This window comes from Rhineura floridana, chromosome 9, assembly GCF_030035675.1.
Source record: "Rhineura floridana isolate rRhiFlo1 chromosome 9, rRhiFlo1.hap2, whole genome shotgun sequence".
Lineage (NCBI taxonomy): Eukaryota > Metazoa > Chordata > Lepidosauria > Squamata > Rhineuridae > Rhineura > Rhineura floridana.
This window is the reverse complement of record NC_084488.1, coordinates 108473307-108761664: the sequence shown is the minus strand read 5'-3', so window position 1 is coordinate 108761664 and position 288358 is coordinate 108473307. Positions and strand designations below refer to the sequence as shown.

The 288358-nt window shown below is 42.4% G+C and overlaps 8 protein-coding genes and 1 pseudogene across 14 annotated transcripts; 4 read left to right on the top strand and 5 right to left on the bottom strand.

Moving 5' to 3' along the window:
* Nucleotides 1–4481: 4481 nt before the first annotated feature.
* On the bottom strand, nucleotides 4482–34906 carry LOC133364361 (placenta-specific gene 8 protein-like). The gene is made up of 5 exons (XM_061584771.1): nucleotides 34815–34906; nucleotides 15676–15816; nucleotides 14396–14520; nucleotides 13522–13630; nucleotides 4482–4756 (listed from the first exon to the last, which is right to left on the bottom strand). Exons 2-4 carry the CDS (start codon nucleotides 15785–15787, stop codon nucleotides 13526–13528), a joined length of 342 nt encoding a protein of 113 aa, XP_061440755.1. The 5' UTR covers nucleotides 15788–15816; nucleotides 34815–34906; the 3' UTR covers nucleotides 4482–4756; nucleotides 13522–13525.
* A 12289-nt stretch (nucleotides 34907–47195) lies between these two features.
* On the bottom strand, nucleotides 47196–60743 carry COQ2 (coenzyme Q2, polyprenyltransferase). Its single transcript, XM_061583146.1, has 7 exons — nucleotides 60350–60743; nucleotides 56726–56892; nucleotides 55611–55732; nucleotides 55078–55163; nucleotides 49928–50061; nucleotides 48262–48450; nucleotides 47196–47676 (listed from the first exon to the last, which is right to left on the bottom strand). Exons 1-7 carry the CDS (start codon nucleotides 60726–60728, stop codon nucleotides 47482–47484), a joined length of 1272 nt encoding a protein of 423 aa, XP_061439130.1. The 5' UTR covers nucleotides 60729–60743; the 3' UTR covers nucleotides 47196–47481.
* A 4493-nt stretch (nucleotides 60744–65236) lies between these two features.
* HPSE (heparanase) lies at nucleotides 65237–106783 on the bottom strand. 2 transcript variants are annotated; one of them, XM_061583143.1, is made up of 12 exons: nucleotides 106507–106783; nucleotides 95024–95169; nucleotides 91004–91138; nucleotides 88763–88936; nucleotides 84776–84947; nucleotides 83724–83771; nucleotides 81774–81867; nucleotides 79514–79620; nucleotides 76353–76467; nucleotides 74905–75023; nucleotides 70549–70695; nucleotides 65237–70190 (listed from the first exon to the last, which is right to left on the bottom strand). In XM_061583143.1, the coding sequence occupies exons 1-12, from the start codon at nucleotides 106704–106706 to the stop codon at nucleotides 70031–70033; spliced, it is 1617 nt and encodes a 538-aa protein (XP_061439127.1). In that variant the 5' UTR covers nucleotides 106707–106783; the 3' UTR covers nucleotides 65237–70030. The 2 variants fall into 2 exon arrangements, with proteins under 2 accessions (XP_061439127.1, XP_061439128.1); XM_061583144.1 differs by lacking the exons at nucleotides 79514–79620; nucleotides 81774–81867.
* Nucleotides 106784–113708: 6925 nt separating this feature from the next.
* On the bottom strand, nucleotides 113709–139707 carry HELQ (helicase, POLQ like). 3 transcript variants are annotated; one of them, XM_061583140.1, is made up of 18 exons: nucleotides 139108–139707; nucleotides 134751–135489; nucleotides 133363–133541; nucleotides 132808–133008; nucleotides 131855–131927; nucleotides 130960–131057; nucleotides 130264–130362; nucleotides 129673–129818; nucleotides 126320–126559; nucleotides 124895–125036; nucleotides 123335–123439; nucleotides 122974–123184; nucleotides 121932–122089; nucleotides 120683–120781; nucleotides 120149–120322; nucleotides 119479–119592; nucleotides 117415–117549; nucleotides 113709–116507 (listed from the first exon to the last, which is right to left on the bottom strand). In XM_061583140.1, the coding sequence occupies exons 1-18, from the start codon at nucleotides 139279–139281 to the stop codon at nucleotides 116430–116432; spliced, it is 3165 nt and encodes a 1054-aa protein (XP_061439124.1). In that variant the 5' UTR covers nucleotides 139282–139707; the 3' UTR covers nucleotides 113709–116429. The 3 variants fall into 3 exon arrangements, with proteins under 3 accessions (XP_061439124.1, XP_061439125.1, XP_061439126.1); XM_061583141.1 differs by lacking the exon at nucleotides 120149–120322; XM_061583142.1 differs by lacking the exon at nucleotides 126320–126559.
* Nucleotides 139708–139873: 166 nt separating this feature from the next.
* MRPS18C (mitochondrial ribosomal protein S18C) lies at nucleotides 139874–148866 on the top strand. Of its 3 annotated transcripts, XM_061583138.1 has the most exons (6): nucleotides 139879–140113; nucleotides 142035–142096; nucleotides 147182–147265; nucleotides 148141–148198; nucleotides 148469–148528; nucleotides 148613–148866. In XM_061583138.1, the coding sequence occupies exons 1-6, from the start codon at nucleotides 140023–140025 to the stop codon at nucleotides 148687–148689; spliced, it is 432 nt and encodes a 143-aa protein (XP_061439122.1). In that variant the 5' UTR covers nucleotides 139879–140022; the 3' UTR covers nucleotides 148690–148866. The 3 variants fall into 3 exon arrangements, with proteins under 3 accessions (XP_061439123.1, XP_061439122.1, XP_061439121.1); XM_061583139.1 differs by lacking the exon at nucleotides 147182–147265 and having other exon boundaries at nucleotides 139874–140113; XM_061583137.1 differs by lacking the exons at nucleotides 147182–147265; nucleotides 148141–148198; nucleotides 148469–148528; nucleotides 148613–148866 and adding an exon at nucleotides 145048–146796 and having other exon boundaries at nucleotides 140086–140113.
* A 762-nt stretch (nucleotides 148867–149628) lies between these two features.
* ABRAXAS1 (abraxas 1, BRCA1 A complex subunit) lies at nucleotides 149629–168573 on the bottom strand. Of its 2 annotated transcripts, XM_061583135.1 has the most exons (10): nucleotides 168270–168355; nucleotides 166161–166303; nucleotides 163724–163814; nucleotides 159612–159648; nucleotides 157823–157889; nucleotides 154941–155134; nucleotides 154088–154207; nucleotides 152611–152695; nucleotides 151754–151865; nucleotides 149629–150202 (listed from the first exon to the last, which is right to left on the bottom strand). In XM_061583135.1, exons 3-10 carry the CDS (start codon nucleotides 163752–163754, stop codon nucleotides 149781–149783), a joined length of 1068 nt encoding a protein of 355 aa, XP_061439119.1. In that variant the 5' UTR covers nucleotides 163755–163814; nucleotides 166161–166303; nucleotides 168270–168355; the 3' UTR covers nucleotides 149629–149780. The 2 variants fall into 2 exon arrangements, with proteins under 2 accessions (XP_061439119.1, XP_061439118.1); XM_061583134.1 differs by lacking the exon at nucleotides 166161–166303 and having other exon boundaries at nucleotides 168270–168573.
* LOC133363683 (uncharacterized) lies at nucleotides 168355–194613 on the top strand. The gene is made up of 10 exons (XM_061582950.1): nucleotides 168355–168483; nucleotides 168526–168626; nucleotides 175093–175675; nucleotides 179212–179350; nucleotides 180308–180655; nucleotides 181236–181352; nucleotides 182108–182294; nucleotides 182603–183626; nucleotides 183970–184007; nucleotides 194492–194613. The coding sequence occupies exons 1-6, from the start codon at nucleotides 168355–168357 to the stop codon at nucleotides 181244–181246; spliced, it is 1311 nt and encodes a 436-aa protein (XP_061438934.1). The 3' UTR covers nucleotides 181247–181352; nucleotides 182108–182294; nucleotides 182603–183626; nucleotides 183970–184007; nucleotides 194492–194613.
* Nucleotides 194614–219725: 25112 nt separating this feature from the next.
* GPAT3 (glycerol-3-phosphate acyltransferase 3) lies at nucleotides 219726–259166 on the top strand. The gene is made up of 12 exons (XM_061583133.1): nucleotides 219726–220191; nucleotides 231761–231821; nucleotides 237633–237903; nucleotides 238669–238743; nucleotides 239712–239801; nucleotides 243132–243225; nucleotides 245675–245790; nucleotides 247036–247091; nucleotides 248173–248258; nucleotides 254726–254854; nucleotides 255569–255648; nucleotides 257949–259166. Exons 1-12 carry the CDS (start codon nucleotides 220048–220050, stop codon nucleotides 258067–258069), a joined length of 1323 nt encoding a protein of 440 aa, XP_061439117.1. The 5' UTR covers nucleotides 219726–220047; the 3' UTR covers nucleotides 258070–259166.
* LOC133364729 (5S ribosomal RNA) lies at nucleotides 225626–225743 on the top strand (annotated as a pseudogene).
* Nucleotides 259167–288358: the final 29192 nt, after the last annotated feature.

The window sequence follows — 288358 nt, the reverse complement described above, 5'->3', positions numbered from 1 at the left end:
GGACTATCTCAAGTGAAATAAATGTCTGGTGTGAGTGTGGCCTCCTGATTAGCCAAGCCAAGCAGCTGTGTGCCTGGCTGTCAAACACTGACAGTTGGTTCTTACTGAGCATGCACGGGCTTATCATTGACTCCCATGCTAAATTTCTTAAATTAATTAAAAATCAGCCAGGCATTTTTTTTTTACTTTTAAACTGCAGAAGATGAAGGTCAGAGTATGGGGAAAGATCAGTAATAGGATTACAGGTAGTCTGTGAATATGGCTGATGTTTAATTAATTTCAACAAAGTGTGAGACCACTGACAGAAAAAAGTCCAAAAGGGGTCTGGATTTCCCCCCTCTCGTTTTACAATTTGAACTCTTGATTCTTTCTGACTGTTTTGTGTATCACCATGAAAATGTAGAGGGTTGTTAAGCAAGCGTTTCTGAGTTCAGGACTATAAGTTTTGTAAGGTTTTGTTTTGAAATGAACTTATGGGAAGCATCAGAATGGCATGGGGGGCGTTTTCAATTTAGCATTGTGGAATGTGAATAATCCACACTTGCTATAGCATACAGCTAGTCTTGTGGCTGTATAATCCCCCCATCTCATCTCCAAGGTCTGTGCTGACATCTCCCTCGCAAGCATTAATCTCTCTCTCATAAGCTGCAGTAAACTGAGGCCACATCTATACATTTAAAGCAATTTTTTTTAAGTACATGTCAATCCCAAAGAACGTTGGGAAGTGTTATTTGTAAAGAGTGGTAGGAATTGCTTTGCAATTCTGTGAGGGGTAAGCTATATTTCCTATGATTTTTGGGGGGGCAAGTGCTTTGGATGGGCTTTAAATGTATGGTGTGTATGCAGCCCTAGTAGCATTGACCACAGGAAATTGTTGATGTAACTGCTGCCCTAGGCAGGAATTCAAATAAGTAGGTTGCTCAGGAGAAGGCATTGGAGTATGAACATTGGAAAGACTTTGACCTGGTTTGCAGAGGTACAATTGCTTATCTATTCCGGGAAGGCTGGGCTCCAGAACACGTAAGAAATTTCCAAAGGGAGATCTGTAACATCAAAACCTTGAGTACCTGGAAAATGAACTTGCAAACCTAGCCACTTTGGGAAACTCTCTCTCCTCTTAATATCGCTGTAAGTTAGCCATCCAGTCCGAGAGAGTGTGGAAGGGGGAGAGTTTGGTGCTGAAGCATAGAGTAGATGAGTAATACCCACAAGAGAATGGGTTCAAGTGGCCACACAAAGTTTAAACAGTTGCAGTTGTGCCACAAACGCTTTAAAAGGAAGTGATGGTGACATCATGTCACAATCCTGAAACTGCTAGACATTTTGGAGTTGCAAAAGTTCATGAAGGAAAAATGCCTTGGTGGTTAAGGGGAAGCAGGATGTTGACCCATAGGGTGAAGAAAAATGTGATCTCTGCCTAGCCGTGGAGGACAAAGAAGGCCCCAATGCAACACTAGAGTGTGGAAACACCAGTGGAGTCTCTTGCAGTACTTGGGTCCCTTGCCTGAAACAAAAGCTGGCAACCAATACAATTTGGTCACTGTGGATTCACCTAGTGGCCAGAGATTTACCCTTCCCCAAACAGCAGGATAAAGCTATCAATGGCTATTAGCCATGACAGCTGTGTTCTATCTCCACTGTCAGAAGCAGCATGCCAGCTGCTGGGAATCGCAAGTGGAAACAGGGCTGTTGCACTCTGGTCCCACTTGTGGCCTTCCCATGGGCATCTGGTTGTCCACTATGAGAACAGGATGCTGGGCTAGGTGGGCCTTTGGGCTGACCCAACAGGACTCGTATTGTCATGAAGCTGTGACTGTGGTGACATTCTTCTTCAACCAGTTTTTTAAACAAACAAACAAAAAACTAAACTTGGGTGGAATGGCCATATGTCTTGCTCTGCAGTGTTTAAAGGAGTCCTCTGTACAAAGGGTTGTCTAGTCCAAATGCAGTTTAAAGATAAAGGGGCCTTGAAGTTGCCCATCAGCGGTCAGCATCTGGACAGCGGACTGAGCCGAGCACACACAGGTCACCTATCAGCGTTCCTTGCTATAGCGTGATGTACTCTATTTTCATTTAAATTGTAATAACTACTGCTGAAGATACATTTATATAAATGAGTTAGCACGTGCTCCCTCATCCAAGGGAAATTTGGAATCCATGTACTGATTTTTGTAAGCTGCTCTGAGAGTTTTTGTCTAAAGGGCAGGTTATAAATACCTGAACTAAGTAAATTAATTTGGTAGCTGTGCCCCCTAGAATTCCTAACTAATTGCGGAACTGAAGAAAGCATGTAACAATTTGCCTATTGTATGGTGTATTTTAAGCAGTTATTGCTTTTTAATTGTTTTTATCTTGTGGGCCATTCTGAGCTCTCTTTGTTATAAAGATGGCATGTAGATAACATGGACACCAGTAGTATAGTGGCAAATTCAGAAGTGCAGGGTCCCTTCATGACAGTCACAACCATGCATCCTCCCCTAGGATAAGAATGAGATCCTTGTTAATACCTTCTCCCACAACAATAGATGTCCCTAGGAGCCAATAGGCATGAAAGGGAAGAGTGTTAGCTACTGAGAAGAGTCTTTTCAGTGGCTGACTCACCTCCTTTCACTCTGATTGGCTCCAATCAGTAGGAAAGGACGAGGAAGCATGTTGGAAGACCCTTCTCAGCTGCTAACACACTCCCCTTTCGTGTTCATTGGCTCATAGGATTCTGGAGACATAGGGACCCTGCTGGGACGCTGCTCCCAAAAAAGTAAGGGGTCTAAGACCCCCTGAGATCCTAGATGACTGCACCCCTGATGGACACTGCTCTGGAGGGTTGGGGGAGCCCCAGAACAGATTTAGGGTGGGGTGGGAGGAGCGGGGGATAATATTCCTTTGTACAAGGAGAAATCTGTGCGCTGATGGAACGTTCTCCTTGCGCTGCTTTGAATATAACCCGTTGTTTATCCTTGGGGAAGGGCCGTAGCTCCGTGGCAGAGCATCTGCTTTCACATGCGGAAGGCCCCAGGTTCAATCCCCCACATCTCCAGGTAGGACTGGGAAAGATTCCCTGCCTGAAGCCCTTGAAAGCCACTGCCAGCCAGTGTGTAGACAATACTGAGCTACTTGGATTAATGGTCTGTCTTGGTAGAAGGCAGCATCTAATGTTCCTACTAGGTCAGTCCTCACTGCCTCAAATGGAGTAGGAAGCTTGATGGCCCACAAGGACATCTAATGCTTTTGCCACATCTGTTTATTTACAGCAAGGACAGGGAGCCTGTGGCTAACTCATGTGTATAGATACTGGATTTGCAGGAACACAAGAAGCCACCCTATGCTAAGTCAAACAAATTGGTCCATGCAGCTTGGTATGGTCTGCACTAGCTGACAGCAGCTCTTCAGGATTCCGGACTGGGTCCTCTCCTAGCTCTACCTGGAAATGCCAGGGATTGGATGTGGGACCTTATGCACGCAAAGCAGATTCTCTACCATTGAGCCAAGGCCTCTCCCCAAATGGGAGATTCCCAGCACTCATTAGCCTCACCTGCATAGCCAATAGTCAGAGATGATGGGAGTTGTAGTCCAACAGCATCCGGAGAGTCACAAGGTCCCCATCCCTTATTTGCAAATACAGGTGTTGAACAGAGCGCATGTTGCCAGGATCAGGAGAGGAATGAAGTTTCTCCAGAGACATCACAAGGAGAGTTTATGATGTTTTTGAAATATTTCTTTATTGACAAGCATAAACACTGAACACAGGGCAGCAAGAAACAAGCAGTGCTAGTCTTTTAAAGGATGTCAGTTCATCCCCAAAACAAATGGCATGTCCTTGGATCTGGCCAAGGGTCCTTCTTTTACTGCCAGCTGAAAAATGTAGGCTTCTATCTCTTTTACTGGCTAGTGGACCCATTCAAATTCTCTAACTCTCTTTAGCTGCTACCCAATCAGGTGAGATATGTTTAACAACTAGTTGCCACCAGCCATCAAAAGCTATTAGTGTTAATTTATGCAGGCATTTGCCTACAAAGAATAAACAAAAACCTAGAGGGGAAAAGGTAAACCCTTTCTCTGCGTGGCCAGAACAGCTTTTTCATGCCCAAAATATTTCCTGCTGATTTGGGGAAATTAAGACGTCGGGGGTGGTGGTGGTGGAGCATGCTGTTTCAGTTATTACTAAACAAACTGCTGATTTGCAAGGGAAAAGACCACAAAAATTGGGTGGTAATGGTGGTTGTTATTCTACAGTGTTCAGTGAAAGTAATTTCTGCTTAGTGGTTTGTTTTTTATTTCTGTCTGGTTTTGGTCACAAGTAGGCTGCTGGCCACCATTTCTGCACTCTACATGGGACTATAACTTTTGCAGGCATCTGCACCAGCCTGGTCATATGCAGTCCCTCTGTGCCAGCCTCACGTGTTCCTGGTGGCTGCTGGCTATGGACTGGAGATCCTTTGTGCAATTGAACCAGCTCAGAGACATCTAGTATTGTGAAACAATAGTCCAGTTTTTAAAGCATTCATTTATTAGAGCAGAAACAAAGAACTGAGATAATTGTTCTAATTACAAAAACGGCTGTATTCTAGAAGACTCTTGGCCAGGGGCATTGTTCAAGGGTGGCTGAGGGTCCAAGCCCCTGGGTCCTTTGAACTGAGCCCCAGATCTCTACCTAGTTCTGAAGACTGTCCTGCAGCATATCGGAAAACTCAACACCAAGTTTTGGAATACACCAAGTTCAGAGGCTCAGGAACATCTGGGTTGGCAAATGCAGGAACATCTAAAATGAGGAAAAAGTGATAATATTATAATGCTGGTGGGTGGAGGACCAGTCAAATGGTGCAACATTAAGCACTTAAGCAATTGGACTGAAACAAGGCTGAGTGAGTGACAGCAACTCTCTTCTTGCCAGGAACATAGGACAACGCAAGGGCTGGATGGAGGCTCTGTGATTTCCTGTAAAGGCTGTTGAAACTGATTGCCTGTAGTGGCTGTTGAAACACAGTGTTCTCCCATTAAGATGGTAAAATGTGAACTTGCCCTTAGCATCCGTTTCTCAGCTGTAAAATGGGACCAGTAGTGGTGAACAAAGGATTGTGACTCTGCTTAGAATGATACTTTTAATCATGACCCTCTAAAACTGGCCTAGGATCCGTATACATAAGAGATGGTCTTTGCACAAGACCATTTGGGAGGAAGGGCAGGATATAAAATTAATAAGCAAACAAACTATACATACAGAGGCATCTGACTGACAACTGCCTATCATCCCCAAGGCCAGCGTTTGCAAATCTGTTGCCCATAATTCACAGGTAGAACACCTGCTTTGCATGCAGAAGGTCCCTGGTTCAATCCCTGGCATCTCCAGGTAGCGTTGGGAATGCCCCCCATCTCAAACTCCAGACAGCCACTATCTGTACTAAGCTCGATAAACCAAAGGTCTAGCTTGGTATAAGGCTACTTCCTTTGTTCCTAGTTGTTTTCGACTACAACTCCCATCAGCCCCAGATGACATTATTTATAACGCCATCCTATACATCCAGGGGTGGAGAACATTTTTCAGCCCAAGGGCCACATCCCACTGCAAACGGTGTGAGTTCTGAGGGCCAGATACAAAGATCTGGAGGGCTGTAATTGGCCCTCAGGTTCCCTGCTATATAGGGCTGCTCAGAAGCTTCCCATTGATTTCAATGGGGCTTACTCCCAGGTGAGTGCATATAGGATTGCTCAGGCAGGGTTTTTTTCCAGCTTCATCATAGGTGATTACTATCACCATGAAAAATACTACAGATATGCCAGAAATTAATATTTGTATCAAAGAAATGTGGGTTGCAACAGGATCTGGATTTTCCCTCATTTCACAGCTGGCATTTTGAGGAAATAAGATGCCCAGAGTACATTGCTGATTAGACAAATTATTTAGAGATTTTTTGCAGTTTTAACCAGTGAAGCACTTGACTCTAGCTCATTTTTGGCCTCTGAAAGATCTTTTTGTCAGAGGAGTGGAGAAGTATCACTGATTTTCACCAGAATGCCTTCAACCACTACAGAAGGAGAAAAATCCTTCAGTTGTTGATCCATCCTATCAGCAAGAAACATTCTCGATATGAAGAAAGCTCTTTTAAAGTCTTGGTTTTGAAAGCAGCAATTTTCACTCTGATCGCTTCTGTGTAGATAGTTCCTGAGAAGTACTGGAAGGGAGGGAGGAGTAGCGAGGAACGAGTCAAATTGGCTCCCTGAGTACTACTGATGTTTAAATAAAGCTGTTCTAGTTTGAGTTTACCTGAAGTGCTTGTTATTGTCTCTAAGAAAGGCAGCCCTACTAGGCAAACAACACGTGGTGGCAGCTCAGTGGACACCCACAGCTTTGGTGAAGGAAAAGATAAAGGAAAAGGAAAATAGCCAAGGAGCTTGAGCCTGTTTCAGCCTGCTAAGACTGGAGGTGAGAGGGAACATCCATTGTCTGTGGCTATGGGAAGTGGCAGCAACTTCTTTTCAGATCCAGTCTCCTGAGCCATTGTTTTTGCAACCCCAGGGGAGCAGCCTAGATGGAGATGTGGATTAGGGCGGTTCAGGATAGCCTCAGGAATAAATAATAAACCTGAAGAGCAGGTGAACACCCTGATTTGCTTAATGGGAGACCAGGCAGACAATATTCTGCTTTCATTCCAACTGAGTCCAGATGTTCTAAAAATTATGTTGTTGTGATGGGAAGATTTAAGAGGCATTTCATTGTGAGACGCAATGTAATATGTGTGTGAGAGAGTTGAATTCATGTGGGCAACAGGAAGGGGAACCTGTAGATTACTATATCACCTCTCTGTACTCACTAGCTGAACTTTATGAATATGGCGCACTGCATGATGAGATGATCAGGGACAGGATTGTAGTAGGAATCACAGATCTCAAACTGTCTAAATGCTTACAGTTGGATGAGGGGCTAATCCTGGAAAAAGCAGTTAATACAGTAAGGAAACAGGAGAATTTAGAGTGAATTCAGACAGATCCCTGTGGCGTAAAGGGAAGAGACACAGAAAGGACAATTGCCCAGCTAAAGATTCTGCATACTATAACTGCTATAAAAACAAGCACTTTGCAAATGTGTGTTTTGCAGGCTCAGTTGTAAGACAAATGACAGCACACCCAGTTGGCTTCCTGGGATCCCTGACAGAGGATCAAGTGCCCAGAACTAAAACCTGGACAGCACAAATCAAGGTTGATGGACAACTGAGAGCGTTTAAACTGGACCCAGGAGCAGATGTTACAGTGATCCCGTTAACTCTATTTAAATCAAACTTCAAAAAAAAGAAAAAGCCTATTAAAATCTGACAAAACTCTTAATGGACCTTCAAGAGAAGTCTTGACATCTGTGGGAATGTTCAGCATTGTTTTGCAGAGTAAGGACACTGACATCAAAGAAATGATTTACGTGATGAACAGATTTGAACATCCCATGTTGGGACTCAGAGCATGTGAAGACTTGGGATTAATCTAACACCTGGAACAAGTTGCATCAACCACAAAATCAAGAGTAAACCCATATTCAGAATACCCCACATTCTTCCAGGGACTGGGTCTGACCAAGACTTCATATGAGATCTAGCTGAAAAAGGATCCCAAACCCTTTTCTGTAAGTGTTCCACAACATGTGCCTGTTGCACTTCTGAAGAAAGGCAAGCAAAAACTGGAAGAAATTATTAAAATAGGAGTCATTGAGCCAGTTGGTGAGCCCACTGATTGGTGTGCTACCATAGTGGTTATAGACAAGCCAAGTGGAGATGTGCATATTTGCGTGGACCTCGCTCAGTCGAATAAAAGTGTGAAAAGATAACTGCATCCATTGCCAAGTGTGTAACAGCTCTTGACTGGAGAAGCAGAATTTTTCTCTAAACTGGACAGAAACAGTGAATTTTGGTAAATCCCATTAACACAATATTCTATGAAAATGACATTTATGATGCCATTTGGGTGATATTGCTTCGAGCAGTTTGTGTCACTTTGGGGTCTCCCCAGCTCCAGAGCACTTTCAGGAGAGGATGAACCATCCTCAGAGGGACTAAAGGAGTGCTATATCTGGGGTCCATATCAAGAACAATCCTTTGAGATGATGAAAGAGGCTTCAGCAGTAGCACCTGCTCTTGTGACATTTGACCCATGGAAAAAGACTGTTATTTCAGCAGATACTTCATCCTATAGTTTAGGAGCTGCATGGTACAATTCCAGGATGATGGACACATCTGTGTAGTTGCCTTTGCCTCAAGGACTTTGTCATCATCAGAAAAACAGTGTGCTCAAATTGAAAAGGAGGCTTTGGCCATCACTTGAGTATGTGACCAACTCCAAGACTTTGTTACAGGGCTACATTTCATGGTTAAGATGGAGCACAAAGCCCTTGTTCTCATTTTCACTACCAAATGACTGGATGATTTGACCCAGTGTTTACAAAGGTTCTGGATGAGAATGGTGGAATACTCCTTTGATGTTACTCATGTACTAGGGAAGAATTTGACTGTTGGAGATGCACTTTCTAGACAACCTCTAGTGGAAAGTGGAAATGGGGAACTAGAACAGGAAGTTACAGAATATATCCAGTCCATTGTGGCAGGCTTTCAGACAAAACCTTGCAGGGAATTTGGAGGGCCCAGATATGGATCCCATTTTGTGTAAGATTGCACAGTACAGTGCAGGTGGATGCCCAGGGAAAAGCATGCTTGATCAGGAGTGTATGAAATTCTGGCAGGTGTGCCATGACATCACTGTTCAAGATAGAGCCCGCCTAGTCATTCTGATGAAGATGCAAGAAAAAATTCTTTCCACAATCCACAGTGGACACCAGGGTATAGTTAATTGTTGGGCATGGGCAAGGAAATCAGTGTGATGGCTTGGACTCTCAACAGAAATAGAACAGATGGTGATGAGATGCCAGGTTTGCATTCAGAAGAGTGGCACCCACCATGAACCACTGGTATCCTCAGAATTTTCCAAGAGGTCCTGGCAAAAGTTTGCCCTAGATCTCTTTCATTGCCAGGGAAACTGGAACCTTCTGCTCACAGACTCTTATTCCTGATTCCCTGAAATAGCCAATTTGGCCAATCTGAATTCCCATACGATTACTCAGCATTGCAAGTCCATATTTGCTAGACATGGGGTCCCAGAGCTTGTCAGGAGTGATAGTGGACCTCAGTTCTTCCCCCTTAAAGCTTCAGAATTCCAGAGATTTGCAGAAGAATATGGATTTCAGCACCAAACATCTAGTCCCAGGTTCCCTCAAAGCAATGAGTTTGTGGAAACAGCTGTTAAATAGTAAAGATGCAATTGAAAAAGAATGCTGACCCACATAAGGCGCTGATGGGATACAGGGCCTCTCCTCTCTCAAATGGATACAGCCCATCAGAGTTGCTTATGGAATGCTGTATCAGAACAACTTTACCAAGGGCGTCATAGCACTTCTTTCTCTGACAGGTGGATATGGAGGAACTGACTAACTGGGAAAATTAGAGAAGGCAGAAACAAAAGAGGGACAATAATAACTGCCACGGAGTCTCCCTGTGATGAGTTGGAGCCTGGTGAAGTAGTTTGGGTTCGTGATAAAAGAACCTGGGGGACAACAGCTGAAAAGGCTCACACTCCAAGATCATATTGAGTAGTTACCCCAAAGGGTAACTTTAGAAGAAATAGTTTCCATTTGGTGAGCTCCTATAGAAACAATCCCATGAGTTTCATGAAGCTGGGCTACAGCATAGTCCACCATCAGAGGACAAAGAGACTCAACCATCAGTATTGGGGCAACTGCATGAGGAAGAACCACAGAGACCTGGGGAACTGGTATCTCCACTGCCAATCTACCGAACCAAGAAGTTAAGCCACCACAGCAGATGGATTTGTAAATCTGGAAGGTGACAAAGAAACAAACTGAGACTTAAAAAAAGGAGGGGAGATGCATAGATAATTCTTGGGTGGAGGAGAAGTACTGGAAGGGAGGACTTTCTAAGGAGAAGAGGAGGGAGGAGCAAAAGGGAAAAAAGAGGCCTAGAGGGGAATGAGCCAGCTTGGCTCCTTGCGTCATACAGATACTTAAATAAAGCTATTCTAGTTTTAGTTTACGTTAAGTGCTTGGAGTTGTTTCTTAGAAAGGCAGCCCTACTAGGCAACAACACAGCTTCCAGATGACCTGGCTATTGAACATTCATCCTGATTTGTTTGCATAAATTGATTATACTTGCTGATGTGAGTTGGAATCTAATATCTGGAGGGCACCACATTGGCTACGCCCCTGATGTACAGCAAGGACGGAGAACCTGTATAGCCCTCCAGATGTTGCTGGACTGCCTATCTCATCATCCCAGACATTGGCCATGCTGGTGGGGAGCTGAAGTCCAACAACATCTGAAGGGCCATACAGATTCCTCCCACGTGATGTAGGGTATATCTACAGAACAAACATATCTTTTTCATACCAGTTTTAATTCTCACACCTCTCCCTTAAAGACTCCTGGGAATCATAGTCTGGTGAGGGCCTGGGAATTCTTTTTGAGAGATGCCTAGCCTTCTTCACAGAACTACAGTTCCCAGTAGTGTTGCCAGGCTCCAGATTTCACCCGGAGACTCCAGTTTTGAGGGATCCTCCCCAGGTCTCCAGGTCAGTCACTCTAACCTCTGGATTTCTGGCTGACTGGGGGCCCTGACAATGCTCTGGGGAGATTTAGGCCCATTGATGAGCCCTCCAGCTTCAGAGTCAGCTGCATTTGATGGAGAGGGGTGAGGAGGAACTTAAGAAACTTCCCCTCCCCCCCCATTGAATGCAGCCAGCTCTGAGGCTGGGGGGGGGGCAAGTCAATGAGCCCAAATCTCCTGGGGAGATTTAGGTCTGTTGTCACACCACCACCCCAGTTTCAGAACTGGCTGCTTCCCATCAGTGGCAAGAAGTTCCTCCTCACCTCCTCCCTTGATGGGATGCAGTGAGCTCCAAGGGCCTGCCTTGTGATATCACTAGGGTCCGCCCTGTGACAACACTAGGGCCTGCCCCTAAAATCTCAGGGTTTGGGATGCTTCTGACCTGATCACCCTAGTTCCCAGAGTTCTTTGAGGAGACGGAATAGCTGTTAATATCTATAATGTAGATCAGCCTTTCCCAGCCTTTGGGGCTCCAGAGGATAACGGACTATAGTTCCCATAATTCCTGACCATTGGCCATGCTGGCTCGGGCTGATGGGAGTTGTAGCGCAGCAACATTTGGAGGCCCAAAGGTTGGGAAAAGCTGATGTAGATAATACCTTAGTTATTTCTAACTGAATTTTCAAGATAACTTTTAAACTTTTGACACCACCCCTTCCATACCATACATAGATTCCAAGGCAGTGTACATAAAAATACAGAGCTCTATACAATATTACAACAAAAATAGAAATAAAAACAAAAAATTTAAATAACAAAGCAAGTAATAACCCTTAACGGTTTGTGACCTTGATCCCTTTGATCTTAATCTATTGCTTATTGTATAATGTCTAGTAAGTGTTTACTGGGAAAAGCAGAAGTGTTTGAAAAGCTAATGTGCGGAATCTCGCTGAGGAGAAAGGTGCAGCCTCAACAACAGGGCAAAATCTACAGCCCAACAGCTATAAAACTGAGTGAGAAACCTGTGTTAGTCTCCTGAAACTGCTGAAAGGGTAAAAGCGGCTTGGCTCTTCCCATTCTGAAAACTGTAATAATCTTGGCCGTGTTTATATTCTGAGTACTGTGGCATTTTCAGAATGAACACACCACACAAATGTTCACCCACCCACTCACATGACATCAGGGTGGGAAGCCTCAGGCCTGGGGGCTGAATGTGCCCCACCAGGCCTCACTATCTGGTCCTTGGCACTCTCCCCAGGCCATACCCCTTACTGGCCCTGCTCCTGGCCCTCCTTGTTTTTGCCTGGCTGGATGTGGCCTTGACCCCTGAATGCCTTTTGCTTGCCCAGATGGAAGATAGAAAGGGACGTGCATAGAAACCAGCCTGCTGTACAAAGGTAACACGTACATTCAGCCTACACAATACTATGTGAATAAGTGCATCGAGTGCACATAGTGTTTGAGAAGAGGAGCAGGTGGATCTTAAAAAGCTACAAGTGGGACCTGAAACAAGATCTTGCTATATGAAGTACTTCTGTGCAGCATTCCAGCCAGCTCCCCTGTCCATTCCATTCCCTGTACCCGAGTTTTCCATCCTCCACACACCCCTCCCCAGCAAACAGGAAGTCAACGTTCTGTGACCATTCTCAGTCCTTAGCAGGTTGTTTCCTACCCTCACTCCCAAGTTCACTCCACTAAATATTTTTCTGCTCCTCTAAACTTTGGGGTTTCCGTGAGCCCCCTGATACATAACTATGGGTTAATTTCATAGCCGTCATCATAACTCATCACTTTTGCCATCAGTAAGTGGAGAAGGGCCATAGCTCAGTGGTAGAGCATCTGTCTTCCATGCGCAAGGTCCCAAGTTCAATCTCTGGCATCTCCAGGTGGGACAGAGAGAGATTCCAGTCTGAAACCTTGGAGAGCCGCTGCCAATCTGTGGAAACAATACTGAGCTAGATGGACCAATGGCCTGACTCAGTGTAAGGCAGCTTCCTATGTACCTATGTAATGTGGGTAGGGCAAGTTCTGGAATGGTGCAGGTTGCCCATCCACCAACGTTCTGAACTCTTGTTTGGTTGGAGCAAGAGAACAGGCTCACTGTTCCCCATCCTATGCAGGGAACCATTGGCCCTCCAGATGTTGCTTCCTATGTTCCTAACATATACAGGCATACCACGCTCTAACGTATGCAATGGGACCGGAGAGTATACTTTAAGCAAAAATAACCTTTAAGTGAAGCAATTGTCTTCACTTGTACTGCACGCAATCGCCACTAGATGGCAGCGGCGTCATGCCAAATGTGCGAACGTTAAGCGGGGTATGGGGACGAATGGAGCATGTACGTTATAGCGAGGCAACGTTAAGTGGGGCAACATTAAGCGGGGTATGCCTGTAATATATATGCTATGAAAAGGTGAGGACCAGACTTCTCAGTACTTGGTCTCTTGCTCTCTTCACATACACATTTGGACAGTGCATTTTGACCAACCAATACCAGCTTTGTCTAGCTTGTGAATGGTTCCCAGTAGCAGGCGGGGGTGTCAGAAGCTGTCAAAAATCTTCATTCCCTAGAGCAAAAATAAGGAAACTGTGGCCCTCCCAAAGTTGTTGAGCTATGACTGTCATTGTCCCTGACCATTGGCCATGCTGGCCAGGGCCAGAGTCCAACAACATCTAGAGGGGCACAGATTCCCCCATACCAATGGACAAGGAACTATGTTGTATGGAGGGGAGGGCTTTAGCTCTGCAGAATTTCAAGGGGGATATTTTGGGATTCCGGGAAGCTGAGTGTGAAATTGTTCTTCCTTAACTCTTCTCCTGTCCAAATCATGTCTGAGAATGATAGCAAATGCATTGGAAAATGATTCCTGTTTACCATGTCTCCCCACCCCCACCCCTCTCCTAAGTAGTATATAAATCATCACATACCTTTCTAGAATATCCCTAATTGTTTCCTCCTGTTGATATCTCTCTTGAGCTGACAAAGATTACAGGGGGCACAGAAGGTGACTGTGGCGCAGTCATTGCAGATGGATCCCTGCAGAGAGTAAAAATGCAAAATGTCATAGGCTCGGGTGTCGTAGTCTTCATTCTACTCTGAATTGAGATGGAGAGATAGAGCTCTTTCCACTCTGTGTCAACGTTGCACGTGTTCATTCATAAGTCCAATCTGTCCTGCTTCCATATTAATCTGTTATTTATTTATTTAAAAGCCCCTATGAAAATTCATATTTAGATATTCTTTCAGTGCCAACCAAAAAAAAAGTGTATTTCCACCAGGTCTTTGATACATAAAATGCCTGGACCACAGAATATAGCGAAGTGACAGCTTTCAACTCATTGCTTGCATTTATTGTTGTAACCCACCATGGAGTCTATGGACAAGACAGGATATTAAATAAATAAATAATCATACGTATTTTATCACAAGATAGGTATTTACATACCTATTTTGTCTCAATGTACATATTTCTAACATTGCAATCCAAACCCCCTTTGTGCCAGTTTTTTTTGGGGGGGATAGGGGGTTGGATTGAGCAAAGTTGTCTCTCCTCCATCCAGCCCCCCTAGCCTTAGTCTGCAGTGATGCAAATGGGCCACCATGCCTAATCTATAATGTACTTTAGCATAATGATTTGTCTGGCCCAGTGATTGAGCTTTTATATGGTGACACCTAAAGAACCATCAACAACACAACGGCAATAAAATATGAACTGGTTTCTTAAGGAAATGCACTGTTGTTTCAATAGACTGTTTGCAAAGCTGAAAAAGTTAAGCAAAATGATTATCAAGTAATTTTTACCGGTATCCTGTACAAAGTCCGGTAACGAGTCCTCATGGCAACACTTGGCCCACAGCAACAGCATTCCTCCATGTCCTTGGCAACTTTGCATCCGAGGCAACAGAAGCAGAATGCTCCACACAGGCCTAGAAAGAGATCAAACAAAGGTTAAAGATTTTTCTGCCTGTTGTAGGAATTGTAATGTGCTGTGCTAGATGGTTTTTAATTGTAGTTTAATTGCTTCTTTTGTTTCTGATATTGCATTTAATTGTATTACAATTTGCATTCCATAGAATTCAAATTGTAATACAATAAAGTACATAATAAGAAATAGAAGAAGCAATAAAATACAGTTAAAAATAAATATGAATCTTTAATGTGGACATGCTGTGGACCACTTGAATGAAGCTTACAGACCACACTTTGGGAACTCCTGTTTTAAAGGAAAGGGAGACATATTTAGAGATGTGATGTCTTCAGTTGAATAAAAACTTTCTAAGGAAGGGCTGTAGCTAAGGAAGGATCATAAGCTCAGTAGCAGAGCATCTGCTTTGCATACAGAAGGTCCAAGGTCCAGTCCTCAGCATTTCCAGATACTGTCCCATGTCTGAAAACCTGGAGAGCCACTGCCAGCCACTCTAGACAATACTGAACTAGATGGGCCAATGGTCTGACTCAGTATAAAGGAGCTTTCTATGTTCCAAAGTGCTTAATTGGAACCATTTGCTCTTGGCTCAATTGCTCCTTTTGCCTTGGATCTCTCTCTGTCTCTCTCTCTTCCTCTCCCTAACCCTAACCCTAACCCTAGCCCAAGCCCTAGTCCTAACACTAGCCCTAACGCTAGCCCTAGCCCTAATGCTAACGCTAACACTAGCCCTAGCCCTAGCCCTACCTGAAGTTGTTACATACACTTGTAAAATGTCAGTCATTATGATGGGTGAGTCGAGCTTGTTTCTGGGTTTATTGCAAAGACTCACGAAAGTATATATGCAATGCCCATCAACTGACGGCACCAGCAGTTAATAGCACCTGGACAGCAGATGGAACAGGTCCACAAGTGACACGTGCTACACTTCTTCCTCCCATGGGGAGCCCATCTTGCTATTTGATCATTACTGGCATAGCCCCCATCCTGGCTTCCATTTTTAGTACAGTCTAGAGTGTGATGGAAAGTTGAGAGGTTGGCTTCTATATATATAGAGAGAGAGAAATGGACTCTTGATTCAAAGTAAGATGAACAATATCTGTGCTTCAAAAGCCCCACAAGACCATAAAACCCCATATTTTTGAACCTCACTCACAGATACAACAGTCACTGCCGCAGTCACAAAGATCAGTCTGCCACTCAAAACTCCGTGTTGTTACGTGGCTTTGTGGCTGGGTAACAATAGCTGGCTGATACGTCATTTCCATTCTCACAAAGTCTGATTAGATGTTACAGTCTGGTGGGAGGGGAAAAATACATCCATTTAGAGGCTTTCAAACATGCAGCTAGTCTCTGTATCCTGTCCAGCAAAATCTCTGGAGTAAATTTAGCAGTCATGGGATAAGAGGAAGGATTGTCTTCTGGATTAGTAACTAGTTAAACAACAGGAAGCAGAGAGTAAGGCAGTTTTCACAAAGGACAGAGATAGGGAATAGGAATGGGGAAGAAAATTGATTCAGTTTGATTTCAAGCCGAATTTTATCAAATATGCACTTTCCGAAACAATATGAGAACCCAAACACAGACATCCTTAAAAATTCACTTATCAGAATTATGCATGCATCTCTCTAACCAAATAATATTTACAAAAATGTATATATTAGGGGAATGTGCATAAAATGAATATAATAGTGAAAATAACATGAAAATGCATTATTTTAGGAGAATTTTTTTATAAATATGTGTACATTAATCAAAAACCACATACAAAAATGTGTTTAGTAGGAGAAATACACACTGAAATACTGAAGAATTTTCATGAAGACTTTTTCTTTTTAAATCACAAATGGCTGCAGAACTGAATTTAAGATTGGGGAAATTAGCAATAAGAGAACCAAAACTGATGGATTTCTCCATCCCTAGCAGAGAACCTGTGGCCTTCCAAATGTTGTTGGACTACAACTCCCATCAGATTAGCAGCACAGCCAATAGTCAGGAATGAAGGGAGTTGTAGTCTAGTAACATTTGGAGAACCACAGCTTGGTAACCACTGAAATAAAGTAAGTTAGCATTCAGATGTGGTGAGAAATGATCTTGGATTCATACGCAACGTCTTCTATGATACGGCATGGAAATTGTAGCTGTGTGAGGAGAAGAGGGGTCTCTAACCACACACAGCCCCCTTAACAAACTATAGTTCCCAGGATTATTTGGGGGAAGCCATGTTAAAACTGGTATGATACTGTTTTAAATGTATAGTGCAGATGGGGCCCTAGTCTTGAGAGCTACATAGCACCTCATGTTCAGAAGCAGTATGCCACTTTAAAATGAACTACTTGGGTGTTACAGCAAGAGAGAGCTGTCGGCGTCATGTCCTGCTTTGGGCTTCCTAGAAGAACCTGTTTAGCCTCTGTAGAAACAGGATCCTGGACCAGATTTTATTGTATTTATTCATTACATTTGTTAGTCACTTTATTTAAAAAAAAGTCTCAAAGCAATTAACAAGATAAAATACAAACAGATAAAATCAACTCAAAGCCAGAAAATTTAAAAAATCATGTATAGCATACATTCCTAAAATGCATATCCAACAACACAATAAGTACAAGATCTAACCCTACCCTACTAAAAGATGACCATAGCAGAGGCTAGCTTAACTGCCAAAGGCCTTGTAGTCTTAGCCTGGCGCTAAAAACTGACAATGATGGTGTCAGGTGTGCTTCCTTGGGGAGAGCATTCCATAAATAGGGGGGTCACCACTGAAAAGGCCCATTCTCAGGTGGCCACCTTCCGCATCTGAGGCACAGAGAAGGGCTACTGATGAAGAGTGGAGGATACAGGCTGGTTGGTTCTCGTGGGGAGAGCCTTGAGATATTGGGGTCCTGAGCCGCATAAGGCTTTATAGGTCGAAACCATCATTTTGAGTTGAGCCTGGAAATTAATTGGTAACTGGTGCATTCGAGCCAGAATCAGTGTAATATGCTCTGACCTTTTCGTCCCAGTCAATAATCTGGCTGATGATGGACATTTGGTCTGATACAATACAGGGCTCTTTGTAGGAACTAATGAATTGTTGTGATTCTTAGAGTTGGAAAGGAATTTCCCTAGGGGACAGCGAATACATCGTAACTCAAAATGTTGTTTGGATTACTTGCTAAAATGATTTGAATTTTATTGAACATAATAACCACTGCCAAATAATCACCATAGATTTGTTGTGGCAGCTTGAGTTAGACACTCCCTCTCAGCCTTGATTCCTCAGTGATTTTCAGACTTTCTGCTTTCAGGGAATACTTCCCCCTTTGCTTTGTCTGGTGAGGAGCCTCCATGAGTATCTGCTGTGCAATCCCTGCATGTTACAGAGGAAGATTTGGGAGCACATCCCATCCAAGGCACATGATTTGCTCACTCGAGGAAACTGGCCAAGCCTACCTGGCTTGCCTGTCACACTGCATGAACAAGGAGTTCATGAAGTAAGAACACAGCCAGGGAACACATCCTAGAACACACCCAATGCTCTCCTTTGTCTCCAATTGCAGATAGAAATTGATAACGGTAGGTGGAGTCCTTGTTCCACCACTCCTGGTCATCTCAGGGAGGAACCCAATTGCCCTCCAAGGAAACCTCGGGCTTCCCAGAACACAGTTAGAAACCCACAGGCATTGCTCCCTCATCAGAACTCTAACGAGGGAAGCACCTAGGTCTTTCAGAGCTCCACCCAACAAATTCTAGAGCTCTGACTTCCTCCATTTGACCCAAATGACAAACTCAATTTCTACAGACAGAGCGAGGTGACATCATCCCTAGAGAAGAGCAGGAAGAAAGGCATGCTCTCTTTTGCCATCCTGGCTCTCACCTTCCTGAGTGTCTCTAGCTATTTAGTTTACATGGCAACATATTGTCCACAGCTTACATAACAAAGGGGATACTTTACTTAACAGCAGTACCCCAATCTAACAACTGGAATCACATGGCTGGATGACCTCAGGGGTTATTTAATTCAATCCCTCAACCCATGACATTATTAACAAAAATAAAGCCTTCTGCACTTTAAAAGAGCTTTACAACAATCTTTGTCAAGATGGTCTAGCATCCTGACTGTGACTGTCCAAGCTGGTGGCCATTACTGCATCTTGTGGGAGCAAATTCCATAGTTTAACTATGCGCTGAGTAAAGAAGTACTTCCTTTTGTCTGTCCTGAATCTTCCAACATTCAGCTTCTTTGAATGTCCTCGAGTTCTAGTATTATGAGAGAGGGAGAAGAACTTTTCTCTATCCACTTTCTCAATGCCATGCATAATTTGATACACTTCTATCATGTCTCCTCTGATCCGCCTTTTCTCTAAACTAAAAAGCCCCAAATGCTGCAACCTTTCCTCATAAGGGAGTCGCTCCATCCCCTTGATCATTCTGGTTGCCCTCTTCTGAATCTTTTCCAACTCTATAATATCCTTTCTGAGATGAGGCGACCAGAACTGTACACAGTATTCCAAATGCGGCCGCACCATAGATTTATACAACGGCATTATGATATCTGCTGTTTTATTTTCAATACCTTTCCTAATTATCCCTAGCATGGAATTTGCCTTTTTCACAGCTGCCGCACACTGGGTCGACATTTTCATCGTGCTGTCCACCACAACCCGAGGTCTCTCTCCTGGTCGGTCACCGCCAGTTCAGACCCCATGAGCATATATGTGAAATTAAGATTTTTTGCTCCAATATGCATAATTTTACACTTGTTTATATTGAATTGCATTTGCCATTTTTCCGCCCATTCACTCAGTTTGGAGAGATCTTTTTGGAGCTCTTCGCAATCCCTTTTTGTTTTAACAACCCTGAACAATTTAGTGTCGTCAGCAAACTTGGCCACTTCACTGCTCACTCCTAATTCTAGGTCATTAATGAACAAGTTGAAAAGTACAGGTCCCAATACCGATCCTTGAGGGACTCCACTTTCTACAGCCCTCCATTGGGAGAACTGTCCGTTTATTCCTACTCTCTGCTTTCTGCTTCTTAACCAATTCCTTATCCACAAGAGGACCTCTCCTCTTATTCCATGACTGCTAAGCTTCCTCAGAAGCCTTTGGTGAGGTACCTTGTCAAACGCTTTTTGAAAGTCTAAGTACACTATGTCCACTGGATCACCTCTATCTATATGCTTGTTGACACTCTCAAAGAATTCTAATAGGTTACTGAGACAGGACTTTCCCTTGCAGAAGCCATGCTGGCTCTGCTTCAGCAAGGCTTGTTCTTCTATGTGCTTAGTTAATCTAGCTTTAATCATACTTTCTACCAGTTTTCCAGGGACAGAAGTTAAGCTAACTGGCCTGTAATTTCCGGGATCCCCTCTGGATCCCTTTTTGAAGATTGGCGTTACATTTGCCACTTTCCAGTCCTCAGGCACGGAGGAGGACCCGAGGGACAAGTTACATATTTTAGTTAGCAGATCAGCAATTTCACCTTTGAGTTCTTTGAGAACTCTCGGGTGGATGCCATCCGGGCCCGGTGATTTGTCAGTTTTTATATTGTCCATTAAGCTTAGAACTTCCTCTCTCGTTACCACTATTTGTCTTAGTTCCTCAGAATCCCTTCCTGCAAATGTTAGTTCAGGTTCAGGGATCTGCCCTATATCTTCCACTGTGAAGACAGATGCAAAGAATTCATTTAGCTTCTCTGCAATCTCCTTATCATTCTTTAGTACACCTTTGACTCCCTTATCATCCAAGGGTCCAATTGTCTCCCTAGATGGTCTCCTGCTTTGAATGTATTTATAGAATTTTTTGTTGTTGGTTTTTATGTTCTTAGCAATGTGCTCCTCAAATTCTTTTTTAGCATCCCTTATTGTCTTCTTGCATTTCTTTTGCCAGAGTTTGTGTTCTTTTTTATTTTCTTCATTTGGACAAGACTTCCATTTTCTGAAGGAAGACTTTTTGCCTCTAAGAGCTTCCTTGACTTTGCTCGTTAACCATGCTGGCATCTTCTTGGCCCTGGCGGTACCTTTTCTGATCTGCGGTATGCACTCCAGTTGAGCTTCTAATATAGTGTTTTTAAACAACTTCCAAGCATTTTCGAGTGATGTGACCCTCTGGACTTTGTTTTTCAGCTTTCTTTTTACCAATCCCCTCATTTTTGTGAAGTTTCCTCTTTTGAAGTCAAATGTGACCGTGTTGGATTTTCTTGGCAATTGGCCAGTTACATGTATGTTTAATTTAATAGCACTGTGGTCACTGCTCCCAATCGGTTCAACAACACTTACATCTCGCACCAGGTCCCGGTCCCCACTGAGGATTAAGTCCAGGGTTGCCGTCCCTCTGGTCGGTTCCATGACCAACTGATCTAGGGAATAGTCATTTAGAATATCTAGAAACTTTGCTTCTTTGTCATGACTGGAACACATATGCAGCCAGTCTATGTCCGGGTAGTTGAAGTCACCCATTACTACCACATTTCCTAGTTTGGATGCTTCCTCAATTTCATATCTCATCTCAAGGTCTCTCAAGCCTCTCCTCACTGTGCACTTGCTAGTTTAGGCACACAGATGTGATGGGTATATGGGTCATGTTTATTTATTTATTTATTTATTTTATTTCATTTATATACCGCCCTAAGCCTGACGGCTCTCTGGGCGGTGTACATAAGAGATAAAAACAGCACAATATATAATTACAATAAATATAATAAAGTAAAAAAACAAAAACAAACAAATAACAACAAAAAGCAAACAGCATCATAATACAACATAAAAAGTACAGTTAAAATACACTTTAAAAACAGATTAAAATACCAAGCTGGTCACTGCACACCACAGCACTGGCAGTGGTTATGTACTGCAGAGATGCCACAAGAAGTCTTGCAAGACTTTGCCAATGTGTCCAGCCAGGCAGCTGCTGGCAATGGAAGCCTGAGTGGGCTGGCAGTAGCTGGCAAGGAGGTGCATTCATTCTGGCAGCCAGCCTGGTGGGGAGGCAGCAAGGGGGGGGCACCTGATCATGTTTCAAGAATGCACAGTCAGCGGAAGGGTTATTTTCTTTCCTCGGGTATTTCTTCTGATCCGGCAAATTTTCTGCTCCTTCTATCTCGCACAGGTAGATAATGGAAACATGAAATGGAAACAGGTGCTGCTGAAGTGTCATGGGAAAAGCACGTCTGATTTGATAACCAAATCCTTCCACACCAAAGCTTTTCCTGATCTGCAGATATGGTATGTGAGTCAAGAATCCCCAGGTCAGTGTAGCTGAACAACATGCAAAGAGAGGCAGCCAACCATTTCCACTGCATTGCTAACACACACACACACACACACACACCATTTTGATCTGTCATCATCTCGATCAGTTCTTTACAATGCTGTCTGTCCACTAGAAACAGCATCCAACCATATTTTTTGCCTTCTGAGAGACAGTTCAAATTATGTTGCATTTGTCGCCACTTTAAATAACAGACAAATGCTGCCCTTGAATGGAATCCCAAGGTTTGCTGCCTGCACCAAGCTGTCTTGTGCTGACTAATGGCAGGACCAGCCCTGATGATTTCTCTAATGGGCATTGCCCACGCATCTGCAAGTTTTCCACCTGTGAGCAGGAAGGCTCATGGCTGCTCTATCCCAACAATGCATAGCTGCAAAGCTGCTCTATCCCAACAATGATATGTCTATCTCTTTCTTTGTTTCTTTTCTTTTAAGGATCCACCCTATTCTTCTAATTCTAGATTTTTAAAACTGATTTTCACATTTGTTTTGATATTGTAACCTTCACTTCATCATCACTGTTGCTGTTATTTACCAACTTCTCAATAAAAGTAACCAGCAGCCTCAAACCCAATGTTGTTTGATTATTCTAAGAAACCAAAACATCAGTAAAGTTTTGAAAGTTTCAGTCTGCCATCTTGATTCAAAACAGTGTCGAAATTTTACATGGTGTCCAAAGGTATCCAAACGTAGACAAAAACCTGCTCTTTAATCTCAGGAACCATCGTGCAAAATTTGGTTACAGTATCTTAAGAGGTAGAGAGTCAGTGTGGTGTAGTGGTTAAGGTGCTGGACTACGACCTGGGAGACCAGAGTTCGAATCCCCACACAGCCATGAAGCTCACTGGGTGACCTTGGGCCAGTCACTGCCTCTCAGCCTCAGAGGAAGGCAATGGTAACCCCCCTCTGAATACCGCTTACCACGAAAACCCCATTCATAGGGTCGCCGTCAGTCGGAATCGACTTGAAGGCAGTACATTTACATTTTATCTTAAGAGGTATCCAAATGCAGAGCAAACAACTTTTTCAAACGTATAGTAGAAAATAATATTCCAGCTACCCAGTGCCCTGTGGACAGCTTCCTGGTGGCATCATAACACCTAAAACAAAGGGACTTTTAAGCCAGCACCCAGCTAGTTGATGGAAATAAATCAGATGGGATACAGTCATCCTCAATTGCATAGCATATAGGGCACAATCCAACCAATGCTGAGGATTTTTAAGTCCCACTGATTTAAATAGGGGAGAGTTAAGCAGACACTTGATTCCAATTAAAATTGGTGGTGTTGTGTTCAAATTGAAACCCCTGTGTTAATAAAACTATAATTCACTGGTCTTACCTAAACCAGCTTAGGCTTCATGAGAAATAGAACCAGAGTGACATTTATCTGACTTTCGGTATAAAATGTAGATTTATTTCCTTGTGACCTGACCCTTACCAACATTCCAGTGGCTCACATAATAAAAGCCGGATTACGCTGGAGACTCCCCTACTATGCATTTCATACCGTATATATGCTTATGGCTTTGCTTATTACTGTCAAAATGTTTCACACAGAAATGTCAAAGACTGCTTTATTGTCCCTCATAGCTCTCGAGTTGTATCCCTCCCTTTTGATATGCAAGACGAAATGATACCATGTCTGTGTTTAAGTTAGAGGGCGCCCGGTTGCAATTGAACCTCCTCTTCCCATGCGCCTTTGTCCGTTCCTGCATAGTGCTTATCTCAAGGACATGTGAAATATGTAGACAAGTTGACAGTGCAATGTTTCCACTTTTGTTCTTCTCCTGTACCCCTTTTTTGTTTCTCACATACGTCCTAAAGCTAGGGCAGTTAGCAATTGTTTCTTTATGTTTTATGACGTGAACATGATACTGTAAATTTCGGGGTAAACCTATATAAACCCCCATCTATCAATAAACGCGGTTCCCATGCTCACCTGCTTTGGCTTGTGAGTATTGGGTCCCCTTTGCAAAGGCTTTGTTTTGTGTTGTTTGATCTCTGATAGTGGGTTCATTTTTACTCAGCTCTGCACTCTCCCGGGGTGTAATAAGTGAGCTGGGGTAACAGGACAGCTTGCGTGTTGGGTTTGGATCTAACAATTGGGGGCTCGTCCGGGATCCCTTGTGCGGATCCCCTTTTTGCCATTGCACCCCTTAAATTGATAACAGGCGCCACGAGGATTTCCTCGGTTATCAACGCGAGCGGGCGGCTTTGACAGTTCGGGGATAAAGCACAGTTGAGGAAAAACCCGCTATCAGACGTCATGGGAAATACAGAGGGTGTGCCGGTCAAGGACAGCCCTTTGGGAATTATGTGCATGCTGTGGCAAGAGGAAGAGTTGCCAGTGAGGAGGAGAGGTTTAAAAAAGAAAAAAATGATACAGCTCTGTGAGGAGGAATGGCCGCGGATGACTGCAGTATCGGTGCCGGGTGAACGGTGGCCGAGGGATGGGTCCTTTGAAACCGTTCCGTTGTTGGGATTGCGGAGACGGATTGGGGATACCCACCCAGACCAATTGGAATTTTGGCTCCTATGGAAAATAGGGTCACAAAAATGGGACAGTCTTACTTTGATGGCAATAAGAACTCTGTCCATTGAGGAACCCCCTCCTTCTTATTTTAATGACAATACGTCAAGTAAAAGAACGGTCCTGAGCCGATCTATAATACCTTCTGCTCCGGATCCGCTCCCAGCTCCCGGGAGCAGAAATCCCACTCCGGAGAAGAGGTTTCTTTCATGTGTGTCGGATGATGACACAGATGAAAGGGAAGAGGAGAAGGGTGCCTCAGGGGGTATGGACACGCGCCAGCGAACAAAAGAAAAGAAAAGGCAGGAGGCAGAAGCGTTAGAGATGCCATTACTTGTACATGATCAGCCGTACGTAGATGCCCGAGGGGGCATCCAGCGTACCGAAGTAGTTGAGCTAAAGAGCTGGTTGGAATGGGATTTAAAGGAATGGAGTAGGATGGCTGGAACTTTTGGTGAGCAGCCAAGGAGAATTAGAGAGTTGTTGGGCAGGTTGTTCGAAAGCCACAATCCGACATACTCGGATGTGGAACATTTGCTGAGAAGGGTTCTGACAGGTGAAGAACGTAGCAGGTTGTGGACGTTGGAGACTGCATGGGCTGCGGAGGTAGCGGGAAATAGAGCTTGGTCGGACCAAGCACGGGTGGCTGCAGCGTGGGTAGCGGGAGACTGGACGCAGCCTCGCCGCGCCCAGCTGCAGACCGACAGGGATAGGCTGTTGACACACTTGGAGCGGATGTCACAGAAACCCCCCAACCAAGCTAAATTCATGGCAATAAAACAAGAAGCCAGTGAACCTCCCAGAAAATTCTGGTCGCGCTTGTTAGAGGGAGCACGTAGCTATACAAATCTGAACCCAGAAAACGTGTTGGATCACCCAACCCTCATTGCCAATTTCGTTCATCAAGCGCAGCCAGCGGTGAGGGATTATTTTCTGAATTTCAGACCCGGATGGGGGGGGGAAGCTGTGACAGTGATATTGGAAGTAGCGGATTTTGTGTGGGATAAGGACAAGGAGAAAAGTAGGAAGAAGGAGAAAAAAGAGGACTTTGAAATGCTGGCTCTTGCTATAAGAGGCCAGCCACCAAACAGAGGATTTCGAGGTAGAGGCAGAGGTTTTCCGAGGGGGCCGAGAGCCGGAAATCAGAGAGGAAGAGGACAAACGAGGAGTCCATGGCAAGGAGATAGGGCTTGTTTTCAGTGCGGAGAGTACACACATTTCAAGAAGGACTGTCCGTGGAGGACAGGGAACGTGCAACACATTTCTAACAACCCTTCTTACCCAGATTTCACAGGTGCGCAAGCGGATTACCCACCTCCACCCCCTCCCGTTGTCCAACAGACGCCGGCTTCATGGGATCAGTACGGAGGGCGCCCAGCACACCAACAATGACTAACTGTGGAAAGGGAGGGGACAGGATCCGGTCTGATGAATCTGATGTCTTTAGCAGGGATGTTTCTTTCTCTCTCTCTCCCAACACAAGAACCCAGACTGTCCCTAAACGTGCAAGGACAAGCGGTGACCTTTCTGGTAGATACGGGAGCTACATACTCCCTGATTAATGTAGCGCCAGGAAACTGGTTGAGTAAAGAAGTAAAAATGACAATGGGGGTAGATGGAAACCCCACGCCCATGTGCACAACACTACCGTTGCAAGTTAAATACAATGATAAAATGTTTAACCACGTTTTTCTCTACTCTGTTTCTTGTCCCATTTCCTTAATGGGACGTGACATGTTGTGTAAACTGGAGGCTACCTTAACCTGCACCCCTGAAGGGGTGGGCTTGCTGATGAGTGTATTAGGGGTGCCTGCGGGTAATACACTTAGACACAAACATGCAGGAGACGGTTTACCGGGAGACCTTGCTGACCTGCCATCTGACTTGTGGGGCACGGAAGATACAGACGTGGGACTATTGCGATCAGTAAGCCCCGTTCGAATTCAGGTAAAGCCATCCCTCCCGCCACCAAACGTTGCCCAGTACCCTCTGTCATTAGAAGCAAGAGAAGGCATACGCCCCATAATAGAAGGCTTCATTGCAAAAGGAGTTATCCGGCCGCAGCGGACCCCCTGCAACACGCCAATACTACCAATAAAGAAACCTCCAAAGAAACCCGGAGATCCAGTCCGGTGGAGGTTTTGCCAAGACTTGAGGGCGGTAAACAGGTATGTGATCCCTTTGCACACTGTTGTTCCAGATCCAATAACAATTATCAGTCAGATTCCATGGGACGCGAAGTGGTTTACCGTGATTGATCTCAAAAATGCCTTTTTTAGCATTCCTCTCCACCCAGATTCGCAATATCTGTTCGGACTCGAATGGGACCAGCGCTCTTTCGTTTGGACCCGAATCCCACAGGGATACCGCGATAGTCCCGGGGTGTTTAGCCAATGCCTGAGGGACGATCTCGAAGGGTTCACCCCAAAAAGAGGTTCCGTGCTTGTTCTGTACGTTGATGATATTTTGATTACCAATGAGCACCAGGGGGCGCTGCGAGAAGACGGTAAGGCTTTTCTGTTATACTTGCATTCAAGGGGTCACAAAATAGACCCGAAGAAGATCCAGTGGCTATCAGAAAGAGTCAAATACTTGGGGTTTATCTTAACGCCAGAGGGGCGACAAATGGACCCGGGGCGTATTTCTACCATACAAAACTGCCCCCTTCCAAGAACAAAAAGGCAGTTAAGAGGGTTTCTGGGACTGATTGGGTTCTGTAGACCGTGGCTGCCATCATGTGGAGAATTGAGCAAGCCACTATATGCGCTTACTGCAAGCAAGGCTCCTGATCTGATACAATGGAGCCGGGACAACGAGAAGGCGTTTGAATTATTAAAGCAAAGCGTAGCCACGTCCATGTCCCTGAAACCGCCAAATTATGGGAAACCTTTTAATCTGTTTGTACATGAGAGATGTGGGGTGGCCAGTGGAGTTCTGACACAATTATACGGTCCCAGCCATTTCCCAGTGGCATTTTACTCTCAACAGATTGACAATGTAGCTCGTGGGACCCCCACATGCACGCGCACACTGACTGCGGCAGCCTTGCTGCTAACCAAAGTGAAAGGACTGACCCTCGGACACTCCACCACTGTATGGACCTCCCATGCCCTTTCGGCTTTGCTGCGAAAGGGTACCACACAGGTGTTTTCAGCACAAAGACAGCAACAGCTGGAAGCAGAGCTGCTAGAGGATCCAAATGTCAGATTTGAACGCTGTGGACCATTAAATCCAGCCACACTCTTACCCGATTTACCCCTGCCCCTCCCGGAGCATGACTGTGTGCAAGTCTTACAATCTACCTTACAGATCAGACCAGACTTGTCTGATGAGCCATTGCCAGAATTGGATATTATACTGTTTACAGATGGCAGCTCCTATTACCAAAATGGGGTAAGATATACAGGATTTGCGATAACAACACAGTGGGAGGTGGTGGAGGCGACAGCCCTCCCAGGACGATGGGGAGCGCAAGCAGCAGAGATTTATGCGCTGGCCAGAGCATGTCAATTGTCAGCAGGTAAGAAAGTGACTATTTTTACCGACAGCAGGTATGCTTTTGGAGTTATACACTGTCACATTCATCTGTGGAAATACAGGGGGTTTACAACTGCAGGGGGCAAGCCTATCCAACACTTGGAGCTTGTGCAAAAACTGTTACAAACTATTCTTGATCCCTTACAGCTAGCAGTGGTGCATTGCAAGGCACATACTAAGGAACAGGACCCAGTGACTTTGGGAAATGCCCTGGCTGACCAGACTGCACACCACGCAGCATTATTACCTATGAGTATGCCAACTCTGGCACTAGTGACCACTGCTTTTGTCCCGCCTGTATCTGTTTCAATACCCCCACGGGAAGTGAAGCAATGGACTGAACTAGGAGCGATCCTGAAACAACAACTATGGACCATGCCGGACGGCCGAGCGTGTCTACCCAGAGCATTGTATCACGCAGCAGCAAAATGGTTCCATGACCATGGAGGCCATTACGGCATACTTGCCTTATCAGATTCGATCACACGTTTCTGGTATGCCCCTGGAATTCAACCCGTATGCGGCGCAATAGTGAAAGCATGCCACATTTGCCAAGCCAACGGACCAGCTTTACCAAACAGGGCCCCACAAGGGGGTAGACCCGTGCCGGCTGCACCTTTTACTCAGCTCCAAATCGACTTCGTTGATCTCCCTAAGGCGGAAGGAAAGAAACATCTTCTAGTCATGGTATGCCCTCTAACAGCATGGGTAGAGGCATTCCCAACCACAAACGCTACGGCAACAACGGTGACCAAAATATTACTGAAAGAAGTAATACCGCGGTTCGGAATTCCAGAGGTAATAGACTCAGACCGAGGAACACACTTTACAGGACAGATTTTGACAAAAATTGAAGAAGGTCTGGGAATTAAACATGTGTTCCATACCGCTTACCATCCACAATCATCCGGAGCGACGGAAAGACAGAACCGGGAAATTAAGACAGCGTTGGCTAAGTATACTCAGGAAACAGGCTTAAGGTGGCCTCAGGTACTCCCTCTCGTTCTTTTCCATTTGCGTACCCGCCCTACCCGGGCGTTAGGGCTTTCACCGTTCGAATTAGTGTATGGCAGGCCTCCCACAAAAGGGGGGTGCTTGCCAAATGTGGAGGTTTCACTATTGGGGGGGGATCACATAACTGTATCCCAGTATCTTTCTTTGCAGACCAGGCTCCGGGAACTGTGGAAAGCTGCCGGATCCACTAAGACGGTACCCCTTGAGGACCAGGTGCATCCATACAACCCCGGGGACTTTGTTTGGGCAAAGAAATTCGTGAGGGGCGATTCCTTGCAGCCAAGATACACGGGACCACATCAAGTCCTGTTGACTACACAAGCTGCTGTTTTCCTAGAAGGACGAAAGTCGTGGATACATCATTCCCACGTAAAGCCAGCTGTAGTAGCGGCACCGCCACCACCCCAGGTCCCCAAGATACGGTTGCAGAGGAACGAAGAAACCGGCCAGTGGCAGGCGGCACAATTCCCTTTCCAGAACGCGGACATTGAATAAGACATCAACACAGAAATGCTCCAACAAACAGAAAGGATGTCTATTTACTTATGGGGGATGACTGTGTTAGCTCGATATGCCTTACCCCTTTGCTGCCCCCCAAACGTGAAGATATGCAATGATAATGATTATTACTACCTGAAAGACTTTGGACGAACAATCCCAAAAACACGGGATTGCCCAGACCCTTTTCTTTACGATGTAAATCAGATAAAGGAAGGGATAGTGAAGGCTGACATAGCGGGACGGTTGTGTCATAAAACAGCCGTTATCTTGCAACATAATTATACTGGCCGCTGGGTAACGCATTGCACCCAGGCTGAAATCGAATGGCCTATTAGACTTGCACTTCGATGCTGGCAATATCGACATATGCCTAATTACGGCTGCCCTCCAGAGGTAGACATAACATCTATAAGTTCAGAATATAACATGCTTACTTTCCAGGTTAAATATGGAACAACCCAGCCCAAGATGGCAGAAAGACCAAAGTTTTGTGTAGGTATTGGAGAACCATCATGTTATGCATGGCTAAAAGATAAACTGGGCGCTCAGAAACCCATACAAGACAAGGTGACACAAGCTACACAAACCAGGAAAACATGGGGCGGGTTCAAACATAGAAACACTAAAAGAGGCGATGGGTGGGACGGAAATACTTTTGTTGCCTTAATGGAAGAAACAGCTCCGGAAAAGGGCACCTGTTATGTTTGTGCACACACCCCACCGCACGGACAGGCGGGAGTCCCCTTGACGGGGGCCCCATTGCCGTTAAATGACTATCTCTCCTTCGCCTCACATTCCAGCTCACAGGAACTAGAAGGGGGGTTGGTTCTTAGTGGGCCCATCGCTAGATCAGTATGCGTAGGCAGCGGAAGCCAGCCAGCGGGAGGGATGTTATGCGATGGCTTAATTTACTCTACAAAACCAGGTAATTGGTCTTTTATAAATGAAACACGAAAAGCAGCGGGTTTAACGTGGCTTTCTATTTGGCAGCATTTGCTACACCTGACTTTTGCGGACCACCATTTAGTACCTTTCCTTACAGATCTAGTGGATCATCAAACCCCAGCTGGACTCTGGTGGCTTTGTGGGCACTCAGCGGTAAGGAAATTACCAGTAACGGGCTCCTGGACCTGTACTTTGGGAAGAGTAGTTCCAGGACTCCGGGTTTCCTCCACATTGCCTACTCTGCGTCGCCGTAACAAAAGAAGCACAGGGGAGGCAGTGCTGAGAGGTTTCTTTCCACAGTATGGCACAGCCAAAACATACCAGGAGCTCATAGAATTGTCTCAAGCTTTTGAGCGTTTTATGAATGATTCGGCCATTGCCTTTTCGGATCTCACCAACGAACAAGGGCAAATTAGAACTGTAGTTCTCCAGAACCGGCTCGCTTTGGACTTTTTATTGAGCTCCCACGGGGGGGTCTGTTCGCTGATAGGGAGCGAATGTTGTACCCACATAACAGACAGTAAGGCTGATGTCATAAAACACATTAACGACATCGGAAATATATATCACGAAGTAGAGCACATAGAAAATTTTTCCTTGTTCTCGAGCTTCTCCAATTGGTTTTCAGCCTGGCCCAGTTGGCATAAGATCTTATTTTATATTGTTGTAATAGGTGCCTTGTTAATTTCAGTTTGTTGCTGTGTACAATGTATTCCCAATTTAATGCAACTGGCCTCTGCCTGCCTGAACCGACTCACAGTGTCCCTTTTCAAAAAACCACAGCCAACTTACATGGAATTGGCTTTGAGACCGGCTTGGCAATCCAAACAAGGTGATGCAGCTACCTGAGAGACTAACTAGTCTCTCAGGGCTGAAAGGGGGGATTGTTGTGTTCAAATTGAAACCCCTGTGTTAATAAAACTATAATTCACTGGTCTTACCTAAACCAGCTTAGGCTTCATGAGAAATAGAACCAGAGTGACATTTATCTGACTTTCGGTATAAAATGTAGATTTATTTCCTTGTGACCTGACCCTTACCAACATTCCAGTGGCTCACATAATAAAAGCCGGATTACGCTGGAGACTCCCCTACTATGCATTTCATACCGTATATATGCTTATGGCTTTGCTTATTACTGTCAAAATGTTTCACACAGAAATGTCAAAGACTGCTTTATTGTCCCTCATAGCTCTCGAGTTGTATCCCTCCCTTTTGATATGCAAGACGAAATGATACCATGTCTGTGTTTAAGTTAGAGGGCGCCCGGTTGCAATTGAACCTCCTCTTCCCATGCGCCTTTGTCCGTTCCTGCATAGTGCTTATCTCAAGGACATGTGAAATATGTAGACAAGTTGACAGTGCAATGTTTCCACTTTTGTTCTTCTCCTGTACCCCTTTTTTGTTTCTCACATACGTCCTAAAGCTAGGGCAGTTAGCAATTGTTTCTTTATGTTTTATGACGTGAACATGATACTGTAAATTTCGGGGTAAACCTATATAAACCCCCATCTATCAATAAACGCGGTTCCCATGCTCACCTGCTTTGGCTTGTGAGTATTGGGTCCCCTTTGCAAAGGCTTTGTTTTGTGTTGTTTGATCTCTGATAGTGGGTTCATTTTTACTCAGCTCCGCACTCTCCCGGGGTGTAATAAGTGAGCTGGGGTAACAGGACAGCTTGCGTGTTGGGTTTGGATCTAACAATGGCAATTAAAGCACTTCATTGCCTAGATTGTATCTGTACTTTGTTTTCTCTTAAGGACTAGGCCAATCCACGAACGACAGGGCTGCCAAAATAGTCAGCACACTAGAATTTAGACGTAGCACACCCTGCACATTAGATGCCAGGCAACTCATAATGATTCACACAGATAACACAATGCTGTGCTCATTAGAGCTCCATGCTCACGTCAGTTTCCTTTGAATCCTCCTGACCTGACTATTTGTGGAAACTGAGCCACCTGTATTGAAGACAGGGCTTTACTTGGGTCTGAGCTCAACTCTGGCATCTGTTTTCAGTGCCAAGACATAAGTCCAAAGCACTATGTAAGAATAGTTGTACATAGTTCATTTGAATCAGGGTTGGAATTCTAACACAAGAAGAAGGTAGGCCCCCACAGACTGCATGAAGAACCCGACATATTATGTCAAACTGTGGCTCCTCGCCATAAGGGGAGGTCATCATTCAGCATTAAGCACTCAGGCCAAAGAAGGAAGAGAACCAAATATATAACAATAACATCTGAGAAGCTCTAGAGTCTGCTGTAGTAACGGTGTGTATGTGTATATAATTATATGTGTACATTTATTGTTAACATATTCAAATAAACTGACAAGTTTTTAAAATATTTCTATTTCTCTCACACAAATAAATGGTTAAATATTAAGGCTGTATACGCACCATACATTTAAAGCAATGGCTTCCCCTGGAGAATCCTGGGAACTATAGTTTTCAGGATTCTTTGGGAGAAGCCGACTGCCTTAAATATATGGTGTGCACACAGTCTTAAGAACTGAAAATAATATTTATTATTACATTTATATCCCACCTTTCCTCCAAGGAGCCAAAGGTGACATCTGTGGTTCCCCTGTTCCCCATTTTATCCTCACAAAGATCCTGTGAGGTAGGTTAGGGTAAGAGACATTGGCTGAGCCAAGGTCACTGTGTGAGCTGGCCTCCCCCTTTAAAATGACTGCTTAGGCTGGTCTCTGCTTGGACCCCCTGAATTCCACCCCTGATTTGAATGTTCCCCCACAAAGCATTCCCTGTATGTGGAAAATGAACATGCAGTTGGGAAACTTTAGTTTAGCATTCTCTTGAGTTATTTTTCTATATGAAGGAAAGTGATGTTGTTTTTAATGTGGGGAGCATTCAAAATACACCACCATCCCAGACTCCACAGCATGGAGTGATGCCCTCTCCTCTGGAATTTGCTATTTGATTCTGTTGGTTTGTACAAACTGGGCCTGTGCTATACAGTAGTCTAGTAGCAAATCCAGAAGTGTAGGGTCCCTTCATAATAGTCACAGCCACGCCCCCTTCTAAGATTATACAACTTTCTATGCAACTTTCTAAGATTATAGAATAATCAGGCCAGGCTTGAATACTGTACTGCTGTCTGCTTCTCTAGCACTGTCACCACTTGACTGTCCTTTCTCACTGTCAGAGATGTTGCTTGAATTACTGAATTCAGTGTATGCATGCTTATCTCTTGCTGCTACCAAACTGCTTGATGATGTAAGTGGGATGCTATCATCAGGATTCACTGTCTCTTTTTCTGCAATTACAGAATTCTCACTCTCCACAACTTAGCTTTTTGAAGTAGGAACTAACAGGAACCCCTTTTACTGATTGGCTCCAATCAGCAGGAGATGACAAGGAACGAAGTCAGAAGTTTCTTCAGAAGCACTCCCCTTTCATGTTGATTGGCTCATAAGACGCTTGAGACTTAGGGACACTGTTGGGACCTGGCTCCCCAAAAAGTAAGGGGTCCAAGACCCTGGACAAGTACACCTGTGCTGCTATATTAACACACACAGCCAAAAGTGTAAGATAGCTAAGATCAAAGGTAACATACTTTCCTTTACTCCCTATATTTTATGTGCAACCCTTCTTCTGACAAACACACCGATTAGAGAAGATGATAGGCACATTCCAGCAAACAGCTATGACTAATGGTGGTTGGATTAGCAGTAACTAATTTAAATCACTCATTGATGAGATACATGGCTAAAATTCTATGCACATTTATTTGGGAGTAAGACTCACTGAAACATGATAGACCTTACTTTTGAGTAAACAAGTGTTTTTTGTAAACCACCTTTTTAGAACATGGCATACGGTGAAGGCTGATCAGTTCGGGCAAATGGGGCACTGCTCACCATCAGTCTACCCTCAGCCAGACCCAACCTGCCTGCCGTCTCACTTACAACCAGTCAGGCTCTATCTGTCATTGGCTCTGGCTCCACCTACTGTTGGTCTACCTGCCTTCCACCCCGCTGGTCCAAATGGACACCAGCCAACACTGATGATATATCAATGTTTTAAACAAAGAAATAGATAGATAGGTAGATATCATCATCATCATCAACAACAACAACAACAACATTTCTATCCCGCCCTTTCTCCTAACAGGAGCCTAGGGTAGCAAACAAGGGACAAAACATTAAAAACATCTTAAAACATCTTTTAAAAATATCTTTAAAACATGTATTTTTAAAAAAAATTAAAATCCTAAAAAGCAATTCCAATACAAACTCAGACTGGGATAAGATCTCTACTTAAAAGTATTGTTGAAAGAGGAAGGTCTTCAGACAGACAGATAGATAAATAGATAGATAGATATTCATAGGACTGAGCTCCTAGTCATGACAAATGTCTGTTGGATTATGCCCATTATTTCCCCCCCCTCATAATTTACTGATTGAAAATAAAACCTTGTCCCTTCCAGAAGTTACACAAATCAGTTCTTTCAGACATCTCAGATTAAGCAGGGGAAATTTTTTTTATACACATACCACTTTGCTGAATTTTCTTCGACAGAGAGTTTTCTTTTCCTAGATGAAATTTAACCAACTCTTCTGTATAGGATAGGGAGTTTGTATCACATCAACGGCACACTGGCATGTTATGAGATTGTGCCTTGACTATTTATGTCCAGGAAAACTAATTGTTGGTTGCAAAAATTGATCCTGACCTGATAATGTGTAAAAACAGTCATTAGTCCTGCATGACAAACTAGTAAATTAGATGCTGAGGTTGCTGTCCTTGCACAATTGGGGAATTGCAGAGGCTTGGTCTCACTGATAGTCAACATTGGATTACACACTGCTGGAATTAATATGCTTCTATATATAGAGGTGCAAAACCAGTATGCCTGTGATTGTGAGATAGCCACTTTTAAATGAGCTAATTTGATAAATTGAAAAGTAAAATAACTTAGCATGACTAACTTACTTTAATGTTTTGTCTGATTTTGAGGAATAAGAAGGCATATGAGAAAATGATCTCATTCCATTCCCCCTAAAATAGGGATGGGGGACTCTGATGTTGCCAGAATATGGCTTCCATCAGTCACATCCACACCATACATTTAAAACACACTGCATGCACATTTTAAGGACATGACTTCCTCAAATAATCCTGGGAACTGTAGAGGAGACCAGGGTTCAAATCCCCAGTCAGCCATGAAGCTTGCTAAGTGATCTTGAGTCAGTCACAGTCTCTCAGCCTTAACTACCTCACAGGGTTGTTGTGAGAATAAAATGGAGATGGCGGAGAACCATGTACACCACCTTGAGCTCCTTGGAGGAAAAATGGGATATAAATGTAATCATCATCATCATCATAGGTGACCTTTGGGGGAAGCCATGAGTGTTAAATGTGCCTTGAACATACAGTGTGGATGCGGCATCCCTGACCACTGGCCATGATGGCTGGGGCTGATAGGAGCAGGAATCCAACAACTTCTGGAGATCCACTTTCCCCATCCGTGCCCTAAAAGAAAAAAAGAAAAATGGAGGGCAAAGATCCCTCCTTTTGTCATGTGTGTGTGTGTGTGCTCGCGTGCGTGCTCAACTGTAGGGGGGAAAGATCCCATTGAGAAATGAGAACTAGAATGTGACAATGGATAGAATGCAATGATGATAATGATGGCATTGAGCATATATACAGCAATGGTTGAGTGTTCAAAGCGTTCTATATATGAGTAGGCCCATCTAGTCCAGCATCCTGTTCTCATAGTGGCCAACCAGATGCCTATGGGATGCTTGCAAGCAGGACCTGAGTACAACAGCCCTCTCCTCATTTGTGGTTAGGGAAAGCTGAATTTATCAAATTCACACTTTCCAAAACAGTATGAGATCCGAAACACACCCTTCTTTTGAAATTCACGCTTACCTGAATTTCATGAAGCAGGTCTCCAACCAAGCAATGTTTACAGAAATGCATATATTAGGGGAGAGTGTGCACAAAATGAATGCATTGATGAAAATGACATACAGAATGCATTGCATTAGGACAAATTGCTTGCAAATAACTGCTTGCAAAATATGAGAAACTGAGAGAACTGAGTTCCCTATTATATGAACAATCCTTACCATGGGTGACTGCCTTATACTAGGTCAGACTGTTATCTACCCAGCAACAGCTTTATAGGATCTCAAATAGCTAAGGGCCTTTCCTACCACCTGCTCCCTGAGATCCTGTTAACTGGCAATGCCAGGGACTGAATCTACAGCCAGTTGCATGCATTATGCTCTACCACACTGAGTTATGGTGCTTCTGTTTAAGAAGCTAAGGAGAGCCCTGCTCCATCAGACCAAAGACCCTTCTCCTCCAGCAAATCAGGTGCCTATGGGAAGCTCACAAGCAGAATGCTAGCACAATACCACTCTCCCGTTGCTGTTTTCCAGAGACTGGTCTTCAGAGGCATACTGCCGGTGATAGCCGTCATGACTAGTAGCCACCGATAGCCTTATCGTCTAATCCTCTTTTAAAGCTGTTCCAGTTGGTGGGTATCCCTACACTGTGTGGCAGCAAATTCCATAGTTTAACTACATACTGGGTGAAGAAATACTTCCCTTTCATCGTGAGCTTGATAGTGGCTAGTTGTTTTTGTTTTTTAAAAGCAGCCACTATGAAAAGGGCCTTCATAAAAGAACCTGCATGGAGCACGGCTGAGGTGAACACCTCAGCCTATCACACATGTGAGCCATTAGGATACTGCAGCTCTAGAAGACTTGGGTTTGAGTGCCTGCTCCACCATGGACTGTCAAAGCTTCACAACAGGGGTCCGGTGCCTGCACAAGATTTCCTCATCACTCTTCCCGAGTGCATTTTAGCCTGCATTAACAGAAGTATAGTTTCCAAATCGCGTGACATATTGGTTCCCCTCTATTCAGCACTGGTTAGGCCTCATCTCGAGTACTGCGTCCAGTTCTGGTCTCCGCACTTCAAGAAGGATGCAGACAAACTGGAACAGGTTCACAGGAGGGCAACAAGGATGATCAGGGGACTGGAAACAAAGCCCTGTGAGGAGAGACTGAAATAACTGGGCATGCTTAGTGTGAAGAAAAGACTGAGGGGAGATATGATAGCACTTTTCAAGTACATGAAATGTTGTCAAACAGAGGAGGTCTGGGATCTCTTTTTGATCGTCCCAGAGCGCAGGACACAGAATAACAGCTCAAGTTGCAGGAAGCCAGATTTCGACTGAACTTCAGGAAAAACTTCCTAACTGTTAGAGCCATACAACAATGGAACCAATTACCTAGAGAGGTAGTGGGCTCTCCGACACTGGAGGCATTCAAGAGGCAGCTGAACAGCCATCTGTCGGGAATGCTTTGATTTGGATTCCTGCATTGAGCAGGGGGTTGGACTTGATGGCCTTATAGGCCCCTTCCAACTCTACTGTTCTCTGACTCTGTGATTCCATGGTTGAATTGATGGGGGGTGGGAAGAACAGGGGCATCTGGCTTTGTTCCTTCCAGGTAGTGGAAGCATCAAAATGTACATCAAGCCAGGAGCAGCTGGTAAGGCAGAGCTAGGTGTTGTTGTTTCCTTGGCTTCTCAACACAGAGGTCACTGCAGTGTACGGATGGAAAGATTTGTCCATTTTGGTTCTCTCAGTTTCTAATTTTTTTCAATCTGAAATTCAGTTCTCCACATTTCTGCAGCAATTTGCGATTTTAAAAAAAATCCTCATTAAAATTATCCAGCATTTTAGTGCAAATTTTTCCCAATAAACACATTTTTGTATGCAGTATTTTGATGAATGTACACAGTTTTGCAAGCAATTTCTCATCATAGAATGCATTTTTGTATGCTGTTTTCACACACTATATTCATTTGAAGGCACACTTTCCCCTAACACATGCATTTTTGTAAACATTGGTGAACTGCATTGCAAATTGTGCAAATTTTGAAGGATGGCTGTGTTTCAGTTCTCATATTGTTTTGAAAAATGTGGATTTGATAGATTTGGCGAACCGAATCAAATTTCTTGCCCATCCCTACTGAGGTGCAGGTGTAGTGGTGGAGCCAATCTGACGCTCCCACCACTGTTCCTGTACTGCACTGACCTTCCTGCTGCCTGGCCCCTTCTCCTCTCCCTCTCCATTACCGGCAGCAGCAACCTCTGCACTGGGAAAGTCGGTAAGCAAAGCCACCCCGCCAACCAACTGCTACTGTCCCCAGCTACTAAAAGTTGGATAGCAAGATCTGCGTGCTATCAAAAAATGATTTCTGTACAGACTGAAGATCGCTGATGAAAGGATGTTTTTAAGCTGTGTTTTAGAATGTTTTTAACTGTTATATAATATTTTGAACCATGTTATAGGTTTTTAATTATCATTGTTTTATTTATTTATTTATTATTTGATTTATATCCAGCCCTTCCGACCAACTGGTTTTGCAATGTTGTTAATTGTTTTAAAGTATGTTTTTCTTCTTGCTAAAGTGCTCTATGTTCATCGCCCTGGGCTCCTTCCGAAGGAAGGGTGGGATATCAATTCAATAAATGAACCTGATATGAACCTACTTGGACCCCTTACTTCTTCTTATGAGGCCCTTCTCCAGGTCCCCCCTCTGAGGTGACAAGGGAGAAGGCCTTTTCAGTTGTGGCTCCCCATCTGTAGAATGCGCTCTCTGGTGAGGTCTACCTGGAACCTTCATTGACATCTGTTCAGTGTCAGATAAAGACTTACCTTGTTTTCCTAGGCGTTTGTTTGGTAGAGATGATGTGTCTGTTATTTGTACGCTGCGCAAGCTCCCTGTGGTCGCATGGGGGTGTTGTTGTTTTATTATTCTGTTTTTATAGTATGATAATTTGTTTTTGTTTTTAACATTGTTGTAAGTCACCTGGAGACCTTCGAGTGGCAAGCAACTAATAAATCTAACAATAAATAAATCTAATGATAATAAAATAATACAGATCATCCTTGCTGTGATGGGGTACAGGCTATGTATTGCCAGACTCTGCTTGACCCAAAATGCTTCTGAACCAGTGAGAATGGCCTAATGACCCCAAAGGGTCAGCACACCGCAAACTATTTCATGAAGACCATTCTTATAATTTTTATCATTTATTTAACAAAATTTGTATACCGTTTGATTGTAATAAAACCTAGAAGCGGTAAAACTTATACGCTAGTTTATTGAGGACTCAGTCGTGTTCATGCTCGGACTTTTCTCACCGTGTCCTTATGACATCATCATCATCAGAATGCCAACCTGTACTTTTTCTTCTTTTAATCCGACAAAAAAAACAACCCATTACATATCTACAGTCATAGCTGTTGTAGAAGCTCCTTAGCACATTTTTGGGGGGGGGGGCAGTTTGTCACGTCTGTGGTGACAGGATGTTTCAGTGTGTAGCCTTTATTGCTACACACCCTAACTTGTTTGCTTCTCACATGACCAGATTTGTGCAAGATGTGTAATAATTAGAAAAAACATTCTCGGGGATACCTTGTGCTTTGAGTGGGGTGTGTGCGTGTTCTTTCTGTAAATTAAGATAATTCCTGTCTCCCAGCCTTTGCTGACATTCAACTTCAGTTTAAAGCACCCAGCAATCCAACTGTGCTGCTGAGAGCAGAGAGGGGAATCAAAGCAGGCCTCCTGAGCCTCTTCTCCGTTTTTTCAAATTTCCTCAAGAGGTTCCTCAAGAGCAAGCCCCTTTTGCATTGATTCAGAGCTATCAGAGAACTTGAAGAAAATAGCAGGAAGAGCAAGCCCAGTGGCATGTTCGGTGAAGTTTTTTTCCTGTCTGAAGTCATAGTCTGTATTAATTTTATATTGCTGAACTCCTTGAAATATGTGGATGTCCATGCGCTTTTAAATTATACTCCGGTTATATGGGAATTAACAGCAGGGGAACAAAAATGGACTTTACGTGCCCTAATGGTCACTTTGAGCCTAGAAGGACAAATACTCGCCAACTATTATGCAATGGTCTAATGACGTAAATGCCTTTGCTACATTTCAGTGTACTATTTATAAACACCCACTTTGCCTGGATACATATTTGGACATTTGGATGGGACATATATTAATCTATATGGGTAAACTAAAATGGATGCATTATTGGTTAAATATACTGTTAATATGAGCTGGCAGTGGGTTTTTTCTTTCATTTTTTTCTTTCCTTTTATGGTTCCCCCCCCCTTTAATGAAATTGCAATTAAAAAAAACCCCTGCAGCAGGAGGAAGCCCTGTTGCACAGATCTATTAGAGAGTCTTGCGGGAAAATTAGCAGGAAGAGGCAAGTGTCTCTGTGCTGCAAGAAACCCCCTTGCCACCTCTTACTGTGTTTTTCAAACCTCTCCAGTGCTTTAAGGGGAAGTATAACAAACTGAGGTTAAACTTCCCCTTAAAGCACTGGAGAGGTTTGGGGAAAAAAACCAAAGGCTAGGAAGAGAGGAAATGCCTTAATTTACAGAAAGAAAGCACATACACATGCAGTACCCCCCTTCCAACTCAGAGCGGGCCCAATTAGTTTTTGTTATTACAGATCTTGCACAATTCTGTTAAATCAGAATTGCAGGGATTTCCTTATAAATGAATAAGCAAACTGCAGTTTAATCCTGTGAACTAGTTGGAGGAAGGGAGAAGAGTGATTGAAGGGAGGGGCAAAAACCCTCCCCTGGAATATTTTTCCCGCCAAATTTCTGGTGTGGATGCCAAGCAGCAGAATAGCAATGCATATGGTGGCTGAAAAATGGGAAATGTGGCTGGTCCATTAAGGCAAATGGGGCAGTGCCCCACAGGCCTCAGTCTGCCCTCAGCCAGTCCCCACTTGTCTGCCTTCTTACCTACAACCCTGGAGTGAACGCTGGCTGTCAGCTTCTTCCTCCTTAGTCTCACTGTTGACTTATCAGAACGCAGCAGGAAGGAGGTTGGGGACTAAGTTAGAATCAGCTGGCTTCGCCCATCATTGGCTCCACTTTCTCTTGGTCATCTTGCCTTCCGCCCTACCAGTCCCATTGGGCATCAGCCACCACTGGCTTTCATCCTCACCTGCCGGTCGTGCACACAGAAACATTGAATCGGGACTTCTTGTTTGTGAGGTCACCCCCCCGTCGGGGACAACCTTAATATGGGAATCCAAACCTAGCAAGAGAAGGAAAAGTGAGCAGAAGTGGCTGTTCCATCTCCTTGCTTCTGTTGAAGGTAGAGGGGAACTGGCAGGACTACAAAGAGGAGCCGGGCCAGGGCCTATCCAGGGCTGGCAGTGGGTCCTCTGCTGGAGTGGGGGTCTCAGCAGGTGCCCGACGATGCCAACTTCTGATGCCAGCCCTGACACAGCTGATACATGCACATACAACTGATGCAGATGCGATGCTACTGAAGGTGTTATTGAACTGGCCGGACACATTATTGGAAGCTGTCGTATACCTACTCAGATCATTGGCCCATCTAGCTCAGTGCTACCTACACCGACTGGCAGCAGCTCCCCAGAATTTCAAGCAGGAGTCTCCCCAGCCCCCATCTGATGATGCCAGGCACGGAAGCAGATACTCTCTGCGTGACTAGACCCACCTCCGTACAGAGCTACTACTTGCCTGACCCTAATAGGTCATGGTTCCTAGGTGTGATTTCTTTCGATGCTTATAAACACTGCTTTTAACGATTGAAAAGACTCCTTTGGGCTACTGAGAAAAAAAGATCTATTTCCAAATATTTATTAAAATATCCTATATATGTGTATGTATGCGTGAGACAGTAGTTGGGGCCAAGGCTCCCTTCCTGCAACAGGAAAAGGGAGTCTCTGGGTCCAACCCATTATTCGTAAAACGTGCATTTTGTTGAAAAGCTGATGTCATGTTGCTGCACTGTGATTGCTGTCGTTTGGGTGTGGGGGTGAATGATGTGAGCCCAATGGGAGAAGCATTGTGAAAGGCAGTGAAATCATCTTCTTCATTAGCATCACCCACTTACAGACACGTGGCTGGCGAGGTGCAAAGCTGGGATAAGCCAGCTTTTAGTCCACATGAAACACATGCAAACGGGCAGAACTTGTCAGATGAAAAGGAATCTAGCAGGACAGAGCTATTGAGTCTTTTAGAGCTGTAAGGATTTGGCTGATGCAGAGATGGGGAAACCAAAGTCTTGCACGTATATTCCAAATGAGTATTGCATGGTTTTTAATAAGACAGCACTCCTAGCCACATCACAGCAGGAAACAATTCAAACCTTAATAAAACAAATGCCATAAAAGTGAACTCATTGTTGCTCTTTGAAAGCTGTACCTGCCACACCCTACTAGGGAAGAATTTCCAAGATCAATTGTGCAATGTATTCCTGTTATGCAACATAGCTTCCTCAGTGGAGGGATTGGATTGGCCACTCCAGCTAGTAGTCTAGCTTTTTTTTTTTTTTAAAAAAGAACACCCTCTTTGTCATCATGAAAAGGGCACTTGTGAATGAGAAATCCCTGTGAACTCGTCTCCTGCCATCCAACACCTTCTACTGTCTCATGCTATTGTAATATTGTCACTAGAAACTTACTGCAAACATAATTATAGGCTGGAAAAAAATTATAAAATAATTCTGAGCCACATTTAACTGTACAAGTAGCTCAGGGTTAATTCATTCTCATCTGTTAACTGGCCATAATCAATGCTCTTCTGTCTATGATGCCATATTAAGAGTGTCTGGTTCAAAGCAGGAGTACTCACCCTAAACCAGTGCCTGGAGACTGTGAAAGGCTGGATGTGGGGATAACAAACTGAAACTTAATCCAGACAAGACACAAGTGTTGCTGGCCAAGGGGAAAACTGCCCCAGGGATAGGTTGTATCCTGTTCTGGATGGGGTTGCACTCCTCTTGAAAGAGCAGGTCCGCAGTTTGGGAGTTCTTCTGGATCCAGCCCTGCTGCTGGAATATCAGGTGGCTGCAGTACCAGGAGTGCTTTTGGCCATCTCAAAATGGTCTGCCAGCTGCGTCCATTCCTGGAAGCAATGACTTGGCCACAGTGACACTCGGATTGGTGACATTGAGGCTTGATTACTGTAACACACTCTACGTCGGGCTGCCTTTGAAAATGATTCAGAAACTACATTTGGTCCAAAATGCAGCAGCCAGAATGTTAACTGGAGCACGGCACAGGCAGCATGTTTCCCCTGTGCTTTATCGACTCCACTGGCTCCCAACTTGTTTCCTGGCCCAGTTCAAAGTGCTGGTTTTGACCTTAAAAGCCCAAAATGGCCTTGGACCAGTGTACCTAATCCATATGTTCCTACCCTGGATTTAAGATCATCTGCCTCTGGTCTCCTCTGCGTGCCTAGAATGAAAGAAGTTAGATTGACAGGCACATGGGAGAGAGTGTTTTCAATTGTGGCTCCCAGACTTTGGAATTCCCTGCCCCAAGAAGCCCACTTTGCTCCCACCCTGATGGTTTTCTGGAAACTTGTAAAAACTATTTTGTTGTGTAGAGCTGGTTGGACTGATGGGTCAGCCTGACAGTTTTAAGTTTTTTATCTTTTATTTTTATCTTTTAAGTTCTTTTATTCTCACTCCCTCGTATGTGTATGCACACATATACAAGTATGTATGTTTGTATGAATGTGTATTGGGAACCAATTGGTTCCCAATAGGAAAGGATGTGACACGGGTGTATTTTATCATCCTATTTGTTTAATCTGTACACAGAACATATCAGAAAGCGGGACTGGACCAAGATGGAGGTGTGAAAATTGGAGGGAGAAATATCAGTAATTTAAGATATGCAGACGATACCATACTCTTAGCAGAAACCAGTAATGATTTGAAATGAATGCTGATGAAAGTTAAAGAGGAAAGCACAAAAGCAGGACTACAGCTGAATGTTAAGAAGACTAAAGTAATGACAACAGAAGATTTATGTAACTTTTAAAGTTGACAATGAGGACATTGAACTTGTCAAGGATTATCAATACCTCGGCACAGTCATTAACCAAAATGGAGAAATCAGAAGAAGGCTAGAACTGGGGAGGGCAGCTATGAGAGAACTAGAAAAGGTCCTCAAATGCCAAGATGTATCACTGAACACCAAAGTCAGGATCATTCCCAATCACTATGTATGGATGTGAAAGTTGGACAGCGAAAAAAACGGATAAGAGAAAAATCAACTCATTTGAAATGTGGTGTTGGAGGAGAGCTTTGTGCATACCATGGACGGCAAAAAAGACAAATAATTGGTTAGAACAAATTAAACCAGAACTGTCACTAGAAGCTAAAATGATGAAACTGACGTTATCATACTTTGGACACATCATGAGAGGACATGATTCACTAGAAAAGACAATAATGCTGGGAAAAACAGAAGGGAGTAAAAAAAGAGGAAGGCCAAACAAGAGATGGATTGATTCCATAAAGGAAGCCACAGACCTGAACTTACACGACCTGAACAGGGCGGTTCACAACAGATGCTCTTGGAGGTCACTGATTCATAGTGTCACCATACATTGTAATCGACTTGAAGGCATATGACAACAACATGTGTGTGCATGTGTATGCATAATGCATTTTATATATTTTAATTGTATTTTATGCACTTTAATTTACTGTAATGTTTGTTTTTATTGTGTATTTTATTATATATGTGTGCAATTTTATTGTAGCCGCCCTAGTGCCCTATTGTAGGGTAGAAGGGCGAGATAGAAATATTTTAAACAAATAATACATAAACAACTTCAGTAGTTTTCTGGATGCCCTGCAGGAATCAAACTACTGGAAAAGAAGTGGTATCAACTAGAACTAAACAAAGTAATGAGTTAATTGGCAAATTAGTCTGTCACCATTTTAAATTGTGAGCTTTCAATCTAGTCATTTAAATTGGAGCTTTCCCTGCTTAAAGTTTGTTCCAAGTGATACTGTTAAGCACCCACAGCAGAAGCATTTTCAGGGGCTCCTCAGCTATGCAGTGGCTGCTGTTAGAACCATGCTTTGGGGCAGCCTTTCCCAACCAGTGTGCCTCCAGATGTTGTTGGACCACAATTCCTTTCCTGACCATTGGCAATGCTGACTGAGGCTGATGGGAGTTGTGGTCCAACAACATCTGAAGGCATACTGGTTGGGAAAGGCTGCTTTGGGGGCTCATATCAGTTTGCACTGCCCACAGGCTGGCACAGTGTATGAAAGAGATGTGATGGTATCTGCCATTATCTTGGAGGTATGCTTGGAACTGCTCTTGCCCTTATAAATGCAACACGCACGTATTGGGGTTGAAAGGTCAATATTCTTTCTGCACCCATGTTCTCCTTGCTGACGACACAAGTTGTTGTCAAGAACATCCTCTTTAACAGGTGGCAAGTTCTGAACAGCCTCTTGAATGCTATCCTTATTTACTGCTTAGAGCTGCCGCTTCAGCCCTGTCCTCTACCCTGTACAGCTAGCTTCTGCAAGGCAAAAGATGATACGATTGGTGCACAATCTGGTTGCAGGCAGAGTACCAGACTATTCAAGGGTGAAAAAAACAGGGGAGGAAGCTGCTTTAGATTTCACTATGGAAGCATTTGCCCAGAAGCAAGTTCTGAATGACATTCTACTGTTCAATAAACTGCAAGGTAGTGGGGAATAAAACGTTTATTTGTTGTGCTATGAGCAAGGAGGTAGGTCATCATTTCATCCCAACATTCAAATCAAAGTGCATACAAAGTTGGGATGGAGTCAGAAAAGAGCTTGCTCTTCCTCTAGCAATGGTTGGACCTTCTTCAGGTATGGCTCCTCATGTTTTCAGAATTCTTAGGCTCAAACTAAGGCCATGATCTTTAAGCTTTGATATGCATATGGAGGTCAATACATGCCAGAGACTGTGCTGTCTGACTAACCAACACAAAGTGATTGTAGGACAGGTGAGGTCTGTGTGAATGACATACACTTCAAAGCACCAAGAGCAACCAGCCAGGCATATAGATATAAGTGCACTCTAAATTATGCATATTGGAGCAAAAAATCTTAATTTCACATATACGCTCATGGGGTCTGAACTGGCGGTGACCGACCAGGAGAGAGACCTCGGGGTTGTAGTGGACAGCACGATGAAAATGTCGACCCAGTGTGCGGCAGCTGTGAAAAAGGCAAATTCCATGCTAGCGATAATTAGGAAAGGTATTGAAAATAAAACAGCTGATATCATAATGCCATTGTATAAATCTATGGTGCGGCCGCATTTGGAATACTGTGTACAGTTCTGGTCGCCTCATCTCAAAAAGGATATTATAGAGTTGGAAAAGGTTCAGAAGAGGGCAATCAGAATGATCAAGGGGATGGAGCGACTCCTTTACGAGGAAAGGTTGCAGCATTTGGGGCTTTTTAGTTTAGAGAAAAGGCGGGTCAGAGGAGACATGATAGAAGTGTATAAAATTATGCATGGCATTGAGAAAGTGGATAGAGAAAAGTTCTTCTCCCTCTCTCATAATACTAGAACTCGTGGACATTCAAAGAAGCTAAATGTTGGAAGATTCAGGACAAACAAAAGGAAGTACTTCTTTACTCAGCGCATAGTTAAACTATGGAATTTGCTCCCACAAGATGCAGTAATGGCCACCAGCTTGGACGGCTTTAAAAGAAGATTAGACAAATTCATGGAGGACAGGGCTATCAATGGCTACTAGCCGTGATGGCTGTGCTGTGCCACCCTAGTCAGAGGCAGCATGCTTCTGAAAACCAGTTGCCGGAAGCCTCAGGAGGGGAGAGTGTTCTTGCACTCGGGTCCTGCTTGCGGGCTTCCCCCAGGCACCTGGTTGGCCACTGTGAGAACAGGATGCTGGACTAGATGGGCCACTGGCCTGATCCAGCAGGCTCTTCTTATGTTCTTATGTTCTTAAATGTTATGAGAACACCACACGACTGAACAGCGCCTTGACCAGAATCACTTTATAGTTCTAAACAGTTTTGGATATGTCAAGAGAGAACTATTTCATGAGCCATAGCTTTTATTCACAGTACTCCTATATACACAACAGTCCTCACACCCATTATAATTTTACAATGTTGAACTTAAGGCGTAAACTTGTACATGTTTTTCCCTCTATAGTTTCGACAGGAAGCACTCAAACATAGCCGATTTATTCCCAGGACCATATAGTGACAGTGAAAAGTTTACAGACAAGGTTACACTTTTGTCTAAAAAAATGGTTTCTTCAATCAAATATTCTAAATAGAAAGAAAACATTAGCTAAAATCACATAATAATTTTTTTTTTTACTTGTGTTCATTTACTGTCTGTAAAACAACATTTTCTCCTGTACCATCTAAATGTTTCTTCGTTTCTTCTGGATTTTTCCTTTTCCATAGGTTTCCAAGTACAATCCCTATGAAAAGCAAGAGTCCTATTGTGCGGTTAGAAGAAAATTTTTTCCAGCAATCTTCAGGATTGTGAATGTCCAAAGTGTATATCTGGGGAAGAAGTAGTATTGATATTACTGGAACTCAAGACTGACAATTTTCAAATCAATACCACTCCTCCATTCCCTCTTCTTATAATTTTTTTGTTTCAAAGTTTGTCCTGGACTGCTAGTGCTAGTTAATGCTGGATGAGGACCTGTGATACCAGAGTTCAAATCTCCACTCTGCCATAAAGCTCACTGGTTGACCTTGGGCCAGTCACAATCTCTCCGCCTAACTTACCTCGCAGGGTTGCTGGAAGGATAAAAACGGGGATGGGGAGAATCATGTATGCCACCTTGAGCTCACTGGAGGAGAGGTGGGATATAAATGTAGTAATACATTTACCTGCTTTGGACCAAATGCTAGAAATGACTTTCTTGTCCCCAATTTTTGCTGTTCTTTATCAAATCTCTCTTCTATTCATCCCCCTCCCTCTGTTAAAAAAGCCACTGTAAACCTAGCAATGCCAAAAGTAGCTTCAGCAGATACAAAATGCAGCAGGTGTTTCGCAGGTTAGGAATTTAAGCCAAACTGACAAAGCATCCATCTATTTCAAGCTTCCACATAAGGAGTGATACAAGTGTGGGATCTAACCTGCTGAGCCAAGTGGATGCCTGCAGCAGTCACAGCTGCGTAGTACGGGAAAGTCTGGCCACAATGCATTCCTGCCACAGTAAGACCCAAAAGCATCATGGTGCTGAAACCACTGAGCCATGGCTTCGTGTTTTCATTGAATCGGAGTGCTGTAGATTTCACACCTATGGCAAGATCGTCCCTTTTATCCTACAATGAAAGGAACTGTTAATAAAAAAGCCCAGTTGCGGTGATATTTCATAGACTGAGATAGGGAAGACTGGTACTTTTACACTCTTCTGCTCAGGGATCAGACACAGTGGTTGGAAGCAGTCTTTGTAACAAGAGCCTGTGGGTACTTTGATCCTGGTTTGAGGTCAAAAGGACTAAGACAGCTTAAGAGAGGCTACCAAATCACAACATTCTGGTACAAAATGGGAAGCTGCCTATCAGCTAGTAAACCGTGAACCTGTGTAATATTGGAGGAAAGAAGCCCTCCATAGATATGCTCCACGAAGGGTACTCTGAATGACTTTATGTGTCAGACAAGAATACCAGCTGAGGGAAAAGCTATGACCCATGATAGAAACCCTGATATCTAGGGCAAATACAGAAAGGGGGAATGAAGATAATGGATTAGCTAAACCAGTGTAGGTTAAGTGAAGCATATCTTAAATAGATGATAGCAGAAACAGAAAAGGATTAAGTGTCAGGAGCTTGGTAAGCAGCAGTAAAAATAGTGTAAGCTAAGTGAAGTATGTCAAGAGAATTATGGAGCGATATGGAGAAGGGCGTTGACAAATGACATGGCAAAAGTATTATGTTTAGTTTGGGAACTAAAGTGCAATCCAAACCCAAGATCTGCTGCCATGAGAGAGTTTGGAATCAGTGGATCTCTGACTGAGCCAGCCAAGTCTGGATTCAGCTGGGACTATGCTGGCAGAAGTCCCTCATCCTAGTTCAGTTTAAGCTAGCTGAACCAAGGCTGGGGTAAATCCTGAAAAAGGGGCATTCCAGGGGTATGGCAGGGCAGAGCATGGGAAGACTTATACCTATTCCAAAACCCCTTTGACTTGGTCATATGACCTAGCAACCCAGTGGAATTTATACTGCCAAAAAAGGTGACGCAAGTCAAACTCTATTTTCAAGGCTCATTTTCCATCTGCCAAGCTTGGGCTAGCTCAGATGGCAGCATCTTCACTCCTGAACAGAGTTTTGAATAGGGGTATGTTACACTGGCATACTTTTATGACAGCGGAAGTTACGCTGACTGCTCTGTTAGCAACTATGATTATTTTTGGATATCCAGAACTCCTAAGGGGGCTCCGATTCATCATTTCTAAGCTGCGGAAAAGGCAGCTGCCCAACCATTATGAACACCAAAAAGCAGGGAAGCTCTTAAGCAGAAATTCCAAACAGCCACAGGCACTGGTTTTATTTGTTTTTTCACTTATATCCTGCCTTTATGCCCAAATGGGGCTGTCAAAACAGGTCACAATAACCGGCACAAGAACATCAACAATGAAAACAAAGAAAATAAAAACAAATAAGTCATTTAAACAAAACATGCACAATTTTAAACCTACTTTCAAATTTGGCAAGAACAATCACCCTATAATAGAGTAATCCATCAAAACCATTCCCTAATTTCAAAGCCTTCTTATTATGCAATGAGAAGGTTATATACCTGATGAGCATAAACAGTGTCATACATCAAGGTCCACAAAACTCCTGAGAAATACAGGGGCAAGCAAACTGACCAGTCACAAGTGCCTTGGACAGCTGACCACCCAAGTAAGGCTCCCCAGTTGAAGGTAAGGCCTAAAAGAGAGGTGACAAAAAAAACCCTCATATACAACAGAGGACTGTATCTATTTTTCAGACAGATCTCCCATGTTCAGTTGCAATGAGATTCAGCATTGTCTGTGAGGCTCTTGGACAGGACCATTTTCAGATTGTTTCAACACTTAATAAAACAATTGTTTTTGTTGTTTCAATCTCAGAAGAGCAGCCCTGTCAGTCTGGAGCAAGAACACAGTAGAACATTCTGTGGAAACTCAAGAGAAAGCGGCTTACAGTGGAACAAAATTCGTTTGCAGTGACGACAGCTTTCGGCACAGTAAGCCAGCTAGCCCCAGCCCTTTCTATCCTCCATGTTTCCACCCCAAAGAGAGCTGATGGGCCATAGAGTGTGCACACAACTACTAATGCAAGGGAGAAAACCATGCACAGTGCCCCTGACTGTGTAGGAAATGGATCGGGAACCTCAGATTCACAGGCCAAATGTGGCCCTCTAGGCCTGTCTATGTGGCCCTCAGAATTCTTCCCAGGCCACATACGCTCCAAGAACCACACCCTTCACCTGTCCTGCTTTGCTCCCTCCTTGAATGTTTCTGCCTGGTTGGAAGGTGTCCCTGAACTCTGATAATGCTTCTTGCTTGCCTGGATGTAGGACAGAGAGGGATACATGCGCATGAAGAAACAAGCCAATGTCTGTTGCTTTGCCCACCTTTGCCTCTGGCCCCGCCCACCAATGGTTGCCGATACGGGAATGTGGCCCTCAGGTTGAAAAAGGTTCCCCACCTCTGGTATAGGATATGCATTCTCTCTCTTTTGCAATGTACAGGCATGTACAGGAACCTGGCGGGAAAGTGGCACATTCTTATGGACACTTGCTCAACCTACAGCCAGAAGATCTGATCCCCCTTCTGATGAAAAAGTAAATACAGACAGGCTTTCACAGATACTTTAGGTGGCCCGATCAGTTTTGTTTACCTTTACTAGGGTGTGTTGGGGGTGGTGGTGGAGGAATAGAATGCAAGGCTTTTCATGTTTCTGGCACAAGCTTATATTCTGGTAGAAAACATACAAGTCAGGGCAGTAAAAAAGAGACCTCAGTTCATTAATGAATTGCAGAACACAAGCACAGCACAATTGAGACTCTGTGGAAAGGCAGTATGATTTCTTCCATTGTATTTTATGGAAGTGAGTCACGGCTACACGACAAGGATTGTAGTTCCCAATAGAAAAAGTATTGCTTAAATTCTCCCCATTCCATTTGTGAACACTTCCCCCCCCCCGAATTAATTTCATTCCATCAGTTCTATTAATTGTTCGTGACCACATGCAAAGGAGGGCAGGAGGGTTATGTGGTAGAGGAAATGCTGGCAAACAAAGTCTTGCTCATTATATAAGCCCTAGGACAAGAAAACTTCACTTGCCAGACACTCCCTCTTCCACACAGCTATTAAAGGGATAGGAGGATCTGATCAACCTACTGGTAGATGGTTTATTTAAGAGGACAACATAGGCAGGGGATGTAAATGAATATGGGAGAAAACTGTGGCAGAAAGGCAAATAGATTTGAAGTTTCCCTTTCCTCTTTGCTAACTCTAGGAGCAGGAGGTTCCTTTTAGAATTCCTTATTGTCATACACAAGACTTACAACGCAGACCTATACATGTCTACTCCAAAGTAAGCCTGACTGGCTTCAATAGGACTTACTCCTAGGTAAGTATACACAGGACTGCAGCTTTAATCTCAGTCTCTTTGTTTACCCAAACAAGTTAGCTGAACAAGAGTCTGGCTCAAAGTATATATTTAAATAATTAGATGCTGTGGAACCTCAGGGTGGATACATCACTAAAAAAGGCAGACACAACTTCTTCCAGTTGTAATTTATTAATAACTAAGATTTACCATTTGCCCTCCAAACACATTATCAGGATGGGGGTTTAGAATAAAATATTTTAAACTACATAAAAATAAGGTAAAACACATCAGATCTATAGGATGTTTCCAACTAAGGCTGCAATCCTAATTCCATTTAGGAATAAGTTCCAGTGAATTAAATATATCTTACTTTTGAGTAGGCATTTTTAGGACTGACTGTTAGACATACTCAGAATAGATCCACTGAAATCAATGGACTTAACGTCAGTCAACTTAAGTCGGCTGACTTCAAGGGTCTACTCCAATTGTGACTTGTCGGATACAACCCTATAAAGCCATCACTGAAATACCAGAATAAAACAGATCAACCATATTTTTTAAAAAAGTCTAGAGAAATAAAAAGAGGTTTGCTTGGCTCCAAAAAAACCCCAATGGAGTGGGCACCAGGCAGACTTCTCTAGAAAAAGCATTCTAATCCAAGGCAAAAGCACTGAAGAAAAGGCCACTCCTTGGTAGCCACCTGCTAAATCAGGCAGCAGGGAAACCCAAAGAAGAGCCTCTGATGAGGATCTCAAATGCCAAGATTCAAACAGTAGTCCTGGGATCAAAGACATCTGTTTCTAGCATTTTCCCAGCCTACAATACTGTGTTGTAAACTGCCTTTGAATGACCAGAATTTTTTTTAAAAAAGGTTGCCATGTAGCAGTGACCTGCATGCTTCTCTAGTTCCTCAATTTCCAGTTCTTTAAATGAAACTCACATAGGGAAATGAAAGAGGAAAATAAAAAGCAGATCAACACTAATGAAAGTTAAATTAACTTACATTGCAGCTTCCCATCCTACCAGTGCTGGAAATATCTGAATTCAATGGTTATTACTATCAAATTGCCATACTTAGTTTTCATACAATAGGTTGGATGCAGACTAATAGCACAACTCACTACTCAGAAGTCAGTCCTATTGAATTAAGTGGAGCTTACTCCCAGATAAGTGAGGTTAGGATTGCAGTCCCAGTCATGCTACAGCACATCCACCAAAAGCAATGAGACAAGTCAGACTAACTTAACTCCCATTGCTTTCAATGTGTCTACTCAAAGCATGACTAAATTTGTATCCAACCCATTAATCTGAACTTTGCCAGCCAAAACTAAATGTGTACAATATTACCTTCCCTTCCCACAGAAAACTATGTTCACATGTGCCTACCCAGACTTTTAAGATAACAACTTGAGGCCTTTTCTAGAATGCTCCTGTCAGGTGAAGTGTGATGGGTGGTGCAATATGGCAGCTCATGGCAGCCTTTTCTTTGGTTCATAAGTTGGAATTAAGGAGTTGGCAATACTAACAGGCATGCTGGGAAATCTTTCTTTCTCTTTCTCTCTCACACATTTGTACCTTGACACAAGCTTTAAAGAGGACAACACTGTTTACACCTCCCTATCTGCGAAACCAGGAACCAACAGGATAGCAATTTCAAGTTCAGAGCCTCAAAGGAATCTTTAACCTTTTAACTTTTCACCCCACCCCATTTCTGAAAGAGTAGACCCCCTCTCCCATTTTCAGTCCTCCTTTCCATGTGCAAAATTCCTATAAAGTACCAGACTTTTCACACTCACACTCTCACACCACTCTCTCCCTCTCCCTCACACGTGCATGCACGTGCGCACACACACACACTTCACCTCATCTTGTATGCCATCCCTGCAAGAAACATCTCAGATCAGGAAGTTTAAGGTAAAGAACTATATAGTCTGTTTTTCCTTTGCTGCAATTCCAGCTCAGAGCAGCTATACTGTAGGGGCTACTGGGTTCCTTTAAGAACTGGAAATTATTTTGAAACTTTAGGCCTAAGGTAGTCAACTAAGCCCTACTCACAGTAGACCCACTGAAATTAATGAACCTAATTTAGTCATGTTTATTAATGTTAATGGGTCTACTCAAGAGTAGGACTAGCACTGAATACCACTGATAAAACTCTTAGCTCAAGCCACTGGTTTGACTCTTCACATACAAAAAAATCATTAAAAGCTGCAAGGGCTCTTCTGAGTGCAGGAGAAATAAGCTGTCAATTTTTCACTGTTTTGGGGAGTATTCAGGCCAAATGGGGGTACTCCCACCCCTTTCTCTTTTATCCTCCTAGCATAAGTAATTTGTTTTCTATCTTTTATGTGATGTTACGCTTTATTTTGAGGTGTGAATGTGTTAGGATATTAGATAAATTGCACCAATGAGCTTTTGTTTATATGCTGCACTGCATTATTAAGAATATAATTGAACACCTTTTTCCCACCTTACTTTAATAAATGGATGTTCTGTTATTTAACTTGATCTTGGTGTGAATTCCCTAGAGCAGCGCACAATTTGATCCCTGTAAAAGAGAATCCTCTCTCACAGGAACGTTTAATGGTTATGTGTGAAGTACATGTACACTCATGTTCCCAGAGACATGCGTAGCAGTGGTTACCAAGTACAGTGCCTTTTTGGTAGTGACTCCCCAATGTGGAATCTTCCCAGAGAGGCTCACCTAGTGCCTACTTTGATACCATTTTACTGCCAGGACTTTTAATCTGTTTTAGCTTCAGTCCTGATTTTTATCTCCACCAAGTCAAGTTATACTGCTTTCATGTTTTATTGCAATATTTGTTTTATCTATCTATCTATCTATCTATCTATCTATCTATCTATCTATCTATCTATCTATCTATCTATCTATCTATCTATCTATCTATCTATCTATCTATCTATCTATCTATCTATCTATCTATCTATCTATCTATCTATCTCATGCTGACGTTCCAGTTTTGTAAGCCATGCTGAGAACTCTGTTAAAGGGCAGAATACCAATACTTAAAATTATTATGAACTTACTGTTGTTGTTTGGCAGTTAAAGTTCAAGTATTGCCCATGGGCAAAGTTTGTTTCAACCAAGAAATTAAGAAGTTAATTGCTTTCAGAATTCATCAGAGAGCAGGAAAAAATTCTACAAGCAGTTGGTGCTCATGAACTCTCATGCTGCGATGGAGGAAATTGAAGAATTATTACTCAGAATACATCTGACCAATTCTTGCAAATAATATGATACTCTGAACAGTCCAACTACAATCCAGTGCAGAATTAAGTCAGTATGAATAACCCATTTATAGTTAAAGGAATTCCTGAGCTCACCCAAGAATAACTGTGGCCAATACGTTAATCTCTTCATAAGTGGGTAAGTCACCACAAGAGATAAAGAAGCTGCTCCCAGAATAACACTGTGAAGAAAGGAGAAAGAGCATTCAGAAGTTGCATTTATACTCCACCCCTAACTAACTTTTATCATTGCAACAATTTACATTTTAAATATATTGAAATAAGGATTAATTAAGATCACTGCTATTTTCTTTTTCAATTAAACGGTTTTGAATAAAACATTTTCATCACTTCTAGCCTGATAACAAAAGACTACTTTCCATGTAAGTTCTCTACATGAGACTACTTTCCACGTGAGGTCTCTACACAAGACCTGGGGAAAGCCCTACATCAGACTTTGTCAACCACATCTTTCCTTTAAAACCAAGCCAAACCAAACCTAAATTTATTAGTTCTAACATAACATTTTCCATGTGTATGTCTCCAAAAAATGATTCCAAAAAGCATACCTATGAAGGCAAACTTTGTGAGAAATGGCCTAAGTAGTCAACACTTTACATCTAACTTACCTGTAATAATTTAAACATAACAGGATGCATAAAGCCAAGGTAAGCTGTCCCCCAAGAAAAACAAGAGATTGAAAACTTGAAATCTCTCCAGCTGCCAATGGTCGACTTGCTGTTCTTGTAACCTAAGACACAAAATTATTTCAGTTATTAGATTATATTAGTAATGCATACATATGGTGTACACACACTGTTCATTAAGCCAGGTAATTTAGACTTCACATGTCAAAAATCAGTTTTTAGCTATACACAGTATTTAGTCATTCTGGTCCTTTTGCTCATGACACCCTGCTATTCACCCGAGGGCATGCATACACTACAAGGGCCAGTGGGGCAAAGGACCAGTGGATACAACATGGCTCTATGTGCAGAGGTCTCATGAACAACCACCATGGTGTACTCTGCATGTGCACAATGTCCCTTATTCCACCATGGCACACCCGGTTAAACTGATGGGCACTCTGCTAATCACATGCACTGGCAGAAGCGCTAAGCCTGAGAGGGATCCTGGAGAAGGGGAGGGCAATTGCGTTTGTCCTTGTAGGTTCCCCATCAGCTGTGTGACATCATCAAGGGACAGTGCCTTCTTCCTGCAGCAATTCAGACCAGCCCATCAATTTGACAGGCATGATTCATCATAAACAATAGCAATGCAGTTTAGACATTTAAAGCCTGGAAAAAATGACTCAAATGGAGGAGTGTGTAGTAGAATTCATGAGCTCTTTATTTGTGTTGCTAATTTCAGAATTCAAAGTTAACCTTTTAACAGTTGAGAACCCACATTTTGAACTATCCAGCGTAAAAGAGTTGGAGAAACTGAGAATGGCGAAAAAAAACACCCTCAATTTTTGCCTTATGGGATTTTCCTTCTCAGCAACTCCCGGCACAGCTCATCAAGCCACTGTTAAATTCAGGAGCTGAGAATTAAAACAAAAAAGAGGTTTGATAGTTTAGTACTGGGAGCTATTCGCAGAGAACTGTATCAAGCCTGAAGTGTATCCCTGGCAACACTGTTTTCATCAATTAGCATTTCTTGGGGTGAGAGTGCTTTACAAAAAGGCCATTTACTTACTTAGGAAACATTATGAGCCTGCCTGCTCTGTTCAAGTCCTCTCTACCTTTTTGTCAAAGTCCTGGTCCCACATGTCATTAATTGTACAGCCTGCTCCACGCATCAGGACTGCACCAGCACCAAACAGCAAAAGCTTGTCCCAGGCTGGGAAACAACCTGGTTCTGCGGCAAGAGCTATACTCCAAGTGCAGGGTAGGTACAGCAGCCAAGTCCCTAAAAATATAGATGAGAGAACAAATTAGGGAAGGAGAAAAATAAATCCATATTCATTGGTATTGACCCATCTGGATGAACGTAAGATTCTGAAAAATTTGGCACAATAACTAGGACAAACAGGGTAGCCTCCATGCAAAATAATAAATGGACACAAATCTGGTATCAGAAATATTGAAAAAAAAACAATGGGGTATATGTTAATCTCCCAGGACGCTCCAGAACAGACCTTAAGGTGGACATACTGGAACATGTCATACATCTGATGAAGCTGACTGTCATCCCTGAAATATTTTATATATATATTGCAAGTGAGAACACTTCATGCATCTGATGAAATTGACTGTTGTCCATGAAAAATTATGCCAAGATAAATTTGTCAAGTCTTTAAGGTGCCACAAGGCTGTTTGTTGTTTTTGCTACAAAATATTAACACAGCTACCCCTCTGGAAATTGCTAAAATGCTGCGATTCCCCCCCCCCCAGCACGCCTCCTTCTGATTATGGAAGCATTCCATAGAACTCAGAACAGAGCATCATGAGCACCTTGCATACACAGCTTTTAACATGACAAGGTGTTCCCATTCATTTCAGTAGAGGAGCAGCTTCTTGCATGCATCACTTTGTGGGCACAGACGAACCACTTTCACTGAGATGAATCTGGAATTTCCTGAAGGGAGGATAGTTCTGTGCCTGCACTGAAGGGAACTTCGACCCCTCTACGAATTGCTGAACTGAAGAGGTTACTTCTAAGATTTGCCTCTTAGTTCTGAGCAAGAAGGCAGTCTCGCACAGATCCTATCTTCTGTAAAATAATTAAGAGCTCCTGCACTAAATTCAGACCCCCAGAGTGTTACCATCTGGCTAGGGAAGGACCAATATTTTCCCACTCTGTGTCACTTTCGAATGATTTTTATTACTCACAATTTCATTCCTACAAGAGAGCCAGTGTGAAGTAGTGGTTAGAGTGTTGGACTACGACCTGGGAGACCAGGATTGGAATGCCCAAAGAGCGATGAAGCGCACTGGGTGACCTTGGGCTAGTCACTGCCTCTCAGCCTCAGAGGAAGGCAATGGTAAACCACCTCTGAATGCTGCTTACCATGAAAACCCTATTCATAGGGTCGCCATAAGTTGGGATCGACTTGAAGGCAGTCCATTTCCATTTTTTATTCCTATATAAATCTATATATTTTAAAAAACCCAATTCCTCTCAAAATAAGTATTTGAACTGGTATTTTCTTTCAAGCATCCCTACATCTGGGCTTCCAATGGCCAATCCTAGAAACAGAGTATCTGTGATTCTGGAATGTGGTAAGAGGACATGGGCTTTAGTCCACCATTCCCTACTCCTTGTCAGAATGTTCCTCTGATAGAACTGGCTGCTGGCTAGGGTGTGAAATAAACAGTAAACAGCAGTAACAGTTAAAGGGCTTTATGAAGTATAAATTCACCCCTGTCCCATGCATAATGAATATACCATTTTTTTTATGTTTTATGCCTTGAAGCACAGAAACAGTGAGCCTCACTAACCATACATGACCATTGGGGAAATGTAAGAAGAAGTGAGACACAAAGAAGGGAAAATTAGGTACAATGAACCCTCTTATTTGCATGGGCCAAAAGTAGTTCTCCTACACACTTTCTCTTGCTTCCCTGTGTTACAAACCCACAACAGCTTATTTTTTCTGGGTGGGGGTGGGGGAATAGAGAGTTATATCCCAGGTTGTCAACTGAACAGGAAAACAAAAAACAGACTGGCCTGCTTTTGTTCCTTTAACAGCATCTTGATGTGCAGGAACAAACCAAAGCTCATCACATGGAGATACTGTTAATTTCTGTACACCAACAAGCTGTCAAACAGATAGTTACCACTTTTTCAAGCTGACAATCCTAGATATACCACAAAATCAGCTACATCTTTAGAGTGGAAAGCATGGGGCACATGATTCAAGGAGAATCACAAGCGGGGCATTATATACATAGATGGACATGTTGGGAATCAGTTCCAGCAGATATTAGATTCGCTAAAAGAGGCACACATTATTAAGTTCTTACTCTTTTCTCAGGGCTGTTATTAAAGCAATGAGGCAGGAGCCTAAAGGATGAATTCAAAGACAGCTGCATTATGCACACATTAAATTAAACACATTTTCTGTTATGTGTTCAGTTAAAAGTGTAAAAGAACACATGCAGTTTGTAGGCATACAAGCTTTTTCACACCTTCAACACACATAAGGGGAAGGGCCAGCAGGCACAATTTCACTCCCACTTGTATGTGCGTTCAGATGAACATGTAAACAGTACAGTAGGGCCCCACTCATACAGCGGGTTACGTTCCGGATCCTCGCTGTAAAGCGAAAACTGCTGTAAAGCAGAACACATTGGCTATTGACCAAAATGGCGCCCGACTGCCAAAAAACGCCGTAAAAGCAGAACAAGTGCCGTAGGAGTGGGGCCTTTCTGCAATTGACAACCGCTGTATTAGCGGAATGCTGTAAAGCAAAACGCTGTAAAGTGGGGCCCTACTGTACTAGCATATAAAGATAGGAAGCTATGTTATACCAGGTCAGACCATTAGTCAATCTAGCTCATTAATGTCAACACTGACTGGCAGCAGCTCTTCAGATTTCAGACAGAAGTGTTCCCTAGCTTTATCTGGAGACACCAAGGATTGATCCTGGTACCTTTTGCATGCAAAACATGCACTTTACAACCGAGTTAAGGTTCTTTCCCAACACAGGTCCCTAACCTTCCCTAACACTGATCATGTGGCCACTCTAGTTACAAGAAGCCAACAATCAAGATTAATCCACAACTTCATTTGTTCGCCTATAAAAAGAAGAAGTAGCGATCAAACTTCTTTACGCCTGCAAGAAGTCCAACTGTAAAATTTCCCCAAAGACGCTTACTCAGAGACAAAGTAAAAGAGGATGCAAGAAAGCGAATTACTGTAAAAGTGACAGGATCTTGCAGCTAGCCACACAATTTTCAAGGATTAACACAAAGAGACATTAGCCTGCACGTTGAACTGAAGAGTCATAACACAACTCCATGCCTCATTTCTCAGAAGGAAGCCCCTCTGGATGCAGTGGAATTCAATCCCAAGTTAACATACACGGACAGTTATATTTATTATTATTTATTTATTATTTAATTGGTATCCCACCCTTCCTCCCAACAGGAGCCCAGGGCAGCAAACAAAGCGCTAAAAGCACTGTAAACAATGTAACAATAACAATAGATAGCAATCCCAAACACATTTACTTAGTAATAAACTCAAGCGAGTTCAACAGAGGTTACTTTCGAGTAAACATGCGCAAAAACAGTTTATTAAAAACATCCCTGCCACTTCCCATTTTTCTGTCCTACTTAAGCAACAAAAGGGGGCGGAGTCCAAGCGCGGAGATTGTCATATCCACTCCGCCCACTGCATGATGATTGACAAGCAGACTCACCAATGGGCTTGTCCAGTCTCATTAGACGCAGATATGGCTGGAGCGGGCCGGGAGCCGCTTGCACCAAACTCGCTGCCGAGAGAGTACCGAGAGACCGCATCCTTTGCCCCAAAGGCCGGAAAGGGTCATGGCGCGAACGGCAGCTGGATAAGGCGCAGAGCGGGACCGCCAGGAAGCGAAACGAACTTTCTCGAGAGAGAAGAAAGCGCCTGAGGCAAAGTGGCCCGGCTACACGGGAGAGAAACCGCACAGTAGACATGAGGGCCCGCGTTCGACCGACGTCACGGTGACGCCTGATGTGCCGTTTCCACAGAGACCAGAAAAAGAGACGCGCAGCTATGCCAGTTTTTTGCACTTCCGGTCTGTAAAGTTGAAACATAGCCAGGAATGGTAGAGTGGCGCTACGCAGCGCATATGATGCGCAATGGCGCATTTCCGTTTTAGTTCACGTATATTTTTCCTCTATGGTTGTCTACCGCCTAGGTAGGCATCGCAGAGATAAGAAAGTTAAAGAGTTTGTTATGTTGTTAGGTGCCTTCAAGTCAACTACGGCTTATGGCAGCTCTATGAATGAGCGACCTCCAACAGCATCTGTCGTGAACCACCCTGTTCAGATCTTGTAAATTGGCTGTGGCTTCCTTTATGGAATCAACCCATCTCTTGTTTGGCCTTCCTCTTTTTCTACTCCCTTCTGTTTTTCCTAGCCTTATTGTCTTTTCCAGTGAATCATGTCTTCTCATTATATGTCCAAAGTATGATAACCTCAGTTTCATCCTTTTAGCTTCTAGTAGTAACAGTTGTGATTTAATTTGTTCTGACACCCAATTATTTGTCTTTTTCGCAGTCCGTGGTATGTGCAATGCTCTCCTCAAAGTTAAAGAGTAGCCGGTCCAATTATTTGGATAGGGAAATTCTGGGTTCACATTTTGGCCTCCCAATAGTAATCAAATGAGTTGAGTAGATGTTATAGCTGCGACACACACCTGAGGCAACAGAAAAGATAGGAATTCCTGGCTTGTTTGTTTTTTCCTCCATTTGGAACTTTTTAACATTTCAAAGGGCAATGTGTCTGCATGCAAGTCAGTAGAGCAGAACGTTGCTGTGTGTAACTGAATGCAAAATTTGGGCTGGTGGGGGAAGGTGCAAAGGGGGCCATTTAAGCAGATTGACCTTTGATGCAACCCGAGGAGTGTTTTGTATGAGGGGGTTTTGACTGACAATCCAAACCGGTCTCATTCCCCCCCACCAATCTGCGCATATGAACAGCAGGCTGCGTTCCAGGAGTGAATCTAATTATCTTCACAGAGATCCAGATTTTTTTTTGTATTTTTTAAAAAGGCACCCCCAATTCTCCCCCAGAGGGTTTATACAGTCCAGGCAGGGGCCATTCCCCCCCCTGACCTTTTGACAGGTGGGCAGATGTGCCCACCTCTCCATTACCTGACCTCATCTTGATGCCAATTGACCCAACTTCAGTGGAGGAGTCGGGAGCGTGCACTCTTAAGCATACTCCCTAATTCTTTCCTTTCTTCCTGTGCAGCTCTGTAAGGCCCAATTTGGGCACGGACGTTCAGCTGCGTTACTGATCAGAAACACCATAGTTCAGACAGTCCCGGGTTCTTCAGGGCTCCCAGTTGTTCCTTTGCAGCACATTTTTAGCTCCCCCCCACACACCTGAAATCACATGTAATCTGGGGAAGGTGGGCATGATTGTTTGGGGCATGGGGGTGGGGAATGCCCTTGTGGGTCAGGTTAGGACCCTGTCAGGCCTAAATTGGCCCAAGAGCTAGTAGTTCCCCACTGTAGCCTATCGAAGTACTTGCTGGTTTTGAGAGTAAAGATGACAAGTCCCTGCCCCAAAGGGGTTACAACAACACAAGGGAGACAACAGAGGGAGGAAAATGGAGACAAGAGTTAACCTGAAATGACTGTGATTGTCAGGCTCTTTTGGATGAAAGAAATCATAATCTCCACAAGAGGGAGCTCAGCAGACAGAAAAAAGGGCTCCTGTCTCTGTCTTCCTCCACCTTGTCTTCTCGCAATTCTCCCTCAGCATCCCTTTGCCTTGTACAGCGTGGTACATAATTGTGGTACATAATTACCAGGCCTTCCTGGTAATGCACAGTGATTATTCCTTGCAGGGCAACTTCTGCAGATTCCTTCGGGGCAGTACTTTTCTTGTCGGTATGGTATAGTTCATTGATGACATAACCCTCAACAGCAATAGTCCAATGGATAAAACTGGATTAAATTTAGTTTATAGATATGATTTTTGAAGCATTGTCTGGGTTATTTTTAGCCACTTTTATTATTGCACTGCAACTGGCATGGTACTTTGGATGTTGTGTAGATTGTACTGCTTATGTGGAGCTCTTTTTTCTTTTCTGTTTTGCATACCTTGTCATTGGCTGTGCATGTCTGCCCATTGTAGATGTGAAAATAATGGCATCTGCTACAACATAACCCATTTATGATTTTTTTCCTGTGGCTGATTGTTGACATAGAGACTCTTCAGACATCCTTTTTATTTTGCATTTGTGCTTATGGTGGTATTGGGGTGGTTATACACAATCCCACATTCAATAGTGTTTGAGCCTGCAGAAGTTCTGGAGTGGTCATACAGCTTCGTTTCCAATCAGTGCATGTCCAGTAACTTCCTGCTGAAGTTCTGTAACTCCTTATACTGCAAACATTCTGGTTCTCCCCCCCACACTTTTATTGCACTATAATGCAAGAGTGCCCCTCGAGATGGCAACAGTGCAGTAACACTGGGGAAGCATTGTAGAACAACTAATAAAGTGAAATGAATGTGCAGACTGTCCAGGATAAATCCACCACTGATGTACCATTATTGTGTCAATGACATGTTGCAGAACACATCTGCAAAAAACCACCAATCTGGAGGCACCCTTTATTGATGAACAGATATATTAAGGTATCTCTTAGCACAGTGATGGGAACCTGTGGCCCTTCAGATATTGCTGGACTTCCAACTCCCATCAGTCATGGCAAACATAGCCAGTGGTTAAGGATGATGGGAGTTGTAGTCCACCAACCTCTGGAGGGCCATCCCCCATCCCTGTCTCAGTGGTTGACCTTGAGGTTTAGAATATTTACAGGGTGCAGAAGATGTGGGCTAAGTGGTAGGAAGGATTCAGAGTGGTGGAGAAACAGGACACTTTTTGGGACACTTTCCCAAGTGACTTAAAAATTAATTATTGACTGCAAATGTTTGATATCTCTGCCTACTCCAGCTGACTCATATGAGCTCTGTTTACTAGTATAGGTTCTTTCACTGGAACTGTCATGATATTTCCGTCAAGGTACAGTGAGAAAAGCCATTCTCCTTCACTGGCCCAAGCTGCAATCCAACATGTGTACTTAGAAGAAAGCTCCACTGGGTTCAGTGGGATTTACTCCCAGGTAAGGGTGTTTGCAGCCCTAGTCAGGAAAGTGTGCCATTCTATTGCCATAGAATTAGTACGATATATAGTGGAAGGAGGAAGACCAGTAATTAAGCATCTGTTTACAAATGACACACAAAAACCTGTGGAAGTTAAAATGGTGGGATGTTAGTACATCTTTTCTTCACCCTCCTGGGCAGGGGGGGGGCAGAGTAAAGAGTAATATTTAATGTGCCGATTCAAATGACTGTATCTTAGCTTAATAAGCTGAGTTATAGACAAGGATTTTGCCCAGGTGCACAGAAGCTTTTCTCCTTTCTTCATGCATTCTGTGATTAACCTAGGAAGCTTTGTTTGAACCAAGAAACTATGGTTACCAGCTTTGGACAGGAGTGTGGTGCATAAAAATCTGGGAGGGTAACACCATCTGCTGGTTCTCAAACATCCCTGTTTCCCTGAGCTCAGCTGCCATTCTCACAGTAGCTCTTTTGAAGGAAATTACAGTTTCCAGTATATGTGCTATCTCCTGTAAAAAAGGAAAGTGATAAAGGGGATGTGTGTTTGCGTTCTCTACCATGGATTTTGCTGCTGTGCAGAGGCTACCACATCTGCAACCTGGAAAAACTATTGTGGCCCCTATACATATATACACATCACAACCATGCTTTTGCACACACCGCAGCCGTATGTATGCACACATGTACTCTCTCCCAATAAAAGACTTTTAAAAAGCCTAATTACATTGGGGCAGGAGGGATTTGGAGGGATTGGCAGCTGGGGAGTAAAGGGTTAACCCTCCCAGATGTAGCCTCCCCCCAAATTGCTCCCTGCATGGCAACTAGGCTTGAAAGAAGCCTTCTGTTGGAAGTTAACAAGCAAGTTCAAATGCAGGAGAAAGGTGGCTGGAAGCTTATGCTTGAAAACTGATCAGGGATGCTGAAGCAGCAGGTCTCCTGTGTTGGCAGGGGGGTTGGCCGATGAGACCCCTTCCAACTTGGTGATACTGTGGTAGGCAACCACTTAAGGCACCACTTTTGAGACACTACTCAAGAGCATCTCATTGTCACGTGTATACCTATTTATTTACTTGCTTAATAAACCAATACTAAGGTTGTCAAAGATTGCCGCCTGGGGTCCTTTGACCTCAGCAACCCAAGGGGGGGTGTCTTTGCTTCCGAGAACAGTCCCAACTTCCTGGGCCACTGCTTCCTGGGCAAAACTCTCACCTTCCCAGGGCTAGGTTACACCCAATGCCAACCCTGGGAGGAGGTAGGCTACCACTACCCCTTTTTAATTAGCTTTCCACTCGTGAGTAAGGGGACTCAGAGCACTGACTTAAATCCTAGAGCAGACTTATTTTTAAACTCCTTGCTCTGGAGTATTAACCTAAATTAACAATCAATATTTAGTAGCTTCATGGTCAAGAACTGCATTTATAGTCATTAACTCCAGGTAATACACACCAAATAGAGAAAGTAGTTTATTTAAAAAGAAAAGAAAGCTACATGTAACAAAGAGAGCAGCATTACTTTGCTTGAAAGCCAATTACCCTCAACTGGGCTGAGCAAGAGATACATTTACATAACACTGTGAGAGATCCAAACAGACAAAGAAAATAACAAAGCTTACCTATCCTAGCTAATACTTTATAGTCTGATAGCCGAAGGCTTTTACTGAGATCCATAGACAAATCGAGATAGATGAAATGGGGGAACAAGTAACTGAAGGATCACCCTTCATTTTATGGGGTTTAGCTGGCAACAGGGAGGGGGCCAATTAGCCAGGATTAGCCAGCCTTCCATGATCACCTTCTCTGGAGATAAGGAGGGCTAGACAGTTCACACCAAGCGGTCCCTGATCTGCAATACCCAAACTCCTGACTTTGATCTCAAGAAGCAGATAAGGGATAACAGATAAGGCTCAGCTGCATCTTCTTGACATTAGCAATTTGCAGCTGTCTGGCACTAAAACACTTGGGTTTCGCCCACACAGAGTATCCCGGAGGTCTTTCAACAAATCCCCCAGAATTCTCTCTGGTTGAGCGATTTTAGCTTGACCAAACTTAGCTATTCTTGACAAAGGTGACGATGGTTCATTTGGATTTTCTCACTGTGTGGGGTCAAAATGTCATGGGTTATCCCTGCAAAAGATATTGCATAGGCCAGTGGTTCCCAACCTGGTGGTTGCAAAGTCATCCCAGGGGAGTTGCAAATAGCCAAAAGGAGAATTATTTATTAATTTTTTAAAATAATTAATGGTTACTCTGTGTAACACCAATTTGTGAGTCTGCACTGCATGCGCATGCAGCTGCTTCTGCCTCCCCTTCCTTCCAGCTAGCACAGTTAGTTTCCACCACACAGAGAGCTGAGCAGCATAGCACTCGAGTGAGTGCATCAGGAGAGGGGGCCTGCTGGGCTTATTTAACCTGCAGCTCCTCTCCCTCCCCTTTTGTCAGTGGCAGTGAGGGAAGATCGATCAAGCTGATTGGCTCTGGCTGTAGAGACAGAAGGGCCCTGGGAGGGGGCTGCTTGCTAAAAAAGTAACGAGACAGAGTTCCAGAGCATCCCCGCATGAATACACACCTGGGCACTCATTAAAAATTCACTGTATAGTTAACTTATAGTACAATGTATACATATCTACTCAGAAGTAAGTTTCATATTTAATGGGGCTTACTCCCAGGTAAATCAAATCGCAGTAATCAGACCAGACTAAGATAATGTTGAAGCTGTTCTACTAATGGGGGGGAGTGGGGGGAACATGGGGCGTGATAGTATAAAAATGCATCATTCTGGTTAAATGAAGTAAAATATGTCTAAATTACAAGGACTTAGGCTGCACTCCTATAGAATTCCTATAGAATTCAATGAAGCAACAGCCATATGAGGTAGGTTACGTTGAGAGTTAGTGGCTAACCCAAGGCAGTAAGTGAACAAAAAAAGGATGGGTAAAGTAAGTTTTAAAAATGTGAAATTGGACGTGCTCAGTGTATTTTTGTTGCTGTTTACCAAAGCTTTGGGGTGTTTTTATACAGTTGCACATGTTCATTTCAAATATATTTTAAAATATTTTAGAATACATTGCCCAAATTTTGTTGTTTTTACTCTTGAGTTCTTTGCATGGGTGAGGGTTGGTATTGGGGGAGAGCAAGGCTCTTTTGCCTTTAACAGCTGTATGGCAGGCAGGCAAACAGAAATTAAATTAAGCCTTTTCTAGTATGGAAATACAATTATGGGGAATGCTTCACCTGTTGGCATTCTGTCTGTTAGACATTTATTGTTGTTGTTGTTATTAGCTTCCTGAGCTGAGTACTGAAAAGGAGGCATAATTGTATACAGGTGGTACACTTAAAACCAGAGTTCAAATGCCCTGGCATCAACCAAGCTCTGTTCACCACTCTGGGTGGTTTACTTGTATCTCCTTCAACATGTTTTAAAAGTTGCTTGTATTGCTGTAACCTGCTCTGGGACCTTCTGGTGAAGGGCAGGTAATATCACCATCATATTTGTTGTGATGAATAAAAAGTGACATCATTTAATGCTTCATTATGTATTTTTTCAGTTAAGAGAGTAAAAGTACAACACTTAGCATATGGGGGTCACAAATATTTGTGAGGTTACAAGGGGGGGCCCTTACTCATAAAAGCTGGGAACCACTGGCATATCAAAATATACCTCTAAATACCTCAAGCTGGGGACAAACATCAGGGAAAAGTGATTACTTTTCATCCTGCTTGCAAATGTCCAGAGACATCTGGCTTGCCGCTGTTGGAAAACACCTTTTGAAGTATTAAATGGACTTTTGGTCTGATCCAGCAAAGTGTGTTTCAAATTCAGAGTAAGCGTACGTAGAGTTGGAGCCTTAAACCTGCTTATATGAAAATGCTCAGAGTTGAGCTATATGGTTTTTATGTGTGTCATCTCTATTCTCTTATGAAACTACCAAGCTTATCTAACAGCTACTTTAGCACCAGGGACGATGAGGATATGTGACAACTAAAAAGCTGAATGTTTGCAACAGCAAATAATTAATATAAATTAGTTTATTTCAAAACATGTAAATACCAAAAACATACAAACGCATATCAGAGTAAAAGTAAGTGGTCTAGAACTGCATTTTGGCAGACCTTGTACCAAAATCTAGAAACGCTGGAAGTTGCATTATATTGAGTTTGACAATTGGTCTATCTAGTTCAGTATGGTTACACTAGGGGTAGGAAAACTGTGGCTTCCAGATGTTCTTACCAGTCCCAGCCAGCATGGCCAAGGATCAGGGACGATGGGAGCTGGAGTCCAGCAACATCTGAAGGGCCACAGGTTCCCAACCCCTGATCTGCCTTGACTAGCAACAGCTCTCCAAAGTTGCACACAGAAATCTTTTCCAGCCCTAGCTGGAGATTCCAGGGATTGAACTGGGGACTTATTGTATGCAAAGCACACTGAGCTATGGCCCTTCTGTTTTGTCACCTGATAATAATCTCAGTTCTCTTGACTGCTATTCCTTATGCCCAGGGTAGCCAATGCAGTGCCCTCCACGTTTTGGACCACAACTCCCATAATTCCTCCCATTGCCCTTGCTGATTGGGGCTGATGGGAGTTGTAGTCCACAATATCTAAAGAGCACCACATTGGCTATCCCTGGTTTATGTAGTCAGACTGATACCACCCATGGAAAAAAGGGAGTTCAGCAGATGTAGAGGTACAAAATAAGTATGATAAAATCTTTACACCTCCCAAAACAGCCCAATGATGACTGAACACGCTCAAGGAGCATGGAATGTTGACCAACTCTGTGTATGTTGGGGGAGGGGGGAATAGAAAACTAGGAAAGGTGAACAGAATGTCTGGAACCCTGAGCAGGAGTGCTTCACACTGCATCATTTTGTTGTAGGTCTTATGTCTATAATGAAGTCCCAAAATGAAGTTTTACTGTACATGTATTGGAAAAAAAGAGTAAATCAGGACCTTCTATAGATCAGTTTCTTTAGCAACAGTAGCTTCAAACCCAGAAGTGTCCAGAAAGTGCTAAGTAGAAGAGAGAATCTGTTGTCATTGGGATTTGGCTCTACCATTGCTCATTTTGTGATGGTTGCTATTTCTCCCATGTTGCTCCTATTGCTAGGTTTGGACCATCAGCTCTCAACTCGGGGACTGGCATAGATGAGATCTAGTTTGCCTGCACCCATCATGCCTACATGTGAATGTATTAGACACATTTGCAAAAGCACTTCAATTAGGGATGGAAGGACCTGTCAATTTTGGTTTTCTCAGTTTTTTCCCGATCTTAAATTCAGTTCTCCACATTTCTGCAGCAATTTGTGATTTTTTTTTAAAAGCCTCATGAAAATTCTCCAGCTTTAGTGCAAATTTCTCCTAATACACATTTTTGTATGCAGTTTTGACTAATGTATTGTTTCGCAAGCAATTTCTCCCACATATAATGCATTTTTGTATGTTATTTTCCTGAATATATTCCTTTTTATGCACATTGTTTGTCATATGTGCAGTTTTGTAAGCATTCTTTGGCTGTAGAACTATATCACAACATTCGGATAAGTGCAAATTTTGAAGGATGGCTGTGTCTGTTTTCATATTTTTCTGAAAATGCGTATTTGAGAGATTTGGCTTTAAATGCAAAGCGAATCAAATTTCTCCCTCATCCTTAACTACAATTGATGGAGAAAGCCAATGTCTATAAGAACCCATGAAGAAGAATCCCTCCTTATCCTTACCCTGCCACTGAATGCAAGAATGCCCGAGACTAATTGGCGTTGCTTGCTTTGTTTGGCTCCAGCCTTCCAGCAGCCCTATTACAAGGAGTGGAAATGGTTTCCAGGCAGGCTGGTCAACAGTTCCTATTTTATACTTCTCCTTGGCTGTGCCTGGAACTTGCTTGCTCATTCTTCTGTTGTCCTTCACCCTGATGTCTCTGAATGTCAATTAGTCCATTTGCCTGTTTATCTTCAGCATTCTCATAATCCACCTATGCCACCAATTTTTCAACTTGCTGTCTGACATCCATCCTCATGGCATCTCTGATCTGAATCCATCCTCAAGCAGAACTTTCCTTCTTGGGACAACAGTGGTTGAAACAAAGTTCAGCAATGCAAAGTGTAGGCTGAGAAGTTGAAATAAAATAAAACGGGTGGCATAGAGAAGAATGAAGCTCATGATATTCCCTTCACTGTTGACTTGCTTTGTTTCTGCAAATTTAGAGCAGCTGAAAGTCTTACAAGTTGTTGGCCTTCAAGTAGACTTTGAGAATGTGCTCTGCCTTGCTAAATGCAAGCCATTGCTTTGGCATTCTTTATTATGTAGAATCCATATGAAAAAGCTGGAAGCTCAAGATGGCTTCCTGGACTAAGAGGCTTCTCCCTGAGAGTGGGCAATATTCTATCATCCAGCATTTTGAGGACATGACCATTCAGCTGAACAGACCTGCAAAAGGAAAGAATTATTTAGTGTGGAATTTTAAACTGCAAGGACACTTGGTGATTTTAACATTTTGATAAATGCTGATACGCTTACATTCTTAGACATCACAATGGCCTACAAATGCAAGCATATCAAGATTGATCCAAACTTAGGCAAGGAAACTTAAGCAAAGGTTTCCCATATGTCCAGGATCTACAAATCAGTAGACATGTACAGCCGGTTAAAAGGAATGTTTAATGTCTTTAGATCTGTAACAAAACTTGAAAAGGGGGGGAAAGTCTGCTGTGAAAATTCCCCTAGTTTTAAAAACTCATGTTAGACAAGTAATATTTAGAATGACAAGAAAAGTTGAATTGCTTACTTGGAAAGTATGCTGCCTTCTCGGGAAGGTAGTAAGAGATATTCATCTATCTGCTTTTTGGAGAAGTAAAAGGGTAACTGCAAGTGTTTTGTGCTGTTGTAGAGGTTTAAGGCAAATAAGGTGACATCCCCTTCTCTGTACTTTGGGCTGGAAATAAAACACAAGATAGCTTGTTAAAGTGAGCTTACATACTAGAGGTTCCCAAACTGTGCTCCACAAGCTTCATTCCGGTGGTTTGCAGGGTGGTTTATAACAGATGCTCTTGGAGGTCGCTGAGTCCTAGGGTCACCATAAGACATAATCAACTTGAAGGCACATAACAACAAACAATACCATTAAAAATCAATCACACAGCACATTACAAGTTTGCAACAGGCAGAAGTCATAAAGCGGCCACCAAGACCCTCAACAATTTTCAAGAAGTCTATGGGAGGAAATGTTTGGGAACCATTGATATATACTATATATTATATAGCAAGGGTGGAGAACTTGCAGCCCTCCAGATATTGGGTTTCCTTTGGGAGGAAGGGTGGGATATCAATCTAATAAATCAATAAATGATTCCCAACTCATCCCTGGGATGATGGGAGTTATATTTTGGAAACACCTGGAGAGCCACAGATTCCTCATCTCTGGTACATAACAATCACATTAGACCAGCCTTTCCCAACCAGTGTGCCTCCAGAAGTTGTTGGACCACAATTCCCATCTTTCCTGACCATTGGCAATTCTAGCTGAGGCTGATGGGAGTTGTGGTCCAACAACATCTGGAGGCACATTATTATTATTGTTGTTGTTGTTGTTGTTGTTGTTTATTTCTACCCCGCCTTTTGGCCAAAAGGCCCTCAAGGCGGCTTACAAAAAAAAATTAACACAAATATAAAAATACATCAATAAAAACAGTACAATTTACAAAAAACAGCAGTTACAACATCCAGTAAAATACATTAACAAATCACAAAGCAAAACTTCACTCCTCTCTCTTCTTGGCCTTCTAAAAAGGGCCCAGGAGAAAAGATGGGAGGCAAATGCCCATCTCCAAACCGGCAGAGACACACACAAAGCAAGAAAAGCCCCTCTAGAAGAAACAGAGAGAGGAAGCCGGCCCAGCAGTGGCAGACAAGGGAAACAGCAGCGGAGTCAACACCATCCTGGGAAACATGTCTCTCTGGTGAACCTTCCCAGTCTAGGTTCAAGGCACACTCTCCTCCACACTCCCGGCACATCTGATAGACAAAGAAGCAGGACAAAGGCTTGAGGAGGAGGCTGAAGATGGCCATGCTGGTGCTGAAGCGGGTGGTGTCAAACATTGGTTGGGAAAGGCTGCATTAGACTATACTAGTTTTATTCACACTTGGGAAAATGTATCCCATCTATCAAAATATATAAAAATGCGTTTCTATCATAGGCAAATGGAAGCCAGAGCAGAGATATGTTGCTAAGAACTGGCTCTGCTCTCAATTGCTCCCACTGAGTTCTGTGGATCAAAGTAAACAGGCTGCAATCTGGAGCACAGATGAGAGAAGGCAGTACTTTATCCTCATTCACTAGAGCTGCCCACACTGAAGTTATCAACGTGTGTACCCCTGTACTTTCCACCACAGGGATGGGGAACTTCATTCAGCCTGAGGGTTGCATTCCTTTCTGGGCAACCTTCCAGTGACCAAATGCCAGCAGTGGGCGAGGCCAAAGGCAAAAGTGGACAGAGCATGAATGGAAATGTTATCTTTGGCTAGTATCTACATATACTCACACATTATGCTTATAATTCATCCAGACAAGCAAGAGGTGTGATCAGAGCTCAAGGACACATCCCAACCAGGCAAAAAACAACTCAAGAAGGGTGTGAAACAGGGCCAGTGAGGAGTGTGGCCTGTGGAGAGTCCCCAGGGCGAGGTAGACAAGCCTGGAGGGCTGTGTTAGGCTTCCAGCCCTGAGGGTCCCACCCTGTTCTAACATGTGGAAGGTCCCCATTCTCTTCTGTGGCGGGAGGTGCTGTACTTGGAGACAGAGATACTTGGGGCAAGGCAAACTCCATTCCCCAACAGCGTGTGCATGATTTTCTACTCACAAGGACCCCATGGGGGACCAATACATGAGGCCATGCTGCACACACATGTTGCCTGCCCTAGAGATGGGCATTCTGCTAACAGACACTAAGCGTTCCTCTGTGCACAGTGTTATGGGCTGGCCCCATGTTTAATGTATGTACAGTTCCTATCTAAGAGTCCTAATGTTTAGAATACTCTATGTCTAGAAATGTAGACCTCATCGCTTCCAGTCAGGCCTTGTAAAGTTCAAAAGGGAAAAAGGTTTTCTGCTTCCCCCTCCTTTGTCTAGTTCTGGGCAGTCAGCCAATGTACTGATAATGACATGTAGCTTCCAGCTGCAGCTGCCTTTTATGGTGTAGACAACACCTGTTTCAAGTCAAGTTGTCAACAAGTTCTTATTGAATGGTTTAGTTAGTCCCATTTGCTGTCCCCGGCGGGCAGCACAACCAGGCATTTCCTGCCTTTGGCAGGAGGCACGGAGAGATGGAAGTTGATAAGGATATAAGAATTCTTATAAAAGGGAGAGAAGTTTCTGCAGCCAGCATCAGTCTTTCTGACTGATCCAAAGATTGCTGCCTAGCTCACTACTGGAGACTGAGTTGAAGACATACTGCTGCTATGCTGTTGATAACAGAGGTCTGCCTCGCTGTGGATGAGATTAATTCATTTATGAAGAAGGAACATATATTGATATGTACTAACAGGGAAATGTAACTTGCATGATGTTGATGCCTTGCAATATAACTTCACAAATATTGCAATGTAATTTGTATAATGTATAAATTAATAGAACCTTATACTTTAAGATCTATTAATTGTACAGTAATACCTCAGTTAATGAAGTACATGCATTCCTGGACATTACTTCTTTAACAGAAACTTTGGTGCCAGAGGTAGGATTAACATGGAAAGAATAGGGATAGGTTATTACACCCACTAATAGATGATGGGGGCAGCTTCAACAGGGGCTTACCCCTCCCTTCCCCTTCCCCTCCCCCTCCTCTGAATCATATTGGATCCTTCCTTCCCTAGCCTTGGGAGAAACCAAGAGATCTCTCTAATGCAAAGCAAACACCCATGCTGATCAGTTTCACCTTACAGCAAAAGCACAGGCTTGAAAGTTTATTCATAGCAAAGCAAAGCAAAGCAGAGCAGAGCAGTTTCACCTTCCTTAAAAGGAGCTTCGTTCCTGGAGGATTTGTTAATTGAAGTTACTGCAGTATAAACTGATGTATAAGCATAATATATAATACTGAGGTATAATATATTAGAGCTGAAAACTCCATTATGAACTTGTAACTAGTCAGGACTTTGATCCTAACCTATATGATTCTGGTTTACTGGCTGAAGCCAGATACATGTGTACTTGTATGTATGAAATGAATGTATAATAAATAAATAAATGTTATATGAATTATAAGATAATCAGCTGTTGAACACCCATTATTTTTCCTGAGATATCCCTAAACCTTAGTATGGTCTTTGGTAGGACCTCTGACTGTAGTTCACCTAGAAAAACCTAACTGCTGGCAAAAACTGTGGAAGCTCAGGTGGCACAACATTTCTCATATAAGCTATCTGTGTAGATAAGGACTAGGGCAGTATGCAAGAACCCTAAATCCAGTGCATTCATAAGAAAGAGATGGTTCAAGGCCATTTCAACAGTAAGCAAAAGCATCTTGGCCTGGAAAGACATGTGCAAGGTGAGGATTCCCAACTCATTTTGGAATTTGGCACACATTGTGCCAAATTTCAAAAGCAGCAGGGAGGGGAATCCACTGCTGCTCTTTCATTCTTCCCCCACATATGGCACGTGTAACTAGGGTTGCCGGGTTCAGGGCCTGATCCTGATCCTGTATCTTTAGGAGAAGAGAAAGCCAGCCAAGTGCAGGTGTTCTTGCAACACTGTAATGGGAAAAACCACAAAGTGGAATTCTCCCTTCCCCCTGCACAACTTTTAAAGATACAGAGGACCTCTTGGTTGCCAGGCCCAGCCTCCACGAGGTCTTCTGTATCTTTAAAAGTTGTGCAGGGGGAAGGGAGAATTCCACCTTGTGGTTTTTCCCATTACGTGTTGCAAAAATACCTGCACTTGGCTGACCTTCTCTTCTCTTAAAGATACAGGATCAGGATCAGGCCCTGAACCTGGCAATCCTATGTGTAGCCCATCCTGGGTTGCTGGACCAGAGCTAGTGCAGCTGCCCATGCCCCTTATCCAAGCCGTGTCTCACCCTGGGTGAAAACACAAGATTGGGCCACTTTTTAATGTCTTCAGAGCCTACTAGACATTGTGCTGGATACTTACTGGTGCACATTTGTACAGTGAAGATACACTCGAAGCTTCCTTGGATCTTCACCGGTCAAGCTGACATGCAGGACTTTGGTTCCCACTAGTTTCTTGTATACCAGCGACAGCCAATAATCCTATTTTGCATTTTAAAAAGAGGCAATTTTTATGCATGAAAAAACACGTTAAAGAAATGTAATATTACTTGCTAAGGCATTGTCTTTAAAAAAATCACCTGTATATATAATCATCAACAAAGAGTTACCCTGTTGACAAATAAGCATGAATAAGATGGAGTCAAGGCAGCTTCCCTGTTATAAAGCTGTTGATGGAAATTCAGACAATATCTGGCAAGGAAGTTCCTTTTGATTATAAGAAAATCATATTGTGTCCCAGTCCCAGTAGTCAACATTAGAAAATGAATGCCCCTCCCCCGTTAGTACTGCCAAAAGCACCCATTGGCCAATGCCCATCACATCACTGGTGATGTGACACATCTCCCACACAACCCTTGCATGTCCATGCCATTTTGTGACTTTCAATAGAAATCTGCCATATAGCCAATCAGACCACTGCTCTGCCTAGCTCAGTACTGTCTATTTATATTGGGTTGTATTCAACTTAGTTGAATAAAGTTCTACTCAGAATAGACCCATTAAAATTAATGGACCCAATGTCCATTAATTTCAGTAGGTCTACTCTGAGCAGAACTAATATGAAATAGAACCCATTTTGTTTGTTGGTTTGTTTTGTCATTTTTATACCGCCCAATCAACTGTGTCTTTTGACTGGTTCACAATTTAAAGCCAATAAAATACAGATACAATTGTTGTTGTTATGTGCCTTTAAGTTGATTACGACTTATGGCGACCCTATGAATCAGCAACCTCCAATAGCAACTATTATAAACCACCCTGTTCAGATCTTGTAAGTTCAGCTCTGTGGCTTCTTTTATGGCATCAATCCATCTCTTGTTTGGTCTTCCTCTTTTTCTACTCCCTTCTGTTTTCCCCAGTATTATCATCTTTTCTAGTGAATCCTGTCTTCTCATTATGTGTACAGACGCAATACACAATTGAGAGATTGCCCATCCCTAACCATGAGACACAGACAAAGAAACAGTAGGTATTTAAATATATGTGAACGCATGTGAAGCAGCTGGGGGGGCTGTAACTCAGTGGTTGAGTACCTGCTTTGGGTGCAGAGATCCAAGGTTCAGTTCCTAGCATCTCCACTTAAAAGGATCAAGCGGCAGGGGACAGGACAGGAAAGAGAGTCACTACCAGTCAAAGCAGACAATACAAGGGCTATTAGGACAAATAATCTGACTCAATATAAGGCAGCAAGAAATGTGTTTCCTAGCCCGACTGTGTCAACTGGAGACAACCAGAACTGAACCTGGGATCTTCTGCGCAGAGGGCATCTATCGGGCCATTCCCCATGTGGCATTGCAGTTGCATACATACTGGCAAGGGTTCAAAGCTGGCATTCACCAGATGGTAGGTTCCTGCTCCAAATAAAACCTGTCTCATCACCACATCAATGCCCAGCTGGGCAGACAGCCCTAGCTTGTCCAGCCACCTGCGGAATAAAGGTAAATATTTAATCAAGCAATCTAAAAGCAGTTGTGTGGGGGATCTGATCTAGCCAAAGGAGTGTGATATTTTGTGATATGTACATGGCAGAAACCATGTACCAGCCAATGCAAACATCAGAAGTGATACCTTTTGAATCATTCAACAGGACTAAGGTAGGGAAATGCAGGTGTTATTTGTAACAGTGCTGTAACTGGGCCTTTTAACAACTAGTTGAAAGTAGCAGAGAGAACATTATTTATTTATTTATTAGATTTGTTAGATGCCCATCTGGCAGAGGTTAATCTGCTACTCTGGGCGACGTACAACAAAATACAATACAATCCATGTAAAAACAATTCAAAAAGCAAACAATATAAAATTTAAAACTGAATAAACCCCCATGGAACTAACCACCCTAACCCCCTTCCCAAGCCTGGTTAAAGAGCCAGGTTTTCAAGGCCCGACGAAAGCATAACAAGGAAGGGGCCTGACGGAGGTCAGTTGGCAAAGAATTCCAAAGTGAGGGAGCCACTACTGAAAAAGCTCTGGACCGTGTCCTCCCCAATCTCGCTTCTTTTGTTGGGGGAATAAGAAGCGACCCATTCAAGGACGATCTTGTAAGCCGGCGCCCCTGGTGCGAGTGGAGGCGACTCTTTAGATAAAGTGGGCCAGCCTTAAAAAAAAAAATCTCAGTTCTTGGCAAGGATGAGAGGCCCTTTAAGTGCTTGTCCTTTATTACAGAATTCCACAACAATCCACAGCCCCCAAAGTCCTTTAATTTTTTTTAAAAAAGAGAAACAAAATAGGTGATGAGATCTCTAAGTGTACCAGCTTCTGTTGCTATGAGCTTATGAAAGCTTCTGAGTTGTACAGAGTTGTACAGAGCTCTTCAACATGCAACAGTCAGAAGGAAATTCCTGTGTTACATGAAAGCTTGTTTACTCATACACCAAAACTGATAAAACTGGGTCGAAAATGTCGACCCAGTGTGCGGCAGCTGTGAAAAAGGCAAATTCCATGCTAGCGATAATTAGGAAAGGTATTGAAAATAAAACAGCCGATATCATAATGCCGTTGTATAAATCTATGGTGCGGCCGCATTTGGAATACTGTGTACAGTTCTGGTCGCCTCATCTCAAAAAGGATATTATAGAGTTGGAAAAGGTTCAGAAGAGGGCAACCAGAATGATCAAGGGGATGGAGCGACTCCCTTACGAGGAAAGGTTGCAGCATTTGGGGCTTTTTAGTTTAGAGAAAAGGCGGGTCAGAGGAGACATGATAGAAGTGTATAAAATTATGCATGGCATTGAGAAAGTGGATAGAGAAAAGTTCTTCTCCCTCTCTCATAATACTAGAACTCGTGGACATTCAAAGAAGCTGAATGTTGGAAGATTCAGGACAGACAAAAGGAAGTACTTCTTTACTCAGCGCATAGTTAAACTATGGAATTTGCTCCCACAAGATGCAGTAATGGCCACCAGCTTGGATGGCTTTAAAAGAAGATTAGACAAATTCATGGAGGACAGGGCTATCAATGGCTACTAGCCATGATGGCTGTGCTGTGCCACCCTAGTCAGAGGCAGCATGCTTCTGAAAACCAGTTGCCGGAAGCCTCAGGAGGGGAGAGTGTTCTTGCACTCGGGTCCTGCTTGCGGGCTTCCCCCAGGCACCTGGTTGGCCACTGTGAGAAAAGGATGCTGGACTAGATGGGCCACTGGCCTGATCCAGCAGGCTCTTCTTATGTTCTTATGTTCTTAACTAGTGCTGGCCCAGACATTTGTGGGGAGCGAACATTTCAGATCTTTCAAGTGTGGGGATAAGCTTACTTTAAAGACAAGGTGGTTGAAGGTTTCTTCTTCTCTGATACACAGAATGCCCCATTGGCAGTGAGGGCCCTGGGAATGATACTATATAATGACGTAATAATTCCCATGGGGCATTCTGCCCGAATATATTAGGAAGGAACTGCCAATATTCCCCCCACCTTTCAGGAGGGAATAAATGATCCCACAACAGCAGGGATTTTGGCTTGACCTGAAAGAAATCTAGCAACGGTGTCTATTTTGTCTTCTTTATGGCTTGCCACATGGCATGGCAAGTTTCTAGAAAGGACTAGTTGTTTCCAGTGAATGCCAATTGGTTGGGTGTCACGGCACCTCGAGACTGTCAGTGTTTTGTGGGAGGGATTCAGCACATACGTTGACATTTAGGTAAAAAGAAATGGACTTTTTGTGGTTCAGAAAGTGATCGGAAAATGCATTAAAAGTGTGGAATGAATGAATGATTAATGGGAAGATGTATAAATACCCCACAACAAGCAGATTAGGATGAATGCTCATTGTCATGGCACTTCTCCACAAACAAATCATAAGAACATAAGAAGAGCCTGCTGGATCAGGCCGGTGGCCCCTCTAGTCTAGCATCTTCTTCTCACAGTGGCCAACCAGATGCCCCAAAGGGAAGCCCACAAGCAGGACCTGAGTGCAAGAGAACGAATCAGAAAGAATGCTCAGTAAAGACCAGATATGATCTAGGCCCCATCTGCACTAAACATTTAAAGCTGTGTCATACCACTCTACCGATCACGGCTACCCACAAAGATTTTGGGAAATGTAGTTTGTTGAGGTCCCTGCGAGCTGTTAGGAGATTCCTGTTCCTGTTGCATAGCTACAATCCCCTGGGAAAAAGGACTGAGTGTTAAACCACTCTCTGGGAATTGTAGCTGTGTGAGGGGAATAGGGCTCTCTCCTAACAACTCTCAACACAACAAACTACAGCTCCCAGGATTCATTGGGAGAAGCCTGAATGTTTAAAGTGGTATGATACTACTTTAAATGTAAGGTGCAGATGGGGACTCTAACCTCTACATAAGCTTCGAGCAAACAAATCGAGATGAATACTCACCTGGAGGAGCCTTTAACTGTCATCAATGGACACGTTCTCTTTTGTTTGGTCAAAGGAAGGATTGCTAGAATACTGGCTGAGGATGACATCCTGATACTCCATAGGAGGAAAGCACAAGGCTCTTGAACATGCATTATTACACTTACATAAAACCAGCGAGATATGTATTGGACAGTTGAGGAGCTCCACCTCCGTAGGCCGAACTGGTTTCTCCTAGCCACACATTCTTGCCTGGTACAATGTCATCAACAAGCTGGAAAATGTTGTGAAATCGAAGTACAGAAATTAAGAGTCAATATAGGGACTTGGATCTAGGAGATCAGCAACTTTAAATAATAGGAAACAGAGAAGCTGTTGTTGTTAATAATAATAATAATAATAATAATAATTTTAAAAAATTATATCCCGCCCTTCCTCCCATTTGGGAAGCAAGTGCCCTAATCATACAACCATTAGGTAGGTGTATGATAGCTAATGGGGGATAAGACCCTGAAAAGCCACTGGGTTGTATTCATCCAAGTCCTACTCAGAGCAGACCCATTGAAAATAATACACCTAAGTTAGGCATGTCAATTAATTTCAATTGGTCTACTCAGAGTAAGACTACCATTGAATACCACCATGTGTGTAGGGGCTCCCAATCTGTTTTCAGTTGTTTGCGTGCATCCACAGGATTGTGCATTTACTACATCACTACAAATGCCCTAAAATGAACCTGCCTGGGTCTTAAAGGTCGCCCTCAGACAGAACTTGCTGTCTGACCCACCACTGGGAACGTTCAGATTGGCAGGCACCAGAGCTGGAACCTTTTTCATGCCGGCTCTGCACCTTTGGAACTCCCTTCCCCAAGATATGTTATTAAGCCCCATCTTTGACTATCTTTAAAAAGGACCCTGAAAAAACTTTGTAGATAAGTCAAAATGTTTTCCTGATTTATTTTACAGTCGCTTATTTAATTGAACTGACAATATTTTAGATCCTATCATTGTGGATAGTTTAAACATGTTGATGTTTACCACCCTGTGCTTCTTTGGGGCAAAGGGCAGGATAGAAATATAATAGATAATGATAAATGAAATAAATACTATATGGCATTGTTTTAATGTTGTAAGCTGCCTTCTGAAGTCTTTGTCCTAAAAGGCAGGCTGGAAATAATTTCAAATAAATTTTTAAAATGTTGATTGCCTTGCCGTGCCAAAATCAGGTGAAAGTAGGTGCACACATCAAGCTCAGACACCATGACTGTAGGTTTGTCCTAAAGCTATCATGCTCCCAAATGATGGAAATGCACCCAAGTTGTGGAAATGGGCCCCAAATGAGATGGGGCAGGGATTATAATACACAAATGAATGATTATGAGAGCCTTCCCATACAATCAATTTATTGTGCTGTAAATGCATAGCTAATTATCATCCTCAGTACATCATCACTGTCTAGCACCAACATATATATGGTGCTTTACATGGTAGGGCTTCCCCCCCCCCCCGCGGTCATGCACTGCTTTCCCTTGCAGGTAGGAATGTTGGAGAATTCTGTCTGAAGTGGAAATTGCCACTGTTTATGTTTTTGGTACAGGTCCGGAACAGAAATCAATCCAGCAAATTCTATCGGTATTCATTCACAACCTTGTTGTGGTTTGTTTACAAATCTGCAACTGATGCTTAATGAAAGACTTCTTGTACATCGTTTTGACATTTCTTTCACAATGAATTGAACGGTGTGGAAACAATGATGCCATTAATTACATTAAATTTGTAACTTATATACATTCTGTAAATAATTAGATAAATTGCATTAAATAGTGGACAGACTGAGAGACTAATAATGTGGAATTATGGCAGAAACTGAATTGCAGCGGAATGGAAACAGCGCTGATCGTGAAAAAGATGGGTCAGAACAGAAATCACTGCCTTCTTACATCCCTACTTGCAGGTAATCTTTCAGGAGCTACAGGCTGGTAGTTGAGAGAGCCAAAGCCCAAAGCAGCTGGGTAAGGGCCAATGAAATTAGGCTAATACCTGACTGTAGGTTGCCAAGCAGTAGGGTAGGATTAAACAACAACAATAATCACAGGTCCTTGTTCTGAGGAGCTTACAATCTACATTTTGACTGAAGGGGAGATAACAAATGGTAGCAGTGGGAAGGATGAAAGAGGAGCAGGAGATAATGCACAAATGCACTTGAAATCTTAGCTTTAGTTTCAGATGATGTGGAAAGGACTCAGCCACAGCTTCATGGAAGAATTTTCTGAAGAGGGATGTAAAAGGAGATGGGTGGTACCTTGCAGGTGGTTTTAACACCCTGTAATAGGGTCTCCAGATATCTTTCTCCAAGATAGCCCTTCTCTTGTTGGAATATATTCCATGTGCTACTCCATAATCCACCCACCCACTCAGACTCCCCTACCTGGAGTTCTTCTTGTACAGCTGTGATGAAAGTATCCAGCACATCTGGGCTCAGGAAATTTTCTCTGGTAGCAGTTCGACCATTCAAGTAGTAACTGCAAAATCAAGACACTTTACAAAGATCTAAAGTCCATAACCTGTAATTTACACTCGTGCCAGATCTGGTTATTTTCTCCACAGCTATCTCTGTCTTAACATTTCTCTGATCTACGCACATGTTAAGAAGAGCCCTGATGGATCAGGCCAGAGGCCTATCTAGCTGAGCGTCCTGTTCTCACAGTGACCAATAATGCCTATGGGAAGCCTACAAGCAGCTAAGTGCAACCCCACTCTCCACAGTTGTCAATCCCAGCAATTAGAATTTTCAGAGGCCCCCTACGGCGGAGGTAGATTGAGCTTTATCCTCCATGAATTGTTGTAAACCCCTTTTAAAGCCATCCAAGTTGGAGGTCATCACTGCTTCTTGTGGGAGCCAATTCCATTGGGCAACTGTGTGCTGTGTAAAGGACTTTCTTTTGTCTGTCCTGGATCTTCCAACGTTCAGCAACATCATTGTGGTTTGTTGTAATAATAATAGTGATTGTTTGATTGATTGATTGGTGAATGAATGAATGAATGAATAAATAAATAAATAAATACAGCGGGAACTGCCAAAATGTTATGGAGTGGGGTCTTCCTCTTCAGTGTCCCAGCCAACTATGTCGTTTTTCAGGAAACTCCATTCTGTTTCCCCCCACCCCATATTTCATCCCCTCCCCCCCTCTCTCTCAGTGTTCTGTGGCTACTAAGTGGAACTGATCCTCAGTGGACTATTTATTTGTTTGTTTGTTTATATCCCGCCCTTACTCCCAGTAGGAGGCCAGGGCGACTATTTTGTTTCCTGCCCTCCACCCCAGTTAAAGGTTTTTTGTTGTTGTAAAGGTTCTGCAAACCTTGAAGTTCCCCCCAAACCTGCTGATATCTTCCTCGAGTGTATATGGTGCCATTTGGACAACAGATGGATCAGCATTTGAAGAAAGAGTTTGCTATTAATATAGGATATAGCAGGGGTTGCCAACATGGCACCCACAGGATCTCAGTAAATATCCCCTCAAAAATTCACAGTGCATGAGAGACTGCTTTTCCTGTTCAGTTCCTGTTTGCCTCTCCAACATCGAACAGACCCCTTAAACATGCCCGCATGGGACACCCACCTCCCTTCTGTTCTGAACAGAGGAGAGGTACAAAAAGTTTCTCTATGTGAGTGAGCTCAGTGTGACTATGAGTGGGTGATGATGGTGGGGAGGGGGAATGGCCACATCATTTTTGTGGTCTTTTTTCCTGCTCCTTTAGATATGGCAACCATTTTATGATGATGATGATGATGATGGAGGAGCTCAAGGTGGCGTACAAGCATGGTTCTCCCCCACCCGATTTTATCCTCACAACAACCTTGTGAGATAGATTAGACTGAGAGACAGTGACTGGCCCAAGGTCACCCAGGAAGCTTCATGGCTGAGCGGGGATTTGAACCCTGGTCTCCCAGGTCCCAGTCCGACACTCTAACCACTACAACACACTGGCTCTCACCACATTTTATGTTATTGCCACACCCCTATGGCAGCCATTATGTGACTGCCGCCCATGCCCCTTTCTCAAAATTCCTAATGTGCCTGCTGACCCCAAAAGGTTGGCAACTCCTGGTATATGGGATACTGAATAGAGCCTCTGTGGCCAAGGCAGTGTACCTTTGCATATTAGAGGCTGGGGGAAAAACACAGAGGATGGCCAGCACTTCCATACCCTTCTTGGGAACCTCCACTGGTACCTGGCTGGCTGGCTGCTGGTGCTGGAAACAGAATGCTGAATTACATATACTTTAGTTTGATGTAGCAAAGCAATGTGTGTGCTCTTGCACATGCTGCTGAAATGCTTGAACAATGAGGGTGCTAAATAAAAACTTAGTACTTACTGATGCCACGTGACAGCATCAATTACTTTTCCTCCTGATTTCAGGAAGCTGCAAAACAACACAATGACAAGGGTTGACTTTATCACCTGCTTTGTTTTTCCTCACAAGGAGAACTACAAAGTTGTGGGGAAGTGTAATCCAGCAAACAGGCTGAATTATACGTATACTTGGAGCTCGGAACTGAGTCTGTAGTTTTGTTGCCCTGTCTGTTATAGAAACCTAGCCCATTTTTCCCCACAAACAAGAATTCAGTCAAACTACAGAGAAAATTGGATCATATCCAGGCCTTCATTTGTCCCAGGATACAGGTTTCTGTATGAGGTAGTGTGGTGCAGCTACAAAAAAGGCTAATGAAATTTTGGTCTGCATTAAAAGAACCATAGCTTTTATAAACCGCTTAGAGGTTTTTTACAGTCAAGCAGTATATAATAATAATAATAATAATAATAAAAGAGGCTCATCTGTACTGAAATGGATGGATTGCCTTCAAGTCGATCCCAATGTATGGTTACCCTATGAATATTTAAAGCACTATTATACCACTTTAAACAGTCATGGCTTCCACCAAAGAATCCTGGAAGCTGTACTTTATTGAGGTGCTAAGAGTTAGGTAGTTCTGCCACCCTCAGAAGTTGGGGGATGGTGGCTCTGAAGAGGTGCATCTGGTGTACAGTTTTTGGTAAATACTGAAGATACACCTCTTTACCCTGGCCTTTGATGCTTGGGATGTATGTTTTCAGGGTCCATCCTATTACAGTGATTGTAACTGTTTTAATTGTTTTTAAAATTTAATTTTAAACTATTGTAACCCACCTTGGAATCTGCTAGTGCAGGGTGGGTAATCATAATCATCTCTCACTGTTATCTCCCTGAACATGTCTTCCAGGTCAAGGCTTAGTTTGGCAAGCTAACCATGGCTTCATTGATCTCAACCAGGGTTAAGGTAACAAACTATGGTTCAAGCCAACTATGGTAAATGTTATGTCTGCAGGGGCCACAGTATCACTTGGTTGGTTTATCAAGTCAAACAATACATAGTTTTTAAGTTTTACCTCCTCAGCAATTTTTGAGTATGCTTTCGAGGCTGACCTACATCGGGGCCATAGAGTTTGGCATTTCTATAGCTTCTGTAGCTATTCAGGAGCTGACGGAGTTGTATGAAGTCCTGCCCTAGCTGGAAGCCGTCGATATAAATGCCAGACTTCTTCCTGAAGCTGTTAGGCTCTGCAGAAAACATATTAAGTAAACATACTTAGATGACCCTCAAAGCTGGGTTACCTGTGACTCAATTCAAAATTTGCACAGTGGTAATAATCAACCAAAGGTACAGAGTAAGAAGTATCAAGCTTTAATATTCCAAAGGAACATTCAATATGCAAGAGTCTGTTTTATCTAAGGAGGCATTCTAACAGAGCATGGCTGTGACAAGTACATTTCTGAGGACCATCCATAAATGGCTATACTCATTCCAAGTTTCTGTCATGGATCTCTAACCTCTAAATGACCATTTCAGTTGATTTCAAGCCATTCTATATGGGCCATTCATTCCTTTTTTCATGTGTGAATCATTTTTATTTACTCCTCAAAACATTTCCCAGTTTAGATCTATATTGTGAAAAGTGCCTTCCAAACATTTTTATGTGGAACACAGGAAGCCATCTTGTACTGAGTCAGATCTTTGGTTCATCTAGCTCTGTAATAGGGTTGCCAGGTTCAGGGCCTGAGACTGAGACTGTATCATTAGGAGAAGAGAAAGTCAGCCGAGTGCAGGTGTTCTTGCAACCCTGTAATGGGAAAAACCACAAGGTGGAATTTTCCCTTCCCCCTGCACAACTTTTAAAGATACAGAAGACCTCTGGGAGGCTGGGCCTGGCAACCAAGAGGCCTTCTGTATCTTTTAAAGTTGTTCAGGGGAAAGGGAGAATTCCACCTTGTGGTTTTTCCCATTACAGTGTTGCAAGAACACCTGCACTTGGCTGGCTTTCTCTTCTCCTAAATATACAGGATCAGTCTCAGGCCTTGAACCTGGCAACCCTACTCTGTACTGCCTGCACTGACTGGCAGTGGCTCTCCAGGGTTTCAGATGGGGTCTCTCTCAGCCCTCCCTGGAGAAGCTAGGACCTGACCCGGGCAACTTCTGCATTCAGAGCAGAGGCTCTACCACTGAGCTACAGTCCTTCCCCTGTGAATCCTTGTTTCAAAGCACAATTAAAAATGCTGGTAGGGACAAGTGAAGCCCCAAAGAATCTGGAACACAGATGTCTGAAGGATTGCCTGCTGCCTTATGAAGCTTCCCATGTGTTACAACAGTTGCCTGAGGGTTAGATGAGTGACTTCTACAGGTACATCCTTTCCAGTGGTGGCACCCAGACTACAGAATATCTTCCCCAAGCGTATTTGTCATTGCTATCTTTTAGGCACTAATATATATATATTTAGAACAATTGCCCAAGATTTTCACAGCATCTAAATTGTGATGTTTGTTATTGATTCCATTCATTTCCATAAAACATCCCAATGAGATTAAGCAATTTATTCATAATTTATTTTTTTAGGGTTTTTGTTTTCATTTGATTTTACGATGAATGCATTGTCTATTTGTGTGTGAAGACTATTTGTGTAAGTAGCCTCGGGGGGAAATATTGGTAGGTATCTTTTAAATGATTTTTAAAAATACTTTGTATTTATGTAGCTCTGTGCTGTTCAAAGTGCTTTCCATATACTAGCAATCCTTACAAAACCTCTTAAAATTAGGTCAGCATTCTTATCTCCGTATTGCGGAGGGATGGATAGAATGAGAGCTACCCGTAAGACTACCTAGCAAATTCAAAGCTGCAGTAAGATTTGAAGGGTCTCTTGAGGCCTCCTAACCACATTTGCTCACCCCTAATGTGACAACATTAAAATTAATGTGCCATCGTACCTCAGAGACCACCTCCATCCTGACGAACGGTCACAGCCCCTAAGACTGATGCCTTAAGTTTACCATCTGTTCACCAAGTTAGGCTTGCAAGGAAGGGCCTAGTCCTCAGTGAAGGAATCCGTCTTCCTTCAGGCCGCACATGGGGAGCTCATAACAAAATGCTCCTCCCTCACACAACATTCCCTATACACAGACAACTAGCACATCAGAGAGAAGGTGGGACTTGCTGTTAAATATGGAGGAGCGTTCAGTCATGTGAAGCTCCATCTGCACTTGGACGTGGTACAGCCAAGCACAAGTTTACAACCTCAGGAAGAACAAGACCTCAGAGAAGTACTCTTGGGTATTGTGTTAGATTACTCTTCCCCTGGAGATGTATCAAAATCTACGTATGTGCATTTTCTGTAAGACTTTAAAAATTTGAATCAGTTTCCAGGGGCTGGGATTAGGGTACTATCAGAGTTAGGGGGGTATTCAGTGCTAGTTCTTCACCCATCGCAATTAATAGACTTGACTAAATTAGGTACATAAATTTCAGTGGGTCTATTCTGAGTAGGACTTAGCTGAATACAACCCTGAAGTTTTCAAAATACTGGTAACGCTTTAGATCCTGGATCTTATTAGGATGCTAAAACTGATTTTTGTTTATATTTCTTTGCTTTTGTTACTGTTATTGGAAACTCAGTAAAAATATTTTTTCAATGCTTAAAAAAAACACAACTAATTGTGATTAATGTAACTTCTCCCACCTCAAACTGCAGATTTAACCTGCCTCTGGATGTAGAAACAACAGTTCTTTGGCAACTTAAAGGTGACCAGTTTTTATTTTGGCAACAATGTTTGTGTTCTAGTCCATGAATGCCACAATAACATTTGTTTTGATTTTCAAATGCCATAAGATTCTTTGTTGTTTTGCAACAGACTAAGGGCGCAATCCAACTTGTATTTGTGCTGGGCTGGGGGGAGTTGGATGTGGCGGATCCCTGGCTGAGCCGGCAGGCTTCCAGTGCCTCTGGGCTCCGCTGGCAAAAGCCCATTGTCCCAACTGAGTGGTGGCACTGCCGGGACCCTGCCAGCTCAGCCGGGATGTGTGTGTGTCCTCTGAGGAATCTCAGCCCAGCAGATGGAGAACTGGCAGAAGGCCAGAAAGTGGGGCATTCCAGGGGCGCAGCAGAGGTGGAGCCGAAGCAAGCAGACTTCCGCTATTTCCAACTTCCCTTTGGAGCGTTCCCTCGGGTCCCAATCTGGTCAAAATTTCTGCTGTCAAAAAGGTCATCATAGGTAAATCATTACAATGGTGGTCAATGGGGAGCTCTTACTCCCCGGTAGGAGTATTAATCGGAGCTAGCTTTTACCTCCCATTCCTATGCGCAGCTCCCGACTGAGCCGGTGTTCACCCAAAGCAGATGCTCTACCCCTGAACTACCAATTTGTTGCCTGGCCAATTCCAAAGCTCTTGGGTTAGTTCAGAAATCCCTAAACAACTTGGGCCCAAAGTACTTTAAGGATCACCTGATTCCTTATGCTCCACCTTGATCACTGAGATCTTTTGATGGGGTGCTTTTGGTTGTCCTCTACACCCCTGAGGTTTGGTTGACCTTTGCAGAGACCGAGCCTTTAACATGGCAGGCCCTGCCCTGTGGAACTGCTTGCCACTAGAAATTTGGCAGCAGTCATGCCTGCTTTCTCTCAGACATCTTTTAAAAACTGTATCTTCAGCCAGGAATGTGATTTGGAATGTGATTTTTTTTTACCAACCAGTTTTTATTTATGTTATTGATACTTTTACTGTTATCAGTAAAAGTGTTTGCAGTATTGTGTTCTATGTTGTACACCACCTTGTTATATTTTCTATGAAAATGCAGTTTATAAATATTTAAATAAATACATGAACTACCAGCTATCCACTAGAGCCCTGTCTTTATGGCATTAATTTACAAACCAGTAAGGGATGCATATACAGACTTGTGTTTAAAAGCCTTGGCATGATGACACACGATTTTGCAGGGCTGAATGTGGGAAAAAAGGGCTTCTGGCTTCCTGCTGCCCACCTCCCAGGTTGCATTTGCAGACAACATACTTCAACATGTTAACACTGTACTAACTCTGCACATACCGTTTCCAAGTTCCCAGGACATGTCGTAATTCTGGGAATCAGTATAATTCAAAATTAACTGAGCATTTGAGCTGTCCCACTTGGAATTATCTTTCCGCAGCAAGGCATTGAGTCCAAATATCAGATGCAAATTGGCACAGTGTGCAAAGTTATACAGAATATCCACTGTACTTCCTGTGAACAGAATGGAAATGAGAACAAAGAAGCATATTACAAAGCTGAAATGTGAGAAAACCCCTTGTGGCAACAGTGCTAGGTGAGCAAATTTCTGATCATTGGAAAAGATTCAATAGACAAGAAAAATCACAGAACCATACAATTGTAGAGTTGAAAGGTACTCTAGAGGTCATTTAGTCTAGCCCCAGCTCAGTACAGAAATCTTGAAACTACAGCAAGATAGTTATCCAGCCTCTGCTTAAATTCCCCCTGGGAAGGACAGCCCAAAAACAGGGATGAGAGAGAAATCTGATTCAGTTCACATTCAAAGCTTAATTGATCAAAACTGCACTTTCCAAAACAACATGAGACCCAAAACACAGCCATTGTTCAAAATTCACACTTATGCGAATTTTGCAATGCAGTTCTCCAAAGAAACAATGTTTACACAAATGCATATGGTAGGGGAAAATGTGTGTAAAAATGAACATATTAGTGAAAATAACATACAAAAATGCATTACATTATTAGAACTAGCTTGCAAAAATGAGTACATTGGGTTGTATGGAGGGGCAAACCTGTCAATGTCGGTTCTCCCAGTTTCTCATTTTTCCAGTCTTAAATTTAAGTTCTGCACATTTCTGCAGCAATGTGTGAATTTTAAAAAAAAATTCTCATGAAAGTTCTCCAGCATTTTAGTGCAAATTTCTCCTAATAAACACATTTTTGTAGGCAGTTTTGAATAATGCCTTTGACGCCATCTGGTAGAATTTTATGATGTATACAAATAAACATGGTTTAAGTGGACAACCATCAGTTGTTGCCAGGACAATTTGATTTTAGGGCTTTAAATTAATAACTTGTAAAATATTTTGATTTGGAGATCCATCTGCTGTTTCAGTTAATGATTTTATGAAGATTCTTATGTTGGTTGCATTGTGATCAAAAATAATGGCATTGTATTTTTTTCTTTTTAAAACAAAAAACAAAATGGAAAAAATGCTCATTAAATACCCAACATTGTCTAACCTCCTTGCAAACAAATAAAGGGTAGAGACACACTTACTCTTGTGCCAGTTCCAGTGTGTCTCCACCTCTCTTTTCTGAAAACGGAGGTACATGCTGCTAGAAACTCTCTGCCCCTTTTTTCTCTAAAATCTGGTCAGATCAGCTTGAGTGCTTTTTAAAAAATATTATTCAGCTTCGAAGAGACTTTGCAACTGATTGGTAGATCAACCCATTTGCCTTCCAGGTGTGGCCAATGGAAACGCTTTGCTGTAGGCTCAGGCAAGAGTCAGTGACTGGCCCAACATTTTGCTGTGGGTAGTCCTGAAAGGTCTGAAGTTAGTAGCGGGGAAGGGAGGTTTGTCCAGCAGAGTTGCCTCAGAAAGCAGCCAAAAAAACATTCTTGCTGTTTTGGAAGGGACTAGTGTTCCCACAGCTGAAAATGGATGCTCAATAAACAGGTTGTCTGGAAGCGCCTAGACCAACCCTTCCTCTTATGCCCAATAGCCATTCAATCCAACCTTTCTGTTCTTGTGGCTTCTGCACAGCATATGCAGATGGCTGACAGAGCTTCTCTTCCTTTTTGCTGGGAGAGGGGTCAGGCCCCAGAGGATTCACCCTGGCTGTATGAAGACTCAGCAGAGGGTACATAATAAAGAGGCCCTTGGCAGCAAGGGGACTGTGGTGGAAGTCAAATTTACTACCTTGACTATTAAGTTGCTTATCCCCATTGTAAGATCATGAGTAGAGTTTGTAGTACGGTTGCCAGGCTCAGGGCCTGAGAATGATTCTGTATCTTTAAGAGAAGAGAAGATTCAGCCAAGTGCAGGTGTTCTTGCAACACTGTAATGGGAAAAACCACAAGGTGGAATTCTCCCTTCCCCTTGTGGTTTTTTCCATTACAGTGTTGCAAGAACACCTGCACTTGGCTGAATCTTCTCTTCTGTTAAAGATACAGAATCATTCTCAGGCCCTGAGCCTGGCAACCCTAGTTCGTAGGTCTCCAGGCTCCACAATTTTCAGCCACAGCAGGAAAGAGAGAGATCTTCTAATTAGCACATGACGATTGCAATGCCTTACGTGTAATGGTGGTGTTTTTGTTCTTCTTCTCGTGCTCTTCTGTGAGGATGAGCGTCTCTTGGAAGGGCCACTGAGACTGCAAGTGCTCTATGACATCCAAAGGAGTGGATCTGAATCCACAGACAGCTGCACCACCTATTGCATGGGGGGCGGGGGCAGAGAGAGAGAGAGAGAGAGAGAGAGAGAGAGAGAGAGAGAGAGAGAGAGAGAGAGAGAGAGAGAGAGAGCAGGCCATAGTGATCAACATTTCAGACTGTGAAAAAGACGTATAATTGGGTGTTACAACAAATTAAACCAGAACTATCACTAGAAGCTAAAATGATGCAACTCAGGTTATCATACTTTGAACACATACTGAGAAGACATGATTCACTAGAAAAGACAATGATGCTGGGAAAAACAGAAGGGAGTAGAAAAAGAGGAAGGCCAAACAAGAGATGGATTGATTCCATAAAGGAAGCCACATACCTGAACTTACAAGATCTGAACAGGGTGGTTCATGACAGATGCTTTTGGAGGTCACTGATTCATAGGGTCGCCATAAGTCATAATCAACTTGAAGGCACATAACAACAGTTGAGGGTGATGATATTACTATGTCAAATACTATGACACTAATTACTATGATTTTCTTTTAGGAGAAGGACAATTTCTGTGAGCATAACTGCTCATTCTGGCTATTTCTTACTCACTCACCCACCCACTCTCCAGAAGCATGGAGAAGGAGGGCTGGAAAAGAGACTGTGACGGGGAATTATTTATGTTGTTGTAGTAAACTGATTGATTTATATACCATTTACATGCCATAGTGGCTTCTAAAGTCTCAACCATTTACAAGCATAAAATCAGTTATAAAATCCACACATAATTAAAACACACAATAAAACTATCCCACCAAAACACTGAAATCACCCTTATTTAAAATATAAAAATAAGCCTATTAAAAATGCATAACAATTAAATAGTTAAAACGCAATTAAAACAGTTGGATCAAGAAGTTCAAGTGCAGGGGAATGCTTGTCTAAATAGGTGTGTCTTCAAGAGCTGGTGGAATGCCAAAATGTATGGGGCTGTTATAGGCTGTGTCAAGAGTGTTCACCACAGTGGTCTGGTTTGGCAGCTTTAATTTGGACTCCTCCTCACCTTGGTGGAGACTGTTTATGTGTGTTCTGTGCAGCATCTGGCAAATTACCGGGGCTGGATAAATTTTGTCAAACAAATCTATGCACATCTCCTGGTTCAGGCACTCTATGATTTCCCCATCAATAATTGCCTTCCTTTGCATCCTCGAGCCAAATGCAGTCTCCTTTAGCTCAATAGCCTGACCAAGCATTGGAACGCTGGGATAGTATCAAAATCACATTTGGATGCAAATTTAAAAATCAACAGATCAGTAAAAAAAATAAAAAAAATACTGATGTTGATATTTTGAAAGGGAATGTTGATATTTTGAAAGGAAATGTTGATAAATTAAAGGAAATATCGATAAAAATATTAGTATCAATATTTTAGAAATGTTTTTTTAAAAACAAAAACTGATTTCTGAAAACAGCCGCAGAAAATCACAGCATAGCAATCCGATCTGCAACAATAGCGAATAAGTGAATTCATGGAAAATTCGGTACCGCATCCCGATTGGGCGGAACTGTAGCACATCCCTAGTCTACACTGACTTGCAGCAGCTCTCTGGGGTTTCAGGAAGGGTCTTTCCCAGGCCCACCTGGATATGCCAGGGATCGAACCTGGGACTTTCTGCACTCAAGGCAGATGTCGTACCACTGAGCTACAGCCTTTCCCCCAATCAGAGTCATCTGCTTAGAAATCATTCTCTCCTAGCCGCAGGTGCGCAACGGGGCTGGCTGTTGTTGCTCAGCATTGAGGGAAAGGTGCATCAGCATCTGTTCAAACCCACACCATATATACTACGCCTCCAGGGAAGAGGGCACTTGTTTATGCAGACTTGTTCTGAGACAGGCCCTTGGTCCATGTAGCTCAGCATTGTCTACACTGACTGGCAGTGGCTCTCCAGGGTTTCAGGCAGGGTTCTTTCCCAGACCTACCTGGAGACGCTGGAGATTGTACTGGGGACCTTCTGCATGCAAAGCATGTGACCAATGACTCACCCGGCATAGTAATGACAACATGCACTGTGGCCACAGACTGAGTGGAGTTTTTGGTGGTGGTGGTAGGGGAAATGGAATGGAGTGGCTGAGATCCTGAAGAGAAGCACTCCACGCTGCAACATTTTGTTGTTGCAGGTCCCATGAGTTTTTCTTTATTATCACATCTAAGGGACAAGAACTGTCATGGTCAATACCAGCTCCAGGTTTTGCTCTTGGATAAGATGCCCTCAGTGGGCTCTCTTGCCTCAGTGGCTTAAGTTTGGTTTAAAGAGGCAGGGGCCTTGAGGTTGCCCATCAACAGTGAGAACCTGGACGGCAGGATGGACAAGCACACTGGCCACAGTCTTCCCTACCATGGTGAGATGTACTGGGTAGTCCTACTCAGAGTAGACCCACTGAAGTTAATAGACATAACTAACTTAGGCTCATTAATTTCAATGGGCCGACTCTGAGCAGGACTTAGTTGAATACGACCCATTGCATTTCCATTTAACTTGGCAGTAATCCTTTCAAAACATGCAGCTGTACGTATAAATTAACACATCTAAATGTTATGCAAGTCAGTCCCCCCTTTTGCCCTCTTTTTTGATGATGCCTTTCCTCCTCTTTGGTGGGCTGTCACCTTTTGCAAGCTGGCCGTCTCTGATGCAGCTCTTCCTCTCTTGTTTTGACGGCACATAAGAGGCCACTGCTGCCTATTCAGCCCTCCTCTCACCCTGGGCCCAATCCTCACCACAACCCAGAAGGAGAAGGAAGGGGAGCGGAGGCTTCTTCTCCTTGCTCTGCCCGCTGCTTGGAGATGGCACACGAGTGGGCAGAAACTTCACGGGAGTAAGAGTGGCAGGGCCAGAGGGCTGGGAGTGGCCCCCTGCCAGGGAGCCAGCATGTGCCCCGGCATGCCAACCTCTGACACCAGCCAACAGGTGGTGGAGGAATGCCCTGTGCTTTTTCTTTTTTAACCTGGCATCACATTTATGCCACAATCCTACCAAAGTCAGGGTCAGACTTAGGATGTTTGCCTTGCAGTTCACCCTAGCATAGATGATTTTTTAAAAGAACTAGCTGGTGCATAGGGCAGGGGGGTGGGGCAAGAGAGATCAGAGCAATGGCAGAAGGGGCAAGACAGATCAGAGCAATGGCAGAAGGGGCAAGACAGATCAGAGCAATGGCGGAAGGGGCAAGACAGATCAGAGCAATGGCAGAAGGGGCAAGACAGATCAGAGCAATGGCAGAAGGGGCAAGACAGATCAGGGCTATCACATGGAGGGAGGAGATTGTAATCCTCCCCCCGCCCAACAATAGCAGTCAGTCAGCATTCAGTAGCCAATGAGCATTCTCATTGGGATTTTTTTGGGAGGGGGTTGCCCCTTTGTGGTTTCTTTCTCAATATATTACTTCTGCAGATGTTGCTGTCCCTCAGATGCTGTTGATATCTCCATCGTGTGTATAGGTGGTGCCATTTTGACTGCATAATGATCCATACTCAAAGAATGAGTTTGCTAATTGTATATAGGATGGTGTCACATCCTCACACTGCCTTACACTGAGCCGGTCCCATTGGTCCATCTAGCTCAGTATTGTCTACACTGACTGGCAGCAGCTCTCCAGGGTTGAAGACAGGTAGTCTTTCCCAGGACTACCTGGAGATGCTGAGGATTCAACCTGGGATCTTCTAAATGCAAAGCAGATGTCTGTCACTGAGCTACATTTCTTCACTAGCCTATGCTGATAATCCACAATTATTTTCTCTCTGAAGGGTATGCATTTTTATCTTTCATCGCTCTGAAGTGCTATCCTATGCCTGTCTGTTCAAACCCAGATAGTCCCACTTTGTCCTCGGTGGGACTTGCTCACTAGCAAGAGTTTTGAAGGTTACAACTTTCCAGCTCCAACCTACCTTGTTTTGCTAGCAAATCCTGAAAAATCTCTTCCTCCAGTGTCGGCTCCTTTTCAGGACTGAAGATCAAGAAGTCTGTTTTGGTGCCACCAAATCTCAAGAAGCCAGGAGATAAGCCTCTTGCCAGTGTGCGCAGTTTCGTAGAGCTGGGGAAGTGAGAATGCCAAAAAATTAAAGAAAACTTTCCATCCTGGTGCCTTTAATTCACCATCATCCATTTGGTTCATTCAGTTCATCTAGGGCACTTGCAGACTGTTACAATTTTCAGGTGGGATTCAGTCACATACTGGCAAATTCAGGTCGTGCAATTAAAGCTAATTTGGAGGTGTTGCGCAACAAACACGTTTCCTCAAAAGATCAGCCTTTTGTGATGGGAAAATGCACTGGAAACTGCAACTGATAATACTTGCTTTGATGCTCTCCACAAACAAATCAAAATAAATGCTCAGACATTGTGCCTGCAAACATATCAGAATGAATGCTCATTAAATAGGTCATCTGAAAGTGCCCATATTTTCAACCCAGCAGTTCTGTAAACTGTGTGCCCTACACAATAAATGAATGAGAGAAGCTCATGTGAGCTCAAAATACCTGTCCACAGAGGAGTCCCAATTTTACGTCTCTTGAATGATCCATTGCTCTGGCTACCGCTCCTATCAATCAACACCCTCTGGAGAATGGACCCACTCAACAACTTCTGTCCTGCACATATGTTAGCTGGTCCAAAATAAAGGCAGATATCCATGAAAAGAAGGAACAGTCTTTGGCTCCAGCCGTGTGGTTCCTTCAAACATGTTACTAAAGAGGTGTAGGCAGAACTTTGATCGCTATGCTCTGCCTCCACCTGTGGAGGCTATATGCTTCTGAACAGAGCTTGGCAAAGTTACTTTTTTGAACTACAACTCCCATCAGCCCAATCCAGTGGCCATGCTGGCTGGGGCTGATGGGAGTTGTAGTTCAAAAAAGTAACTTTGTCATGCTCTGCTTCTGAATACGAGTTACTGGAAACCGAAGGAGGGGAGAGTTGCTGTTGCACTCAGGTCCTGATAGCAGACTTCCCATAGGCATCTGGCTGGCCCCTGTGAGAAGATGCTGAACATGGGCAACTGGCCTGACCATGCAGGGCGCTTCTTATGTTCTTCAGAAGCCACAGGGAAGTAGCTCTCCACATCACTCCAGGTGCAAATAAACCAGTCCTCCTAACACATATACCGCCATACACAAGTTATTCTCATTTATAGAGGTTAAGTTTCCAATCACAGAAACCCCAATAACCAGCTTGACACAAGCAAAGCTTGCCCTTGGTGCAGTGGCGACATGTTCGAATGACATCCGTTCAGTGAAACTCATGGCGAGCTGATATTTATTTGCAAAACAGACATAATCTAGAGCGGATATTTACATTTCTTTCCCTCTCACAATGTAAGATAAAGACTCAAACTATGCATGATATGGGAGGTCCAGTCTCCTGACGTTTCCCTCACCCCAGCCTTGTGTCCTACTTTACAGAGGTCATCATTTATTTATTACAAGAACACAAGAGCAGCCTGCTGGATCAGGGCAGAGGCCCATCTAGTCCAGCATCCTGTTCTCACAGCGGCCAACCAGATGCCTAGGGAAAACCCTCAAGCAGGACTTGAGTGCAACAGCACTCTCCCCACCTGCGGTTTCCAGTAGGGATGGCACCGTTAAAGCTGGATTTATCAAATCCGCACTTTCCAAAACAATATGAGAACCACAACACAGCCATCCTTCAAAATTCGCACTCATCCGAATTTTGTGATGCAGTTCTCCAACCAAGTAATGATTACAAAAATGCATATATTAGGATAAATGGCTTGCAAAACGTGTGTACATTAGTCAAAACTGCACACAAAAAAATGTATTTATTAGGAGAAATTTGCACAAAAATGCTGAGGAATTTTCATGAGGATTGTTTTAAAAACAAAAACAGAAATTGCTGCAGAACTGTGGAGAACGGAATTTAAGATTAGAAAGAAACTGAGAGGACCAAAACTGACAGATCCTTCCATCCCTAGTTTCCAGCAACTGGTATTTGGAAGCAGGCTGTCTCTGACTATGGTGGCAGAGCACAGCCATCATGTCCAGTAGCCATCGATACTCTTGCCCTCCATGAATTTGTCTAATCCTCTTTTAAAGCCATCCAAGTTGGTGGCCATCACTGCCTCCTGTGCCAGCGAATTCCATAGTTTCTTTTGTCTGTCCTGAATCTTCCAACGTTCACCTTCACTGAACGTCCACAAGTTCTAGTGTTACGAGAGAGGGAGAACTTGAAAACATTAAGTGAAGCTGAATGCTGGGAGATTTCCACTGCTGTCAGAGGACAGTCCTCTGTATGAAGGGCTGCCTGGTCCAAGTCCAGTTTAAAGTTAAAGAACCTTTAGAAATGAGTGCAGGGGTGTGGAAGGTGCTCATCAACAGGTAGCCCCTGGACAGCAGGCACACACGTCACCTGGTCACAGTCTCCCGCATTATGATGCATTGCTTTGTATTTCTATGTAAATTAAATGTGCATATATACATTTACATGTGCACATTTAATGCATATCTGTATTCTCTCTTTTAGCAATATGTAGGTGGCCATCTAATTTAAATCAGCCACACTTGTGTGGCTGGCTGTCCCGTTTCAGGATGCTCACACTAGTGTTTAAAGCCCTATATGACCTAGGCCCCAAATACCTGAAATACTTCCCTACAGACCCTCTTATGTGTTAAGATCATAGAATCATAGAATAGTAGAGTTGGAAGGGGCCTATAAGGCCATCAAGTCCAACCCCCTGCTCAATGCAGGAATCCAAATCAAAGCATTCCCAACAGATGGCTGTCCAGCTGCCTCTTGAGTGCCTCCAGTGTCGGAGAACCCACTACCTCTCTAGGTCATTGGCTCCATTGTCATATGGCTCTAACAGTTAGGAAGTTTTTCCTGATGTCCAGGCGAAATCTGGCTTCCTGCAACTTGAGCCCATTATTCCATATCCTGCACTCTGGGACGATCGAGAAGAGATCCCGGCCCTCCTGTGTGTGACAACCTTTCATGTACTGGAGGAGCGCAGAGGGGGCCCTCTTGGCAATTCTGCTGTCCTCAGGTTCGAGCGGGGGTGGCCCAGGAGAGGGCGTTTTTTGTGGCAGCTCCTCGGTTGTGGAATTCCCTCCCTGCGGAGGTGCGTCTGGCACCTTAATTATATTGTTTCTGCCCAAGCTTTGGAAGACCCTACCCCAAAAAGTCTGCTCTGCTCCCTCCCTGTTGGTTTTCCTGAGACTTCTGAAAATGATCTTGTTTCGGAGAGCCTTTGGGAGGGACTGAAGATAGAGCCTGACACTGATTTTATGCCTTCTGTGTTAGATTTTACCTTTGTAGTCCCTTTAGTACCACTCCCTTTATATATGTATATGTGTGTGTGTGCGCGCGTGCATATATATATATAAAATGTATTTTAAATGTATTTTATGTATTTTAATGTTTTTGTGATTTTACTGTTTACAATTTTATTATGTACGTGTTTGATTTTATTTCTGTAAGCCGCCCTGAGTGCCCTATTACAGGGTAGAAGGGTGGGATAGAAATATTTTAAAATAAATAAATAAAAAATAAATAAAACTAGAATTACCTGACTCTATCTGTCTTTGGCTCTGTTGGCCTCCCTGCCTTCTGCCCAACCAGTCCCAATGGGCACCAGCCACCACTATGTTTTAGAGAGCTGGAGATATGCCTAGAAACCCCATCATGGATCTCCCATATTTTGTGTGGGTTGGTCCTAAGCATTTTCCTCCAGCATGAAGAGTTTAATGTGGTGTTGGAATAGAAGGCAAAGAGAACTACTAGGAGACAGACTGAGGATTTCCTGGTTGGGGATTTCCTTTGCCTAGCCTGTGCAGCAGCCTGTGAGTCATGTGATCAAGTTTTGCTTTGTTTTTCCTCACGTGCAAGATTTGTAACTCTGAATATAAAATGACATATACAAATCTTAGAGTTTCGAAGTCTGCATCAACAATTTAGTGTCGCAAGAAAGTTGCTTGTGCAATCTTTCTGCTCTTGAAGGCAGACTGTGCTCTTAATAACTGGCGTTGCAGAATCAAAACAATATTGAATGTGTCTGTTGAAGAAGTAAAGGGCAGCAATATGCAAGCTGGTTTCAGACTCTTCTGGCTCCATGATTGACTGACACTCTGTCACTGCAGGTTTTGATTTCATTTCACTACCACGGTAACAGAGATTTCCCCAGGATCTGATTTCATCACCAGTGATTGAAGTATGTGAAAGACAGGTGGGATCAGGACGTTGGACTAGATGAGCCACTGGCCTGATTGAGCAGGGTGTGATGCATCCTTCCCTGGCTCTCCCTGTCAGGTTCCTACCTGCGCGTGGTTACTGCCTGTCTCTAGGCACCACCAGGGACTCCACCAGTCCGGACCGCACTCTCTTATGGTTTACCTATCCGCTCTAGCACAGATCTCAACAGATCCCCCTGCTAGGCAACCACCAGTAACGTCCCAATACTAGTATTCCCAGAGACTCTGAATACTGGTATTGTTATTCTCTTCACCGCTACCACCATTTGTTACAGTTCCCCTTCAGCCTTGGTCATTACCTTACCCTCCCTTCTGGTCTGTGAAACCCCAGCCAAGGATCAGGCCTTTGGTAAACCAAATTAAGTATTTATTACAGATAACAAAGCTAACAAGATTAACAAGATTTCTTCTTAAGGCACATAAACATATGGTTTTACTCAATACTAATCCGAACTCCACCTCCCTCCTTCTTCACGCTCTCCTGGCAAAAAACTCTCTCAAACCCCACCAAGCAATCCACTCTTTCTCTTCTCCCCCCTATTCCACTCTCACTCTTCCTTTTATACATTCAGCCATTTTAAACACTCAGCCAATCATCTCACATTCTACTGCCCATTCACTCCCCCTCTTTCACTCCACTTACCATGTATCTTCTAAAACAACAACACTTACCATATATACATTAATATAGGAACATCACACAGGGCTCTTCTCATGCTCTTGTGTTCTATGCGCTACCTCCCGTGGCAGAGGTTGTATGTCACTGAATACCAGTTACTTGAAAATGCAAGTAGGGAGAGCACTGTTGTGCTCAGGTCCTGTTTGTGGGCATCCCTCTAGGGCATCTAGTTGGCCACTGTAAGAATAGGATGGACTAGATGGGCCTTTGGCCTGATCCAGTAGAACTCTTTTTAATAATAGCAAACAATGTCTCTCAGCATGTGTAGAGTGCTTCTCCCTCCTTGCCAAATAACTACAGCCTGGTTTACTCACTCAGGATTTAAAAAAACCCAGTGTTTCCAGGACCTACACCTTTTATTTGAAATATATCAGAGGTCCTCTAATGCCTCATTGCATGGTAAAACTGTGCCTGGACTGTACCACTTCTGGTTACAGGTGGAGAGTTGAATCAGGGAACCTCCTATACATAGAAAAACAGCCTATCAAGGACAAAGGTATGCAGTAAACCTTCTCCTAATGTTTAGTTTACTCTAGGTTGTTTGGATGCTTGACTATTACTTTGCTCTCCTTCAGTGCCCCCAGAAGGAGCAGCTAGGAAACACCTGCTTCCCTGTTCTAAACTAACCGGCATTTGTTGAAATATCCAAGCTGGAGAAATGCCTCTTCATTTAAATTATGGTTTGTTGAAACAAGCCAAGATCACAAAGCATAGTATAATCTTGACGTGTATGATCCTGGCTTATTAACAAACCATAGTTTAAATTAACCAGAATTTCCCAGGAGGGCACCGGCCATGCTAAAACAGGAAGCAGCTGCTTCTGGATTCCTCCTTGTGGCCGTACCAGAGGAGAGGGGTATACATGAGCCCGAGACTCATTTCTGCTAATTTACATGCCGCTAAATTGTGGTTTAGCATTTTGTGCAAAATGGGCCAAAGCATAACTCCATTTGCTCCCAATCACACTGTGTTTCTTCTATTTGTATTGCCTAAATTTCAACCATGGCAGACACTATACAAGAGGAAGGGACCGACAAGGGTGGGCACGAGAGGGAATTGCTAAACATGGTTTCCTTCTCCATTCCTCTTACCACCAGCTGAGTGCCACTGTTAAATACAATTCCATGTAACTTGATGGCACTTTATAAATGTTTTTTTTCTTTTTCTTTTGTGGGATAACGTCAGACTAACGCCTCTCATCAGTTAAAGGGCAAATATGCAGCAGATCAACAGCCACCAACTACTTCCTGGTTGGTGCTGATAAAACCCCAGAGTGAAATCAAGGACTTGCGGGTTAGGCAGCAATAAAAAGATTGTTTCTCACTCCACATGTCCTCTGCTCTTGAAAGCCAAGGGCAGGCTCAAAGGGCACTGAGCAAAAGAATATGGAAACAAAAAATATATCCATTGTATACACCCACAGAGACAAAATTACTAGGAGGCTGTGTAAAACAGGAGAGAAAAGACAGAAGAGGTGTGCAGATTCATTAGAGACCAAGTCCCGTGTAGGTACATAATAAGATACCATCTGACATCTTTGAAATGTCTCTAGTCCTCAGGATTGGAAGAGACTGATAATGTGCAACCAATGATTCATGAAGAGGTTGTATCCAGCTAAGTCACATTTGGAGTAAACCCATTAAAATCAATGGGCTCAAGTTAGCCAAGTCTATTGACTTCAATAGGTCTACCCTGAGTATCATCTTAAGTGGACACAACCCAATGCATAGATATTAGTGATGCTGTCAAAGTCTGGAAATAACAGGCTTGACATGGGAACTCTCCCAGCACACAGTATTCAGTTGGACTGCGAGTCGAGATCTTGCAATTCACACTCTGTAATTAAACTAGAGCTAAGTTGTGAGCATATGTGCCCATTTTCCACCTGTGTGGTTTATTTATTTATTGTATTTGGTTGGCTTTCATCGGGCTACACATCCAAAGCCAGTTGCCCCTGTTAGCACATGTTCAGAAGCTAATCACTTTAACTCCTTACTTTTGAAACCCATTTATTATGGCAGAAGGTTTCTGATCCACAAAAGCTTATGCCGTAATATATTTGCTTCGGCAACCTATTTATTGAGCTTTCATCCTGATTTGCTAACATGGAGATTAGACTGTGTCTGGTCTTTATTAAGCATTTGTTCTGATTTGTTTATTATACAACAAAGAGCATTCATCCTTGCAAGGTGTTTATTGTACATCTTCCTGTTAATCATTCAGTCATCCCACACTTTTCAGTGCCATTGCCCTGTTGCTTTCCTATCTGCAAAAAGTCTGTTTTGGGGGATTTTTCACACATAATTTTTTGTACTAGGGTGACAGAGTGCTTTAATCCACTTCAGTTGTGTTAACCTAAATTTCTGGTATGCACTCTTGAATTCCTCGCACAAAATAGTGACAGTCAGCCTTTCCCAACCTTTGGGTCCCCAGATGTTGCTAGACTACAATTCTCATAATTCCTGATCATCGGCCATGCTGGCTGGAGCTTATGGGAGTTAGAGTCTAGCAACATTTGGGGGAATAAAGTTAGGGAACCACTGCTGTAGGAAACACATTGGGTGGTATTCAGTTCTAATCTACTCAAGAGTAGACCCATTGAAAATAATGGACATTACTAACTTAGGTTTATTCATTTCAGTGGATCTACTCTGAGTGGGACTTAGCTCTTACAATACTCAAACTGAACTATAGAAATGAACATATAGAAAACACGGTGAGTCAACAGAGAACTTTCTCTTTTAAAAGGAAAAAAAGAGCATGTGATCTTTCTTTTGAGCCTTTGACACTGACAAGTTGACATCCGCAACAAAAATCAGAGGAGGTCTGAGCAAGTCTTTTAGCGACTAGGCAGTCCACAAAATCCACATCCACTTCTCCCTGTCCCAAGGATAACTATAGGACAGTACTTAAAAAACAAAAACAGGTCTGGGTGCATTTTAAAATTGGTGTAATTTGGCCATGTGCAACAGGAAGATATGCCAGCTATCTCAGCTACATGGGAAACAGGATTCCCAAGGCCTATCTGACGAGCCAAAACACCCAGATGAAACCACAGGAAATTGCAAAGCAAAAAATGTTTGGCCAGTCAGATAATTAAGCGTGCAATTGCTCCTTAATCCCACTGAGGCCAACTCACATATCCTTGCCACCCTGAAGTGAGCAGGTAAAATGGCAACCTGGAAAGAAGAAAATGTTGCAGGGAGATCCTTAAAAAGAAAAAGATAATATAAAGGACCCTGGAAGGTGACAGTGACATAAAGTGTGCATGATATTTTAATCTGCATAGTTGATTACAGTTATATCCCTCCAATTCTCCAAGTTGTTCTGAGCAAAATATATGATTATTCCCCAACCCCCATAAAAACCTCAGAAGAGCCTGCTGGATCAGGCCAGTGGCCCAGCTAGTCGAGCATCCTGTTCTCACAGTGGCCAACCAGATGCCCATGGGAAGCCTGCAAGCAGGACCTGAGTGCAACAGCGCTCTCCCCTTTTGCAGTTTCCAGCAACTGATATTCAGGAGCACACTGTCTCTGACCTATGGGGCCAGAGCATAGCCATCATAGCAAGTAGCCACTGAAAGCCTTACACTCCATGAATTTGTCTGGTCCTCTTTTAAAGCCATCCGAGTTGGTGGCCATCACTGCTTCTTGTGGGAGCGAATTCCATAGTTTAATTCTGTGCTGTGTGAAGTACTTTCTTTTTGTCTGTCCTGAATCTTCCAACGTTCAGCTTCATTGAATGTCCACAAGTTCTAGTGTTACGAGAGGTAGAACTTGAGAACATTCAGTGAAGCTTCACTGAATGTTAGGAGATTTGCACTGCTGTCAGAGGACAGTCCTCTGTATGAAGGGCTGTCTGGTCCAAGTCCAGTTTAATTGCATTTCTATTTAAATTAAATGTGCATGTATACATTTACATGTGCATATTTAATACATATCTGTATTCTCTCTTTTACCAACACATAGGTGGCCACCTAATTTAAATCAGCCACGTTTGTGTGGCATTCAGCTCCATTGGATGTCCACACATTCTAGTATTATGAGAGAGGGAGAAAAACCTTTCTCTATCCATTTTTTCCACACCATGCATCATTTTATATTCTTCTATCATGCCGCCTCTTACTTGCCTTTTCTCCAAACTAAAAAGCCCCAAATGTTGTCATCTTCCCTCATAGGGGGGTTACATCATCCCTTTGATCATTCTGGGTTTATGTTCACAACAACCCTGTGAGGTAGATTAAGCTGAGAAGCCCAAGAGGTCACCTAGTAGACTTCATTGCTGAGTGGAGATTTGAACCTAGGTCTCTCCTGTCCTAATCCACCATTGTGTTTGGCAAGTATTTATTTATTATTACATTGAGATCCCACCCTTCCTCCAAGGAGCTCAAGGTGGTGTATATGGTTATCCGCTTCCCATTTTTATTCTCAAAACAACTCTGTGTGGTAGGTTAGGCTGAGAGACAGTGACTACACCAAAGTTGCCCACTGAGCTTCATGGCTGAGTAGGCCACTGATGGTCAACCACCACGCAAGGATATATTTTCCCCTCTGCTGCTTCAATGCATATTCACGTATGAAACAGTGATTCTTTCTAACCTATTTTAGCAATTGCAATGATGGTGTTAGTAGGTTTCTAGGTTAATTATAATCTAAATATATAAAAAAGAGCACGACCTTGCAAATGCATCCTAAGGTACAGTCCTAAACCCCACACATTTAGTATCAAGATCCAAAGGATACAGATGAAATATACATCCCTACCAACTAGAAATAGCCAGGGCTGGTGCCATATTTCATGGGATCCTTGACACAGTGCCGTTGATGGAAATGCAACCACGGCAGCACGACCAGGCCAGGCCAGCGAGGGGCCGTTCTCAGTCCATGGGACCCTCGGCCAATACCCAACCTGACTGACTGTTGGTGCTGGGCCTGGAAATAGGTGTCTGGCCTCTTTCACTGACATTGCTGGGACTTTACAGAGGAGCCCTTTACTTGCTGTGGTGAGGAATCTATAAAAGGACGAGTGCACACTCTCTTAGAGGCACTGTTTGTACTTAGGAAGCAAAACTGGAAAAACTTTCACTTTATCAGCACTTGCAGGCTTGAAGATGCCCACATGAAGGACTGGAGAAGAGATGGACCATCATATTTACGACAATTGTAATTATTTATTCTCCATACACTTCTAAAGAGCCAGTGTGGTGTACTGGTTAAGGTGTTGGACCTGGGAGACCAGGGTTCGAATCCTCACACAGCCATGGAGCTCACTGGGTGACCTTTGGCCAGTCACTGCCTCTCAGCCTCATGAAAACCCTATTCACAGGGTTGCTGTAAGTCGGAATTGACTTGAAGGCAGTACATTTACATTTTTTACACAGCCTTCAGTTTATATGGCATTTGATAAAGTTTCATAATTGAAAAGACAAGAGTGAGTCCCTGCCTGCAAGGATCTTACGTTCTGAATCCGACAGTGGGGGAAGACAGCAGGGAGGGGAAGGACAGACAGGCAGAAAGGGATATCAAATACAATCACATGTAAACCTGATTGCAGTTGGGATTAAACAAAAAGTCTTTTAAAAAAATGAGGCATTTGGAGGTGGCATTGCATACACATTTAGGGAGAAAGGTATAGGCGATAAGATTTTTTTAAAAACAGCAACCCATCATCATTGCCCATGGGTTACAAAGCACACGGTGATTCATTTTTTTAAATCCCATTGCTGTTTCTGGTTAAACAGATTCTGCAGGTTTTTGAAATACAAAATTAACACACACACCTGTTTGGTCAACAATGATGTGAAGGTCCACACCGGGGCCATGATGGTGCTGTGATCATTATCACTTTTCAACTGATATAGATATGACAAGACCTTCCTGATTTTGTGATAGGATCAGGGCTTATATCAACACAGGTGTGAGCCTGGAATCTATTTTCAGTTCTTTAGGGCATAATTTTAGATTAGGTGAGAGGAGTGGGGGCTCCTTTAACCATCTGAAGAGTGCCTCTGACAAAACAAGTCCTCTCTTCCCTCCCTAGCTGGAATTAGGAGCAAAACCTTCTAGGGCAGAAAGTAGCTGCTGGCTGGCAGGCTCAAAACCGCGGCACCTCTTTCTTTAGAAGAAACTAGGACAAATCCTTGCTAAATGGGAAGTTTCGGTTGCAGCCAGAAATCGAGAAAGATTCTCACTTTCCACTTTCCAACCTCCACCCCGACCTCGAAGGAAGAGCCAGCAACTCTCTGCATATGATGACCATTTTCATCCCCTCATCCCGGACAAGGCTCCTATATCTTCACTAGATGCAAGCCAGGCAGCAATTCGATAGGTGCAGCTTCCCCCACGCCAGGGCAGGAGGAAGGGAATCTTTCCCAGTTGATTAACCGCCTTCTCTTAAAGGTACAGGCGCCTGGCCAGCGAAACGGCGACCCCCTCTCCAACGAAGGGGGGGCTGCAAGAGAAAACGGCTGGGCGACAGCGACGGCTTTACCTACCCCAGGAAAGTGATGTATCTGGGATCCGCGGCCAGGCTGGCATCGATGGTGAGAGACAGGAAAAACGGGCTGACCTCCCTCACTGGCGGGCTCTGCAGCTGGAAGCTCAGCATGGCCCCACCGGCTTGGCGGGGGTCGGCCAAGGAGCCGCCGCACAGCAGAGCCCAGCCGAGAAGCTCCAGCCACAGCGGCAGCCGCATCCTGGCTCAAAGCGCCGGCTTGGCGAGCCTGGGAGTCAGAAGGCGCCCCCTTCGGTGGCCGCTGCAGCTGCCGGCGAAGAAGGAGGATGCCTTTCTTCGTCCCGAGCGCCAGGCTGCTTCTTGCTGTGGCTTTTGATACGGACCAATGAACGCCCGCCGCTTGGATCGCCCGGGGGCAGACACGCACCTCGAGGGAGGTGAGCCGGGGGTGCAATCGTCTAGGGCCTGGGGGGGGGGTCTTAGACCCTTTACTTTTTTAGGAGCAGGGTCCCGGCAGCGTCTCTATATCTCCAGCATGCTACCAGCCAATCAGCGTGAAAGGGGAGTGTGTTTGCCACTGAGAAGAGTCTTCTAACATGCTTCCTTGTTTTTTTCCTGGTGATTGGAGCCAATCAGAATGAAACGAGGTGAGTTTGCCACAGAGAAGATTCTTCTCAGTTGCTAACACTCTCCTCTTTCTTGCTTATTGGCTCCTAGGAGCTGTGGGAAAAGGCATTTGCAAGGATCTCTTTCTCAACCCCACAGCAAAAAAAGCGGGAGGTGTGTGTGGCTGTGATGAACATGAAGGGGCTCTGCACTTCTGAATTTGCCACTAGGCTACTGAAGGGGATGACCCCATCTTGAGGAAGGGGAGCTCCCATGCCCTGCAGAGCCAATGCCCACTAAGGTGGGGCTCCTCCTTTAGCAAAAAGGTGATGGGGTCAGCCAGCAGACACCCACCCACGTCTCTTCAGGGAGGCCTCAAATGGATCACCCCCCCTGGAGACTTAGCATCAGGAAAAAGGGGCAATGGTCATTAGGAGCAGAGTGCCTCTGGGCATGTACAAAGTGCATCCTTTCACCCTCGGCCTAGCCTCACATCTTGGCAGGTAGAGTATTAGGACCGTAGAAAGCTACCTTAGACTGAGTCAGAGCATTGGTTCATCTAGCTCAGGATTGTCTACACTGATTGGCAGCAACTCTCCAGGGGTCTCTACCAACCCTATCTAGAGATGCCAGGGGTTGAACCTGAGACCTTCTGCGTGCAGGGCAGATGCTCTACCACTGAGCTACAGCCTTTCCCCAAGTATTGGGCTGGCAGTGCAATCCTGTACATATATACTAACCTGCAGCACCTACCCTGTGGAATTGCTGCCCTGTGGATATTATGTGGCTGCCTACTGAAAACTTTTTTTACTTAGACAAGCCTTCCCAGAGGATTGATCCTTCCCAACCATGCACACTGTTAACGTGAATTTGTAGAACAGGATTTTTATATTGTGTTTATTGGTATATTACATTTCTATGTATCACTTTGAAATTTCCTAAATATAAACCAATTGATATTTTTTTATAAATAAAATAAACTAAGTGGTAAGTTGTTGTCACCCACCCCACCCCACCCTCCAGTTCAGTAGGGCTTACTCTCAGGTAAGTGGGGAAAGGAGGATTGTTGTCTTTGTCTGGGGAGGATCAGGCGCAAAGATTTGCGCAGCTGCAAAGCTGACTGGGTGTCTTGGGCTAGTCACTTAACCTCCCTTCCAGGGTTGTTGTGAGGATAAAAGGATACTGCCCTGTGCAATTTGGAGGGTAGGTGTTGTTGTTATGTGCCTTCAAGTCAATTACGACTTATGGCAACCCTGTGAATCAGCGACCTCCAAGAGCATCTGTTATAAACCGCCCTGTTCAGAACTTGTAAATTCATGGCTGTGGCTTCCTTTATGGAATCAACCCATTGCTTGTTTGGCCTTCCTCTTTTTCTACTCCCTTCTGTTTTTTCCAGCATTATTGTCTTTTCTAGTGAATCATGTCTTCTCATTATGTGTTCAAAGTATGATACTCTCAGTTTCATCATTTTAGCTTCTAGTGACAGTTCTGGTTTAATTTGTTCTAACACCCAATTATTTGTCTTTTTCACAGTCCACGGTGTCCACAAAGCTCTCCTCTAACACCACATTTCAAATGAATTGATTTTTCTCTTATCCGCTTTTTTCACTGTCCAACTTTCACATCCAGACAAAGAGATCAGGAACATCATGGTCTGAATGATCCTGACTTTAGTGTTCAGTGATACATCTTTGCATTTGAGGACATTTTCTAGTTCTCTCATAGCTGCCCTCCTCAGTCCTAGCCTTCTTCTGATTTCTGGACTATTGTCTCCATTTGGTTAATGACTGTGCCCAGGTATTGATAATCCTTGACAAGTTCAATGTCCTCATATTCATCTTTAAAGTCACGTAAATCTTCTGTTGATATTACTTTAGTCTTCTTGATGTTCAGCTGTAGTCCTGCTTTTGTGCTTTCCTGTTTAACTTTCATCAGCATTCGTTTCACATCATTACTGGTTTCTGCTAGCAGCATGGTATCATCTGCATATCTTCAATTATTGATATTTCTCCCTCCAATTTTCCCTATGGATTTCCATAGCCAGCATTTCTTGCAGAGATGGAAAGAGGAGCCTGCTTGCTCAGGGCTGCACTATGCAGAACGAGGGGCTCCTCTGACTCTGCCCAGCTTCAGCATATGTATGGCTCCTACTTGCTATGCACAGGTCTGTTCTGCTACTCCATCTCCTGTATCTCCTTAGCATCACTCCAGTTCTACAAAGCTGAAAACTGGTACCAGAGTGATCGGTTGACTTTGATTTATCATGATGGGTTGCAGTCTTGTGTGCACTTAGCTATTGAACTCAATGGGCCATAGTTCTAAGTATATACATACAGTATACAATGCACTATGTGGCTGTGGCCAAACTGTCTCGATGCCCTGTCCTCGAATGCCCTCAATTCCTATGCAAAGAATGATTTTTAATGGCTTTTATAGCCCACCCTTTAGCCAAAAAGGCTTTTAGAGCAGCTTAAAAATTAGGTCTAAGACTGTCTCTGTTCTCAGGCTCACAATCTAAAACAAAACAAAACATGGCACACAAGGAAAAAGGAAGGGGAAGGATGAGAGAAAGGCAAGTTCAACCACAAGTTCTTCAAGTTACAGTTCTTCACGTTAGAGCCAATGTCACTGGCATTATTTTGCATTTCTGCTAAGTTACAGGTTTAATGACATCTATTGCTGTAAACTACAGGAGGAAAACCTTACAGATATCAGGACTCATTGTTCAGTATGTGCAAACTTATAGTTTGCTCATAGAATGTCTCAGGTTAATTCCCCAGCACTGGTCAGTTACATGATTGCTATCATCCCCATTTGGGCAAAGTACTCAAGAGGTTCTTGATGGTGCAGTTGCAGGCATTCTTGGGCGAAACAAATTAACTATACCCACTTAGTAGTGTAGTGACAAATTCAGAAGTGCAGGGTCCCTTCATGTGGGTCACAGCCATGCCCATTCCCCCCTTTTTGAGGGGTTGAGAATAAGATCCTTGTTAATGCCTTCTCCCTTGACAACAGACACCCCTAGGAACCAATCAGCATGAAAGAGGAGAGTGTTCTCAGTGGCTGATTCACCTCGTTTCACTCTGATTGGCTCCAATCACCAGGAAAGGACAAGGAAATGTGTTAGAAGACCCTTCTCAGTGGCTAACACACTCCTCTTTCATGCTGGTTGGCTCATAAGATGCTGGAGACATAGGAACCCTGCTGGCACCCTGCTCTCAAAATAGTAAAGGGTCTACAAGCCCCTGAAATCATGGACAACTACGCCCCTGTACCCACTCCAATCTGAGTTGGAGTTTGCATCTGCCTTGGTCACCCTGATGAATAACATTGATCAGAAGAAGGACGGGGGAGTAAAGATCCTGCTGCTCCTGCTTGATCTCTTGTCGGCTTTTAATACCATGACCATGGTATCTCCCTGGAGCATCTACAGGAGTTGAGAATCGGGGACACTGTTTTGCAGGGGCTCTAGTCTTATCTTCAGGGATGGTTCTGGAAGACAGCAGTGGATGAATGTCCCATGGCTCTTGAGCTATGCGGTGCCACAGGGCAATGTCCTGTCTCCAGTGATATTTAAAATCTACAGTATATGAAGCTGTTGGGGATAGACATCAAGTGGAGCAAAGTTTCACTTGTATACTGATGATAACCAACTCTGTTTTTCTGTTATAGCTGAATCAGGAATGGCTGTGTAGGCCCTGGATTGGTGTCTGGATACTGTAGTGGACTGGATGAGAGCTAACAAACTGAATCTGAATCCTGGCAAAATGGAGACTCTGTGGGTGAGTGGTTCCAGGGTCTGGGAAGCTGGGAAGTTGCCTATCCTGGATGGACTTTTATGTGTAGTCCTAGATCCAGCTCTGTCACTGGGGGCATAGGTGTCTTTGGTGGTGAGGAGCGCAGAGAAGCTAAATCAATTATTTTGCATTTGTCTTCACAGTGGGCCACCTGGCCTGATCCAGCAGGCTCTTCTTATGAGTGCCTTTTACCACTTTCAGCTGTAGGACAGCTACAGCCATTCTTGGATGGGAATAGCTTGACAACAGTTGTCTCTGCTTCGGCAGCCTCAAGGCTGGATTACTGCAATGTGCTCTAGGTGGGGCTACCCTCACCAGAGGTTGCAGGTAGTGCAGAATGTAGTGGCTAGGTTGCTTGTGAGGGTCAGCTACCACCAGCACATAACACTTTGTTTGTGGCATTTGCACTGGCTGCTATCAGAACAAGTGCAAGGCTTTGGTACTGACATATTAAGAAGGCTCTAAACAGCTCAGGAACAGTCTAGTCGAGAGACCACCTTAACTTTTCTATACCCCAGTAGGTCACTGTGTTCTGCAGGCAAGTTTCTTCTTCAAGTCCCAAAAATATCAGAAGCCCGCTCTACAGTATCCCGGAGCAGGGCTTCCAATATGGCTGCCCTGTTTTGTGCAACAGCATTCTTGTCAAGATATAACAGGCAACCACTGTCTGTATTTTCCAGAAACAGCCTTTTTTGTTTCAGCAAGCTTTTCCAGCTGGATGAAAAGGTCTCTGCCTCGGGTGTTCATTTCGAATGGTTTTAAAACCTATCTTCAGTGTTGTTTTTTTTGTACTGTTTAAAAATGATTTTAGTCAGGGCCGCATTATAACTTTTGTGGGCCCTAGGCACTTTTGCCTTCGTGGGCCCCTTCCTCCATAATAATATAAATATTAAAAATTATTTTTAAATACTTCAACATTTTTTTTTCTGTTTTAGGCAAAATTTAATAGATTTTTGTGGGTCCTAAAAATTTTATTTGTTTCTGATGTGAGAAAAAAAATTAAAATATTTTCTTCGATCCTAAAAGTTCATTTTTTCTCTTCTGATTTTAAAAGAAATCAAAACATTTTTGTGGGCCCCTAAAAGTATTGTGGGCCCTAGGCACTGTGCCTAATGGGTAAGCCGGCCCTGATTTTAGTTGTTTTTATGAGATTTCTGTCAATCACTTGAGACATATATGTAAATGGAATTTCATTAAAATAATATGAAGAAAGACTTCTGGGTGAGCCCTGAGAAAGTGGCTGCTAATTAGGGGAGAGAGCATGAGGGTAGATGGGCCAATAATCTGAAGCATCTCTTTATATTCTTGCTGCCATTATTTATAATAAATTAAATACATTTATACAGAATGCCCAATTTGGGCTCCTCAGTATGTAATTTGGAGTTTTGGAAATGTGGCGACAGGAATCTGTCCAGTGTTTTGGAAGGTAGCACTACGTATATTTAAATGCGAAAATTGGTGTTTCACTGTCAGGCTCTTTGATAATACCAGCACATCTGCTTTTCGGAAAAGAGAACATTCTCAAATTAGCTTTAATACCTCCCAAGACTGGCCATCATAACGACAGGAAGTCACACTGTAAAGGTAGTGCCAGTTTCTATTCAATTTCCAGCATTGCTTGCAAGTGTTTGACCCAACCTGCAAATGATTCAGCTGTTCCCAGCCCATCTCCACCCTGCAACAGGATTTTCAACTGCTGTGTAATCACAGAGCCAAGTGGAACCAATTGACACAGGCTGTTGGAACTTAACTTCCGCTAATTACTCTTCTGTCTTTTCCATCTACACCTGAAAGGAAATACTTTTATTTGAACTTCACAGGAAGTCCTATTGCCTTTGCTATTATGATGCATGGAAACAACCCTGCCACCCAGTTTCAACAGAGTGCTCATGAATGTTGGGACTGAGGCTTGCTCAACAATTCATATGCACACCACACTTGAAATAGACCGTGTCAGAAGGTGACACATTCTCCTGATCTAGGGAAAACAAGAACGCTGGACTAGATCGGCCTTTGGGTCTAATGCAGCAGGGCTCCTCTTATGTTTGTATGTAAAGGACACACATCCAGAGAAGCATACAGACCATCACCTTGATTTTTTAGGGTGGATTTACTGAAAGCCTGCACATTACAATTTGCACTGATAGATTGTGGAACTTGTGGCTTATATTTACCTTGGTCAGCTGCCTCTCTTTTGCCTCTCAATTTGCTAGGTGCCTTTTTTAATCAAGTGGCAGCAATGCACCTATCTGGTTAGCTTGCTGTATCCTCTCAGTGCACATTAACTAGGTTTGGTTATCTAGCGCCTAGTGGCTGCTGTTCCAGGAGGGCAAATGGGGCACTGCCTCACCAATCTCATTCTTTCCTCAGCCAGTCCCTACCTGCCTACCTTCTTCTAGCTGGTCAGCTGGTGATTTATATATGTGCCATGCTGCAATTCACAGCAGCACCAAAAGGGGCACTGTGAATTGCAGTGTGACAGGGAGGGGAGAACAGTAAGGTTTGGCCATCCATGAGAGGGAATGGGGGAGCTTTGGCTGCCTGTGAGGGGGGAAGGGGTGGGGACTCAGCGAGGTCTAAAGGGGGAAAGTGAGGGGGCTTAGCAGTTGCAAGAGGTGAAAGGGGAAGGTCTAAGGGGTTACCGTGGGGGCAGTTGGGGTTGGTGAGAGGTGGGGGAGTTTGGCGACAGTAGGTGGGGTTGGTGAGAGTAGTGAGCAGGGGCAGCAGCCTGTGATAAACAAAAAAGATTAAGAGGAATCAGTAAAAGAAAGCAAATATATATAAAAATAGACATAAAATGATTCACAACAGAGAACATAATTGCATATAATCATGTCCATTCTTTATTTTGTATATGATGACTTAAATCTCTATTACAACACTTTCTATGATTAAAGGAAAAAGGGGGGTAATTTTGTTTTAAAATTCAACTTTACAAAAAGATGTATTTAACAAACGTGTTGTCTTATCTGAAGATATAGGCAATGCAGTCCTCTACATGTTTATTAAAGTCACACTGAATTAAATTAACTTACTCCAAAGTAAAGGATTGTAGCCTGAAAGATGGTCTAAAACTGTCCATCTTGGTTACTAAATCCTCATAGAAAATTACATATCAACCATCAAATCGTGGACTGAAGCGATCTTTTGTGTGTGCAGAGAAAAGAAATCCCCTAAATTCCTCAATCTGCCTTTTTGTTTAGTGTAAAATATCGACATGAGGGGGGACGGGGGTGTGCTAAAGAATTACATTTATACCAGATGGTTAAAGATATTATAACTCACAGCAGACTCTTAAAATGTTATTCTACTGCCCAGTGTTGGACCCAAAAAGTCAAATAACCTCATGCCTAGCATTCTCCTTGTGCTCAGACAGCCTTGTCTCGTTTGTATCAGTCATAAAGAGAAAACAATTTGACTGCATAATACCAAGTTATACTTGAGACAGCAAGATCCTTTTGTAGTTGTGAGTTTCAAAAGTATCAAAACAGTAGTCATGTGAAACTTATCTTGTGTAAATTTGCACAATGATGCAAATAATAATCAAAGCTCACGCCTCATCCCTACTACAAGACCCTCTCTTATAACACTAGAACTTGGGGACACCCAGTGGAGTTGATAAAACTTCACAAAGTGTAGTTAAACTATGGAATTTGGTCCCACAAAAAGCACTGATGGCCACAAACTTGGATGGCTTTAAAAGAATTAGCTTTACGCTGTATGAATTTGTCTATCAGTTGTCCTAATCCTAATGGTTGTGTTCTCCCTCCACTGTCGGAGGCAGTGTACCTATGAATATCAGTTGCTGGAAACTGCAGGAAGGAAGACTGCTGTTGCGCTGGAGTCCTGCTTGTAGGCTTCCTGTAAGTATCTGGCTGGCCCCCGTGAGAACATGAGGCTGGACTAGATGGACCATTGGCCTGGTACAGCAGGCTTTTCTTCGGTCCAGTTATATATATATATAAAATATATTATATATATCACTCCTTTGTAGCAAAGGAAATGAAGACAAGAGAACAGGCAAGAAAACAACAAAGAATCCCTACTTCCCTAGATACGGCTCATAAATTTCAAACTCAAGACATCTAATTGTAGGGCTGTGACAAACATACTTTAAAAAAAAGAGGTTCACATGCACATGGGATTGCAGCAGTGACTGGAATGTTAGTATATGCCGCAGCTACTCGACTGTTGCTGCCTCCTCCTCCTCCTGTTGGAAACATCCCACCCCAGCTAGTTCCCTCAGGGACTCAGCAACAGTACCACCAGAGGAACCTGGTGGAACAGTACCTCCCTGCATTCTAAGGGAGGATGGAACACTCGAAGCCACAGCTTGCTTTCCTGCCCACCCTTCCTTCTCTCTAGTCCCTGAGACCAAAGCAGTCTGCATCATGGAACTGGTTGCAAGAGGTGGATAGTGAGGGTTTGTTGTTATTTATTGATTTATATACTGCTTACATACAATCATGCCTTCTAAGCGCTCTAGAAGCATAAAATGAATTATAAAGCCAATACACAATTAAAATACTCAACAAAACAATTCCATCAAAACATTAAAAACGTCAGTATTTGTTCCCCAACAAGTCACAGCAGCAGTGGAAAGGCAGTCGTATATGCAGCAGAGTTCCATTTCCTACTACGCTACAGACACGTATACATTAAAAGGAGTAGAGTGCATAGACCACGCTGTGAGTTTTTTTGATGTCTATTGTAGCTCTTGCTCAATCTGCTATGGTGAGACACAGAGAAACAGACCATGGGACAGAGAGAAGTGGCCCCCTCTATTCATGTTTACTCAAAAGAAATCTCACTATGTGTACAGGACTGTAAACCAATATAAAATATAGTATAATAATATTAAAAATAGTTTATATATATATACATATATATACACATACATATATTATATACATATATATACACATACATATATTATATACATATACACACTTTACGTTTTTATTTAATAGTAACAGTGAGTACAATTTTTGTTAGTGTAACTTTTATTAGAGAAGTCCAAAAATTATCTTTCTTAAGGAGGTTCGTAACCCAGCCATTGACAGCTATTAAAAAGGCATGTTTATTTGATAGATTCCCCAGTGCAGGTGAGCAGCCATGTCAATTATGTCTACAAAACGTTTCGTATGTTATATTCAGAATAGTCCAAGAAATTGATTTTTGCTCTGCATCCCCCCTAAATTCCACCCCCCCATTTCCCAACAAGGTCTTATTAGAGGCACGTTTACACAAATTAAATAAGAATGTTTTTAACAATGAAAAACAACATTTTATAATGTGATAAGCTGTTATGCATAACAACAATGCATAACGATGCCACTGATGATAAATATAGAGTGTTTGAAAGGTAAAACATCTCAATTTCAGCTTTGCCAAAAAGCCTCAATTTCATGATGCACAGAACAGGAAGTAGAGAGAAATTTCTTGGAGTTCTTATTATGATTGAAACAAGGTACATGTACACAAGACTCAAAACAACAAACAATTAGAGTAGAAAACAATCTTTTGATTCTTGATTATATGCAAAAGTAATTATGAAGCCTCAAGTAATGTCCGTAGGTATTCTCAGTAACTCTTCCACTTCTTCTTGTAAAGCCTCAGCTTTTTCAGTCAGGAGCATCTGTATCCAAAGACAAAATCTGAAGTCAAATTACCCAGATATTAGAAATGTTTCTGCATGTATTAGTGGGAAAAAGAAAGCTGGCAGTTCTCAAGGTGATGTATGTTTCATTCTGCTGTAGCAGAATGAGATACTCTCAAGGGCAGAATTAGTCTGATCCATACAAAAACTATCACATGCATCTGACAGTTTCCAACATTTTGGCATCCATTGGTGAGATAAAGAAACAGAATCTAGGATGTGGCTATGCAGATGAAAGGGGCAAGGCTTGATTGCCAGTGGCTGGAGTCATCAGGAGCAGGGGTAAGATTTAATCTTTACTCTTACGGCATTTCCACCTATACCTCTATATTTTCTTTCATTTTAGTGAATGCTTGCCAAAAAGAAAACACTGCACTTGTAGACCTAGTTGCAATGAGAGCAAACCCTGTCATCTGTTCCACTTGGCCCTCACTGACAGGAAGCCCACAAGGGGGTTCACTGGCTGTGTGTTTGCAAAGGGATCGCTGGAGTGCCCAGGGATCAATACAAATATACAGGACCCCTCTACAAACACTCCAATCATCGTAATTTTGTTTTTGCAGGCAGTACAATACAAACTTCACTAAGATGGTAGTGAACATTTTCCCCAAAGGGGCAAGCAATTTCCCTTCCAAAGTGTCATCAATCCATTGCTTAATGCCCCTGTGGTTTCTCAGGGAGCCAGCAGATTGTCTTCTTGGAATAAATGCTAGGCTGTTTTGTTCAGGATAGCTTATGCAAAGTTGCTGGTAAATGTAAGCAACAACAATGTGGCCACATTCCAAAAGGGATGGGGATTCTTTATTTCTCCTAGATTCTCTTCCACATCTACTTAAGTTTCCCAAATGGAGAGCATTTTGTTCAGGGCTTTTCATGGACATTTTACCTTTGCAGATGAAACTATTTGTCTGGCGTGACTTCTGGACAAATGCTCAATAGTCTTTACCAGCACTTCTGGATTTGCATTAGCCAAGTGTGCTAAGGTTTTATATCCCGAGTTGTAGAGTTGTTTTGCTCGAGCCTGTGAAAGGAGACAAAAAGCTAATTAAAGGAGAGAACTAGCAGCAAATCCTTTTACCAACACCATACCCTCAGCTCTGCTCTCACTAGCCTTAGTAAAATTTGTTGAGGACATTATAATAGAATATGGCTGTTAGGGATAAATTGAAACCCCCAGTGCTTGTAAAACTGTAATTCACTTGTCCTACCTAAACCAGCTTGGGCTTCACGGGAAATAGAACCAAAGTGGCCTTTATTTGACTTTTGATATAAAATGTCGGTTTATTTCCTGGTGACCTGACCCTTACCTACATTCCAGTGGCTCGCATAATAAAAGCCGGTTTAAGCTGGAAACTTCCCTACTATGCATTTCTGTATCACATTTATGCTTATGGCCTTGCTTATTGTTACAAATGAACCTTGTATAGAAATGTCAAACGCTATTCCAATGTCCCACAAACCTTGACTTGAATTACTCCTTTGATATGTAAGCAAAGTAATATCATGTCTGTCTCCAGTTTAGGGGGGCGCCCGGTTGCAGCTGGGCCTCCCCTTGAAAGTTGCCTTTGTCTGTTTCTGCATAGTGCTTATCTCAAGGACATGCGAAGTATGCAGACATAGAGTCTGGGAGATAGTCTTAATGTTTCCACTCTTGTCCTTCCCCCTGTACCCCTTTACCTCCTTTCATATGCCCCAAAGCTATAACAGTTAGCAATTGCTTCTTTTGTACTATATGATGTGAACCCGATATTGTAAACTTCGGGGTAAGCCTATATAAACTCTTGGACACCAATAAACGAGGTTCCCATGCTGGCCTGCTTCGGCTTGTAAGTATTGGGTCCCCTTTGCAAAGGTTTTTGTCTCGTGTTACTTGATCTCTGATAGTGGGTTCATTTGCACTCAACTCCGCACTCTTCCCGGGTATAATAAGCGTGTTGGGTTTGGACCTAACATGGCCAAAAGAGTCCCAGTCCCAAGGCAAGCACTAAAACAAACATATGTTAGTTTAATATTCAGGGGATTTGAAAATATTTGTTCTGTTATTCTCAGGTATCAACCTTAATGGTTTGTATTTTCAGCAGACACACATGTACTGAAAATATTAAATCAACTGATCATTACAAAGTTTTTAACTTGTCAATCCAGCATTATATATGGGTTTGCACAATTACTACTGTATAAAGAGGGTACAGCAGGTATATCTGTAAATTCACTAAAGAAAACTTTCAACTTTAGAAAGCTCACTTCAGACCTATCTCCCATCTGTCTGATCAATTTCCATAAAAATATTCTCATTTAAAAAAACTACACCAGGCAGCTTTGCTTAATTGGCTAATTTCATTTTGTTCTCTGCCTTGTATTAGAGATCTGTTTGCTGCATGGGTTGCTCTGCAACAAGCCCTGCAAGATCTTTCTGCAATGGCATACATTCCACAAACCTATCACACCCTTTTATTTCTTTATTGCATTTATATACATCCTTTAAAATGTTTATCCCAGCTAAGCAGCTACAACTGGTGGTACATAAAAGAATTGTGAGAGGACAAAAAGAGGCAGAAGAACTTCCTCAGTGCAGCCCACAGCAAAAACCACAATAATTCACGATGGCATATCAAATAGCAGCAAAGATATGTTCCCATACTGAAAGCCATTTCATCTCAAATAGCTAACATGGCAAAGTGAGACTTGCTGAAGCAAGGGATCAAAAGTGAAAGCAGGCAAAACAGGAAGCTTCTGAATACAGCATTTTTAAGTGCTTGCAAATGTGCTGTACCTTTGCCTGGTATTAGGATCCTGCTTCCCTAGAAAACAATTCGTATCAGGGAGTAATAATCACATTTTTAAATTTTGCTCCAATTTTTGAAAAACCTTACAGTCATTCTGGCTTTTTACACTAGTTTGAAGCATTCAGAAATAGATTTTATTCGGGAAAAAACCAGAGTCTGCTAACCTCTAGAACTCCTGCTACCTCCATAAGAGGGATAAGCTCTGCCTTAACACAATAGGTCAGTCTTTTGGTAAGTTCTGTCAAGAGAGCTTTATAAACCCAAAATTCATTCAGCTCCTGTAAGAATAAATTAAAACAAAATTTTAAACATTAACAAAACTTTTATTGCTTGGTTTTGTTTGGAAAATTGCCTACCAAAATCCTGCCAAACTTTTAGAAGATGGAATATTATGCATATGTTATTGTGATGGTTTAGTTGCAGGTAAATTTGATGCAGTGGAAAGTCATGGGGTGATAACTGGGACATTGGAAACGGATTACTTGGCACCATCTTAAAATATAACAAGGGGAAAACAGCAGCCAACATCAACAAATCTTTTGCTCCTACTTGATTGATCTCAATGTAGTTGTTTTTAAATGGGTTTTTAATTAGAGAACATGTAAGAAAACACTGTCATAAAATTACTGTTATTTATTTGAGGATTTGCTATATGTGAGTTAAGTAAGACAGAATACGTTGAATGTAGACTATTTTTAAGAAACACAGCTTTGATCAGTTCTAGAATCAGAAGGGGAACTTGTATGAAACAATTGGGAAAATCTGAATTAAAAAAGAAAGTTAATGTGATGTTTCTGTGTTCCACCAATGATGTATTCAGCTATCATACATTACCTCACAGAAATGCAGAACTGAGGAGGAGAATGAAGCAGCTGAATTAAGGAGGGTTTGAATGGATCCCCGTGATATGTTAAATTTTTCTGCCACATCCCATATGCTGTTCTCTTTTAACAAAGCATGAAGAGCCAGTGACAAGTACAGTCTACTGGCAATGCCAATGTCTACATCCTAAGAGGATATAAAGTATTATTAAAAATTAAATACACAATCTAATGGAAAAATCTTTTACATTTTTCAGTTTCTTTGAATTAGTGGAATAGATAGTTACAGTCCTAAATGTATCAGTTCCCATAACTAAGCCATCACACGCAACATGAATCACATTATAAAAATGATAAATTATAATTATAAAATGTATATATATACACACATACTTTATAAATTATATATAATTATAAAAATAAAGTTTATCTGAACACACAAATTAGAAACAAGCTTCCTTGAATTTACCATTTTGACGGCTATCTCAGTAATCCTTCCCCGCATTATTTTTAGGCACCTGGAATAATAAAGGCATCTTCTTCTTACCTTTTTGACAGCTTGTCCAGAAGCCTTTTTGGTAATAAAGCTCTCTGGCACTCCAACAATGAGAGCTACTTGCTGTTCTACTGGACTCAGCTGACTGTACTAAAAAGTAGAATTAATCTCAGACCTAAAGTGAAGCTACATTATGCAGACAACAGAAAAAAACAGGGCACAATCCATCCCTTCACAGACATAGAGAAATTGGCACTGGACTCAACAGCACCCTGTTCTCTCTCCACCCCCATGAGTGTACAAGTATGCAGACACTACAATTACTGGGAATGAGAGGCCCCCTGCCCATCCCTATAATCCTTTCCAGCCCTCCCTCTTGCCTGGGTGCAAGCTATTAAACAATTCATGTGCAGGAGGTGGGTGGGGAGAAGAACCCTGTGATGATAATTTCAAAGGGCAGCTGCCTACATGTGAAATTAATGGCTTCAAATGTGTTAACAGATAAAACACTCTTGAGGTATATTGTGAAAATTTCACTATCTGCACATAAGCTTCAGTACTTGCCTTGTAACAAATGCAAAGAGAAAACAAAACCCAGGAGTGTAATTTGAAAAGATTCTGTATGTGTATGATTGTTATTTATTTCCCAGGATAGTGAAAGACCTCCAAAGAATTAACCTCATCCATAAATGATTCTTGAAATACACACCTCATTTATTGGCTTGAATCTGTAGTCCTAAAAGACATACTAATTGATGCCTTTGACTTTAACACCAAGTACTTAGACCTCCACTTCAGGAATCTGCTTAGACGTTCTGCTTTTATATCAACTGGCCTCATTAGCTAAAGTTAACCATGGGTGAGCATCAAGAGATCAAATTATTTCTAACTAACATATACCCCATTACTTTCAATACTTTGTCATAGCCAGCATCCAGCAGGATGAGAGAGCAACACATTCCTCTGAGCAAAAGGAACTTCATGGTGCTTATAAGCCCCAGTGGAACAGCGGAAGTTGTTTCTTACAAAACTCCTCTTAAAAGAGCAGTGGCCCAGGCAGCAATAACTACTCACAAGTCTCTCCTCCTGAATCTGCAACAGGGATTCCCATCAGCATGAGTTTTCAATACGGCTGCTGTGGCTTTAGGTGGATTAGCCCAAGAAACAACTTCAGCTGTTCCATTGGAGCTGACAAGAATGAGAGCCTCCTTGTGCTTGCTAAGTTGAGATAGATGGAAGAAAACACCCCCAGAGATGCTAAGAAAGAATATATAATTCTTATTTTTCAAAAAAATCTTACCTGTTTAAAATAGATCATCCAATTTGGGCTACACTGCGGAATCATATCATATGGTGTTGTCAGGTAGAGTAAGTGAAGGTAGCTTTCAAGGATTAGCCCCTCAAGCCCTTTCTTCAAGTCTGCATAGAGCATGTCACAATATGCCAAATCAACAGAACCTAAGATGTATTTAAAGGCAGATATCATACAGGGCCCCACACTCTGTAGATTTATATTTTATTTTCTTCTGACATTTACAAGATATTAGCTGCTGTGACATTTCAGCATGTTGGAAAACCAGTTATGCTCACTACTGAATCTTTCCAGATTATTAAAAACGGCTTGCTTCTCTTTGCAGGAGCCACTGTCAATTCAAAATTTGTATTTCATCCCCACAAACTAGGAACAGCAAAGATCTCCTTGGTTCAAGAGGGTAATAATGATACTGTGGGGAAGTGGCCTTTTCTTATGTCTATGAAATTCTACACCAACTCAGCAGTAAAATGGATTTGCTTGTAGAGGCAAGCATTGTAGAGGATGTAGAGTGTTGCTGCCCTTGTATCCGAATGATGCTGAACAAGACAGGCCTTTGGTCTGATCCAGCAGAATTCTTGTTTCGTGGTTTAGAGTACTGGGAAGTTGCAATTCCTTTGAAATACAGACCAGGAACATGTCTTACATTTTAATGTGTGTGCATTCTACCTCAATAACACAGTTTGAAAAGGTCCCAAAGTTATACTTCAAAAGGAGGACAATATTTTGGGAACAGAAATCATATGCCTTGGAAGTTGAAATGACAAACTAAAGAAAGACTGGATTTGTTTTTATATGTCTGTACAAAATCAGGAGTTGAGATGGGAACTAAGACCCATCTAGGCCAGCCCAGACATTTTGGTGAGGTGAAAAAAATCAAATCCCCTTCCACTTCAGGAAAACAAATGTTTAATTTCCTGCCCCTTAATAGCACTCAGAAGCTGCTTCATGGGAAGGCCACTTCATTTTGCTTACTGGTAAGGATGGTCCTGCCTAAATGAATTTAGCAGATCACATAGAAGTCTTATACCTTTGTATGTGGCTTGACCCAACCGAGTGATCTCTAGATTCTGTCCACCATCAGCGCTTGTTCTCTCTTTTAGGAGTCCATTTTCTTTCAACCACTGCAGCACTTCCAAAGTTACATCCCACAGGCTCTTTTCTTTAGGCAGAAGCTGTGGTTGGACACTAAGCAAGGTTATACGCATGAACTGGTAAACCTCTTCAGGATTGGTTGCTATCTGCAATGAAACACAACAGGGCACATATTATAGTGAAACAGGCAACCCCACTTTGAAACAACAATAGAATTTGGTGTTTTGTTATTCTATCTGGAACTTTATCTCCCTCAGTCAGTCCCCTGAATAAAATCCACTAAATTTCAGAATTACCTTTAATCCAATCAATGATAAGAGTAAGCTCCGGATACCCTTGTTGAACTCCAACAGGAGATTGCTGTAACAGCTTTCTGGAGGACTGTATACCAAGTTTTTGACCTTAAAAAAAAACACAGCTAAGTGAAAATAAGTTATAAAAATGGGACATATTTATCTAATATTCCTAAAATATGACCTTCCCCATTATGTCTTATCAAGAACTTCCCAAGAGCGCTTGTTCATACTGTCTATGCTTGAAGTGCCCTGTTTTGTATTACCTCACAAATCAAGTCATCTGCAGCTAGAAGCAGTGTCTTCTCAGAGACGCCAAGAATTATGGAATGACCCCTTTCAAGGGGTGCAGTTGTGTACTAGTGGTTACATAATATCCATCTACTGAAAAAACCTTTTGGTAGAAGGTGCTCCTGGCTCTTTATGACTCTTTTTGAGTTTTTATGCTGTAGGATATTTCATCCTGCCTTTTGCTATTGCATTTATGTTTTTAGAGTTGTGATTTTGCTTTGTTTGACTACCATTTTAAAGGTAGGTTGCAAGCTATCCTGGGCCATTTTGGAAAGGCATACAAGCTTTAAATAAACATAAAGGACACACAATAGAACTGTTCGCAAAGGATGCTTCTTATCTCTGGAGATCTGTTCCTCTTCATGTTTATTAAAAAGTGAGCCTTTTTCAGTGGTGATTTAAGACAGCAGTTTGGTATTCATTTAATGAATGATGATAAGAAAACAATTATCTTAGCTGTATGAACTTTTTCAAAAAAATATATGCATAAGCAGTTTCATATTTTAAGTATGTGGATTTATAATCAGTATTGTAATTGTTGTATATAGCACCTTTTTGTTAAAGAATGCTATCTGCCCAAAGCCCATGCTAGCTCCTAAAACAATTTTGTAAAGTCAAGATGTTATGGAATGGATGGAAGGATCTGTCAATTTTGTTCCTCTCATTTTTCAAATCTTAAATTCAGTTCTCCACATTTCTGCAATTTGTGATTTTTATTTTTTTAAAAAAATTCAGCATTTTAATGTGAATTCCTCCTAATGAACACATTTTTATATGCAGTTTTGACTTATGAACACTTGTTTGCAAGCAATTTCTCCTAAAGCAATGCTATTTTTACTAATATATTCATTATTATGCACACTTTCACCTAATATATGCATTTTGGTAAACTTTGGTTGGGGAACTGCATCACAAAAGTTGGACACGTGCCAGTTTCAAAGGATGGCTGTGCTTCACTTATTATTGTTTCAGAAAATGTAATTTTGATAGATTCAGCTTTAAACACAAACTGAACTGAATTCTTCCCCCATCCCTACAGGATAGTGATGCTATTTTATGATGAAATACCACTGGTTTTCAAGGAGAGGAACTGGGCTTTGCTTACCTTATAATAAAGAAAAGTGTCCTTAAATATACTCCCTAAAAGGATGATCAAACTATTTCAGAGCAACCTTGTGTTTTAAAAATTTGACCTTCACCCTATACTATACAATCAACTTATCCCAATTAGTCAGAAGTGTGAAAGTTGCCAAATTGTTTTGCTTAACTTACTAGATCCTTGTCTTTCTCTTGCATGATAAGAATGCTTTCACCGGCTTTGTCAATACCAGCACGACCAGCTCTGCCAATCATCTGCTTATACTGGTTTTTCTTCATGAATTCTGTTGCAACATATGGAGCTCTTAAAATAACCCTAAGGAAACATTGCAAATATATTTTAATTATAATTATTATTAGTAGTAGTAGTATATTAGATTTATATCCTGTACCTTCCTCCAAAGGAGCCCAAGACAGCAAATGCATCAATACAATCAATACAATACAATGAATGTACAAAGAATATGTTTTCTGAAACAATTTATTACTGAAATATAGGAAACAAACTGCATCAGATTGTTAGAACCTCAACATTCCTCAGAATTGTTAAAAATGCATACTATTTCATGAATGGTAGGCTAAAGTGGTGAATACAGCTAAGTTATACAAATTTTTATTTCAAAGAAACTTTTGACTTTAGAGCATTATTTATTTCTGAAAAAAGCTCAAAAGATACCAAGACACCTGCCTAGCATAGTGTTCAATGAGGGAAAGCAAGAGCATCCTTAATACGCAAACTCTAGCCTTCTGTCAGGTTGTCTGCTGGGTGCTATTGAGACAATAGACCAAAACGCATAAGCTACATCCAAGTGTCTATGTTTCAGATAGGAAGTTAGATGGGAATTACTGAGTAGGGTGCTGGTGAGTAGCTAAGAACATCCTTGAATGGTACCCTCAAAAAGCTAAAATCCTTTAAGACTAATCCTGCAAACTCTAATCAATTTTCCTTCATGGTTGCCAGAAGTAGTGCAAGGAGGAATCACTTAAGAAAGAAATGAGACTGGAAAGGGAAGTTTCTAGCAGTGGCCACATTTGAGCCCAAACAAAAGGAGTAAGACAGCATCTTCTGAGCAGAAGTACAAGAGGCTGAATTTAGGCCTTGTGCATACTAACAACAAAGAAGGTAATGAATCTGTTTCTGCACCATACCACTTCAGACTCCTGGCTCACAGGACAGAATGCTCTGCTGTGCAAAGTATTTCCCTATGCATAGAATACTGGCATGTCATGAAAAGGGAAAGAACCAATGCCTGATCGCACATTTTCTGTGTTCAGGGATATTTTTTTTTACATGGAGGAACATTCATTTATGAGCCTCACTGCAGTCTGAAGTGCTGTTGGTGAGAGCTCCAGAAGACTAGTTCAGCCTTCGGTTGTGCTCCTGAACCTTTTCATCTGGAATTTCTGGACACATGTTCCTGACTGAAGGAAATGTTAGAATTCTTTTTATGCTCCACATGATTAAAAAAAATATCACTTTATTTATTTATTTATTTATTATTTGATTTATATCCTGCTCTTCCTCCCAGCAGGAGCCCAGGACGGCATTGTGCCAGTTTAGGCTTTAACAAACCCAATACAAGTTGTCTGAAGATTAACCTTCTGGCTGGCAAGTTAACTCCAGCAGCAAGGGTAGATGTGCAGGTAAGGAGACAGAGGATGCCCGAAGAGTAAGCTTCTTCTATCCATTTTCTTTCATCACTGGTAAGGCCACTATGGTGATACGCAATTCCATAGGGAATAGTTCGCTTCAATACTGGACAAAGTCTTCCATTACAGATGTTTGCCAAAACTGCAATAACATCATGTTTTTCTTTCTCCTTGAGCTTTTTACAGTCTCTGGGAAAGAAAAGTAAACTTAGATTATTCTTGTATACCAACTACCTGGGACCTGTGTACATAAGAGGCTGTCACTTCATAATTTCCCACCAACGTGGCCTTTTTCATCTATTCCAAGATGACAAAGGAATGGTCAGTGACATCATCTGAAAGCCATGCAAGACCAAGAGTCAGTGTAGATGTAAATGCTCCCCAGCCTTGGTTAAGGGACTGAGAATATTCTACAGGACTGAGCATTCCCTTGGCAGGGCAAATGTGAGATTATTTATTTATTGCATTTATATCTCACATTTTTTCCAAGGAGCTGAAGGTGGCGTACATGGTTCTCCCCCTCCCCATTTTATCCTCACAATAACCCTGTGAGGTAGGTCAGGCTGAGAGGCAGTGACTGGCCCAAGGTCACCCAGTGAGTTTCATGGCTGAGTGGGGATTTGAACTGTGGTCTCCCAGGTCTTAGTCCGCTAATTGCTACATCACACTGGCTCCTGGTCAATGAGATTATACAGTCAGATTATGCTGACTGTATCGCAGATTATTCCTGGCCTTGCAGTCAACACTAAAATTATAGAAACGGAAATTTGCGATCCTGGGCTTTTGAAACCGTGATGTGCAGCGATATTTAGGCTCAAGCCCTGTTAAGAGACTCCCCCTACTTTACTGCCTATCCAGATAGGAAATGTTGCTGAATGTTTGGTTTGCAGCTCTGTTATAAATGCAACCTGGTCCACTTTTGAGATCAAGTCTTAAATTTTTTATGGAAGTAAACTGTTACCTACTTCAGTAAAAGACCAGGTTGCTGCAGTTAATGAATGGAGTGTATGGCAGGCGAAAAAAACCTTAGCAATGTGTTAGTGGCGGGGAGTAGTCATTCTTAGTGCAAAGACTGGGGAAGTACAAGTATGCTCATGTGTCCCTATTTTAATCTCTCAACTATTGGAGGGTATAGCTAAAAAGAAAAGAGAAAAAAGATGATGAGCTCCCACCGTCAAATCTTTCCAGTCTCAAGCATTAATACCCCACCTGCATCCATAACTATGGCCAGATGCTATGTTTGTTATGCTGTGGTTAACAGTAACCAGAATAGCTCCTAACCCAAAATATGCAACCAGCTTCAATCTCTAATTTCAAAACCTAGGTTAAGAGTGAATCCTGATTACTGTTGATGCCCTTGCAGGGGTAACACCAAGCCACAGTTAAAAGTAGCACAGACAGAGCAGAAAGAACATGTACTTAAGGTGGGAGGACACACAGCCTCATTGAGATATAATGATCTCAAATGTATAGCCTTGTTTATTAATCTGAGTATGAGTCATGTGCCAGTGTGCTCCTCCTCCCTTTACGTACCCTGCTTTGATGCCAAAGGTGTGGTTCATTTAAACCATGATCCTGGTTTCATATCCTGGTTTGGAGAAGCCCTTAAACAGGCCCAGCACCAGCAGGAGGCCAGGTTGGGCACAGGCCCAAGGGCCCCTGGGGTTCAGAAAGGCCCCTGCCTGAGTCTGCAGGCTGGGAGGGTAGAGCTTTGCAATCTGCACCAGTGTATGGTCACGGGGCATGATTTATGGCCTGGGTTACGAGCAGGAGCTCCACACTCCCAGAAAACACCCCTCCGATGCAGCCGGTGCTGGCTTAAATAGGCTGCCCTGCCTCTCATGTTACTACATCAGCGTGGGATGCACTGATGGGATGAAGTAGGTGGCAGGGCAGCCAGGCCTATTTATGGATGCACTGGCTCCATGGGGAGGGGGTGCCTGAGGATCCCCTGATGCCTGGCACCAACCATGCCCTTAAATGAATTTCCCAGTTTGGACATAAGGGGAAACTGTGTTTTAAGAAAACGAGATAATTTTGTTGAACTTAAGCATGAGAAGTTAGGAGCAATCACACAAGGCACATGACTTGTTCATCATCAGCAATCAGATCAGCACTATGTATGACTAGGTCAAGAAGAGAAAATGACAAACAAAGGGATCATGGGATCAACTTTATACTGAATCAGACCACTGATCCACCTATATAATAGGCATTGTCTACATTGTCTGGCAGCTGCTATTAGACAGGGGTCTTTCCCAGCTCTATCTATCAGCTCTCTAACATGGACCTTATGCATTCAAAGCTTGTGCTCTACCAGACTGTTATGGCCAAAGATAGTAAAGACAGAATCAAAATAAAAATTGTAGGACCTGAAAAGGCCTAAAAGGTCTCCACTCATCCTGTGGATCCTCCTCTGATCCCAGGTAAATAGGAAAGAATGGCGGTGCCTTCACCTTACACCAAAGAGATAACTCCCTTTGTTGTTACACCTTGGAGAGTAACTGTGATGGCCATGGACAGAAATAGCATCTGCCCAGAAGCTTATGCTCAAACACCAACCATTTTTAAAAAGCTTTAAAAAAATGAACAGAGTGACTTTGTTCTATAGCCAAGCATAGGAATTATAAACCTATAAACTGCATAAAGCAGCAAGCAGTGGAGTTAGTGAAGCCAGTGTCTAATATATTTGTCAAGGGCAAGTGGTTCTTTTGCCAGAAAGATACCACCATTCAGAACATATAGTTCTAGATCCTTAAGACAGGCAAATCAAGCGGAGAGCATACAGGGTTAACACAGCCATATGTTGAAAAAACAAGCCCATCCTATTATGCTGCCTCCATGTTAGAACATTACTGCAACTAATATTAAAAACATAGGGTTGGGGGCCTGGTAAATAGCCTGGGAGCATCTGACTAGGCAGCATTCCTGAAGCTAATAATGTATAAGCCTGATCAGTCCCTTGGATGGGAGACCACTGGGTGCCCCAATTAACAGCAGAATGCAACAAATATTTTTACAAGGCATAGGACTGGAATAACTTAGACATCCTGAAGTGATATGTGTCACAGTAGAGCTAAGTAATTCCTAATCTCTCCCTGAGTGTCTCTGACACATCACAGAATTCCATGATACTACAAAGCTTGCTAGTCTTGGTGCAATAGTACCATCACACCCTGCAGTACTCTTGATTACTTTATTTGCAAAGCAAAGGAACAGGCCTCTACATCAAGACTAATAAATTCTCAAGGCTAATGGTAAAAATACTATTTTAGCAACTGGAGTACATGCAGGAAACATACCTGTTCAAGTGCTTGCATATCATTTCTGCTACATTTTCACAGTTCTTTTTAGTGGGACAGAAGACAAGGCAGGAGTACTTCGGAATAACTTCTGTGACCAATGCAATAAGATGGTCAGGGTCTGTCTTCTGCAGACCAGCAGAATACTAAAAGATTACACAGATTTGTTTCTAGTCTGGATTAAGTTATGTGCTTCAGTTTATCCTGATATGAATGCAAAACTTCAAAGATACATATTTGACAAGTTATAAATATGTCCATGACTGAAGCTTCAGTTTTAAATCGTTGAAGGTGTTTGTTTTTCAACAGACAAACAATACAAAAATGGCACTTGATTCTTTGTCACTTTAGTATTTCCCACCTAAGGATACTAGAAACACACACAAACAGCAAAACAGTTCTCGTATGCAGAGCAAACAATTCATTTTTTTAAATAAAAAAGCTAAAAACACACTGACTTATATGTGGTATTTTACAGCCAATTATTTGTGCCAGACACAAGGAACAGCATGTTGCTAGAATATATTGCTGTGCTTAGTGACTGAATGTTAAATTATCCACAGAAAAGCTTTGCGCACTTATCTGCATTACCTTGAAATCAAGGAGACGTGAAAATGTAAATCCATTTTCAGCTTTGCTATCAACTTCACAGATGCTGTCTCGTATTTTAACATATTCTTTCAGTTCCACCTATATTAAAAAATATATAAATAGAAAATCAGAATGCTACTTGTACTGATAAAAAAATCAGACTATGGATGCAATGTGGAAGGTGCTTTAAAAAGGGAAGAGAAATTTCCTAATGACACAATCAGCCACAAGTTAAGAGTAGCTTATTTTGTTAATTATATGCATTATTCTTTCCCCCTCCTTACCAGTCTGAAAATGACAAATCAATTCAGACACTTCCTGGAATTATTGTGTCAGGTGCTTTTAAGTTTTGTAAATTACTTTCCCTAGATTTGTTTTGCTAAGCGTAATCAGTAAATACATCTTCTCCATTTGCCACAATGGTAATTAGAAGGTAACACAATTTTAAGACCTTTGGCCATATAAGAATAAACATCTGAAAGACTAATAATGGATGGTACCTTCATTTTCAAGGTACATGAAAAGGTACATTAAACCTTTGGAAACAAAAAAAAATACTATAGTGCACCAAATTAATGGCCTAAGAAGCTCAGAAAGAAAGAAAAATACTTTCTCAGTTTTTATGAGTTCAAGTTGTAAATATGCAAAATTTACTTGCAAGAAAGTTTAACTAGTTATCTCTTGTCAAATACATACTGGTCTGAAATTACTGGTGTAGTACTCTGCTTTCAGGAACTGCTGCAGGTCTCCAACATTGTTTAAAGTTGCACTCATTCCAATAATCTGAGTGGTTTCTATATAAAATATAAATATGGACTGAAACATTAAATATTTATAATTAACAATCTGACACTGAGAATCAGAGTATTAAATATCAAATAAAAACAGCAAAGCAGAGTCACAGTATCCCACACTACAAATAAAGCAAGAGAACCATTTTCTTCATTAGATTAATACCAAGAGCTGCATCCACCTCAGAACCAGTCTTTTACCATTTTTGACCAACTGTACTGAATACTGTTAAGACAGAAGCAACAAAATACAGCCTGAATGACTCTAAAAACTCTAAAGTTCCTAAGCCTAGAAAGTACATAATAAAATGTTGGTATGTCTGTCTGCAATCACATTCACATTTAGCAGGCAACAATTTCAACGGAAATCAGTGGGACTTACTGCCAAATAAAGACACGTAGCACAGCTGGCCCTATTGTTAGGCAGTGTGGCAACTGCCACGGACAGCAGTGGCCATTCCTCCCAAGCCAAGCTTTAGCTGTGCTTTCTGTTGGAGGACAGAATTGTGTGTCCTACATGACTTGTTGATTCCCACGCTCGCTCCCTCCTAGCATATACTGTAGCTTGAAAAGGTGACCAAGGAAATCTCAGTATATACAAGGATGCTAGCCAGTTCTTTTAATTTGTGCTTCTCTTTATTTATTTAAGCTTCATGTTGCTTAGAATTATTTCAACAGTGATGAATGAAATATGAATGATGAATTATACTATTACACAGCCAAATCTTGTAAGATTTTAGAATTGCTGGAATTGAATTTGTAATTATTTGAGTTCTAGACAGTATGCAGAAATTACTTACTGCTTGTATAGAGAATCTTTGCGAGAGTCATTTCTAGAATAGCCCCACGACTTCCTTCTCCAAGCATGTGCAACTTTGAATTAGAAAAAGGTATAAAGAAATTATGAGAAGAGGAAGGAATCTGAGTGGAAACCGAAGAACCTCATGACTATTATTATGGAGGTCAGATTCCTTTGGCATACCTACTTTTAAGTTGGAGGCAAAGGGCTTCTCTGGCATACAACAAAATGGCACAAGTTTAGCCCAAGGGACAACAGTTTTTTAAAGGGTATTGAAGGAAGCTGATTACATAAAATGACTAATTTTGTCTGTTACATTTTGTTTGGTTACATTTTGTTTTGGTAGTGACTGGAGATTGAATGCAAGTAACACAACTGATACAGTATTCACAAGCCAAGCAATACTGGATAAATGGCAACCCTGCAGTAACAATGACTGGAAAATCTTACGAAGCTTTTTGGAAGTTAGTAGTTGAAACAAACTATAGTTAAATATGAATGACCAGTGTGCTGGTGCATGGTGCTCAAAAGCTCCTATCTGTCTCCTGCTGCACTGCCAATGAAGCAAGATAAGCTTGGCTTGTTGTATTTGTGATGCGGCAGCAGGAGGAGTGAGGAAGAAGCCTATGGGAACTTCTGAAGGGCAACTAGCATGCCGGTCATTCACATTAAACCGCAGTTTGTTTCAAACAATGGTTTCATGTGAAGGGTGATCTCGACAAATGTATTATTAATATGAATATATATTTCAGAAAACTATAGCACCTTTAATCATGCTAACTCATGAGAATATGATTAGTTCCCAATACAGTCTTGAATATATTTCAACCTATTAAGGGATTATTTTTAAAAACCTTGTACCCATTAATATAAATCAGCATCACAGTACAACTTTTATGAATTACAAATGAATTAGAAGTATTTAAAAATGGCCTCAAGAATTTTATAACAAACCTCATCAACTACAACAAGGCCCAGGTCACTGATTCGTCCTGTTTCAATAAAGGAATTCACCAGGCTGTGCCCTCTCTCAATAGTAGCAATGTACAGGGATTTCTTTAATCTTCTTTTGACTGGAGGAATCCTTCCTTTACTTCCAGCATATTCTTCAACCAGAAAACCTAGTTCCATTCCAAAACCTGACAAACCACCAACCTATCATATAATAAAAATAACACAAATGTTTTGGGTTTTTTACAATTAGTATTATGATTAAAATCTTAAACTAATAAGAATATGTTAGTCAGTAGTTTATGACAGGTCAGCTCCCATATGCAAGTTTTATTTCACAGCTATTTTTACAAGAATGTTTAAGGTCAAGTAAGGCTTGTATCCAATGTAGCGGAAGTAAGCATCCTATCAGTACAAGGATTTCCACTTGCATAATGGGACTTTCCCATCTACCGCCCCCACATGCACCCTGTGCCCTCCCCAAATCTCTTCTGGAGGGTTGGGAGAACCCCTAGAACATATTTAGGTGATGCATACAAAACCCTATTGCTTTCACACCTTCTCCTGGACTATAGCCACATAAGGCAAGATCATTAAAACATCCATTTGTTTGCAGAGTAATTCTCGAAGAATTAAAATTTCAGCTACAAGCGTTTTTCCACCACTGGTTGGCAAAGAGTATATTAAATTCTTTCTCTGTTGCAATGATTCTAATGTTAAACAAGTGTGCTGCCAATCTGTAAAATAAAACAAAAAATTACTCACACTCCTCTCCTATTTTATTTGCTGTGATTCAAGATCAAAATAATGTTATCCTTTGGAATTCTGAAAAGGTTTTTCTTTTAATAAAACATGGAATGCAACACTTATAGAAAACTGTTCAAACTTTTATCATTTAAAAACCATCTACAGCATCAGTTCTGATGGGATCGAGATTATATTCACCTAGAACTTGGCAGTGCAACATTACTATATAGACATAATCTCAATGTACTAGTTTAAATTCAAATGTAGTTAGATACAGCTCTTACAGAACTGTATAGATGAAATACACAACTACATCATCATCAGTATGGCACATGGTATCACATCTTAAAAAGGCAATTAGAATGGCAACTCCAATAAAATTTTAAGAAATTGCACTTAGTGAAAACAAGCAGCTGCTTTTTTTATGAAATGTAAATGTGGAGGCACTTGAGCTTTTGCCTAGAAATTAAAAATTGCTGCCAAAGCAGCTACCATTATGGGAATTGTCAGCTATGCAGCCTTCTGTGGAAAGATATGGTTCCAGGATATGGACAACAGCTGGCCCATCATACATTGTAAGTGAAAATCTTGATGTTCAGAATACTCTGTATGTGATAGATCAACTACACTTAGGTCATTCACTCCCTTCCAGGTGCTGCACTATTTGGGATGTCATGATCTTTTGTCTTTGTCAAATTCCCAGCTCATTATACATGGTTTCTGCTGATATCCCTGTATTGGTTTCGTTGGCATCTGTCAGAACACTTTGTAAACTTTGTGATAACAGTCATATTGGAACTGGCAGACATTTTTTATTTCTAGGCTAAAACTGAAGTGTCTCCTTGCCTACATTTCATCAGTACCATGTTACCTATGTATATGCAAAAATACATGCTAACTGCAGCTTTCCTCTGGATTGCCATGCTACTAAATGTACCATAAGAATGGAAATGCAACCTGCATGATCTCTGCTGATATACTAGGGACTCTACGGCTAAAGTTTAATGTCATGTAACTTTTTCATATTTTCCTTGTCTTTAACACACTTTCACAAATGTAAGTCCACTTGAATACCATGCACAAAACAACAAAATCAGTTACACAAACATAAAATGCAAATCATGTACTGAATTGGAACATCAGCAAAGAATCTAATACTACAACAAATCGTACTACCACACTACAACAAGTAGGATTACCATAAAGCTTTTCAATTCCTCTGAACTGTATTAGCAGCTCCTTGACTTTGGTGGGCAAGCCATAAAAAGGACCAATATCAACAAAGGAAGCAGAGCTAGTTTTCTCAGCAACACCAATCTCTTCAGATAGAACAGCTTCTTTGAGTTGTTTATTTTTAAACACCAGGGAAGTTGGAGCTCTGGCATTCCCAGTCATTGAGCTTTTGAGATGATCTTTGAGACTTCTCCTATTTGGTTTAGACAAAGAACTTGTAGGCGGTTCATAATCTTTTTTATCATTTTCTGTATCATGGCAATAAGGTATATCTAAGATCTTCTCAAGACTGTCATTCAAGTGAAATGATCTTTCTTTTACATTTACTGCTTTGTGAGGATGAGCTAAGCATTCTTCTGATTTTTTAAGAAATAAAAGTTGTGATGATGGCAGGTTTTCTATACTATCATCACTGCTATCCTGCTGCTCTTTCATAGTTCTCAAAAAATCATACTCTCTTCTGTTTCTGGAGTCAGTAGTAGTTTTTGCAACTGAAAGTATCTGAGCCATATTCTTGGCATTTTGTAGCTCAACACCTCCACATACAGGCTCCACAGCAGTATTGCAATCTAAGTTTTTAATATCCAGGACACCATCAGTAGACTGCATGTATCTTTGCTCTATATTATGTACTTCAGCTAACAAAGAGTTGTTGCCAGAAAAGCTGTCATAGTCCCCAAACATTTCCTCTTCACTGTCAACGTACTGCAAGAAAGAAAGCTCTGAATGAGATTTTATAGTATTTAGTGTTTCTGTACAGCACCTTAAAGAGTTTAAGGCACTTCAAGTTCAAATACATTATCTCAATAAACCTTACAGCAATCCATTAGGGTAGAACAGTAATACTATGCCCACATTACAGAAGGGGAACTAAGACTGAGAGTTTATCAAAGGCTATCTAATAAGTTCTTCGATGAGACAAGTGAATCCACTTTTTTTTAAAAAAAATAGCTCCATCTTTAATAGCATCCTAAATTAAAATTAAGTAGTGAGGTTTTTCCTATTACTGTCTACACGCTTAAACAGCTTCCTCTAGTTAGTTAGTTAGTGACTATTGTTAAAAATGATGGAAAAGAGCCTGAAAAAACCAGAGCAGCCCTACTGAGGTTTGAACTAGGGGTTTCTTGGCTCTCATGCCACTATCTCAGCACAATGCAATGGGAATCTAGTTCAAACACTGTCAAAATTTACCTAGTACACATCAGATTCTTCAACTTAATGTTTAAACTAGATTATTTCAATGGTAAAATACACAGCATTGATGCCTTTTACTTGCCAGAAAGTCAACTGGCTCTGAAAAGCACTCATAGACCATTTATAAAAGAGATTTTGGAGTCTAACTCCTACTATCACTGTTGTCAAAATTTGTTTATAACTGAAGTCCCACAGATTCAGAGCTGGAAGAGCTTGGATAACATTACTATAGTGTCCTCCTTTGAAAACGGATTCACACATTTTTATCTCCTTACAGATTAGCACGCATTGCCAGTATGCCAGAAGCAGAGAGCAGGAATAGTGCTCCAAGTTGAAGCCAAATGTTGCAAAGATTAGCATCATTGTGAATGACAAAATCCACAAAACACATTGTTGCTTTTTTAGCAGAATCAAACTTTACATTCCTTTCACAAAAAGGACTGTTACCACTAATTTTTCCTGATGTTAGTGGAAGCAAAATAGCTTGACACAAATATCACACAAAACATCTCTAGTCTTTGCAAAAGTATTGTTGACTGTTACTAAGCTCTTTTTAAGGCAAAGAAAGATTATCCTTCACATAGCAATCTGCATCTACAACTTGCCAAAATTTTCTTCAGCTTAGTCTACACAATGTAATTGAGTGAATTCTTTTTATATATATTTGGAGCATACATATGTGAAAACATGGACCCATGTTTCAATGAAGATGTGGTGGGAGAAAAATATGCAAATGTTGTTGTTATGTGCCTTCAAGTCGATTATGACTTATGGCGACCCTATGAATCAGTGACCTCCACAAGCATGTGTCGTGAACCACCCTGCTCAGATCTTGTAAGTTCAGGTCTGTGGCTTCCTTTATGGAATCAATCCATCTTGTTTGGCCTTCCTCTTTTTCTACCCCCTTCTGTTTTTCCCAGTATTATTGTATTTTCTAGTGAATCATGTCTTCTCATGATGTGTTCAAAGTATGATAAGCTCAGTTGCATCATTTTAGCTTCTAGTGACAGTTCTGGTTTAATTTTTTCTAACACCCAATTATTTGTCTTTTTCACAGTCCTTACAATTTCAGTCTAGACTCTAGTACACAATGGGATAAAATCTCACTGAATTCAGTGGGAATCACTCCCAAGTAAACATGCTGAGGGACACACTGCAAAACATATGGGATTTGACACCAACTGAACAAGTACAGGGCACTCTTAACCCTCAGTGTGAGGAATACTAGCAGCTCAATCCTATGCATGTTTAATGAAATGGGACTTGCTCCCAAGTAAGCATGCACAGGATTGCAGCCAAGGCCTCATTGCATTCAGTTACGGCCACACAGCAAGAAGATCCAATGATGTATGTGCATATCAGACATGAACGAACAGTAGAAAATTCAGCTCACCATCTGAAAACTAGTACCATAGCTAAGTTACAAGTTTATTTATTTTAATTAAAACATCTTCATACCATCTTGAAGTTCAAAAAATGTACAGGCTGGTTTACTTACTTGGAAATAATTCCCAGAGTTCTCAGTGGAGCTTAGTCCCAAGTAAGTGTACAAAGGATTACAGTCTCAGTTGGACTGGTTCTGTGGCTAAAGGCTTTTTAAAAAATGTTGTTCTAATTCAGTGGCTAAAATTTATGATTTTTAAATTAGGTGATAACCATGTGTATTATTTATTTTCTACCATTTATATCCACCTGGTTCCCAGGTGGTCAGCCATTCACAAACCAGAACCAAACCTGCTTTGTTTCAGCAAGGTAGTGGCCCCATGTGCTTCTAGCCATACCCTGGGTTGTATTATTATTATTAATTGAGTTTATATCACACCGTTTCTCCCAAATACTCTTGTATGTTGCCTTGAGGGCAGGGATGTAGTTGTCCAGGTTCTCAGGGGATCTTACACCCCATACTTCTTTAGGAGCAGGGTCCCAGCAGGGCCTCTGTGCCTCCAGCATCCTACGAGGCAATCATCATGAAAGGGGAGTGTGTTAGTCACTGAGAAGAGTCTTCTAACGAGCTTCCTTGTCCTTTCCTACTGATTGGAATCAATCAGAGTAAAAGCAGTTGAGTCACCAATTGAGAAGACTCTTCTCAGCAACTACCCTTTCATGCTTATTGGCTCCTAGGGATGTATGTTGTTGTGGGAGAAAGCATTAACAAAAATCTCATTCTCGATCTAGCAGCAAAAAGGAAGGGGGGAAGGGGTCATCGCTGTGACTGACATGAAGGGACCCTGCACTTCTGAATTTGCCACTACACTACTGCTTGAGGGGCTTTGTACACAGAAAGCCTTTGGTCTATCTATTATTATTATTGAATTTATTAGTCGCCCATCTGGCTGGTTCACCAGCCACTCTGGGCGACGTACAGCATAAAAACAGTACATTAAACATTAAAATTTAAACAACAGTAAAAGCCTAGGCCGTTCCAAAAGCTTTTCTGAAGAGCCATGTCTTCAGGGTCTGGCGGAAGCTCATCAGAGAAGATCTAGATCAGTATTGTCTATTCTGACAGGCACTGCCTCCAGCTGGAGATGTCAGGAATGAACCTGGGACCTTCTGCATGCAAAGCAAGATACTCTGCCACGGGGCTCCTCTGACCTTCCCTTTGTTGCGCTGAAAGGTGGCACAAAAATAAAAAGTAATGTAACACAGCAGATTCGCCTTCTCATTCCATTTGTGCCACATCTGGGAAAGGAACACTTTTTCTTGCTGATAAGCCAACGCCACTTAACACTTTTGACCACGTTGCGCTGCGTTTGACAGGTGCCTTGTGGTAATTATCCCTTAAGGTTTTTAATACAGTCGGCCAAAGAAGAGCCCGTAGGTACTAAATAAATGTAATCGTCATCATCATAGTGTTGTTTAGGCGAAGGGCTATGGCTCAGCGATTGTGCACATGCTTGCTTTGCATGCAAAAGGTCCCAGGTTCAATCCCTGGCATCTCCAGGTAGGGCTGGGAATGTTCCCCGTTTGAAATCCTGAAGAGTTGCTGCCAGTCAGTGTAGACAATACTGAGCTCGATGGACCAATCGTCTGACTCAGTATAAGGCAGCTTCCCATGTTCTACAAGAGGCTCCGGAGAGGATCAGCCCAGCCTAAGCAAAGAGAGCTATCCAGCCCCGTTTTCGGCACCTCAGGCTCCGGTTCTTCCTCCACTTCCCCGGAGCTCAGCTTCTTGCGATCCGGCGGCGATCCGGAGCAAGTCTGGGCGCGGCTGCTCCTTCTGCCAGCCGAAGCGGCTCCTGGCCGTTGCCTTTTTTGTCGTCGCTCCCGTGGCCTCTTCACAGCGACCTCGCCGCCCTCCATGAGGCAGCCGCATAGCCTACACCTGGCTTCCCGCCGAAGTCAGCCAGTTCCGCAGAACCTGTGAGACCCGTTTCTCCTGAGAGGAAGCCGCGGCTCCATTACCCCCCTTCTTCTTCCCCCTCAACAAAAAGGAGCTGTCCAGCTCTCCTTTAGCCCGCACGAGGACTGTACCAACAACTGGAAAGGAGGAGGGGGTGGAAGGGAATTACTTGAGATCAACAACCCCACTCTTCTCCTCTCCCCTTTAACAGTAATTATTCTATACCGCGGGACAAAATGTTAACGCGGCCTTCGTTCGCCTTGGTACGCGGGGTTTTTTTGGACTACAATTCCCATCAGCTCTAGCCAGCGCCACAGTGCTTGTTGGTGCTGACGGGAGTTGTAGTCCAAATCATCGGTACGGCGTTAGGTTGGCCGAGGCTAATGGGATGTTCGTCACTTCCCGTTCCTTCCACTGACGTGACCGAGAGAAAATACAAAAACGGGAGATGAAGGGGGAGGGGAAAAGGATATAGAATCAAGACCCGAATGCTTGTTGACAGACGCGAGGGGGAGGGGCCAAGAATATAACATCGTGCGGCGATTGGTTGTTGTCAGTTCGAGCAGGAACCCTGGAATTTCGTCCTGCACTGCGCATGTGCTTGATGTTTAAATGCGTCACGGAACGGATGTGTAGCTAAGGGGAACGGATTTGGTGTTGCTCTATGTTTTTTTGTTGTAGAAGCTTGAAAGGTGGTAAATATGGCGGCCTTTGGTGCAGTTTCCAAGGGGTCAGGGAGCGTTTTCTTTGTTTTTGCTGGCGTAAGAAAAGGCGCTTGTTTTTCTGGCGCAGGTAAGAGAGGAAAGATCCTGCCTAAGCCTGGGAGGGAACTAAGCGTGGTCTACCTTCTGCGGGCTGGGATCTTGATAGGCACGCCTTGGAGCTTTAAACTGAATGAATAAAACGGTGCTGGACTTCTATGCATAACAACGCAGTGCGATAAAATAATGTTCGCGTAGCTACTGAGGTTACGGAGTATCTGCCTATTAAATTTGTTGTTATATGCCTTCAAGTCGATTGCGATGGGGGGAATGGAAGGGTTGTTTCTGGATTTTCTTGTGCGCTTTGGCAGGGAAGCAAACAACATGTGACCATGCACACGGTACAGCCAAAAAAAGATGTATATTCAAAACAGTATCGTAGCCGGAGTTTTTCAGATGTTGGGACACTGTTCTTGTACAGTTCTTATTTTGTTGTATTTGCTGCAGAAACGAGGAGTTTCGAAGTGTTTCTTTCCTGATCTTGAGCACAGCCTGGCATAAAATATGTGCACCAAAAACCTATGTATATTTACTTGGTAATAAGTCCTACTTTTCCTCAATAGGTTTACATAGATCTGAAGTCTTAAAATAACGATGTGTTTGATCTGTCTTAAAAATACCATGGATGTAAGCACCTCAAGCTAGATCTAAATCCATTATAATTTTCAGCAATTACATAAACTCAGAACCATATTGTATATTGACTATGATTCCAGGCATTACTGTAATACCTTCAGAAGCCTAAGAATCAACACAAACCTTGACCCAGTCCCTTTGTGAGGCTATATGCCCAGACTTATGCATGTATGAATTGGTTCAAAGACTGCAGTAGCTTAGCCTTTTCATATTTATCAGTGTTGTATTTCATTCTGATCTGAGCAAAATTGAGGTGGAGTTCACCAGAATCTAGATTGGAATCTGTTTGAAATATCTCCCTTGTGTGTATTGGACCTTACTGAGCCTTTACAGAGAGCTTCTGTCACAGTAGTGGGTTGATGATACTGGCTTGTGCTGATCCCTGGTAGATACCCTCTGCAAAGTCTGCAACCTATGTAGTGCATGTTGGGCCCTTTTTATCTAAACATTTTTTACATGGTGGGCGTTGTTACACACCCATCACTTAAAAAATTTGGAACTTTTTGAAGGATTTTCTCCTATCTTTACACCCAACTAGATGCACTACTCATTCTGGAATGCTAAAGGTGGTGATGGGAAGCCTTTCTTACCCTGTCTTTCCCTCTCTCAAAACATGTAATGTAGTTTTTGAGCTTATTGGAGATCACATACCAGCTATGTAATAGCTGTTACATGCTATGTATGTATTCTTTCTGTGGCTGCTACTAAGCCTAAAAGCATATGTTTTCATGTTGGCCACAGAGGAGGGGAAGCCTCTTCCCCGCAGCAGGCATGAAAATACAGATAACCAGCTTCTCAGGCTGGAATCCTAACCCCACCTACAGAATTCAGTAGAACTTACTTCTGAGTAGATATGGTTAGGATTGAGTTGCAAGCAATTGCTTTCTATTAGGTGGGCTGGTGGAGGAGAAATGGATGTCTCCAATGCACCTCCACCAGTCTACTTGGTTTCCATGCTTGCTGCAGAGGAGGGGGCTTTGCTTCCTCTGTGGCTAGCATGAAATTAAGAAAAGAGGAGAAGCAGAGTGATCTGACTGTTCTCTGGCAGCCTGCTCAATCCCATGCATGGATTTCCATGCAGCACGGGGTTCCCTTATGGTAGCTAGTTAAATATATATACAATGTCAGCATTATTGCTAGGAGAAAAATTACTAGTACTACTCTATCTATGAATAGGCTATTATGAGTTTCCTCGTAAGTTTTTAAAAAGGGAGATGGGCCTTTGGGAGCTTTGACCGCCTCTCTCTGGGCTAGCTTCTTTGCTCATGTGTATTTTTAAAAGCATTTTTTTGTGTTATGTTACATATTTTTTTCAGTTGCATCATGGAGACGGGAGTGTAGTTCCTACAGTGAACAGCTGTCCAGTGAGGCAGATATGGTAAGATTTTTTTTGTGTTGCAACATTCTACTCACTGTATATCTGTAAAAGTTTTCCAACTCAAATATAGAATGAGTGGTTACTTGTATTTGAAATGCACATTTTATTGCTGTGAAACGAACAGCATTGGAGCAAATATAAAATATCTAAGAAATATCTAAACAAAACAGTTGCAGGCACACTTGGAGGAAGTGGATTATCTAGATCCATTTCAGTCGGGCTTCAGGCCTGGACATGGGACTGCAACAGCCTTGGTCGCCTTGGTGGATGATATGAGGAGGGCATGGGATAGGGGCGAATGCACCTTCCTTGTCCTCCTTGATCTCTCAGTGGCTTTTGATACCGTTGACCATGTTATCCTCTTGGACCGCCTAAAGGGGTTGGGTATAGGGGGCACTGTATGGCAGTGGTTCCATTCCTTCCTCTTCGGTAGGTACCAAAGAGTAGCATTGGAGGAGGTGGTTTCGGATCCTTGGCCTCTCACTTGTGGGGTGCCACAGGGTTCTATCCTCTCCCCGATGCTGTTTAACATCTATATAAAGCCGCTGGGGGCAATCATCAGGAGATTTGGGCTGCAGTGTCATCAGTATGCGGATGACACGCAGCTCTATCTCTCATTTAAATCTTCACCAAGGTTGGCTGTAGAAACCCTGTCCAAGTGTCTGGAGTCGGTGAGTGGCTGGATGGGAAGGAATAAGCTGAAGCTGAACTCGGACAAGACCGAGGTACTGTTTGTGGGAGACAAGGGAAGGTTGGGGGATGTGGACCTGGTGCTCAATGGGGTACGTTTACCCTTGAAAGACCAGGTCCGCAGCCTGGGGGTCATTTTGGACTCCCAGCTGTCCATGGAGGCTCAAGTCTCGGCTGTGAGCCAGAGGGCGCTGTATCAACTCCATCTGATACGGAGGCTGTGCTCCTACCTTCCCAACCATCTGCTCCCACCGGTGGTACATGCCTTGGTCACCTCTCGCCTAGACTACTGTAATGCGCTCTACGTGGGGTTACCCTTGAAAATGGTCCGGAAGTTGCAACTGGTACAGAATGCGGCGGCTCGTCTGATTAAAGGCAGCCGCAGGCAAGATCACATCACTCCTGTGTTGAAGGAGTTGCACTGGTTACCGGTTGTTTACCGAACCCAATTCAAGGTGTTGGTTTTGACCTTTAAAACCCTATACGGTTTTGGGCCAGTCTATCTGAAGGAGCGCCTCCGGCATCATCAGGGATGCCGCTCAACAAGATCAGCCTCAAAAGGCCTTCTCTTGATCCCACCGGTAAGAACAGCGAGACTGGTGAGGACTAGAGAGAGGGCTTTCTCAATAGTGGCCCCCACCCTATGGAACTCTCTCCCAAATGACCTCCGTCATGCCCCTTCTGAGATGACCTTCCGCCGGACTTTGAAGACCTGGCTCTTCAGGAAAGCTTTTAAGATGGATTAGGCTTTCATGTTTTAAATTTTTAATGCTTAATGTGTTGTTTCTATCTTGTAGGTCACCCAGAGTGGCTGGCCAACCAGCCAGATGGGCGACTAATAAATTAAATAATAAATAAATAAATAAACATACAGAAAGCACTTCAATTTTATTTAAGGATAGCTATCAACAATTGTCTGTAAACACTTTGTAGGAAGGTTAGAAGCAATAAAAATGAGTGTATTACAAAATTACAGTCTTTACTATCGACAATCCCTATTTATATACCCTTAAAACTATTAGACAATGAAAAAAAGATTTATTTGGCAAATAAAAAAAACTACAGGTCAGGTTAGAAAATGGTGCAGAAATCACCAGCAAAGGGAAGAATGGAAAAAGGCATCAGTGGCTACTAGCCATGATAGCTATATTGTACCTCCATTGTTGGAGGCAGTATGCCTCTGAATACCAGTTGCTGGGAATTGCAAGGGGGCAGAGTGCTGTTGTGCTCAGGTCCTGCTTTTGGGCTTCCCATAGCAATCTAGTTGGCTGCTGTGAGAACCGGATGCTGGACTAGATGGGCCATTGGCCTGATCCAGGAGGCTACTTATATCCTTAAGAATGTTTGCTCTAAACATATTAAGTATTAGCACATCTCTACAACATCTGGATGGAGGACAAGAGAGTCTCAGTAAAACACAAATGGAAAATCCTGAAGATACAATGGGGGATGCCTCTTTCCTTTTCTCAAATCCTGCCCAGAACAGCAGTTGTGGTTTAAAATAACAGAACCAGTTCAAATAGTGCAATTTACGAAGTGGATCAATCATATTAGCAGCTAATGGATGTAGAAACTGAGCCTCAAAACCTTGCTGAACACATGAAGATGTTGTAATAGCCACCAACTTGGATGGCTTTAAAAGGGGTTTAGACAAATTCATGGGGGATAAAGCTACTAGCCTTGATAAATGTGTGACTGCTGCTGTTGGAGGCAATGTGCCACTGAACATCTGTTACTGGGATTTACAAGCACGGAGAGTGCTATCGCACTCATGTCCTGCTTTGGGCTTGGGCTTCTGGTTGGCCATGTGACAATAGGATGCTGGACTAGATGGTCCTTGGGTCTGATCCAGCAAAGCTTATATATTCTCATGAAGCTCAGCAGGAGATCTTAGGCCCGTAACTGCCTCTTAGCTTAACATAGCTTTATTATTAAACTTATATCCTGCTCTTCCTCCCAAAGGGAGCCTGTTCTTGTTTTTATTATCAGTATTATATTATTTATTACTGATAATAAGTACAAGAATGGGCCTATATGTCTGACCACCTATTTGGTGGCAGTTCATCAACAAAATAGGCATATAGGACTTCCGGGAAGGGTGACTTAGCCTGTGCCTGCTTTTGAGATGGGCTCCTGCCTCAAAAGAAGCTTATTCAGATATATCAGTCAGATTTTTTTTTTTTTTTGACTGATTAAACTTCTCCCGGGTAGGGAGAAACGAAGAGATTAACCTCAAAGCCTATTTTTGTTGGGACGACCAGATCTCATTAATTTATGGGACGAGGTCCAGCCGATGAAGGTGGGACGGATTTTCAACAACAAGCTCTATCTGATAAAGCGAACGTTCATCTTATCTTCTAAGAGAGAACGCACTAACAGGCAAGCACCCTTCTTTCTATATTTTTCTTTTACTTGACTTAAATTGTTGCTGTTTAAAAGAGATTTGCCAGATTGATCGGTTTTTGACATCTCACTGGGGAGCCATAACTTCTCTCTGCTACTCACTAATTAATAGCTTATCTCTGTTTTTGTTGCAAAAAGCTGTCCTGGATTTGCATTCTAAAGATATACACAGAAGAGGGATTTCTATTCCAGATTTTTATTTTGAAGAATATTATATTGTCTGAGACTACTCTCTTTTTGGTCTATTTTATTTTGACGAATCTGTTTCCTGACGACCGCCATTAATTGTTTCGATCCTGGGAACTACATTTTGTTTACTTAAGCATGGAGAGATAAGGCTGTCTGCTCTGTTTATACTGTGATGTCACCAAGTTTGGAGTATTAACCCAATTGTTGCTGAAATAAGAAGTGGTTTTCCTATATTTTTCTTTTAAAATGGCAATTAAGAAAGTGGCTGAGAATCTGGAAATAACTATGTTTCAGAAAATAATGGATGAGATTGAGATAACGAAACAAAACCTGCGACAGGGTTGTAAGGAGCTGAAAATTGAATTGAGTAAAATGAAGCAGGAGATTAAAGATATAGGGGTCCCTGTGAGAGAGGTGACCCTGGAAGGGGTCCCTGTGAGAGAGGAGACCCCGGAGATTGGAACAAACGTGGAACAGGAAAAAGATTTGGAGTCTATGGACTTTAGAAACAAAATCTATTGTTTGGAGACACAGGAGATTAAAGACATAGGGGTCCTTGTGAGAGAGGAGACCCTGGAGACTGGAACAGGGGTCCCTGTGAGAGAGGAGACCCTGGAGACTGGAACAGGGGTCCCTGTGAGAGAGGAGATCCCGGAGATTGGAACAAACGTGGAACAGGAACAAGATTTGGAGTCTATGGACTTTAGAAATAAAATCTATTGTTTGGAACTCAATGTTATCTCTGAAGAAATTAATGAAGATTCTAGAGATAAAGTTATCAATGGCATGGATAATCTTCTGGACTGGAATGATGTGATGGAGCCCAATATAGAGAAAATCTATGGAATTAACTGCAGCCATGTGACAATGGAAAAACTTTCAAGAGATGACCCAGTGTATTTTGAAAAAAAGAACAGAGATATGATTTTACAGCAGTATTTCAGCAACCTATTCAGAATGGATGGCAAGAAAATATTTGGGATAGAGGTAATTCCCATCAGACTCTTACTATATGACTATGGCTTTGACAGCAAGATTATTATGGAATACTGATAATGGAAGATTGGATACTGAAATTACTGGACTTAACAAGACTACTGAAGATGGAAGATGGAAAATGGAACTAATAGGGATAATAGAATAATGGCTACTGAAATTACTGAACCTAACAGATTCTGATGTGATGGATTAATTGAAATGTTTATTTTGACTATGGTTATGACAATAAGATTATCATTATTAGTAATGAGATGGATTAATCGATATGCTTATCTGGAAAAAAAATTGATAGATATATTTCTTAAAGAATTGAAACCTCTCTTTGACTTTTTGTGGAAAGAATAAAGTAATGTTTATGAGATTTGATGATTAAGTAAGATAACTACTGGAGGAAAGTGATTTTATAATATGACTTAAGAGACAGGATTGTTATATATTATAGACTTATAACTGATTTGATCTTTGACAAATGGGAAGTCAATATTTTACTCTTTATTTTTTATTTCTTTTTTTTTTCTTTTTTTTTTTTTTGTTTAACTATTTTTGATTTTGTTTTTTGTCTTTGAATGTTTTATGATTTCGTCTTGTATGTTTTATGAAAATCTGAATAAAAATTATTGAAAAAAAACAAAAACAAAATAGGCATATATACCTGTGCTGTAGAGTCTGACCTCGCACCGATTTTAGTGATTACGTGTTGCACGCTGCTTATCATGTATAGAATGATAATATCTTGTCTACTTAAGTGGTCAGTATTAAAAAAAAAAGGGGGGGAAGCTTCTCTTAAAACTGCTTCTGTTTCAGCCTGTGCCAATGGACAATCCATATGAGGAGCCTCCGAAAAAGTGCATCTTGTGTGGGGTAACTATTGACTACAAAAATGTACAGGTAAATTCCTCTGTATTTTGTGTGTATTGTGAGGTATGTTATAGAAGGCAGAGAGAATATCCTGCTAGTTCACTTGTTTGCAGGAGCATTAGTTACAAGAGTAGTGCTTCAGTCTTTTGTAACTTTTCTGTTTCTTTTATGTGCCTCCTCTCACAACCTAGAGGTGCTGGCAAGAATATTATGTGCATCTTTTACCAAAAAGATGTAAAGTGGGGAAACTCTTTTAGACTACTCTCGGGAATACAGCCAAGGAAAATGTCCACAGAAGAGATGGCAGGGTTGGAAACTCAAAGTATGCCAGACTGCCATGGTCTTCCGCCTAAAAGAGATAGAGGCAGAAGAATGGCAGGAATGAGGAATATCGTGATGGGTTGTGAAGCATTGTCACCTTGTAGGTACAATATTTCAACATTTAATCACCAAGAGTAGATGTAGAGACAGGTAGAACAAGTATAGAAGAAGCATTGCATTCTGAATAAGAGTACAGTATGCTTTGTGGCCCAGTTCAGACACCAGTGTCTTGTAGATGTGTGCCTTCCCTTGTATACAAAACCTTATTTCTACACCTACCTATACCTAATGTTATACTTCCTGCAGTCTTAACTGCACTAGGCTTTTACTTTGGTATCTCCTCCACACTCCCCGCAAAAAAACCCTACTGCAGAATATGGTTTTCCATTTTGCAAACTGACCGCCTGTAGAAATCAGAAATTATTTGTATTTTAAAGTATTTTGATGAATGTTAAATAGTAGTACTTACTTAAATACCGCATGGTTAATGTGAGTAGATTAAGTGAACAGTTGAGATATGCTACAGATATGTAAGAAATATCAAAGATCTGCTTACTATTTGCTGTTTTTTTTGCCCCTAACAGCTTTTATCACAATTTATTTCCCCATACACTGGTCACATCTTTGGGAAGCATATAACAGGTAAGGGACAGCAAATTTTTAGTAGTGTTATATCTAAGGATAATGCTTTTCACCACTTTTAATTTAAGACTGTTTAAATGCTCATTTGCCCCTGAACTATGTAGCATTCTGAGTTACGTTGAGTTCAGTTTCTAAAATTTAAATGGAGATCAGTCTTGAGTGCTGTTCTTTTCAAAATCCTCTTAAACGTTTAATTCAGATCTATGTAGGAATTGAGCATTAGATACTGGCAGATAAAATATATTTTAGAAGGATTGTTTGATTTTGTAGGCTTATGTGACAAGAAACAGTTTGAGCTCTCAAAAGCTATAAAAAGATCCCAACAGACAGGTAAGCATCTTCTTAAAATATGGAAACATTTAGATGTTTTGTAAAATGCTTTGTTCTAAAACTTCCGAATTTGTTATTTTGCAGGATTCATGTCTGTTACGCTTAAGGACCCAACATTCCTCAGTGACCCTAAAGTATGTAATATCAAATATCCGGAATGAATTATGTTAGTTGTACCTAATAAAACTGTTTTTGTAATTCATTTGTGCTGATAACTGGTACATCCTAAAGCCATTAACAAATATGATCCTACTTTAATTTCTCAGTACAAAGCAAAGGATTGCCATGTAAATGAAAGACTGCTTCTCTTTTGCCGTAATAAATCATAATAATCTTCACATTGTAAAAGTCCTATTTCTTGAAATTACCCCAGCCATTAGGAACATGTAGTCATTTTGTACATAAGATAGAAAACATGTTGCGCCCAATTGATATGCATTTGTACTAAGTCTCTGTGCTCAAAAAGGCTTACTTCCTAGTGGCTCACCTATGTACTATATTACTAGTGAACAATAATGTGGAAAATGGAGTACGGGAACACAGTCTAAGGCACTATTGTGAATGGAATCTTTGAATTAAAGTTTGGCCTCTCTCCCTATAAGCTGGTTTGCAACAATGTTTAGGATTAGTACAGCATGTTACTCTAATGGGTGGTATCTATTTTGTGTCCTTCTGCTGACAAGGGTCTGATCCAGTGGAGGCTTCTGCCTGGGGAAAGGGGAGGTGAATTTCACCAATTCCTCTTTTCTTCTGCAGACTTCCCCCTCCCCCAATTCTGCTCCAGAGGTTTGGGAGATCCTATGGAATATGATTTAGCAGCTAAACAACAGGAATAGGGCAGGAGGCAGTATTGGGAGCTGCAAGAGAAATGAACTGGTGAAAATCACCTTCCCTTTCCTGACAGAAGCCTTCACTGGTTCAAAGAGCTGTCAGTATATGGAAACAACTGGATACAAACCAATATATATTGTTGTATTCTCAGTCCAGCACTTGGAGAAAACAAATGCTGTCAGTTTATTCTGTGTTTCTGCCTTCCACCAGTGATTAATTCCTGAGGAAAATAAGGAATACAAAATCCTTTGAGAAAGAAATTGGACTACTTTGTCTTCCCCAAATTGTGGGGATAGTGCTGATTTAATTTTTGATGGGTGAATTTTCATAACAAGAATTTTGTCCAGATACTGTGAATGAATGGTAATTATGTAGGCAATAGTTTCATGGAAGAAGAAATCCTTGCTCTGTGTTGAAGGGATTAGAGAGTTGGAGACTCAGGGGGTTCTTCAGGCTCTCTTTCTACATCCTCATCTGGTTCAGTGTTACTTGTAGTAATGTTTGTTTCTTGGTCACTGTTCTCTTGGTCCTCCCCAAACAGCTTTTGACGAAGCTTGAATGATCGTAGCCTTTTGTATGGCTTTGGCTCACTTGTAGTTACAGTAGCTTTTCGCTTAATTACTTGCCTTGTTTCAGCTTCAAGGAAACGACTTTCTTTGAACATTAAGGTCAGCTGATCCATAACTTTGATGTTGTGATCAATGTTGCAGCAGTGCTTAGAAATCTGTCTTCCTTTTAAAGTAACTATGCTTGTCTGTAGTCCTGAATTTGGGAAAAGGTTTTGCAGAGCTTGACAAAGGAAGATATTCTCTTTCAGTTCATCTGGATGACTTGTGTTCTTTCCTGAAACAGAGAGAAAAATGGGGGGGGAATTACAGGCTAGAATATTATTTTGTTTTGATTTGACAGCTGTAGCTGCCTGCAAGACTTCAACTGCATAAAATAACTGCTTGACTACTTAATGAACAGTCTGAGGAAAATGACACTGTGTCTGCATTCATACCTCATGCAAAACCGTAACTCAGCATGTGAACAGACCAAAGTGAGCCTCAAGTTTCTTTTATATGGCTGACATGACAGGCTGTGGTTGGTTAAAGGCAGAAGAATGGGAGCATTAAGCTTGCTTAGAGTTGTTCATGTTGTGTTAAAACTACAACTTAATATGACATCCAAACATAGCATAGGTGAAATGGTAGGCCATGCCTTCTCAATACCTTAACAGGTTGTTGTACAATATTGCTTTCTGGTTCATTTTATTTCTAGTAAAAAAAAAGTATTCTATACCATGATAATGCCCTCCAGTTGCTGTTGTATTTCCAATTCTTATCAGTCCCAGCTAGCATGAGCACTGGTTGGGGTGATGAGCGTTGTAGTCCAACAACAGCTGCATCGTGTTGCCTACCCTGATCTATATTCATGGGTCCCACTGTAGAATTGCATACCGTATAATTTACTGCTTGATTAAACATAAAAACTCATTTTACTGGAGCAAAGGCTAACAAATTGAAGATAGAAATGCAAGAGGATGTAATTCACTGGTGCATTCCTGTTTGAGTCAAAACCAATATACAAGAGACTGAACTTAAGTTCCTGTACTGGAGTTGTCCAACTAACACAGCTATAGGGTCATGCAGGTCTTACACATGAAATACTATATTCTCTTTCCCACATTTATAGGCAGCTGCATTTATAGGCAATCAACAGCTTTCCTTTGCCTCACTTTCACTAATGGGATGAGGGTTCCTTCTGCAATTCCAGAAGGTGATGTACTTTGTCATTACTGAGAAAATCCAGAATTCCCTGGAACACTGCCTAAAATCTTCATCTCTAGACCAGGAATGGTGAGTCTGTGACCTTCCAGATGTTACCTGGACTCCAACTCTTCTCAGCCACAGCCAAAATAGTCAATGGCCAAGGATTATGGGAAGTGTTGTCCAAGAACAGTTGTAGGGCCACAGGTTCCCTACACTAATGGGGAGGGGGTCTTTCCTTCTCTGTACTCAGCTGCAGACTGACCCAGAATCACATCATGCAATTTTAATCTTCAAATCTAGAAACAAGTTTATGTACTTTATGAAGTCCTATACCGTAACATCTATTTGTTTAAAAACAAAACTAAGGTGAGAGATTAACATAAGCAGCAATTTTCTAAGAAATTTTCTTTTAGGGTTACTAAATCAAATCTTGGCTACACTAGTTTCAGAATGGCAACGGTTAGTCTTTTGCAGCAAAGCCAACACATGCAATACTGCATGTGATGAAGCAGCCTCTTCCCCACATATAATTTTGTGCCACAATAAATTTGTATGTATTTAAGTTGCCAGAAGAATTTGGATTGTTTTATCACAATAAAACAAAAGGCAGTGGAACAAAAGGTTAAATGTCTTAAGTTACCTGCAGTTTGCATCCGTTCTTTTTTTCTTTGTACTTCTTGTCTCAGTTGATTTACTTCTGCAAGCAGATTCTCTACTGACCTTTCACTATCCACTACTTTACTGCATAAATTCTAAGAGAAGAAAAGGAACACCTTGTGAACATTTTGGTTTGGTTTTTTATGAATTAGGACCTTTCTCCAGTTTAACCACTGAAACGGTTTGCAACTGCTAGGAAAAATAGCTACATTAAAGTTTGACCAACTGTCTGTCCACTCTAGAACCAGATTTGGGGGGGAACACTAAATTTGTTATATGAAAAAATAAAATTACATAGTTTCTGTCCCTCAAAGCATGTCTACCAATTGCTGTAGCTCAACAGCAGCAATGCTGAAAGAGACACCCTTCCTGCTCCCTTAGGTCTGGGAATATTCCTGCCTCATTTTTGGGGGATGGGGTGGGGGATATGGGTGGGTAGATGAGAGAGCAGCAAAAACCTCTATATGTGTAACTGGGGACTAGATATGCTGAGACAGAATCCTTCATCTCTTAAAAAACAGTTGTGTGCATATGCCTGCAGAAATTAGAGAATTTGCTTGCTGATGACCCAAACAACAGTTTTTTTTGAAATACAGCCTAAATAACCATAACTATGCACGTGGTACTCTCATATATCCTACCTACAATTATTTCTAAAATACAAAATATTCTGTCTGAATGGTGCACCAGTTAATAGGTGTTTGCTCTTCCATAATTTCCAACATCCATCTTGAGAACACTTTGCCTGAGCATTTATTTATATAAATTGTTGGCAAGCATTTCAAACTGCATTACTGGTTAAATGCTATATGAGATGTTTTTTAAAAATGTGTAACTTACCTTCAGTTCCTCCTGCAAAGTAGCATACATTTCATTAATCTTATGAACCTCTTTTAGAGACCCATCTTCATTAAAAAATTCTGACCTTTTGATACAAAAAGAAACCTAGAATGTACTATTTATATCTGCCATGTTATACAAAGTGGATTTTGAAATATCTAAATGTTGATATAGACACTCATGCAACCTTAACTGATATCAAAACCTAATGGAACAAGCAGTAGATTTCAAGTGCTATTAACATTTAAAAGACAATGCCTGCTGAAGGTGTCATTAGTTAAAATATTACACAAGATTGTTTTATAGCAAGTTAAAGCCAAACTCTAACGTAGCTTCTGGAGTTTTTAGCCATTTAAAATAATGCAAGTACATGTATTTCCTAAGTGAATGTCCATGCTGATCCCCACCCCCCAGACCTGTTTAATTATTCATTTTAATAGTGAAATGGAGATAAAATGGGGCCACTGAGAAACAAGAGAGGAGAATCCTCAGGTTTGCAGAAATAAAAACTTAACAGCTCTAAAAAAAGAGTAGTCTTCCTCAAAAACAAAACAAAATAACAGTCCAGTGAGAACTGACCATCCTCATAGATAACCAGCAGCCAAAGCATGTTGAGTGTCGGATGCAAAGTCAAGGGAGGAGGGTGAATTGGCTTGCTTGGCTCTCTCATGATGGCCTGCTTCACACACAGCACTAAGTGTAAATGCACACACATGCAAGTACTCCCAGCAGAAATCACAACTACTTTGCTCCTGCCCAGAGCTAGGCTACGGTTTGGTTTAGTTGTGTCTAAACTGGGCTTGTGGTTTGTCTCACTCCAGACAAACCGCAAGCTCTAACCAAGGTTTGTTCTTGGCTTAATGCCGATTGTTTGTCTGGGGAAGACAAGCTGCAAGCCTACATTTGGATGTAATGCTAAGCCAAACAATGGTTTAGCTGAGGTTAGTGCAGCAGCAAAATGACTGGAGAAGGAACAAAGCAGCCACAATTTCTGCTGTGCATGTTGATGATTGGCCACGGTTTGGCTTAATGTTAAATGAGTGATGATGATGATGTACTGCCTTCAAGTCGATCCTGACTTATGGCAACCCTATGAACAGGGTTTTCATGGTAAGCGGTATTCAGAGGGGGTTTACCATTGCCTCCCTGAGGCAGAGAGGCAGTGACTGGCCCAAGGCCACGCAGTAAGTTTCATGGCTGTGTGGGGATTCGAACCCTGGTCTCCCAGGTTGCAGTCCAACATCTTAACCACTACAGCACACTGGGACACTTTTTAGTATCTGGGAAGAGGACACAGCAGAAGCCCTGAACAAGAGCACTCATAGGAGGAAAGATGAAGATATATGCTAATGCTCTGCTGTAGATCCCACTTGTGACACTGGCTGTGTTATAAACAGATACATTTTTCTACTAGTTGGCAATCATTTGAAGTCACCAAAAATGCCACACACAAAAATTAAAATACTATTTTTACTACCTGTGTTTTGCAATTGCTCTACAAAAGCCAGAAGAAATACAAGAACCAGACACAGTTCTGTATCCTTGCTGTTCTGCCATTCCCAAATTGGCAACAACAAGAGGAACTTTCTGGAAAAGACTAGAAAAAGAGAAACAGAAGAATGTAATATAAAAAGCATGGGAATGTTTATTAAATGCTTTCATATCAATGCATGACAGAGTGCCATTCTGTTATTAATTCTTAATACAACTTACTTTTGAGTAGAGGTGTATAGAATTGCTGTGTGTGTCCCTGTGAATTTAATGGTGTTTACTCACAGGAAACTGCACAGAGTTGGAGCCTTACCAAACAATTTTATACACCATTATCTGGGAGTAAGTCTGCTGAGCTCAGTGGAATTTACTTCTGAGTAAATATGAACAGGAGTGTGTTGTTATTCCTTTAAGATTGAGCACCGCGCAGACCCAAATCCATTTATTTATTTATTATTTGATTTATATCCCACCCTTCTTCCTGGCAGGAGCCCAGGGTGGCAGTTAGTGTCTTCTACATACAAAGATGCTGTGCAATGCCTAGTGCAACCACTATTGTTATAATTGGTGAGTTAACTTTCACATGTGTAACATCAGCTCCAAGCTTCTTGTGCCAATGGTACGTTGGATCTCTCCCACAGACTTCTGTAGAACTGTCACACACCTAATTTTGTACAAGTTTTTAGCCAGTAATGCCAAGAGAAAGAAAGTGAATTTTCAATCAAAAAGTATAATTTCAGTTACAAGATATCCTTCAGTGGAAAGGGATTAACTAAAGAAATTGATTAGCTAGCTTTCCTTGAGTTATATAAGTTCACTCAAGAATACCAGATACTTACCCCTCTTGTGGTTTATGTAAGGCATATTCAAGTTTGTAAGTGGATGAACTTGAAGACGTTACACTGGAAGTTAGTAACAGAAAAACAAGGCCCTGATTTGACAAATGTGACTGTAAATGCTTATGAAGGAGTCGCTCTCTGAACGTCATTGTCTGGTCAGTATTACGCCTGAGTCTATACCAGCCTACCACAGCCTGGAAAAGAAACAGCAATCTGAAAATTAGCTTTTTTAAAAAAGAGAAACTACCCAGAAAAATCACAATATTTCCAAAATACAGAGGAGTCAACAACAAGCATTATGAAGAATAATTAGCATCCCTATTCTGTCAGTTGTTACAAAATGGATGGTAAATCATAACAGCCAGGATTACAGGCACAACGGGTGGCCTTACACCAGCAGTAGTATCTAACCCAGCCTTGGAAATTAGTCTACAAAGGTTACTAGTCCTCAAAGATTTACTAATCCACCTGCCCATATGTACTTATGTAAGCAATTAAGTTTCAAAGGCAGTTTGCTATATGACAAAAACTGAATCTGAATACTCTTGAGCTCATACAACTATCTGCATAGTTTCTTTGGATCCTGGCTCTTATATATGTATGCTTTTTAAGCATGCTGCGGTGCCTAACTTTCTGAACAATACAAATCTAAAATACATAACAATTTCTACATACACATTTTTATTTCCGAACAGGTTCCAACTTAAGAATGCCTTCCTGGGCTCCTACTGGAAGGGTGGAATATAAATCAAATAAACAATAAAAATGGAGGAAGGAGGAAAAAGTGAGGCAAACATTTCAGGTGGGGGGTGAGACTGAGAACAGGAGTTGAGGAAAGGAGTACAAAAACCTGTGATGCTTCTTTTTTTACTGTAGATTGATTCGAAACATTCTAATAAAAATCACGAGCCATTAAACATACTTCATTACTTAAAGAACGAAGGTACTGATAGGTGTGTATGTGGCAGGGATGCTGGTGGAATACAGTGCTCTTGAACCTTCTCATTCAATTTGAGACATTCTGTCCCAGAGGGCCTCTTGCTACATTGTTCTGCATATTCTTGTCTACCCACATAGGGAATATACATATTCCAGAGAATCAAGACTCACAGTGCGGCACTGGGACTGCTGGACCTCTCTATTATGCGGTGGGTAGCAATGAGACAAGAAGCCAGCCACAAACTGTTTCTTACAGAAATTAGTTACGTAAAGTTGTGTCCAACTTTAGTCACATTCAGAGTAGACCCATTAAAATTAATGGACATGACCAACTTAGGTCCATTAATTTCAATATGTCTACTCTGAGTGTGACTTATATGTTAGAAATGATCCTACAGTCTGTATATCCAAGTCACTTTGGGTAGATCCACTGTAATCAACGGACATGACTAACTTAAGTCTGTTAATTTCACTGAGTCTACTGAGAGTATGATTTAATTGGATACAATCCACTGATCTAATTTAGACTGGATGTGCATCTATTTGGTTAAATCTACAGTAGAGGAGATTGGGACAGATAGGAACAAGAAGGGACAACTTGCTAGTGCTATGAAAGTGCAAAAAGACTGATACCCAATGAGGAAATATGAGGGCATTAGGTATCTGATAGACATTTGGGGAACCTAAATGAGTTAGACGGTAAGTAACATGTCACTGGGTAAAAGAGTTACAAATAGGGAGAAAAGAAGCTTTATCAGAGACAGAAAAGAAAGCAGAGTGCAGATATTACCTGTCCCAAGGTGGAGGGGAAAAGAGATTTCTCTTCTTCAGGGGAAAGCTGTGGATTAGGAAGTCATCCTCTTGTGTCAGGCCACCATGGGCTGTCTTAGGAGACCCCGGAGGCAGATGAAATCTTAAAGGTCAGTTTATTTTTGTGCACTATGAGGCATTTTTGAACCACGTGGTTGTATGTTCCCTTGGAACCCTGACTAAAACAGCACACAAAATAATAACAGGTGGGAAAAGGGGCTGGGAGAAAGGATAGTGAACAAAGCTAACTAAACTGACTGCACTCCTAAAGGACTGAGCACATGTAGATTCTGAAACTATTAAAGGTGTGCAAGGGAGGTCTTTTTCTAGATCAAAGAAGGAAAAAGGTACCTAGAACGCTAGAGAATTGAAGTTTTCCTGTCATGGGCAATGTGTGCAAATGTATGGGATGTAAGGGGTTTCATGTACGTATTTTGGGTTAGGCTTCCTAAGCTCGATGCTAATCTTGTTTAACGGTGGCTGCAGTGCTTCAGGTACACAACTTTTTTCCATCAGGGCTCTAAGATGACCAATTAGTTGACATGCCTTGGCCGGCTTGGCTGCATCAGGAACTAGGCAGAAGGAAGGTACCTGCATGGCTCTTATACCGCTTTGTGTAGTGACTGAGTATCACTCTTGTTATTGGTGCTAAAGGACAATCTTGCCCTAGTTCCCTAAGCCTTAGGTTAGTTCTTCTTCCCAGACAAAATAGAGTTTTCTGAAATCATGGTGCTGGGCCATATTTAAAATATCTCCTCAATAACAACCTTGTGCCCATAATGTGAAAAATTGGCACACACTGGGAAAACAATATGATTGGCAGAGCAATTATATGCATGTTTACTCTGAAGTATGTTTCACTGTATTCAATTGAGCTTCTTTGCAGAAAAGTATGTGTGGATTGCAATCTAAGACTACAATCCTAGACACACTTATGCTTACTAGGAGTAAGCCCACTGAACTCATTGGGACTTACCTAAAAGTAAAACATGACTAGGATGAAGCTGTATAGTCCAATATGAACCAATCAGTGGGATATCATACATGTATTAAGATTATAGTAGCTGGTATACTATACATTTCTGTGAATCAATTTCAATTCTGTGAAGAGGTTAGTTCTAAATCCAAAATACCTTTCTGCATCCTGACAATATATTCTTCAGCGCTGGCTCATTCAATTCTCCAGCTGAGTTGTAAAAGCTGAAAAAAGATAAGATGAACCCCAAGGGGAAGAGAGGTACTGAATCAAAGGCATTTCTACAGCTGCACTGGTTTCCATTGTTACTTCACACATTTGCTCATATAGCAAATCCACACAAAGTATAATGACAATTCCAATAAAAGTACAGAAATTAAATCCTCTAAACCTTGAGGAAGTGGACAACAAAAAGGGATTCATAGATAAAAACATGTAGCATGGTCTACCCTAAAATTATAATTACAATGTCCGATTTTCTTGAATTTCATCTGTCTCCCACAATGATGTTGTTCAAATGTCAGCTGAAGACATTTTTATTTACCCAGGTGTTTGCAGTCTGAGAATGGGCTGTTTAAGCCCCAGCAGCAATACACACACAGAGATAATTTATTACTTAATTTTGTTTTAGTTTGTATACATTTTAGTGACATCTGTTTTTTGCTTTAAGTTTGTTATATGTTGTCCTGAGTTCCTGTGGAGGATGGGCAATTTATAAGTACCCTAAATGAATAAATAAAAATATACAATTCTGCAAGGGGATAAGTGGCAACTCCTCAGGGCAATAACGTTTTCAGAATGGTATACTGGTTCTCATATGGTTTTAGGAGACACAAGCAGGTCATCTGCATGTTATGTGTGTTTCAAATTGGATGAGCCTGGGGAAAATGCTGGCACAGAGAAAGCTCACGCAAATAGCAATCTGATGTTTCAGTAATACAGATGTAGACATTTACTTGGAACCATTTTCTGTATATTTTTATGGTGCTTGATTTTTAAAAAGAGGGCTCCAATAACTGAATGCTCCACTGTATAAGAACATTCCTCCTGCACAGGAAACTAATGTCAGGTAGAAGGGTTTGAACTTTACCTTCTCCTAACATGCTAGTTTTCTATGTGCAGGGAATATTCCTTCATGGAGGAGCACTAACAATGTGACACACATTCTCACCTGTAGGCTGAAGTGGTACTGCTCAGTAAGAACTAAACCCACCATTACTACAGAAACAATTTTCTGATTCAGATAACGTAGCCCTACATAAACTCAGTCTTGAGAAAAGGATTCTCTAAATATACTTCCTCTGCTTACTTAGGCTGCAAACATTTATCTGTGGGTAAGCCCCATTGAAATGCATGGAACATTTCTCAGCAAATATGCTTTAGGATTAGGCTAGATCCTAATGGTATACAGCAGAGGTAGGGGACCTTTTTTAGCCCAAGGGCCACATTTCTTTCTGGACAGCCTTCCAAGGCCCACGTGCCAGTGGTAGGTGGAGCCAGAGGCAAAAATGTGTGGAGCAATGAATGCAAATTTTACCTTTGTACAGTAGGCTGATTCCTACACACAACACCCCTCACTGTCTTCTATCCAAACTAGGAAAGAGGGATATCAGAGTTCAAGGACACATCCCAGCCAGACGGAAATACTCAGTGTCGCTGGCGATCTGGCAGGGAGAGGGTCTAGCCTGTGGAGATTTCTGACTGGTTGCATTGCAGGCCAAGCCCTATCTGGGAGCCAATCATCTCCAATGGAGGTTCTGGCACAGCCTAGGAGTGGACCCAGAGGAAACTTCTTCCCTTGGCTCTGCTCCCAGGTTATATATAGGAAGCCAGTATTGCCATTGCTGATATATCATCCATAGTCAATTATGTTACACAAAAAATTATAAAATGCATATAAACAAGTAAAACAATTCAATTGTTTTTGAAATAAGTGCAACACTTACCTGAAAGGCTGGTAGCATGGAATTTGTTTTTGTATATCTGAAATGAAACAACATTTTACTTTGTCCTGAATGCTTGGTGTAATCTTATTTCTGCACAATTGCTGCCCTGGGCTCTTTCTGGGAGTAAGGGTAGGATATAAATAAAATAAATAAATAAATCTGGTCTGTTGATCGTAATAAAAGCGATGATATTATTTCTGCATATTCCCTCTAAAAAAAATTAAAATAAGGATTCATATAAAATCTTCAAATTATTTAATAATAATAATAATAATAATAATAATAATAATAATAATAATAATAATTTAATTTGTGGGTCGCCTATCTGGCCAATGGCCACTCTAGGCGACGTACAATTTAACAGCAATACATTACATCATAATAAAATACATCATAAAATACAATATAACAATAAAACAATAAAACAGTTCCAGTACAGAGTAGTAGGCTATTCGTCGTAAAAATTTAACCCTCCCCGTAAGTCCCAAAGGCCTGTCTGAAGAGCCAGGTCTTCAAAGCTTGGCGAAATACATTCAGGGAAGGGGCATGTCGAAGGTCATACGGGAGGGAGTTCCAGAGAGTGGGGGCCGCCACTGAAAATGCCCTCTCTCTTGTCCCCGCCAACCTAGCTGTTTTAGTTGGCGGGATTGAGAGAAGGTCCTGTGTGGCTGATCTTGTTGGGCGGCATGGTTGGTGGCGCTGGAGGCGCTCCATCAGATAAACTGGGCCGAGACCGTATAGGGATTTAAAGGTTAATACCAACACCTTGAATTGGGCCCGGAAAATAACTGGAAGCCAGTGTAGGTCGAACAACACTGGGGTGATGTGTTCCCGGCGGCGACAGTTTGTAAGCAGTCGAGCCGCAGCATTTTGTATAAGTTGTAATTTCCGGATCGTTTTCAAGGGTAACCCCACGTAGAGCGCATTACAGTAATCCAACCGAGAGGTGACCAGGGCATGTACCACCAGTGGGAGCTGATGAACAGGAAGGTAGGGCTGCAGTCTACGAATGAGGTGTAACTGATACCAAGCTGCCCGGCTCACTGCCGAAATCTGAGCCTCCATGGACAGCTTGGAATCAAGAACAACCCCAAGGCTGCGGACCTGGTCCTTCAGGGGCAATTTCACCCCGTCGAACACCAGGTCAACATCTCCCAGCCTTCCCTTGTCTCCCACGAGTAGCACCTCAGTCTTATCAGGATTCAACTTCAGCCTGTTCCTTCCCATCCATCCACTCACGGATTCCAGGCACTTGGACATGGTCTCCACAGCAGACTCTGGTGAAGATTTAAACGAGAGATAGAGCTGAGTGTCATCCGCATATTGGTGACACTGCAGCCCAAATCTCCTGATGATTGTCCCCAGCGGCTTCATATAGACATTAAATAGCATGGGAGAGAGGATAGAGCCCTGTGGCACACCACCATTGAGAGGCCAAGGGTCTGAAACCTCCTCCCCCAATGCTACCTGTTGATGCCTGTCGGAAAGAAAGGAATGGAACCACCATAGTACAGTGCCTCCTATTCCCGATTCCTCCAGGCGATGTAAAAGGATACTGTGGTCGACAGTATCAAAAGCCGCTGAGAGATCGAGGAGGACAAGAAAGGTGAATTCTCCCCTATCTAATGCCCTCCTCATATCATCCACCAGAGCGACCAAGGCTGTTTCAGTTCCATGTCCAGTCCTGAAACCCGACTGGTATGGATCCAAATAATCCGTTTCATCCAAGTGTGTCGACAACTGATTAGCCACCACTCGCTCAATGATCTTGCCCAGGAATGGTAGATTCGAAATTGGGCGAAAGTTATTCAAAACTTGGGGATCCAAGGAGGACTTCTTTAAGATGGGCTTTACAATTGCCTCCTTGAGTGCTAATGGCATTACACCCTCCTCCAAGGATGCATTGACCACCGCCTTAATCCCCTCGCCCAATTTCTCTTTGCAGCTCACAAGGAGCCACGATGGGCAAGGATCAGTTAGACAGGTGGTAGGCTTCACAGTCGAGAGCACCTTGTCCACATCCTCAGAAGGAAGAGGTCGAAACCGATCCCATTTGACCGGATTGCAACTGGCCAACTCTGTTTCATTTACTGTGTCCACGGCGTACGGAATTGAGCTCTGTAAATGTTCGATTTTGTCGGCAAAGTGCTTTGCTAATTTGTCACAGGAGGCCTTAGACTGTTCCAAGGGTTCCTGAGCAACTGGACCGACCAGGCTTCGGACCACTTGGAACAACCTCCTGGGACAGCACTCTGCGGACGCAATAGAGGCAGCAAAGAACCTCTTCTTTTCTGCCTTTACTGCCACTTGGTAGGCAGTTACTGCTGCTCTAACCTGTGTCCGGACATCTTCGGAACGGGATTTCCGCCACCAGCGTTCTAGTCGTCTCACCTCCTGTCTCAGATTTTGCAACCGTGGAGTATACCAAGGTGCTAACTGAGTTCTGTTCAGGGGGAGAGGACGTTTCGGCGCCACGCGGTCCAGAGCCCTGGTGATCCCCTCATTCCACTCCATCACCAGGGTATCGACCGTGCGGCCTTCAGCAGGTTCCAATTCCCCAAGCGCAGTCAGGAATCCTTCTGGATCCATTAGGTGTCTGGGGCGGACCATTCTAATAGGTCCTTTTCCCCTACGGAGGGTGTGTGGTATCGAGAAGTCTATATTTACCAGATAGTGGTCTGACCATGACACAGGGGTGGAAGAAGCCACCCCCAACTTCAGAACACTTCCCTCCCCTCCCAGGACAAATATAAGGTCGAGAGCATGACCGGCTACATGGGTGGGCCCAATATTACTAAGGTGCAGTTCCCAGGAAGCCATGGTTTCCAGGAAATCCCGAGGGGCTCCTACGAGAGTGGCCTCAGCATGTACGTTGAAGTCTCCGAGAATTAACAGCTTATTTACCACATTGCCCTTAACTATAATCATGTGAGAAGCATCTGTCTTGTATGAGTATTATTTTGATTTTTGCAAGATGAATTTAGTGTTCAATCACAACCTTACATGACACAAATATTATTATTTATTACATTTGTTAGTCGCTTTATACAACAACGTCTCAAAGTGCTTTCACAAGATAAAACACAAACAGATAAAATCAGTTAAAAGTAAGAAAATTAAAAACAATGTATGATATAAAATCCCTAAAATACTCATCCATTTTCCATTTTAATACTTAAAAAAGCAAAAGCCCATATAATTAGCTTTTAAAAAAGGAAACACACATTAGGTCCTAGGCCTACTTAGAACTTCAGAAAATTAAACTTCAGAGATATTTTCTTGCACATATACACTCACACACAATCTACTACTCTGAGAGTTATGGCAAAATTGAAGATGTAGACCATTTTTCTCTTGCGAACAGAAATGCACAACAAAACAGGCAGGCCCTAAACTGGGACTGCCTTCAAGTTGATCCCGACTTATGGCTACCCTATGCATACGGTTCTCATGGTAAGTGGTATTCAGAGGGGGTTTACCATTGCCTCCCTCTGAGGCTAGTCTTCCCCAGCTGGCTAGGGCCTGCTCAGCTTGCCACAGCTGCACAAGCCAGCCCCTTTCTTGTCCGCAACTGCCGGCTGGGGGGCAACTGGACACCTTGGGACTATGCAGCTTGCCCAAGGCTGCACAGGTGGCAGTGCACGTAACGCCTGAGCCACTTACTGTGGGGGGTGATCTTTAGCTGGCCCTTGACACCCAGGAGACACGAGTGGGGATTTGAACTCACAGACTCTGGACTCCCAGCCAGGCTCTCCTCCCCACTGTGCTATACCAGGCTAGGCCCACAGTCATACTTGCTATCTTTCCTTTCTGCTGCTCTGAAGAGATAGGAATGTAAGGAACCATTATGACAAGTTGAGGGAAAAACCCAAGAGTTACACAGTCACAGAACAAACTTGGTGCTGACACCATTCTCTGGGAGAAACAGATCAGTTTAAAATAGATCCTCTTGCTGGGTCCCATGGAATCCCACAGCAACCCAAAAGCAATGCAGCCCCACCCCTATGTGCAAATAGACTGGTGCAATCAAACACTAATGATAACATTTTACACATGCTACATAATGTTTATTTGGCACCTGCGAGAAATGAATCAATTCGTAAATGACTTACCAATTGTGTACACAACTTCAACATCATCCATCTGAGAGTCTGTAATGCTGTTCTTGGCTTCACCCTTCACATCCCCAAGGAGGAAGCCTTCCTTTGTAAGCAAAACAGAAACACATCAAACACAGTTCAGTTGGTGGGAAATCTCAGGACAGCCGTCTCAGTTCAAACACATTATTATTATTACATTATATCCCACCTTCCTCCAAGGAGCTCAAGGTGGATAAAAACATGGTTTTCCCAATTTTATCCTCACAGCAACCCGTGAGGTAGGTTAGGCTGAGAGATAGTGACTGGCCCAAGGTTACCTAGTGAGGTTCATGACTGAGTGGGGATTTGAATCCTGGTCTCCCAGGTCCCAGTCTAATACTTTAACCACTACACTACACTATACTGGCTATATATAAACCTACATTCTGGAAAATGATTAGAAGGCAGACAATTTAAAATTAACAGAACACAGATTAAAACAACAATGTTGAGTGCTATTTTGCAGAAATGTGCAATTTACGTTTTCAAAATGAAGTTTTACTCCCATTTCAGCCTCTGTATATTTACCTAAAGTAGGGTGGCCAGGAGAAAAACTCTTGAACCTTTAACAGTTGTGTAGAAGGGGGGATTTCAGGAGATATAGCTTGTCATGCAAGTTACACTGCTGAAATTCCCTCTTCTACATAACTATTAACGGTGCAGGGCCCCTGCCCTCTTTTTCAACTGGCCACCTAAAAAATGTATATAAAGGAACCCATCTAGTCTGCTTGAGATCACCATCTCACCCTACTCACATACATGACAATCTCTCCCACTTGCACTTTAATGTAGAAGACACAACACTTTTCATGATCATGAGAAGGGCAGCCTTAGGACAAGGCATTCGAAAGACTTTAAAAAAACATTTTTATTTTATTATTATTATTATTATTATTATTTTATTGATCACAGATGGACTATGACCTGAGAGACCAGGGTTCGAATCCCCACATAGCTATAGTCACTGGGTGACCTTGGGCCAGTCACTGCCTCTCAGCCTCATGAAAACCCTATTCATAGGGTCGCCATAAGTCAGAATCGACTTGAAGGCAGTACATTTTTTAAAAATCACATCACCAGTATTGAAATACTGACATACTGTTACTCGTTTTAGACTCTGTTAGGGCTAACAGACAAGTCGTGAAACAATTATGTCCAATATAAAAACATTAAAATCCATCACAAATATAAAAACCCTAAAGTACCACCAATGCTTTCGAACGTCTTTAAGACCTATTTATAATTTAAACAGAGAGCCAGTGTGGTGTAGTGGTTAAGGTGTTGGACTACGACCTGGGAAACCAGGGTTCAAATCCCCACACAGCCATGAAGCTCACTGGATGACCTTGGGCCAGTCACTACCTCTCAGTCTCAGAGGAAGGCAATGGTAAACCCCCTCTGAATACCGCTTATCATGAAAACCCTATTCATAGGGTTCTCCATAGAAATGATAAAATATACAGCAAAGTCACATTACTATCCTCTACCAATTCAAAATACAACTATAAACAAATATATATTTCACATTATTTCACAAGAGAATATAAAAACACATCAAGTAAAACAAATCACCACCAGTAATGACAACAAATTAAATAATTATAAAACAACCGTGACAATATCAGCAAAAATACAATCTCAGAATGCTAGAGACCATGCAGAACAAACAAACAGGTCACCTAACAGCAGTCATTCCATCAAGCTACCTGAATGTTTCCATCTCATTATAAGAACTGTACCTGTAAGAACAGGTGCCTCAGCTTGCTTTTTTTCTCCTCCCCATCCCTTGTCCTACTTGTGTCTGTCTTGCAAGCCTGAACGCAGGGACTATGTTATTTTTTGTTGATCTGTACACCACCTTTTTGATTTAGATGCTTTAAATAAATAATAAATTTTTTAAAAAAGAAAAAGAATTAAAAAAATATATAATTATAACCCCTTACCCTTGTTTTTAAATTATGCAATGGAAAAAAAATATCATTTTTTGCCTAGGATTCCTTAAAACGTTGCCATTCTTCTTCAGATCTCTTTATATCTTCCTTTCTAGTGCCAAACCTGACTGCTTGGCTTGCAGTAAAGAGAAGCGATATTTACGAATTTTCAGCACCTGTCTTCAATAGACCAAGTCCTTAGTCCAGCCCTACCCCACAAGAGTTCATAAATGAGAATGATACTTTGACATTCACCACACTTCTATATAATGTCAATAAAAGCGCTGCTGCAGGTGTGTGGTATTGCACTTTGGACATAAACATCTCTGTCCAGGGTGGGTCAAAACACAGGGGAAATTTTTTCCCCACAGACAGCACTATATACTTGCCCAGATACCCATAGCACTATGGCAGTCAGGAAAATCTAACATGTTCCCCACAATACAATGCAAAATACAAGTGTTTACTTCATCCACTACCTTTTAAATCTGGATAATCACAGCTCTTCCAGAACTCAATTTCAGTTGTTTTATTTTTTATTTTTTTAAAATAACTTGAGCATTTTCACAGGGCTGACAAGCACTTTTGAGCCTGATGATATCTGTCCAGCATACAAATGATTCTAATAGGGGACAGAAGAGAAAGTGAATATAAAAGTAGCCCATTTAGGTCTTAGATCAGGAATGGGGAACTTACAGCCCTCCAGATATAACTGGACCAATATCTCATCATCCCTGATTATTGATCGTGTTAGCTGGGGCTGGTGGGAGTTAAAGTCCCAAAAACAACTGGAGGGCCACAGGGATCCCCATCAGTTTTAGATAGTCAGATTACAGTCAGATTGATGCCTTGAGAAAATGCCATGATGCCTTATGTAGGAATATTGCATGATGGCGCTTTTAAAAACAAACATTTGAACTGCCTTTAAAACAGTGTAACCATGTCGCAAGGTAGATGTTGAGGCCATCGGAGGTGGGGACACCACACTAGGCCTTTCTCCTCCATCATGCCTGTGATTAAGTTCATTCACCATACTCTGGCAGAGCAGAGACCAATTTTTTTAGGAGATGAAGATAGCCTGGAAGTAGGATGGACCCAGCTGGGAAGTAGGATGGACCCAGCTGGGAAGGGATGGGGATAAGATTGTTTGGGTTGCACATGATATTTTGGGTGAGGGTGGAGTTCTACATGGGGAGACGTCTATGTCAATATATAGGGAAAGAGTGTGTGTGTGTGTGTAAGAGAGAGAATATGAATGAGTGTGAGTAGCTGGGTGGCAGAAGGGGAGGTCTTTTCCCAAAAGGTGTAAAAATGGGGACTTGCAGAGAGCTATAATATGAGCCTCCAAATGATTTTTGGGTGACTGGGACGAGAAGATAAGAGCGTTTGTGTATGTAATATGGTTGAGGAACATTATAGGAGAGTAGATGGCCAACAGGATGTGTGTGTTTTAAATCTGAGGAGATTTACCATTAAGAGTGTGTGAGAGTCCAAATAGGGATGGTGCTTGGGAGAGGTTTTCAAGGCACTGGAAAGGAATTTCCTTTTCTAAATGAAGGAGGAAATATGTAGATTTTTTAAATAACATGTTTTAATTGAATGGGTTGGGCAGTTTAACTGTGTTAATTTTATTATTTAAAAATTACTTTGGGATCCAGCTGGTTGGGGGAAGAGAAATCAAGTCAGCAAGGAAATAAAACAAGACTGGAGCCTGTCTCTCTTCAGTCAGAGCTGCATAGCTTCACAAGCAGGGGCTACAGTCAGTAACATCTCAATGGAGGGAAATTTGAAATATACATCAAGCACACAGAGACACAGTGGGGACACATAACAGTATTTTATGGAAACAGCAAAATCTTCCCAGAGAGAGGAAGCTAAATTTAACATGAACATTTTAACATGAAGCCATAGAGAGGGGTACATTCTCTCTCTTACACACACACACACACAATATGTAGGCCACCATGCACAGCCACTCCCCTCACACATAAGCTTGCTGGACACACAAAACACTTGGCTCTAGAATCACACTCATCTTAATGTAACTATTCCTAAATAAGCGGTGGAGAGGGGTGTGTGTGTGTGTGTGTGTGTGTCGCACCTTTGTCACTGTATACAATTGGATATCTATAGGTGTACTCAGGTATACGCATATACCGAGTAAATGAAATGAAACTGAAACTAGAGTAGAAAGTGGCTCCCAGGACAGCTCGCACATACCGAACCTAAGCTCTATTTAACAAATAAACAGTATGTGCGGGGGCGAAAGCGCTCCCTCGGTGTCAAAACACGTTCTTGACGCTGCGATGCTAGACGCTCGAAGGCTGGCTGCCGTATGTGTCTGTGTGTGTTTGTGCGAGAGAGAGAGAGAGAGGGAGAGAGAGAGAGAGAAAGAGGCACTTTGTACATGCTCCAAGGGCTCGCTTGTTTCACTGACGTGATTGGCTCGAGGCGGAGGCTTGGCCTGGGCACCCAAACCGCTCCGGACAGAAAAGCGCGACGCAAGGTTGAAGCAAAGCTGCTCCTCACGTCATTGGGACACACACCCCATTCGCCATAATACTGATAAAATGGGTAATCTTACGTACAGTGTCCGAGTCGGTGCTGAGGTGATGGAAAGCGAGGGCGCCAAAAACGAAACCCGGCAGAAGGGCCGTGGTGCTCTCCCCCTCCATGCCCGGAGTGGCGCCAAACAAACCGCCTCTTCAGCTGCTCGGCCGGCGGGAGACAAGGAGAGCGGGCCGCAGGGCTCTTCCCAGCCGGGAAAGGAAGCGAGGCCGGGGCCACGAGAACAATGGCCGCGCCCGGCCCCAGAGACCAAGCGAGGCATGCGGAGACATCTAGCGCCCAGAGGGAGCACGGCAGGCCACTCGCCGGCGGCCTTTCACGCGCGCAGGGAGGGAGGGAGGAAGCGCGGGAGAGGGAGATGCGACGACCCTTGAAGGGTAAGATATCGTCATTATTAATATGGGACTATCGCCCCCCCCCAAACCCCCCCGCGTATTATTGTTATCTCTAAAGCCGGCAAGCAACAAAATGGGATGGAAAGGTAGACCCCGCCAGCAAGCTTTCAGTCCTGTGGATTTCATTTGTTTGGATATGCAACTCCCAGAGGATAATTCCTGGCAATTGCTGCCGTGGATGCTCGCAGTCCTTAACTTGTCTGCGTGTGTGGTGTGTGGCACATAGTTTTGCACAGAAGTGTCACGGGCGGTATCTAGCATGGAAGGTGCTTAACATCGAGATGGCTAATCTTTGGTTTCCAAAATGTTGCTGGACTATTATTATTATGATTGATTTAATTTGTATACCTCTTCATACTTCAAAAGAAGCCTCTAAGCAGTTTACAGTGTTGTAAAAAAGCCAACAAAATTACACATTTGAAACAATACAAAACATTTGAAAAAGTCTTAAACATTAACATCTTAACATTAACATTAAATACCATAAAAACCAAATGACACATTTAAGACAATACAATGCATTTTTTAAAAAATATCTTAAACATCAATATAACCTAAACTAACATAATAAATCAAAATCACTACTAACAGATTAAAATGTGAATATACCACAAAGACAAACAACTCCCTGACTATTGACCATGTTGGCTGGGGGCTGATGGGAGTTGTAGTTCAACAACATCTGGAGGGCCATAAGTTAGCCGCTGCTGGGTTACCATTTTCTATGTCCATGTGCATGTGTACAGTACACCAACCGATGATCATTCACACTTATGTGCCTTGATTTATTTATTATTTGATTTCTATCCTGCCCTTCCAGCAGGAGCCCAGGGCGGCAAACAGAAATGCTAAAAACACTTTAAAACATCATAAGGTAAAGGTAAAGGTACTTGTAGTGTGAGTCGTTTCCGACTCTTAGGGTGACGTCTTGCAATGTTTACTAGGCAGACCATATATATGGGGTGGGATTGCCAGTTCCGTCCCCGGCCTTTTTTTACCCCCCAGCATATGCCGGGTACTCATTTTACCGACCACGGATGGATGGAAGGCTGAGTGGACCTCGACCCCTTTTACCAGAGATTCGACTTCCTCCTTCTGTTGGAATTGAACTCCGGCCATGAGCAGAGCTTCCGCTGCGTTACCGCCGCTTACCACTCTGCGCCACGGAGGATCTTTAAAACATCATAAAAAGACCTTAAAATACATTAAAACAAAACAACATTAAAAACATTTTTAAAAAGCTTTAAAAACATCTTTTTAAAAAAGGGTTAGAAACATTATTAAAGAAAACATATTAAAAGCAAATTGATGGTGTTAGCTCTCTTCCGGGGAAGCTGGGAAGCCCTGTTGAATTCTGGCTTACTTCTGAGTAGATCTGTACAGGATTTCACTGCACATGTACGGGATTTCACTGCACATCTGTAAGGTGCCGCAAGACTTCTTTGCTCTCTTCCAGCCGACCTGTCTGTTGAGCATTCATCCGGATTTGCTTACACAAGTTTATATGGTGGTTATATGATGTCCACTCTTAACTGAATATTCATTCTGATTTGTTTGCAAGGAGGACATACAATATGAGCATTCATCCTGATTTGCTTGCATGAATGGTATATGTCTTCCCAGCAACCATTTGTTTATCCCACACTTTTTCCCTGTCACTTTCTTAAGTTCAGTAAGTCAGTTTTCTTTCTTTTCTCTTTTCAAAGCATTTGTTGTGCCAGTGTGCTTTAATCCACTTTAGTTGTGCAAACCTATGTTTCCTGTATGTGACTGAATCACCTCTGCAAAATACTGAGAGTCTGGAGGTTACCTTTGTTTTTGGTGCTACTTGTAACTCTCCTACAGCTCAATCCTATACACATCTACTCAGTAAGCCCCACTAAGTTCAATAGGCCTTTCTTCCAGATAATTATATATAGGACTGTACCTCTAGTCTCATAAAACCACACCATGCATTTAAAGCACATGCAACACACATTTAAATCACAGGACTTCTGCCAAAGAATCCTGGGAACTGTGGTTTCCCCATCACAGAGCTACAAATTCCGAGCAGGCTTAACAAACTACAGTTCCCATGATTCGGGGGGGGGGAGTAATGTGATTTAAATGTGCATTGGATGTGCTTCTTCCAAACCACCCTCTTCTCTCCAAAGCCTCTGGCACCCTGCCCCACAATGCCCCATTTTGGGGCTTACAGGCGACAGGAGAACTGGTGGCAGCTCTTTGCCTGCCAAGTTGAATCAGGGACCTCTGCTAGTGCAGAACACCCCCCCCCCCCAGACTACGGATGTGATTCTACTACCCCCATCTCCACATGTTCAGTGAATGTGTGAAAAGGACTGTTACGTATGGCAAATACATTTAAAATATTACATACATGCTAAAAATGACAGCAGCTTACAAAATACTGCATTGATTCACAAAGCAAAACTCTTGCTCACTGAACAAAGGAAAGCTCATATTAATATCTTCATGATCAATCTGGAATAGACTCTCAACTGTGAGAGAGCAATGTATTAGCGTAGTCACTCCTGATACAAACAAATGTCAACCCATATCCCATTACTTCCGCATTACAACTTTAGATAATTTGATGACTGCAATGATATAGTAATGTAGTCCTACTCCTAAATACATCCCACTGGGTTCAATGAGGCTTGGTCCCAAGTAAGTGTATATATCAAAGATGGGGAACCTGTGGCCCTCCAGATGTTGCTGGATCAAACTCTAATCAAATCAAAGGAGAGGAGCAAGAGGAGAGGAATTTCTTTTTGGCAGAGACGAGAAAGGGTGGCTTTGACTACATCAGGGAAACAAAATCATTTTTATGCTGTAACTCAGGATTGGGGAACCTGTGGCCCTCCAGATGTTGTTGAATTACATCTCCCATCAACCCCAGCTGACATAACCAATGGTCAGGAGTGATGGGAGTTGTAGTCTAGCAACATCTGGTGGGCTACAGGTTTCCCATCCCTGCTGTAACCTATCCTAAACCTTTTCCCTGTTGTAACCTGTCCTAAGCGTTTATTAAGCCAGGGTGGGCTACAAATACAAGTACAGAAACTGTGGAATTCATATCCACAAGGTGCAATACTTTGCATACTGGGAGGGCACAGCGTAACAGTGTACTGAGAGTTAGTGGTTAGAGTGTTTCGTAGTATTTGAATTCATCTGCCCCCAAACTCCTTTTGTTGAAATGCCTGTTAGAAATCATCTCTTGACTCTGAAATTTTCAAAATGAGCTGCTCCTTCTCTCTCTTCCCCTTCCTGCCTTTTGCTGGAGAAGGGGAACAGGTGCTTCAAAGACTTTGTTGTTTGCATATCTGGACAAGCCACCCATCAAGCTGTGGTTTCCCCTCATTTTACTTCTTTTTCTATTGTAAGTTTATTACAGTGAAAAGCAAATAAGAAACAAATAAGTAAAACAAATGCTGCTGGAGCAGCAGCAACAACAAATACTTGGGCCAGTTTATAAAACTTCATGGCTAAGCTCATATATCTTCTTAAGATATTCAGGTCACATCCACGCCATTCCTTGAAAACACATTTATACCATGCTAACTGTCACTGCTTCCCCCCCAAATAATCCTGGAAACTATAGTTTACCTTTCACAGAGCTACAGTTCCCAGCACCTTCAACAAACTACAGTACCCAGGATCCCTTAGGAGAAGCAATGTGCTGTAAACGTATGGTGTGAATGTGACCTAAGTTAAAAATGAGTCCACTGGAAAAAGTGAGAAAATGGGAAATTTTCAAGTTTATTGTAGGGCCATAGGCCAACACAAGATACAATACCAAACATATAGTATATATTAGTAGTTAAAACAATGTTAAAATTATGTAGAATTTAAAAGCGTTAAATTGTACCAAAATCTAGTAAACACTCACATGATAACAATCCAATAAGAATTCAATAAAGGCAGCTAACTTGTTTGTAATTCTGAGGCAAATTTGACTCTTAATTTTTGAACCGCTAATGCAAAGAGAGAAACATTATGAGTGATCTCGGGGTTTGAATCGGAGAGTAGGAAGCATATTTTGTCTGCTTCCATACTCATCCCGCCGATATCTAACCACTTCCGTAGCAATTTTGCTCTAGGAATCTGATATATTGGACAGTTTAAAATTAAGTGTGGAAGGTCCTCTGCTCCATTAAAACCGCAAATACATTTTCTTTGATCCTTAGGGATGTTAAATATTCTTCCCTCTCTTTCTGAGTTGGGGAGAGTAAAAAAACGAATTGCCGTAAATGCGTGTCTAAGGGGTACAGGTAGTGTCTGAAGAAGATAGGAGGAACAGATGTGGTCTTGCTTAAATCGCCAATACCAGGGAGCAGTTCGGCAATTTAAAAGGGACAAATGATCTAAATATTCGGAGTGTTGGAACATCTTTGCTCTTAGGCTTTTATGTGAATCTATTGAATTAAATTCTTGTATCGTTATATGCTATCTGTGTAGTATGGCTTCAGTTTTAACTCCCCAAATAGTTTGTGAATTTGGGTGATTTAAGCATAAATTTAGTAATTCCCTGTCTTTCTGTATCATGGAAGATCTTATAAATTTTAACAGCATTAAGTGTATACGAGCACCTAATGCTGGTAAACCTGTCTCCGCGCGGAGCATTGCTGCGGGTGTTCCTTGGGGCTGCGACAAAAGGCGCCTCAAGAAATTAGTTCGAATTGTCTCAAGGGCCAGAACTGCTTTATCGTCCCATCCCCATATCGGTGCACTGTACAGGATCTGGGAAACTACTTTGGCCTCGAAGATTTTAAGGGCCGGGAGAATCAGATATCCACCGCTGGTGCGGAAGAATTTTAAAATTGCACCTACAGTTCTTGTTGCTAGTTGCTTGGTCGATAGCCAGTGAGGTTTCCAGCAAAGGGTGTCCGAAAAAATCACCCCCAAATATTTAAAAGAGCGGCACTGCTCTAATTGATGATTTCCCATCGACCATTTATGGCTCACCGGTCTTTTCCCGAAGACTAGAACTTTTGTCTTCTGGTAGTTTATATTAAGCCTCTCAAGTTTGCATAGAGCATGTAGTCTTCTCATCTGTTTTCTCAGACCGATAGGTATTAGAGAGAGGAGAACCGTATCGTCTGCATAAAATAATGCAGAGATCTTCCTGTGACCGATGGAGGGCGGAAAATATTGGGGATCCAATAAATCCGCAATAATGTTAGTTAAAAAAGGATTAAACAATAAAGGGGCAAGAGGGCACCCCTGCTTGACACCCCTCTCAACCGCAATTGGGGGTGTCAAATTCCCCTGTCGGTTTACTCTCACTTGAGCCACAGTATCTGTATATAAGGCTTTGATTAAATACAGAAGTCGGCAGTCTATTTTCATGTTGTATAGTTTTGTCCACAGCCTGTGCCTATCCACAGAATCAAAAGCTGCGGCTAGATCTACAAATGCCGCATAGAGATGTCTGGTGGGGCCTGTTATGGTCTGGTTTGCCAAAAAGTTGAGAGTTTGGCAATGGTCTATTGGAGAAGACCCTCTCCTAAACCCAATCTGTTCTGGGGGTATTAGATGATTTAAATCAGCCCACTGTTCTAGCTTTTGTAGAAGATATTTGCTATACAATTTGGTTACCACATTCAATAGACTGATAGGGCGATAGTTAGAGGGATCCGCCGGGTCATTTTTTTATATATATTGGGACTATAATACTCCGTCTCCAACCCTCCGGAATTGTTCCAAAATCATTGATTCTAGTGAACATAACAGCTAAAATAGGGGCCCACCATTCAGGTAGATGTTTAAGAATTTCCGGAGGCAGAAAATCATTGCCTGGAGATTTCCCATTTTTTAACGAGTTTATTAAGGTTATAATTTCTTCAATGGTTACAGGAGGCCACTGTGGTAAAGACAAGGTGGTTAAATCCGGAGATGTAGTTTGAGGGGGTGAGAGAGAAGAGTATAGTCTCTCAAAGTGAATATACCAATCAGAAGATGTAATATGCTGTATTATAGTTTGGCTAGATGTTCCCATTCCTAAATTAGCTAGCTGCCAAAAAAGGCGCTCTTGTTTTGTCGAGACCACTTCAGCTAATCTCTGCCATCGAAGAGTAGCGAAATCTAATTTTTTTTGTCTCAGCAATTTTTTATACTTAACCTTAGTAGTTTTAAAAAGATTTACATAGGCTTGGTCGCTTAGATTTTTGAGTACTAGCCGTAGGTGTTGTTTGAGTTTTCTTTTTGCCATCCTACATTCCTGATCGTACCATGTTATACGTGAGTGTGGTCTATTTGTTACTGGCGGTTTGCGAGTCAGGAAAGGTTTTAGCAAAGAGAGAATGTCCTGAAATGCCAGTATTGGGTCGAGTGTACCATCTAATATTCCCTGGTGTATCATTTGATATGGGTTAGAGCTAAGTTGAAATACTACTGCATCAATTCATTTTACTGCCTCTGATGTAAGCAACCTCTTTTTTCTCCATAGCAACTACTCCACTACTGGTGTAATAATAACTTTTATAAACAAGGCGACCTCACGGCGGTTTTGTTCTTTGAAACCACTTCTGGAGGACATTGGACTATTTATCGTTCACTATTTTAAAAATGTAGCTCCTCCTTTCCCGTTGGTGGTTAATTCTTCTCGTATAAGTAACTCCTTAAGTAAACCCATTAACCCCCTTTCCGATTCGATTGGCTCACTTCAATTGTCCACTTGCGACCAGCAAGGTTCCCCTAAGGACATATGCAACGAATCACGCGACTCGGAAGACCTCCAACTTATCGAAGTTTTTCCCGACCTTCCTCGAGAGGAGCAAATAAAAATAATCAATAGAATAGATCGTCTGAAGGCCGACTTACAACAACAGCATCAGCTGCCTCCTCCCATCCCCTCCAGACCCTCAGTAACATCCACCAAGGGCTCCTCCTTACCGCATACCAAGGTTTCCACCTCACCCCTTGTTTCTTGGACAGAGATGCGATACCTGGCTCCCAATGGGATTGAAGTATCCCAACCTACACAGGTTCCCCGGCGCTCCAAACGGGGGGACAAATTGCCTATTACAAACGTAAGTGTCATAAGACCGGATTTAGATTTAATTTTCTCTTTAGACGAACCAAATCCTTGAAATCCTATGTTGCGCCGACAAGGTGTCCCAGTCTCCCACGGTTGATCCTCCCGTCCAATCTTCATCCTCTTTTTTTAACTTATTATCCTGGAATATAGCCGGTTGGAACAACAAAGCAAATGACCTGGAGTTATTATCTTTTCTTCTTTCATTCGACATCGTATGTCTTCAAGAAACGTGGTTAACGGAAGACCATTTTCTCTATCTCAAGGGATTTAAATCTTGGTTAAACCCAGCTAAACGCTTAGCTCAGAAAGGCCGAGCTAGTGGGGGTCTAGCATTTCTAATTTCCTCCGAATTAAATGCCTCAGTAATAGAAATACCATATTCAGCTCCAGAAAATTGCCAAGCCTTGATCATCTCCCTCAAAACAACTTCTACACATTTTTCCTCTTCGCATTTTTCGTTTAAAACAAACAAAAAAAGGGAAATGGCCAGAGCTTCACAGCACATGCTCTGTATGCAGAAAGTCTGTTTCAATCTCCGGTGTGTTCACATAGAACTCCTGCCTGAAACCCTGGAGAATTGCTGCGAGCAGTGTAGTATGACTGTTCCCAACTTGTTGCCCTCAAGCCATGGGTGTCCACAGGGAGGGGCAGTTGCCTTCACTGTGATGAACCATAATCCCCAGATTCCCAGCTTTCATTAAAAAAAAAGTTTCTAGCATTTGTAGGACCTGAAATACGAGACAAAATATGTTTGCTAGACCTGTTCTCTGATGCCAGTTATGTATGTTTGTTTATTTACTTGGAGTATTTACTTTGCTCACCTGCACACACCCCAGAAAACTTTGCAGGATGCCCGTGCCTCCAGATATTGTTGAACTCAAACTCTCAACATCTCTGACAATTGGCCATGTTGGCTGGAGTCCAACAAAACCTGAGCTCAGACCACTGTGAATTGTTTGCAAGGCATTTTGAGGATAAAGCTGTTCATCTCGGGGCAGGTAAATTTGCAGGCCAAAAGGCTTTCTTGCAGAGGTAGGAAGTTTTCAGATCCATTTTACTTGGGCAATTATATCCAAGGACTTTTTGATACCCCTGTAAATGCTGTACAGTAATTATGTAAGGGTTGGTTTTGTAGGGTAAATGTGGTAAGTAGAGTGAGTGAAGGGGGAGTACAGTACATGGGTTGGAATGTTGAGGAATGCTGAGTTGTGATTGGCTGAGCGTCTGGCTGGTTGAAGGTATAAATGAGAGAGTGACAGTTGGAGGGGTTGGTTGTTGTTGGTTCTGGGTTTTTGAGGGGTGGATTTGTGTTTAGGTGGTTAGTGAGGCAGGTTTTAGGACTAAGATATATAAAGAGAAAACTATTATATGTAACCACATGCATAAGTAATCTGGTTTATTCCTTGTGTTATTAAATAAATAGTTTTGGTTTAACATCACGCCTGATCCTTGGTTGGGATATTACAGACCAGAAGGGTGGGCAAAGCAAATACCAAAGCTGGGAACAGCATCAACGGTGGCAGCGGTGAAGGGATAGTGTAATAGCAGCAGGTATCCAAAGCAATCCAGGGCTGTAATCTTTGAAGGCAGAAAGATGCAGGGGGGTTGTGGCCTGTAAGTGCACCCAGACCCTACGTAGCAATCTGAGGAGGAGACTAAGGCACAGTCTCTGGGCAATATTGCGTTACAGAGTGTCAGGTGGTGGCGCCTAGTAGTGGGATCGTGAGAGACCTGTGCTGGGGCCAGTGTGAGAGATCCATTATGAGACCGGACTTTGAGTAAGGGTCTGACAGACTTTTCCATATTGTAAGTTATGGAAAGGAATGAAACCTCATGTCTTGTGGAGAAGGTTGTTTGCCTTATACCGAGTCAGAACTGTCTACACTGACTGGCAGTGGCTCTCCAGAATTTCAGACAGGGTCTTTCTTCCCCAGCCCTACCTGGAGATGCCAGGGATTGAACCCAGGGCCTTTTGCATGCAAAACAGCTGCTCTGCCACTCAGCTTGGAAGGTATTCTACTGGATATAAAGGAAGGCTGGGAGGGTCTCCGTTTAGAAATGTTGCCTAATGGAGAATAACCTGATATATTCTTAGGGAAAGAGAGAGATGAAAATGAAGAGACATGATGAAGCAAGCCCCAGACAGAAAACAGGTGCCTCAAAGTTCTGAAGAAACGTCAGGGTAGGTGGGTTGTCAAGGTAACACTGACCCACTCTTCCTTGTGGCATCTCTTGCTGCTGGTTTAAAAGCCCCCAACCAGAGGTGTCCAGTGTGGGTTTTAGTGGAGGAGTTAAATAGAGGAGAGGAAGAGAGAGGAGGTGGGCATTGGCGGAGATAGAGAGGAAAGAGAAGAGGTGTTTGTTTTTTATTTATTTTTTGTATCTATTTCAATTTTGTTTTTATTTTTGTTCATTTTTTATTTTTATTTATTTTTTGTTTATTTTGTTGATTATATTTTTATTTTCTATTTATATTTTGTTGATTTATATTTTTGTTTGTTTTATTACTCCTTATTTAGGGGTGGGGATGGGGTGGGGTTGGGAGTTTAGGGTCAGGTTCAGAGTTAGGGCCAGGGTTAGGATAGATTAGGATTAGGGTTAGGAGATTTTCTGAGAGTCTGTTTCTCTTCAAGAGCAATGTGAGTAGGATTTTTCTGCTTTTATGTCTATCCTTGGGGGAGAACCTGGGGTCCCCTACACAGCCTTTGCCCCTGGAGGTTGCTAGGCCAGTTGCCCAGCTGCTCTGCTGAGTCCAGACTTCCCTTAATGGTTCACACGCGGCCTGCCTCCACCACCTCCTGAGCTGCAGAGACCAGGAGGACTCTCCTCTGAAGTCTTATCTGCACAAGATAGTGGAGGGAGATGCACTACCCTCATAATACACCCAGACGGAGACACAGACAGCTAAAACATTGATGTATATTTATTTAAACAGGATAGTACCCAGAACATGTGCTTCTTTCATATGGAATACTAAAATCAGTTTTTATACACCCTAACCAAACCTACCTGATTCCCCTCCAGACTCTTTCCCTGAGTTTCCATTCTCCCTCCCATCTGATTCCCTCTCACTCTCTCTCTCTGTCTCCTCCATTTTTCATCTCTCCATCAGTCAGTCTCACAACAGACACTTTCCACCTGCCGGCCAGTCGCTCTGGCTTCATCCAAGACTCCACCACACCCCTCTGCTTTCCAACATTCTTCTGTTATACCTTGATCTGTTCAGGAAACTTGCCCTGCTGTACCAAAGATGGCTGCCTCCTTGTAGTGCGGGGATAGTAATCTGGACTTTATAGGGATCAGTGGAGAGTGGAGGCTTTAATAACAATGTCCTCCCCCTCCCCAGCTATCCCGATGCACCTGAAATGGTAGAAGCGATGCCTGCAACTAAAGAGCTTGAAACAGAAGGTTACCCCTAATTCTGTTTTGCTGCACTGCAAGGATTTCTCGTTCTCCCCAGAACCCCCTCCCTACAATGTTTCTGGCTATGTTAGGGCCTCGTCCTAACCTCTCCCCCATCTCTTCTAGGTTCAAAAGCCTGTGGGGCCTGCTTGTGTGCAGGATCGCAAAGGTCACTCCTTCAGGGGGGCTTCCAAACCAGCATGGAAGTGCCCCTGGTTCAAGTGGAGGAGCAAAAAAACCACTCCGGAAAGTGAAGCCAGGCCAGGTGAGGCTGCCGGTGTGAGCAAGTGTCCTGTTTTGTGCGGAGGGAGAATGTTAGGATGGCAATGCAGAGTCTATGATAATGATGACCTGGTGCTCTGGCTTCCCACATAAGAAGAGCCCTGCAAGATCAGACCAAAGGCCCATCTGTCCAGCAGACTGTTCCCACAATGGCCAAGCAGGTGCTGCAATGACAAAGCCCACAACAGGGCCCATCCACTGGAGCCCTCCCACACTCGTGATCCCCAACCATTGGTACTTTGTAGAGGCATACTGCCTCTTTTCCTGGGGGTAACTAGGAGCCATCAATGGCCTTCTCCATGAATTGCTGCTGTCCTTTTCTCTAGTCGCCCAATATGGCAGCCACCATCACCACACCTGGTGGCAGGGAGTTCCATCTTGAGCAATGCAATGCTATGTGAGGAAGAAACCCTTCCTTGTGTGTGTCCTGATCTCCTGCCCCTTCCTCTTCACTGGATGACACTGCTGGGTTCTAGCATTATGAGAGGGGGAGAAAAAGCTCTCTCTGTCCACTCCATGCACCATTTTATACACCTCCAGCCTTACAACAATGACATGACACATGAAAAAAAGGGAGGAGGAGAAGGAGGTGGTTGCCAAATGCAAAGGAGAGGAAAAGGAGTTGGGTGCCCAGCCCAAGAAAAGGCCTCCCAGTGAGAAAGAGAGAGGTGCGAGGGGAGGGTTGGAGGCAGGGAGCAGAGGGGACCATCCAAAGCTTAGCCAGAACATAAGATGGGAAGCTTCTAGCCCAGCAAAGGGTCTGAGGACGAGCTTAGTGAGTGAGAGGATGGGAGCCACAGAGAGGTTTGAAAGGGTTGAGGACAGAGTGGGGAGGTTTGAGTGAAGAAGCAGGAAGATTCAGACAATGTTAGAATAGTCCATGTGAGAAATGAACCTTTCTTTATCTCCTTTCCTCCTCTTTTCCTCCTTTCCATTGCAGAGCCGCCAACAGATGAGGCCATCCCCTCGCCTGATCTGAGTATCTTAGGGAGTGGAAATGAAGGCTGGCTACAAAACCTCTTGGCACAGGAGTCTCTCATACTGCCCCCCCCCAAGCCCAAGCCCAGGAAAATGCCCATTCTAGAGGTTTGCCCCCTGAGATCTGGGAGCACCCCTTTTGCCATTCTGCCGTCTTGCAAACCATATTGTTCTTTCCTGGTTAATAGCCTGAACTCGTCTGGGATGAAAGATTTCTGTCATGCATTTCCTCCACCTCTGGAGAGGCCTGGGCCAGGGGGCAGGATACCTTGCCCTACGACAAGAACGCTGCAGCTCAAGCCATTGTGGGGTGAGCAATCCAGCGGGGAGGTGGGTGGGAGGCCTGAGGAGGGAATGTGGCTCATGTTCTGAGGCAGGGAGCCTTGTGGGTGTGGCAGAGCTTGGACTCTGCAGGCATTTGGAACGGGAATTCCAACTGCGGCTGAAGTCAGCCCGAGTTTGCATCTGGAGCAGCCCTCTTGAATCCATGGGGCACTGACTTTTCTCTTCTGCTCCTTGATCCCTTCTCAGAGTGTTACACTAGAAGTAAGGTTCGTTCCCGCTGGTTGAGGCCCAATATCAAACAACGGAGACTCAGAATAGCAACCAAGGCCTCGTTTATTGTCACTTGCAAGTCGAGAGCTCACAGTAGACTCGTGTCAGTCTGTGAGATCTAAAAGTTACAGCAACACAGATATAGTTTCTTGTTTCCAGGCAGTTTCACATGCATTCCAAAGGTGGGGGTTAGTCATGCTCTGTACTGCAGATAAGAAATGAAGCTGCTAGCTTGTTCATTTGTTTGATACTTTTCAGTTTGCTGAGTCCTGCTGATTCCCTTAATATTGCCAGTTTATCAAAGGTCATTGTCATCATTCTACATGTGTTGTCAGCATTTCTATAGGTACAGGAAAACTTCCAATTTTCTTATATTACAAGAGCATCAGTGAGAAATGGGACATTTCCCTCCACATACTGAGAATGGCAATGGAAGCCATCTATAACCTCAGGTATGTTATTGGTGAGAGATGGGGATGTGCGAGGCAAGGGCAGTCAGTGGCTGGAAATTTAGATTGACAGGGACATCAAGGCAAGAATGGAAATGAAGGGAAGGGGCTGCAAGTGAACAAAGAGGCCCATTGTCCCGTTTTCAGCTTGAGAAGGAGCCAACATAGAGGGAGGCTGGGTGCCTTTTATGTTTGTGGGGCCAGATCAGCCCTCCTAGTTTCTGCCCCTTCTTTGTGCTTTAAAGGGCAGCAGGCCTCTGACCTGGAAGCTAGAACGGGGTGGCTCTATAGTGGGATGGCTAGCTTGGAGGTGGTCAGTTCCTTAGGGGGACGTGGAGGTTTGAGGACACAGACTCTGAAGTTCCCAGCACAGTGATCCATGTCTCAAGAGCCCCGGATCTGATGGACTTGGGCTGTGAGTTGGGCCTTGTTCCTGATTCTGGGCCTGCGAGTTGGGCCTGCTCCTGACTCTGGGCCTGCGAGTTGGGCCTGCTCCTGATTCTGAAGCCTGGGCTGGTGTCTGCCTTCAGATCCCTCAGAGGAATAGCTCTGGAGGCAGAGGAAGCAGGCCCCAGTCCAGGCAACAGCTGCCCCTCCTCATTTTGGTTTGAGTCACAGCCAAGGCCTCTTTGGGGGAATAACTCAGTGGATGAAAACGTAAGAGAGTCATGGGGGGATTGGGACTCCCAACATGCCCTAGCCCCTGCCCACAGATATGTGGGGAACTCCATCTCATCCTTTCTCTTCTATCCTACCAGCTTCTTGAAACCTCCCTTGCAGATGCAGAACAAATCCAACATAATCAACTTGACATTTTATGAGACTTATGAAATAATAGAACTTGGCGAGGATGACAACAAGGCAAATTATTTGTTGCTTTGAGGCAAATTCTTCGTTGCTTTGATCATGATTTTGGTGTTTTGACTTCTATTCAACTAATTTCCTGTAAGTTTCACATATTTATTTCTTTTCATTTCTTGCTGATTTGGCAGTGAGAGATTAAGCATGGTGATAATGGTCTTGGGTTCACTGGTTTTGAGCTCTTAGATACAATTATTTTTTAGCAGCATTTATATACTATTGGATTGTAAAGAAATAATATCTCTAAGCGGTTTGCAAGAAACATGAAAATTATCAGTAAAAACAAGTAGTAAAAAACATTGAATGGTCTGGCCTCTCTCTCTATTCTGCCAATTGCTTCAGTGTCACACTTCCATTGCTAAAAATCTGTTGTCTACTTTTTCCCATTTCAGTGTAATCTCCTGCTCTCAATCTGTGGATCCACCTTAATGAAAATGGTCTTCACCATCAGGAGCTCACAGAGATGTTTCTTTTAATGCTGAAAGGTCTCCTAGCAGGGGCCCCAACCATGCCAACACTCTCGTGCATATATGAAGCAAGTGTGCTATGGGCTGGGGATATGTTTCATTTAAGCGGAGCCTGGCAGGGAGACTCAAATTCATTCCCCCCCTCTGGGGGCACATGTTTTATCAGCAGAATCACCCACCAGGCACCCCTTGGGCCCTTCCGCATTTGGTAGGTAAGCTGAACACTCTGAAACACTGTCCCATATGTCTGGCAACATGCTGCTGAGTAGCCTGAAGCATGATCTACGTGTCCAGGCATCAACACTTACGTTATTTTATTTTATTATTGCATTTATACCCCATCTTTCTACCGAGCTGAAGGTGGCGTATGCCATTCTTCTCCTCCCCATTTTGTCCTCATAATAACCCTGTGAGGTAGGTTAGGCTGAGAGAGAGAGTGACTGGCCCAAGGTCACCTAGTGGCTGAGTGGGGATTCGAACCCTTGTCTTCCAGATCCTAGTCTGATGCACTAACCAGTATACCATACTGGCTCCTTTAACCAAGCAGAGTCCCAAACCCAAAGTGTTGGTGACTCCCTTACCTGCTGGGGAAGGGCACCCCACACAAACAAGGGGCCACCTTTCCCAAGGCCCTTTCTTCACATCTGGGTGGATCAGCAGGGAAGGGCACCGATGCAGATCTGGGGCTCAGTCAGGTAGGCAAAGGAGGTATTTTCAAACATTTTGGGAGAGTAAGCTAGGGATATCTGCTAGTGGGAGAGACTCCTTGGTGGGTAGTGGTGGCAGCCTGCCTTGATAACTCAGACCAGTCCCCAAGTTTTGAAGTATTCTTTCCTCCCACAGGATCTCAGCTTTTTTTGTGTCACCAGGAGAGATTGAGGAGGAAAGCGATCTGGCGGCCAACCTCTGGTGGCTGCTGGCCCATGCAGTGATTCTGCTGAACCTGACCGTAACTATCTCATCTTTATTCGTTATTCATCATTATTCATTAGATATATCTTTGTTTTATGGCTCTGAGAGGCTCTCAAAGCAGCTTAAAGAAGGTGATCACATTCCAGTCTGCTCTCAGGGATCTCCCTATGGGGCCAGGATGATTAAGAAGGTGGCATTCTTTGTTCTCCTCTTTGGTGCTGTGCTTTGGCCTCCGACCACTAGGCAGCAGGGCCCACAGAGGTCCTCTCAAGCAAGGGAGTGGGGCTGAGCATCTGGAGCTCACTTAGTTCTACTTTGGGGCTCTTTTGTTCTGGGATCTAAAAAGCACTTGTCAAGGATTTTCTTACGTCTCTCTACAGCTGGAGTCTGTCCTGGCTGTGCCCGAGAACCAGTGAAGGTAAGAGCTCCATCCTGGAAGCAGAGAACCAACCCAGAGGACCCACTTTCCACATGAAAGCCATTGCCTGTAGCCACACTAGGGCCCGAGGGGACCCCATCTCTGAAATGTAACATCCCTGCCTCAGGCTGATCGCTCAGATTGTGGTCTTGAAATCTCAGCTTCCCTGCAGTGAGGCCACAAAAGTGGGGTGAGGTGGGGAGTGAGTGGCAGTTGCCAACTGCTGTGGTGATGCCGCCCCAAGCAGTGGAGGCCAGAGCTTGGAAGTGATTAATTACCAAAAACAAATTACTTGTAATTTATTACTTTTTTGAGGAATGAGTGGGTAATTCCTTTACATTTTGATTGTAATAGAATAAGGGGTAATTTTATTACTTTTGAGGAGTAATTGTAATGTTTCCAGCATTACTTTTGGGTGTTACCTGGGTGGGGGATAGGGTTACCAAGTGTCCAGTTTTCGGCCAGATACTCTGGCTTTTGGGGGTCCTCTCTGGGATTCCGGGTGACTCCCCTTACTCTCTGGACTCTCAGCTTTAATTAAAAAAAAAAAGTTTCTAGGTGATCTGGTTCTGAGATATACACCCAAACATCGGCTGCCCCTCCCATGACTATTAAATCTGTTTAATACAGTAGGGCCTCCTCATACGGCACGTTCTGTTCCAGGCCCCTGCCGAAAAGCAAAAACTGCCAGAAAGTGGGGCCCTACTCAGCTGTAGCGTGAGAGCTCCCCGCCCTACAGCTGATCACGCAATCAGCTGTAGCGCAGGGAGCTCCAGCCGCTGCGCTCCAGGTGACAGCGATCATGGGATCAGCTGGAGCATGCGATCAGCTATAGCACGCGATCAGCTGTATCATGGGATCAGCTATAGCACGCGAGCTCCTCATGCTACAGCTGACAGGGATCAGCTGGAGCGCAGAGAACTCGCATGCTTCAGCTGATCCCTGTCAGCTGGAGCGCGCGATCAGCTGGAGCGCGGGGAGCTCACGCTCCAGCTGATAGCTGTCAGCTGGAGCTTGGGGGCTGGAGCTCCCTGAGCTATACCTGATCGCCCTGCTGGCGCCGCCATATTAGCAGAACACCGAAAAGCGTGACCCTACTGTAGATCTGTTATAGCAGCTTGTAACTATAACCCCACCCTTTCAGGATTGTAGCCAATAAGTGAAGCCAGAGTTGTGATTTGTTGACTTCCAGGAAGTTCTTAGATCTCATTGCAATGCCAGAAAGTGGTGGTTTTCCCCGTTTATCTGAAAATCTCATAAGTATATAGTTTTCAGGGGGTTTTTCTGTTGTGTGCAAGAGTCAAACCGTGGGCTGTTGAAGAGGGCAGTGCTTTGAACACCTTCCCCGTATGAAAGCTTTAATCCAATACTTGCTTTTCTGCGAGTAAAGCAATGCTAATCCCACATACCTGGAGTAAACACCATTGAATTCAATAGGACTTACTTTTGAGTAGACATGGTTAGGATTGTGCTGTAAAGTAATGGGACTTTAGAGTGAACATAGCAAAGAATTGTGTTAGTATTATGAATCTTTCTCTCCCTCTCCAATCCTGTTTTTTAAAGCAATTTGTCAGGGCATACTTAGGTATCACAGGTTTTGTTGTGTAGGTACAGGGCCGGCTCCAGGCATGCGGGGGCCCTTGAGCATCAGCTTGCCCTGGTCCCCGGGTGGGTGGGTGTGCGCACCCCCATGCACCCCCCACGGCCCCCCTACCTGTCTAGTGTTTACCATTGCCCTTAATGAAGATGGCGGCCGTGGTTTCCCTAAGGGCGCACATCTCTGCCATCAACTAAGATGGCGGCAGCGCCTTCAGTACCTTAGGGAAGCTGCGGCCGCCATCTTCATTAAGGGCAATGCTAAAAAGCTGGCTGACAGGTAAGTGGGGGGCATGGGGGGTGCGGATCACGGAAGGGGAGTGGAGGGCCCCTCAGGGGCCCCTCCGGGGCTCCTGTAGCTCCAGGGCCCTCAGGCCAGTGCCCAACCTAGCCGCCCTTTAGAACCGGCCCTGTGTAGGTATCACAGGTTTTGTTATGTAGGAAACTAATACTGATTTTTAAAAAAATGTTCTGCAATGACCAACTAGTTTGACAATAAACTATTATATTGGACGTATTTTTACATCTGCTCTGTGTGTGTGTGTGTGTGTGTGTGTGTGGTCTTTCCAACAACCCTGTGAGGTAGGGTTGGTGATTGGAAACCAAGGCAGCTCACAATAAGAAATAAATCCCTTTAAAATCCAATAACCATAAAACAAGCATAAACAGTTGCAAAACAGCTTACAGTGGCATGATTCTGAATTTTGGGTTGGGTGAATGAAGTTTATTATTTATTATTTGATTTTTATCCCGCCCTTCCTCCCAGTAGGAACCCAGGGCAGCGAACAAAAACACTAAATACACTTTAAAATATCTTTAAAAACATTTTTTAAATGCTTAAAAATATCTTTTTTTAAAAAAGAAAATGTTTAAAAACATTGAAAAGCAATTACGACACAGACTGGGATAAGGTCTCAAGTTAAAAGGCTTGTTAAAAGAACAAGTTCCTCATCACTTGAGGTTGCATTCTCTGGACATTTCCCTGTTTGAGAAAGCCCCATTGAATACACTGAGATTTGCTTCTGTTTATAGTGCAAACATAGGATTGCACTATAAATATCTTTACAGGTTGTGTAAACAACAAACATGTTTGATAGTCATGCTTATATAAATATTTCTTCATACAGTACTGTGTCCCAATAAGTATCTGATTTCACACTATGGTTGTAGATTATTTTTTCCTCTACATTTTAAGTGTGCCCTTCTTCTTTGGGATGGTCATGGTTCCCCCCTGTTGTTTTCATCCTGAAGGGCAGATAGGCTGAGAGATGGTGAGTAGCCCATGGTCACCCACTACACTTTATAGCTCGTTTCCATTTTCAAAAAATTAATTAAAACAATTTACATGCAGGCAAAATTTATCAAGTAGATCCACACAATACATTTAAAGCACATCCAACTTGCATTTAAAGCGCATGACTTCTCCTAAAGAATCCTGGGAAGTGTAGTTTCCCCCTCACAGTTATAGTTCCCATCACCCTTACCAAACTACAGTTCCCATGATTCAGTGGTGTGATTCATGTGCTTCAAATTGAATGTGCTTTAAATGAATGGTGTGGATCTGCCGTAGGTATGATGTGCATTCAAGGGTGAATTAAAAAGAACAAATTTAAAATATACTTTTTTAAACAGGGAAAGGGTTGTAGCTCATTGGTAGGGCATATGCTTTGGATGCAAAGGTCCAGAATTCAATTTCTGCTAAAGACTATTGCCTGGAATCCTGGAGAGCCAATACTAGTCCATGTCATCAGTACTGAGCTAGATGGTAGCAAATGGCCTGAGTCAGTATAAGGGAGATTCCTTTGTTCCTAAAAGTGGGAAGAGACTCAAGGGCCACAATGACTCCAACATTTATTTATGTATTTTATTTACAACATTTATATACTGCTTTATTGTAAAAAATCTCAAAGTGGTTTACAGAAATAATTAAAACAATAAAATTATTGGCAAAAACAGTTAAAGACAGGTATTTAAAAACATTCAAAATAATAAAACCAACAATGAGTTAAAAACAGATTTAGAAACACAATAGCTTCTTCATGCCTGGATAGGCTTGCCTAAACAAAAATGATATTAGCAGGTGCTGAAAAGAGTACAGATTTCAGAGCAGAGGTATTGTGTGCTGATAGGATCTCACTCATGTCAGCAATCATGCTGCAGCATTCTGCATTAACTGCAGCCCCTGGTTGTGCTGTGTGGAGATTTCTGTGACCTTGGCTGACTGGCTGCCAGGATTTTTTTAGTTTTGGTTTTTGGTTATGAATCCTGACTGGTTGTGGGATGCTGAGTTGTCTGCCTTACTCATAGGAATCTTGTTGTGGTTGGTATGGTATTGCATTTAGGAAAGCATCACTGTCTTTTGCTTTTCTTTTTGTTTGCATTTCATTTACCTTTAACCTCACTCTCTTACATCCATAGAAGCAACAGCAGTGGTTCCATGCACTCAGCTCAACCCCCTAAAACCCACTGATGATGCACCTTGTTGTTTGCATGGCTGTTTGCATGGTTGTTTCTTGCCCAATAGTGGTAAAACAGAATTCACATATTTGGAAGTATGGCTGCAATTGTTATTCCCAAGCTGCTGCTTGTAAAGGTAGACCAAACCATGTGTGTTTTCTCTCTGTGAATTATTACTCACTGGAATTGGGTAGGCTGTCAAAGTGAGTTTATAGCAGCCCACAGGGTAGACAGAAAGGGCAGAGAACCTTCTTACTCTTACTCTTTTCTCAGACCTCTTTCTGCAGTGAAGAATCAAATCCGTTAAGACCTTTGGAGCAGCAACGTTAAAAGATAAGGGCAGGGCATTCCAGGCAGGGGGTTGCCTACCTTGCTTGGATGTGGATGTCTTTGCAGAGGATCCCTAGTCAAGCTTTACCAACAGCACAATCCAAACTATATCTACTCAGAAGTAAGTCCTATTGAGTTCTATGGGGCTTGGTCCCTTAGTAAGTGTGTTTAGAATTGCAGCCTTCAGGGGCATCCACCTTTACGCACAAATGCCTCCATCTAACATCTCCACAACACTAGGCTCCTTTCTTCTTACAATGGTCTTCTGGTGACTAGCCTGGCCTGAGGGCACTTAAACCCTCTTGCCAAAAGGAAGTAGGCTAGATTAAATATTCCCTACCCAGGCTCCATCTTTTAGCTAAGATTTCTATTTTATTTTCCAGTCAGAGAAATTTTTTAATTTATGCTCCAAGCAATTGTGATTGATGCTTAATGTATCATGCTTAATGACAGCACTCGGGCCCGCCCCTGACATCACTTGGGCCCACCTCCCTGACATCATTAGGGCCCGCCCCTGAAATCTCAGATTTTGGGATGCTTCTGACCTGACAACCCTAGTTGGGGAACAGGGGAAGTCTTCTGCTCCTCTGATTTGTAGATGAAAATCATGTGCCTCAAACTGGGCTTCTGTGCAGCATTGCTATTTCCGTGTGCTCTGTGGGTGGGTAGGAGGTGACTAGGGAGGAGGTGGAGAGCAAGACGGGGCTGGAGTGGAGAAAACAATTGTTTTAAAGAATGAATGGTGATGGAGAAGAATGGAGTGGAGGGAGAAAGGAGCCGGAGGGCAAGAACATGGATAAAGGAGGAGAAGGAGGCAGCAGTAGAATGGAGATAAAGAACTGTGGAGGTGAAAAATGAGTGTGTGTGTGTGTGTGTGTACTGTGTTTGCATTTGGCATGCAAAGCGGCCTCCACCGCTGTCCCTGGCTACTTTGCTGATTTGCAGTGTTTTAACTTTTTTGTATCTCGGGGGAAAATGTTTGCTTGTGTGGGTGTCCCTTAGTTGGTGGCAGGGCAGGGTCCAGGAAGTGGTTAAGCGAGAGATTATGCTTGCTGGCTGAGTGTGTGTGTGTGTGGGTTGCACTTGGTTTGACGTGCAAAGATATGAGTAGTAGTCTCTGCCTCCCTTACCAGTCTTATGGATAAAAAGAATTATTCTACTACCTCTGTGTGTGTTTATTTTTAATGTTGTTTCAGGTGACTTCATTGTGCAGCAGCCAATCCCAGCTCTAGTTTTTTAAAAAGTAACTTAAGTGTAATTGTAGTGATTATTTTTGACTAATGGTAATCAGTTACTTTCAGAGCAATTGTAATTGTAATGGTAATTTATTCCTTTTTGGGCCCATGTAACAGTAACTGAATTTATTCCTTTTAAAAAGTAATCTTCCAAGCTCTGGGGGACAGTGGCATCACTAGGGTTGGTGTCACCCAGTGCGGTAACTCATGGTGTCACCCCCATGGACCTCCTCCCGTACCAGACCATACAGAATCCTTAGTAATGTTTTTTGTACTGTTACTCGTAAATCATAATTTCCGTATATCACTGAATGTAATGGCAATAGTAGTGACATAAACAACTAGCAAAATTAAAATTACACCTTTAAATTACAATATCATACGCACAGCCCAAATTCTTGCTTTTATCACTAATGGGAGTTAATTATCTTGCATATGCCCATAGTAAATTTTCAGATACTTTCAGACCCTCAGCAATTTTCAAGTGGTCTATGTAGAAGAAAAGTTTGGGAACCCCTGGTATAAGACATCTGCTTATGTCCCTATGCCGCTCTCACCCCTCATATAGGTGCCTGGGATGCATGCATGTGGACATACCTCCTTACAGTTATGGAAAGTGATTCTTAATAATAAGTCTCCAGACTCAAAGTTACATAGGTATTTATCAGTTGTTTAGTAGAAAATTCAGAAGTGCAGAGTCCCTTCATGATAGTTGCAGCCACATACACCCTTTTTTACTCCTGGATTAAGAATGAGATCTTTGTTAATGCATTCTCTCACAACAACAAACATCTCTAGGAGCCAATCAGCATGTAAGTGGAGAATGTTAGCAACTGAGAAGAGTCTTCTCAGTGGCTGACTCACCTCCTTTCACTCTGATTGGCTCCAGATTGTGCACCGCCCAGAGAGCTTCGGCTATGGGGCGGTATAGAAATTTAATAAAATAAATAAATAAAAATAAATCAGGAAAGGCAAGGAAGCATATTAGAAGACTCTTCTCAGTGACTAACACGCTCCCTTTTCATGCTGACTGTAGGATGCTTGGAGACATAGGGACCCTGCTCCCAAAAAAGCAGAGGGACTAAGATCCCCTGGGCGACTACCCTCCTGGTGCTTATGAACATGACTATAATATATTTTGTGATGTGCAAGTTCGATATTATTTATTAAGTGTGTTTAGGATTACACTTATGGCATTCCCAAATATGTACTTTCACACAGACTTTGGTTTTCCATAACACAATGTTTGTCCAAGCCTCCACACTTGGGGGGGCACTACTTGCACACCCCTTCCATAAGCACATCAAAGTTGGATACACACCTGAACCAAGACCCAGACAAAAGGGCACTCAAAACAAAAAGGTAATTACAGTGGCTGAGTAGATCTTGTACAGTGGTTATACTGACTGGGCAGCCACTGTCCTTCATATTTTACAGAATACTTTTTCCTATACAAAGATTAAATTTCTGTGTATGAAAAAGTAATATATGAATGGTAATATATGAATAAGAGGAGAGGTCCTCTTGTGGATAAGGAATTGGTTAAGAAGCAGAAAGCAGAGAGTAGGAATAAATGGACAGTTCTCCCAATGGAGGGCTGTAGAAAGTGGAGTCCCTCAAGGATCGGTATTGGGACCTGTACTTTTCAACTTGGTCATTAATGACCTAGAATTAGGAGTGAGCAGTGAAGTGGCCAAGTTTGCTGATGACACTAAATTGTTCAGGGTTGTTAAAACAAAAAGGGATTGCGAAGAGCTCCAAAAAGACCTCTCCAAACTGAGTGAATGGGCAGAAAAATGGCAAATGCAATTCAATATAAACAAGTGTAAAATTATGCATATTGGAGCAAAAAATCTGAATTTCACATATACGCTCATGGGGTCTGAACTGGCGGTGACCGACCAGGAGAGAGACCTCGGGGTTGTAGTGGACAGCACGATGAAAATGTCGACCCAGTGTGCGGCAGCTGTGAAAAAGGCAAATTCCATGCTAGCGATAATTAGGAAAGGTATTGAAAATAAAACAGCCGATATCATAATGCCGTTGTATAAATCTATGGTGCGGCCACATTTGGAATACTGTGTACAGTTCTGGTCGCCTCATCTCAAAAAGGATATTATAGAGTTGGAAAAGGTTCAGAAGAGGGCAACCAGAATGATCAAGGGGATGGAGCGACTCCCTTACGAGGAAAGGTTGCAGCATTTGGGGCTTTTTAGTTTAGAGAAAAGGCGGGTCAGAGGAGACATGATAGAAGTGTATAAAATTATGCATGGCATTGAGAAAGTGGATAGAGAAAAGTTCTTCTCCCTCTCTCATAATACTAGAACTCGTGGACATTCAAAGAAGCTGAATGTTGGAAGATTCAGGACAGACAAAAGGAAGTACTTCTTTACTCAGCGCATAGTTAAACTATGGAATTTGCTCCCACAAGATGCAGTAATGGCCACCAGCTTGGACGGCTTTAAAAGAAGATTAGACAAATTCATGGAGGACAGGGCTATCAATGGCTACTAGCCATGATGGCTGTGCTCTGCCACCCTAGTCAGAGGCAGCATGCTTCTGAAAACCAGTTGCTGGAAGCCTCAGGAGGGGAGAGTGTTCTTGCATTCGGGTCCTGCTTGCGGGCTTCCCCCAGGCACCTGGTTGGCCACTGTGAGAACAGGATGCTGGACTAGATGGGCCACTGGCCTGATCCAGCAGGCTCTTCTTATGTTCTTATGTTCTTATGTCTCACTAGTGAGAAAAGTAAAAAAGTGAATGGTGATCCAAATGTTTTTCATTCTCTCATTATGAAGCTAGCTGCCAGATGATGTATCACCTTCCCTACGCATGCAGCGTAGACTGAAAAACAGCACCCAAGCCACCATTCAATACGTGCACGTATTCTTTCCAAAATGCATCTACAGGTCTCAAAAAGTAATGTGTGACAAAGTCCTCAAACACCTTATAACATGCTTCAAACATGGTCTCTTGTTCTACCAGCATGCCTTCACACCATCACTTTGCCAAAACATAAGGATAGGTAAATTGCTTTTAGGGAGGTTCACAATTATGATTTCCTATTTATTTAATCTAAAAATATTTAAAATACATAAAAACAGCCAGGGGAAGATATTGGAGAAATATAAAATAAATACAAATAAAAAAGGGGGGGAGGTGAAGAGACCTTAAATGTGCTACTCACCATCTCTCAGCCTATCCTCCCATCAGGATGAAAACAATGGAGAACCATGACCACCCCCAGGAAGAAGGGCACACTTAAAATGTAGAGGAAAAAATCATCTACAACCATAGTGTGAAATCAAATACTTATTGGGACACAGTATGAAGAAATATTTATATAAACATGACTCTCAAATATATTTATGAATTACAATCTGTAAATATATTTATAGTGCAATCCGATGTTTGTTTACTCAGAAGCAAGTCCCAATGTATTCAATGGGGCTTACTCAAACTGGGAAGTGTGCAGAGAACTACAGCCTCAAGTGATAAGGAACTTGTTCTTTCAACTTGTTCTTTTAAGTTGAGACCTTATCCCAGTCTGAGTCTGTGTTGGAATTGCTTTTTAATATGTTTTTAAGCCTTTTCTTTTTTTAAAAAAGATGTTTTTTTAAAGCTTTTAAAAAATATTTTCAAAGATGTTTTAATATATTTTAAAGTCTGTTTTTATGATGTTTTAAAGTGCTTTTAGTGCTTTTGTTTGCCGCCCTGGGATCCTACTGGGAGGAAGGGCGGGATATAAATCAAATAAATAAATAAATAAACTTCATTCACCCAACCCAAAATTCCGAATCATGCCTCTTTAGGTTGTTTTCCAACTGTTTATTCTTGCTTTATGGTTATTGGATTTTAAATGGCTTTATTTCTTTTTGTGAGCTGCCTTGGTTTCCAACCCTACCTGACAGTGTTGTTGGAAAGACTACACACACACACTGCAGATGTATAAATACATACAGCCCATATAATAGTTTATTGTCAAACCAGTTGGTCATTGCAGAAAAATCAGTATTAGTTTTTAAAAAAGCAGTATTAGTTTCCTACAGAATAAAAACTGTAATACCTAAGTAAGCCCAGCCTACTTGCTTTAAAGAGGGGGGGGGGACAGAAAGAACACAAACACAATTCTTTTTTACATTCACTCCAAAGTCCCATTGATTTTCAGCACATTCATAACCATGTCTACTTAAAAGTAAATCCTATTGAATTCAATGGGATTTACTCTGGAGATATGGGATTAGCAATGCTTTTACCCCAACAAAAGCAAGTACTGGGAAGGTTTTCAAAACACTGCCCAGGATCCGACTCCTACACACAAGAGGGAAAAAAACTGAAATGTATATACTCACCCAATTTATGAGATTTTCAGATAAACGGGGGAGGGACCACCATTTTCTGGCCTTGCAATGAGGTTTACTAGACACTGCCACAGGTCAAACAAACACTTCACTGATTGGCTGCAATCCTGAACGGGCGGGGTTAAAGCTACAAAGTGCTATACAGTAGTTTAAAAAAAGATTTAACAGGTGGGCTGACGTTTTTATGTATATCTCGAGAACCGGACCACCTAGAAACTTTTTTTTTAATTAAAGCTGAGAATCACCCCCCTCTGATGGTGTCACCTGGTGCGGTCTGCACCCCCCAGTGACGCCACTGCTGGGGGAGACAGATATCTATGGCAGGAGGGGGCCCAAAGGGGGTAATAGCGATGATGGAGGTGAGTGGCAGGCAGCTCCATTGGGCCCAGTCAGGGGATAGGATCCCCATCAGATGCCTTAGCATGCTGGGTGCTAAGTTTGGACCTGCCAAAGTCAAATAAAGCAGCTGTAATTTAGACTCACTTCTGTTCCCTTCTTTTCCATCCAGAAGAACTTCACATTGAAGTTCTAGAGTGAGATTCTGTGCAACCCCAGAGAATGGACAACAAAGGAGGGATCTGTGTGTGTGTGTTTCTTGTTCCAGGTTTTTTGTTGTTGCTGTTATATATACTGGATTTTTCACATTTAAATTTCTAAATAAAATTAGTTTTAACTTACTTTGCATTTGTCCTTTTGATATGTGTTGCACCAAATGACTTGCACCCCAAAGCAGTGGTTTGTGGCTTTTTATGGGGAAGAGAAAGAGAGCAGGTACTAAGATCTTCTGAGGGTGATTTAGATCTAGGAAAGAGTTGAATATCCCTCCCAGCACTCAAGCTGTCTCCCTAAGGAGCATAAGAAAAAAAGAGGGGAAACCCCAGAATGTCAAAAAAGGGAAATTCCAAATTTATATTTTTTTCTTTATTGATTTCTATAAAAGAGAATAAATTTCTTTCAAATACCCAACGCGTTTCAGCCCTACACAAGGGCTTTCATCAGGGGCTATGAACAAATAGAAAAACATCATTTTGACAGACATATGCAAATTTCAATCTCTATTAAAACAATTTTTATATAAAAACATTCTTCATTTTGTATATTCTCAGACATTTCATATATGCAAATTCAGAAATGATTTTTTATTACAGTAGCTTTTTGATACTACCTTGTAATTTGTTTAATACATGGTTGTAAGTAAGATTATAATATATTCTCTGAGATGGGGTTTTTTTCATTAAATCTGTCCTTTCTTTGTATAAAACTTTTTTATATAAAAAATGTCTGAGAATATACAAAAGGAAGAATGTTTTTATATAAAAAAGTTTTATACAAAGAAAGGACAGATTTAATGAAAAAAACCCCATCTCAGAGAATATATTATAATCTTACAACCATGTATTAAACAAATTACAAGGTAGTATCAAAAAGCTACTGTAATAAAAAATCATTTCTGAATTTGCATATATGAAATGTCTGAGAATATACAAAATGAAGAATGTTTTTATATAAAAATTGTTTTAATAGAGATTGAAATTTGTATATGTCTGTCAAAATGATGTTTTTCTATTTGTTCATAGCCCCTGATGAAAGCCCTTGTGTAGGGCTGAAATGCATTGGGTATTTGAAAGAAATTTATTCTCTTTTATAGAAATCAATAAAGAAAAAAATATAAATTTGGAATTTCCCTTTTTTGACATTCTGGGGTTTCCCCTCTTTTTTTCTTCTTATCTACGAATGTCCACACCTCGTATTTTTTGATTCCCTAAGGAGCAGCCATTCAGGGCTTAATAATAATAATAATCTATGTGCCTGGTGGCAGATGATGATGGTTTGAATATGTGTGATGCTTTCAGAACAAGGATCTGGAGGAGATTTGGGCTGATGTGGTGCAGAAAAAGGAGCTGGAAGGGAAGTGGATAAACATTTGCTCCAAGAAAGAGGCCATTTATATCACAAGGTGGCTGTGGGTGTGCCTGCCCACTAGAGGAAGCTGGAGCTGTAGGAACAAATGAACTGCAGTAAAGGTGGGTCATCATCACCTGACTGCTGCTGATGGCTGGTACCCAGTGCTTATTTTGTAAAAAATGAGGTGCTGGAACTCATATCTTGAAAAATTGTAAGATGCCTCTCCCATCCCTCCCCTCTTCTTGCGCCCCCTCCTCAGTGGTGGCTGATAGTGGACCTGGTGGGGCTGCTAGGAAGTCAGGAGGTGTGGGCAATGAGGTCATAGGTACATAACCAGGTGTGCTAGTTTTCTCCCCATCTTCCTCACTTGCAAAGACATCATGGACACTTAAGCATTGAAGTTGTACAAATACTGAGCACCTAACAAAACTGATAAGTGTCTTACTAAGTAAACTGAGATGTGTTTAGAAGGGGCCCCTGCTGTCACAGTTGCTTCTCTGCTGGGAGAAAAAGTGTGAGCCCCACTCCCGTTCTAGTTCTCTCCCTATCTTCTTCCTTTGCAAAGAAACAGTGGACACGTAAACACTGCAGTTTTTATTAATATTTAACACCTAAGTGCCTTACCTTGCTGTCATCATTTCTAGTGTGAGTTCATGCCACAATAACTGTAAATTAACTGAGCCCAACTGAATTCCATGGGGAATGCTTCCTGATAAGTATGTACAGGATTGCTACCTGAATTGGTTAGTCTCAAAGGTGTCACACAGGACTGTCAACAAGAGACCCCATAAAGTGGAATAAAGTAGAGGGATATTAAGTGGCCTAGGACTTGAGAGACCAGGGCTAAAATCACCAGTTGGTCATGAAGTTCACTTGGCGGAAATGTAGAATGGATACAAACTCAATGCTGATCAATAAATAATGATAACAAGTCTATCTCCAGCATGCCTGCCCCTGATTTTGAACTGGGGAAAGTGTGCATGACCAAGTTTAGAAATGCAAAATATCCCACCCTAACACTCAAAGAAAAAAGAATCTGGCTGGGGCACAACCAGGATATTGACCTACAAATATTGGACTTTACATGTAGGATTTGCTGTCTTCTGGGAAGGACTGCTTTGGTGAGGTGTGCAAGCAGGGTGCAATCCATGTCCCTGTTTAACACATAGGCTCTGCACACTGAGTTGTCATCTGCACCACCCCCTGCACCATCCTACATTTTGAAATAGCATTTAGAATTGCCAAAGTATTTTAATGCTCTTCTTAGCTTCATAACAATCCTGTAAAGTAGATCATACTGCAATTTTAGCAAACTATGATAACAATATAGCCTACTTTACCATTCTTGGTAATACATGAAAGCTTATGTAATAATATATTTGCTAGCCTTTAAAGTGCTGCTGAACTGTTGCATTGTTTCTGCTGTAAGCCATGGCTAATTGGCTATTGGGCTACCTCTTTGTTTGAAAACGAACCATGGTAATACATAACCAGTACCATGCAATGAGCCTTTGGCAGAGAGAATGAATTTTAAATTAGGCACCCAGATCTTCTGGAGTGTTGGCTTTTTTGAAAAGTCAATGCTTTTGTCAACTGGCTTACTGAGAAGGAAAATGTGCAGGTATTATGAATCATCTGCCTCAGAAATAAATGGGAAGATCTGGTACCAAGTGCACCTGATTCACTAATGAGGAATCTTTACTTGCATTTAATAAGATGATTCCACAGCATCCACGTTGTTCTGCCTTTAGATGGATAGTTTTGGATTGGGATTGGCTGAGCAGTGAAATAAGAACATAAGAACCTGCTATATCAGGCCAGTGGCCACTCTAGTCCAGTGCACAGCCTGAACTCCACAAATTGGTAAGAAAGGTGAGGAGAGTGGGGCCAGAAAGCACACACACACACATTCAAACCACTTGCACTACAACTTAAGAGAAAGGCACCACAAGTCAAGAGACATCAATCGGGTAGCCTGGTATTTGCTGCTTTGTTGCTACTCCTCATGCTATGAATGAAAGGGTTTTTTAAAAAAAAGATTTTTCAACTGCACAAATTCCCCATTGGACACCCCACACTATAAAAAAAATGGACACCCCACACTATAAAAAAAACACAACAAAGCCAAATGAACACACAGCACGCTTTGCTCTTTGCTTACACCCTGTATCGATGGCAGTTTCTTCATAGGAGTCAGTAGTTCTTATCTCCTATACAGCAATGATTCTTCTATGAATCTGCGTTGGTTCACATAACAGAATAATCCAATGGTTCTTGAACCAATGTAAAGCCCAACTTGGTGACACTTACACCAGTGCAAGGACCATCAAATCATCCTGATGTTATCTATCTATTCCTACTGCCTCATCAAACTTGTGCTGCCAAAACTGGTACCTCTCAAACATTGGCCTGTTTTCTAGATTGCCTGACAAGCATCTCTCAGCTGGTGGCTTAAAACTAGTTCATTTTACACTGCACTCAACAGGGCCTATGGTGCAGACTTTTGGTACTGACTGCTGTAAGTTCACAGAAGAAACAGGACAACTCCTGACACCACAGGTATTGTTGTTTTGGTATTTGTGGGTTCAAGGGTGAGGGGCATACATATGGGTAAAAAAGCACAAGAAATCAGGATAACCACTCCCCCCTCAATTCTTGACTAAATAAATCTCTGTACAGTCAGATACAGAACTTGGCTTGTGCTTGCCCTAGCCAGCAAGGAATTCCAAAAACTGCCTCCAGCAGCTATAGTGACAGATCTCCTGTGCCCATGAAGGTCTTCTTAGTGCTGGTTCTCCAAAGTTCTTACAGCAATGATTCACTGTTAGTTCTCTCAGTTTAGAAAAATATCACAGAAGAGGCCCCATCTCTTTAGGGCCAGCAAGTTTCTCATCCTTCTCAAACACTTCTCTCAGTTTATAGCAGTTGCAGCTGTAAAGTTAAGAGCCATTCCAGACTTGACAGCAGCTAGGCCCAACCGACTGAACTAGGTAGGCCGAGACAGCACACACCTGAAGGACGGTGAGATATGTCCTGAACCTATTCTGATATTGCCAGAGGGTTACCAGGCTCGGCCTGAGAATGATTCTGTATTTTTAAGAGAAGAGAAAATTCAGCCAAGTCAGTGCGGGTTTTCTTGCAACACCGTAATGAGAAAAACCACAAGGTGAAATTCTCCCTTCCCCCTGCACAACTTTTAAAGATACAGAAGAAAGTTGTGCAGGGAGAAGGGAGAATTTCACCCAGAGCTTGGAAAAGTTACTTTTTTGAACTACAACTCCCACAAGCCCAATCCAAGGGCCATGCTAGCTGGGGCTGATGGGAGTTGTAGTTTTAAAAAAGTAAATTGTCCAAGCTCTGGGTTTTCCCCATTACTGTGTTGCAAGAAAACCCGCACTTGACTGAATTGTCTCTTCTCTTAAAGATACAGAATCATTCTCAGGCCCTGAGCCTGGCAACCCTAATTGCCAGCTCTACTAAAATCTCAATAGATCTTCTGAAATATATGCTGATCTACTGAATGTCTGAAAAGTACCCTTGAATGAGAAAAATCTACTGATATTTGGCCTTATGTGATTTTTTTTTTTGCTTCTTCAGCTAGGCGACTCAGTGGAGTCAAAGCAGAGCTGGAGTCGGATTAGCCACTGTATTCAGTGTGTACTCTGCAATCAGCAGGATGGTCTGCTCAGTTCCTTCTGGCACTTTATTTTGTACTGTTTGCAGAATCACGTTGTTACCAACCAATGAAGCTTTTTCAGAGGGTTTCTAGATGGTCTTGCTCAGACTCAGTCCAGGCCTATAATTGGTCTAGCTCAGACGCAGGGTAGAAACACACTCACTGTTGTGCTGGTTCCAGTGTGTCTCCACCACTCCTGAAAATGGGAGCACAACACGCTAGTCCAACCCCGCCCCTTTTCACTGTAAAACCTGGTAGGAGCAGCTTGAATTTTTTTTAAAAAATCGGCTTCAAAGAGTTTTCATAACTAATTGGCAGATCAGCCCTGTGCTGCCTCCACAGGGAGACTCCTTCCATTGTATTAAATAAGGTATTTATTAGGTTAGAGTTGTAGAACTCTAAAGGTCTGTCTCTATGCTCCCTTAGCCGTACAGTAACTTTCTATCAGGTAACATCACCCCTCTCTTTAATTGGTTAGTTAGTTATCCTTCCAAAACGTGCCTCAGTTTGTTTCAGTCATCAGTGAAGCCAGCAGCAGGCCTAGTAGCCCCAGAGTTCAACTCTCCTTTTTTTATCTATCACTCTCTCTCAGAAGTTATTTCTCTGCCAGAATTGCCTCTCAGAAGTTACCTCTCCTCCATTGAATTCTACCTCTTCAACAATCCTACAATATAATTATCTGATATCAACCTTCTCCATCATCATCACCATCCTCAGTTCACCTTCCCCAGAGACTGTATGTTTTCTTTGAAGTTTCTATATAGCTTTGTGTTTTCTGGTTTAATAAAATAGTTCTGATTAAAAGAGAGATTGAGTTGACTGTCTGGCAAAGTGGGTTTCAGAAGCACGGGCTCAGAACAAGCCCATTCCCTCTCCAGGTGTGGCTCTGGCATCTAGTGTGTTCACAGTAGCAATGGGCTCCATTTCTGCAATAATCAGATTTGCCATCGGATTAATTATTATTTCTGATATTCTGTCTTTGTGGAGAGAATTTTATAATAGCAACTCTCCACACTTGGTTTCTGATTCATTCTTCTTTTCTTCTGATTTGGTTTTTTTTTAATTCACTTTGAAATCATCAATAGTGTGAGTTATACTTTTACAGATCTACTTTCTGTGTGATCTCTTCAAATTCCCTTTCACAGATGTCAATGAAGTGTGTCAGGCAGAGGGGAATGAGGTATTGATTGTAACTGACAAAAAGCAGCAGGGGGGAAGACACTGACTTGATTATCTGCCTTAATCTGCTCTGCAATGCACTTGAAAAGGAATGTAAACAGGCAATTAGAGTTCAGAATAAACATTGATACCAGTGAAGACTCATGAATAAATAGCAATTATAATATTGATAATTCTCTGTAAAGCAAACAAATAAATAAATAAAAATTGGAGGAGATTGGAAAAATGAAAAGATATCAGAAGAAAAAGGAATCAGATTATTAATGACCACTAGGAGGCCACACTTAAAAATGAAAGGTAAAAAAGGAGAGGGTTCCATCCCTAGGCTTATGATTAATATAGTTTGGGCAGTTTTTTTAAAGTATGGAAACTGAGTGCATGCTACCCTTATATAATTTCTGCCCATGCTGTTCTTTCCACTCCCCTGCCTGAATGGCAGCAGCAGAAAAAGAGGTGACAGAACTCAGTTCCACCACAAAAAAGCCCTGTAAAGAGGCATGTTTGTTTGCCTACAGTAAGAAGTAAGAGTTTGTTTATTCAGCAGTCATTATGATGAGTACAGTATGATTGAGTGCTTATTGTTAAAGGGTGAAATAAAGTGATCTGAAAACATATCTGCCCTGTTACCCTTTATGCTTTTAAAGCACTCACTATACTCACGTCACAGTGGGTATTTTTTCTTCTTTTTCTTGAGTACTGATGGCAAGGAATGAAAACAGCCCTAGAGGAACAGAAACACCGTTGTGCGCATTATACTTAGCTGGCCTGGCAACCAAGAGGTCTTTTGTATCTTTAAAAGTTGTGCGGGGGGGGGGGAGAATTCCATCTGGTGGTTTTTCCCATTACAGGGTTGCAAGAACACCTGCACTTGGCTGACTTTCTTTTCTCCTAAAGATACGGGATCAGTCTCAGGGACTGAACCTGGCAACCCTAAATCCTATGCATGCTGTGGAATACTCTTCAAGCAGACACTCAGTAGGCATCCTCACTTTTGACTTTCAGGTGTTTCTTGAAGACATTCTTATGCTGACAGGCTTATGCAGTTGTTTAAAATGTCTCTTGAGTAGCCAATATGTTTTAGGGTGGTATATAAAAACTTTTATAAATAAATAAATACATGTCTATTCAGAAGTAAGTCCGCCTGAATTCAGTGGAAGTTACTCCCTTCGTGAGAATAGGAATAGTGCCTCAGATAGATAGAGAGGAAGGTAGCAATTTAATTTATAATGTAATTTATAATATAAGATGTAAGGAACATGTTGAAAATATGAGTTATTAATGTTTTTAAGACTGACAAGCAAATCCTCATTTTGAGCTATTAACAGTGCAATCCTATCTATGTCTAATCAGAAGAAAGTCACACTGAGTTCACTGGTGCTTACTGCCAGGTAAGTACACACAGGATTGCAACCTAAAGATGTTTTTCTTCAATATTCTATGATACTGTGAATATAATACATTTAAGGAAATAAACTGAATACACTGACAAAATGATTCTGATTCAAATTCTAGGGGGTAGTTTATGTAAGTATTATGCCACAGTCACTAGATCTCAGCCTTACCTACCTCACGGGGTTGTTGTGAGGATAAAATGGAGAGAACCATGCATGCCACCTTCGACTCCTTGGAGGATATAAATGTAATAAAACAAACAATAAATATGGTTATAATTTAATTTGTACTTCTGCCTCAAGAGGGTGCTGTAGGGACATGGGACTTCAAGAAAGGGGCTATTATAGCAAGATCAGTTTCAAATAACAGAAGACACTTGGCCCTCTAGGGGCTCTTTCTCACAGCTGCTGACTGGATGTGTGGATTCAGTGCTGCTAATGCACATAACCATTTGCACAGTGACCTTGTTCTTGTCAAAACACAATTCCATAACCTCCTAATTTTAATTCAGTTTTAGTGTTTCCTTGGGTGTTTTTTTTTTTACTTATAAGGTCTGCAGAAATGATAGATCTATTATTAAGTGGGAAAATAATATGTCCCAGCATTTTGAGGAGGATGAGGATGTGTGGGGATGAGGGAGAAATCTGATTCAGTTAGCATTTTAAAAGTGAATTTACTGAATTTGCACTTTTTGAAGCAGTATACAAACTGAAAACAGCCATTTTTCAAAATCCGCACTTTTCCAAATTTTGCAGTGCAGTTCTCTAGCCAAGTAATGTATACAAAAATGCATATCCTAGGGGAAATAATGCATATAAAGGCATATATTAGTGAAAATGTTGTTACAATGCATTATATTAGGGGAAATTGCTTTGCAAAAATGTATATTTGGAAAGATTGTATACAAAATTTGTATATTAGGAAAAATTTGCACTAAAGCACCAAAGAACTTTTTTTAAAAAAAATCGCAAACTTGTGTGAAAATGTGGAGAACTGCACTTAAGAGTGGAAAAATGAAAGAAAGTGAAATTGATGTATTGTCCATCCCTAGTAGAGAATGCACAAAACTTACATGCATGTGCTGCACCAAGTTGTTAATAAACCGCTGGGTAGAAGCACCCCTACCCATTGTCTGATACAAAGAGCATTCACATTTATCTATGGAAATGAAAGGGAGCGCTTTGTTTTAAATAAGAGAGATCTTATTTGTTTTAAAAACTGACAGTTGAGATGCCTCAGGGAGTTATGTTCTGAGGCTCCATAGTCCAGGGAGTTTACACATGGGCTGTTTCTTATGCTCAAACTATGGTGTGGCCAGGGATGTTGGAGAATTTTGTTTGAAATGGAAGCACAAATTGGCTCAATTCACATGTCAGTCAGTAATGGAAATCATGCAAGCAAATACACATAGTATTTGCTATCATTTTTTAAATCCACAAATGTTACATAAATTGCTGTTTTCTGCATTATTTTTCAAGTTTCCCTTCCTTTGAAATGCATTGAAATTAATTATGTAACTAATGATGTTAGTTTTGGCCATAGCAGGCAATGAGATGAATAACATAAATTTTAGCAGAAGCTGAATTTGTGGAATGGAAACAGCACTGATCACAACAGACACAGGATGGGTTGAAAACAGCTGCCTCCTTACATCCCTAGGTGTGGCTGTACCAATTTCCAGAGGCACTGCCAAATTTGAGGGACCTTTTGGGGGTCCCTCACCATCTTGGCCACACCCCCAACCTTTGTACTAGCATCACAAGACCATTCCTTCACTTTCATTTTTCCCTGCATTGGTCAGGGCTGGTGACTGGTCTTTTCATGCTTCCCATCATTGCTAATAACTAGTTCTCATCACTACTGCCAGCCTAATTTTACTTTTTTGTGTGTGGGTGACCCCCTTGCCTGGCCCTCTGGTTACTGTGATGCCACTGTGGTCCCTGCAACTCCAAACATGACATCAGAGGGGCTGAGCTTGCTGCCACTATTGTTGCACTCACTTTCACAAAGTTCTTAATTTTAAATGAAAATGGTGGTGAGTGTTACTGGAAACCTTACTTCCTAGCACACTGCCACCATCTTGGCAGTTGTGTGTGTGCCTCCTGGGCTGTGGTATTCCTGGATGTATGCCCTGAAATCCAGGACTTATGGTGCCACTGCCCATTTCATCCGTTTAGGGAAAGCTGAAGCATATCCTTAAAAGCAAAAAACAAAAATGGCTAGTATGTTTATTATAGCCATGAGCATCAGAAATGTTTCATACTACAGTAATACCTCAGTTAAAGTAGATGCATTCCTGGTCATTACCTCTTTAACAGAAACTTTGGTAGCAGAGGTAGGAATAACATGGAAATAATTGGGATAGGTTACTAACCCGGCTCACATATGGTGGGGGCAGCTTCAACAGGGGCTTTAAAGCTGTTCCCCTCCTCGCCTCTGAATCATATTGAATCCTTCCCTCCCAGCCCCAGGAGAAAGCAAGAGATCTCTTTAATGCAAACACACAGGCTTCTCAATTTCACCCTAGCAAAGCAAAGACAATGTTTGTGAGGTTATTGATAGCAAAAGCAAAGACACAGGCTAGTCAGTTTCATCTTAAAGCAAAGGCACAGGCTTGAAAGTTTGTCCATAGCAAAGCAAAGACACAAGCTAGTCAGTGTCACCTTAAAGCAAAGGCATAGGCTTATAAATTGATTGATAGCAAAGCAGAAGACACAGTCTCGTCAGTTTCACTTTAAAGCAAAGGCACAGGTTTGAAAGTTTATCCATAGCAAAGCAAGCTAGTCAGTTTCACCTTTAAAAAGCCTTAGTTAAAAAGAGCTTGGTTCCTGGAGGATTTGTTAACTGAGGTATTACTGTACATGCATCTGTTCTTACGCACGCTCATTGGGAATTAAGTCTTGCTGTCAGTGGGCTTGCTTACTTTCTTCACAAGTGAGTGTGCATCTGCTATATATTCTGTAAAGTTGTTTGTTCACTGTGCATTTGGACACCTCTTAAGATATCCTAACCAAATTTTGCATGATGGTTCCTGAGATTAAGGAGCAGGTTTTCATCTATGTTTAGATACAGTTGGATGCCATTTTGAATCAAGAATCACCTTTGAAAGCTGCACTGACATTAACCACCAATTTCAAAACTGCTTTATTAATGCCAGGTACAAGGCCGCTAGTAGGATTTATTTCAGTCTTACTCTGCTACATTGGTGGGTGGAATCTGAGACACTGTAAGAAAACCTGTAGCAACTTTTTTAAAAAGTCAGTCCAAGGTGCAGAAATAGCAGTTCTTTGAAGTCAGCATTTTCTCCTCTAGTTTAACAATCCATTATTATTTGACAAGAATGCAGGCAATGCGTGAACCATGAACTTTAGCATCTTTTATGGCAGAGCTTTGCCAACACAGCTGTGTCATTAAAAAATCATGATTATTCACATTGTTAGATTTGAATGATAATTATAAACATGGTTAGAACAGAATTTATTATACAGTTCTATATTGCCTTTCCACCTTATACAATTGTCCAAAGCAGTTTAGCATGCAAGGCTCTGCATGTTTACTCAGAAGTAAATTCAACTGTGTTCAGTGGACCTTGCCCACAAGAAACGTGTGTTAGCTTTGCAACCTTAACATGATAAAATATTAACACAACAAAATACAATAGGAATCAGAAATAACTGTAATTGCTTTGAGCTCAACTTAAGGAAGGCAGAGAATAAACATTTTAAATAAAGAAACATCAGAAGCATATAACACTAGCAATAACTGAAGAGAAGATTTAAAAATAATTGTAGGAATTCAGTTGTTTCAGGGCTCTGAAGAGCTTAAACTCAATGGGTAGTATTCAATGCTAGTCCTACTCAGAGTGGATCCACTGAAATTAGGGTTGCCAGGTTCAATCCCCGAGACTGATCCTGTATCTTTAGGAGAAAAGAAAGTCAGCCAAGTGCAGGTGTTCTTGCAACCCTGTAATGGGAAAAACCACCAGGTGGAATTCTCCCTCCCCCCTGCACAACTTTTAAAGATACAAAAGACCTCTTGGTTGCCAGGCCCGGCCTCCAAGAGGTCTTCTGTCTCTTTAAAAGTTGTGCAGGGGGAAAGGAGAATTCCACCTTGTCTTTTTTCCCATTATAGTGTTGCAAGAAACCTGCACTTGACTGACTTTCTCTTCTCCTAAAGATACAGGGTCAGTCTCAGGGATTGAACCTGGCAACTTTTAAAGATACAAAAGACCTCTTGGTTGCCAGGCCCGGCCTCCAAGAGGTCTTCTGTCTCTTTAAAAGTTGTGCAGGGGGAAAGGAGAAATTAATGGGCATGACTAAATTAGGCCTATTCATTTAAATGGGACATACAACCCATAGATTTTTGTAAATGGGCTCAGGTGCTCCTAACTCTGCATAGGATTGGGCTGTACTTGTTAGAATTGTAAACCTGATGGTTGGGCTAAGCATGTTCTAGTGCAGGGAGGGAGAATATGTGACCCTCCCCCAGATGTTGTTAGACTCCAACTCCCATCATCCCCAGCCAGCATGGCCAGTGGTCAGAGATATTAGAGTGATAATGACTGACTGGCTGAGGGGCACCCAGGGAGATCCATAACTGAGTGGGGATTTTAATCTTAATCCCTCTGGTCATAGTCCAACACTATTACATTATACTGGGTGCATATGATACAGTGGCTGTCATGCAAGTCATCTTGGGAGCATGCAGAACACCCCACTGAATCTGTGGTGGGTAGTGTTCACATCAAGACCACAGTTCTGAGAATGAAGGCCACGTCCACAGCGTACATTAAAAGTTCTATGATGCCAATTTAACAGTTTTGGCTTTCCTCAAAGAATTGTGGGAACTGTAGCTTGTTAAGAGACCCTTATTCCCCTCACAGATCTACAATTTCCAGAGTGGTTTAATCCCAGGGAGCCCTGTGAGGAGAATGGGGCTCTGCTAACAACTCTCATCACCCTTCACAAACTACATTTCCTATGATTCTTTTGGGGAAGAAAGTGGTATCAAAGTACTTTAAATGTATGGGGCGGATATCTTCTGACACATCCATGTGATGGGACTATGGGTGGCCACTGTAATTAGCAAATTTTTGCAGCCAATGGGCATGGCCTAGCATAGGCTCCACATGCTGCCAAAATGCCTCTCCTGCTGGTAGCACTGCTGCGTGCGTTAAGTGTGACTGGGGCCTATCTTTTATCATGATAATACGACTTCATACCACAGTGCAGACCTGCTTCCACTGATGGTATTTTCCTGTTGTTCACTGTGGTTAGTTCATGTCCCTCGATGTTCCCTTGAATTGATAGAAAACTCTGCTGAGCTCTGCCTTTGACAAACAGCAGCTGTTTCAATAAGTGAAATCTGAGCCATCGGGGATAAATATCTGCAGGGCAAGGTAGTTACCCTCCCCCCCTCAACAAAGATATGGGCCTTGAAATGTGTCAGTACATACAATCGCATCAAATGCAATGAGGAGTGAGTGAAGGCTCACTCCAGCCTAGATCAGTGTCAGCTTTTGTGACCTTGAAAAGGTAGTTAGGATAAAGTTACATTTTCTCCTCTCCCCCCACCCCGACGTGGTAATCAATGCTCCATTCTCCAGGAGAGTGGGCTGCAGAGACAAGTCTATATTTACTGCAAATATTACATGGTTTCAAATAGTTTACCTATCTTTTTATATATATATATATATATATATATATATATATATATATATATATATATATATATATATATATATATATATTTGAATTTTAAAAATTCAAAGTTGTTTCATAATAATTATGAAAAATTATGGACAGAGATTAAGAAAGATCTGCTAAGATGGGATAAACTACAATTGTCATTAATGGGTAGAATATCTGTGATAAAAATGAATGTATTACCGAGAATGATGTTTTTGTTTCAAACAATACCTGTAATATCCTCTGATTTACCTTTTAAACAATGGCAAAAAGATATCTCTAAATTTGTATGGCAAGGAAAAAAACCAAGAGTTAAATTTAAATTACTACAAGACGCCAAAGAAAGAGGAGGACTGGGATTACCAAATCTGAGACTTTATTTTGCTGCCTGCTGTTTAGTCTGGATAAAGGAATGGATTTTATTGAGGAATAAAAGACTATTGGATTTGGAGGGCCATAACCTGAAGTGGGGATGGCATGGATATCTATGGTATGACAAAGTAAAAGTAAATGTAGACTTTAATAATCATTTTATAAGATGTCCTCTGTTGAAAATATGGAATAGATATAAACCAAGGTTCTATTTGAAAATACCATTATGTGTCTCAAGTCAAGAAGCGTTTTACAGAAGAGAAATGGCTGGAAAAGAGAAATGGTTAACTTATCAAGAACTATTAGAAAATGTAAATGGAGAATATATAATGAAAGAGAGAGAACAACTGATAAAGGAAGGATATAGTTCTCAATGGTTTGCCTATTTACAATTGTTAGAAAGATATAAAATGGACAAGAAAATGTATGGGTTTGAAATAAGTAAATCTGATTTTGAAATAGGTTTGTGTACAAATGATGAAAATACAATTGCGAAAATGTATAAACTCTTGCTGAAAATGGATGTGGAAGAAGAACAAGTAAAAGAGTGTATGGTAAAGTGGGCAAAAAATTTTGGTTATAACATACAAATGGATCAATGGGAAAATATGTGGAAAAAAGGCTTGAGATTTACATTATGCTATAATCTTAAAGAAAATGTCTATAAAATGATGTACCGTTGGTACATGACTCCAGAAAAGTTGTCAAAAATGTATAGTAATGTTTCTAATGTTTGTTGGAAATGTAAACAACAAGAAGGATCATTTTATCATATGTGGTGGCTGTGTAAAAAGGCAAAATCATTTTGGGCACAGATAGGTAGGATGATGCAAAAAATTCTAAAGATAAATATTCAGTCAAAACCAGAATTTTTTTTATTGGGTTTTATGGATAAACAAATAGAAAAGAAATATGGAAGAATAATATTATATATGATTACGGCAGCAAGATTATTATATGCACAAAAGTGGAAAATGGAATCAACACCAACAACGGAAGAATGGCTATTGAAATTAATGGACTTAGTAGAGATGGATAAATTGACATGTCTACTTAGAGAAAAATCGACAGACACATTTCTTAAGGAATGGAAGCCTCTCTTAGACTTTTTGTTGAAAGATCAAAATAAAATGATATTGGGATTTGACGATTAACTAAGATAGCCTATGGAGAAAAGTGATCCTGTATGTATATATTAAGGGACAGGTTTGATGTATATTATATACTTATAGCTGATCTGCGACAAATCGGAAGTCAACTATTTTATTTTTATTTTTTTGTTGTATTGTTATGTTTTTTGACTTTGTTTTGTTTGTCTTTTGAAAAATTTGAATAAAAATTATTAAAAAAAAATAGTTTACCTATCATGTTTGCAGAGAATTCTCTCCATTCTGCTAAAACTACAATTCCCAGAATTCCTTTGGGGAAGCCAAAGTGGTTAGTGGTTTTGAGACCTGTCTTCTGCATCTACACCACACACATGCAGTTAAATTGATTGACTGAATATGTGTAGTGTAGATGCAGAAGGCGGGCCTCAAAATCCTATCCAAGCAATGAGACCCAAACTACCTTTTGCACTTGTATCTATGATCCCAAGAAATGTCTTTTTTTTTTAACCTTCAGAAGCACATAGAGCTTATCCACTCACCAATTGGTGTGAAGGGCCTGTATGGCATAATGGTTAGAGTGCCAGACTCGTATGTGGGAGACCAGGGTTCAAATACTCAGCTCCAAAGCTCACTGGGTAATCTTGGGCTCAACACAGTTCAGCCTAGCCTACCTCACATACTGTTGTGAGAGTAAAATGAGCAAAGGGGCAACCACATACGCCGCCTTGAGCTCCTTGGAGGAAAACTGGCATATAAATGTAACAACAACAGCAACAACTGTACCTTCAGAAATGATCTCCACTTAGCAAAATGCAAAGCCTTGCAGTAAGCAACAGAGGCCTCATTCTCCCAGAGACAGTGAACTGGTCTCTGAACTATACCACTTTAAATAGCAGGCGGGGGCTCACATTTTTAAATACTCTTCCCTATCTAGAGCTATAAATATTTTAAAAACTCTCCATATATAGAATGAGATCTTTCAGCATGCTCTGGCATATTAAGTTTTCTATGTGCAAGAAATCTAGGGAGTATAGAAGGGCATTTAATCAAGTCAGTTCCCTCCAGTAGCAGTCTGAAATGGTACAACCTAAACATTATGCAGAGATTTAGGCCAGCGAGGTCTGGGTAAATCACACTAGTCCAGGTAGTACACCAGGTACTGTGCACAAAAGAAAATGCCGAAAGTGTTGGTGCAAATGTAAATATAAATCTCAAAAATGCCCTGCTATTAGGACTGCCAACTTTTCAGCTGGGCCACTAAAGTGGTGCCTTTAAAAGCAATCCTGCCTGACAGAAATTAGAACATGACATTTATCTCCATGCTGTGAAAAAGATTCACCTGTTCATTCCAGAATATCAACTGGCTGTTAGAGGCAGAGGACCATTAGAAAGTTCCTACCATGTGGGTCAGCCAGCACAGAATGAATCAACAGTTTGGCTCAGTGCTCTGTTAATGGGGGGAAAGGTAAGACAGGGCTTTTTGAAACCCAGATGTCTGACCCCTCCCCTCCATTTTAGTTAAATCATGCCCTATAGACCTTTCCAAAAAGAGTAGCTAAGGCGGCTTCCACAAAAATAATGGGGGCTGCTTCCCCTGACATTTTTCTAAGTTCTGTACTGTTTCCTTTAATTCCTAATTTTTTTCCAACACACCCTTTACCTTTTCCTGCAGTTTTCCTAATCTGTTGTCAAGTTTTCCATTTTTCTTCACTTACTGTCAAAATCATTTGTCCATTAAAAACAAAGAAACAAATTCTTCAAATTGTGCAGAAAAGATTGCTTCAATATGCTTCCGCTGTGAACCCCCTAAGTATAACCTCCTCCTCTTATACATTTTCTAAAAGATCTAGTGGCAGGAGTTCTTAACCTGTGGTCTGTAATGGACCCCCCAGTGATGGGCTTCAGGGGGTCCATGAACTGGGCACACACACAAAATTTTTCAAATGCAATAAAATAAATTGTATTTATGGAGGTCCACAGCTTCCATCAGATTCTCAAAGAGGTCCGTGACCCAAAAAAGGTTAAGAACCACTGATCTAATGTATGAACATTTTCTTATGTTGTTCAAAGAAAAAAGGGAGACAAAATAAAATATGTCATTAAAAATATTGATGTTTCTTTTAAAAATAACAATATCAGTATTTTTTCAAAATGGAAAAAAAAACCCAGATCAGTAAAAGCAGCGACTAGCGGATAAAGAATAAACTTGGATCCATGCCAGCCTATCAGGTAGACGGAATGCTTTCAAACTAGAACCAGCCAACAGATCCCATCCCTACTCCAAGGTAACTGTGTGTAAGATTGCAGCCTTACAGAGCAATCCAACTGCTAGAGAGCTGGCAGAGGGGGAGCCAGCAGAGGGGGAGCTGGGGGAAAGCTCCGCAGAATCCTCCTGCCGCTTGGGAGCTGTTGGCCCGGCTGAACGCTGGCTCCGTTAGGAGCTGTGAGCATGAGCTGGTTGGAAAGTGCTGGCTCCGGCGTACAAGCTTCCTGGGTAGTAAGCACTCCCTGTAGACCACAATGAGGCTTAATTTTTTTTTATTTTTACTGTGCTGGCCTTTTGGCTGGGAGAGTTTCAAGGGGGATTGGGATCCAGGGGAGGGGTCTGACTCTGAACTCCAGAAGGATCTTGCTTCTAGCTTCCATTTTGCTTCCATTTTGGGGCCTTCTGCTGGCTTCTGCTGGGCTGGCCATTTCGGGCGGACCTCTAGTGGCGTTGAGATGGTCCTAGCAGAGCCACATCTCTGACCAGGAGAACCTGGCACAGCCGGGAGCCTCCTGGTGCTGCTGGAGATCCGCAGCATCCAACTCACTCCAGCCTGGCAGAAGGGTGAATCATAGAATTGTAGAGTTGGAAGGGGCCTATCAGTCTATCAGCTCCAACCCCCTGCTCAATGCAGGAATCCAAATCAAAGCACTCCCGAGTTGGATTCCTGAGTTGGATTCCTAAGTTGGATTGCACCCTTAGTTTTGAGCACACTTGCATAAAATGAAGCTGCTAGAATTTTCCAATGACAGAATTCCAAAAGTGGTCGTGCTTTCTTGTTGTTTTTGTGGGGGAGGGGATCCAGATTAAAAACACTGGAAATATGGAGACGCTCTCGTTTACCTTTCTTCAGTGCTTTTCCAGGGAATCACAGTCTTCCTTGGCAGCCCATCAGGTGTTCCTAAATGAGGCACGGTGGGGAAACTTTCCTGAAAGGCAGCCTGCTATACACTACAGAATTTTCCCTGCAAAGCACAGCTACAGAGGAGTTTTCTGTGCAAAGTTCCAGCCTTCACCAACCTGATGCCCTCCAGATGATTCCCATCAGCCATGGCCAACTGTCCAAAACATCTGGAGGGTGCCCCAGGTTGGCAAAGGCTGCATCAAGCTCGCAGTGCACAGAGGATGAGGACAAGGACTGAGCAACCTGCATGAAGCAATGCAATGAGGAATTGCAGCTTAATGCCCAAGGAAGGGACCAGTGAATTTCAAACCTTTGTGAATGCTTTTGTGCAAGGGGATGCATTTCACAAAAGACATAGGAAGCTGCATTGTTACAGGACAGGCAATCCATCCAGCCCAGTACTGATGGACGGTAGGTGCTCTACAAGGTTTCAGGTAGAAACGCACTTTTCCCTTCTATCTGATCCTTAGCAAAACAAAAAGTGAAGATGCCAGAGACTGAACTTCTTGGAACCCTATAATTTTCCAAATGAACATTCAATATCTATTATTACATTTATATCCCACCTTTCCTCTAAGGAGCTCAAGGGGGGGGAACATGGTTCTCCCACTTCCTTTTTGTCCTCACAACAACCCTGTGAGATAAGTTAGGCTGAAAGGCAGTGACTGGTGTAATATTTGCAAGAGCTGAAATGAATCACAAATACTCGTTAGAAGGAACAAACTTTACTGAACAGTCTGTTGCAGCACAACCAAGAGCTCTGCTTTCGTTTTCCTACTGGTCCCTCTCCTAACTGGTTCCCCCATACAACTATATCTAATTCACTTGAGTTCCTACTCACATTACAACTGGTCCAAGGTCACCCAGTTGGCTTCATGGCTAAGCAGATTTGTCCCTGGTCTCCCAGACCCTAGTCCAGTATTCTGTGGCTCTGGAGCGTGCTTAGGCCACATTGGGCTAGTTTTTGGATTTTTTTTTTTGTCCCCTTGGTTTATTTTTCATTTTTGTTAAGTCACAGACCTTGGAGTTCCCCCAAAAATGCTGCTAGCTCTCGCTGTTTTCAGTGGCACAGTTTTGGCTGCAATCCTGTTGGCACTCATCACCTGTGTTTGTCATTAGAGGGAGTTATAACATCTTGGGTAGAGAAACTGTAATTGAAGAAAACCCCAAAATGCAAGCTGGGCCCATGACCTGGATATTTAATCTGTACAATATCTACACCCTTGATACTCAAATTACTTCCTTAGTATTCCTGTTAACCGACTTAATAATTCCCTGCAATCATCTCTCACACCATTATGTAACACATTCAATGTTCTTCTGAGATGTGAAACCCTGTGCAAGGTTTAGTGTTTATTTAGACTGAACTTTGCCACAAGTAGGCGCCTTGCCTAAATCTCAAAAGGAGAGAGTTACCTTATGAACGCTTCTATATCTTTGCCAAAGAGGTAGTCAGCTATTTTAGTTGTTTACTTTGATTTCCCAGCCTCAAACCCTCCGAGTTAGGAATAGGATTTTCTGAGGTGAGGGAATGGAGGCAAGAGGGGAAAGTCACATTAGCACGGTGTATTGAAGGGCCGTAGCTCAGTGGTAAAGAAGGTCCCAGGTTCAATTCCAGGCATCTCCAAGTAGAGCTAGGATTGTCCCTTGCCTGAAACCCTGGAAGCCACTGCTGGTCAATGTAGACAATATTGAGCTAGATGGACCAATGGTCTGACTCAGTACAAGTCAAATTCCTATGTGTCGGTCTGGACCATTGCATGGAGAGCAGGGTGGTCCTTGAGAGTGCAGCTGTTGGCTATCCCCTGTCCTATTGTAACTCTATAAAATGTTGGATATTTTATTTAAAAAGCAGGATATAAAGGAGGGCCACAGGTTCACTACCCCTGTCTTAAATCTCTCCCCTGTTGTGTGGGTCCCTGTGTGGCTTCTCCTTTTTCCGCTATCCCATGGCATGGTGTCTGCACCTCTCGAACGTGCCACACCATGGCTTGTCATGTCATCTGAACCTGGATCATTGTTGGTTTGTATGCACATTGCCATGCTAAGATATGGTGGTTAGTTCTTAATTTAGATAGCTTTACTTCTTTCTAGATACACGTAGCAACAAAGGAGTGATGATGCCTTTCACACCCTGCTTTGTACGCTTCCCACATTCATATATTATGATTTTTAACATCTCACCCTTCTGAAACATTTCCTGTACAGAAGCAGACAGGGGAAGATCTCTACTTAAAAGGCTTGTTGGAAGAAGGTCTTCAGTAGGCACAAAAAGGCAACAGAGAGAGCATCTGTCTAATATTTAATGGGAGGGGATTCCCAAGGGTAGGTGCTACAAAACTAAAGTCCTGTTTCCTTTTTTTGTCTTTTTTGTTAGACGGCATCTGCAGATGGCCCTCGCCAGCACAGCAGTGGTTGATTGGTTATATAAGGGGCGAGACTATCTTTCCAGTATCCTGGCCCCAAGCCATATAGGGCTTTATGCAGCAAAACCAGCACCCTGAACGCAGCTTATTAAGCAGTTAGTGGAATTCTTTCAGCAGCATGGGAACATGTTGGTAATATCCTGCCTCAGTAATGTAAATGTACTGCCTTCAAGTCGATTCTGATTTATGGTGACCCTATGAATAGGGTTTTCATGAGGCTGAGAGGCAGTGACTGGCCCAAGGTCACCCAGTGCGCTTCATGGCTGTTCTTCAATACTGTTACTCCGTATTCTTGTCTACATGGGCAGATGCCTGCCCGTGTACCCAACTAACGTGTAGTTTTGGGTCTTGAGCTCAGAGTCCCAGTGTGCACCACAGGGCAAATTACATTTATACCGGGGGAATTAGTGACAAGACAAAAGACCATTGCTTACAAGCAAAGGAGTTACAATTAATTTCAAAACAAAAAGTGATTTATTAGCATGCAGGCATAAGATTGGCTGCATGAGAATGCATTCAAACTGGACCACAACTTATGCGCTACGTCTAAGGGGTGGTAGAGAGAGGAGGGATCTAATATGAGATATGGTGAAGGGAAGGGAAGAGATACCCAGGTGGACGTGCACAAAATCAGTCAAACTAGAGTCAGAGTTTAGAAGAAGGGCCTGTTCATATGACTGTATAATCTGCAGTGTTATAGCTTTGTGTCCTCATTAATTCACTGTCATCTATATGATGTTGCAAGCTAGTATGGATTTTCACATTCACAAATCTGCATTAGAAATATCACCAAAAGACTGATATGTGTTCCTAAACTGATAATTGTGCGTCTGTGCGCTTGGATGCAGCGCTGTGGACTTTCCTGCAATAGGCGGTCCATGGGCGTTCCTCCATCATATGCCAAGTCCCTTGCCTCCTTCCCACCCAATAGCACATCCATAAACCTGCACGTGCATGGGAATAATAAAGAAAAACTACACAGTTCTGCGCTTCTCCCAAAAAGCATGTAGAAAGCAAATTACCATTATGGGCCAATCACTGAAAAGGGGTGGACTTAGGGGAGTAGCCAATGCCCACACATATGGATGCTTGATGATCTGATTTTCACAATAATCCAACCACAAACGGGACATGTATGGATCTCAAGACCACCAACTAAATATGGAAAACACAGATTTTGTGGTTAGGTATGGATGGGCCTGAAGATAGGGCTGGCTGGAAGTAGGGTAGCTAGCTTTGTTTGGGAAATGTGATGGAAAAGAAACATAGAGCACAGATATTACAAATATGGCCAATAGTCTGGTATTTTGGAAGTTGGAGTCCAACAACATCTGGAGGGGCATAGGTTTCTCATCCTTGGTTTAATCTTTCTGTCTGAGAGGCTCCTTTAGAGCAAGAGAAGATAGGAAGAGGAAATACTAGGCTGTGTGTTTTCTTAAGTCCCTAACTAAGAGACCTGAAGAAGAAGAGCCCTGCTGGAGGCCAAAGGCCCATCTAGTTCAGCATCCTGTTCTCACAGTGGCCAACCAGACGCCAGTGAGACGCCCACAAGCAGGGCATGCGTGTAACATCACTCTCCCCTGTAACGATTCAGAGGCATGCTGCCTCCAACAGCGGAGGCAGAACATAACCATCTGGGCTAGTAGCCACTGATAGCCTTATCCTCCATGTATTTGTCTAATCCTCTTTTATAGCCATCTAAGTTGGTGGCTTACTGACTCCTGTGGAAGCAAATTTCATAGTTGAACTATGCACTGTGTGAAGAATTACTTTCTTTTGTCTGTCCTGAATCTTCCAGCATTCTGAGTTCTAGTATTCTGAGAGAGGGAGAACTTTCCTTATCCACTTCCTTCACTCCATGCACAATTTTATATCCTTGAAATCCTTGAAGGGCCATGGCTCAGTGGCAGTACATATGCTTAGTGTGCAAAAACTCCTATGTTCATTGTCCAACATCTCCTGGTAGGGCTGAGAGAGACTCATGTCTCAAACCCTGGAGAGCTGCCACCAGTCAGAGCAGACAATACGCTGGGCCAGTTAGGTGGGCCAATGGTCTGACTCACTATACTAAACTGAAGGCAACATAATAAAAATGGAAGGAAAGTTGGGAACATTTTTTTAAAAAAAATTAAAATTAATTTTAAACGCATAAAGGTAAGTTGACATTACAAAATGTCCAAACATATATAAGCTGCATACAATATAACATAAAAAGAGAAAAGAAATTATTTTCTGAGTCCATTCTAATTGTTTCAATATTTTCACATTTTGTTAAATGCAGCTGGACATACTCTTAAATGTCAGAGGCCTTTTCTGAGTTTGATCCACACACTCACATATCTTGCCGGGGTTGCTGGGCCATCAATTATATTATATTATTTATTTATTATTTGCTTTATATCCCGCCCTTCCTCCCAGCAGGAGCCCAGGGCGGCAAACCGAAACGCTAAAAACACTTTAAAACGTCGTAAAAACAGACCTTAAAATACATTAAAACAAAACAACGTTAAAAACAATTTTTAAAAAGCTTTAAAGACATCTTTAAAAAAAGGGTTAAAACATATTAAAAAAAACACTTATCAACAAGCAATTCTAACACAGACTGGGATAGGTCTCAACTTAAAAGGCTTGTTGAAAGAGGAAAGTCTTCAAAAGGTGCTGAAAAGATAGCAGAGATATTAACACATTTAATAAATTCAAACCACATTCAACATATTTATTATTATTTGATTATGTGCCTTCAAGTCGACTACGACTTATGGCGACCCTATGAATCAGTGACCTCCAAGAGCATCTGTCATGAAATGCAACCCGAGATAGTGCTGGAAGATGAGATCCCCAGGTCAGAAGGCACTCAACGAGCTACTGGGGAAGAACAAAGGGCACATTCAATATAACATATCCCAAAATCTTGATAACCAATTGTTAATAGTTGGGACCGTCATATTTTTGCTACAACGACCATAAATGGACCAGTTCATGATAATTGTATCTTACATTATCCAGCTCATATCCCACCACCAAATTTCAGACACGCCTGGCAAAAAAATGTCCTGTTATAAGAATTTCTGGCCAAAATTGCCTCCCCTGGGACATTGCCACTGCATGTGTAGATATTATGTACCCATACTACCACAGCCTTTCCAACATAAACGTAACCCCAAATCTGTACTGGACTGCAATCTTATACTTACTCATCTGGGAGTAATCCCCACTGAACTCAGTAGGACTTACTTCTGAGTAGAGATGTATATGAATGCTGTAAGGCTGCAATCCTATGCACACTTACATAGGAGTAAGCCTTAGTAAGTTAAGTGGGGCTTTCTTCCAAGTAACCAAAGATAATCTTGGGCTAATTTCCGAGTCAAGTCAACTTGCCTGGGATCGGGTTGCAAGCATTCACAACTCTGTGGTGAAGGTTATTGAGAAGACCCTATACATTTTACAGTCCTTCATACTTGATCAGCTTCACTTAGAAACCAGAGAGCCCACTCATTTGTCTTGATGGAAAACAGACAATGGGCCTCTCCAGTCGTTCTTTCTATTGTGCATTCATGATGATTTGTCCTCATGATGGTATTGGGGTGGTTATACACAATCTCGCTTTCAATACTAACGTAACATGAGGAACATATGAAGCTGCCTTATACTGAGACCATTGGTTCATCTATTCTAGAGCTATACTGTCAAGACTGACTGGCAGCAGCTGTCCAGGATTTTCAGAGGAGAGTGTGTCCCAGCCCTATCTAGCAATGCTGGGGATTAAACCTGGGACCTTCGGCGTGCAAAGGAGGTGCTCTCTGTGCCTGCAAAGGTTTTTGGGATGGACATACGGCATCATTTCCAGTTGGTGCACATCTTGCAGCGTCTTGCCAAAATCCAGTAACTTTTCATACACAAATACTCTGGCTTGGTATTTTTGGCCCCTTTGCTGTGGCAAACTGAGCAAGCCCTAGCCAGCGGGGGAGGACTAGCCTCAGGGGGAGGCAATAGTAAACCCCCTCTGAATACAGCTTACCATGAAAACGACTTAAAGGCAGTCCATTTCCATTTGCTTGTGTAAGAATGTCCCCCCCCATGGCAATAATGCATTGGAGAAGTATTGTAGACCATCTAATAAAACAGAATGATTTGTGGACTGTCCAGTATAAATCCACCACAAATGTAGTTGTACTTCATGGCTACCATCTTGGATGACTTTAAAAGAGGATTAGACAAATTTAAAGAGAATAAGGCTATCAATGGCTAAGTTCTACCTCCACTTTTGGAGGCAATATGTCTGTCAATACTTGTTGCTGGGAATCACAGGTGGGGAAAGATTGTGCTCAGGTCCTGTTTTGGGACTTCCCACGAGCATGTGGCTGGCCACTATACAAACAGGATGCTGGACCAGTTGGGCCACTGGCCTGATCATCCAGCAGGCTCTTCTTATGTTCTTAATGACATGTAACAACATATTTTATTTATTTTTTATTTGATTTATATCCCGCCCTTCCTCCTGGCAGCAGCCCAGGGCAGCCAATACACATACACACACGCGCGCGCCCGCGCGCAACCCCCCCCCCCCCATCTAGAGGGGCCCAGAGTCTCCCAGTAGTTTCACTGAAAGACAACACGTCTTTCCGTCCAGTCTCGGCATTGGGTCATGTCAGATCACAATGCAGCAGCCGTGAGCGCATAACAGAACGGGCGGGATGCCTGCTCCCGCGGCCAGAGATGAGCTTGGATGGCGCGCCACCAGGTGCCTTTGTGGGGAGAGATCCACCACACTGCTCATGAGATTAAGAAACCTCGCCTCCGCCCGCCTTCCCTCCTCTCAGCCCGCCTTCCGGTTCCGACCGCGGCTGCTTGAACAGAGTCACCTTATCCAATCGCCCTGGGGGCGGCGGCGCCACCACCACCAAGACCAGGGCTTCGATGAGTTCCTGGGAGAGGAGGAGTTAAGTGGGCGGAGCCGCGGAGAACCGGAGCCGAGCAAAGCAAGAGGCAGCCTTTTCCGACGCGCCCTTTGTACAGCCTACCTCCAGTCAGGCCGCCGCCGCCGCCGCGAAGGGCTTTTCTGTGCCAAGGAGGGAACGGGGAAGCCGGTGCCGCGCCTAACTCCTCAGAAGGAAGCGCGTCGGCGTGGCGGCCGCAGCAGCCTCCGGCATGGAGTACTTCTTTGCGCTCCTCCTGCAGCTGGCGAGCTTCTGGTTCGCCTCAGTGTTCCTGCTGATCGTGCTGCCTTCCATCTTCGGAGTCTCCTTGGGGATCTCGGAGCTGTACCTCAAAGTTCTGATGAAGACCTTGGAGGTGAGCCGTCGGGGTTGGGGCCGCGCCAGTCTGGGCAGGCGGCGATGGGGGCCGCCGCACTCCACTCCACTAAACAACAGCTGACCTTTTTGCATGATTCAGCGGTCTGGTAGGCGGAGACCTCTTCCTTTGTCTCCCTTCCTCGCCCCCCCCCCCATGCTGCTGCTGCTGCTACCACTGCTACTATTACAATTATTATTATATATTATTATTATTATTATTATTTTGCACATTTGATCTGTCGAGGGGAGCCTGGAAAGGGTTTGGAAGGCAACGATGGCCTCTCCTTTAGGGATTTTCCCCACCACCTTGAAATCCTAGATTCGATTCTGTTAAGGAGCGAAGCTGACGTCAGTCTAACCTCCATTTGTTGTGGCGACTGGGATTCGTGTTTTTTTTTTAACACAAGCACGCACCCTGCCATGTTGTGCTTTCGGCGTTAACCAGTGGGGGAACTCATATGCGCACACCCCCAAGGATCATAAAAGGCTGTCGGCTCCGGAGATACCAACACTGGGTTGTCTTCAGGGACCTGTGAGTTTATTTAACTCGCTCTCCCCTTCCCCCTTCCCAGGAAAGCCTCGGTGTTCATTAATTATGCTCTGTTAGGAGCTTCCGATGGCCTCGCTATTATGCCTCGAATGGGCTCTTGTTATGGAGAAGGCGGCCTATCCAGCTAAGCCCAAAGGGCATTCATGATCTGTTATGCACAGCATCTAGGATGCTTCCTTCGCTTTTGGTGTCTGCACTTTCTGCTTTCCGTGCAAATTCTGGCTTCCTTGTTTTGCTTGGGCTTGGGCTTGCTGTTCTCCCCCACCCCTACTCCTACTCCTTTCTTCACTGTAATGTTTAAGGGAAGGGCCCTTAGCTCAGTGGTAGAGCATCCGTCTTTTCACACAGAAGGATCTAGGTTCATACGCCTGGCATCTCCAAGTAGCAATGGGAGAGACTCCTGGCTCAAACCCTGGACAGCCGCTATCAGTTAGGTTAGACAATGCTGAACTAGATGGACTAATGGTCTGACTCGGTGGAAAGCAGCTTCGTATGTTCCTTGAACAAGACTGACACACACACACAGGAGCTTACCAGTTGAGTTTTTTTTAATGTGCCAACTAGGGGTTTCTTTAAAACAAAATGGAAGAAGTTTGGTTAACCCAAGATTCAGTGCTAAGAATATGCGTAGAGGTTTCTAACACCGCTGCAAATGAGGGGGGGGGAGTGGATAAGGGCAAGGGAGGACCGTAGTTCAGTGGATGAGTGCACATGCTTTGCATGCAGAAGGTCCCAGGCTCAATTCACTAGAAAAGACATTAATGCTGGGGAAAACAGAAGGGAGTAGAAAAAGAGGAAGGCCAAACGAGATGGATTGATTCCATAAAGGAAGCCACAGACCTGAACTTACAAGATCTGAACAGGATGGTCCATGACAGATGCTCTTGGAGGTCACTGATTCATAGGATTGCTATAAGTCATGATCGACTTGGAGGTATATAACACACACAGCAGGTGACAGGAAAATATTTTCCTGCCTGAGATCTTGGAGAGCAACTGCCAGTTGGGATTGACAAATATTGGGCTGGATGGATAAATCTTTTGACTTGGTAGTATGTTCTTATTCTGAGCTGTGAAGTCCTCTCAGAGCAAAATTCTTACTTCTACCACAAATTCATTCATTAGATGACCTTTGGCAAGTTATGCAATATGGGGATGAGAGTTTCCTGCCTTAGTTTTTTTTTAAATGATTGCAGCTGGCCATTACCAGGCTGGCACCCTCCAATGTTTTGGACTACAACTCCCATCAGTACTGGCTCAGGCTGATGGGATTTGTAGTCCAAAGCATCGAGAGGATGGCAGGTTGGCAAAGGTTGTCTCAGATGATGTATGCTAATGGTCTGAACACTCTGAAAGTATCATTTATGCAGACAAAGAATGGTAGAGCCTAACCAATGGAAGAAAAAAAATTATGGTGAGAATATTCATGGAACTGGTAGAGAAAAGTCTTGTCAAGAAATGGTAGTATTAAAATTAAAAATCTAGGTTCTTCTATTCAAAATGTCTTTCTCTTAACAAAATACCTATTACAAGGGAGGTGTTAGGTTGGTCAGTTCAGTTGCAAGCCATTTGCTGTCAAACCCACACTATTGTCAACAGTTCCCAAGCCAGTTGCACCCATCCACCATGTGTGGGATGTCATTGGTCTCCAGAGATTGAAATTTGATCTTCAAAAGCAAGAATAAATCAACGTCCTCTTATTAAATAATTCTAATTGTATTTCATCTTTGGAAGATGAGTTATGGGATCTAGGTTTGTATTCAGTTGCATCTGGCTATTAATGAATCTTGTTGATTGGACCATAAAGGGTTGACTTGTGGATTCTAGGTAGTGATTGGAGGTGGAATAGCAAAATACTGCAGTATTTTTCTTCAGCTGAAGCAAGTTCTGATTAACACAGTGCTGGAAGAGAAAATGGACTTGATTGCCCTTCTGCCTTTAGAAAGCTGGTTGTTCAGTTGCCTTGGGATCAGAATAATATTTGCCCTCTTGCAACAAAGTCCTAATTTAATCATGCAAGGTGATTATACCCATTAGTTTTGTTGTTGATGATGATAAAGATACAAAGGGCGCTTCAAGACTTTCACTATTTTTGTGTGGGATTCAGTCACATACTAGCATATTCAGATTGCGCAAGTGTTGTTGATTGAGCAAACCTCCCTCCCTGAAAGACTTTTTGTGATAAGGAATGTGATGGGAAAATACACTGAAAATGCACAAGAGACCTTCCAATCTAATATTTAATTCATTACTTTTTTGTATTTTTTATACCAGGGAGGGGGATAGGAGCTTGTGGGATTTTCCTGCCTCGAGTGGCAAAATAACTTGCCTGGCCTTGCCTTCGGTATTATGCATTTCGGCTTGGCAGGGATGTGCTTGCTCCTCTGTCTCCAGTGGCAAAATGTCCTAGGCCATTCCCAATTGCTGCTTTTCGTTACAAGTGTAATTGGAGCCAATGTTTTACCATACCACCATTAAAACCTGGCCGGGACTCTAGGAAATGTATGTCCTTGTTTTGGGGTGGTGGATCTGACTTGTGAGCTGACTGTCATTCTTTTCAAGAGCAGCACTGAAAGTTGAGAACATAAGAAGAGTCCACTGGATCAGGCCGGTGGCACATCTAGTCCAGTATCCTGTTATCTCAGTGGCCAACCAGATGCCTGCGGAACACCCACAAGCAGGACCTGAGCACAGGAGCACTCTCCTCTCCAGCAGTTTCCGGTAGCTGGTTTTAAGAGTCATGCTGCCTCTGACAGTGGAGATATCCATAAGGGTTAGCAGCCATGAGGATAGCCTTATCTTCCATGAATTTGTCTAATCCTCTTTTAAAGCCATCCATGTTGGTGGCCATCACTGCCTCTTGTGGGATCTGCCAGCTTAGCATGGGGAGCAGGACATCTTGTTGAACTTCTTAGGCAACAGCAGCCAAAGGTCAGTTTATACACTTGGCAGAATCATGTGATAGGTGCTGTCTGCACTGTACAGTTAAAGCAGTGTTATACCACTTCAAACAGTCATGGCTTCCCCCACAGAATTCTGGGAACTGTAGTTTGCCAAGGGTGCTGAGAATTTTTGGGAGACAGCTATTCCCCTCACAGAGCTACAATTCCCAGAGTTCCTTGGGAAGAAGGATTGATTGATAAGCCATTCTGGGAATTGTAGTTCTGTCAGGGGACTCCAACTCTCCTCATTTCTGACCATTGGCCATGCTGGCTGGGGTTGATAAGAGTCCCAGCAACATCTGGAAGGCCCCCAGTTGGCTTCCCCTTTTCTATGTGCAAGAAACATTCACACATGCAGCCTGAAGAGGTACAGTCCAGGGAAGGCTGGATCCTCTGATTCAGCCAATCTGTTTGCTCCTCTGAGCTTTCAGGTGATGTGTTTTCCAAACCCTGCTGTGCTTACATTCTTTGACCCGGCATCTTGATATTTGCTTGGCTGTGAAGCTGCTTTATGCTGCTCAAGGCAGTTCTAAGAAATAGATTTATCTGTCTTTCTCCAATCTGTCATCCAGTAATTTTTTTTTTGTCATGGCAACATCTGCTTCTCTCTCCTTCTCCTGCTATTCTGCAGCCAAAACGAGATGTCAACCTGTGACATGCCTCTATTCAGAACAAAATACTGGTTTGCTTTGCATGCAGTCCCCCCTAGCTATGCTAAAGTGCATATGCACCATCATTTTGAAGACTGGAAAGCATCAGTACTGTATTTATTACAGAGCAGCATTCTGTAGGGGTGAGTGGGATGGATTGTCAGATATTTGTGGGTAAAACACAACTGCAGACCCTTGGCCAGTGTCTGGAGAATCAAGGGGACCTGGACATGTAAAAGCTGTCTATCTCTGGATTGTATGGCAATGGCAGAAGTTTTTTTTTTTTTTTTAAATAGTGGCTTTGGAGTGTGTGGCTTTGTAGAGAATGAAAATAGATATAATGCCTAACTATGGGAAGATACCACAACATGTCATATTCCAGACAATCTACTGTTGGTACTTGTGGGTGGGATTCAGTCACATTATGGCAAATTCAAGTTGCAGAGTTATAGTGGATTGGAAGTTCTTGCACAACAGAGCCATTTCCCCCAAAGGTAGGACTTGCAATAAGGAAAGTGACAAAATTGTGCTGCAACACCTGCTTTGACCCAACGGTTGTCTAATCTCCCAACAAACAAATTGGAATGAATGGTCAATAAAAAGCAACAAATTGGGATGAATGCTTATTAAATAGCTAATCTCATCTAATCTCCCTGCAAACAAATCAGGATGAATGGTCAATAAACGGGTCATCTGGAGCACTCTTGGTTGCAAAACTCTGGCAAAAAGCATCTTCGTGTATTGTGACATTGCCGTACTCACTCCTAGTCTTCCCCTTTGCTTTTCTTAAATTTTATTTTAAATTGACTTGAGTATTTCGTAAAACAACTTCTTCTGTGACTCTGCCTCAACTAAGGTACGATGCGGTTATGGCTGCAAGAACTCCTGGTGACTTCCAAAAACTGACCATTGTAGGCTGGAGGAAATTATTATTGTTTTACAAAAATATAAAGTTTCACTTAATGTAAACTTTAAAAAATCTTTAAAACCAGATCTGAACATGCACACAAGTAAAAGCCTATGTGTATCTCTTGAAGACAGAATCTATGGTCCTTTTGCCAAACTAGGTAGAATTCAAGGAGTTTGGTAAACTATGCAGAGAACAAATGGCAAAACATTTGCTGGCTTCTGAGGTCAGTCATTATATTGGTGTATTTTATTTATTTGGTACTGTGAGTTACTGGGAAGTCATCACTGTTTCCCACAAGTAGTGCAGTAAATGATGTGTCCATTAAGCCCTTGTACTTGCTTTTGGCAAGTTGTGAGCAATTTAAGTGCCTAGGTAAGTTAGCCTATGGCCATACTGCCCTGAATACGCCCAATCTCATCTCATCTTGGAAGCTAAGCAGGGTCAGGCCTGGTTAGTACTTGGATGGGAGACCACGTGGGAATAAAGGTGCTGTAGGCTTAGAGGAATATATATATAAAAGATTCATAGGGTCTCCATAGGTTGTAATCGACTTGAAGGCATATAATAGCAACAAGGTAAGTTAGCAATCTTGGTCTGTATGTGTTCCAGCATGGTTTCTGTGTACTCTCTTAGGGATTACAAAGTTCAGTTTAGTTTAGTTCAACATGTTTAAATATTTGACCAACTATCATGTACTGTTATTTTGGAAATACCTGGAGTATAAATGGGGAAATGTATTATTATTAGCTTATATCTCACCCTTTCTCCCAATGGAGCCCAGGGTGGCAAACAACAAGAGAGAAAGGACCTTGGCCAGTTCTAGCCACTGCAGTTTATGAACGTTATTCACAAATTGGAATGGTTCTAGAGGAGGGTGACAGTGATGGTGGGGGACCTGGAGGCAGTGTCTGAAGTAATGTTGGAGATGGGTATGTTTGGCCTGGAGAAGAGATGATTTAGAGGTAATATGATAGCTGTCTTCAAATATTTGGAGTGCTGTCTCACAGGTGATGGAGTAAATTTGTCCAGAGGGTAGGACCTGATCCAGTAGCTTCAAATGAGAAGAAAGAGGGTTAAGGCTAAACATTGGGGAGAACTTCCTGATGGTCCAAGCTGTCTGACAGAGGAACAGACTAGACTGTTGGGCTAGTGGACTGTGGGCTCCTCTTCATAAGAGGTCTTTTAAGCAGACGTGGTTAAGGCATTGGACTATGACCTGGGAGACCAGGGTTCGAATCCCCACATAGCCATGAAGCTCACTGGGTGACCTTGGCCAGTCACTGCCTCTCAGCCTCATGAAAACCCTATTCATAGAGTCGCCATAGTCAGAGTTGACTTGAAGGCAGTACATTCGCAAATCAAAAAACTCCAGTGACGATCCATCTCTTTGAATCCAGTATCTTAAGGGCAAAGTCTTTTTTGTTGTTAAGTATACAAAAAATGGATATTTGCCAGAATGGACAAGGAGAGGTATCCAGGGAAGGATTTTGGGGACCTGTTCAGTGACTTTAACCTAGAGAGATCCACAGCTACGTCGAGAAGGCCAGAGGGGCCTTGTCTCCAAACTAAATACCAGTTGCCTTTAAATATTTTGAGAGCCAGTGTGGTGTAGAGTGTTGGACTACGACCTTGGAGACCAGGGTTCGAATCCCCACACAGCCATGAAGCTCACTGGGTGACCTTGGGCCAGTCACAGCCTCATGAAAACCCTATTCATAGGGTCGCCATAGTCAGAGTCTACTTGAAGGCAGTACATTTACATTTAAGCAGAAGCTGGGCTGCCATCTTTCAGGGATGCTGTAGGAATAGGATTCCTGCATTGACAAGGGGGTTGGACTATCTGACCATTGATATCTTTCAAATTCTGTGACATGCTAGAGGTAAAAAATAATACTATGATTAGAGGTATGGTACTAGCACCATGTGATCCAATTGATCCTTGTGGGAAGCCAATAAGAGATGCCCTGGAGTGTTTTGTATGTGTGTGTGGCAATCACATAGAATCAGTTTTGCGGTGGCTGTGATGTCTTGTAAAAGTTTATTTGAGTTGGGCTTTGGCGAGATGTTTATATTCAGACATAAGGGTACAGTAAAGATAAGTTGGGGCTGAAAGGATTGTTTCCCATGAACATACTTTGTATACCTAAATGGAAAAATTGACACTTAGCATAACAACGTCAGAAGAGCTACATAATTATTGACATGGAAGAAAGCAGAGTTCGTGTTTTCCCTCATTGCATAGTTACAAGTGTGGGGGTTTGGTCAGCAGAAGGTTAAAGGGGCCCACTCACCCTTCGAAGTGGGTCCATATGGGGTGAGGGAGGTAAGGATCTGGATCATTGGCTGGATCTAGTTCCCCACCCAGGTTTAAAATGTAACATAACAAAACAAAAACTATCCCCAGAGGCGTATGAGTCCTTGGGGGGGGGGAGGAAATGGTTGGTGGAAGATTTTTTAAAAAATTCATATAGACGACTTCAGAACATATTAGAACATAAAAAGAGCAGTACTGGATCAGGACAAAGGCTCACCTAGTTCAGCACTCTGTTCTCTCAGTGGCCAGCCAGATGCCCATGGGAAGCTGCTGGCAAGCAGAACTTGAAACTGTCACCAACAAGGGGTTGGGTTAAGTAACCTTTCAAGTCTTTTCAACACTCTAATTCTATGACCCCCTTTAGGATGCACACCTTAACGTGGTGAGGGGGGTTTGAGAGTGTTGAAGAAGCTGAGAGCAATGCCACCAAGAGGCTAGATTCCTAGCAGGGGCACCCATGGTGGAATGGTCAAAGCTGAGACACCAGACTAAGATGCATCCAAACTCAGAGGAAGGCAATGGTAAACCACCTCTGAATACCTCTTACCATGAAAACCCTATGAACAGTATCCAAAATGCATCACGAGATAGTGCTGGAAGATGAGACCCCCAGGTCAGAAGGCACTCACTGAGCTACTGGGGAAGAACAAAGGACAAGTATGAGTAGCGCTGTGACTAATGACGCAGCTGGGTCAAAGCCGAAAGGAAGCCCAGAGGCTGATGCACACAGATGCGAAAGGAGAGTCCAGAGTTGTATGACGCACACAATAGGAACATGGAATGTGAGAAGCATGAACCAGGGAAAGTTAGACATTGTCAAGCAAGAAATGGAGCATATCAACATTACAATACTTGTTGTGAGTAAATTAAAATGGACTGGAGTGGGACATTTTCAATCAGGCAACTACAAAATATTTTATGCAGGAAATGAGAAATCAAGAACAAACGGAGTTGCTTTAATAGTGAGAAGTGATGTAGCAAAAGCAATTAAGAGCTACAACGCAAGGTCTGAGTGAGTTATATTAATGAGATTAAATGGAAAGCCTATTAACATAACCATCATCCAAGTCTATGCTCCAACATCAAACGCAGAAGAAGAAGAATTGGAGAGATTTTACGCAGAAGTACAGGAGGAAATTGATCACACACCAAGACAAGATATGATGATAATCATGGGGGACTGGAATGCAAAAGTAGGGAACAGAGAAGAACTAGGAATTGTGGGCAAATGGGGCTTAGGTGACAGAAATGAAGCAGGAGAAAGACTTACTGAATTCTGTGAAGCCAATGATTTGTTTCTTGCCAACACATTTTTTGAGCAACCAAAAAGACGACTGTACACGTGGACATCACCAGATGGTCAATATAGGAATCAAATTGATTATATAATTGGAAACAGAAGATAGAGAAGTTCCATACTTTCTGCAAAAACAAGACCAGGAGCAGACTGCGGTACAGATCATGAACTGATCGTATCGAAAATCAGAGTAAAGCTAAAGAAGAAGAACAAAGCACTCATAATGGCAAAATACAATTTAAATAACATCCCAGAAGCATATAAAGATCAAATAAGGAACAGATTTGAGGCTTTAAACTTAGTTGACAGAGAACCAGAAGAACTATGGAGTAAAGTCAGAGACATTATCAGGGAAGAATGCAAAAAGACAATACCTCTTGTTAAAAAGAGAGAAAGACCTCAAGGGATAACTGAAGAAACTCTTAAAATGGTTAAAGAGAGAAGGAAAGCAAAAGGAGATAGAAACACGGTCAGAACCCTAAATGCAACTAAACAACGACTAGTACGTAGGGACAAAGAAAACTATTACAATAGTTACTGTATAGAAATAGAAAAGGACAACAAAATGGGAAGAACAAGAGCCCTATTCCAAAAGATTAGAGAATTGAAAGGGAAATTTAAACCACAAGTAGGGATGTTGAATAATCCACAGGGGAACACACTGACTGACCAAGATGAAATAAAAGGAAGATGGAAGCAATACACTGAAGAACTCTATAAAAGAGATGCAAGGATGACAGCTTCATTCACGGAGGAACCATATGATGAAGAACCAGAAATTTTAGAATGTGAGGTGAAATCTGCTCTTAAAATTATTGGAAGAAACAAATCACCAGGAATAGATGGCATACCAATAGAGTTGCTACAAGCTACTGAGACTGAATCTGTCCAAATTTTGATAAAAAATTGTCAAGAAATATGGCCCACAGACTGGAAGCGTTCAATATATATCCCACTTCGAAAGAAAGGGGATCCCAGAGAATGCAGTAATTATCGAACTATTGCCTTAATATCCCATGCAAGTAAAGTAATGCTCAAGATTCTACAACAAAGGCTCTTAACCATATATGGAGCAAGAAATGCCAGACATCCAAGCTGGATTTAGAAAGGGAAGAGGCACCAGAGATCATATTGCAAACATACATTGGATAATGGAACGGAGTAAGGAATTTCAGAAGGAAATCACGCTGTGCTTTATAGACTACAGCAAAGCCTTTGACTGTGTAGATCATGAAAAACTATGGAATGCTTTAAAAGAAATGGGGGTGCCACAGCATCTGATTGTCCTGATGCGCAACCTATACTCTGGACAAGAGGCTACTGTAAGGACAGAATATGGAGAAACCAATTGGTTCCCCATCGGAAAGGGTGTGAGACAGGGGTGTATTTTATCACCCTATTTGTTTATATGCAGAACATATCATACGGAAAGCGGGATTGGACCAAGGTGGTGTGAAAATTGGAGGGAGAGGTATCAACAATTTAAGATATGCAGACAATACCATACTACTAGCAGAAACCAGTAATGATTTGAAACGAATGCTAATGAAAGTTAAAGAGGAAAGCACAAAAGCAGGACTACAGCTGAACATCAAGACTAAAGTAATGACAACAGAAGATTTATGTAACGTTAAAGTTGACAATGAGGACATTGAACCAGAGCTCGGAAAAGTTACTTTTTTGAACTACAACTCCCGTCAGCCCCAGCCAGCATGGCCACTGGATTGGGCTGATGGGAGTTGTAGTTCAAAAAAGTAACTTTTCCAAGCTCTGCATTGAACTTGTCAAGGATTATCAATACCTTGACACAGTCATTAACCAAAATGGAGACAATAGTCAAGAAATCAGAAGAAGGCTAGGACTGGGTAGGGCAGCTGTGAGATAATTAGAAAAGGTCCTCAAATGCAAAGATGTGTTACTGAACACCAAAGCCAGGATCATTCAGGCCATGGTATTCCCAATCTCTATGTATGGATGTGAAAGTTGGACAGTGAAAAAGGCGGATAAGAGAAAAATCAACTCATTTGAAATGTGGTGCTGGAGGAGAGCTTTGTGCATACCATGGACTGAGAAAAAGACAAATAATTGGGTGTTAGAACAAATTAAACCAGAACTGTCACTAGAAGCTAAAATGATGAAACTGTGGTTATCATACTTTGGACACATCATGAGAAGACATGATTCACTAGAAAAGACAATAATGCTGGGGAAAACAGCAGGGAGTAGAAAAAGAGGAAGGCCAAACGAGATGGATTGATTCCATAAAGGAAGCCATATACCTGAACTTACAAGATCTGAACAGGGTGGTTCATGACAGATGCTCTTGGAGGTCGCTGATTCATAGGGTCGCCATAAGTCATAATCGACTTGAAGGCACATAACAACAACAACAACAATTCTATGACACAGTAAAAATAATACCATGATTGGAGGTGTGGCACTGGTTTAAAAAAACTTAAAAATGGAGAGTTTTCTATAAAGTAGGCACCGGGCAATGATCTAGATGATTACAATCTAGGAAGGAAATACAAAATTAGTTGAAATAAGTATAGTCCTTATTTTCATCTTTAACACAATTCTTGAGATGCGTAATATCATAAAAACACACATACTAATAAAATGTTAGAAATTATAACACAATAAAGTGAGCCCCCTTTACAGCACCAATAATCAGCCTTGCCAATCTTTGGGTCCCCAGATGTTGCTGGGCTACAGTTCCCACAATGCCTGACGGTTGGCCAAGTGGCTGGGGCTGATGAAAGTTTGAGTCCCGCAACGTCTGGGAATGCAAAGGTTGGGAAAGGCTGACTTAGATCATCAAGAGGCCAAACTACATCAGAATTAATATTGCACATATACCTACATAAAATGACCTTATCTGCCTTTTTTCTTCTTTCCAAACAGTGGGCCACACTACGTATTGAGAAGCAACAGAGAGAAAGACAGAAACTTCCTGCTTCAAATGGTAAGGTTTTTCTTTAAAATGTTGCACTGTTACACAACAACAATGGCAATTGGGAGGGGGGAAGTCCTGAAATCTGGCTTAAACGTCTTAGACTACGTACCCACCATACATTTATTCCACTATTATTCCACTTTAAACAGTCATGGCTTTCCTCAAGGAATCCTGGGAATTGTAGTTTGTGAAGGGTGTTGAAAGCTGAGAGAAGACTGCTGTTTCCCTCACAGAGCTGCAATTCTCAGAGTTTTCTAGGAAGAGGAAATGACTGTTAAACCACTCTGCAAGCTGTAGCTCTGTGATGAGAATAGGGGTCTCCTAACAATTCTCAGCACGCTTCAAAAACTACACTTCCCATGATGCTTTGGGGGAAGCTATGACTGTTTAAAGTGGAATAATAGTGGAATAAATGTCTGGTGTGAATGTGGCCCTAGATTACATACACACCATACATTTAAAGCACATGACCCCCCAAAAGTATATTGGGAATAGTAGTTTCCCCCTCACAAAGCTACAGTTCCCAGAATTCTTGGGTGTATCTGTGAGGGAAGGAGGGGGAGCGTTTTAAATATGCTTTAAATATATGGTGTGTGTTTTTACTACCTTCAGCTTCGCAATGGATCTATACATGTTAGTAGTTCTCCTGACCACAATTGCCTGTGTTGGCCTGCATTCAGACATGGGGCTTATTGCATTAGTTTTACGGATTATAATGGTAGCTCTTCTGTCCCGATTTCTAAAATTCCTTTCACACTGCAGTCCCAGGAATCGTGGCTTTTCAACCAATGTAGTGCCATGTTGCACTAAATGTCTTTCATGGTGCTGCACTGAACAGCAACTTGTTTCCATTGCTCATCTGTTGTACACATATGCACTGTAGTTCCCCCATAATTCAGCACATGAGTATATCTCATCACGTCTCCATGTAACCCATCTTTCTTTCACTTCTGACATTGTGTGTGTTTGTGTGTGGGGAATTGGTACCCGTGCCTATGCGGAAACATGCTGGAATACTGGCACAATTTTTGTGAGGTTAAAAAAGGGGGGGCGGACAGCGCAAAACTCACACGATTTACCTGATTTTAGGATTTGCAAACAGAATATTTCTGGAATCGTTTATCATGGAAACAAGCGCTAAACTTCCACTAAACTGCTGTCTGAAAGCACCCTTGGACATTTGCGATCCATACATGTGGCTTGTAACTGAAACAACCTTTGTAATGTTTTCCTTCTTGGACACTGGGAGGAGATTTCTTCCTTGCCACAGGTGCCCAGGCATGTGGCTGTTTACAAACCTGCAATCAGCTTGGTTCATATTACCCGGAAGCTAAAATTCTGTATACTGAAGTAGTTGCTAAACTGATGCCACCGTTAGTAAGTAAATCACGTATGTCAGGGTGGTGAAACTGTGGTCCTCCATATTACAAATTCCATCAATCCCCATCATCCCTGACCATTGACCACTCTGGCTGGGGCTCATGGGAGTTTGGCATCCAGGAATATGTGGAGAGCTGCAGCTTAGCCACCTCTGATGTATTTGCACTCTTTGGGTTCCTGTAGCTTTAATTGATAGATTAATCAATTAAATATTTAGTTGATTTATCAGTGTGGTAAGAGTTAAGTTGGGCTCATTCAGCGAGACACTGGTTGCCCTTTTGCTACTGGGCCAAGTTCAAGGTTCTAGTTTTGTTGTACAAAGCCCTATACAGCTTGGGACCAGGATACCTGGAAGACCGTCTTATCCCTTATATGCCCAGTCGATCACTCTGCTGTGCAGGTGAGGGCCTCCTGCATATACCGTCTTATCAGAAGGTCTCTTCTGCACAACATAGGAAATGGACCTTTAGTGTGGCGGCACCTACCCTGTGGAACTCCCTCCCTTTATATATTAGACAGGTGCCATCTCTGTTATCTTTTCGGCACCTGTTGAAGACCTTCCTCTCTCAACAAGCCTTGTAAGTTGAGACCTATTCCAGTCTTTGCTGGAATTGCTTTTTAACACGTTCTTAAACCTTCTTTTTTTAAAAAAAGTTTTTAAATTTCTTTTTAGATGTTTTGAAAGCTTTTTAAAAAAACTTTTTAAAAGATGTTTTGTTTTAATGTATTTTAAAGTCTGTTTTTATGATGTTTTAAAGTGTTTTTAGTGCTTGTTGTTTGCCGCCCTGGGCTTCTGCTGGGAGGAAGGGTGGGATACCAATCAAATAACAAACAAACAAAATAAAAACCAAATTATGGTTTCGGTACTACATGGACTAGCCTTGAAGAACCTGTGTGCTTCTGCTTGCAAACAGCTGGTCTCTTGGTTTAAGGCAAATCATAGTTTGACATCTTTCCAAACTATCAAACTGCTGTGTACTTACCTACAGACCAGGATCACAAGTTTGTCAGTATGGTAAAGAAGATAGTTTTGGAAGAGGATTGGGGTGATTCTCATTCAAATCCCCACTTGGTTGTGAAATTCAATGTGTAGCCTTGGACCAGTCACCTTTTCTTGGCCTAACCTACCTCACAGGATTGTTGTGAGAATGAAATTGGTGTCTGGGAGTACAACCATAAATGTTCGCTGAACTCGCTGGTGAAAGGGCAGCATAAAAATGTAATAGAATAAGTTGGGCAAATCTTATCATTTGTCCAAATTTAGTTGCAACGCACTCTCTCTCTCGACTCTTTTGCACTTTGCCACCTTCTCCCATGAAGAAAGGCAGTTGCTTAATATGACCTCCTTTTTACCGAGATTTTGAAACTGTGATTTCACTGCACTGTGGTTGGGGCTTGACACATGACCTAGCAGTGGGCCATGGTTGACTGGGGGAAAAGAATTAGGCTGATCTTCCTTTTGTCCTCACTCGCTTGAATTTCTAAAGATGTTCTTTGCTGCTTGATTTGACCCTCCCACCCAGAGGGCTTAAAGACGGGTGGATTCTCTTCTGAGTGTTTATTTTACCCCTGTGCTATCTTGGCTTCTCTCCTGGTATCCTTTTGCGGCCTGCTCCAGTTTTCGCTGTGAATGTGACCCTTGGTTACTCCTTGCTGGAGCAGCATCTCCTTCTATAGCACATTGTTAAATAAAACACCACCTTGTGCTTACATAATTCATCACTGTCAGGCCAGCCCTGAGGAACAGGATCTGTGGGGTGGCTCTCTCCTTCACCAGCTGTTGACTTGAAGGATTGTATTATTCTCTGTTGAGACCACAGAAAACAGGTTCCCCCCCCCACATGTTACGTTGGAGAATCTTGGATCTATGTAAGATTGCCATGTCTCCTGTCTGGTAGGGCTCCGGTGCTTTGGACAACTGTAAGGCAGCCAAACGTTCGGTGTCTCCTCCTGGCATGGAGAAGATGGAAGATCTGTAGTTCTGAGCAGTATATGTATTTAATAGAGAAGAGTTAGGGAAATGAAAAGCTTCACCTGTTGAACTGAATTTTCCAATGTGGCAGGTGGAAGACTGGTGCGTGTCTGTTTTATTTATTTATCATTATTTATTTATTAGATTTATATCCCACCGTTCCTCCCAGTAGGAGTCTAGGGTGGCAAACAAAAGCACTAAAAACACTTTAAAACATCATAAAAAAGACTTTAAAATATGTTAAAATAAATCAGCTTTAAAAACATTTCAAAAAAAGTTTAAAAACATATTAAAAAGTTTTAAGTTGGCATGACTGCCCCAGGCAAGGAAGCTGACGGGTAATCTAGGGTCATATCCATACCATATATGTAGAGCAATATTACAGTAGGGCCCCACTCATGTGGCGGGTTACATTCAAGACCCCCTCCTAAAAGCGGAACCCGCTGAAAAGCGGAACTCATTCAATAGAATGGTGCCCAACGCCTGAAAGTCACCGTAAAAGCGGAACAAGCGCCGTATGAGTGGGGCCTTACTCTAATTGAAAGCCGCCGTATTAGCGGAATGCTGCAAAGCGGGCCGCCGAAAAGCGGGGCCCTACTGTATATTGCTTTAAGCAGTCATGGCTTCCCCCAAACAGTTATCCTGGCAACTGTTGTTTGTTGGGTTTCCTGACAACTCTTGGTACCCTCCTGTTCCCGTCACAGAGCTATAATTTCTAGAGTTCCCTGGGAAGAAGGGTCGACTGTTAAACCATTCTGGGAAGTATAGCTCTGTGAGGGGAATAGGGGTCTCCCAACAACTCTCAGCACCCTTAACAAACAACAGTTGCCAGGATAACTGTTTGGGGGAAAGCCATGACTGATAAAGTAGTATAAAAGTACTTTAAATTTATGGTGTTGATGCGACTTAGAAATGCTCTTCTTGGCTAATCTGATTTGCATGTCTTAGGCAAATGGTAGCCCTGTTGCCTTCATAATGCATCATAATTATGCTGGGCAATGCATATTTAATGAAGAATGTCAGATTTTCATCTTGACTTCCATGATTAAACTAAAATGCTAATAGCTGCTTTTTGATTATTTCTTTGTTCTAGTTTTATACCACCCATCTAACTAAATGCTCTGGGCACCTCATCACAAAACGTTTAAAATATACCAATACATATCACTATCTTTTCTTAGGCGCCAGGCAAAAAGATTCTCGTTCTCCCAGGCCTTTGGACTCTACCTTTCTGTTTAATTTTTCGTGGGGTGGGTTTGAGTTGGATCTCTCACTTTATATATGTTAATTATGTATTGTAGGTTGTTTTCATCCTTGTTTTTGCAGTTCTTTACACTTGTTTTTAATGTTCGTTTCTATAAGTCACTGAGTTTTTTCTAAAAAAAGTGACTAATAAATATTTTATTAATGATAATACAAAAACACAACTGAAAACCAGTAAAACAGTAATATAAAACACATGAAAAATGGAAATGGACTGCCTTCAAGTCAATCCCAACTTATGTTGACCCTACGAATAGGGTTTTCATGGGAAGCAGTATTCAGAGGTGGTTTACCATTGGCTTCCTCGGAGGCTGAGAGGCAGTGACTGGCCCAAGGTCACCCAGTGAGCTTTGTGGCTGTGTGGGGATTTGAACCCTGGTCTTCCAGGTCGTAGTCCAACACTCTAGCCACTATGCCACACTGAAGCATGTAAAAAGAAAATAAAGCGAACATTCAGGCACGTAAGGGAGGGCCCAACCTTATGGGTTAGGAAAAGCCTAGGCAAAGAGCTAAGTCTTCATAAGATAACTGAAGCCACTGGTTGTTGCTGCTTCGCATATGGCAGAGGGAAGGGCATTCCACAGTACAGGGGAAATGACAGAAAATGCCTGTTTTGGGGTCACTGCCATATGATATTTTGTAGGGTACCTTGCCAAGACTAGAATTTTCCCCAGATGATCTAAGTGATTGTACAGTACAGGGAAAGGTGGTCTTTCAGATAACCAGTTTCCACAAAGCACACTGGAAGTTTGCCAGTCAATGTGATCACCACTCAATAGGGCAAACAATTGATGTAGGAGCAAAGCATCAGCCCCGCCCACCTGCCCACCCACTCCTATGGATTCATGCAACTGGTAATTTGAAAACTGGTGTGGCAGATGTGTTGCGGAAAGCTGCTTATGGGGAATATAATTCCAATTGGTTTAAGCCAGTCCACTTGGGCTAAGGAAAAGCTTTGCCACTCAGAAGTCACTGGTTAATGTGACTTTGAACAGGCAACATTCTTTCCTGATGATGCTGTTCTTCTAGATAAAGGAATCGGATTGCAACATTTTAATGGCAAGTATAAATTGTCCCTGAAAATGGTACCAAACGTTCCCTAGAACTTGTGTTGCAGGTAACTGTCCTGCTACTGTCCTGCTTAATTTTCCCATCAAGCTAGAATGTGTTTTTCTCTCTCTCCTCCCTTGCACTTAACTCGGAAGTTATCATACAGAGAGATCAGACTACAATGGAGAAAGCCATTGCTGGCCTCCGCCATGGCGACTTTGAGCTCTCGGACGTCTTTTATTTCTGCAAAAAGGGGTTTGAAGCAATTGTGGAAGATGAAGTCACCCAAAGGTTCACCTCAGAGGAGCTGGTCTCCTGGAATCTCCTCACCAGGACCAACGTCAACTTCTACTACATCAGTTTACGTTTGACTGTGGTGTGGGTCATTGGAGTCTTTGTGCGATACTGTCTCTTGCTGCCTCTTCGGTGAGTCGTATCTCAATGTGCAAATATAGGAAGCTGCCTTGTATAGAGTCAGAACATTGGCCCATCTAGTTCAGCATTGTCCACACTTTTGTTTTAAACTAGCAAGGGCCACATGAGCTGACGGAGCTCTGTAGTAGTGTCCTGTGCTCAGCAAACCCATGAAAACAAGCTTAGCTGCATACCAGGTAATGTAACCTTGAAGGTTTATACATGCATCCAGCCTTGGTTTCTTTTTAACAGAGAGGAGTAACAAGCCTAGTTAAGACGTAAAGACATTTATTTGACGATTCTGTCTTCTGACTTCTGGGTGGGCCCCCTGTTAACCTCTGGGACCTGCCAACTGCCCTACCTTGCTAACCTCTGGCGCTGGATGTGACCTGGAATAGATCCTTGGACTCTGTAGGCATGCTGCAAATGACATACAAGCTAGATTTAACTACATATGACCCAGCCCTAGTCTGAAGGTACATGACTCAGTACCGTGCTGAAGCTAACTGGATTTGGTCAGTACCTGGATGGGAGACTATCCTGTGAGCCCAATTAGTGTTTGAGTTCCATCATAGAAGAAAGTCAGGATATGGAGATATATATCTCATCAGAAGACCAAAAGTATGTGCTTTTAAGGAAGCCCTTTTTTTAAAAAAAAGACTCTCTAGCCAGAGTTTCTGGTTGCAAACTATACATATGAAGATGCCCCAAGTAGGATCTGCTGATCTCAAATGGATAACACATTTTGGATTTTCCCTTTTTTTTTTTTCTTCCCAGGGTTACCTTGGCACACATTGGGATACTTTCCATGATTGCAGGCACCACACTGGTAGGCCAACTGCCAAACGGGGAGTAAGTGGATTTCCTTTTTTTTTAAAAAAAAACTCCTTCAGGAAAACAAGCAATTATGAAATATATAACTAAACTCTGCCTCGGGCCAAATCTCTTGCGTCAATCAAATCCTGGAATTATTAGAATACAGTGTCGACAACAAGATGAAACCTGCCAAAGCGTAACATTATTTTGTGAAACACTTTAATCTGAAATGAAAGACAGAAAATTGAATTGAGATGCAGGAATGGAAAGGGATTAGGACGTGGTCTTGGGTGATCTGTATAACTATTGTTGACCGTTTTGGATAATATTGTGAGGGAAAGAGAGGTCTCCTAACAACTCTCAGCACCATTGACAAACTACAATTCCTAGGATTCCTTGAGGGAAGGCATGACTGTTTAAAGTGGTTTAAAATTCCCAGAAGAGGGATTGATTGTTGAAATCAGTTGTAGCTCTGTGAGGAGAGTAGGGTTCTCCTCACAATTCTCAGTACCCTTAACAAATGATTCTTCGAGGAAAACCATAGCTGTTTATGATACTGCTTTATAGCTATAGTGCAGAAGGGGCCTAAAATAGGAAGTAGGTCAGAAGACAACCAGCTGAGGACAGAATCAAGGAGACTAGGGCATAAAGGAAATTGAGCAGGAGAGTGATCAACTGGTCATCAAAGGTGTCTGAAAGGTCACAAAAAAAATTAGGACTTAGTAGGGACCACTGGATTTTATAGAAAGGAGGGTAGCAATGATTTTTGTGAGGGCAGTTTGCAAAACTCCCATTTGCTGAACTCGTATGTCTATAGTCAGAGCTACTGACTGTCTTCCCTTCAGCTGATTTGGATTTTTTTTACATACTGACTCTTCCATTGCTATTGAGAAGATGAAAGCTGATTGTGCTGTATAATAACCAGTGCTGTAACTTTTGATCATGGTAAATGGGGAGGTAAAAGTCTAAAGCTGCTGTTACACCTTGATTTTCCTGTCTTGCAGAACCAAAGACTGGCTGAGTGACCTTGTCCATCTCACCTGCTCCCGAATCCTTGTCAGAGCTCTCTCTGGCCGCATTTATTACCACAACAAGTAAGTAAAAGCATGTCCTCTTTCCAGTACCAAAGCTCTATAAGCTCTCTTGTGATGGTGCGGTGTTGAGTAAGCTAGGCTTAAGTTTTTGCTCCTTACTTACGCATCATACAGCACCAAGACCCCATCTGCAATATACGTTTAAAATTATGATACCACTTTAAACAGAATCCTGGGAACTGCAGTTTGTTACGAGTACTGAGAGTTGTTAGGAGGCCCCTGTTTCTCTCACAGAGCTTACACTTCTCAGAGTGGTTTAACAATCCCTTTTCCCAAGGAACTCTGGGAGTTGTAGCTCGCTGAGGGGAACAAGGATCTCCTAGCAGCTCTCAGCACCCTTTACAAACTACAGTTCCCAGGTTTCTTTGGGGGAAGCCATGACTATTTAAAGTTGTATCATAGGGCTTTATGATAAAGTTGGGACTGAAGTGGTAGAATGAATTGTGCTGCCACAATTTACAAGTGAGGGATCACATCTTTTTAACATTCCCTTGCATCAAAATCTCTTTGCAAGTAGACAACTAGCATAGCAAGCAATGGGCTGAGCTTCATCCTTTTTCTTTGATGTGCTTTTTTTTTTAACTTAAAGGAAGCAAGTTTTCTGTGTTTGGAGTCCCTCCAGACTGGTGGGGTTTTTTTGCAGGTGCATTCTGCAAGATGTCATTGATGCAATAATGGTGCATTTATACTGGACTTTCATACCACTTTATTAGTTGTTCTGTGCTGCTTCCCTAGTGTTACTGTATTACTGTTATCTGGAGGGGCACGTCTGCATTACAGTGGAACAAAAGCATGAAAAAACCCACCTTAGGACATTTGTGGTTTGAAACGTTAACAGGGTTTCAATGGTAAGCTATGGGACATGCCCCAGCTGGAAACAAAGCAGTGGGTGGTATTCAGTGCCAGTTCTATTCAGAGTAGATGCATTGAAATTCACAGACATGATTAACTTACTCTGAGTAGGACCTAGCTGAATACAACCCAGCATGACTGCCCAAAAACATTTTCAGGTGTAAACAGTGTTGCAAGCAGGATCGTCCGCAAGTGCCCTGATGTCGTCATGAGCACAAATAATCACAAATGCACAATAAAAAGGATGCTTAGAGGGGCCCTTTGTGTTTTAATGTGGGGTGCATTCAGAAACTGTGTTCTCCACCTACAAGTCTTTAGTGGCACAGTGGTACAGTTCACTCTGTCTCCTCCAGGTTCTGTCACTTCATTCTGCTTAATGTATACACCAGGCTTTAAGGATGATGCTTATTTGGCCTGATTTTTCCCTGCTTGGAAGTCACTGTCCTCTTCTGAGTATTGTCTGTGGGTCCCAGTGATTTTAAAGACCACCTTTGGAGTTGGACAACTTTAGTTTTTTAAAAAAAATCTTAAAAAAAAAAGAATTGGGGTGAAAATGGGTTGGCGCAGACTTCTTCATGTCCACATGACATGGACCTGGATGATCAGTCTATCCCTGTTTGGGAATGCCCAGAGACCTGCCTAGATAAACCTTTGGTCAGATCCAACAGGGGCAGATCATTCCCTGCTCATATTTGCTTGTTTCTGCATAATTTAGGCCGCAAACACTGAGGCTAGGGTGTGTGTCTTAATCAGCCTGACTTATGCACACTGCAAGATCTAGCTTTTCTGTTCAGAATTTGGGTTACTTCGGTGCACAATATCTTAAAAAGCCTGAAGTGTGTCTTTTCCATGTCCAGTCTTTGAATGCACAGAAAGTATAGGGTTGAAAAGAGATTTCAGATTCCTAGACTACAGCCTTGAATTTGTGGCAACTGGTTTCTAGTTTCTTGTTCCAATGATACCTGTTGCGATGACCCACTGACCATCATAGTTTAGGGTTGAGGAATAGGATGTCCAGGATTTATGAAGGGTGGAACTTTCCTGTTGTGTAGTTCAGTGTTCATATCCATTGTCTGTTTCTTGCCATACAACAGGAGAGGTTTACCTATGGTGCTCCAGACATTGTTGGACTGCAACTCCCATCAGCCATAGCTAGCATGTCCCAGGGGTGATAGGAATTGTAGTCCCAACAGCATCTGGAGGCCCACAGGAGGATTCTGCAATGTACAATCTGTTGCTATTGAAAAGGAGCCAACACACCACTGGTGGACCCTTGCAGTCCCTATGCCACCTTCTTGGATTGTGGAAGCTCTGTTTCCCCATCTTGCACCAATGACTTTAGCAGACTCAAAAACAGTACCAATCAGGGATGGGGAACCTGCGGCCATCCAGTTGTTGTTGGACTAAACTCCCATCAGCCCCAGCAATCATAGCCAATGATCAGGGGTGGGCTGGTGTCTAGCAAAGTTTGGAGGGCCACTTATTCCCCATCCGTGATATAAATCTATACAGTGGGAGGCACAATGCAGTACAGGGGTGGAAACTTCTCCAACTCTGTTTGTTAATCTGGGACTGCAGCAGAACATTGACACTTGTTTATCTTAACCTTTATCTGAGCCTTTGAACCTGAACAGTGCATAACATGTCAAACAACTGAACATCAGAAATGGAAATTGAACCAAGAAAGAAAGAAATGATCACGAGGGCAAAGGGAGCTAGGGGAAATGGGGAGGAGGGTGGGCGGAGGGAATAAGGGATTGCACTGTTTTATTGTAATAAAGTGTAAACCCTAATAAACTGTAGATAAAAAGTAGTTCTATTCTCCTAAATAAGAAGGGACCAAATGTGGGCTTGTGGGCCCACACCTGTGCAATCCGCAATGTGACATCTTGTGCAACAAGAAAAGCATGAGCTACTATTTTCCGCTAGCAGAATAGATAAAACCAGCACTGCAGGCTTGTGTGAATAGTAGGGTTAATTTCTGTTCCACACCACTTATTACCTTGCAACATCCTTGCTTGTGCAGTGGAGCAGTGGGTGTGCCTCCACCTGTTCAACTTGCTGATGACTCTTGTATGAAACAGCGAGCGCTTCACACCGATGCCTGATCGCGTGATTTTTACCTTCCTACTTAGGTGTGGGGAGTTCTCACGGTCTGGCCGCTCACATGCTTCGTGAGCGTCCACTTTGTATGTGAGGCTATCTGTATGGTGTAGGTGTTCTGTGGTATTGCAGCCCCACAGACAGTAACGTTTGAGAAGACTGCTTTTAAAGTCTGTGTGCTGCTTTAAAAGCGTTTTGTTGTGGCAGAGAATTGCTGCTTAGAGATGTTAAATAATGAATGCATTTTTTACTTTTAAATCATGCCCATGCTTGTTGAGCTTTTAGAGGGGAGAATGCTAATGTGTTGCATGTTGAAAGTTTATGGTGATGCACTACTACAAAATTGTGAGAATCGTGTGTCCTGTCATTTTGCAGAGAGAACAAGCCTCAAAAGGGAGGAATTTGTGTTGCTAACCACACATCTCCGATAGATGTCATCATCTTGACAAATGATGGTTGTTATGCAATGGTACGTCTAAGTAACATGTGAGTTTTGCAATTGCAAGGACCAAGGGTTGCAAAGACCCTTAAATGCCCAACCATGATTGAACTATAGTTACTCTCTAGTTTCACTAACTGTGAAGTCATTGTATTGTGTTGAGTTTTCTTGATAAAGCACTGAGAAAGAAAAGCTGGTGTCCATGCGTTTTACTGGTGCAACTGATTTTACTATGCAACCGCGCAACAGTACTTTCATAGCTTTTTGTTAGTGCCACAATGTGCATGGCCCTTTGCAGAGTACAAGAGGGCTCACCTCTGTCCCAAGATGCTTACAATTCACCCAAGGAAGCAGGGAAAGGAGAGGCAAAGGTAAATGGGGAAAGAAACAAACAGAGGAAGGTTTGCTGATCCGTGTAGGTCCTAAGACTTGCTCAGAGACTGTACCCCACGCATAGGGTTGCTGAGAAAAATAGCTCTCCCTCCAAAACACATGATAATGGTGATGTGTCTGTCCAGTTCACTGCCATGAAGACTTTGTTGATGACATTATGTGACTAAACGTACGTTCTGTGAAACTTGAATCTTCTGGAGTGAACAGTCAGTCCTTTTATGGGCCAACTAAATGTTACCTTGACAAATGCATGATTCCCAACCCCATATTTGTGGGATTGTTTTAACAATTTTTAATACTGAATTTTAAGTTGTTGTAACCTGCCCTGGAACCTGGTGAGGAAGGGTGGGTAATAATGTATTCTGAGTTTTTTTCCTGGACATTTTTTTTCTTAATAATGTTATTTGTTATTTAGTTTAATTTGTGTACATTGTATTGCTTTCACTGATGTATTTTTATACTTGTGTTTATTTTTCTTTGTAAGCCGCCTTCAGGGCCTTTGGCCGAAAGGCGGGGTATAAATAAATTTATTATAATTACAGTAATGATGTATAAGTCAGGAGGCTCCTAACAAAAGAGGATTAGGAGGACTGAGCAGAGGAACAGATACTACCCTTCTCCCCCCAATCATTCCCTCCCCAAGCTGACAAAACCGAGGTACTGTTTGTGGGAGACAAGGGAAGGTTGGGGGATGTTGACCTGGTGCTCAGTGGGGTACAATTGTCCCTGAAAGACCAGGTCCGCAGCCTGGGGATCATTCTTGACTCCCAGCTGTCCATGGAGGCTCAGGTCTCGGCTGTGGGCCGGGCGGCGCTGTATCAACTCCATCTGATACGGAGGCTGTGCCCCTACCTTCCCAATCATCTGCTCCCATCTGTGGTACATGCCCTGGTCTCCTCTCGCCTAGACTACTGTAATGCGCTCTACGTGGGGTTACCCTTGAAAACTGTCCGGAAGCTGCAACTGGTACAGAATGCGGCGGCTCGCCTGATTAAAGGCAGCCTCCGACGAGATCACATCACTCCAGTGCTGAAGGAGTTGCGCTGGTTACCGGTTGTTTTCCGGGCCCAATTCAAGGTGTAGGTTCTGCCCTTCAAAACCCTATACGGTTTCGGCCGTCTATCTGAAGGACCACCTCCAACATCATCAGGGATGCCACTCAACAAGATCAGCCTCAAAAGGCCTTCTCTCTATCCCACCAGTTAAAACAGCTAGACTGGTGAGAACTAGGGAGAGGGCTTTTTCAATTGTGGCCCCCACTTTGTGGAATTCCCTCCCAAATGATCTCCGCCATGCTCCCTCTATGATGAGCTTCTGCTGGGCCTTGAAGACCTGGCTCTTCAGGCAAGCTTTTGGGGTGGGTTAGGTTTTATTATTATTGTTGAGATTTTTAATGTTTTAATGTATTGTATGTTTTATTTTGTACGTTGCCCACAGTGGCTGAACAGCCAGCCAGACGGGCGACTAATAAATTTAATATATAAATAAATAAAAAGCTGGGGTCACTTTCAGTTTTGAAGCTGACAGGAGAGGCCTTTTGAATTAAAGTGTGTGTGGACATTTGCAGAGCAGATTTGGTGAGGTGGCAGGTGGTTTAGCAACCATCTCCAAGCCACTGGTTTGCCTCTGAGTGCTCCTGTCCCCTGCATTAGGATTACAAGGTAAATTTAGGATTAGAAACCCTAACAAGGAGTGATCCCAGACTGTTGCCATTTTGCAAGTAGGATTCAATCACATATTGACAGGTTCCGGTTGTGCAGTTATAGTTGATTGGGAGGTCTTGCACAACAAATGCACTTCCCCAAAAGATCAGACTTTTCACAGTAAAGAAAGCTATTGGGAAAATGCATTGGAAAGTGTGAAGATAACACTAGCTTGACACAATATCTAATCTCCTTCCATACAGAGCAAACGGAATGCTCAGTAAACAGATTTTGGGTGCTTCCATGTCTTAAAAAATGGCATTGTTTACAATGAAGGGAGGCTGGCAACCCAGCTCACAAGGGCTCCTTTATAGTCTAAAAGTAAACTGTTTTGAAGGAATCCTTTATTGACTTAATTTTGTCTTTTTGTGCCTTGCTTACAGGTTGGCCAAGCTCATGGCGGCCTAATGGGTGTTATTCAGAGAGCCACCGTCAAGGCCTGCCCACATGTTTGGTTTGAACGCTCTGAAATGAAAGATCGCCACCTAGTGACAAAAAGGTAAGAGTTCATTTTTACACGAAGTTTATTCCCCAGCTTTAGAGGCACACTACTCAGGCATGTTCTAATGCAAAAATATTTGTACGCTTATTCACCGTAGAGAAAAGTGTGATACTACTTGAATTATCCTGGTAATTCCTAAAGTCAGTTAAGCTAAGAGGAGTAGGCCAGTGGTGCACCATGAGCATCACTTTAGTCGCTGTAGTACACAGTAGCTGCATTTGTTCCTTCCATTGATACCTTGCAAAGCCATCGCAGCAGTCCTCATATACTAATGAAGGTTTAATTTTCATTCTCTGTGGGCAAATTCACATGATCATGGCTTGTTCAGCTGCTGGCTGGAGTGAAGCTGCAAGTGAGCTCCATAAACCTACATGCAGTGTGTTCATATCCTGGTTTATTTAACCAAATCTGCAGGCAAGTGCATGCAGCTCCTTTGCAGTTACTGCGGTGGAGAAATATGTTCCAGAGTGGGGCTTTGCTGAGAATCTTGCCCTCCTTCCATGGCTAAAATCTATCTGCCCCTTCTTCCCAGCCAATCTAAAATGATGTTCAGAAGTTGTGTACTGTGAGGGTCTGGGAAGGACCTTAACAGGTACTTCATGCTGAAAAAAAACTCTAGCTGGCTTGATTTTTTGATACTTCATATATTCACACAGCACATAGTTAAACTATGGAATTTGCTCCCACAAGGTATAGTTGATGGCCACCAACTTGGATAGCTTTAAAAGAGGATGATGCTGTGTTCTACCTCCACTGTTGGAGACAGTATGCTTGAAATACCAGTTGCCGGGAATTGCAAGTGGGGAGAGTACTGTTGCACTCGGGTCCTGCTGGTGGGCTTCCTGAAGGAGGCAACCGATCTGCCACTGTGAGAACAGGATGCTAGACTAAATTGGCCTTTGGCCTCATCTAGCAGGGCTCTTCCTTTGTTCTTCTCTGTTGTTGTTGTTATATGCCTTCAAGTCGATTACGACTTACTGCGACCATATGAATCAGCAACCTCCAGCAGCATCTGTCGTGAACCACCCTGTTCAGATCTTGTAAGTTCAGGTCTGTGGCTTCCTTTATGGAATCAATCCATCTCTTGTTTGGCCTTCCTCTTTTTCTACTCCCTTCTGTTTTTCCCAGCATTATTGTCTTTTCTAGTGAATCATGCCTTCTCATTATGTGTCTTAGCTTATGTCTAAGTGATCTTCTTTCAGTACTGAAGCAATGGCTGAAATATTTCTCCTTTTCTTTTAGACTGAGGGAACATGTTGCGAATAAGGACAAACTGCCCATTTTAATTTTTCCAGAAGGTAAAAAAAAAACACCTGCACACTTCTGTTCCCTCTGTTTTAACACTTCCTTGATTGCCCTTGGACCCCTGCTCTCATTGTGAACAGTTCTCATGTTGGTTGCATCAAATGTGGTGATCCATCAGAGGAAAACAGCACAATGTGGTTGAAGACTGTAATATCATCCACTCATTTCTCCCCACCCCTTCACTTACAGCAAATGTGTGAAGGTCTTGCTTGCGGGCTTCCCAAGGGCATCTGGATGGCCACGGTGAGAACAGGATGCTGGGCTAGAGGGGCCCATTGGCCTGAGCCAGCAGGGCCGTTCTATGAACGGAAAGCAAAAGCAGACCTGCTTGTCCCATGCCAGCGTTCATGTGCCCCTTCCCAGGCGGACTCTCTGAAAGGAGCCTACATGCAAAGGCTGCCTGTGTAACTGAGAACCGTGATTCTGCATGGTTCCTGATTGTCTGAAGAGCCTGTGTGTGAATAGGGGTGTGTGTGTGTGCATGTGTGGGCTTCCCTTTGAGACATTGGGCTCCTGCTGGGAGGAAAGGTGGGATATAAATCAAATAATAAATAAATAAATTGTGCTAAATCCATGAATGGGGGAGGGGGGAGTTGGAGCACTGGGCAAGCAGATGTTTGGAATGGGGCAACTGGGTGTGACCTCACTTCCCCATCCATGTATTTTCTACGTGTCTGCGAGCGTGTGTGTGTGTGTGTGTGTGTGTGTGAGAGAGAGACAGACAGATAGACTTAGCAAATGAGGGAATAGGTATGACATGGGCATATCTGATTACTGATAGGGTTTGGCTGAATAGCCCCTTTTGTGTGAGTAGTCTTACAGCCTCGCCTTCCCAAAAGGAAGAAAATATTGGCAACTTTGGAGGGGGGTTAATCTGAAGAACTTTTGGGTGCAGGGTGGGCTTCCCTTTTTAAAGATAAAGTCCCCTAACTCCCAAGTGGTGGTTTAGTCGCCCAGCAGCATTGTCTTTGTAATTTGGGGCCTAATGCCCACATTTGAGAATGGTGCTACATCAGAATGCCTCTGTGTTTGTGCGTGTGTACTGATCGCTCTATCTTTTTTTTTTTAAACCAGGCACTTGTATAAACAACACCTCAGTAATGATGTTTAAAAAGGGAAGCTTTGAAATAGGTGGCACAATCTATCCAGTTGCTATCAAGGTAGGACAGCAGAAATATTTCTAATGCTACTCAAGGGTCACTAGTTTCTAGAAGGTTTGCCAACCAACAAGGACGTAGGACAGCCAACCTGTACTTGGTGCCCTCTAGAGGTTGGATTCCCACTTCCATCATCCCTGACCACTGGCCATGCTGGCTGAGGCTAATTCGAGCCGGAGTCAGCAACGTCTGGAGGGCCACAGGTTCCCCATCTTGATACGACTACTGGATTTCCTGTGCTGTAATGCAAGCATGGAACACTGGAGTTAGTCAAGATATGTTAGAACCAGGTGAAGATCTACTAGAGAGCCAGCTTCAGGCAGTTGAGCTTTGTCCCTCACAAGCATTCCCAAATAGGGACTTAAAAGAAGAAGGAATGAAATGCAGCTTGTGTTTCTTGTTTCTACATCTGAAAGTGGTTTTGCCTCCTCCCAGAGAACAGTACCCATAAGTCTGTGGCACCAACTGTAGCAGCCTTACAAATGTTTGAGCAGAATGTAGGCCCTTGGTACGTGGCCCTAAGACAAAGGTCTAAAGGCACATAGTTACTCTCAGCTTGGAGACTGTCTGATCGTAATATTTCCTTTAAAAAAACCAACAACCTACTATTTAGTAGTAGTAATAGTTTATTGTTTTTAGCCAATGGCCATTACAATGTGAATGTCAATATAAAACATCTGGTAAAACATACATATAAAACGTATATAAGACATTAAGAATCTATCCAATGATACATAGATAAGACCCTGAGTTTTCAAAAACTAATTAAAATGATTATAGAAATGTTGGTATTTATTTCATTTATTCATTTGTTTGCGTTAAAATGTGCTCAGGTGAGTCTCCCTTTGTTGGTAGGACTCGTGTTTTAGAAAGGCTATTCTTATCTTCGCTATGGCTAGTGCAAACAGGGCTACCCTGTAGGTGACGAATTTGTCTTTGTCTGCCAGTAGCCATCTTACCTTAAGTTCATCTGACTGGCATTCTAATAAAGACTGAAAGGGAAAAATGAATTTTGTCCTTGGTGCGTCATACAGAGCGCAGTGTAGTATATAGTGCTCCATGCCTTCCATTTGTCCTGACCCACATATGCACGATCGATCTTCTAGTGTTTTTATTGAATATCTGCCAACCAGATATTCAGTGGGCATCAGTTGGAATCTTAAGTCGGGTAAAGGCACTTCTTATGGGGAAAAAGGTTAATTCCTGCAGGTAGGAGGCCCTTTCGTGATCTAGTTTAATTTTACCAAACCAGGTGGCAGATTTACATTTCTTTAGGTATTCAAGGTCTTTTTGGGCATCTTTGTCATAGACAAGGTCCCTGATCATGCTTTCGGATTGAAACTTTAATTGAAACTTTTTTTTTTTTTTACCCCACCCTTTTTCCAAACTGGAACTCAGGGCAGCTTACAAATAAAACTACATGTAGTTAAAAACATAGAAAAACATACAGTTAAAATACAATTAAACTATGCACAACCTTAAAACCGTAAAAGGCACTTAAAAATCTAAAACAACTTAAAATAATACAGATAATAATATAAAACAATAAAACAAGCCTTGTAAAGCCCAATCCTAAACACCTTTTATCCCAAAAGCCTGTTGGAATAAAAAGTCGTTACTTGCCAACGGAAGGACGGCAAAGAGGGGGCCATTCGTGCCTCCCTAGGAAAGGGAGTTCCAGAACCTAGGAGCAGCCACCAAGAAGGCCCTATCTCACGTCCCCACCAATCGCACTTGCGAGGGTGTTGGGACTGAGAGAAGGGCCTCTCCTGAAGATCTCAGGGCCCGGGCAGGCTCGTATAGGGAGATACGGTCTGACAGATAGCCTGGACCTGGGCCGTATAGGGCTTTATAGGTCAAAACCAGCACTTTGAATTGTGACTGGAAACAAACTGGCAGCCAGTGGAGCTGTTGTAACAAGGGAGTTGTATGGTCCCTGTAACCAGCCCCTGTTAATACTCTGGCTGCAGCTCTTTGTACCAGTTTAATTTTCCAAACAGTCTTCAAAGGCAGCCCCACGTAGACCGCATTACAGTAGTAATTACCGCAGCAAAAACAGCAAAATTACCACAGGCCTAACCACAAGTGCCAAAGACACTTGAAGAGAGACACTGCTTACAAGTGCCTGTACGCTAATGCTAGGAGCCTCCGAACCAAGATGGGAGAACTGGAGTGCTTGGTCTTAGAGGAGAGCATTGATATAGTGAGCATAACGGAGACCTGGTGGAATGGAGAAAACCAGTGGGATACAGTTATCCCTGGATATAAACTATATCGGAAGGACAGGGAAGGACGTATTGGTGGCGGAGTCGCTCTATACGTGAAAGAAGGCATTGAATCCAGCAAGCTGGAAACCCCAAAAGAGGCAGACTCCTCCACAGAATCGTTGTGGGTGGTGATACCGTGCCCCAGGAGGGATTTAATACTGGGAACGATCTATCGTCCCCCTGATCAAAATGCTCAGGGAGACCTTGAGATGAGATATGAAATTGAGGAAGCATCCAAACTAGGAAATGTGGTAGTAATGGGTGACTTCAACTACCCGGACATAGACTGGCCGCATATGTGTTCCAGTCATGACAAAGAAGCAAAGTTTCTAGATATTCTAAATGACTATTCCCTAGATCAGTTGGTCATGGAACCAACCAGAGGGACGGCAACCCTGGACTTAATCCTCAGTGGGGACCGGGACCTGGTGCGAGATGTAAGTGTTGTTGAACCGATTGGGAGCAGTGACCACAGTGCTATTAAATTAAACATACATGTAACTGGCCAATTGCCAAGAAAATCCAACACGGTCACATTTGACTTCAAAAGAGGAAACTTCACAAAAATGAGGGGATTGGTAAAAAGAAAGCTGAAAAACAAAGTCCAGAGGGTCACATCACTCGAAAATGCTTGGAAGTTGTTTAAAAACACTATATTAGAAGCTCAACTGGAGTGCATACCGCAGATCAGAAAAGGTACCGCCAGGGCCAAGAAGATGCCAGCATGGTTAACGAGCAAAGTCAAGGAAGCTCTTAGAGGCAAAAAGTCTTCCTTCAGAAAATGGAAGTCTTGTCCAAATGAAGAAAATAAAAAAGAACACAAACTCTGGCAAAAGAAATACAAGAAGACAATAAGGGATGCTAAAAAAGAATTTGAGGAGCACATTGCTAAGAACATAAAAACCAACAACAAAAAATTCTATAAATACATTCAAAGCAGGAGACCATCTAGGGAGACAATTGGACCCTTGGATGATAAGGGAGTCAAAGGTGTACTAAAGAACGATCAGGAGATTGCAGAGAAGCTAAATGAATTCTTTGCATCTGTCTTCACAGTGGAAGATATAGGGCAGATCCCTGAACCTGAACTAACATTTGCAGGAAGGGATTCTGAGGAACTGAGACAAATAGTGGTAACGAGAGAGGAAGTTCTAAGCTTAATGGACAATATAAAAACTGACAAATCACCGGGCCCGGATGGCATCCACCCGAGAGTTCTCAAAGAACTCAAAGGTGAAATTGCTGATCTGCTAACTACAATATGTAACTTGTCCCTCGGGTCCTCCTCCGTGCCTGAGGACTGGAAAGTGGCAAATGTAACGCCAATCTTCAAAAAGGGATCCAGAGGGGATCCCGGAAATTACAGGCCAGTTAGCTTAACTTCTGTCCCTGGAAAACTGGTAGAAAGTATTATTAAAGCTAGATTAACTAAGCACATAGAAGAACAAGCCTTGCTGAAGCAGAGCCAGCATGGCTTCTGCAAGGGGAAGTCCTGTCTCAGTAACCTATTAGAATTCTTTGAGAGTGTCAACAAGCATATAGATAGAGGTGATCCAGTGGACATAGTATACTTAGACTTTCAAAAAGCGTTTGACAAGGTACCTCACCAAAGGCTTCTGAGGAAGCTTAGCAGTCATGGAATAAGAGGAGAGGTCCTCTTGTGGATAAGGAATTGGTTAAGAAGCAGAAAGCAGAGAGTAGGAATCAACGGACAGTTCTCCCAATGGAGGGCTGTAGAAAGTGGAGTCCCTCAAGGATCGGTATTGGGACCTGTACTTTTCAACTTGTTCATTAATGACCTAGAATTAGGAGTGAGCAGTGAAGTGGCCAAGTTTGCTGACGACACTAAATTGTTCAGGGTTGTTAAAACAAAAAGGGATTGCGAAGAGCTCCAAAAAGACCTCTCCAAGCTGAGTGAATGGGCGGAAAAATGGCAAATGCAATTCAATATAAACAAGTGTAAAATTATGCATATTGGAGCAAAAAATCTTAATTTCACATATACGCTCATGGGGTCTGAACTGGCGGTGACCGACCAGGAGAGAGACCTCGGGGTTGTGGTGGACAGCACGATGAAAATGTCGACCCAGTGTGCGGCAGCTGTGAAAAAGGCAAATTCCATGCTAGGGATAATTAGGAAAGGTATTGAAAATAAAACAGCTGATATCATAATGCCGTTGTATAAATCTATGGTGCGGCCGCATTTGGAATACTGTGTACAGTTCTGGTCGCCTCATCTCAGAAAGGATATTATAGAGTTGGAAAAGGTTCAGAAGAGGGCAACCAGAATGATCAAGGGGATGGAGCGACTCCCTTACGAGGAAAGGTTGCAGCATTTGGGGCTTTTTAGTTTAGAGAAAAGGCGGGTCAGAGGAGACATGATAGAAGTGTATAAAATTATGCATGGCATTGAGAAAGTGGATAGAGAAAAGTTCTTCTCCCTCTCATAATACTAGAACTCGTGGACATTCAAAGAAGCTGAATGTTGGAAGATTCAGGACAGACAAAAGGAAGTACTTCTTTACTCAGCGCATAGTTAAACTATGGAATTTGCTCCCACAAGATGCAGTAATGGCCACCAGCTTGGATGGCTTTAAAAGAAGATTAGACAAATTCATGGAGGACAGGGCTATCAATGGCTACTAGCCATGATGGCTGTGCTCTGCCACCCTAGTCAGAGGCAGCATGCTTCTGAAAACCAGTTGCCGGAAGCCTCAGGAGGGGAGAGTGTTCTTGCACTCGGGTCCTGCTTGCGGGCTTCCCCCAGGCACCTGGTTGGCCACTGTGAGAACAGGATGCTGGACTAGATGGGCCACTGGCCTGATCCAGCAGGCTCTTCTTATGTTCTTATGTTCTTATGTAGTCTAAACGGGATGTAACTAAGGCATGCATCACCATAGTCAAATCAGGCATTTCCAGGAACGGGTGTAGCTGGCGCACTAGTCTTAAATGGGCAAAGGCACTCCTGGCCACGGCCAAGACCTGGGCCTCCAAGTTCAGAGCAGAGTCCAGGAGCACACCCAAACTGTGAACCTGTGTCTTCAGGGGGAGTGTAACCCCATCCAGCACAGGCTGAATCCCTATTCCTGATCTGCTCTTCAACTGACCAGGAGCACCTCTGTCTTGTCTGGATTTAGTTTCAATTTCTTCACCCTCATCCAGTCCATCACTGATGCCAGGCACTGGTTCAGGACCAGGACAGCTTCCTTGGCTTTAGGTGGAAAGGAGAAATAGAGTTGGGTGTCATCCGCATACAGATGGCACCGAACCCCAAACCCCCGGACAACCTCTCCCAGCAGTTTCATATAGATGTTAAATAACATGGGGGACAAAACTGAACCCTGAAGGACCCCATAGGTCAACGACCAAGGAGTTGAACAGGAGTCCCCCAGCACCACCTTCTGAGTTCGTCCCTCCAGAAAGGAACGGAGCCATTGTAGCACAGTGTTCCCAAGTCCCATCCCAGCAAGGTGGTCCAGAAGAATACCATGGTCGATGGTATGGAAAGCTGCTGAGAGGTCCAGTAGAACTAAGAGGGACACACTCTCCCTGTCCAGCTCTCTGCGAAGGTCATCCACCAAGGCGACCAGAGCTGTCTCTGTCCCGTAACCAGGCTTGAAACCAGACTGAAATGGATCCAGGATATGTCCTACGTTTGCGTGGCAAGGGAGATCGAGTAGCTAACCATCAAACATCTGCTACGTACTATTTGCTATTGTTCCAAAAAGAAAATCCCTGTCTTACGCTCATTTTAAGGACCATTGGAGTCCTCTGCTGAAAGAGATAGGAAGCAGGCTTAAAATAAACAAGAGTTCTGTTTTCACACAACATGGAATAAACCTGTGGAATTCATTGCCACAGTATGATGATTTTCTCACAGTGGGGTAAATAGCTTTGCACAAAAGACTAGCTATAAAGAGTTGAGCTGCAATATTTAGTTGAATAATCTGTCCTTTTTATTGTGGAAGCAGATCTTAAAATTGTTAATTATTTTAATAAGAGATTTAAAAGAAACCATGGGGTGGCGGGTGTGGGATGGGTGGGCGTGGTATGGACAAAATGGTGTGGCAGAACTAATTAGGCCCCCCTCACAGCACGCTATTCTGCTTTACTGGGATGCAACTTCTACACATGTTTGAAATGACCTCTTGTATGTTGGCTGTGGGTGTGAGTTATTTTCAAAGGCTGTCCCTTGTTTCGTAGTATGACCCTCAGTTTGGGGATGCCTTCTGGAACAGCAGCAAGTTTGGTATAGTGAGCTACCTCCTGCGAATCATGACCAGCTGGGCCATCGTATGCCATGTGTGGTATCTTCCACCAGTGACAAGAGAGGTATATTCTATTTGTATTGTTGACAACATTGTCTCAGACACTGCAGTTTAGGCGTGAGAAACTTCTTAATGTAGGAAGCTGCCTTATACTGAGTCAGTCCGATGGTCCATCTAGCTCAGTATTGTCTACACTGGCTGGCAGTGTCTCTCTTTTCAGGCAAAATCTCTCCCAGCCCTTCCTGGACATGCCTGGGATTGAACATGAGAACTTTTCTGTGCAAGGCATAGAATCATAGAATAGCGGAGCTGGAAGGGGCCTACAAGGCCGAGTGCAACCCCCTGCTCAATGCAGGAATCCAAGTTAACGCATATCTGACAGGTGGCTGTCCAGTTGCCTCTTGAAGGCCTCCAGTGTTGGAGAGCTCACCAGCTCCCTAAGTAATTTGTCCCATTGTCATACCACTCTAACAGTTAGGAAGGTTTTCTTGATGTTCAGTCAAAAACTGGCTTCCTGTAACTTGATCCCATTATTCCGTGTCCTGCACTCTGGGATGATCGAGATCCAGGCCCTCCTCTGTGTGGCAATGTGTGTGGCAGCTACTCTTTCACTGAGCTGTGGCTCTTCCTACTGGTGTCATAACTTCTGAGGGCAACCAACTAGAAATGCTGTTTTACTTCTCACCCTTTCCCTCCCTCCCTCTAGAAGTCCACAGTTGACTTCCTTTTTGCATTCATGTGGGTTACAAATAATTGGACTCTGTTTTTTTGCTTGTAGGAAGGGGAAGATGCTGTTCACTTCGCCAACCGGGTGAAATCCGCAATTGCTCGCCAAGGAGGACTTACTGAACTGCCCTGGTGAGAAAAATGACATCCATCCATATATATTATATATATATAAAATGTTGGGAAATGTTTGTAAGAAACATAAAAAACTGAAAAATGTAGCTTGCATAAGTATTCAGCCCCCACACATTAATATTTGGTAGAGTCACTTTTTGCTGCAATAACAGCTTTAAGCCTTTTGGGGTAGGTATGTACCAGCTTTACACAAAGTGTCAGAGGGATTTTGGCCCATTCTTCTTGGCGGATTTGCTCCAGGTCGTTCAGATTGGTTGGATGTCACTTGCGGACCACAATGTTCAAATAGCGCCACAGATTCTCAATGGGATTGAGATCAGGACTTTGACTGGGCCACTGTAGGACATTCACCTTTTTGTTCTTGAGCCACTCCAATATTACTTTGGCCTTGTGCTTGGGATCATTGTCCTGCTCAGAAGTGAATTTCCTCCTAAGCTTCAGTTTTTTGGGGACTGAAGCAGGTTCTCTTGCAGTTTTTCCCTGTATTTTGCTCCATCCACTCTTCCATCAGTTTTAACAAGATGCCCAGTCCCGGCTGATGAGAAGCATCCCCACAGCATGATGCTGCCACCACCATACTTCACTGTAGGGATGGTGTGTCTTGAGGCATGGGCAGTGTTAGGTTTGTGCCACACATAGCGCTTTGAGTTTTGGCCAAAAAGCTCTATCTTGGTCTCATCTGACCACAAAACCTTTTCCCACATCGCAGCTGGGGCACTCTCATACTTTCTGGGAAACTCCAGATGTGCTTTCAGATGGTACTTTTTGAGTAACGGCTTCTGTCTTGCCACCCTCCCATATAGGGCAGTGTTATGCAGAGCTCTTGATATGGTTGACTGGTGCACCATTACTCCACTCCCATCCACTGAACTACGTAGCTGCTTCAGAGTGCTTGTTGGCCTCTCTGGCTTATCTTACAAGTCTCTTCTATGATCGAGCGCTGACTTTTGGGGGACGGCCTTTTCTTGGCAGTGCCTGGGTGGTGTGATACAGCTTCCACTTCCCGATTATTGATCCAACTGTGCTCTTGGACCAACTGTGCTTTTTTTATATATATATATATATATATATATATATATATATATATATATATATATATATATATATATATATGACTTTGCCAGCATTTAGAGCCAGTGTGGTGTAGTGGTTAAGGTGTGGGACTAAGACCTGGGAGACCAAGGTTCGAATCCCCACATAGCCATGAAGCTCACTGGGTGACCTTGGGCCAGTCACTGCCTTTCAACCTCAAGGGAAGGCAATGGTAAAGCCCCTCTGAATACCACTTATCATGAAAACCCTATTCATAGGGTCGCCGTAAGTCAGGATCGACTTGAAGGCTGTCCATTTCCATTTTTTTTTGCCAGCATTTACTTTGAATCTTAGCTTGCCATGTTGTTGTCCATACCAGGAATCCTGGGTTTAACACAGTCTAGTTAGTTTCAGTGCACACCAGCCTCATAACTCCCAGTTCATGAAACTAGCTTGTTTTGAAACTGACTAGAGTTTCTTATAAGCACAGAATCCTTGGTCTGGACAGTAATTCAGCGAAAGCGAAATGCTAGTGAAATTCTTTTCCTGGCCACACAGGAGGAGGGAATGCAGGAAGTGCACAAACCTGAGGCTCATGCATGTAGTACTAAACCACAGCTTTAGTGTTGCATGGGAATACAGCCAATAACTGTGAACAGAGGATTCCTTCTATTGCCATATTGGGGAATGTGAATGACAGGACGTTCTGCACTTTGCCTGGCCGATGCACATTGATGGGACTACACATACAGTCTTCTTTGATCTGGCAAATATTGCATGGTGAAACTGTCCAAAAGCTCCAGAATGGCTTTACATGGGCATTTGCAGACACAGCTTCCTAGACAGGTTGGAGGAGCAAGTAAACAACAGGGCAGACATCGCCTTGGTTGAAGTAGCTTCAGACAACCCAAAGGCTAATGATGCCTCTGCACTTCTGGGTGGTCTGTTCTGAGCATTGTCAACAAATGGCTGTTCTCGGCAGCTAGGAAATTAGGGTGGTGTCCAACTAGACAGTTATGGTAGCACAAGGATTTTGGGCTACATAGTGGAACGTCCCCTCCCCCCTCCCGATCAGTTCTGGGTTTTCCCCAATCCTCCAGAACAGACTTCAGGAAGTACGGGGGGGGGGCAGGGAGAAGGAGGGAAAGTTCTATTGTGCAAGTGGAAATCTTTGTACTAGCAGGATCTACTCTGCTGGATACTGTCTTAGGAGTGCCACCTATGTAATACTTTATATATTTCCCTTTCTGCCCTGTCTTTTTAAGGGATGGAGGTCTGAAAAGAGACAAAGTGAAAGACACTTTCAAGGAAGAAGAGCAGAAAAACTACAGCAAGATGATAATAGGAAATGGAGCATCATCAAGTCGGTTGGTGGACTCAGACTGATCTCTTCCCGCTGATATTTCCCCATACCTCATCGCTATAGAAAAGTGTGGATATTTTTTCCCCATTAGAAAAGATATGAAATAAAAGCACCAAGTGCAGGCAGCGAAGGACATTGCTTTGTTTCCTTAAGCTGTGGCTTGTTGGCGTACTACTGTCCACTGGTAAATTCCCGCTTTTGATGTCTGGAAAAAGAGAACTGGATTGAAGCAGAACGGAAAATCCCGGTGTTCTAAAAACGGGCTGCAACTTCTGAATCTTTGCCCGAATGGGGAATGTACATAATAATAATTTAAAAAATCAAGTCCAAGTTATGTAGTTTGTACAAATAACGGTCACATTGTTAAAGTGGTTATGGAATGTTTGAACAAATCCTCTTCTACGGTCACTCTGACGGATTGCTGTGTGTCGATTGTTTGAATGAGATGGTCTTACATTTCCAAGGGTTTGTTTTGATGAGTGCATTTGTGGTTTTTGGGAGAGAGTAAATGGCTTGAGCGTTACCAACAGCCTGCAGTGTTACCAACAGCCTGCAGACTTTTTTTTTAAGCTTGTTTCTTGTGGAAATCCGCTCCATCTTGCAAAAGAACTGTCTGGAACCATGTTTGATATAGTCTGGGTATCTCTTCTCTCCCTTCCTACCCCCTGCCCAAGAAAAAAGGGGCAAGGGATTTAAAAGCTCTGTGTGGTATCCAACTAAACAGTTCTGCTAGTGCAAGCACTTCTGGTGTGCAAGGAAACTTCCCTCTCCTCTCCTGCTTGCTCTCTGTGTCTTGTGGGGTTTTCCCTAACCTTCCAGAGCAAATGTAGGGGGCATGCGGAATATGCACAAGTAGAGGGCAGTAAAGTTCCGTTGCACAGCCAAAAGTGCTAGTGCCAAAGGAAGTGTTTTGCTGGATATAGCCTTCTGCCCTTTCAGATCACTCTCTTCCTTTATGCTAAAAGTTGGAAAGAAAAATATTTTTGGCAAACAAACATTTGGTGAAGTGTGCTTCTCCCATGCTCTGTGTTGGCAGCCGCCTATATGTCTGTCTGTCACTTACTGTATGAGAAATGTCATGTTGCCTTATTGTAAATTGAAATAAATTCTATATTTCTAATGGGTGGTAGCATTTTTCCCCCTGTACTCTTTTCCCAGGGCTGTGAAATACACATGCCAAAATATACACCAAAAGAAATTTGGCCCAAGGTTACTCAAATCCCATGGCTTGCATGAATTATGCACATAAAACATTTCTGAATAATTTTGTCAGGAGAGACCAGAGAACTAATAGAAGCCAGTAAAGCCCTAGCCCATACCAATGGCAGTCCTATTTCCCCTCTGGCTTCTGAGATTTTACCCTTGTGCTACCATTCTCTTAACCATATCTCTGTCAACATAAGGGCTAGAAACCTTTTTTTTTTTTAAAGAAAAAATGGAAGCTGAGTTCCATAGGAAGCAGGTTTGTTTTGTTTTTCATTTAGGATGTTGGTATACTCTCCCGGAGTGGCTTTCAAGTGTGCAACTAGTGCAGATATGCATTTGCACAGTAATGTTCAACTGGGTCCATATAACTGGTTAGATGCATCTTTTGATAGCTGTGCATTTCCCCCTTTGGAGCCTTTATTGTTTGATCATGGCTAGGGCATGATTTGAAGTCAACAGATTTTGGGAAAGGCTGTACAGACCTTTTTATTAAGATTGCTTTGGCATCCTTGTGGGTGCTGTTGGTTAGTCAATAATGTGAACATTAGGAAGCTGCCTTATACCATTGGTCCATCTACCTCAGAATTGCCTACACTGACTGGCAGCAGCTCTACAGAGTTCTAGACAGGAGTCCCTCCCAGCCCTACCTTGGAGATGCTTGGAATTGAACTTTGGACATTCAGTATGCACAGCAGTTGCTGTACCAATTGAGTTACAGCCCTTCCCCATGTGCACCCATCACTACCACCACCAGCACATGTAGGATTATTTTTGGCACACCGCTCGCAAACATTTTCAATGGGACAAGGATGTTGTTGGAGTAGAAATAGCCTTAAGAGCCAATTCAGTGGCCCATCTGTCCTCCCAAAGAGGGCAGCGTAGAGAACTCTGCTGCTTGCTTTCCAGAAGGCAGCAATGGGACAAGCGATGATGGTGCATCCACTGTAGGGCAGCATTTGGAAGGGATTCCTAGTCTTACCTTGTTGAAGCTGGTCAATGACGGAGCACAGTTGGAGAACACACCTCCAGCAACAGACAAGCCAGTTGCGTGCATGGATGGATGGATGGCTGAATGAATAGGCAAAGGCAGTAGTAGATGCCCTTAGCTCTTGGATAAGGAGGAGTGAATATGTCAGTTTTGGTTTCCTGATTTTTCCAATCTTAAGATCAGTTCTCCACATTGCCACATCAGTTTGCATTAAAAATATCCTCATGGACAATCAGCATTTTAATCTAAATTTCTCCTAATGCATCTTTGCAAAACAATTTTCTGTAATACAATGCATTTTTGCATCATGTTATCACTAATATATGGATTTACATGCAACAGTGTGCATTTTTATACACATTACTTGGCTAGAGAACTGCACTGAAAAATTCAGAATTGCAAATTTTGAAGTATGTCTTTGTTTTGGTTTGCATATTGTTTTAGAAAACTGAAAAATTAGGGAAGTTCACCTTTAAATGTGAATTAATTCTAATATATCTCCTATCCCCACTCTTAGGTAGCTCCTTATCCACCCACCTGGGCAGGCAGCACCCATGTAAATTGAGCACAAGCCTGAATCTTTTGCTTAGCTTTCTCTTTCTGATCTGGCCTTCAGCAGAACAGATACATTAAGCATCAACCACAGTTGCTTGGAACATACAATTCAAACAAAAACATTTCTCAGATTGGAAGTTAAGATAGAAATCTTAGCTAAAAGATGGAGCCTGGGGGAACATTTAATGTAACCAAATCACTTCTGGTTTAAGTGCCCTCAGACCAGGCCAGTCACCAGAAGGCCATTGTAGGAAGAAAGGAGCCTAGTGTTGGGGAGATGTTAGATGGCAGCACTCAGGAGTAAAGAGGGTCTGAAAGCTGCAATTCTAAACACACTAAGGGACTAAGCCCCATAGAACTCAATAAGACTTCTGAGTAGATACAGTTTAGATTGTGCTTTTGGTAAAGCTTGACTAGGGATCCTCTGCAAAGATACCCATATGCAAGCAGGGTTGGGAATCCCCTGCCTGGAATGCCCTGCCCCTACTTTTTAACATGGCTGCTCCAAACATCTTTACAGATTTGACCCTTCACTTTAGAAAGAGGTCTTGAGAAATGAGTAAGAGTAAAAAGATTCTCTACCCTTTTCTGCTACCCCGTGGGCTGCTATGAACTCACTTTGACAGCCAACCCAATTCCAGTGAGTAATAATTGACAGAGAAAACACACATGGTTTGGTCTACCTTCACAGGCAGCAGCTTGGGAACAACAATTGCAGCCACACTTCCCAGTATGTAATTTCTCTTTTACCACTATTGGGCAATAAACAAACCATCATGCAACCAATAAGGTGCATCATCAGTGGGTTTAAGGGGTTTGAGCTGAGTATATGGAACCACTGTTGTTGCTTCTATGGATGTAAGGGAGTGAGGTTAAAGGTAAATGAAATGCAAATAGAAAAAGAGAAACAAAAGACAGTGTTGCTTTCCTAAATGCAATACCATACCAATCACAACAAGATTCCTATGAGTAAAGCAGAACACTCAGCATCCCACAACCATTCATGATTCCTAACCAAAAACCAAAACTAAAAAAAATCCTGGCAGCCAGTTAGTTAAGGTCACAGAAATTCCCATGCAGCACAACCTGACTTGGGGACTGCAGTTAGTGCAGAATGCTGTGGCACAATTGCTGACATGAGTGAAACCCTCTCAGCACGATTTGCTACCAGACCAAGTTCAAGGTGTGCTTTCCATATTACGGGTACCACATAGTATTTGTTCTGCTTTTGTAAGAAATTGATCCTTTAGCGTGGCAGCACCGACAATTCGGAACTCCCTGCCTATTGACATTAGGGAGGTACCTTCATTGTACTGTTTTCAGCACCTGCTAAAAACATTTTTGTTTAGGCAAGGCTACCCAGGCATGAAGAAGCTATTGTGTTTTTTATATGTTTTTAACTCATTGTTGGTTTTATTATTTTGAATGTTTTTAAATACCTGTCTTTAACTGTTTTTGCCAATAATTTTATTTGGTTTGATTCCTTCTGTAAATCGGTTTTAGATTTTTTTTACAATAAAGTGGTATATAAATGTTGTAAATAAAATACATAAATACATTTTGGAGTCACTGTGGCCCTTGGGTCTCTTTCCACTTTTAGGAACAAAGGAATCTGCATTATACCGACTCAGGCCATTTGGTACCATTTAGCTCAGTACTGATGCCATGGACTAGCATTGGCTCTCCAGGATTCCAGGCAATAGTTTTTTCCAGAAATTGATTTTTGGACCTTTGCATGAAAAGTGTATGCCCTACCATGGAGCTACAGCCCTTCCCCTGTTTAAAAAAGTATCTTTTAAAATTGTTCTTTTCAATTCACTAATGAATGCACATCATACCTAGGGCAGATCCACACCATTCGTTTAAAGCACATTCAACACCCATTTAAAGCACATGAATCCCACCACAGAATCATGGGAACTGTAGTTTGTTAAGGGTGATGGGAACTATAACTGAGGGGGAAACTATACTTCCCAGGATTCTTTAGGGAAAGTCATGTGCTTTAAATGTGAGTTGGATGTGTTTTAAATGTATTCTGTGGATCTACTTAATAAACTTTGCCTTCATGTAAATTGTTTCAATAAAGTTTACTGGGTGACCATAGGCTACTCACCATCTCTCAGCCTATCTGCTCCTCAGGATGAAAACAACAGAGGGGAACCATGACCACCCCAAGGAAGAAGGGCACACTTAAAATGTAGAGGAAATAATAATATACAACCACATTGTTAGATCAGATACTTATTGGGACATAGTATGAAGAAATATTAATATAAGCATGACTGTCAAAGGTGTTTATTATCTACACAACCTGTAAAGATATTTATAATGCAATTCTATGTTTGTTTACTCAAGCAAGTCCCAATGTGGGGCTTAATCAAACAGGGAAGCATGCACAGAAACCTCAAATGATAAGGAACTTCATTTATCCAACCCAAAATTCAGAATCATACCACTTTAAGCTGTTTTGCAACTGTTTATACTTGTTTTTATGATTATTGGATTTTAAAGGAATTTATTTCTTATTGTGAGCTGCCTTGGTTTCCTGTCGGCAACCCTACCCCAGGGTTGTTGGAAAAACCACACACATACTCACACAAACACACACAGAGAGAGAGAGAGAGGCGATGTAAAAATACACCCCATATAATAATTTACTGTCAAAACCAGATGGTCATTGCAGAACATTTTTTTAAAATAAAATCAGTATTAGTTTCCTACATAATAAAAGCTGTGATACTTAAGTAAGCTGTGTCCAATTGCTTTAAAAATAGGATTGGAGGGGAAGAGAAAGATTTACAACACAAACACAATTTTTTGCTATGTTCACTCAAAAGTCCCATTAATTTACAGCACAATTCTAACCATGTCTACTCAAAAGTAAGTCCTATTGAATTCAATGAGGTTTTCCTCTGGGTATGTGGGATTAGCATTGCAGCTTTCCTTCCAGAAAAGCGAGTACTGGATTAAAGCTTCATATTGGGAAGGTGCTTTTCAAAACACTGCCCTCTTCAACAGCCCAGGAAAAATTAAACTTATTTGACTCCTGCACACCAGAGATAAAAAGACTGAAAGCTACATATTTACTCAATTTATGAGATTTTCAGATAAGCAGGAAAAAAACAAGTTTCCTAGCCTTGCAATGGGATCTAGATACTTCCTGGAGATCCCTCGTCAATCACAACTGTGACTTCACTTATTGACTACAAACATGAAAGGGCAGGCTTAGAGCAGCCAGGTGTGTATATTGTGTGTTATGTGCCTTCAAGTCGATTACGACTTACGGTGACCCTATGAATCAGTGACCTACAATAGCATTTGTTGTAAACCTGTTCAGATTTTGTAAGATCAGGTCTGTGGCTTCCTTTATGGAATCAATCCATCTCTTGTTTGGTCTTTCTCTTTTTCTACTCCCTTCTGTTTTTCCCAGCATTATTGTCTTTTCTACTGAATCATGTCTTCTCATTGTGTGTCCAAAGTATGATAACCTCAGTTTCATCATTTTAGCTTCTAGAGATAGTTCTGGTTAAATTTGTTCTAACACCCAATTATTTGTCTTTTTCATGGTGCATGGCATCTGCAAAACTCTCCAACGGCACATTTCAAATGAGTTTATTTTTCTCTTACCCGCTTTTTTCACTGTCCAACTTTCACATCCATACATAAAAATCGGGAATACCATGGTCTGAAGGATCTTGATTTTGGTGTTCAGTGACACATCTTTGCATTCGAGGACCTTTTCTAGTTCTCTTATAGCTGCCTTCCCCAGCCCTAGCATTCTTCTAATTTCTTGACTATTGTCTCCATTTTGGTTAATGACTGTGCCAAGGTATTGATAATCCTTGACAAGTTCAATGTCCTCATTATCAACTTTGAAGTTACATAAAGCTTCTGCTGTCATTACTTTAGTCTTCTTGACATTCAGCTATAGTCCTGCTTTTGTGCTTTCCTCTTTAACTTTCATCAGCATTCGTTTCAGATCATTACTGTTTTCTGCTAGTAGTATAGTATCGTCTGCATATCTTAAATTATTGATGTTTCTTCCTCAAATTTTCACACCACCTTCACCTTGGTCCAATCCCACTTTCCTTATGATATGTTCTTCATATATATTAAACAAATAGGGTGATAAAATACCCCACTGTCTCACACCCTTTCCGTTGGGGAACCAGTTGGTTTCTCCATATTCTGTCTTTACAGTAGCCTCTTGTCGAGAGTATAAGTTGCGCATCAGGACAATCAGATGCGGTGGCACCCCTGTTTCTTTTAAAATATTCCATATTTTCTTATGATCTACACAACCAAAGGCTTCGCTATAATCTATAAATTACAGGGTGATTTCCTTCTGAAATTCCTTGGTCAGTTCCATTATCCAATGTATGTTTGTGATATGATCTCTAGTACCTCTTCTTCTAAATCCAGCTTGGACATCTGGCACTTCATGACAATTGCACATTCATTGTATTACAGCTTAATCACTGGCACTTCCACTTAAATGGAAATGGTCTGCCTTCAAGTCGATTCCAACTTATGGCGACCCTATGAGTAGGGTTTTCATGGTAAGCAGTATTCAGAGGGGGTTTACCATTGCCTTCCTCTGAGGCTGAGAGGCAGTGATGGGCCCAAGGTCACCCAGGAAGCTTCATGGCTGTGTGGGGATTGGAGCCCTGGTCTCCCAGGTTGTAATCCAACACCTTAACCACTACACCACACTGGCTCTTATAAGTCCCTTAAGCACTTGTTTAATAAAGAAAGTAATAACATTTCATTTGTAGAAAGATTTAGGGAGGGGGCTCAATCATGCATCCTGCCCTGGGCGCAATGCCAGCTCTCAGCAGCCCTGCTTGCCTGAAATCCTGGAGAGCTGCTGCCAGTCAGAGTCATAGAATCATAGAGTTGGAAGGGGCCTTGTAGGCCATCGAGTCCAACTCCCTGCTCACAGCAGGAAATCCACAGCTAGACCATCTCCCTCAGATAGCTGTCCAGCCTCTGCTTGAAGACATCCAGCGAAGGGGATCCCACCACCTCCCTAGGCAGTCAGTTCCATTGCCAAACTGCCCTTACTGTCAAGAAGTTCCTTCTAATGTCCAATCTGAATCTACGCTCCTGCAACTTAAAACCATTAGACCTAGTCCTACTCTCTGGAGCAGCAGAGAACAAATCTGTACCCTCTTCTATGTGACAGCCCTTCAGGTACTTAAAGAGTGCAATCATGTCACCCCTCAGCCTTCTCTTCATCAGACTGAACATGCCAAGTTCCTTCAACCTTTCCTCATAAGACTTGTTCTCCATACCGGCTATTATCCTCGTCGCCCTCTTCTGAACCCGCTCCAACTTGTCTATATCTTTCTTAAAATGAGGCGCCCAGAACTGAACGCAGTATTCCAGATGAGGCCTGACTAATGCAGAATATAGTGGGACTATTACTTCCCTCGACCTGGAAACTATAGCTCTGTTTATGCAGCCCAAAACCGCGTTTGCCTTTTTTACCGCAGCATCACACTGCTGGGTCACGTTCAACTTGCGATCCACTACAATTCCAAGGTCCTTCTCGCACACACTACTGCTAAGCCGGGTATTTCTCATCCTGTACCCGTGCATTTTGTTTTTGTGGCCTAAATGCAGATCTTGCATTTGTCTTTATTGAATGTCATTTTATTAATTTCAGCCCAATTACCTAGTCTATCCAGGTCCTTTTGGATTTTATTCCTGTCTTCCATTGTATTAGCTATCCCTCCCAGTTTCGTATCATCCGCAAACTTCATAAGGCTTCCCTCCACCCTGTCATCTAAGTCATTGATAAAAATGTTGAAGAGTATCGGCCCCAGGACAGAACCCTGTGGCACTCCACTCGAGACCTCCTTCCAGTCCGAAGCAGAGCCACCGACGACCACTCTTTGAGTACGGTTTTCCAACCAGTTGTGAATCCACCTGACAGTATTTCCATCTAGTCCACATTTGACCAGTTTGTTAATCAAAAGGTCGTGGGGGACTTTGTCAAACGCTTTGCTGAAATCTAGATAGATGACATCTACAGCATTTCCACCATCTACTAAGCTAGTGACCCGATCAAAAAAAGAGATGAGATTAGTTTGACAGGATTTTTTCTTGACAAACCCATGCTGGCTCCTACTAATCACAGCATTGTCATCTAGATAGTTGCCAATGGACTCTTTTATTATCTGTTCTAATATCTTTCCCGGTATTGAAGTCAGACTGACCAGCCTGTAATTCCCTGGATCTTCTTTTTTACCCTTTTTAAAGAGCGGGACGACGTTTGCCCGTCTCCAAACCTCCGGCACCTCTCCCGTTCTCCAGGATTTCTCAAAGATGATGGCAAGAGGTTCCGAGAGTACATCAGCAAGTTCCTTCAATACTCTGGGATGCAGTTCATCAGGCCCTGGAGATTTGAACTCATTTAGGTTAACTAGGTATTTCCTGACTATCTCCTTATCAATCTTGAACTGCAATCCCGACCCGTTACTGAGATTGCTACCGATGCAAGGTTGCACACTGTTCCCTTTCTGGGAGAAAACGGAGGCAAAATAGGCATTGAGCAGTTCTGCCTTTTCCTTGTTATCTGTCAACATTTTGCCATCCTCATTGAGCAGCAGTCCCACCATTTCCTTGGTCTTTCTCTTGCTTCGAACATATCTGAAAAAACCCTTTTTGTTGTTCCTCGCTTCCCTCGCCAGCCTCAGCTCATTCTGGTTTTTAGCTTTCCTTACGCTATTCCTGCAAGCCCGAGCCGCTCGTCAGTACTCTTCCTTGGTGATGCGTCCTTCCTTCCATTCTTTATACATGCTCTTTTTTATTTTTACCTCCTCCACCAGTCTTCCGTGTAGCCACATTGGCTTTTTCCGATGTCTTCCGTTTTTCTTCCTCTTTGGAATTGTTTGCGATTGCGCTTTTTGTAATACCTTCTTCATGAACTCCCATGCTTCTTGGGCTCCTTTTTTCTTTAGTCTATCTAGCCATGGGATCCTACCCATCATTTCCCTGAGCTTGCTAAAATCGGCTTTGCTGAAATCCAAGGTCCATATTGGACTATATTCTTCTTTGGCTTTCCCCAGAATCACGAATTCCAGCATTACGTGCTCACTTTCCCCCAAGGTACCGACTGCTTTAATTCCCATGACCAATTCGTCCGTGTTAGTTAAGATCAGGTCCAGGATTGCCGATCCCCTTGTTCCTTCTTCTACTTTTTGAAAGAGGAAATTATCAGCAAGGCCCATCAGGAATTTGTTGGACGTTTTGTGCTTCGCAGAGTTTGTCTCCCAGCAGATATCTGGGTAGTTGAAGTCCCCCATCACTACTACTTCTTGCCTCTTTGAGATTTCAGAGATTTGTTTGAGAAAGGCCTCATCTACCACCTCTTCTTGGCCAGGTGGTCTGTAGTAGACACCTACTACCATGTCGGTTTTATTTGTTTCTCCATTTATTTTTACCCAAATGGTCTCTACCGGACCACTTTGTTCACTCTCTTGGATTTCCATAGAGGAGTCAACAATACTGAGCTAGATGGACCAATGATGTGACTCCATATAAGGCAGTGTCCTATGTTTCTATAGTCTTGTGCAAGTAATGGATATTACTATCTGAACAGCACCCCCCCTTTCCCTTCAGAAAAAGATCATTAAGTCCAGAGTCTAAAATTACCTAACTGCTCCACTGATAGCACTTAGGGAAACTGAGCCATTTCAGTACCTTAGCCTGCTCTGTGTGGTCTGCTGACTTAAATGAAGATGAATCTTTCAAATGTATGTTGTGGTTGGTCAATGCATGAGTTTCATTTGCACAGAACAGTGGGTAGCTGGGGCATTCGTTGCACTGGAGCTCAGGTAGTGGAAGTTACCCATATTTAGCACATGCATTTGAAAACTGAAATTTGAAGAACCAAAGGTAGGTTGGAATGAATAAATAGAGTGTTTTTGCCACAAGGTGGTAGTATTGCAAACTTTTTTAATCAAGAACCAGGCAGATAGCAAGCATGTCATTTTGAATACACCTAGAAGATCTTTGATTTGAATGCATATGAGCACTAGGTAGAAAATAACAAAATGATAGAATTTTATGGAAAAATCCATTTTATTTCCTCCATTTGCTTCTCATACTCCTATTTGCATTTCAAGTGTTACAAAGCAATCTGCTGTTAAGATGCAAGATCCAGCCATCATTCAGCACTTTGAATCTCATTGATTTAAATGGCAGAGATTTAAACACATACTTCATTCACACCCTCACTGAATTCTATGCATTGCACCCTTTGATGATGATGGTGATTTATTATTATTATTATTATTATTATTATACTGCTTTCATTTCAAAAAGAAATACCAATGCAATTCACAAAAATATAAAAGCCAAGCAAACGAACAAGTAAAATCAAATTATTGAAAAGTATAACTGCCCATAAAATGCATAAGAAGCAATTTCATCAAACATTAAAACTTCCATATAATGTATAATAAACAAGCCCATTAAAGCAGTGTAACAGTGAAAAGATCAATCTTACAACCCAAATGTTATATATGTAAGATCAATCTTTTACCCATTTTCATGTCGTATTTTATTTCAAAATGCCACTCCTCCCCTATATTTGCTTATTTAGAACATTCATCATCTACTTTTCTTTTTAATCTTTGTCATACGTTTTGCATACTGTTTCAGCTAGAAACACATATTTAGTGTAATGAATTCATGTTAACATTAAAATCACAGATACAAGGCTTTTTAACATTTCAGACATTTAAAACTCTGTTAAAACCCCACAATTTATACAGCTCCATGTAATCCACTTATCTGTGTTACCTGTTTGCAAAGCAGAGAATAAAAGTGCAATTTACAAACATCATAAAAGTAATAGACAATACATCAGTTAAAATCATAGCAAACTAAAAATGAACAGGCAAGAAGCAGCTTATATCAGCATCTATCTAATCTACTATATATTTTGGAAGGTTGTTCACTATGCATTTGGACACTTCTTAAGATATGGCAACCCAAGTTTGCAGGATGATTCCTGAGATCAAGAAGCAGGTTTTTCTCCATGTTTGGATACAATTGGATGCCATTTTAAATCAAGATGGCAGACTGGACCTTTCAAAACTGCACTGATCTTAACCAAAATTTGCGGGATGGTTCTGCAGACCAAGGAGCAGATTTTTTGTCCATGTTTGGATAAAACTGGATGCTATTTTGAATCAAGATGGTGGACTGAACTTTTCAAAACTGTACTAATTTTAGCCTCTGATTTTTTTTGGAGGGGGGTTCTTTGAATTCCCAAGCAACACTGGATATGAGGCTGCTAATGCAATAATGTTCAACAACCCACCTGCAAAGACAAGTGGAAACTACTTTCCTAAAACAGGCTGAGCACACAAAGCTAAAAATCTCGTCTGGCAACAAATTGCAAAGTGGTAGGGCCATTATTAAAGCCCAAACAGCTGTAGATTTCAAAATCGTATCTGATAAAGGGTGACATTTGCAGCAAAGACTCATCCAATGGACAAGACTAGGAGGCACATGCTTATTTATTGAAAGCATTTATCCTGCTCTTCAGCCAAAAAAGGCTCCCAGAACAGCATAGAAATGTAAGAGATAAGTCCATGCCCTCAGCCTTATATCTAAAAGACAAAACAGAAAAGGCGAAGGGATTGGGAAGGAGGAAAAAAACGGCATGGGACTATATCCAGTGTTCCCTGCCTGCTAGTGCAAAGGCTCTTGTCCTAGTGGACAGGTGAATTTTAATGTTGTGCTATAGAGGAATCCAATCCAATAGTTGTGTAGTGGAAATTTGTTGTGCAACAGATACACAATCTGTTGTGCAACAAAATTACCATCAACCTGCTTATGCATTCTCTTGCGCAACAACATTCTGCTGGTGCAAAATATTTCACCAATGGAGCAAGGATACCACTAAGTGATTTTCACTTAGTGCTATACTGGATACAACCCACTGTTTGTAAGGCGGCTTCCAGACTGCCACTATTTTGGGGTTGGATTCAGTCACGTACTGGCAATTTCAGGTTGTGCAATTCTAGTTCATTGTTAGGTCTTCTGCAACAAATCTGTTCCTACCTTTTTTTTGGTGACAAGAAAAGTGATGGGAAAATTCACTGGAAAATGTGGTACAACAATTGCATGATGCAACTTTGTGTAACCTCACTGCAATCAAATCAGGATGAATGTTAAATAATCAGCCAAAGTCTTCTAGCCTCTCTGCAAACAAATCAGGATGAATGCACAATAAACAGGTCAGCTGGAAGTATCCTTCATTACAGAGTTCATGTAATGATCAGCTGGAATAGAAAGAGTTCAGGGAGAGGAGAAGCCGAAAGTGCTTTGGAGAAGATGCTTTCTTCTTTTTTAAAAAAGCTTGTATTTATTCAGACTGTATACGGCTTTAAAGGTAAGAAGCAGCACCTTGCATTTAGCCTGGCCTTGTCTATTGCCACCAAATGTTGAGTGCCTGCTGTAGGGCCTGGGGTGGGGCAAGACTGAAGAAGTTGGTGCTATTGTGCTACACTTGGATCGATGCAACACATGGTGATGTTATTACCAAGCAGTGGTGGATGGTGGCTCCATGGCAGTGGGGCAGCAGAATCCGCTCCAGTTTTTTGTCCAAACTTTCAAGGAATTGTCCAAGTTGCTTCAGCAGCCCCCATTGTTACTAAGTGTTGTTGTTGCTGACTGGCCTGCTGCTGCATCCCTTCCAAGTTGGTCCACCAAGAAACCCCAGGTGTTCACAGGTCCAGATCCTGCAGGAAGTTCTCTGGACCAGGGCGTGTAGAAATGAAAAGCAGTGCAATCCTATACATGACCCCTCCAGACTGGTTCCCCACCCCACCCTGGATGTGTTCTGCAACATGGCATTGATGCAATAATAGTGCACTAGGTCCAGGCTATTTGTCAGACCGTATCTCCCCATATGAGCCTGCCCGGGTGTTGAGATCCTCAGGAGAGGCCCTTCTCTCAGTCCCAACACCTTCGCAAGCGCGATTGGTGGGGACGCGAGATAGGGCCTTCTCAGTGGCTGCTCCCAGGTTCTGGAACTCTCTTCCTAGGGAAGCACGAATGGCTCCTTCCTTGCTATCCTTCCGTCGGCAGGCAAATACTTTTTTATTCCGACAGGCTTTTGGACTAGAAGCTGTTTAAGATAGGACCTCATAAGGTCTGTTGTATTGTTCTATGGTCCTATTCTTAATGTTTTAAATTGTCTTCGTATCTTAAGTGTATGTTTCATGGTTTTAATGTTACGAATAGTTTAATTCTATTTTAATTGTATATTTTTGTATGTTTTTTACCTATGTGTAGTTTTTATTTGTAAGCCGCCCTGAGTTCCAGTTTTGGAAAAAGGGCGGAGTAAAAATAAAGAGTAATAATAATAATTAGTGGTGGATTTATCCTGAACTGTCTACGTATCGTTCCACTTTATTAGTTGTTCTGCAATGCTTCCCCAATGTAATCTCAGCATTGCCATCTGGAGGGGCATTCTTGCACTATAGCACACCTAAAGCAAGATTATCCTCCCTCCTGAATATTTGTGGTACAAAACATTATAGGAGTTACATGCACTGTTGGAAAATGAAGCAGTATGAGCACCCCAAAACGTTTGCAGGCACAAACCATATTGAAAGCGGGATTCATGTATAAGTGTCCTGATACCATCATGAACACAAATAATCATGAATACACAATAAAAGGATGTCGGTAGAGACCCCATATTTACTCAGATGTTGAATCTTGTTGAGTTCAATGGGAGTGGGGTCACACCCACAACATGCATTTAAAGCACTCTTATATCACTTTAACAGTCATGGCTTTCACCAAAGAATCCTGGGAACTATAGTTTGTTAAGGGTGCTGAGAGTTGCTAGGAGACCCCTCACAGAGCTACAGTTCCCAGCACCCTTATAGTTCCCTTGGGGGAAGCCATGACTGTTTAAAGTGGAATGATAGTGTATTAAATAAACAGTGTGGATGTGACTTTACTCCATGGTAAGCAGGCATAGAACTGCCACCCAAGAGTGATATGCAAGAACATGGTGCAGTTTCCATGAGGTCCCATTCGTTTCAATTGGGTTTGCGTAGGAGATCTCCTGCAGAATTGTGTCCATAATCTACTCCAAGTCTTTCATTAAAGAAAAAAAAATCATGACCTCAGGATCATAATACAGACTCCAAATGATGTTTGCCATCCCCATCTTATTAGATTTTCTGTACTTTTTTTATTATTCGATGGATAAAATCCATACAAATGAAATCCAGCATACTCAGTAAATAATAACAAAAAGGTAAATTTACTTTATGAGGAAGCCAGTACATGTTAGACCTCGCTTTGAATGACACTAACTTCACTGCTCACTGAGCTAATTCAGTCAATCAGACAGTCGCTCTCCCTCCCTCCGTCTCATGTGCAGAGACATCATATCAGCCCTTGATGCTCTGTCATTGTGCCTGTGACCTCTCTTTAAATGGGTTCTTAAGGGAAAAAATTGGTTTAAAAAGAAGAAAAGAGAAGCATGCACACGTGGTCAACCATACACAGAAATGGCTTTATTCACCGTACGTCTCTGTTTGGAGGAAGATTGCATGCTGCTCAGGTGCCTTGTCCGTTTCTTTTCCAATATCAGCGGCAGCACCAGAAAAATAAATATTGGGGGGGAGGCACAGAAAGGGAAAGTTTATTTCTCAGCTGGGGTGGAGGTGAGTTTTGTCCTATATGTTAGACTTCTGAAAGAAAGAAAGACTGTAACCTAACCCTAACCAGAACCCTACTGGAACCTAACCCTAACCCAACCAGAACCCTAGCTCTAACCCAGAACTTAACCCTAACCCTAACCTGGAACCTAACCCTAGCTCTAACCCAGAACATTGCCCTAATCTGTAATTTAACCCTAACCCGGAACGTAACCCCAAACTTAAACCAGAACCTAACCTGATGCCTAATCTAAAATCTAACCCAAAACCTAACCGTAACCCTAACCCAGACCCTAATCCTAACCCTAACTCGGAACCTAACCTAACCATATCCCTAATCCTAACCCAGAACCTAACTCTAACCCAGAACCTAACCCTAACCCAGAACCTTAACTCTAACCTCAAACTCAAACCCAATGCTAACCCTAACCCTAACCCTACCCTAACCTGGAACATAACCCTAGCCCTAACCCATAAACTAACCCTAACCCCTAACCCAGATGCTACCTCTAACCAATAACCTAACCCTAATCCAATCCTAACCGAGAACCTCATCTTCTCAGAACCCTAACTGGAACCCTAAGCAAGAACCTAACCCTAACTGGAGCCCTAAGCAAGAACCTAACCCTAACTCAGAACTGTAACCATAACCCAGAACATTAACCGTAATCTCAAACTCAACCCTAATCTTATCCCTCTCAGAACCGAACCTAACCCTATCACTTATCCTAACCCACAACCTAATTCTAACCCAGAATCTAACCCTAACCCAATCTTAACCTAGGACCTGACCCTAACTCGGAATCCTAACACTAACTGGAACCCTAAGCAAGAACCTAACACTGACCCGGAATCCTAACTCTAACCCAGAACCTAACTCAGAACCTGAACCTGAACCCTAACAGAACTTAACCCAGAACAAGCCTAACCCGAAACCTAGCCTTAATCTTAACCTGGAACCTAACGTGAAACCTAATCCAAAACCTATCCTGAAACCTAATCTGAAACCTAACCTGAAACCTAACCCTAATCTCAGACCAGACCCTATCCTATCCTGTAAACCTATTCCTAGCCTTAACCCTAACCCTAACCTAGAACCTAACCCAAAACTGGAACCCAGGTGTGTTTTTGCCCTAACCCTAACCCTAACCCTAACCTAGAACCTAACCCAAAATTGGAACCCAGGTGTTTTTTTGCAATGGGACACCTCAGGATGCAGTCTCGTTACTTTTTTTGCAGGCACCCCCCCTCCTGGCCCCCTCCTAAAGTCCCTCTGTCTTTATAGCCAATCAAGTTGTGCAATTCCCAAGTGGCAAGCAAGTGCAGGCGTTTCCTGGTTGCCTTGGGAGAGATAAGCCTTGAATCCAGTGAGGTGAGCAGTCACTATAGCCAATAAGCAGTCAGCATGGATCCCTCTTGCACACTGATTGGCTCCTACCATTTGTTGTGGGGAAGAGAGAGTCATGAGGATCTGAGAGATAGAAGTTTACATAGAGAGGAGAGTGGATAGCCAAGCCCAGGTACTTACTTTCTTATGATCACTGCAAGCTCAGACTACCAGCCAGCAGCAAGCTTTGGCGGTGTGATTGGGGCTTGCTTTTAAAAAAAGTTATGAAGGAAACTATGGAGCAGTGGATGGATCCCAGCATGCTGAAGATGCTGATGTCTGCCAGCAAGTGCTTCCTTTCCTTTGCCCCAGGGAGGGGGTTTCTGCAGGGGGGGGGTTGTTGTGTGTGTGTGTGAGAGAGACAGCAAGAGAGCGCGAGCGCTTTTGTTCAGTGGGGACTTACCCCCTTGGATGGCAGCCTTACAGCACATTCCTATGCATGCTTACTCAGAAATAAAGTCCCACTGTGTTCAGTGGGGTTTATTACCAGGTGAGTGTGTTACTTAATAACAACTGCAGGAAGATCATCAGAAAACCCTGATGATGGAAATGTAATACCATGTGACTGATCTTTTTTTTTGTTTTTTGTAAGGGAGAGCTCCACTGTAAAGTGGTAACAAGAAACCTCGGATTGGTGCTTTACTCTTTTGAAGGAGAGAGAGAGAAAATGTATTACTAACACGCTCTCTCTCTCTTTAAAAAAAAAGGCAAAAAAGGGGGGATGTGTGGTTTTGTTCCCGCCCAAAGCCAGGAGTTAGGGAAAGATGTCCTGCCTTCAGGTCAATTCTGACTTATGGCGATGCTATGAATAGGATTTTCATGAGGCTGAGAGGCAGTGACTGGCCAAAGGTCACCCAGTGAGCTTCATGGCTATGTGGGGATTTGAACCCTGGTCCAACACCTTAACCACTATACCACACTGGCTCTCTGGAGGGAAAGATAATGGCTCAGAAAACCTCCCTTTGCCTGAATCGGTCAATGAAGAATCTTCACCCAGCCCAGACCTAGTTGTTCAACAGAAAAGAATGACCCAAGCCAGAATGATAAGGCTGATTCTCTTTCAGAAGGAGAAATATATATTTCTCCAAGGTCAAGGCAAAGAGCCAAACAGCAATTATCTAAAATGTTCACTGCTTCTAGATGTAGCCTAAGTCTTGCAGCATAAACCAGAAAGTGCCAGAGTTAACCGAGAGAAGCAAGCACCTGCCCATTTCCCTGATACATATTTTAGTAGTTGAGCATATTTAGATTGTTGTGACAATGTCTGCTGTTGCTTCCACCTATCCAGTCTGTTTCTGATAGATTCCAAGTCTGTTCATGCCTAGTTTGTTTCTGGTATGCCCAGTCTGTTTTGTGTTCTGTACCCTGCTTCATGCCTAGAAAGCTTGACTTCTGGAATAAAGCTTTGTAAAACCCAATCACCGAGTCCTAAGTCTGCTTCTCTGGTTGGGAGCCAGGCAGAACCTATCCCTAACCCAGAAACTAACCCTCACCCTAACCGGAACTCTAACCTGGAACCTAATCCTAACCGTAACCGTAACTCTAGCCCTAACTGGAATCCTAACCCAGAATGTAACCCTAACCTTAATACAAAACCTAACCGTAACCCCAATTTGGAACCTAACCCTAACCAGACATTAACCCTAACCAGAACCCCAACCCGGAATGTTACCCTATTTCTAACCCAAACCCTAACACAATGTTTTTAATTGTTGTAAACTGCCCAGAGACCTTTGGCTATGGGGTGGCATACAAATGCAATAAATAAATAAGCCTAACCTAGAAGCTAACCCTGACCCAGAATGTAACCCTATCCCTAACCCAAAACCTAACCCTAACACTAATCCAGAACCTAAACCTAACCCAAAATCTAAATCTAAATCTAACCCTACCCTGTAAATTACCCCTAATTATGACCAAAACCTTCACCTGGAACCTAATCCTAATTTGGCCCTATGGATAGCCCTTCAAGCAGAGGACTCCAGGATGGTCCTCTGCAAAGTAGGAAACACAACCACCTTAAACAAGATGCCTTTAGAAAACTTAGGAGGATGGCATAGCAAATTTATCAGGCAATGTGACCTTCTGATGTACCAAGTCAATGAAGGTGCAAACTTATCTAAAAAAAGTATTAGGAATCCATTCTGTACCATACAATTAAGAGCCACCCTGCACTACCTCCTGCTTTCCAAGTTTTTTCAATGTCCTTTTAAAATTTAATTTTATTGCCATTTATATTAATGGCTCCACTTTGACAAGTTCACCATGACCCAGGAAATGGAAGCAGCTGAGCACTGGAGTAAGAGAGAAGTTGGTGGGAAACCTAAAAGGAATTTTATGTTCCTTTGGTGGTAATTAAAGCTCTATGATATTTTTTTAAATGTAAAAATTGTGCTGAGTGTTGGAAAGTTCATGCTTCTTGCAGATATATTATAGGCATACGTGAAATTTCAGAGCTCACGCTCTGAATCCAAACAGCTCCCTCTTTATCCTGCTCCGCTTTTGCCATATCTGTCTGTCTGTCCATATACCTGCTGTTAAAACTAATATAAACATGTGTTTAATTGGAATGATTTTTTCCCCTAGTCTGGTCGTACGCTCTGGTGCATAAAGGAGTAGAGAAAGGGAAGAGTGGAAAAGGCTTTTGTTCAAGAGAGACGGACCAAGGAGGAGAGGGACTCCAGGTTTCTCATTTGTGCCAACATTCTGTGCTTTCAAATAAAGCCCACGGAGGGAGAGCTGCTGTAGTTGCAAAACTGGATTTTGAATTTCTGTGAGATAATCTCAATAGGAGAAATCTATGGGAGCGGTGACCAACATGGTGCCCCCCCCAGTAGGGATGGGCTAGAATTTTGATGCAGTTTGCATTTTAAGCTGAACTGATCAAATTTGCACTTTCTGAATCAGTATGAGAACCGAAACACAGCCATCCTTAGAAATTTGCATTTATTAGAATTTTGTGATGCAGTTAGCCAACTAAACAATATTTACAAAAATGCATATGTTAGGGGCAAGTGTGCATAAAAATGAATATATGAGTGAAAATAATATGCAAAAATGCATTAGATAATGAGAAATGGCTTGCAAAAATGTGTACCTTTGTTAAAACTGCCTGCAAAAATGTGTTTATTAGGAGAAATTTGCACTGAAATGTTGGAGAATTTTCATGAGGATGTGTTTTTTTAAAAAAATGCAAATTGCTGCAGCAATGGGGAGAACTGAATTTAAGATTGGAAAAATGAGAAACTTGAGAGAACGGAAACTGAAAGGCCTTTCCATCCCTACCTTCCAGACATTGTTGGACTTTAGCTGCCATCATCCCAACCATGTACTATGCTGACTGGAGCTGCTCGGAGTTGAACGACATCTGGAGGCCACCACGTTGGCTAACCCTGAGCTACAATACTGGTTAGCAGCCAAGGTCCCCGTGCCAAATCTACCCACGGAGAGGTTGTACCTGGTGGGGCAAAAGAGGCGTAGAGAAAGTGGCATCTGTGGAAAGTTGTTTAGTTTTCAAGCCTCCTTAAGGGATGGTGGTCAAGGCACTGACCCATCAGACCTTACTTCCTTTTCAAAGCATTTCTTCAGGAAAAGTTTGTTTTATTTTACTTTCAGGACTGGCCCAGGGCTTGAGCAGGCCCTGGTCAAAATGCCCTCTGCTGGGCAGTGGTGAGCTTACCTGGCAATAGTGGGGAACCAGAAGCCAAGCCTAGATGCCACTGAAACTTCCCACAATGCCCCAGAACAAGGAGGGGCAGGAAAAGGCATCAATGATGGTCCCTACCAGGACTTTGGCCTGCAGGGAGCAGCTGCCTCAGGATGCTAGGCACTGATGCTGCCTCTATTCATTTTATTCTACTATGTTGCTGACCTGTAGGGTCGCTTTGAAACTATCCTCTGGGTTTCTTGAAGCCTCTCACGTTAAATTTTCAGATGTCTCTCTGATGGCTTCTTTGAAATGCCAAAAGGAAATCTGCTATAAATGTTTGTGTTCAGTCTTAGCAGAAAACATTCTCAAGAGGTTTGGGTGGGATTTAAAAAAAAACAATCTTGATAAAAATCTGCATCTTGAATGTTGAAAACGGGCAGAAGAACAAATTGGGAAACCTTTTTTTTTTGCATCTTCCTCCAAAAAGGAAGAACAAGGAAATTGCAGGGATAGATCTCCCATTAGACCCTATTAGAATTTTATCAGGGTATATGGATTGCATTAGAGCAAAGGCAGAGAGAGAGAGAGGTATTACAATACCTATTGATGATAGCAAAAACTTTACTAGCACAACAGTGGGGAGCAGGGGATGAGAAGTACTAGAAGTAATTGATTGGGAAACAAACAATTGGACACTAATTAAATCTGCAAAATTAACTTGTTAAAAATAAGGAATGTGGAAAAAAGGAAGTAGAATACATTATTTTGATTTTATCTTTGGATATTATAGTAAGGATTTTACTTTAGGTGTTGAATTAAATTATTAAAGATTTATTTATTTATTTATTTATTTAAAAGCATTTCTAACTAAATTGCTTAATATTCAAATCTCTAAGTGGGTATACAAAAATACAGCATAAAACAATAAAACATTTATCACAAAAACAGAGAGAAAACTAAACAACTGGTAAAAAGGTATGATAAAAACAGGAATTCAGTAATAACAGAGTGCAATCTTATGGCTCAGGGAAAGTCTGGGCACAAAGAATTAGGAAAACAGTTCTAGCTTACAACTTACAGGATTAGAAGAATAATATATTTATTTACTGATTTAATATAGGTGAAAAAAATATAGAGAAATATAATTGGAAATGTGTGTGATTAAGACCCCATCTGCACTATACTTTTGAAGCGGTATCATACTTCTTTAAATAATCATGGCTTTCCCCAAAGAATTATGGGAACTGTAGCAAGGGGACTGAGTGTGGTTAGGATCCCCCTCTTCCCTTCACAGAGCAACAATTTTCAGACTGGTTTCCCAATCAATGCCTCTTCCCAGGACACTCTGGAAATTGTAGTCCTGTGAGGGTAAAAGGGGGCTCCTAATAATTCTCAGCACCCTTCACAAACAGTTCCCAGGATGCTTTGGGGGATGTCATGACTAATAAAGTGGTATGATACTGCTTTAAATATTTATTTATTATTTGATTTATATCCCACCCTTCCTCCCAGCAGAATGGGGTCTAAGAAGTTGGAATTATGTTCCTCATATTGGTAGATGTTTTTATTTGTGTGTGCAAATTATTTAAATATGAAGTAAATTTTATTTATTATTTTCAAAAGGTGGTGTTCCCTTCCAGCTCTCAATTTTTTTTGGGGGGGTAGGATTGTCAGAGGTGGCCGGCTTATGTGCACTTATGAGATCTATGCATGTACTTGACCATGCACTCCTCTGTTTGAAACATCTTTTGCTGCAAATTGCAACTGCACATTATGCTGCTCCCCAGGGATTTGTGTCATTGGCAGCAGTCTGTCTCACTGAAGAATCTCATGTTCCATAAAATGGCTTCTCGCCAGGTAGGAGCATGATGATTAAGAAAGCTTTTTTTAAAAAAGAAGTCTCTCCTATTTCCTCTGATGCATGCATTAGCATTTTACAGCAACATGGGCCATCTGCTAAATTTCGATGGTGAAATATGTTCAAGAGGCCAAGATACCTGATTATCTGGTGGCAGAATGCAGAGTTAACCACACTAAAGAATGGATGCTCTTCCAATGGAAAACCTATTGCCTGTTCCTTTTGAAACCACCATAAGGAAATCCCCCAACACAAGCAAGCATTCTGCATCATGCAGCAGCTAGAGGCCAGCATCAGCACACATATTTTTCCATCTCACTTTCAGAAAGTTGCTTCTTCAACACAATTCTCCCCTCTTTGCTGCTACAAGGACTGGGGAGTGTTTGTGTGTGCATGTGGGCTTCTGATTTGTATGGCACATTATTTGCATACTTTAATGAGATGGGCTATAATTGGCCTTCATTGATTTTGTTTTCATTGAGCTAAAATAGAGTCAGTGCATCTTCGGCTAGGAGAGCCAATTGATTTGTGGTAGGATTCAGGGCTATTTGGTTGAAAAAATAATTAGTTATGCTCTTATTTAGCAATTTGCAGTGATCAAGCTGATTTCTTTACCATCCTGGGATGCTTTGCCACCTGTTAGTTTTAAACTGTGCCTCTGCTTGATTTAAACCAAAGATGTAGAACCTGTAGCTTTCCAAATGTTGCTGGACTCCAAATCCCATCAGCCCCAAAGTGCATGTCCAATGGTCTGTAGGAACAGAAGGATCTGTCCATTTCACTTCTCTCATTTTCTCATTTTTTCAACCTTAATTTCTGTTCTCTCCATTTCTGCAACAATTTGCATATTTTTTTCTAAAATAATCCTCATGAAAATTCAACTTTTTAGTGTGAATTTGTCCTCATAAACACATTTTTGTGTGCAGTTTTGACTAATGTACACACTTTTCACTCTTAATGCATTTTTGCATGCTATTTTCATAATATATTATGCACAAAAATATGCATTTTTGTAAACATCATTTGGTTGGAGAATGCATAGCAAAATTTAGATAAGTGCGAATTTTGAAGGATGGCTGTGTTTTGGTTCTCGTATTGTTTTGGAAAGTACATATTTGATAAATTTGCCTTTAAATACGAATGGAATAGAATTTCTCCCCCATCCCTAATAGTCAGGAAAGATGGGAGTTATAGTTCAGCAACATCTGGAGAGCTACAACTCCCATATCCTTGCTTGAAGAAATCATAGCTGAAGGTTGGAGGAATATAACTTCAGTTTTGTTTTGTACTCCCTAATTCCCCGAGTGAGAGAGCAGCTTGACAGGGTCATTTTAATAACTTTAACCATTCGCTAATAATTAAAGAACTTGTGTTGCTTTAATAAAATCTGTTTATTTACAAATTAAACCAGAACTATTACTAGAAGCTAAAATGATGCAACTGAGGTTATCATACTTTGGACACACAAAGGGAAGACATGATTCACTGGAAAAGACCATAATGCTGGGAAAAACAGAAGGGAGTAGAAAAAGAGAAACACAAAACAAGAAAGCCACAGACCTGAACTTACAAGATCTGAACAGGGTGGTTTATAACAGATGCTCTTGGAGGTCACGGTTTCATAGGGTCGCCATAAGTCATAATTGACTTGAAGGCATAGAACAACAACAAACTAGAGTTTCTAGAGTTTACTGTTTGAATGACTTACCCAGTCCAAATCAGGTTTAAAGATAAAGAACACTAAGAAGGGTGAGTGGAAGGAGGCATGAAGATGCCCATCAATCAGTAGCACCTGGACAACAGACTAAGTAGGCACACACAGATTACCTCATCTCAGTCTTCCCTGCTATAGTGAGATGCTCTGTATTTTTATTTAAATTATAGCAATTATTTCCAATTTGGCATCTATATGTATAAATGAGCATACACTAATTGTATGGAAATCAATGTCTCCTTCTGTCCTTTTTGGGAATGCTTTTTTGATTGGCATGGGCAGCAAAAAAAGAGGTGTCGGTACTCCATACCGATGAGTAGTGTCATAAAAAAGCCATGTTCTTTGATGATACATTTCCTCTCTTTTATTTGGTGAAGCTAAATCTGCTTTCTACATTACCCTGATATCTAATTGATAAAGGGCAATTTAAAAACGTTTTAATAATAAACAAACAAACCAGCTTGTAATGTTTTTCCAAAAAGTAAAAGTATGTCCTGTCTGTCTGTCTTTTTATTTTAGGGATTTATACCTTACCCTTCCAAATGTATAACCCAGGGTATGGCTTACAAAATGTGAAGGAGAAGGAGGAGAAGGAAACAGAAATACAATAAATAAAACATAAGAACAAATTTATAAAAAAACCTGATCCAAGCAAAGGCAAGACATCAACAACCAACCACACAGATAAGAACTCCTACTTAGAATGCCTGGCCATAAAGTACATAGTCCAATCATGATTCCACAATCATGGTGCCACCACAGGAAAGGCACAAGCTCTGGCTGCCACCCACTGTGTCTGTGCCCTTGGGAGTAGCCAAAAAAGAACCTCTGATGATGATGTCAGTGAACACGTGGGATCATATGAAGATATGCAGTCCTTTAGGTACAGTTTTGTAGACCGAAAAACCCAGTAAATGCCAGATTCTGTAAAGGTCAGCTCATGATGATCCATCTGATTTTGCCAGTCTCTGCCCATAACCTGCCATTTTCCACACTGGCTCCATCGCCAGCTAACTGCCACCAGATTCAACCCTGATCTCACCCAATTTCAGATTCCATCCTTTAGACCCCTCCCCCTGAGCCATCAGACTTTGACTTAGCTCCACCTTTCTGGTTTTGCCTTTGGAGACACCTCCCACCAAGAAAGGTCAGCACTTTTTTTCAATTAAAGTTTGGCTACCCTAAAATATACAGGCAGAGCAGACGGGAAGCACACAGGCTTTGGACATTGGGCTGCATTAGAAGTCTTCAGAGACTGCCGCTGGTACAGAATGCTGTGGCCAGATTGCTTTCGGATGCCCATTGCAAGGATCATGTTACTCCATTGCTATTTAATCTATATAGGCTCCTGATTTGTTTACAATAACAGTTCAAGGTGCTGGTTGTGACGCCCTTCCCTGGCACTCCCTGTCAGGTTCCTACCTGCTCGTGGTTACTGCCTGTCTCTAGGCACCACCAGGGACTCCACCAGTCCGGACTGTCCTTTTTTATGGTTTCTCTCCCCGCTCTAGCACAGATCTCAACAGATCCCCCTGCTAGGCAGCACCACCAGTCACGTCCTATAACCAGTAGTCCCAGAGACTCGGCCTAAGTCTCCCTCAATTAGGTTACCTCTGTGACTGCGTGCTTAAGCTGTCCCAATCCCTTTGATTTACTCAGACTGCTTGTGGTATTATTCTACCCTTCCCTGCTGCCACCATTTGTTATCCTTCAGCCTTGGTATTTACCTTACCCTCTCTTCTGGTCTGTGAAACCCCAGCCAAGGATCAGGCCTTTGGTAAACCAAAAGTATTTATTGAATAACAAAGATAACAAGATTTCTTTAAAAGGCACTTAAGCATATGGTTACATCTATTCCTGAGGTACTGGTCTTAGTATTAATCCGAACTCCACCCTCTTCTCACATCCACCAACTCTCCACACAATCTCCTCTCAAAACCCACCAAAACAACCCTCTCAAGTCCACCAACATCCACCCAGATTTACCTGTCATTCTTCCTTTTATACTGTCAGCCATTTTAAACATTCAGCCAATCATCCAGCATTCTACTGCCCATTCACTCCCTCTTCCTCTTTCATTCTACTTACCATGTATCTCCTATACAAACAGCACTTACCCTATTTACACTAATACAGGAACATCACATTTCCCCCCCCCTTAAAACAACGGCAGAGTATTATTCCTGTTCCAGGATTTATACGTCGCGTTAACAATATAACAAGTCTCTCTGGGGAAAATGTCTTTCTTTGTTCCTCCGTCTGGTCACGTCACTGCAGTCCCAGCCACTTGCCTGGAAAGTCCATTGGCCAGTACATTGTCCTTGCCTTTTATGAAATGGAAGTCCACTTGATAGTCCTGTAGGGCCCAGGACCACCTCTGCAGCATAGTGTTATGGTTTTTCATAGTCTGCAACCATAACAAGGCCCGATGATCCGTTGTTACCGTGAATCTTCATCCCCACACGTATGGGCGCAACTTGTTCAGTCCCCACACGACCGCTAGGCACTCCTTTTGGACCGACGAATAGTTTTTCTCCCTCGGCATCAGCTTGCGACTCAGATAGGCCACTGGATGTCTGGTGCCTTCTCTCTCCTGCAGCAAGACGACTCCCAGCGCGAGGTCTGACGCATCTGTAGCCATGATGAATGGTTGCTCATAGTCTGGTGCTATTAATATGGGTCCTTGGCACAAGGCTTGCTTCAGCAGATCAAAAGCCTTCTGACATTCATCCGTCCATACCACATGCTCAGAACACTTTTTCTTTGTCAATTCATGCAAGGGGATAGGCCATGATTGCACTGCCTCTACCTTGCTCCATAAGGGGGTGACTTTCCCACTCCCCACCCCATGTCCTACACAGATTACTTCACTCACAACTTTCCCATTCACACGGTACAGCATAGATCTGATTGGGGCATGATCTCCAGTATTAATGGAATGTTTGGCTATACTGGTTCGGCCAGGTTTATTACTAAAGAGATTCCCATAGTTTTTCAAAACTCTCAGAATCTCTTCTTTTACTTCCTCCTTCACCTCTTCTGACCATTCCACTTGATCTACCCCTCCTTTGTCTTTGCTTTCCTGTACCAAATCCGGAAGTTCAGGCCCACTTCCCTCAGGGAATAAGGTAACTTGCAACACCTGTGCATCCCTGGTATGGTAAGGCTTTAACATATTTACATGAACCACTTTGCTTTTGTTTAATTGGTCTGTGGTGATTACATACGTCACTGTGTCAAGCCTTTCTCTGATGGTATATGGTCCTTCCCAGTTAGCCTGTAATTTGTCATGTTTCCTGGGTATGAACGCCATAACCATATGTCCCACATCATACTCACGTTCCCTGGCTGTTCTGTCATACCAGTAACTTTGCTTCTGCTGTGCTTGACTCAAATTCTTTTTCACCACCTCCATCATTGATGTTAATTTATTGCGGAATTCCAATACAAAATCTACTACAGATGTTTTGTACTCTCCCAGGGTTCCTTCCCATGAATTTTTTAACAGTTCCAAAGGTCCCCTCACTTTTCTAGTGAACATGAGTTCAAAGGGTGAGAAGCCTGTTGACTCTTGAGGGACTTCTCTGTAAGCAAATAAGAAGCATCCCAAACGTTCATCCCAGTCTTGTGGGTGATCTTGTACATAGCTTCTTATCATGCCCTTCAAAACGCCATTGAATCTCTCTGTTAGCCCATTAGTGGCAGGATGGTAAGTAGTGGTCTTTAGATGTTTTAGACCACAACATTTCCACATACATTGCATCACTTCTCCCATGAATACACTGCCTTGATCCGTCAGCACTTCATGAGGGAAACCCAGCCTCATAAAGATTTTTAATAAAGCCTCTGCCACTACAGGGGTTTCTACAGATCTTAGTGCTTCTGCGTCTGGGTACCTGGTGGCAAAATCCACCACCACCACTAGATATTTCTTGCCATGCCTTGTGGGTTTGGAAAAAGGGCCCACCAAATCTATTCCCACTCTATAAAAGGGTTGTCCAATTATAGGAAGGGGCTTTAAGGGTGCCTTAGTCTTTACTCCACTTTTTCCCACCTTTTGGCAGATACCACAAGATAGACAATGTTGTTTTACATCTTTGGAGATGTTTGGCCAATAATAGTGTGCAGCCAATCTCCTCTTGGTCTTTTTTATTCCCAGGTGACCTGCACATGGGACATCGTGGGCTACCTCTAGCAATCTGGTTCTGTATTTGCTAGGTACTATCAATTGCTTCACTGGTTCACATTCATCCTTTCTCTGAGCAGGCATCCACAGTCTATATAAAATCCCATTCTCACACACAACTTGATTCCTCAGTTTGTCAGTGAAAGGAATCTGTTGGGTCAGGGCTTGCTCCTTTATTTGATTCAAACTGGTATCCTTATTCAGTTCTTCTCTTAAATGCTCTGTCTCTTCCCCAGAGACCAGTTGATACAGTTTGTCTCCTTCAGCAGGCCGGCCAAGGGTTGCTATGGGGACCTGAGGCTCGCAAACAGATTCCACCCTGTTTGTTTCAGCCCCCCTTAACATGGCTTCTGTTTCTCTGCCAAGTTGCTGTCTGGTCACCACATATATTTTCCCTTGTGCCCTCATAACATCTCTTCCCAGAGGTTCTGGAGCGGGTGGTCGTCGGTCAACTCCAGGTGCTCTTGGATGAGACCGATTATCTGGATCCGTTTCAATCCGGTTTTAGGCCTGGTTTTGGCACTGAAACAGCCTTGGTCGTCCTGTATGATGACCTCTGTCCGGAGAGGGACAGAGGGAGTGTGACTCTGTTGATTCTCCTTGATCTCTCAGCGGCGTTTGATACCATCGACCATGGTATCCTTCTGGGGAGACTCGCGGAGTTGGGAGTTGGAGGCACTGCCTGGCAGTGGTTCCGCTCCTACTTGGCGGATCGTCGCCAGAAGGTAGTACTTGGGGAACATTGCTCGACACCTTGGACTCTCCATTGTGGAGTCCCTCAGGGGTCGGTTTTGTCCCCCATGCTTTTTAACATCTACATGCAGCCTCTGGGTGCCGTCATCAGGAGTTTTGGAGTGCGTTGCCACCAGTACGCTGATGACACGCAGCTCTATTTCTCCTTTTCATCTTCTACAGGTGAGTCTGTGGATGTGCTGAATCACTGCCTGAGCGCGATAATGGACTGGATGAGAACTAATAAACTGAGACTCAATCCAGACAAGACTGAGACACTGTTGGTGAATGCCTTCCCTGCCCAGATGGTGGATGTTTACCCTGTTTTAGATGGGGTTACACTCCCCTTGAAGGAACAGGTTTGTAGTCTTGGGGTTCTTTTCGATCCTTCCTTGTCTCTTGAGGCACAAGTGGCCTCGATGGCAAGGAATGCGTTCTACCACCTTCGGTTGGTAGCCCAGCTACGCCCCTATCTGGACAGGGATGACCTCGCCTCAGTTGTTCATGCTCTGGTAACTTCTAGGTTGGATTACTGTAATGCGCTCTACGTAGGGCTGCCCTTGAAGACAGTTCGGAAGCTTCAGCTAGTGCAAAACGCAGCAGCCAGACTGCTGACGAGGACCAGCCGGTCAGCGCATATAACACCTGTTCTGGCCCGTTTGCACTGGCTACCCATTTGTTTCCAAGCCAGATTCAAGGTGCTGGTTTTGACCTCTAAAGCCTTACACGGCGTGGGACCGCAGTATCTTGTGGAACGCCTCTCCCGCTATGAACCGACCCGGTCACTTCGCTCAGCATCTAAGGCCCTCCTCCGGGTACCAACCCATCAGGAAGCCCAGCGGACAGTTACTCGATCTAGGGCCTTTTCTGTAGTGGCCCCCGAACTGTGGAACAGCCTCCCCGAAGAAGTATGCCTGGCGCCGACGCTTCTATCTTTTCGGCGCCAGGTTAAGACCTAGCTATGCTCCCAGGCATTTTAAGCGTTTAATGTTATAATTTTAAATCTTTTTTTGTTTGCTGTTTATGTTTACTGTTGGTAGGTTGATTTTATTGTGATATTCTGTATTTTAATCTTTTGTACACCGCCCAGAGAGCCACTCACTATGGGCGGTTTAAAAATGAAACAAATAAAAATAAATAAATAAATAAATCACTGGTTCTTGTTGTTGGGCATTAATGCCTATTTTATATTTGCCCTCTCGGGCTCTCCACGCCATTTTCACTAGGGCCACAGGCAAGCTTTCTGGTTGACCCCTCACTCCTTGGATATTCACCGTTCCTGAGGTAATATTTCTTCAGATTTTATTAAATCTGGCCTCAGTAACGTCTGAGCAGT

Coding starts and splice junctions, on each gene's coding strand:
- HPSE (XM_061583143.1), bottom strand. CDS start 106,706: ATGCGGCTGCCGCTGTGGCTGGAGCTTCTCGGCTGGGCTCTGCTGTGC. Junction 70,696..74,904: donor CACTGTACAAATGTGCACCA/GTAAGTATCCAG, acceptor TTTTATTTCCAG/CCCAAAGTACAGAGAAGGGG. Junction 70,191..70,548: donor GAAGGCAGCATACTTTCCAA/GTAAGCAATTCA, acceptor TTCCTTTTGCAG/GTCTGTTCAGCTGAATGGTC.
- LOC133363683 (XM_061582950.1), top strand. CDS start 168,355: ATGCCCGGAGTGGCGCCAAACAAACCGCCTCTTCAGCTGCTCGGCCGG. Junction 168,627..175,092: donor GATGCGACGACCCTTGAAGG/GTAAGATATCGT, acceptor TTTTCTCCATAG/CAACTACTCCACTACTGGTG. Junction 175,676..179,211: donor ACAAATTGCCTATTACAAAC/GTAAGTGTCATA, acceptor CATCTCTTCTAG/GTTCAAAAGCCTGTGGGGCC.
- LOC133364361 (XM_061584771.1), bottom strand. CDS start 15,787: ATGGAAATGACGTATCAGCCAGCTATTGTTACCCAGCCACAAAGCCAC. Junction 14,521..15,675: donor CGGCAGTGACTGTTGTATCT/GTGAGTGAGGTT, acceptor ATCTCTTTCTAG/GCCTGTGTGGAGCATTCTGC. Junction 13,631..14,395: donor GGACTTTGTACAGGATACCG/GTAAAAATTACT, acceptor TACTCTCTGCAG/GGATCCATCTGCAATGACTG.
- HELQ (XM_061583140.1), bottom strand. CDS start 139,281: ATGGAGGGCGGCGAGGTCGCTGTGAAGAGGCCACGGGAGCGACGACAA. Junction 126,560..129,672: donor ATATGCAAGCACTTGAACAG/GTATGTTTCCTG, acceptor TTTCTTTCCCAG/AGACTGTAAAAAGCTCAAGG. Junction 122,090..122,973: donor GGGTCAAGCCACATACAAAG/GTATAAGACTTC, acceptor AATACATCTTAG/GTTCTGTTGATTTGGCATAT.
- ABRAXAS1 (XM_061583134.1), bottom strand. CDS start 168,356: ATGGAGGGGGAGAGCACCACGGCCCTTCTGCCGGGTTTCGTTTTTGGC. Junction 159,649..163,723: donor TGAAGTTGTGTACACAATTG/GTAAGTCATTTA, acceptor GTTTCATTTCAG/ATATACAAAAACAAATTCCA. Junction 154,208..154,940: donor TTACATAAACCACAAGAGGG/GTAAGTATCTGG, acceptor CTCTTTTTCTAG/TCTTTTCCAGAAAGTTCCTC.
- GPAT3 (XM_061583133.1), top strand. CDS start 220,048: ATGGAGTACTTCTTTGCGCTCCTCCTGCAGCTGGCGAGCTTCTGGTTC. Junction 245,791..247,035: donor CGCCACCTAGTGACAAAAAG/GTAAGAGTTCAT, acceptor CTTTTCTTTTAG/ACTGAGGGAACATGTTGCGA. Junction 255,649..257,948: donor GGACTTACTGAACTGCCCTG/GTGAGAAAAATG, acceptor TGTCTTTTTAAG/GGATGGAGGTCTGAAAAGAG.
- MRPS18C (XM_061583137.1), top strand. CDS start 145,625: ATGGCAATTAAGAAAGTGGCTGAGAATCTGGAAATAACTATGTTTCAG.
- COQ2 (XM_061583146.1), bottom strand. CDS start 60,728: ATGTTTCAACTTTACAGACCGGAAGTGCAAAAAACTGGCATAGCTGCG. Junction 55,733..56,725: donor ACCAGGACTTTGACAAAAAG/GTAGAGAGGACT, acceptor TTTGTGTCTTAG/GTTACAAGAACAGCAAGTCG. Junction 55,164..55,610: donor TTATGTTTAAATTATTACAG/GTAAGTTAGATG, acceptor CTTTCTTCACAG/TGTTATTCTGGGAGCAGCTT.